At 41.2% G+C, this 243,793-nt stretch overlaps 2 protein-coding genes across 8 annotated transcripts; one reads left to right on the plus strand and one right to left on the minus strand.

Annotated features, from left to right (window-relative positions):
- Positions 1-31,784: 31,784 nt before the first annotated feature.
- FGF9 (fibroblast growth factor 9) lies at positions 31,785-59,885 on the minus strand. Of its 7 annotated transcripts, XM_080591341.1 has the most exons (4): positions 59,729-59,885; positions 58,726-58,989; positions 52,314-52,417; positions 31,785-33,478 (listed from the first exon to the last, which is right to left on the minus strand). In XM_080591341.1, exons 1-4 carry the CDS (start codon positions 59,868-59,870, stop codon positions 33,233-33,235), a joined length of 756 nt encoding a protein of 251 aa, XP_080447467.1. In that variant the 5' UTR covers positions 59,871-59,885; the 3' UTR covers positions 31,785-33,232. The 7 variants fall into 7 exon arrangements, with proteins under 7 accessions (XP_080447467.1, XP_080447466.1, XP_080447465.1 ...); XM_080591340.1 differs by lacking the exons at positions 58,726-58,989; positions 59,729-59,885 and adding an exon at positions 58,492-58,510; XM_080591339.1 differs by lacking the exons at positions 58,726-58,989; positions 59,729-59,885 and adding an exon at positions 57,830-58,240.
- Positions 59,886-84,535: 24,650 nt separating this feature from the next.
- On the plus strand, positions 84,536-239,973 carry MICU2 (mitochondrial calcium uptake 2). Its single transcript, XM_080591284.1, has 12 exons — positions 84,536-84,792; positions 173,437-173,584; positions 200,314-200,345; positions 200,466-200,541; positions 205,356-205,403; positions 210,033-210,115; positions 214,835-214,897; positions 224,729-224,826; positions 233,103-233,274; positions 233,560-233,668; positions 236,347-236,504; positions 236,813-239,973. The coding sequence occupies exons 1-12, from the start codon at positions 84,556-84,558 to the stop codon at positions 236,915-236,917; spliced, it is 1,329 nt and encodes a 442-aa protein (XP_080447410.1). The 5' UTR covers positions 84,536-84,555; the 3' UTR covers positions 236,918-239,973.
- The last annotated feature ends 3,820 nt before the right edge of the window (positions 239,974-243,793 follow it).

Here is a 243,793-nt window from a genome sequence, read left to right on the forward strand (position 1 = left end):
TTAGAAAAGCTGTTTATTGACTATGACATGGAAACATTTTACATGTTGTTGTCCAGAAATGACATTATTAAATAAGCAGGAAAATATGTTTAGTGGAAAATAGAGATGACCTTTAAAACAATGTCAAGCCCACACACTCCATGATTTGTGCGTAGGTATGTGATACTTTATGAAGAGAAGGCACTGTATATTACCAGTTACATGACATGGAAAGCTGCTATGGAAAGTATCCTTGGTTGAAGAAGTGTAGGGCAAATAAATAATTAAAAGTGCATAACAAAACACAACCAACTTACCTAGTAAACTACCAGATTCAAGTTTGATCATGGGAGGCCTGACTTATATTCACAGTAACTTGGATTAAAAAAATATTATTTTTTTTTATGTTGAAAAAATATTTTATAGAAGTTAACTGAGGTCAGGACATCTACTTTTTTGGCTGACTCATTCACCATTTGTACAGGCAGCCTTCTCTTGCGTAACAGAAAAGCACTGGGGTCACACAAGGAGAGAAGTGGCACTGAGAAACCCATGATGAGGGGCTGAATTCACCTGTATAGAAAGTGATGTCATTTTTCAGAAACCGTCTAAAATGAATTAGGCAAGAATGTGTCCTCCTCTCCTTCCCCCATGACCTGCCAGTGAAATGGAGGGATTGTGTGGGGGTTACTGGTGGTGGCACTTAGACCTGGCAATTCCGGGAAACCAGAAGATATTTGCATTTCATTACTGTGTGTGCTGCCATTTGTTTCAGTTTTACTTTGTATTTAGAGGGGAGAGAAGGAAGAACAAGAAAAGCTGTCTTTATATAAGACAAGAGAGCAAAACAGAGACTTTGGTAAATTATTTTAAAAGTGTTGGGAACTTATACCAAGAAGCTTCAGAATAAAGATGCAAATGTAACAGGGTAAGAGATCCTGTGTTTCACATCTCTCATAGGTGGCAATACTGGGTCTGTACGAGTTTTCCAGGAGTCACCACAGGAATATCAGACTTCAAGGTCTGTGATGCTAGGCATCTCTACCAACATGTATGTCTATCATTATCAAGGAAACAGTAATATAACTACCCTATAGGCATCTTATTTCGTTAGCTGCAAAGGATGGTACCTGTTACTTCTCTTATAGAGCTGTGGCTGGATGGGAGAAACAAGGTGGGTCATTGCCTTGGCTGCTACGTGGGGCTCACATGAAGGAGAGGACCCTGTGCTTGGGAGAGCACAGAGTGAGGCAGCCAGGTGGGCCATGGACTGGTGCTCCCCACGTGGTGGTGCTTTGCAAAGCAGAGTTTGGGAGGTTGCTGCAAGTAGCATGGAGTATGCATCCACCAGAGATGGATGACGGATGGATGGGTGGGTGGATGGATGGATGGGTGGGTGGGTGGGTGGATGGATGGATGGATGGATGGATGGATGGATGGATGGATGGATGGAGCTTGCTGTCATGATGTGGACTGACTATGTGGTATCACTGCACCTCCAAAAGTCATCAAGCTGGCAGCGTGCAGCCATTCCCGGAGGAGAATGTCCACCCACAGAAACTCAGGATGTGAAGGAAGACAGGTCCATAAATCTCTTCTTATTTTTACTTTGTCTTATCCAATAGATTTTGAGCTTCATTAAAAAAAAATACCATTTATGTTATCTGTTCAAACCACTCTGCACTTTAGCATCCCTTTGCACATCTTTGGTGTCCTCTGACTGAGGGGAGGCTTCCAGGGAGCCCAACCCAAAAGCCCTGCCTGAAGCAGGGTCCCACCACCCTTGCTCTCCATCCCCCAAACTGTTTGGGTTGCCCGGGAATGGGCACTGCTGCTCAGAAAGCACCACAGGGACTAAGCTGTGGGAAAACGGGTCAGACTGAGCTCCAGCACGCCCAGGAGTTAACCAGACCCTTGTGAAAGGAAGGGAGTGCCAGGGTGTGCAGGTCCTCGCAGACAGACTTCGAGCTCAGCGCAATCCTGACGCAAGAGCTGAATGTTTTACAGGATCCTTGTTCCCAGGCGTACCATGGGAACTGCACATGGAGGGCAAGGGTTGACAGAAGGAGGGAGCAAGATGTAAATAAATAAATGCTCTTCTTTCATAAACATGAGAGGTCTGTGGAGAGAGGGTGGCAGGCCTGTCTCACAAGGGATAGACCAGAGGATAGTGCAGATATGTAAAGGCAGTCCCCCTAAGGTACTTTCTCCCCAAACCTTTGGCTGTTTTTCAACTGAGCAATTCTGCTCTGCAAAATTCTTATTCAGCAAAAATCACCAGTTTTCATGGAAACTTACCTGTTCTGATTAAAGTTTACTCAGAAAAGGGCTCTGAAGCAGTAAACAAAATATGGAGGCAAAGACAGGGAAAGAGCCTTTGCAACATGTTGGTATTCGAAGCATCCAGTCAGCAGACAAAAAACGTTTGACTCACTCTAGAGCAGAAGTTTGAGCATGAGTTTTCCACCTCATGAGTGAATCCAGTGACAACCATAAGATTCAGGAGAGCTTTTTTTCTGTGTTTTTCCCAAAGAAAATGACAATATATCTTGAGGATATGTCAAACTGGAACGTCTTTTAAATCGCAAAGCCTCACAGGATAAGAAGATCATTTCCCAGCAAAGATATCTGATCTCTGGCAGTTTTCATGCTGCAGGGTGAGTGCCTCTTTGAGCAGATACCCAAAAGCCACAAACAGCCCATTCCCATGCACAAGCAATGCCAGCTGGGGGCAGGCCACGTGGACCTGAGGTGTGTGTCCTGGTACCCTGCAGATGTGCAGATAGTGACAGCAAATTTCCTAACTCTATTTCGCAGCTCCACTTGGGCAGTCCTGAATGGTTGCAGGTCACGAGGGGCCGAGGAGAAAGAGTTTTAAGGTATAGGCTACAGCTCGGCACAGGGGGCGAGGGAGATGTTTGTGCTGACCCTGAGACAAGGAAAAATTGCTTTGGCTTTCCTGAGCTAAGTAGGCTGCTTGGGGGGCTGTTTCTTGTTTTCACAAGTGACCTGTGTTGTGAACTGCCTAGCTCTCTCGGTGAGCATCATGTGCTGTGCTCTGGTGTAGGTGAGATGATCAGAAATGGGCTGTCAGTGTGTGCTGTGCCTCCCTCCTCCTGCCATTCCAGCAGGAGGTACCAGCCCAGAGAGGCAGGAGCAAAGGCTGGGATCAAAGGCCATACCCTTCAACACAACTCGTGGAAAATCCAGTAGCAGTCCAGGAGGAAAGTTTGAACCTTGGACTCCTTCAGCAGTGCAAGATGTGAATAATGACCCAGGGGTGACAGCTCATCCTCCTGTGTCTGTGCAGCTGTTACTCCTTCACTCATCTGAAAGAATTTTAAGCAGCCCTGTGGTCAGACCATTGTGGTCGTCAATGGATAAACAGAAAAGAGAGAGGTCCCACAAAAGAGATAGAGATTTAAAACCTTGAAAACCTCCTGGACTTAAATTCTTTGTCTTCTCCCCACCCTCTGGGGCATTTTGTTCTTTCTCATGCGTGTTTTCTCCACCACCCCAAAGGTCCAGGGCAGCCTGACCAGGAAGTCCTACCACTTCCATTGGCTTTGCTCAAGACCCTGCTGCTTTTGCCACACTCCCTGCCACCCTCACCCACTTCCAAGCACCCCAGTCTTGGCCATCCTCTCCAAGCTTCACTTCCCAACACGACAGCCCTCCCAGGCCACTGCATGTCATCACTTTTCTTCTGGAAAGTAACCTCCTCCGAAAATCCTTCCCATCTTAGTTTCATCTCCATTGCTGCTTCCACAGCTGATTTTTTCACCCATTTTGCATCTGCCTGTGCTAAATTATACACTCTTCTGCAAACAAGGCCTCATTTTATTTGCTTTGTAAAGCATCCATATAGATGGATGGAGCTGTATAAATAATTAATACATGCCTTAATTTAAAGATTATGAAGAAGAAGGTGGTGATTGCTGCAGAAAGATTAATGTGCATGAAATAACTCAACCAGACTATAATTTTCTCTGGCTACCCATGAAAGACTTAACCCAAAGGAGGCCCCCTTAAGTACTTTTGCAGATAGCTCAATGAATTCCAGGTATGGCTTCACTTTGCAGTCTTCATTTTCTTCTTTCTTACAGCATATATCTGCCTACTTTATAAGCAAGTATACACTTATCCTTGCCTGTCCCCTGTGGATAGTTTCCTCACGTCATTTCATGCTGTGGCTTCTGCTAAATAGTGTAGTTGTTTTCATGGTGCAGGCAGGGCAGTTGAAGAGCAGGAGGGGTGGTTACCCACTTACCTTCTTGCAGAGACCTCAGGTGCAAGGGACTTGCACAGCTCTCCAAACAAGGCCCCTGAGCCCCGTGGAAGCTGGCTGCAGGTTTGCTTACTGGTCCTGGTCCTCTGGTTTTCTAAACATGTCCTCAACCCTTGAGCTCAGCACCCACTGAGAGGTAGAACAGGCAGAGCAGCACAGGTGGAGGTCCATCAGAAAGCTGCACAGACCTCTCCAGGATAATTTTGTCAGCCCAGTGCTTTGGCCAAGTTAATGAATCTTGCAGAGGGACTCATTAACAAGGAGCAGCCTGGTGCCAGACAAGCTATACTGCTTCCCAGATCCCAAACTTACTACTTCTCTACATACCGTCTTATCTGGGTTCAGCTTGGATCTGCCTAACCCTTAGGGGACCTGAGACAGCTCAGCTGGGTGGGAGCAGTGGGTGTATTGCAGTGCAGAGGTGTTTTGCCACCCAGAAAAAAAACAAAAACAAACAAAAAAAAAAAACCTCCTGCAACTCCCAGCATGACAGCTCAGTGACCATCAGTGGCAGCACAAGTCCAAGCCTGGCTTTTTCCCTGGGATTAAGTGGTTTTTTCTGTAAACCCTTTGTTTTCCCTGTCCTTTCCTCCAAGAAGCTATAAGAACAGATGAGACTGGATGGGCTGCATGGACTGTAAAGAGGGAGAGGGACAAAGAAAGGAAGCACCTGTGTTTGGGGCAGCTGAGACTGAATCCGTCCAGAAAGCCCAATGCAGCTGTGAGAGGGGAAAGGTCTCTTTTCACCCTTCTGTCTTTCTAGCAGTGCCTTATAGGGAGAAATTAATTTTATAATGGCTGGAGCTTTCTGATGCCAAAGAGGAATGAAGGAAAGTTACTTAAAGCCAAGAGCAGGCTTGTACCAGACATCATGGTAGCAACGACTGAGCGCAGGACTGAAACTTTCCACCCATGGAAAAGCCTTTGCAAGGAATAGGACAAAAGTGCTTAGGGCCCTCAGGGCTGGCGAAGGAAGCTGAGCACATATAAGCCTGAGGTTTTATGACTAGGATGGGAACTGGGTCCTGTTAAGGACTGCAGCCTGGGAGCTTCAGGAGGGCATCTGCAGCTGGATTTGGTGTCTCTGTGAGACACAGCTGCATGTCGTCTGATCACAATGAAGAAATGCAGAGGAGAGAGGAACCTGGCAAAAAGCAGGACTATCCAAAAGGCTTTCAGACAGCCCTGGGGGCCCCTGCACCCCGGTGCCTCTGGGTCCTACATGAGCACATCGCTGCTAGTTCCTGCCTTTCCTTTCAGCAGCACCGGCTCAAGCCTAGTGCAATAGTGAAATGTGAAAAAAGATACAATCAGAGACCACAGAGAATAATGTAAAGCATGTGGGGCTGCTTCCAGCTTTGTTAAAATCCTCCTTTTTTTTCTTTTTTTTTTTTTTTTCCAGGTGAGGCCTTGCACTGTGTGCAGGCCCATGTCATCCGCTCACCTTCCTGGTTAGCTTAGTCAGGGACACAAGCACCTGCCAGCCTGCCTGCTGGGGACATTGTCACCACAAATCTGTCACTTTCCTACCCCTCAGCAGGAAGCAAAGGAGGCCCAGGGACCCAGCAGTGTAGCTCCAGCAAGCCCCCATTTAACCGTGTCACTGGGGGCTCACCCTCTCTCCCAGGCCCTCCGAGTCTCCTGCTGCTCAAACACCACAGGTTGCTGCTCACAGGATTCTTCTCACAGGATTTTGACCTTCCTTCTCACAGGGTCTTCTCACAGGATTTTGATCTTCCTTCCAGATCTTTCTGGAACTTTCCTCTGGTCTCACAAAAACACCTCCCATTTTTAATGCAATAAACCATTGAAGAAAGCTGATTGAGCTTTTTGCAGATGTTCAGCTTCCATTGATTTTACTGGGAGATGGGGTTATTCACTGCTTTGCTAGATCCTTAAAAGCAGGCTTAATGGTAGTCACTGAAGTTCAGCTTTCTCCTTGGGTTTACATTAAGTGATGGTTACCATTTGTTTTCCTTCTCTATAAATGTGCAAATCTTTACCAAAGACACTAATTTTCATGCCAAGGTAACCCACCGCATTCCATTTATCAACCTATTAAAAAAAGATGGGTGCAGTAATTTCTTATATGGATTAGGTGTCTCAGATAATTTCCAGATACTGCTTTTTGTATTTTGCAGATTTCTGTGCTCACCTGCAAGTTCTATCTTGATCCTTTTCTCTGCTTGGCTCCTTCACATGAAAAGAGAGGCTCGACTGCCCAAACACACATTCCTCACCAACAGTTTACATTAATGTCTCTCTGCTTATCCTGTAATTGCAGTGCATGTACTCCAGCTCTTTGCATTCATGTTTGTAGAAGTGGATGTATCTCGTGTGTACCTGTTTTATCTATCATAGCGCCAAGAAAACAGAGACACTTTGAAGTACACATTCGGAAAGTGTATGGCCGAACTGTTCATAAACATGCTGGCTAATCACTTCATCCAGCAGTGAAAAGGGCTGCCTTAGTCTTAAGATATGTTGGGTGTATGGGGTATGCTGTGGATGCAACTACCTTAAGTTTCAAGATCCAGAAGATGGATCAAGCTAGGAAGATTGTTCTTCTTAGGAAGATTGTAACTTCTGGCCTTTTGGTTTACAGTCAATGCTGGTGTTTGGGAATCAGCAGCAGTAGCACTTTTTGATCACACAATCAAGCTGTCCCAACTGTACAGTAACTGTACCATGTTGCAGTTTCCATTAACATGGTGGTCTTTGTCTTCAGTCCAAAAATGTCTGAATAGTAGTGCATTGAGTTACTGCATTGAATCCGTAGATAACAGCATTGCGTAGCTGCTGGGGTGAATAAAATGGCTTTTACATGAAATGAAGGGATCGGTGCTCCATATGTGCCCGGCTATACCCTGCATTGCAGCACGTGTATGCATGAGTTTCGGAAGGAAAGGTTCGATCCTGAAGTGTGCTACGTGCTCTGGCTGCTCTCCCTAAGCCTTAATTTCAACCAAATGACTAGGAACACCAACAATACAGCTAGGTATGCCATTGTCAGGCTGAAGTTTCCCCAGGAGGGCAGGATGCTGGGCCAGGGGGAGCACACCACACCACGCCATGCTCAGCACTGCAGGCTGGCATCCCACGGAGCTGGGGGGTGTGAGGAGGGGGGAGCCTGGTCCCCAAAATAGCCCATGCGCAGGCTCCCGATCGAGTCGGTGACTGGGGAATCAGATCAAAAGGGATTTAAGCTATAGCTGAAAAACAGATGGGGAGCTGGTGGAGAGCTGGTGAGGTGGAAGGAGAGAGAGCAGTTACTGCAGACAGCTGGCAGGGCAGCAAGGCGGCTCTGGCCACCAGCAGTGGAAGGGAGTGAGCAGAGAGCCAAGGGACGGCCAGCACTTGTGGGGGATAGGCACAAGAGGATTGGTTTTTAGAGTAGAAAATGAGGCTAGTAAAGCTGGTGGTGGTTCTGATAACCTGTATCCCGTTGTGTTGGCAGTGGGAACCTTGTATGTGAGCAATGCCCCTAGCTAACGTGGGGCCCCTGCTTTGGCAAGCAGGGAGGGACCCAGCAGCATCTGCAGCAGCCTGGCTTCTGCGGGGCTCTGGAAAAGTGCCCAGTGAGGGACAGGAGCTACAGGAGCATGAAGTGTCCAGCCTGCAAATGAGCGATCAGCAGAGCATGATTCAAGGGAATCAGATGTACAGAAAGGCAACTTGTGTTGTAGAAAATGGGATGCCAGTCAGAGCATCATCCTGTCACCTGTGTGCTGAGGCTTGCATGAGTGCCACCATCATAGCTGATGTATGAAGCATCATGAGCAAAACCATCTGCAAGAACCTCTCTGCCCACAGGGAGCTGCCTGGGGCACCCAGGAGCCTGTGGGCTTTCCTGGCCTCCTTGGGATGAGCTTTATGTCCTGACAGCTGGAGTTGTTCTTACATAGTGGAATTTCAGCCTTCTTTTTCATGAAGAACCCATCTGGGATGATATTGTTACAGAGAAAAGCTTGAAAATGCTAAATGTAAAGCAGCTTCTGCCTTTGGCCCTCCTGGGCAATACAGCAACCTCTGATTCATCAATTTTGTGTCGACAGAATGATGGTTTCCACTATTTTATAAATATTAACATCAGCTAGCATGGACTTTACATGCATCTCTTTTGTTTTTCTCCTTCTCGTTTTGATCAGGACTGCACGTGTTCTGCAGTTAGGGTGCACTCACTATCAAAGGCCCTGGGGAGTGGGGAATGCTTTCTGAAGACTTACAATCCCTTCTGAAGGAGACCCTGTGATGTGTTTGTGCACGGTAGCAGAGCAGATTCAGTGACCTTTGCAGTCCTTCTGGTCCTCCCTACACCTTCCTTCCGCAGTACAGCTTAATTCTGGGGTGTTTTATTTTTAAATACAAATTCTGAAGTTTTTTTTTGTGCAACATTTAAAAGCTGCTGAAAACCCTATGAAACTGCAGGTGGTGATCTGATTTGTGAGGTGGACTTCAAAAAAAAAAAATGTGCATCCCATCATCCGATCCATGAAACCGACTCAGCTAATTCCAGCCCTTCAGCAGGAGCAGCAGAGCACTGTGACACTGCAAGAGCATTAAAAGGTGTCCTCTTGCCTAATAAAAGGATGTGCCAAAGCTAGGCAGAACAGGGAGGTACCTATTGCTGCCATGCTATAACAAACATTAACTCAAAAACTTCAGCAAAACCAAACCAAACCACCTCTTCAAGCTTCTGGTTTCGTGTGGCTGCTTTCGATAAGGCTCTGTAGGACAGCAGGGTTCAAGCACAGCTATTTCCATTCGAAGGTTTTTACTGGCTGAAGCTCACCGTATAAATCTAGATGTTTGGTTACATGTTATTTTAGCATTCTGCAGTAAAAATAATTTTTGGAAATAAATTAAACAAAACCAACCCCACGAGCCTAAATTACTAATGGTTTCTGCCAGCACAATTGCTGAAAGCAGGACAATTAATCCAATTTTCAACAGTTGTATGGCATGAAGTAAAGCGTATATTCTAAGTTGTAAAATCCTTTTCAGTGGTATAAAAATTAAATTCAAGCAAATTTTCTTTTGTGCCACCTATAAGTAGAAACGTTTATTTTAAATTAAATCTGCTAAACTCAACACTAGAGGTTTTTTTGATACGTAGCTTAATTTTAAATTCTAATGGCTCTTGCTTCTCATATGCAGCATGTGGAACTTGTTAATTAAAAGCTACTTCCTTGTGTTAGGTCTTGATCATGTTCCAGAGTCTCATACTTAATGTGCTATTAAAATCACTCTTTGACAGCCCGAACCTGGGAGGTGCTGAATACCATCAACTCCCAGTGAACTTTCCAGGTCGCTTTGCACTTTGGAGGCTTTCCGTGGGTGAAGAGTCAGGCCAGACTGTTGTGATTGTCCTGGCTGGTTGAACATCTATCCCCCGGCTCTGCATGCTCCCCAGAGCCTCATGTCTGGGGCTGTTCCCTTGCCAAAATTAAATGATGAGTAGTCAGGAGAAGGCCTGGAGTACGCACACACTAGCCACACTTACCTGGTGGCTCCTTGTTTTGCTCATGGACTCCTAAAGGAAGCAGTGTGGATGTTGGGCTCAGATCTCAGGGCTTTCTCAAATAAAATTATTATTTTATCAGCTATGGAGGAAAGCTCTGGGGGAAACAGCCTATGGAGAAATGCAGTTTCCTTACCTTCCTCCACTGGTAGCTGGAGGAGATTTATTCCTTTTATTGGCATCATCTTGGTACCTCTGCCCATGCATGCGTCATCAGCCACAGCAACCAGAGACTCTCTGGTCAGACTGTCCTCTCCTTGGCAATCCAGATTTAAGTCCTAACTGTGCAAACTGATGGAGGAAACTCAGCATTACCAGGTTCCTGAGATCCCTGTGTGCCACCACTGCCTTTCCAGCACTTTCCTTGCATCCTTTCATGCCTACTGGCACAGCAGGCATTAGACAGCCAGGTCAGAGCATGGCATTCCCAGACCTTGCTGAGCAGCAATAGCACACTGAACATCTAGCTGAGTGCTTGCATAAAGCTCACCACACAGTTTGCCCCGATGATTCCTCTGTCAAGAGCAATATCTGCCTAGGGAGACCACAGACAGTGTTTTAAGGTTTCTAGAACTGAATTAAAGCCTTCAAATGACGCAGTCTACTACATCCCCTTCACAAGCCTTTCCAATGTTTAATTGCCCATGCCATTAAAATGCCCACCACCTGTAGTTGTTGTCCTAGCAGCATTCATGCTCCTATTTCTTTACTTCTGAGGGCTCAATTCTGCAACCTTATTGTGGTTTTAGTGTATTTTTCTACATGGTTTCCTTGCCATTTAAAAAAGGAAAATGAAGTTGTTCCTGATCTCACACAGCTTCCACTTCCATTTACCCTCACAGATTGCCATTTTTGGTCCCATTGACCAAATTGTCCCTATTGACCCTCAGTCATTCCCCATTCTCCCCCTTCCCCCCTGCCCAGCTCCCCCTTCACCATCCCAACCAGCTTTCACCTTTCCTGATTTCACTAAGAACTCTGTGGTTGGGGTGCTCTCACCCTCAGATCCCATCTTGAACTTACAAATGTTATCACCAGCATGTCAAGTTCTCAACGTGCAGACATCTGAAATGGGTTCTCCAGCCTGCCTGTACAGCTACTCCCCCTGGATGCTCTCCTTGAGCTGGAGAAGAGCAGATACCACTCTGCCATCTGGGTGTAGGGCCTTGGGAGCAAGGAAAACTGGATTCAGTTTCTGCTCCTCTGCTACTTCATGTAAAAATGTGAAAAAGCAACTCAGGTCTTGAACTCAAGTCTCTCTGTGCACGAGTAAATAGGTTCCTCCTCCCTAATAAATAAATAAATAAATAAATAAAAAGACAGAAATGCTGCATGAATTCTTTTGTGATTAACTCTAACTTGTATGCAATCTTCATGCACATGGAGGGCTGAATTAAAGACTCTGCTTGTGCAATTTGGGGAGAGGGGTGCCAGCAGGTGTCTAAAATCCACCCTGTGCCTTCCCACTTTGTCTTTGCCCCCCCCTCACTTCTGAGCTGCTTATCTGGGGTTATCTGGGGACTTGCAGAGCTGGAGGACCAGGACTGTTGGTGGAAAGGTGGCTCTGCATGTGGTGGTCCTCAGCAACCATCCTCGGGGACCTGGCAGGACAGTGCCCACCAGCCTCGGCACAGCGCGATGTGGGGACTCAACAGAAATTAACTTTTTTTTTGAGGCAAACCTGTGGGTGAGTGCTAAAGGTCGGGATGCTGGCAGGGAAAATCTACAGCGAAGCATAAAGGAGCTTTTCTGCGGAAGTGCTCTTGGATAAATACACTTAGTTCTGAGGAAATGCCAAGAGCAGGCAGTGAGGGGATTGAAAGCCATCCAGCTCGCTGAGCAGCAGGCAGTGGCACCCACACGGGGGGCACCCCAGGGACCCGCAGATAAAAGCCATGAGGAGGGCTGGGAAATGCTGGCTGAGACACGGGGACCAGCGGGGATGTGCCAAGGGCAAGCTCCAAGCACGGACTCGCTTCCCTCCGGCCCCTGAGCACGTGCCATCAGATAGCAATGTTATTTGCCTGCTACTGAACCACGCTGGCCTCAAACCTCAATGCCACCCAAAACCTTGTTTTTTTAAAAGAAAAAAAAAATAGTTACAAAGATGTATTACACCTGGCAGGTTAAGATTAACACTATCGTTTTCGCCAGACAAATAGCCATACATTGCTAAAGGTCAATAAACTGGCAAAGGAGAACCTCCAGCTAGTCATAAAGGAGCTTTTCTGTGAAAGTGTTCTTGGATAAATAAACACGAGTTCTTGTAAACACTGTGTACTCTCCAGATGTAAATATTCAGAAGGTGTGTTCAAAACGCCTGAGATGGTTCCAGCTCAGCATTTTATTAATAGGAGATGGTGAATTTTTGGTCAGCTATTAAGTACAGCTTAATATGAAAAAGTGTTTGTTTGCCTAACAAGACTTACTACTTACACCAAGCTGCCTCCAAGGTTTTGATAAGAGAGAAAGATACTTTGGATGTTAGCAAACACCTTGTGCAATATGAGGAGATTAGATAGGGAGCAGGTCACCCAACACAGGCTGGAATGGAGACCGGGGGGTTTACAGAGTTCAAACGGGGGTAGGATGGGTTTGTTTGGGGGATATTGTTTCCTATCACCAGAAAATTAAAGGCTAGCAGCTAATTTTCTGCTTTTTTCCTTTTAACTTGGAACTTTACTCAAGCCTGAACCATTTGAACCCAGGGTCTGTGTTTGCTGTGCTAGAGTGAGAGATGGATAACTTGTCTGCAGGAGGGAAATGCCGCTAGGCTGGGTGGGGGACACAAGGTGATGTCCCAGCTAAGGAGCACACCCAGGGCACAGGTTTAGAAGCTCTGGGCTGCTCACAGGGCACAGAGGAGCTTCGAGGCACCACCGGTGCAAGCAGCCCCTGCTTGCTGGCAAGGGCTGGCATCCTCACCACGGCCCCACAGGGAGTTTCAGGAGGGGACACTGCCCTGCATGTAGCCAGGCAGTCCCAGCTTATTAAAGTCTGTGGTTGTTTTCCTAGCTTGTCCTCAGAGTCTTAATTGCTGTTGCTCTAAGCACACTGCCATCCTCCTTCCCTGCAAGCTGGACAGAAAGCACCTGCTGGGGTCAGGCGGTTCACCTCCCTCCTGCATTGGGAGTACTCCTACTGTATGCTTTCAGGCTTTTTTTTTTTTTTCTTATTATTTTTTTTCCCCCAAGAATAACTCTAAACCTCCAAGCAGCAAGGATGCTGCCCAGTCCTTCGCTGGACTGGGAGACCTCAATGCAGAAGCTGGGATTGCCCATCCTGTCCACTCTCAGCACAAAAATGGGAGCTGGGGTGGAATCAGGACAGGGACTGTGCAAAAATAACTGGATGTGGTTGGACTCCAAGCCAACGTAAGACATACATCATATATAGTACGTATGCAGTCCATAGCTTAAACACAGGGTAGGTGCAGGCAGTGCAGACATGCATCGCCAACAAATGACAATGACACCCATGCATGGTCTGGCACTATGTGTCCTTCTCCAGTGGGAGAACATCAGCCTGGTCCCCATCAGGGATGTGGGAAGAGACACATATCCCACCCCATGTTGCACGTGTCTGGTCAGGGGGGCACTGTGCATACCTGAGGTCCTCTGTGGTCATCCCTGTTGAGTGCTGCAGCAAAGCGGGGTGGCCCTGGGACACCCCAGGCTGCTGTGAAGGGCACAAAGCACCGGGAAAGGTCTAAGAGCATCTCCTGCTCCTACAGCACAGGCCAGCTCTGCTGTGCAGTGATGGTCCACCTTGGAGGATGGCAATAGGAGAAAAACTTGGTAGATATGAGGTCAGTTTGCCTTTCTTCTTGATGTGTACCAGAGTCACTTTTTGTGCTTTTAAATCCATTTGTTTACCAACCAGAATGGACTTTTTTTCCTTATTGCTTCTCTGCCGTAACAAAAACTCATACCCTTTCCTTTTTTTCAGTCAGAGACCAGAAATATTCACCAAAATCTAAGAAACTCAGATCAGGAGATACTGTTTGATGAAAATTTGTACTTCTACCTTATGAAGTGTCATGCTACCAGGGGTTCCTCTTCAAGGTAGGATGAACGTGTGGCACTGTCCCATTTGTTCCCATCTTTGTTCCCAAGATGAGAGGCCCTCAGCCTCAAGGCAGGCTGTATGTAAGAAGCTGCCAAAAAATGGAAAGCTCTAACTAGATCTGGAGAATAAATGGCTTTGCACAAGTCTTCTTTTGTTCACGAGCTCTCATTTGAATTGAAATAAATTTTTTCTCGCTCTTCTCCAAGACTAAAGCTGAGTCTAGGGAAAGCCTGAAGTGACAGTGTAAAAGGGAAGAAGCAGGAACAACAAAAGCACAGTCCCCACAGAGAACAGCAAAAAAACAGACAGACAAACTAAATCTGAAACTAACCATTTCTGAAAGCCAGCCAGCCTTCCCGCTCTGGCTATGCACTCGGCCCCTCTGATTGCTGCCTCCATCCCACTCTCAGTTCTTCTCCCTCCATCTGGGGGACTTTCCATTTCTTCCTCCCCAGCATGGCTGTGTGACCTATCATCGCCAGGACGAGCTGCCTTCCTCCACCTCCCTGCAGATAGAAACCACTGGGGATATCACCCACTAGCCCATTCTCTCCTCCCCAGAAAGCTGGCAGAGGCTGCAGCCTCCAGCCTTTTCTCCTAAGCCCATTTGTACTTCCAAAACAACCTCATTTGGGGCATGCCCTGGAGATACCTGCCTGAAGTGGACTGAATTCCACCTCAGCATGAAGCCTGACACAGCCTAAAGCAGACAGCCCGAGCCACCTCCCTCCTATTTTTTCCCCTGGGTCATATATTGGTAAACTCCAGACATCCCTTATTATACTACTTTAAATCATAGCATGCAGGACTTTTTAGTTTATTGACTGCTGCCACAAATCCTTTATATACTGTGGCATTAGAGGCAGTTTTTGGCTCATTCTTCACTTCTTTATGTTTAGAGCAAAGAAACAAAGGCAGGGGAGGGTGGAGTAATCTTTACACTGTCTATTTAAAGGCAGAGATGGCTGCATGCAAACCAAAGCACGCAGCAATGGGAATTACACGGCTGGAGAAAACAGTTGGATGGGTGTCTTCTGTGATGATTTTTTTCCTAATGTGTAGTGGAGTAGCAGAGGTGCAGAATTTACACGTCATGCAAACTACCAAAATTGCCTAGAATGCACTAATGAGAACTAAGTGCCAGTAGGTGCTCTCAGATGTCATCTGAGAAACCAAAGTGGTGAGTCCCAGAAATAGGTTGCCAGCTGTCTCTGGTCATATTCTTTGTACAAGAATGCTAACAGTTCCCCCCTCCTACCCACCCAGGGACAAACTCTGCTGTCGTGTAAATCCATGCAAGCCTCCAGCTTCTCCAGGACTGCACAGCTGTAAAAGGAATCTCACAGTTTTATTAAAGGCTGAGGAAAAACGCTTGGCACTGCTGCCTGCTGTCAGCCACCACCTTTCTGGGAAGCGCTGGCACTCCAGCCCGGCTTGCAGCATCTTGCCCCCTGCAGCAGGCTCCGTATGGGCTCACACAGGGCAAAAATGAGATGGGCGCTCAAGAGGCTGGGTGTAAGTCCCCCAGGTTAATTGTGGCTGCATTATTCCTTGTGCTTGCTCTCCCCCTGGGTGGTGCAGCCCTCTCCCTGCTGCATTGCTGTTCTTTGCTCCATTTTGCTGCTGCATGGGGAAACCCAAGCTGGGCTGGCACAGAGCAGACTCTACGCCTTCACCAAAAGCAGCCAGGGCTGTCTCAAGGCATGCATCCTCGGGACCTGCACACATCTGTGCTGAGAAAGGTACTACCAAAATCCCCCTCTTTCTCCATGATGATGGCACCGGCTCCATTCTTACTGTGACAGGACATGTATTTAATTTTGGGTCTGACTATGCTCTGATCAGAAGATGAACTGGTTGTCTTACAAGCACCAAAAGAATCCCCATTTTTCTCCTGTAGTTTCATCCACTACTTCTGCTTTACATCTTATTTCTAAAGAATTTGCCATCTCTGAATATCCCTCTGCCGTTCTTTAGCACCCAGCCTCTTTGTGACTTGAGCGACTAGACGAAGTTCAGTGTCCTGCACATTGTTTCCACTGGGAAGAGAATGACACAAACAAGGATTTATTTTATTTTCTGCTGTAATCCCATTTATTTAAAGACCATGCATAAAGCCCTGTTTTGGATGGACTTGAACCTCAGGCGATGGTTTCTTTGCTTATTGACCCAGTGATTGTACCAACCCCCAAGACACCCCAAAACATGTCTTGCCCAGGTCCCTCGGAGGCTCCCCGCTCACCTGCAGCCCTTACCCACTTTCCTACCCTCTCCACTCTGGTTTCCATTCCTTGTCCTATGCCCTAGGTCACTGCCTGGGCAGCCCCTTCCCTCCAGCCTTGGTGGTAGCTCCTGGTGTTTTAGGTGGCCGTAAGGCACAAGCTGCTCCATTCTCATGGTATGCTTGACTTGTACTTTGTCACACCCACCAGAAGTAATGAGGCTTCTCCCAAGTTATCAATTCCAAAAAATTGTTATCTCTATTGAACTGTTCACCTCTGTTTCCCTGATGGCTTTTTGCTTCATTTATCAAAATTTTGCTGGAGTCCTCAGTACGTCAGTATTTATGGCAAAGGGGACTGCATTACCATGGCTGGGTGCAGCCTGACACACCGGCTGCTGTCTCAGCTCTCCTGCAGTCAATCTGACATTTCTAGAGGCAACGAAGGAGGCTTGCACTGGGCAAGCTGTGCACAACAAACAGAAACCATTTCTTTGATAAAAACCTTTAACAAACAGGAATTGGAGGAAACGTTGCCTAGTTGTTCTTTTGAAAGTGGAAATTGCTGCCTCCTAAAATTAAATTACAGAAAGCTGGACAAAGAAAGATAGCAAACCATGTGCCAGACAAACTGCCACTCAGCTAATACATTACTTTCTAAATATAAAATCAACCTACTGCTTGCAATGACAATTCAGCACATAAGCAAGAAGGGAACGATGTAAAATGCCAGACTGAGCTGAGGCTGCAGAAGCACATACTCGTCTTAGTTTCCTTTCTGTAATTATTTATGGAAGAGTACTGGAAAGACAGGGGAAAGCACATCCAAAGAAAAGAAGAAGCAGCACAGAGGTTGAGCCCATTAACAGCAGGAGTTGTCCAAACATACAGCTGACACTGATGGCACAGGGACTTCTACCCCACTACCCACAAGATGTCTTGCCCTTGTTCCTTCATCTAACTGCTTACAAGCACTCAGAAAAGTAACGTATATAAGCCACAGCAGTAGCTTCTGGCTTGTCTGGCCACAAAGACAACACTGGGCTCTCCCCACAGTTACCCTAAATCCCATTTGTGGAGACAAGCAGGATGTAAAATGCTCATACCCTCAGACGTTCGTACCCTTCACTGTCCCACTCAGCTTATTCAGCGCTGCAGATAACAGATAACCTTCCTCACTCTCCACCAATGTCAAGTATAGGACACCCTGCAGACTGACAGGTTTCTCATTTTATTCCAATTCCCTAGTCTCATTCAGCCACAGAGTAAAACAGTGAGGAGAAGAAAGGAGCAGATAATTTCCTTACTCTTAGTTCTGTAACCTCAATTTCCAATCTGGCCAGCCCCAGCAGAATGCCATTCCTACAGTGGGTTTCTCATTCCTTCTTGAGTTATAATAAAATCAATTCATTCGTGTAGGAAGTTATTTTTAGATACTGTTTTACAGAATTAAAAATTAATCTGCAACACTGCTCTGTAGTTGAATTATATTTAAGAAACAGCTTTCTTCTCTGTAGTTGAATTATATTTAAAAAACAGCTTTCTTGGAGACCATGATTCATAATACTGAACCTCACACATAAAATCCAATTGACAACATAAAAACTTATGGAATTACATCCTTTTTTGTTTGAAATTTAAAGCAAAATCTCAGATCTTGGGAGATCTTGAAGGTCTCTGGTTAGCTTAGATGTATGTCAATGCAAAGTGAAATCATTCTCCTTATAGGAAAAAATGAATTCACTTTGGCTAGCAGTTCAGGAACTGCCAGATTTTACCCTCCTGCTGCTCCAGCACCATCATACGTTCTCCTCCAAGCTTCACATCTCAGCAAATTTTCAATACTGCACTCTCAGACTCTGAGAACCAGAAACATCATCATTAGGTGCAAGCTTCAGTTTCTGATGCGGCAGCTACAGCCAGGTTAAACTGAAAACTGGAAATGAGAGTGTTAAGGGAGCTGGGAGCAGCCCTACTTTAAAATGTACATTTTTAACAAGGTAAGGTAATAAATTAAAATCTATTTTCACTTGGTGCTGAATTTTAGCGTTATAAAAATTACTAGTTCACAAAACCTAAGTTAGGGTGGGTCCTTTTGACATATCCCTGTGAAAAGCACACAAGCACAGATTACTGTGAACCTGGAGAAAGCTGAAAATGAAAGCTGTTCCCAAGCCTGCACTTTGGTGGCTATTTGCACAGAGGCAGGGTCTGCGTGTGGCAGGGTCTCAGTGAAGCCACTTAGATTTGTAGAGACAGGAAACTCAGCAGCTTCTGAATTCTTCTCAGCAGCTTCTGAGACCTCTCTAAATTCCAGGAAACTGTTGATACTTGACACAATTTAGCATCGCAAAAATGTAGAAAAATTATTTTGATTAATTAGACAGCTCCTGCATTTTGAGGCTCAGCGTTGCATAACCTGTCTGGGCTAGAAATATTTTGGTAGATGAGGACAGATAACTTTCGGCATCAGTTTTGACAGAGCAGAAGTGAAAAATCTGCACCACTGGCATTCTAGATCTTTTCTGGTGAACAAACCTGAAAAGGACGAGGTTGGTTTCACGGCTACTTTCAGCAGCTGGATTGCCAGCCAGCAGGAGTGCTTTGTATTAATTTCAAACGCCTGCATCATGATTCGAACATTTTCCTATGCCAAGTGGTTTCCACTAAGTTAACAAACAGAAGTATTCAGCCTCGTGCTGGAAATCTATTTGCATTCCAGAGGACTTGAGTCGATGGGCACCAGGTTGTCATTCACATACTCTGTCTAGCAAAACAACGTTTCCTGCTTACTTACACAGAGCAAAAGTGTTCTAGGAATTTGCAAGTGTGGTGTTCTTAGAAACAGTGACCTGCAGCCACTGCTCCTTAAAGCATTAACTTTACTGGTGGGATGGGGGTACAGTCTCCATAAGGAACATTTGCATTAAAAAGGTCAAGCGAGTAAAGGGTGAAGAGCTTCAAGAAAGTCACACACAGTGCTACTTTTCCCCTCAGGGGTAGCTCATGATGTTGCAAGCAGTGGATGCAGGAAAGATTTCCTGATTCATATCAGGATGAGGTGGGGGAACTCACCCCCTCCAGATGTCCCTCTTTCCTTCCACCTAGCTGGACGCTGTAGCTGACAAGGTAAAACTTGATGATACCGTATAGGAAATACCGTATCTACGCTAGCAATTCTCCAAAAATAGAAACATGGTGTCAAACAGAAAAAATATAGGAAGAGAAATCAAGCTCAGTATAGAGCTGGAAGGAATAAACAGTTTGCAGCACTGAGCCTTTTGTGTAACTTCGACTACAGACGTGCAGGTACCACATCTCAGCATTTCCTATTCTGCAACTGAAATGGCATCAAAGTGGGACACATCAGGTAGATGCACTGATGCTGCATTCAGGTGGTTTTCACCTTAAGATAACGTCCAGCCTGTGAGAAATGCCACCTTCTGCTTCCTCTGGTTTTATAAAACATCGCTCAGCAGCGAGGAGAATCATCAGCCAGGAACTGGCAAATTCTCTCTGGGAAAATTATGAATTTTGATCATAATAAGAATGACCAAATAATTCATCATTTTGTGACACTGTCCTTCAGACCTCCTTGTGAGTTGCAGGAACTCCCAAAATCACCTTTTGAATTGCTGAGTCCTATTCTGTCCACTGGGGATGAAAAAGGCATGCAAAATGACAGTAGTATGTGTGGCCTTCCTTGAGCTTAGACTCCAGTCTTACTGAAAATGGCCAACTTAAATATTGCTCAAACGTTGCACATCCAAAATATATATTCCACACAGGACTCTCCTCTTGAACTGTCTAGTTCAGCTCAAGTTTTCTCATTGAAGACTTTGAAGGCTGTTGTTTTTCCACCACTAGCAAATGAGGACTCCAAAGCTTCTGAGATGGAAAATTTTCACTTTTGAGGGTTTAAAATGTAGAAAATAAATAAATAAATAGATACAATAAGAAATAATTCTTGTTCTTGTGTGATGTCCTAAAAAGTTTTTTGATATCTGCGATATATGTTTTCAGATAAATTCTGTAATGTTCCAAAAAATAAAAAATAATAAAAAAAAAATGCACCAGTTCTAAATAACAGGGTGACCTTTGGGTATCTTTATAATCAAATGAGTTGGTAGAGTGACTTGTGTAGCTTCCCTCTTTTTAGTTATAGAATGAAAAACTGAGACCCTGCTGAAGTCAACAGCAGAACTCTGATTGGCATAAGCAGCAACAGGAGCTCACACATAATCTATATCATAAAGTCATAACTGGCCGTCTCCATTAGGACTAAAGTGACAGGAATGCTGTAGGTCAGGATGAAGGTGTATTTGCAGCCTGCATAGTTTCTGCATGCATTAATAGTCCTTCATGAGTATTATGTTCACATTTTTCAGAATGTATTTGTGGTATTTTATTTGCTAAAGCCTGGCCGGGTGGTCACTGCTGTCTGAGACATAAAATTATGAAAGCCCCTGGCCTAATCTGCAAACCAAACAGCGCGGAGCTCACTCAGGTTGCTCGACAAGTCATGCCCAGCCAAGAGCAGTGCCGTCCGCTGAGTATCCCTCTTGTTCTGCCTTGGCTGGAACATCAGGAGTCGGAGAGGAGAAAAACCTCTTCAGGAAGGATGTGAGAAATGCTGAAAATGCACAGTACCCACAGCAGCAGAACTGTACCGTTTGCTTAATTTGCCTCTTTTTTTTTTTTTTTTTCTTGTCCCAGCAGGAGAGGAAGCTGAATTTACAGAAGGAAAACAACCTAACAGCAGGGAACATGCTCGCCGAGCCCTGACTCACACTGCTGGTCTTCCCTGGGGTCAGGAGCTCCGCTTTTGCTTACTCACTGCAGCAGCAAAGAAAATCAAACCTGGCGCATGAGACAAGATCCCATCTCTGCCAGAGTGTTGTGCCTGGCAGCTGGCACCATGTTTGACTTTCAGGATCATCAGCTTCGGCAGGTATTTTTTAGCAGCAAAAACAAGGGCAAGAAAGGCTGCCCTGAGCAGGAGGTGAGGCAAAGCCCACCTCCAAGCCTGTGAGACCCTCCCTGGTCCCCCCATAACACCCCAGCTATGTCCCCACCATGGGAGCTGCCACCTTGGCCTCCATGCTGGCCCTGGGGCTGGGCGTTTAGGACAACCACACGCCATCCTCCAGCCTCCCTGTGGACAGGTGGGCCCATTGGACACAGACAGGCTCTGAGAGCAGCCACTTTGCCCCCCTCATCACAGAGCTGGAGACCTGGGGGCTCAGGAAAGCAGTGCCGTGCACCAGGGCTCTCAGCTGCTGCCATTCCCGCTAGCTGCAGTGCAGAGCCAGTGAGTTTCTGGAGCACTACAGCAATAAATGTCACATACAGGGCAATTATGTGTTCATCTCCCTCTCTCTCCTTTGCTTTTCAGCTACCTTCTGATGCAATTCAGACAGCTCAGTCTGAAAAATGGCTGTTCAAAAGCTCCAGTAAAAGCAACCCATGTGTAGCAAAATGGGGAAAATTCCCCTAAAATTCCTCTGGTCCAGTTTTCATGGTCAGCATGGACTCTTTTTCAACTGCTTCTCCTCAAATATGTGTTGTCATTAACACGAACTAAAGCCAAGCCTGTTAGCCTGCTAACTGCAGATTAATTAACATTCCAGATTAATGTTTTTTGTTTTCAGAGAAAGGACCGAGCTGCTGAAGGTCACTTTGCTCTGAAGGAGATGGGAAAAATGCACGTTGCTGCACCACACTCTGCAGAGAGTGCAGAGATGTGGCCCTGTGAACCGAGCACTTCCATCAGATCTCCACGTCTTGATATACATAAATAAGGACATGATGCGCTAATGCAGTGCTTCAGAGCAGGGACAAGGAAGAGGATTAGGGTTCAGTAATTGCATCTCATGCTATGAAAGGGACTTGGCTCATTGGAGCCCCTGGGGATTATTTTTAATAAAGGGGATGAAGCAAATCAGCAGTGCGTAGGACTAGGGCATACAGGAATGCTGTGTCCAGTTTTGCACCACACACACAAATGTCAAGAGGGACAACAGGAAACCAGAGAGGGTCTAAACTGCAGAGTTACTGAGATAGTTACAGCAAATGAGCTGCAAGGACAGGTGAGCATCCTACAGCTACCCAAAGGACAGGGGCAACAAGACCTGAGCCAAGATTGGAGCAGAGAATAAACCAAGGGGAAGCCAAGGAGAAGCAAAGGCTGTGCAAATAAACCATTTGGGCCCTTCTACTTCAGCTCACTAAGTAAAATAGCGATCCATTTTTTGGTTGCTGTTTAAGTCGGTTTTCTGATGGCTTGGAGGTTTCAGAAGCAACCGAGCTCTTTTTTAATGGAGTTTTGGTGCTGAATGCTCAGTCCCAAAAAGATTAGGAAAAACTTTAAAGCCAAAACTGCAATCACAAAGGGCAATGAAACAACAGTCAGAAAGCACAATAGCTCTTTCCAATGCTTCATTATTTCAATGTTGCACTTTTGGCTGAAATTTTTTTTTTGATTGATTTTATTTAGGCTCAGAAATCCAATGTTCTCGTATGTTTTCATTTAGCATATAGTCAAATATAGGCTGCTTGGCTGAGGTTATAAACAGCTGCCTCTCAGAATTACAAAATGTGTTCAGATACTGGTTCATCAGTTCCTGTTCCAGTCCTCTTACAATTACTCAGTTTGTGCAGGTCATTTCCAAAACTTGTTAGGCACAAAGTATGAACTGTGTGTTTTCACATTTCTGGGAGACGTCCCTAAGCCACCTCTTCCCAGAACAGGAGTGACTGGTGCAAAATTCCCAGTCCTTTATCCTCAAAATAAAAAGGTGCAGGAAATTGCATTTTGTTCCCTGTGATTTTCAAAGCATTTCAGGGACAAGTTCTGCTCAAAATTTCATAATTTGATATATTTAAGATTGCTGTCAAAACAAGCGTTCCCTGTTAGAGATCAGGGCCCCTTTAGCCCTGGTGCTACACTAAGAGCCATAGCCGATCCCAGCAAGATGAGCCATTCAACAGGAGCCATTCTATTTAGATGACCGACGTCTCCACCTGTGTCACGGAGTGCGCACGGCTTCCAGCCAGGGCAGGAACATCAGCGAAGCTTCATGGCCACAGCATGAACATCGTAAGGTTCAAGAAATGAAGAATTGCCTACTCCTGTAGGAGGTGAAAGGGTAGAGAGTGCTACAGGATCAACGTAAACTGTAGCTCCTGATGAGGAAACAATACCAGAAAGTGCAAGCTTTCAGCAAGGGTCTACGGGTAGTTTCTTTGTTTGCTTTGGGAAGGAGGATCAATTTGAGAAGGGTGAATTCATTGTCTGGATCTTCTATAAAATAGAACCAGTAAGAAGCTGTGTGCTTCTGGTATTTCCCAGCATGGTAACAAACACTTCCGATATGGGACAGGTGCAGGTAGAAGCCTTCTGCTTCCTGCTCAGTAACCAGCTACCACCTCAGGTTATCAAACACAGCTATTGCTGACAGTCAGTGTTTGGAGAGATCATAAGGAGGATCATCCTCTTCTTTTGGGAAGGAGATGCAAGTCAAAATGCCAGCTTTTTACCTTAATCACACATCTCCTGGTTTGTTCCTAGAAAACCCATGCTGCAGTGGATTTCTGTTAGTCTTTAAAGACTAATTTAGGCACTAGAACTACAGATATGATTAAAGCCCTGCCTACCCGTAGACAAAAATTTTAAGTTTGAGCGTGGGAAGGAAAGGAGGCACAGAAAGCTCAAGGAAAGCTGCTGTTCAGCTGTTCTTACTAGGAAGAGTAAAATACAAAGAAAAGAGAAAAAGAGAGAAAAAAAATAAGCTGATTCAGAGAGCTTGAAAAAATAAGTGTGTGGGACATACAGTTTCCCTTTTATTTTAATCAATTTTTAACTCTAGGAGAAACACCCCTTTTTAAACTGGCACTAATTTTGAAACCCAGGCAGTTTTGGCTGACAGAGAGCCTGGGGATATTGATTCTGGCATTAAAATGGCTTTGGTCATGTCCACCAATGCCACTGCTTGTGTGCATGGATGTTCAGTGAGCTGCTTTGTGAGCAGGGGTCCATGGCATCCCCTGTGCCCAGCCCTGGCCCCCAGCCCACCAGGGGGGCACAGCCAAGGGCAAGCAGTGCCCCGTGGGGCAGCATGCACCCCTCCTGTTGCCTGCTGCAGCCCACAGGGATGAGAAGCCTGAATGTCCTGCTACAAAGGTTTGATTTTTGGTTCGGGATGATCTAGAACTAACGGTTTTGTTTCCAGGTTATATTCAGCCAATGTATTTATTTCTGTGGCAGGCTACAGCTCCAGTAACATATCCTGACTGGCCATTGGGGACCAAGATGTCAACAAGCACGAACCCAGCAAGAGGAACACCTCTACCAAAAACATTGATTCACGTCTGTGAAGAGCAGCATTACAGAAGAAAGGAAAACTTCAAGGTTACTCTCTCACCATTAAGCCTTATTCATTACTCGCACCAGTTATACTGATCACACTCCAGGCCAGGGCTCAGTTATAAACCCGTTTACACAAAGATAAATTAAGAACAGGCTGCTCACCCCTTCACTAACTGCCTGTGACGACCTGGGGATGCCACAAGGAAGGAGCACAGGCATCTCCTGACACCAGGCTCTCTCTGCACTCAGCAGCCACCTTCCTTTCACCACCACACCTAAGCACAGCAGGCACAGCACCTGCTTATGCCAACTGCGAGCCCGTTACAGACCTCTGGACATGGAGAGAGGTCCCCCAGTCCCAGCAGGGCCGGACTGCTTGCCAGCCAACTCTCCTCTTTGGTCTGAGTGCTTTCAGTGTCGTTTGAATCATGGAACTAGCCCAGGAGGACAGAGATCACTTGTTAAAGGCATGCAATCCATGATCTAAAGCTGCTAAGAAGAAAAAAATCCACAGTATTCCTCTTTCCCTGTTTCTACACTGTGCTGTGGGGTTTTCCCCAGGAAAACCCGAAACCTTCCTTTCATACCTTCTGAGATGAACCCCGATTTCTCCAGCTCTCTGCAGGGCCAAGGCCTCACCTGTTTGAGAGGGACATTCCCTCAGCCCAGGAGAGCACTTTGCTCCGGTGGAAGTTCAGTCTCACAGCCGGGCAACGGGCAGCTGAGGGGAAGGTTTAAGCAGCAGGTGGGCAGTGAGCACTCCTGCAGTGCATTAAAGGCTCAGCATAGCCACACAACAGCCGGACACAGTCTCCAAGACTACATTTCTCTGAACAAATCTCGTTTTCCATCAAGAAAGAAAGCATTGTTCATCTGCACATTGCTTCATAGGCTGTGGAGCTATTATTATTATTATTAGCCCTGACTATTATCAAAACTGCAGCTACGACTATAAGGAACACAGCCTTGAATTTAAAGCTTCAGCTCGGGAGTAGCTTGACCGATTCTTAAATGATTATTTAACTAAAGCAAGGGCGGAACTGGAAAGGAACTTGTTCACATGTACTCTCAAGCCTGCTGTCCATCTAGGGCAAGTTTTTTAACATGTCACAGCCGTCAAGTTTGCGTAGCAAAAAAACTTTACTGACGACTGAGACAAGAACTTTGCCTGTTTTCCATGATACACTCCAGGAGAATAGGAGTCCCAGGATGGAGTACGCTACCTTAGTCCAGGCAAACAAGAGCCTTCTGGCATACACCAGCAGTGCAGTTTTCAGACTGATAATTAGGCCATAAAAATGGAAACATTAATTAAGTGCATGGAACACGGGTGAGGTGGTAAAGATAAGAGGTGCAAACTCTACTGAACCAAGTATGAAGTCCTTCACGTAGTTCCAGAAAGAGGAATTTGTTCTCTTCCCAAGGGAACTCCTTTAGAGTACAAGAAACCGAGAGACAGCATCTTCTGTTCTATACCAAGCAAAAGCCTGGCACAAACACTGTTACAGAGGCTGAAACAAGCAGGGGACATTTGACTTGGAAAAGAGCAGGCTGATCTTAAGAGACAGAAATTGTCTGTGGCCATGGCATTATATGAGAACACTCTCTTAGCAGAGCATTCAGCATTGTACCAGAACTTTATAGACACTGGAAAAAGCTTTTGATAGGACAACAAAGAATGTCACTTGCAAAATAATAGGGTGTTATCGACCCCCCTCTAAAAAGACAGTTAAGAGTACAGAAACTTAAGATGGATCTCAACATAGGCAAGTTCAGATTAGCACTTCTTCAAACCCACTTGAGAGAAGGGGTAATATCATGTAGTCTTCTTTTCCTTCACTGTTTCTTTCTTTCCTTTATTTATTTATTTATTTTACTGGATAAAGACTGGCTTGCTTATAGATAAGATTACATTGGATCTAACCACAACTATTTCAAAATATAGGTTTCATAGTATCTGCCTCAACACCCACATACCACAAAATGATATTAAGACTAATATTGGAAGAAGCATCTAGAAATGTTGGTTGGAAGAGGATAAGAAGGAAAAGGGTTATTACAGGAGAGCAGGTGACACAGCAAGTCCTTTGATAGTGATTTCCATGCACACTGAGAAGGCCAAAGAAACAATTTCCTCTGAAGGATGGTGGCGTGGACTGGCACCTGTGAGGCAAATATCCTTACTGGAACTGGGGACATGTATATGACTTTTGTTCTTCAGAAAACTGTTCGTGCCTTACAACAAATATGATTGACAACCAAACTTTACATCTTTAACATGTGTCAAATCATTATGATTAAGTGACTTGCAAACATGAAGTAATACAAAACAGCTGATGAAGAAACTTGAAGTTAATATGGTGATATCTACACTGTATTTTTAGATATCAACTGATCTTAATAGACGATAAACAAGGGTTTAAGCAGAATGAAGAAAAATCTTTGTGGAAGGAGAACTGAAAATGGGTCCACCACATCTGAATAAACTGACATTATGTATGAGACAACCTTCTAATGAGCCTGTGGGGAAGCAAGGAGGAAGACCCAAACCATCACGAAGAGGAAGATATGAGCACTGATTTCATCCGGAGTCAAACCAAACAACATCTCAAGGATGAAAAAGCACTGAGGATAATTACCAGCAAGTCTTCTGCTTCCCTGAAATAAAAAGGAGACTGGACACACAGTCTTGGCACACAGGTTCTTTGTGAAGGTCTGTGAAATTAACTTCAGTCCCCAAATAAGGAAGACTGATTGTATAAGGAAGAAAAGAAAAAAAAAAAAAAAAAAAAAAAAGAAAAGAAAAAATAAGGGTCCTAGCTGAGAAGTGTTACATAATATTACTGCTTTGCCTGCCAAAACATAGAAGGATCAGAAAGGGAGAATTAGCTTATCTGAAGAAGACAGTGGTACATAATTCGGCTGTAACTAAGTCATTGTGCGTAGGACATTTATACCAAGCAGTTTCTAAAAAGCAATAGAAATTATATTACGTAAAAAGCATAAAATAAATAAATATTTTTCAAGAGCACAGATGAGAGAGAATATTTTGAGACACTGTTTTAATGTTTATATCTACCCTCTCTAAAAGGTTTGGAATAATAATAGTTTTAATTAAAGCTACACTTCATGTGGGAGGATTTCAATAAAATTAATGAATTACAACATTGCAGAAATGCTCTTTTCACCTAGACTTACTGTATGCAATGGTAAGATATACATCCAGGCCCTCTGGCCATGGAAAAAAATCTACAGGACATATTTTGCATATCACCATAATTTGATGGTCTGTGATTTCTCAAGAAAACAGAAATGTGAGAAACATGTTGACAGTTCAGTCTAATTCCAGAATTCTTCTGACTATGTCACAGTTGCTACTTGTGAGTATTGCACATAAAAATAAATTCCCCTGACCTAAAGAAAAAGGGATTTTTTTTTGCTATGAGATGAAACCCCTCTGCATCACTAAGCAATATGCAGCTAAATTCAAATTTATACACTCACTGTTGTCCATGATAGAACATTTGTGATTGTGTGTTTAAGAGACAGATACTGATTTAATAAAGCCTGCATGACCAGGGGATAATTTGAAAAGATCTCTCCTGTGATAACAAGAACATACAATGCTTTAAGGAAAAAATAATGTTGTAGCCCTCTGTTAGTAGCTACAACAGGACAAGGTCATCCTTTGGACTACACCACCTAGTCTGAGCACCACAGCAGCATCCAGCAGCATCTTTGTAACGTGCTTGATCCTCTGTCAAGAGGGTCTGTCCAAGAAGCACATCCTGACTTTCCTGCCTCAGGGTTCAGACCAGAACAACTCTGAAAAATCAAACATAGAAAACTGAAAAAAAAAATTGAAGTGTCTTTTCTGATAGCATTAGGTAGGACAAAATGCACACACAACCTATTAGAAGTGTATAATCATTAGGAAAAAAGGTAACAGGACTGCTTTATATACTCCATTGCAGTTGGAACTTGATCATTATTCTCATTGTAAATTTCCTGACCATTAAAAAATATTTTCTGTTCTCAGTCCCCATGTCAAGCACACAAGTGAACCATCAAGACACATTGTACAATAGCATTTATCTGTTTTCAATCACTGTCTTTTTTCGTCCTTGATAGATAAATTTTATAAATCCTAAATTTCAGACACTAATTAGCCATTCTCTCCTCACTTCATGACACCAAACTGTTCAGCTGCAAGCTCCTGGGCAGGCCTGTCCAACTTCCTTATAGCGAGAGGTCAGGTTATACCCCTAGTACTGAGTCCAGGGCCAGATGGCAAAACCCCCTGGTCATGGTATTGAAGGTGAAAACTAACACCAAGGCAGAGCAGAACTGAGCTGTGAGCAACCCATGGGGAGCTCTAGCTGTTTAAGAACAGAGATAAAAGGAAAACAGAAGTCTTCTGGTTTCTATTTGCAGATCCGTAAATGATGTGCTGTGTGGAAAATATATTGAGGACAATGTTGTTTGATACTACTTCACCCAGGTTCCCTGCCTCCAAATTCAGCTGCCTACATCTACACAGCTACACGAGTAGGGGCCAAGTTTTCAAGATTTCATCAAAATTTCAAAGAATCCAGAACTTCCCTCTTCTGCAAAACAAGGTGTGGTTGTAGGGTGCCAAATCTCCACATCTCCAAAGCAACGAAAACGTCTAAGGGACCTCACAAGGACCTCGTGCGAAGTCATGAGCTGGGACATGGGTTTGCACAGAGGTACCCAGGATGGGTGACAACCCGTTTATTTCTGCTCATATAACCATGGGTAGCAGAGCCAGAACTTGTATTTCCGTCTTTGCTTGATACAAGAATAAACAGAGCAGAGCATAAACTAAGGAGATGGTGGAAGTGACTCTGAAAGACAAACAGTGAAGACATGGAAGGTCCAGGTGCATCTTCTCTTACCTCCTGCCATTCCATTTCCAGAGAAACTTAAGACTGCCTTGGAAGCAGTCTCTTCAATTCCCTTCTATTTATGTGTTTATTAAACACACATTTATCTTTTTTCCATGAGGACAGTAGCAGTGCTTGACTTTTTCAAAGCCCAGAGTCCCATGTCCAGCCTCCACACGTTACACCCAGTCATTCAGGAAAGGCATTTTTTTTCCCTTGCAGTTGGCAGGCAGCTTCAGTTCTGCACAGATCGGTGACAGTTTGAGACAATTTTCCTCTGATTTTCCTCTTCCTGCTCTCTGCATTGCTGAGGTTGCACCCACCCAACTCAGCAGGGGAGCGTTGCCTGCCACAGCATGTTTGCAGTCCAAAACCAGACGATACAGTAACCTTGCTCTGGATCTCCAACACCTTTTTGCCCATGCTGCTTGCCCAGTAGTTGACAAATCCATTGCAGGTGAGATGCTATAATCCAATTCTTGCCAAAAATCTTTCCCCTCTTCCTTCCAACTTAGCAAAAAACAGGAATAACATTTTCATGGTCTTGGTCATCCTGGAATTTTCTCACACCCTTTCTAGGAATACAAAGAGGATGTCTTTTCACAATCCCATTCCTACACATACTCACAGTTGTAAGAAAATGCTCCGAAGGCACATCAAGCAAATAATACCAATTTTCAAAATTCTACAGCAATGTATTTATACAAATTACAGAATTCTGTATATATTTTACACTCCATTACAGAATATCAAGTAAATAACACCAATTGCTTTTCTCCCCCTCTCCCTCAGATTTCTCTTCAAGTGAATTTTAGTGCTCAGGAGAGGTGCCAGATCGTCAGAGCTAGGAAATGAAGACTCCTGAGTGTGCACGGCTGAGGGGCAGCGGCACTGCAAGCCTGGCTTTGCCAGTTCAGCTGTTTTCAGCCCTGCTTCTGGGAGGAGCCGGAGGGTATCTGTACCCCTCCAGGCCTTGGCACAGCAGCCAAGCAGCACCCAGGGTGTGAAGGTTGTGCCCATCCTCCGCCAAAAAAAAAAAAAAATAAGTAATTTTACACAACTGACCGAACAAAATCTGTTGTTCACTACTTGAGCCAGGCTGGATTTGGCCCAGTGAGGCTCCAATGAGTGGTGAACTGCCAGCTCCCGGACCATCCAGTCTCGCAATAATGCCTATGTTAAATTACATGTTTCTATATTTACAGAAAGTCAGTATTTACACACCATTATGGGTTATTAGAGTAAATTGGTTACAGTTTATTTATATGGACTGCCATAAACTCATAACATTTTCCTTGGTTTTAATCCTTTCTTTAGAAAAGTACAAAAAAAATAAATAAATAAAACATGTTAATGAGTAGTAATGATTTTCCTATGTCTAAAAATCCAAATCAATTTAACATTAAGACTCAAACCATGGCCTAGTATCCTGGCCTCGACTCCTAGTATTTTTAACCTTTGCAATTCATTTCCCAGCATATGCAAGATTTTCTGGAAAAACAGAGTTGCAGCCTTCCTTCGCTCCCTCCTCGCAGTACAATTGCTCTGTGTAACACTGAGCCCAGCACTTCCCAGGAGCTCACTTACTTGCTCTAGGTCCAGCAAGGCTTTGTGCCTCCTGGTCCAGCGATTCAGCACCTGGTTAACCTGTGGCACATCTACGTGCAGGTTATGAAGGGTTACACACCAACCCCCGGGCTGCAGGTTGGGCTTAGATCCCTTGGCAATAGCAGTCCCTAGTGAAGTCATTGTCTGACTGCATCTTACAAATCTGCTAACTGAATTTACACGTCTTTATCACTCAAAACCAGTTATAACAAAATGCCATGTTTTATTGAAGGTTGCAGGTGTCTCCCAGTCGAGGTGTGGCCTCTCCTCCCGCAGAGCACAGGAAGGTCCCACTCGTTCAGGACACCAAGCCATGGGTTATTCCAGAACAGATCCACATTTCAAATAATATCTGTTTATATCACACGGACAGGTGTGCATTAGAGCAAAAACAAATCAGGATTATATAATTACGAATAGGCTACAATTCCGGCTATGCCAAAGTACATTTCCACCCAGCCTCGATGCCTCTGAGGGCAGCATCACAAGCCCTGCAGGCCCCATGGCAAAAGCTATGCTCATTTTAATGGCACCAAGTTCAAACCCTAAGGGATGCAACAGCTACAAAATGTATTTATCATATGGGTTTTACATGATTTTTCTCTCTTTTTTTTTCCCCTTCACGATACTGGGGGAAAAATGACTTTCTATGTGTTAATTCCCAAATGATAATTGCTCATCGACGTTTTTGTGTGCTTAACATAAAATGCTACAGTTCCTTAAATATTACATACTGCATCTCACTTACAGTTCATGAATATTTGAACATACTTCAGGAAGAAGAAAAAAAAAAAAAAAAACAAGTCTAATACTTTCCCCCCATTGTCGTTATTGATAGATTTATTAGTTTCATTTTGCAAGTTTTACTTTAGGAAGGGTGCTAATATCATGTATTATGACAGTCACACTGAAAGCAATTTTCCATAAAAGATGTTACAATGACCCCTATGGAACTTGTATAATTTCATAGTAGATAGTCAAGTGCACAAATAAACATGTTTACAAGAGTGATCCTGTTAGCCTGGTTCTTGCCCTCTGAAACCTTTATGTGCTATTTGTGGAATCTTAAAATTAGTACAATTGTTGATATTACTTATGTTGTTTCTGGCATTCTGCTTTAGGAAGAAAAGAAAAAAAAAAGCATATTTATCATTTAGCTTTGGTATAATCTGCAATAGGTTTTAACAAGTAGAATATATTCCAACCCCTATATTTTCCACAGCCGTGAAGTTTACAATGATGTAATAAGTCACTTTATCAGAGAGGAAATATTACAGACACAGAAAAAAAGTTGAAGACCCAGTTTTCTTTTTAATCCTCTGGGGGTAAGCTATGAAACAAGCAGTCAGAAGAGTGAGTACTCAGTGTCATGAGTGGTGTGCATACTTTTACAATAATACAGGCACAAAAGAGATTGTCGCCTTTAGTACATGAGGGTCACTAGAATTTATTATTATTACCTTTTTATTGTTTTTTTTTTTCTTTTTATCCATGCACCTTTATATTTACTTGCATGAATTTACCACAGGTTCATAGTGGCCTTTGCCGTTTTAATGCTTACAGAGCCTAAAGCTTCCAAAATGCCTATCTGGCCTGTACATATTTCATTAAAAATAAACTCTATATAATAAATAAATATATAAAATAAATAAAATGTTGCCTTTGGAATTTCTATAAATAAATTTAACTTTTTATTTTTTATTTTTTTTTTACTAAGAGGTCTTTGCTTTAAACTCAGCGGGGTGAGACCCAGCGAGCGATTAACTGAAAAGTCTCTTGTCTAAGTAAGACTGCACCCTCCATGCCTTTTGTAAATGCAGCGTACACTTGAGCAGGCCACCAGCCAAAAATCCCGATGAATCAAAGTATGGCAGCTATGCTGATATATGACGAAGTACAACTGATCAAAAATTTAAAAGCGTGTCCATTCCCCAGCATGCATCAGGCCGTTCTCCTCCTCCCTCGGCTCCCCTCTCTCTCACTCCCATTCACGCTCTCGCGTCCTCTCGCGCTCGCTCTCACTCACTCTCTCGCGCTCCCCCTCTCGTACTAAATCAAGCGAGTGGGCATAGGCTCTCCTCCAGGAGGACAAACCTTTAAGTGCAGAACAAAATCAGCATGTTCCATCCAAGCCTCCATCATACATTATGCATGCGACAAAGTTTGGCAACAGTGGAGCTGATGTGATGACACAGCTAATCAATAAGAACCCACCGCATGAAACCTTTATAGTGGTTACTTTTTAAGGGCTCAAGTGAAGGAATTGTCTTTGTCAACTTTGGCTTAAAATATCCTTATATAGTTCAGGTACTTTCTCAGGGTCCACTGGTCTAGGTAAAAAATGTGTAAATTTTTGATGCCGTTTAGTCCTAGTCCCTTCTCTTGGAGTCCCATCTTTATTTAACGCAACGTAGTATCGTCTTCCAGTGTCCACGTGTTTATATAGATTTGATGAATATGTGTTATACCAGTTTTCTTCAAACTGCTCTCTGAATACACACTCCTGGGTTAATTTTTCCTATGAAAAGAAAAGAAAAAGTGGTGAGGAGCCAGACACAAAAATAATCTATTTTTAAAAGAATTGCTAATTTCAGTGCTAAAAATCAGTACCTCAATGCTCACTTCACGGAACAAAGCCTTGCAATATTCCCAATTTTAACTAAATAAAGCCATATTTCTGGGTATTTCATAAAGCATTCACAAGGGTGAATAACTGTACGTGAAGCAAAAATGATTCTCCAAAAGCTTTGTTGTCAAAATCAAGACAGCACTAACAAACATGAAAGCAGGTGTTTTAATTTCTGATCATTTCCAAGCAGCTCACAAGACATTACTGGACTTGTATAAGCAATTGCTCGAATCATGAGTGCAAGCACTTGAACAGACATTATAAAAGGGAACCGTCACTGTTTTGCAGGGTGGTAACATCATTTAGGGTCTTAAAATCTTTATATCCTTTCGTTACAAGGAGTACTTAATGCATCTCATTCATTACAAATGATAGATTTTAATACCCATGATTTGGTTTATTATTTGTACTGCAGAACCACAACCCACAAGAGCCTCAAACAGGTGCTGAGATGATCAAGTTAGGCGAGGAAAAGCCCTCCGGGCTTTACGAGGGTTGTCATTGTGTGTGTTTTCTCCTACAGAAGACACCCACTGAAGGCATCAACCATTTCATCAGCTCCCCTGCCATGGACTCCCGTTCCTTCCAGTTCACCCCCTCACTGAGCCTGCACATACAGCCTTTTGGTCTAAATGGACAGGATTGGCTTAAAAACCAGCCACCTGATAACCTGATTCATTTTGAATTAATTGGGCAATGCTCACACAAGTGACTGAGCAGGGGAAAAAAAAGTGTTAGCTTCTAGCATGGGAAAGCTGAAGGAAAGCTGGGAAGAATAAGCCTGCGAATAGTCTTATCAGCTGGCACAAAAAATATACTGATAATTTAATATTTTTACGTAACTAGCATTGTCACTCAAATAGCACTCATATCTACCAAATCCAGCTTCCAGTTGAGGATCATCGCCTCATTAATACAAAACTCCACACCATGCAGAATTCTCTGCATGTGTTTTTACAGAAATTAAAACAGTCCTTTTAGGCAGATACACAGAGAAGGGAAAACAGAGATCAAGGCCCAGGTGCAGCAAAGCTTTTATGGCACCTACACCCACAACCTGAGCACAACCAAGGAGCCACAGCTCAAACTCCAGTTCCTCCGAGGAAACCACCATCCATGGCTTAATCCAGGAGCTTCACAAAACCTACCATCACCTAATCTTGCAACTCAGTCTGGAGCTGAAAGTATTTTGGGGATCACCTCTGCAGCTCAGGACTCACAGCTCTCAAACTTTTCTCAAAGCAACGTGCTTTGGCAAAGAGGTTTTCCGCTGCTTCAAGACCTGCTCAGAAATGCTTTCTCCTTGACAGTGCCAAGACACCTTGGCTTTCACTGCATGCCCAGTGGGTTTTTTCCACTGGGGTGGAGTGGGTCCCGTGGGAGGAATACCCACTGACCCACGAGAGCCCCTGGCACCGAAGCGCCACGTCCTCAGGGTGAAAAACCACCTTGCTGGCTGCTAGGCAAGCATGATGCTCCCCGGGAGGGGTCTGCACCCCACCAGGGCTGGGGCCTGGGGTCCTGCTTGGGCCCCTACATACCTCGTAGGATTCATCCAGGAACTGTCCCACATGGGGAGAGCAAACAGCCAGAGCTCCCCCTACTAACTGGGGACTGGGCTACAAAGCCAGGGTCCTCCTCAATGCCTAAATGTTTGGGATTGAGGTATGTTTTGTTTTGTTTTGTTTTGTTTTTCTGAATTTAAGCTGTGACAACTCTGATAGGCTAGAAAGGCAGCAAGTAAGCAGTTCCTGACTCTCTCTGATGGGTGTTGGGAACCTCATCACCCCTCAGGAAGGAGACATTGCCTCCAGGGCTGGGTGCGGGGACACCGAACACTTGCATATTCACTACGGCAGCAGCTCTGTGTGGATCCAGGTGGCTGTGGCAGAAGAGAAGATGGCCACCCCATCCCTCCCAGCATCTCCAGCTGTTCCACCACCAGATGTCCCTCCCTGCAGGCTCAGCTGAGCAGAGTGCACCAAAATGTGAGCAGGTCCACAGAGCTGCTGCATACAATCATTTATGTCATTTTCTGACTATGACACTTTTACTGTGCGAGGTAGAGAGGTTGTGGAGTCTCTGTCCTTGGAGATTTTCAACCATGGTCCTGGGGAAGCTGCTGTAGGTGTCCCTGCTTGAGCAGGGGTTGGACCAGATGGCTTCCAGAGGTGCCTTCCAACCTCACCCCTCTGTGGTTCTGCAAAGTAGCTCAAACCCAGTAACACCCCATGCTGTTTATAGAAGGAAAAGAAAAACATATCTGTTTACATTAATTCCTCATCTATGGGCCAAATCCTGCAATCAGCTATTGATAATTGCCTCTGTATGCTTTGACAGCTAGAAACAGCAGCAGTAACGAATGCCAGCAGACATCTGCAGCAGCTGAAAGTTAGGCACATTGCAGTAGCCCCTTGCACAGCCTCAAAGTATTAAAAAAAATATTCAGCTGCTATAAAGATCATCTTTAAGTACAGCTCTCATTAATATTTTATTTTGCATGAGGTTTAAAATCACTTTGTTTGCTTTAATGCAAAAGCAGATGCTAAGAGATGTTATATGCTGGGTCTATAGGTCCACCGGGGAAAGAGAAACTAATTCAAATTGTTTTCCTGCTCTCAGAAGGCAATAGGATCACATGACAAGCACTGCAGAAGCACTCTCTACTAAAAATAGCAACATTTTAGGAGGATATTTCAGTCTTGTCTTGAATTCATTAATTATTCACTTCATCTGCATTTTTTTTAGCATCATCATAAATTTCTATCTTTGCACCAACAGTACTTCCCCGTGCCCTAAAGGAGAAATTTTAAAATAGGCTGTCTTTATCTGGCAGGTTTGATCAATTATGACAGTGCAGTGGTGCACCTAGCTGGCAGACCTTGAATAAGGGCTTGCACTGTACCGCATGCTGGCTGAGTTCAATGGATTTCAAGCTCACAAGCTGAATCTTTATTTTACAAGTTCAACCTGTTTTTACTTTTCATCCTCTTATAGCTAGATCTCTTTGGGCCTTTATTAAAATTCTAAGAAATTCAGGTATAGACAGTAGGGAAATACTTCAATATGAACCTCAGAGGGCAATCAGGACACAGGCTCAGATTTGTAGGTACACTAACAGTCACACTTTCAAAGAAGTGAAATAATTTCTTTGGAAATTCATTAAACTGTTCCCTTTTCGGACACCTACAAATGCTGGTTGTAGCAAACGACCACTGAAAGAAGTCTATGCCAATGACTTTGGATCAGGCCCCAGAAATAATCTGGGGAATAAAATCCCAGCATATCCTTCATTCCCATACCCTGGGAGATCCTTACGATGATGGTTTTGCTAGTAGCAAGACAGACAGGATCTGAAAGTCACTAGCACACTCACCTGTACTACCACAACATGACTTAACACCCTTTTACACTCATGCGTTGAACACACGTGCATTTTATTCAAGCCAGAAATTAGGATAATATTGGGGTGAGGCTTGTCCATCCTGCCAACACACACCTTCTTGCCTCACCAGCTCAGGATGGGAAACCTGCTGAAAGCCTCCTCTGCTGGCACAGGGAGGAGATGGTGCTTGCTGACTGCAAGGGGTTGCATTTCCCCTTCTGGCTGTGACTTTCACAAAGTCCCTACACACACAGTCGAAAAGTAAGACTTACACCTTGAATTTAGCAGTTTTCCATACTTCTAGAATCAACTGATTATCATTTTTCCAGTGCCAATATTTCGTTGCACCACGCTTGATGCCACCAGACACTTCTGTCGAAGGCTGACACAAATACCAAACATACCCAAGTGAAACAGTAGTGGAAAGTAACCTGCATTCCTGTGGAAGGGGAGGCTGCCTGCCCTGAGCAAATCATTCAATCCAGGGACCAAATAAGGAGGTGACCTCAAAATTATATAAATCAGATGTTGCACCACATAGCACATGTTTTCAATGAGGACTCTTTACAGAGTATTCCACCATAAAGTGATCAATCCCCATTTTACTACACTTACACACTCTACCTGTGTTTTTAAGCTTTTATTTAACTCAAAATGTTTGAATAATTGAACTGTTCAAAGATGCACAAATCAGAAGGACAAACAAACCAAGGTGGATTTAATTCAGAAGTCTGATAACATCTGGTCAGTGCAAGTAAGCCCAGAAACCCTTTCCCTTCCTTTATTCTCTATCAGCTAACTATGGAGCAAAATAATTATATCATCCTATTTGCACGTAGACCCTTAAAGAGTGAGATAACAAATTAATAAAGTAGAGAGTTACAGCCACCACAATGGAGACTTTACCAATGTGTTTAAAATAGGCACCCCTGTGAAACAGCTAACTGGAAATAACTGGAAATAGGAAAAACACTGCCAAAAGGATGGTTTCATGACTTTAAAGGGTGGTAAGACATTAGTGCTGCTTCGTAAATGAAAGCACAGAACAGAGTCCTGTATAAAACTCATCAATATTATTTTCTTTAAAAAATAACCTTGCAGGGCTAAAACTAATTTATTTTGTAACTTGACAAAAGGAAACCTCTTCTGACCATCATGCCTATTACCACAGCAAAAAGGTTTCATGTTTAGCCAAGTACTCTATGCCACATATAGTTTTACCTTATGCAAACAACTACACTGATTCAATATAGACACTTCACAAGAAAATGCCTAGTCCGGAATACCAAACAACTATTAAAGAGAAGTGTATCTGATGCAGTCAGCACTTCCGACATATCTACTGCATGTTATCACTGTGTTAATCCACCCTGTCTTAATAAAATCACGTTTCAACATATTGTCTCCTAAATAAGTTCATGCAAATCCCTTATTATGGCTATATGACATTAATAAAAACTGCATATGTGGTGAGGAGAAGCAAGCAAAAAAATCCCCTGTTGCCTCTGAAGTGGTTTTCTTTGCTCCTCTGCCTACAAACACATGCATTTTACATATGGTTGGCCCTTCCCACGCCATAATGCAAACAGCCTCTAGAACACGCTATCTTCAGCTAATAATTAACACTCATCCAGAGTGGTCATAAATAAAGGTGCAGTTTAGCATTTGGCCAATGCTTTGTCTGATCTCCCGTGCTAAGCTGAGAAGTCTCTGGCTGCAAGGACAATCTCCCGCCACGATCAGAAGCCAAATCCCAGTGTCTAGGCAGTGCTGCTTTTCCTCCTAAATTAGCAGAGAGCCCTGCAAGGCAAGCACTGCATAGTGAACACCTGACCTAGAGACTGTCACAGAGCTTTCTCTGAATGGTTTCTTTTAGCAGTATTTTTCATAATGTTGTTTATTTAATAATTTGACAGAATATGGGGGGAAAAAATGTCTGCAAAAAGGACTAGTTGGCTTTTTTATGCTTTTGCATCAGTGCTTCTCCATGAGCCCTTAAAGAGATGGCAGGAAACCCTGCAGGGCCATAAGAGAGACCTAGCAAACAGCCAGGCATCCATGCTGCCATTCTCATGCAATTCATATTCCACAGCACTTTTTACAAGACAAGAGAAGTTAGGCAAGGTGGTCATGGCAAAACCACAGTTGGGCAATTGCATTTTCCCTTCCTGAGGTCACCTTGTACTTTGGCATAGATGGAGTGTTCCTCAGCTTCTCCTCCCAAATTTTTAATTCATTCGTATAAGGTTTTTATTATACATACACCCCCACTTAAAAAAAAAAAAAAAAAAACTCGAATACTGCTACAATGAAGCAGTTGTGAGAGTGCTTAAAGAGCAATATCTTTCTTACAGAAAGTTTGTAAGACCTGGCAGAACCTGGTCCCCTTCAAAGTCGTATTATAAAAAGCAGCTACACAGACACAGAAACCGTGGTGCTTCCATATCCTGATGGAGGCAACAGAAAAGCAGAGCTTCCTGAACAAAGCAGGCAGGCTTTAGCATCAACAATGAAATCTCAGGAGATGTCAGTACAGCAGGGACTTCATCACTTCTCCCTTTTTCCCTTTTTCCCCTTCTCCCACTCCCATGCCTTCTGCACCATCACAGACCTCCCCTGGACGGAGCAGACAGGGATCCAGCACTACGTTATCCCAGCTTGCCAGGGAGCTCTTTTGCCATGAGCTGCAAGAGCCAGAGATGCCAATTAGGCCCCCATCCATTTTCACCACTGCCGAATCCGCAGCTCTTGGTTTCAGGGATAGCTGCTCCTTGGAGGTTTCACATTTGCAGCAGCTGTCATGCTTCACGCACGCCCTCCCTGGACACGGAGCCATTAGAGGAAGAGCAGCCCCGCGGTGCCAGAGCTCGCATCTGCCTGCATAGGCTGCCTACCAGCAGCCACGCTCCTGTCTGCAAAGATTTGCTTTAAATCTGCCCAGCCAAGCGAACTGGAGGAAGCCTTGTTGCCACCTTAACACCTGCGGTCTGCTAGCCCTTCTGCGGGAGGTCAGGACAAAATGCCAGGGAAGGGCCTGGGGCCCCACTCGCTGTCACAGCGCCTCTCCTCCGAGAGCTGGAGAGCTTCCCTCTCCACATTGAAACAGCACAACCTCAGGAAGAAGTCAACCTCTCACAACCCAGCAAACAAGCAGGTGTGTTCCCCTCCCTCCCCGACAGCAGGACCGGACCCATACCGTGCCATTTACTATTCACACTTCTGACCTCTATTTTATTTTTGGTTCCCCTGGCACAATCAAGAACTGCAGTCATCAATGTTATCTAAGCATCTAATTCATCACGCTTGGCTGAACCCTTCCAAGAATCAGAAAGCAAGGTGGTATGCAATCTGATACGGGGCCTGAGCCAATTTTTAAAGACGACAGCAGAAAAGTTCCCATCAGCTTAAATGGAACTTGGATCAGGCTTGCAATGATAAAAAGACAGCAAATATTTTAAGACACTAAAAGAGCCATTTCAGGCACGTTCAGATTTACTGAAAGCTGTAACCTGACCCAGCCCAGCTCCCCACTCCACAAATTCTCTTCCATCATAAGACAACATGTATGTCAGCCCAGGTCTGCTCTCCTGCAGCTAGACGCACACCCTTTAGCCTGTGCAACTGAAATACTAGTCAAGCTTTTCACTGAGTAGAATTTTTAAATAAATCATGCTTTGTAGAACTAAGATGAAGCACAACATCAAAGGGTATCATCAGTATTTTTTTTTCCTTTGCAGTTCTGGAAGCACAGAACACCAGGTTAAGGAGAGAGAGCCCTCCTTGAGCAGAAAGTGCATGGCTTCTGTAGGAGCAGCTGAACTCACACCCTGAAAGACATCACAGCATGGGTGATAGAAGTACTTGATCTGCCTGAGCCTTTACACTCAGCAAGAACCCCCCAAAACCTGATTTACCCATCATTAGAGAAGCACCTGATCTCTCAGCTCCAAGGTGTCATCATAAAAGCAGAACACTCAAGGCCCTTCAAAAAAAACTTTGCCTGGGGGACCAAATAATTATGATGCATACACCGTGATAAAAATTCATCCCATTGAAGTACTTCATGTTTTATTCTTTCAGCAAGACAATTTGGTCAAGGACTGATGAACAAAAGCCTGTCCCCAGATTTTGTTATTGTTTTTATTTAAAGCTATCAGCTAGGGGATAGTTCGGAGGACGGAGACATCACTGACCACAGTGTCATTCTGGAAGGGGGGTTGATCTGGATGCACTTTAAATGTCATCAAACCAACAAAGCATCCCAGGCTATTGCATTTTGGAAAGATCCTGTCCTCCTCTCTGAAGTGCCATGCATCACTGGGGTCTTGGAAAACAATAAATTTGCCAACGAGGCTTTAAAAGCTGCAGTGCTTTGGTGGGTGGCACTGCAGAGGGCTGTTACTCTGAGATTTCACCCAGTGGATTTAATTGCATATTCAGCTGAAGTTGTTTTAAAATGAGACCTTTTAATATCCCACCTTTTCTGGACACAAGGGAAGGCCAGCCTTTCAAAGAGCAGCTGCTGAAGAAAGCATGTCATATTTGCCCTTTTACACAGCAGTTCTCATCAGCTTTCTCTCCAAAGATGCCTCTTTGGATGCTTCTCCCATTCCCTTTCCCAGAGGCAATCCCACCATAAAGTCAAGGGTCCTGATACACAATTTGTAGTATTTCACTTCCTGAGTAGGAAAAAAAAAAAAAAAAAAAAACATTCCCAGAGATTTCCACGTATCTTTGGTGCTGTTATGGCCTGATTTAGGTTGCCAGTGACACAGCTGACCCGGCCTTCAGCAAATGCTTAGGCAAGTCAAGTGGCTCTTCGGCCACCTGCCCTGCTCCCCCCCAACACACACACACACATCAGTGAAACCTGTCTTTTAATAGGTCAACCTTAAGCTATGCAGTTAATTTCAGCTTTGATGAAAGAAGTTGTCAATCTGCCCAAAACCAAAATAGATATATAGTACCAACTTCAAGAGAATTGGTGAATAAAGAGGTCAAAGACCACACAGTTGGTCTACAGGGTACCAGCACATGGACCTTCCAAAGAATTCAGTTTTTAAAGTGTGATGGAAAAAAAAAAAAACCCTCATGATTTTGTTTAAAGCTCACAATATTGTTTTCCCATATCTGTATATTCTAAACCGACCCAAGGGATTTTCCTCAGATCTCCCCAACTAAGCTTCCTGTTCTGAGTCCAAATTATACACTAGACGCTGTCCTAATGAAGGCATCAGCAGGCCAGAAATCTGCCTAGGTATTCAAGGGCTATAAATGTTTATATGTTAAAAGACTATCTTTAGATTACAGAGTTACTGGTAGGAACCCTGTCTAGATCTAGGTTTTTAAAATGATGAATACAGTAGGGCTCTTATCTTGATTGGGGTCTGCTGACATAACCATAAAATTAATAGGTGGTTTTACAGGAACCAGTCCAATCCTGCTTCCATTAAAGTCAGTGTCATTTCAACTGTAATAGAATCAAGTCAAAATTTCTCCTGAGTCACAATTACAGTGCCTCCGTAATTGTGTTGAAGTGTAAAGTTGAGCAGATGAAAGATGCCCAGCCTGGGCCAGACCTCAGAAGCATGTGGCATCCACAACAGAAGCCAAGTTTTTTCCTCGTCAGCGGTCATGGAGCATGGATTTAAAACTTCATTTTTCGATCAAAAGTAACAGCAGAAGTCTGCCATTACAAAAGGAATGAAAAAGAAGTCGAAGGGCTTTATAAAATGAAAAAAAAAAAAAAAAGGATTTACACTGTAACAAGTTTTATTTCTTAGCCTTTCTGAATGCGACACAAATGAACTTCATTGCTGCACATTGCCAGATCAGCCCAAGCACATTCAAACTGCAAAGCCAATCCCAACCTAGACAAAATCCCTAATGAAGTCCCTGCAGGGCAAACATTTTCTACTCTGCCTTTGAAAATGATGAATGGTGAAGTGGAAAAGAGTGCCACGTTCACATCCCACTGGCTCCTGAGTCAGAAACAGAGCACATCAGATCTTTATCTGAAGCAGCGAATAATCCCCAAGCACATCTCAGTATGTCACTGCTGATGATGCTCTTTTAGTGTGTCACTTCAACATGCTATTCTCAGATCACCTCAATGCACAGAACCTTTTCACACTCCCATATCGCTAACAAGGCTGGCTCCAAAAACATTCAGGGCGACAGTAACTGTGGAGCTATACAACTGCAGAGAAGCAAATCTGAAGAAATTCAAGCTGAACAAGCCCAGTGCTTGCTGGCTGGGTAGGATTCAGGTTTATGGTGTTGTTCTTCCACTCTAAGACTGTCCAGTGTCGACAGCATGGCACCCAAACCCTCTTCAACCCAGCACTGCAGCCAATTCCCCCCCCAGCAAACTGCCCAAACAGGCAACAAGCCAGTTCAGGGAGCTAAAACAGCAGAGAAGCAACCCTGCAAAAAAGGCAAGCCTTCCTCTGTGGCTGTAGGTCCCTGAATTATTCTCCTGACAAGTCTGGCTAGCGCTGGTATTGAGCAAGGAGGGACGCAGAACTGTTTAGGGGAGGCAGGGAACCAGGGCTGCCCTTCCTGGAAGTGGCTTTCTGCAGCCTGGTGGTGGATCACCTTGGCTGTCTCCTCAAGCAGCACCTCTAATCTCCCATTTCTTAAGAATACAAAATTCTATACGTCTTTAATTAGGGGAAAGCAAATCATTAAAGTAAGGTTCAAGTAAGATCATTAAATTAAGGTTCAAGATCTTTCTTTATCAAAGCTTAGCTATACATACAAATAGTGTCCAACAAATTCTATTTATTTATATATAAATACGCCAGAGATATTCTAACACTCTCCTGCCCCAGGCATGTAGTGATAATCCAAGTCCAGCATGGAACTACGGAGACCAAGGTAAGGAGATCACTGAAGGTTTTCTCTCTCACAAAACTAACCTCAGACCTGGCAAGCACCTACTATGAAGTCCTCTGAGGAAAATCAAAGACCAGAGGAAAAGTGTAACACCTTTCCCACAGGGCACTATTAGAAGGTGTCCCTCTCTGGTGACAGGTGTTAGAATCTGTAAAAGTCTGATTTAAAAAACAGACTCCATTCTTACTCTAATAAAACCACAGTAGCTGCAGTTTCACACACAGCTTTCCCAGATTCCCTGTGTTAAGTGTACAGATTCACCTATCATTTTTTTCCTACACCAGTACTCACATTTCAAAAGATCTTTCTTCCCATGGGGTCCTTCACACCTTGCTATCATTGTACTGGCTGGGTTGCAGTTTCTGCTTTCATCCCTAATGGTGGTACCTCTGAGGGTCACCATTTAACAGCACCCAGCATTTGGCAAGCCTGCCCATCCAAATTCAGGGATGCTATCTGTAAAGGTGAAGAAGAGGAGGTTGTAGACAAATTTTCCTAGGTAACTCAAGTTTCAGGGCTTTCCTCAGACCTGCAATCCCAATGAAGAAAGCATCCACAGAAACAAGCCTGTTTCCTACCGTACAGTGTTTGGAGAAAGCAGCTGAGGCTTCCCCTCCCACCTCCCTGCAAACATTCTTTGCTAGCTCAAAGTCTCACTTCCTCCTGACCTGAAACTCCCTCATTATCCAGCCTAGGCTTTTCTTATGACCCATTCAAACCAATTCATCCTTGTCCTTTATTTCAAGGACTTTTTTCTCTCTCTGGCATGAAACCTCAACTTATTTACAGAGACCAAGAGTGTATCCTCTCAGTTTTCATTCTGCAGGCTAAATAAGCCAAGATCTTTAGACTCTACCACTTAATAGCATTTTCATCCCCCGTATCACCCGCTTTTGCACCTGTTTCAGTTTCAATTCATCTTCTTTAACACAAGTGACCAAAAGCCCACTTTGCATTTAGACCAGTTGTTACCAGAAGCACTGACAGCTCTCCCTGAGCCCCAAGTGTGCGAGATCACATTTTGTGCACTTCAGGTCACAGAGTCCCTTCCATGAGGCAGATTTCTGGGCTGAAAATACAGCCCGACTTTGCAACATCTGCAAATTTCAATAACACACAACTACTTTTTTATGACAAGATGTTTAATGTCCCTAATAAAAACAGGGCATAAAACCAGCCCAAGGACCAACCCATAAAAACTCCAGTAATAGCTTCACTCCAGCCTAATACCTTTCAACACTCCCCACTGCTGTCTTCTCTTCAGTTCTTTCGTCATCTATCACACAAGTCTTCCACTAACCCCCATTTAACCCACTGTAGCAAATACTCTCTTCTGCTGGGTCATAACACAGCCCTGCAGATTAGAGCAACCTTATTTCCTACTTATAGAAGAAGAAATTCCAATGGAAAAGAATAAAAATAAAAATAAAAATAAAAATAAAAATAAAAATAAAAATAAATAAAAATAAAAATAAAAATAAAAATAAAAATAAAAATAAAAATAAAAATAAAAATAAAAATAAAAATAAAAATAAAAATAAAAATAAAAATAAAAATAAAAATAAAAATAAAAATAAAAATAAAAATAAAAATAAAAATAAAAATAAAGGTAACTTGCCTAAAACTATTTTTCCAACTTCAGTAGACCCATCTCACAGGCCCTCCTCTCTTCTTTCATTCAGTTGTGTCCTCCCATGCCCTGGGCAAAACCTAGGCCAAACCGAGAGCCCTGCAGCTTCCTAGGTCCTGCCCCAGCCAAACACAAACCAGGCAGCCAGAGGTTCACATACACTCAAGGCTGGTAGACACCTGCATTGCCCCTGAAATAAGCAACCCCTCCCCTGGCCAGCTTTGCTCCCACCTTTGTACGAGGTCTTATGGCCATACGCAAACGGGAAGGGGAGCCACTGTGGCTGAACACAACCCTCCTGCGTGGCCAGCCTGATTTCCAGTTCCCTGCTTCAGTTCACCACGCGGCAACAGAAAGGCTCACACCAGCAAAAGGGAGGGAAGGAGTGGTTCAGGGGGAGACAGCCACTTCTTTTAGCAGTGGTGTCTGCTGCCCCCACTTCGTTGGTTCATCAAGTGACAGCGAATCCTCCAGCCTTGTGTTACCAGTCCAAGACATCTATCAGAGACATTCGCTAGCCCAAGCAGTATATTGTACGGCAGCAGCCAGCCTAGCCTGCTTCTGCACTTCACCCTGAGCACACAGGTTATTATATTAGATCCTCTATAAGTTATACATCATATATTATATACATATGTATTACATACATTTATGTATGTAATACAGGGTTTGTAAAGACTCCTGTTCCCATTTCATTTATATAGCTTAAAACTTTTTGCCTAACACTTTTCCAGCTTCACTCAGCGTCATCACAGCAGTTTCTGTCCCTGTGCCTCTCTCCAAGCTCCATGCTTTTCTGCAGCTTGCCTTTCTTCTATTCCTTGCAGACCCTCTGCCCAAGGCCTGTTAGACCCCAAAACCCTCCCTGCAGCTTTAGCCTTTCTTGGATACTGTTTCTGCAGAACTTCTGACAAGTTTTGAGTTTCCTTCCCATCCAGGCCCGTAAGCGCCTTTATGAACCCATCCTCTTCAAATCTCAAAGTCTGCTCCCTCAGATCACATATAGACCTGCTTCTTACAACTCTCCTGCTTAAACACAAGTCACTGTTGCTGGTAACCAACACCACCAGCTATCTCATCAGGGGCTGCCACGTCTTTCTGAGCAGTTCTGCTCATGCCAAAAGCCAAAGCTCTCCCCACAGTTCGGCTGCCCCAGGAGCTGCCCTCTGCCTCCGACATCCGCATCATGCAGCAGAAGGCACTTTATTTTACACACAAGCAGAAGGGTGTTTAAGAGACTATTGGAGCAATTATCCCTGATGGGCTTTGTCCACTCTTAACCTGGAAGTCTGCACCTTCACTCGGGGAACCTACATTTCATTCTCCCTCCCAGGCTCACTTCAGGCTCAGGTGCCTGCATGCACACTGATGGGCAGATAATCCAGGTTATAAAAAGAATAAATAAATAAATCGGAAGCCTATGGAATCCCTTTAGATGAGAGGTGTTTAACATTAACAGGAAAGTGTGAATGACTCTGCAAAGTAATTTTATTATCTATCTTATTCTTAGATACCTGCACTGACCATGTGCGGCTGCTCCCAACATGCACCTGCAACCTGTTTATTTCTTCGTGTTGTTTCCGTGCACCTTGCCCTGTCATTTGAAGGGCTGAACAATTCCCTTCCCTTGTTTGCATGGAAACATAAAAGGTATTTTTAGAGTGCAGCAACACCTACACCAAGTCATTTTCAGTAAACTACAAAAATGTGTCCCTTTTTCCTCAAAAGCTTCTGCTCACCCATCTCTGTAGCTGCAGAGTCCTTCCAGCTCTGTAGGGACCCAAACAAAGGCACAAAGCCCTGCAGGTGCAGCTGCTGGGACAATAAAGAGGCGTATCGTCACCTCCCTGCATACTTACTAGGAAAACATGTTTCTTCAAGGGCAGCGCTCTCTCTCCCCTCCTCCACCTTCTGCCTAATAGTTTTAGGAGCAAAAGGCAGGTTCAGTGTCCTGAAAACATCAGGACAAACAAGATTTCAGTTCTGAAGGACAGCAATGTGTTACCCTGATATAAGCAACCCTAAGTCTCGCTGTGCCACACGCACCCTCTAAGTCTGAATCTCAGAGGTGAGGAGCCTTGCTCCCCAGCCCCAAATGTGGGCTCCTCAGCTCTCTCCCAGTTGCTCCATGGGCAAGTTGAAGTCTCTCTCTACCTTCCCCTCTCCTTCCAAGTACTCCCAGCCATCTTCAACAACCTCACCTCCTTCTTCCATTCTTCCTCCTCCCCACTGCACAGCTGCCCTACTTGTAGGTGCTCCAGATCTTCCCATTCCCACTTTTCCTCCGGACCATCCAGCCTGTGCTGCCTCTTGCCACGTTCCAAGGACACAAGGAGCAATGGAGACACCAGTATGTGTGGAGAAGAGGAGAGGGGCAGCTCTGTGACCATGGGGAACTGGTGGGGCAGGGATGCCAGCAGTGAGATGCAGCGCAGTTCTCCACTGCAGGAGACCCCAGGAGATCTCTCTCCTAGGGTATCTGGGTTGAGGGCGTCCCATGCTCCTGCCATGTGAGGACAGTGTGGGGTGAGAATGATGGGAACCCCATGCCATGGGTGCTCATCACTGCCTGCCATGGGGGCACCAGCTCCCAAGGGCAGAGGTATGGGACAGTGTGAGCTTGGGGACAGCCCATGAAGACATGAACATCATGGGTCTGAGCGGAAAAATCTTCCCCACAGGGCACCAAGGAGCACAGCTACAATACATTTGTTGACACTCTTGCCAGAGGTGTTGGCTAGACCTGTTTGGCACTTGGGAAGGAAAAAGGTCTTCATGTCTTGTGTTAACACACTTCGGATCCTATCTGGAGTTTGGATTTTTCCTCCTCTCCAATGAGGAACATGGAAGCTGTTGTGAAACATGATGAGTCATGGCTGCAGGCTGCAAGGGGAAGGCAAGGTAAATGGAGACCAGGAAAAGAGCTAGACAGAGAAGGGAAAGCTGCAGTCACTAATCAGTTCCAAGTCACCACTACCTAGCCACCACCGGCTTCCTCATACCACGCACATGTACCTTCAGCTTTGCCTAACTCAGTCCATGGGGTGGGGAGGACCTTGGGAACAGGCACCCCATGTGCATGGTCCTGAGAGCAGCACAACAGTCGATGAACTTTTTGAAACAGAAGATGCAAGAGAACTGCCCCCTGTAAAGGTGGCAAGTTGGGAAGAGCATTTGTTGGGTAGCTAATTCAGATTTACGGGGAAAGCAGCATTTTCAGAAAGACAAGAGCATCATGTCTGGATCAAGATATGCTGAAGCTGCCTTTACTGTTGCCTTTCATGAAAATTGGCAGCAATCACCCATCCTGGCTGCTCTGCTTCACCATATGTCCAATCTCCAGCGGCACCACAAATATGCTGGGAAAAATCCTCTTGTGCCAAATGTTTCAAATACATATATAGAAGGACATGTCTTTCAGGGAACTAATTTGATTCACACCTGATATATATATATATATATTTCTTTTTTTAAAAAGAAATCTGAATATAAATTTGATACTGTCACAGACACCAGGCACCTATTCCTGCACTGCCAAGTGCTGTGGTGCTGAATGCCTGCAGAAACACACCTGTGTATATCCACAATGCTGAAGTAGAGCAGGACCAGGAATTTCTTACGTTGCTATTCAGTTGTGAGAGGGAAACAGTTTTCCCACCTTAGAGAACACGTTCACAGCCTCACAACTGTACTTGCTCCATGGCAAAGCTGATGCTATTTGTGCCCTTTTGTGAAGAAACCAAGAGAAAGGCACCCACCGCCCAGCACAGGCAGTGCATGGGGAACTTGCTGGTGCTACAGAGCAGTCCAACTTGGGTGACCCCCCTGCGTAATTCGGGTGAAAACTTTGAACCTCAGTCTGTCACATATCAGACGCTCATTTCAGCAGAACTGATCTTCTCTACCACTGGAAAGCAAGTCCTGTCCTGTATGTTACTTTCTTCTGGCTCAAACTGTAGCATTTATTCCCACCAGAGAACTTCATTTTCAGTTAACTGCCCTTTTTTTTTCACCAAAACCAAAAGCAAAATGCTGTCACTTAAAAATGTCCAGCCATTTCTACACGAAAAACTGCTCAGAGGCCTGCTTATCTCAGTGTTTCTACCAGAGCTGACAGTTGCTGAAATATAGGCACTAGGATTGCTAGTGTTGACAAGGCTTTAAAGCATCATCACACTGAGTAGCCATTAGAGGTTATATTTCATTGGAAGTAATGTAATTCAATTACCATCACTCTTCAGCATGTGCCATCTCTGGAGGCTGACAATGAGCCATATCATCCATCAGATTTTAACCTGAACTTTGCATTCTGGCCCTATAGATTGCCAGTTCTCCTTTATAAATGGCTTCATATTTTTAGCCTCATTTATTAGGGAAAAGAGGTTATCCAATTACACTGTCCATCCGTCTGCCTGCCTGTCAGTCCCACCTCAGCTTTTCAACCAGTTTCAATTAAGAGGCAAAGATCTTCAAGAAAATTAAGTCCCTATCAGTTTTGCAACTAATCAGGGATCGGGTAAAGAAGAGAAATCATTTGCACGTCCCACCTGGGAGTGGTGAGCTATGCAATCTCTTCAAACCGACCATCCAGTGGTCATGGACAGCTGACACCATCTCTTTCTAAGTGCAAGACACACAAAAGACTTGAGAATTTGTGTTACTGCAGGGAGAAAAGATAAGGAGACTTATGTTTGGGACTGTGAGACACAAACACTTTGCAAAGCAGGCTCCACGAACACTGCTGTTCACGGAACAACTATTTCATTAACACAATGAGCTTAGTAATTTACAAAGAATTTCTTGTGCATATTCCTTAAGGGGGAAAAAAAAAAAAAGTTTTGAGTAATTCACTCCAGCAGTCAAACATACTGCAAACACGAAATATAAATTACACTGAAAAGCAATGTAATGTTTGCTTTCCAAAGTCTATGCATTTAAACCCTATCAATAACCTGAGTCATTTCCAAATTTCCTTCTTTTTCTGGACATCTGAAGTGCAGAGTAACTTAACTGATTCACTGACTAAGTTTATCTGTTTAAATAATTACTCTTATTGGTGATTTTCAACATTACTGGTTCCTACTACTCTTGCTCTTCTGCCTTTTTGCTGCCTGCCTGAACTATGCAAGTACTCATGACGTGGCTACCTCTTTATGCCATCGATAAGCTGCACAGGACCCATGATTTATGCCAACTTATCCACTCTTCCCAAGCAATTTGTTTACATCTGCCTTTGCATCCATTCCTTTTCTTTCTTTCCCTTCACGCTTGCAACCTTTTCCTCTCCCATATTGCCATTTATTCCAAATTCTTTTCCTTTCACTTTTTCCACTCACTGGTTCCCACCATGTCTGCATCTCCCCTTTCCCTCCTCATCCACACGTTCTCCATCCCAGCCTAGCCCTTCATTCTACCACCTCTTCTACCTCCCACATACACTTTCATGATATGGACTGGCTTCCCCTTCTAACTTACTCTTTGCTCGGAAGATAGTCACCTTCCATCTCTCACACAAGGTTTTACCAGAAAGGGATCAGTCAACCTGGATACTTTTGTGAAAACACTTCTGCTGGACCTTCCTGGTCTTCCTCACACTCCTCTATGCATTGTACATCGGGAAGCTGGCCTCTCACTCCTGTTTCCATCCATCTGCCTATCACCATCTGCTCACCTCATGTTCCTCCTGCTCTCACCATTGTCCCAATCAGTTCCTCCTTTTCCCAGTTACCATTACTCCCCTGTGCAACAGGGGTCTTCAGCTACACCCAAGGCCACACAATTAGTCCAACTCCTTTCTGAGTGTCTCTCCATGCAATGTTTATGCTATCAGGCCCTGCCCAATGGCCATTTGACCATCCTCTCCTTGATGCCCCCAAAGAACCCCTGTGCATACACAGCCTCCTTGCATTTCACACATTTGCCTTCCCTCCAGACCTACCACCCTCTTCCCCTGATATGACTGCTCCTCTGCTCCTTGTCAGTTGTGGAGGTTGATGCTTGACTGCTAGAAATGGTTGCCTTCTACTCTTTGAGGAGTTACTTACTCAACTTCAGTTGCCTTCTGCCTGTGATCTACCCCACATGTGAGCCCCTGTGTACACCAGACGTCCGAATTGCTCCAAGGAACAGACATTTCACACACACGCACATGTGTACACACACACACAAACTCCTCTGCAGCAAAACAGCCCATGCTGCCAAGGACGATCACCCATTAGCTCCACGTAGGCTGGGTGGCCATTCTAACTCCAAGAAAAACCAAGTTTTACTCCTTCCCAAGCCAGTTACTCATTCCTGCTGCTACCCTGCAGGGAGCACCAGCTGAACTTTCAGGACAAGACCACCAAGCCTCTTGCCCTCATTCCTTTACTCTTTATAACTTTTACCCACTCTTATTTCTCATTTTCTCATCCACACATGCCACCCTTTGCCTCACCCTCGACTTGCTTTTGTCAACTCCTAGCATGATCTCTGCCTACACACAAAAAGCAACAACTTTGTCTCGTTTAAGCCTCGACTGAAACAACAGTTTTGCAAATTCTTCTATAGTACATCCTTCAGTCTGCAGTGGCCAGCAGTCTCCACTGTTCATACCTACGTTGTCATCAGCCCACATTATCACGCCTTCCAGATTTTGTCACCTTTTCCTCTCCCTTACTTGCACACCACCTGCAGAGTCTGGTTTCTCATTAGACTGCAAGATATCTCAAGCAGAAGCTGTGCGTGTACACAACAGAGCCTTGCAGGAGCCACCAAGTATTTTTACCACAAAACATAAGGATTTAAACTGCCCAGCACAACCGAGGACTTACCGAGCCGTAGAGTTCCCCTTTCTCGTTCATTCCAAGGTAGAGTCCACTGTCTACTCCTCGAATGCTGACCAGGCCCACTGCTATACTGATAAACTCCAGTATACCTAGAAAATACAGGAAAAAGCAAAAGGTGTAGATGTTGTTTCCACTGGAAGATCTTTCCCAGATGTGACTGATCCCTGAGTGGCAAGCAGCTGGTGTCAGAGGTGTGCTTTCCATTTTCAGAGTTGTTTGGAGGAAGATGAGGAACAAATGAACACACCTTAAAATACGATCCTTGAACGGTTAGGTTCTTTAAGTCTCTGCTAGAGTGATGCACTGCAGACAGCATTAAGGTATCAAATTAAACATTATTCTCAATCTTTCTCACCGTTTCTAAACAAACCTGAAGCTCAGCCATATTGCACTTGTCAGTCTTCCAATTTGCACAACACCCATGCATTCAAACAGAAAAAAAAAAAAAAGTCAAGTTTTCAGATAGTCAAAATTACCATTATTAAAGAACCTATGAAATCTGTCTTGCAAAGTAAAATTAAAAAAAAAAAATAAAAAAAAACACACTTGAACCAGTATTGTGAGATGAAAATAAAGTAATAAAGTTACACATGGCACCAAAATATCTACTTCCAGGCATCAACGAATCAAGAATACGTGAAAAGATTTACTCACATTGTCATCTTCCAGAAGCTTGAGAAATGGAAATCTGAAATACAGTTCAGAGGCTCACACTGATTTGTCTAGATATTAAGCATCTACTATGATATTTTTTTACTTATCTCAAAATTGAAAATTAAAATATTCTAGAGCTAAGTGATAGCATATAATTGATTGCATCTTCCTGTACACACAATAGCAAGCTTGCCGCAGATTGGAATATTTTGCAGAGAAGCACTCCTGCAAAGCTCCCAGGTTCAGCATCCCTGTGTACAGTGGAGCGAGCACCAACTCAAACACCAGCTCCTCTGCTTCTGAGGTCTGGGGTTTTGTTGGCAGCCTTCCCTGAAAGCTGCTTGCCTCCTCGGTGAGGATGCTACCAGCCAAACCTCACAAAAAGCTAGATTTCTTGTGGAACACGTGGAAATTGCTTCCTATTCTGGAGTTTTCATGTAGAGATCTCACAGGAGTTATCCAGCAATGTTCAGAAGCACACTGCTGCACAATGCTATTCTCTGAGCCACAAAATAAGGCACAGAGTAGCACTTTCCATATATTCTGTGAATTTTCATGTCTAACCGCACCATGTAACTATTTTAAAAGCTTATTGGGAATTGTATTTGCATGAAACAATAAAATAACAGTATAGTATGTGTTGAGCCTCACGTGGCCAATAAAAAAGCACTTTCATGGATTTTTTGAACAATTAATTTGGCATCTCCCACAAAATAGTTGGGCACTAATCAATAACAGGCTTGGATCACATAAATCTAACAAAGCACAAGTTGAAGCCAATAGGGAAAATTTATAGCTAAGCTAATGTAAAGATGAAATGTATTCCCTGTAAGGGACTATTGATCATTACCTTATATATTATTCAGTACTACAAACACCATAGTCTTATTGTTTTGATAACCCTGTTTTAAGGCCTGGGCATCTTAAATTATTCTTTACATATGCACTAATCCTAAAATACGGGGAGGAAATATCTAGTAATTATGGATTTTTTTGAAGTAATAAAAAGTGGCAGTGTGCTGTTTATCTGGTATGTGTAGTATCTCAGATACAATCGATCCATTGAAACAATTTAATCATTCCCATTATATCCGGACATGCAATACATCCAGATTTCTTACTAAGGCTTTTTCTGTAAAGCTTTTACCAAACTATCATATTACTTGATACATATTACCAAGCAATTTTAACTGAAGTTAAGTCTTACGTGAAGTGTATATTATACCACACTGCAGCTAAGTCAGTGAGTCTGGCATCTTTCACATCAATATCAATGTAGACTTTAATTGCTGTCCTTGTTTCAAATATTTGTGTGCATGCTGCTTAGTGAGTCAAAAGAACAAGAACAGCACTGTCACATCCCATTGTAAGTGCACAAGACAAATTTAAGGTCCTTGGCAAAAAGCATCCACACATTTGAGATCAGAATAGGGACTTATTCATTTAAAATATTCAGCAGCCTATTCACAGCAAGTTTTACATGCCATGCTGTTAAGGCTTCAAGAGAATATCTGGGGACAACCATGCAGTCATACAAAAGTTTTGACAGTTTAAGGATTGCATGATTTGGCCCAACACTCCTGTGAATCTTTTCGCTTTATCGTTTCTGTAATGCACCAACAGTCCATAGGATCTGAACCAGATATTAAAATAGATATTCCTTTCAAAATGAGGCTGGACCAAATGAAAATCAGGACAGACCCAACCTTTAAAAGCTAGGTCCCTATTTATAGCTAAAAATGTGGGAGAGAAGAGAAAGAGAGAGGAAATACATCTCTGTACATGGACCCTGAGTATTGTCTTGTCAGGCACTGGACATTTTCTTTAATGAAACCACTTCAAGGCAAAGACCCGCTCCTCCACAAAGAGGTTAGGAAGAAAGTTTGGGGGAAAATTATTCCTTGCATATCGCCATCAGCCTCTTCTGCTGCATGCCCCAACTCAGGACCCGGACGGACACCAGCGGGACACCACCCTCTGACCGTGTAGGGCCGGTCCTGCCATGGGTCACTTACAACACATGAAATTGTCACTTTTGTCCCGTTGAGCTCTGGCGTTGCACAGAGCTACAGGATGCATTTGCCTGGGCTCTAAGCAATGAGCATCTTCCCAACGACGGACCTTTGTGGTTTGTTCCGCCCTTTGCACATTTTTGTCTCTTGCTATATATAGGCCCCTTTTGTGCTGCCGGATTGAAGCGGCGTAGCTTCCACTTAGCATCCCAAGCCCCATCTACGACAAGGAGTGTGGCAAGCAAGGACCTCTGCCAGCCTCTGCAGGGTTCCCAGAGGCAGCAGCGAGGTGCCCAGCGTGGGGAAGGGAGGCCGCAGAGGCAAGGCCACGCTGCCCTCTGTTCAGTGAAGTGCAAATGGGGCCAGGGTGATAATAAGCGGAGCTGGGAGCAGAGTGGGGGCTTCCCTGCCCCCCCCCCCGACCCTAATTTGGGTGCTCAGCTGGAGCAGAGCCCCCCAGCCGCGACGCTTCCCCCCTGTCACAGCTGTCACCGCTGCCACACAGGATGCCCATGGGGAGGCCGGGCCGTAGACGGCCACAGTTCCCCCAGGGGCAGCAGGGCCCTGCTTGACGCTTAGGCTGTCACAGTGAGCCCCCAACCCCAGTGCACCCCCTTTTAGGGGGCACCACAGCCTCTCCTTACTGCTGCCACCACACCCCCTCCACTGGGACCAGGCCAGAGACTGGGTGAGGGGTGCTTCTCCCCCACCCTAAAAAAACTGCCCCCCTACAACCTGCCCCCCATTTCTCCCAAGGGCCCAAGAGCTTTGTAGGGGTTTGGGGGACAGAAGCAGCCTGTCCTCCCGCATCCAGCAGTGGACTGGGGGGCAAAAGGGGGGGCTGCAGGGTCGTCCCCCCCCGGTACTGAAGCCCCCCCCAGAGCCATGCAGGGCAATGGGGGAAGCAGGAGGGCAGGCGGCTGCTCAGCCCCTGCAGCTGATGAACGCAGCGGGTCCTTGCAGCAGCAGGTCCCGGGGAGCGGAGGTCACCTGCTGACGAGCCCTTTTTTTTTTTTTTTTCCCTGCATGCTCCTATTTTTTTTTTAATGCTGTGCATGCAGTACTTGTGCTGACGCACAGAGGCACGCCTCTCCGCTGTTACAGAGTTCCTGAATTTACAATGACTCCACTGTGTGGCAAATGCCCTAGACGAAAGGAGACTGCATCAAAATAAATAAATAAATAAATAAATAAAAACGTCTTTTGTCACCTAGCAGAGATAAGGCTTTGATCACCTACGACCGCGTTCCCGGGGGGGTGACACCGAGCTGTGCTCCCCCGGGGAGCTTTTCCCTCCGAGATGGACATCTTGCTGCTGCTGCAGGAATTGCGAAATGCCAGGGCTCCCAGAGCCGGGCGAGTATAGACACACAATATGGCTCGGTTTATTGTATGCAATCGGCACGCATCCAACATAGCATCACAAAAGAATTACTCTTATCTGATGTCTCTCCAGAGGTGTGTGCGTGTGTGTGCGGGGAGGGGGATTCCCACCGGGCAGAGCCCCGAGCAGAGTTTCCTTGCAGCCCCCCCCGGGCTTCTCTTTGTCCTCCTTATTTTCCCGGAGGAAAACTTCCCTCTGCCTCGTTCCCCCCCCCCCCCCGGCAGGTTTCCCCTCGCAAGCTCGGAGGCGACCAAGTTGGCTCCCTCTCCCCCGGGCAGCTCCCGCGTTGGGATGCAGGAGCTTCCCAGGGGAATCGCAAGGCTTTGCCATCACCGAAACCCAAATAGCAGCTGCTAGCCGGTGACCTCCCGACAAACACAACGCTACAAAAAGCCCTCCCCGCTCCCCAAGAAGCCCCGGAGCCCCGTCGCATCCCACGGCTTTGGCGAGCATCCCCCTCCTGGGCGAGGAGTTAGCGCCGGGGTGCTCCCTTGGGGGGGGGGGGGGCAAAGGGATTGGGGCAAAAAAAATCTATTTAAAGCCCAAGCGCTGCAGGGCTGGGGGAGCTGCCCCTCGGCATCCTCAGCTCCCTACAACTGCGGCTGGCGAGCCATTTTTAACCACGGACGCCTCGAATAACGCGGTCACCGCGGAGGGGGGCAGCAGCTGGCGGCCTCCTCCCGAGGCGGGGGGGGACAGGGGACGGCGGCGGGGCCCCGGGGGTGCCGGCCCCAAGCAGCCCCCGCTGCCGGTGCTCGCCGCCCTACACCTGCTGCCGGCAGCCCCCCCACACCCCCGGACCCCCCCGCAGCAGCCCCCGGAGCCCCCCTCCCCGAGCCTGCTCCGCGCCCGCAGCGAGCAGGGGGAAACCTGTGCCTGCGGCTATTCGCAGCGTCTCAAAAAAATAATTAAAAAAAATAATAATAATAAAATAAATCAAATCAGAAAGCCTTGATGCCGAATTGCTCCGGTCCCCGCGCTACGCCACCGCCTTTCCCTTCCGCCCGGCACTTTCCGCACTTTCTGTGCCCTCCGCTCCCCCCAGCACGCCCGGGGGAGGGAGGCAGAGCCTGGAGCCGGCCTGAGGGTGGCAGGGAGCTGGGGATGGAGGACGAACCTGCCACCATGCGAGCCCCAGCCCTCTCCTCTCCTCTCCTCTCCCCTTCCCTGCCTTTCCCTTCCCCCCCCCCCCCCCCCGCCTCTTCCCTTCTGCGCCCTTTCGCGATCATCCCCTGCAACACCGGCATTATCTAAACAGCTTCACCGAGCAATAAAATACGGTTTAGATATGGTTCAACATCTGGCATTAAAACGCGAAGGGGAAAAAAAAAATGAAAATAAAAATAAAAAGCACCACGGGACTTTGTTTTTACGACCGAGTGTAAGCGCTGTCAGGTTGCTTCGCTCCCAAGTTAACTCCTTCCAACAGCTGGGAGCGCGGCTTAGCTAACCTGGTGCAGTCGCCTCACCCCTCCTCAAAACCCCAAAAGAATCGGCTCCTCCGGGCTGCTTTAGGTAACTTGCAAGCTTGCCGGGGCTGGGGGGAGTCCCCCCGGACTCGCGTGTGCGTGGCCGCGGGTGCGTGCCCGTGCGGTCCCAAGCACCCAGGCTGCGGGAATGAAATGGCACGGAGCCGTGAGCCCTCCAGCCCCGGCTGCTGAGTCACAAAGAGAAAAGCCATCCTGCCCGGTCCCCGGCGGCTCGCAGCGGGCAGGGAGCGTTTTGCGGCGGGGCTGCGAGCCCCGAGGCCGGCCGGGGGCTGCCCGCCGCCGGGGGCTGCTCGCAGGGAGCCCGGCGGGGGCCGGATCTGCCACCGGGGCAGGTGGTGATGGGGAGAGAAACCGAAAGGAAAGCCCTCGTTCATTTGCGTACAGGGCGACAGCCACTCCCTTCAGGAAACTCGGGGCGTTTGAAATCGTCGTGGTTAATGATTAAAAACCCCTTTAAACTCGCCAAATCCAAGCGTTCCGTAGAAAATTTCTGCTGGTTCCTAAGCAAAAAAAAAAAAAAAAAAAAAAAAAATCCCCCACACACCACCGCCGCCGCCACCGCCACAGCCACCGCCCCCCTCCCGGCCCCGAAGGGGACCCCGGAGCCCCCCGACCACCGCTACCGAGCACCCGGCGACTTTGGCGAGGGCTCCTGCTCCGCTGCGGCGGTGCCGCCTGGCTACGGCCCCGGCCCCGGCCCCGGCCCCATCCATTTTTCCCCCTCGGCTGCTCAGACCCCGTCGCAAACCCCCTCTCCTCCCGCTTGACACCCCCTTCCCCCCCCGCCGTCCCCCCGCCCGGAGCTGGAGCACATTATTTCATCACATGACCCCTAAAGGGTTAAGGATAATACCTACCAAATCTGCTGTGGTCTTGCCTGGTTCCCTGGATAGTACCATTGGGGAAGATTTCTAAATGAAATCCAGTCCTGCAGTATAGCTGCCTCCGCCTGAGGATCCCCTTTAAATGGTCCAAGTCCGTGACCGCAGGCCCCCTGGGTAGCCCACCTGCCTCAGACTGACCCAGGTGGTCACTTAACAAAACCGGACTATCCACCGGCAAAACGGGCACATTCCCAAAGGGTACTGCATCCTGCACACCGAAATAGTTCCCAACTTCACCTAAGGGAGCCATCAGAAGATTCTGCTTTTAGAGAATAAGAATAAACAATAATGATGGTGCCAAACCCAGGAGATATAAGATTAGGTATATTCCACTCCTCTCCCCTCCCTAGCGCAGTTACAGAGAAAATGTTCTTTCTTCAATCCATTAAATGCATAAATAAAAGTAATATTCTGTTTTGACTGGTACAGGTTCAAGGTCAAACCAGTTAGTCTAAGAAACCACCACTTTATACTCACACACTGACATATTTATAAACATATAGATGTGTATATCTATATAAATGCATATATCCCCAGCTCTTAGCAAGCAATAAGGTCTTCAGCCCATCCAACTGTAATAAAGAAAAAAATCCGTAGTTTCTCCATTTGGTTTAAGATAAGAATGACCATAGCAACTTAAATACCTAGGCGTTATAGGGATTTTTTTTTTTTAAGATGCACAGGCTACGTCAGGATTTATGGATTCTGACTCCAGAAAGGCATGCGCTGTTTTTACTCTATAACAGACTGCATACATCAGCATGAATCCTGCAAAGGGGGAGGGGGGAAATCTCACGTTGTTGGCTGAGATAAATCCAAAAAAAAAAAATGGAAAGGAAAAAAAGGCAAAAGGCACAAAAAAATTAAAAAATAAAACTTTTGACGTCCAAATCTATTATCCAGAATTCTCAGGAGGCTCAGCAGATGTCCACTGGTTTAGGGTTATTGCCGATCCACAAGCAAAGCAGCAACATACAAGTGCTTGTGCCTTTCTTGGCTGGCTCGAAACAGGTGTTGCTTCTGCAGGGCTCCCTGTGAAATGTTGTACTCCAGCACTGAGCTGCAGCTCTTGACTGTGGATCTCCATCCAGCACGCAGAGTGGCGCAGGAAGAGGCATTGGGCTGGGTTTAAGGTAGTCCTGATTGCTGCTGGAAGGATTCTCCGAGGTCCTAGCGCTCAGCCCTACCTGCTGCAATACAGACGCGCTCCCGGCGCCGGGCACTCTTACTGCTCTGCGGCAGCGCAGGGGCTCGGGAAGAAATAATAAAAGCTGGGGGAGAAAGGGGGGGGGGGGGAGATGCTACGTGCCCCGGGGTCACCCCGCTGCCGGATCAGCTCCGGGGGGTGCCCTCGGCAGCGCCCGCCCCAGGCCCCCCCCCCTCCATCCCCCGGGGGCTGCAGCCCCCCGTTGAGCCCCTGCGCCAAGAGGGGTGCAAAGTCAAACCGGCGTGGTCACCGAGAAGTTTGGGAGGGGTTTTTGTCTTATTTTTTTTTAGGGGGGAGGCATGGTCATGGGCCACGCCGCGCGGTTTTCCTCTCCCCTCCTGCTCCCCTTGTCCCCGGAATCCTAAAGCCCCTGTCCCCGGAACCCTGAAACCCCTCTCCCCCAGATCCTAAAGCCCCTGTCCCCGGGATCCTAAAGCCCCTTTCCCCCAGATCCTAAAGCCCCTTTCCCCTGGGATCCTGAAGCCCCTCTCCCCCTGGTCCTGCAGCCCCGCTGTGCCCCCGCACCGGGGCTCGGGGGGCGTTTTGGGGGGATGCCCCTTGTGGCCGCAGGGAACCCCAAGCGCTACGGGCACAAGTCCGTCCGAGCAGGGTGAAGGGGAAGGAGAAGAGGATCGGGGGGAGGCAGGGAGGAAAAATCATCCCCACGGCGCCGAGACGTAAGTAAAGTGTTCTCCTCCCGCAAGCAGAAGTTATTTAAAACCGCCAGGAGAGAGCCGGTGGGGGGCATTAGAGGAGGGGGGGGGGGAGAGGATTTATGTTTCTTCTCGTGATGCCGATGATTGATGTTATTGTTGTTTTGCCGCTCTCCAATATAGCTGCATTCATTAGCAAAGCGACAGAAGGGTCTCCTGCCTTTCCAGAAGGATTGCTCGAGCAGAGCTCAAGGACTGGGCACAATGCGGGGGCTGCACGGAGGGAGAGGACGGCTCCCGCAGCCCCCCGGAATTAAATGCAAAACCTGAAGGCAGGCGTGGTTTTTTTTTTCTCTGCCGGCGGGGGGAGAGGGGGAGAGAAGGAGAGAAAGAGAAGAAATATATTATCATGGGAGCTGGGGGGAGAGATTGCACGGTGGGAATGATGCTGCACGTCTCAGAGGTGGCGGGGCCCAGGAAGGTCACCCGGTGGAGGCTGGAAATGGAGCTCAGGAAAAGGAGGGTTTTGCAAGGAGGTTAATTAAAAATACTTGACTCTCTGCATGTCTTCCTGAGGGATGGGCATGCCGCAGGGGGAGCGGCTCTCCTGGCCTTCCCCACCACAAAAGCCAGCAGCCCAGCTCCCAGCCTTTCAGCAGCCCCCCGCTTGCCACAGTGACTTAACACTTGAGAGGAGGGATAGAGACTTCCAGTTCCCACGTCCGTGGGGGAACTGCAGCAGGGACAGGCTGTGTCCTCAATCCTCAGGGGTGTTCAGGGAATGGGCAAACCCCACGCCAGTGGCACAAGAGCCACCTCGCCTTCATTCGCCTCCATCGGTCATTATTACTATTTGAAAGATGGGTTTCGGCAGCATCAGAGCAGGGTCCCATCCTGCTAGACCCACAAAAACCCACAGAAGAAACAGTTGCTGCACGTCAGTCCGTGCATTTCGAAGTGCCAGGCCAGGCCAGCACCCCCACCCCCAAATCCAGGAGGGACTGCTTCAGCGCTCCCCGGTCATGTTCCATATATATCAGGTTTAAGGACACTGCTCTCACACACACAATGGATGTATCAGTGTGAACAACTGCAGAATGACTTGGGAAAAACTGCAGAACTCGCCATGTCAAAAATCATTATTCTTTATCAACTTGATCACGGCAGTACCCAGAGGCCCCCGCTCAGGGATCACAGTCCCATTGTGCTGGATACTGTAGACACATGTAATCAGAGAGATGGTCTATGCCCAAAGAGCTTATGATCTTAACCCATGATGAAAGACAACAGGTGTATACCACAGACACATGGGGGAAGGATAAGGGAAAAGCAGCGTTGAGAATAAAAAGCAACAGGCCTGGCCAATGACAAGTGTTTTGTGGCAGAAGGAAGTTTTAAGGAGATTTGAAGGAGAACAATAAAGGAGCTTTATGGTTATTAATGGGAAGCTTTTTCCATGCATAATGTGTAACTTGGAAGGGAACATAAAATTGCTTGTTAGGAAATTGGGCTGCTGAGAAGTGAAGGCTTGTGCCACTGGCAAAGCAAAAGGAGCTTACCGCAGAGAGACCAAGGGGCCTGCTATCTGCTGTCTGGTGCTGCTCGTTCTGGAAACAGACTCGCTCCTTCCCAGTGCCTTAAAATTTACAGTTGTAGTCCCAGTGAAAAGTACAATAGGGATTTTTTTTTTCTCTAGCCCAAGCTTCATTATTTTCTAGCTTGTACTTCAGACCAGCATACCTTACGAAAAATATCTGAAGGTAAGGAGGAAGTATTGGTAGAGTTGGTTTTATTTGTTGTTGTTTGCTTTTTTTTTTTTTTTTTAAGGAACTCAAACGAAAGCCCACATATTATTGGCTCTAGGAAGTTTAGTGTTATAAAAGTGTTATCTAAGTTGAGGCTTTGATGTCTGAATTACTCATAAGTATCAAAGCCACACATGAATTATGCAGGACATCCCCAAAATTATACCCATCTGTGAGTAGGTGGTGTTCCAACCCTGCTTCACATAAAATCTATGTGTGATGTGTAATGTCAAACTTACCCCTTACAGAAGTATGGCTTTACTGATAGCTCAGGCTGTATTAAAAACCTACACTTTTATCCCCAAGACACGGAGGCAGGAACATCCCTAGCTCCCCTCAACTAGAGATTCACACCCACTTCCCTTATACCCTCCTGGAATTAAAGACTGCATCTGCCACAGTGAGTCATCAAGAGCTTACTCATCAGCTTTATGCAGGATTTTAACTCCTGCTAGCAGAGCTGGTAAGAAGAATCCTGCATTTCTTAAGTAGTTCCTGGCACACATTCTCCTCACATGCACCACACTGATGTGACACCTCTGGCAAGCTTTAAAGTCATGATTTTTTTTTTACTGTCTTACCTGTACTCTGCCAACCCATTGAACTTAACAAGAACTCTTCACATATCAGACGTTGAGTGTCATTTAAAAAAAAAATCAGCCTACCATAAGAAAATGTTTGTTTGTTTGTTTTTTCTTTCCCACAGATTGCATAATTTCACCAAAAGTACAGAATCCTTTCCTGGACCTACAATAACTAACTCGTTTACTTCCAAGCCCTGCAGATGAAGAATTGGAAGATTTATACTATTAAAAAAAGAGGTTCTACAACTTTCCAGTGAAACGCATGGCATTTGCCAATTTTACTAAAATGTCTTGAGTCAGCAAACTTTAAAAAGCTGCCTTTTCATATATAGAAAATAATACAGAATGTAACGTTACATTCATATTTTTTTTTTAACAAACAGGAATTCTCAGGGTACTTTGGGAGCATGATATAAACCTGACGATGACAAGAGCATAATTTATCTCACCTCACATCAGGCTGCTACTGTGGAGACAACTAGATCTAGATTACTTGTTCTTTAATGCAGAGAAATAGGAGCAATTTTAGGGCACAAATCATCTGACCTATTCTAGGCGTCTACTTTAGGATGACATGACTCATGCACTAGAGATGCTTAATTCTTTCCTGTGTATGAAGGGAGCCTATATTAGATGGAGACTTCTCCATGACAGAGGTCTAGATAGGACTGGATGGATCCCACCTGCTGTGCTATACATGTGATTCAGCATTTCCCCAGAAAGGATGGTGAGGGCATTAAACTATTAATACAGCTGCACGGATTAATTCTCTAAGGAAAACTCTTGTCATCTCAACAAGGAAAAGTTACTGAAACACATGATCATGAAACATTGGGTTACCTGGCAATAAATAAAATATTTGTGAAAACCTATTAGCCATGCAATTCAGGTTGATTGGATTAACATAAGAAGTGCCCATAGGTTTAGGAACATTGATCTAGAAGAATGTTCTTATGTTCTTGCTTTTTCAATTCAGAATCAGTAGGAAAAAAAGTAAGGGTACATACTACAAAAAAAAAAAAAAAAAGAGAGATTACCAGAATTTGGAATCCCACGGAAAGGTCTGTTTCATGAGGTACGCTCAGTTCACCAAATTTTCAGATCAGAGGACTGTAAAACATAATGCAGTTTAGGATATAATGCCGTTTAAAACATCAGCATCAGTGTCAGCATGCACATACAGCTGCAGCAGGACATATGACATGGATTTCTTATGCCATTCTGTTATTTTGCTGCATATAAGAATCAGTGAACCTACATTTAATAAGCATGGCAGAATATGATCTTTGGGACTGTACTAGGGAGTAAGCTATCAGGTTACATTATTTTAAGATAACTTGATTTCAGTAAAAAAGTAATAATGTCATTATTAGTCAGATTCAGTCCAGTGCATTGACACAGACACAAAGACAGCCTCTTGGAATATATTTGTAGGCAATACTTGAAGGCAGATAAGTGATGAAAGTGTTAAAACTACCAAAGATATTTAAAATTTCTCTGATTTATGTATTTGCACAGGGTCCATACCTGCTGATTTTAAAAACAGAATTAACTGATGTTGTAAGTCCCTTCAGCTCAAGAGTGAAAGTGGCATTGACTGGAAGGAGAAAAGAGGAAGAAATCACATTTGCTGCTCATGCATCTGCCTGGAGAGGCCTTCTCATGGCAAGCAGTGCTTGCGGCACAGCTCAGTGTCAGAACTGGTCTGCTATCGCCTGTCCCAGTTTGCATATCTCCTGCCCGGGCTCACTCTGTTTGTGTTCAGAGATTTCTGCCTTCTTCACGCTCACGTGCTGTTGCTGCTCACTTGCGACTGCGAGCTCGGAAGAGTTTGGCAGCAGGCTGCAGTCAGTCGGAGCAGCCTCTAGGGTGTCCCTGAAGTTCTTTCTTAGCCAGCTGTGCTTCGTGCTCGGATCATTCGCTGTCTGAGCGATGGGGTGGCATTCGTACACCAGCCAAAGCACTGATCAAAACCACCCGCTGAACCATACCTCCCAGTGCTGGATCGGGCACGCTGCTGGCAACCTGCCTTGAGCAGCTCATCGCCACCGCCCTTGGGGCCGGGAGAGAGGGTGCCAGCCCTTGGGGGCTGGATGCATGCCCCAGCTCACCGCCGCAGCTGGGATGGCAGCCTGGCACCCCTTCATCCCTGTGGAGGACATGGTCCACGCCGAACCCATGCCCACCTTCTGGGATGGCCGACGGCCTCGACGTGAAGGATTGCACCTCCATCGGTGGTAAGGTGGCCACCCAGGGCGTGAGTCCTGCACGCCCCAGAGCCCACCCTCCTCCTGAGGACACCTCCCCGAGGCCGGAGGACGCCTCCCAGACGGGCTGCAGGCGGCTGCTCGCCCCAGCAGCTCTCCACGTCCCCCGGCCACGTCCAGCAGCGCAGGGCCGGAGCTGCGGGAGGGCAGGCGAGGGCCGGGGGAGGGCGCCAGGGCTGCCGGGCAGGGGCAGCCGCCCCGCCGCGCTTGTGCGGGCCTCTCTTGCCCTCTAGCGGGCAAAGCCAGCGGGGCGGCCCCGCAGTGCCCCCTGCGGCCTCCTCCTCCTCCTCCTCGGCCTCCTCCTCCCCTGCCTGGGCAGGGCTCCCTGTGGGACATCACAGTGTGGGGCACACCTCAGCCCTCACCCCCCCCCCCGTACCAGGGGACACCTGTGATGACCCCCGTCAGCGCCCCACGTGTGGGCTCCTGGGGTCTCCCGGGTGGGGATGGAGGGCTGGGTGCTGGTCCCTGGGCAGGGGTATGCTGTTTTTTGGGGCGGTGGGTGGCTGTGTGCCTGCTGGTGATGAATGACCTGGGTGGGGAGGACGCCAAGAAGAGCATGCACTGAAAAGTCCTTAGCCAAGATGTCACCACCACAACAACAGGGACAGGGACCAAGTGCTATGGCCCCAGAGAGCAAATGAGTCCATGACGATCAGAGGCCATGTGTCTGGGTAGTGGAGGTACCATCCATCTCTGGTGGTCCCTCCAACTGGTTGTGGTTGCCAACCACCTCCCTCTTGCTTGGGCCAGGCGATGGATGAGCCCCAAGGGAAGCACGGGGCTCAGTGCCCCCCACTGCTGGGCAGACATCGGGTACCTGCTGCTGCCGCTGAAGAAAGGAGCAAAAGTTGAGGCCAAGGGTGCCCCAGCCATGGTCCTGCCCCTGGGGGAGATGGGGGCAACTCTGCAGTGAGCCCTTGGCTGAGTGGGGCTCGAGACAAGGCTGTGCTTGGGAAAGGGAGAACGTCCACGCTCATGTGGGACCTTCTGGTGTACCATAGGAAGACTGGTTCTTCAAGTTGTTTAGCCTTTTTATACTAAAAAAAGTCCTTTTTTGCTAATGAATTAGAAATATTTCAGTATCATCATCTCCATCGTCTTCTTCCTTCCCATATACAAATCAGTGAAAACTTTGGCTTTTCCTACATTATTTTAAAATTACTACCTCCATCTAACAAAAGATCTTCTGCCATCTCTAGGAACTCTTCCATTGCAGGTATGTTTTCAAAAATTTTCATTTCTTTTTAAATATGCCTGCATTTGATTTTCTTCCTACAGTCTTCAACTTGAATTTATATTCGTGTTTTCCCTATTTTGTAAATCACTTTATTTTTGCACTCTCCCCATTTTTTAAATTATCACTGAACTACTATAGGCTATTAGAAAAAGTTACCTTTTTTTCATGAAACACACAGTTTTTATCCTTTTATTTTTATTTTTTTTTTGTAATTTCCCATTCTTTGGGAAACCCTGATACCTGTGGGATGCCTGTCCCCTCTCGTCATGGCTCCCTGAAGTTGAGCACTGACAAGTAAGCCCTCTGTTTGCTGGTAGTGAGTGTAGTCAGGTCACTTGGAATGTAATCACTTAGAAACCTCCACTCTCTGCTACAGTATTATAATCCTTTGTAATATTTTGCATGCCTGTGTCTGTTTCATTTGCTTAAACAGTATCCAATTACTTTGTTGATAACTAACATATTTTGCATGTTTTTGCGTGTTGATTTCCTTAATCATTCTGCCACTATTTCACTCAGCAGTATGCAAACTGCACTCTGATTTGGTGACGTGAAGAGACAGAAAATAATATAACCATTTTCTTCAAATAATTACTGTGGATATGTACTAATGTTTTCCTTTTGACCGGCCAAGGCAATAACATCTCTGACTGCTGTCTGGGCTTGGTGTTACCTCAACTTGGTACTCCTGAACTTCTGCTTTTACAGCAAGACCAGAGACCCTTCCTTCTACAGGGAGGGAAAAGGCTGCTCAAGTAAAGGCAGCAGTCATGGGGAGCTGAGGAACTGTAAGATTACTAAACCATTCCCCATGAAGGACTGCCATCTTCTGTTTGAGCTATTTCTGTTTGCCCAATCTGAAGAAGTTTATAAAGGAACCAGGCAAAAGTATGAGAATAAATGCTTTACATTTTGGAGAGGGTGGGAGGTCATGGAAAATGCATTCCATATTTTGGGTTTGAGAGAGTGTCTGACATATTTGATTGCCCAATTCAAGAAATAACATAAGAACATGGTTATAAGAGACTGGGGTACAGCTATGCCACTGCCTTCTTTGTGACAGTGGCAGTAGGAAACACCAGTTAAGGAGTACCTGTGTTCTTGGCCACCTTGTACAGTTTGTTCCTCTTGTTCTTCACCAGCAACCACGACCATTGGGTTAGGGACATCAAAAGGTACATCCCTGCACATTCTTTCTAGTATCTGCTTGTAGACAGGCTGTTCCTGAATTTGCCTAATCCCAGTTTGACCCTGCCTCCACACTTTGTCTCATATGAGAACAAATTCCAGAAGTTCACTATCCTCTGTGTAAAAAAACAACTTTCCTGTATTGGTTTAAAACCATTCTCTTACCAGTTTCATTGAATGACTCCTAATCCTTGTGTTGCAACAGTAGAGCAATAGTTATGCCCCATTCCCTTCATGATTTTGTAAACCTTACTCTTTGCCCTTAGACTTCCCCTCTCCTTCTTCTTCTCTTAGGTTTGAAGAGTCACAGTCTATAGAGCCTCTCATCAGGCACCCAGAGGTTCAAGAGTCCTACTTTCCCGTGAGGAGACAATAAACATTTTAAAGATTACTGGAAACTTAGGTAATATCAAGCAAAACTAAGGGGTGATAGAAGATAGGCTCATTAAGCAGGCTCACATGACATGTTAGATGCAGCTCAAAAGGCAGATTATCAAAAACATTTCAACCGGGAGAATCATGTTGGACATGAGGACATGTTTTTGTTTGCTCCCTGTCAGGTCAGTTTGCCAGGCACTGGTCATGTGTATAGTATGTCAAAAGTTTAGTGGAACCAATCATTGCTAAATTCCTTAACAATACCTGCAATGTGACCATCATCACAGACGGAGAAAGCAGTGGACCTTTCACGTCACGTATCTTGTAGTGTACTAAAGTACCCAGGTGTTGGCCATTATATAACTCTGGTTGGCCATTACATAACTCTGGTAAACACAGTTTTAACCATGCAAACCATATCAAAAATTATCTCAAGTGTTGATTGCTTGGTTAACTATGCTAATGCTGTGTGCAAGTAACTTTTAAGTTTGACCCTGGCAGAAAGACATTAACAGGGCGGAGTGCTGATCCTCAGACAACAGCAACATCAGAGGCAATTAAATGACATTGGGTAGACTTTTTATGTTTGATGGTATTCACTGTATTGTGGTATTATATTGATGGTATACACAGACAAGGTAAAGGGAGAGAGAATGGACTGCACTGTACAAATTGCCATCCGTGTAAGCTTTTCATGTGCCACTGTGTGCCACCAGAAGTATTTTATGTATTATTTCAGGTGCTGGTTAAGAGTTGGAAATGCCAGTGATTTAGCATCTACCCCAGTGTTTCAGACACAGTTTTTCTCCTCTAGACCTTCAGCATGCACAGCTGCAACCCATGTCTGATGTTACTCAGGGAGTTAACCAATGGTAATAATGGTCCCTTCTAGGTTTAAGATGTGTGCAAAATGGGCTTTCAGGAAAAGAACCGAACAACAGTGGTTCTGAGCTACTACACAACCTAAATGTGACTTTCCCTCCCTCTCTCTGGCTGTCAACACACTTTTTATCAGGGTCACCAACACACGTCTGTGTGTTAGACTGGCTTTTTCTCCCCAGAGGTTGTACCTCCCTATGGAGGAGCTGAACAGAAAAAGTCTCTGCACCTCTGCCCCCAGCCCTCAACATTCAAACTACATTTCCACATCCTGTCCATTTCTCTGAAAAATGGGACAAGGAGATGAAAAGCTCTTAGCTCATAAGAGTTTGCTTCTCTGCCTTCATAGCTGCCCTTGATAAAAAACAGCTTTCCCACCCTGTTGTTGTTTAGAGATTTTGTCAGTCTGCGAACCTGAAATCCACCATGGGGATTCCAATACTCTCCCTGCAGCTGTTATTCCAAGGGAGCTTAGAAATTCATCAGAGGCTCTGAAAAACATAGCAGCACTGGGAATTCACACCAGAAATAGATGTTGTCTGAACAGCTTTGCCTTCTCTAGGCATTGCAGTGAAAACCCTGACAGGCAACTGAGGAAGAAACCATTCAGGAGGTTCCTATGCTTCCTCCACTTTAAACATTGATCTAGGTTTGAGGAAGAGAATTACAGTGACCATTAAGGATTCTCTGGGACTGAATTTATAGCACAACCAAGCACTGAGAACTCACTTCTGCAGATATGGACAAATTGGCTCGGACTACCTTGCCCTTACTGCAGTAGCACTGCAGCCAACAGAACTACGCATGTAAATGTTGAGACATCAGACAGACCTCTAGTATTAGGTATCCTACTTTTTTTAGTGCGGGCCAGGCTTCTAAAGAAACACATGGCAAAACTGAAGGAAAATTATCTTGCCAAGCCTCAAGTTATGCTATTCATATAAATCTTGATATGAACAAGCAAAAGGAATTTGCTTGAACTTTCTGGAATTCATACCTCATATTCTTGTAATCATCTGATTGTTCCAGCTCTGTATCTGGGAACGTGGTGCTGCTGCTCTGCCGAGGGCTGAGCTACTCAGAAACACAGAGCTTGTAAGCTTGCTCCCTTGTTTAGAGTGCGTCTTTTCTGGTTGTGTCTCCCAGCGGGTTAATGGTCACGCTGCAAGCCCCATTCCTCCAGAAAACTCTGGAGCAGATTCTCTGCTGTGGTAGATTGTCAGAGCACCATGACATTGCTGAAGCTCTGACAAATGATATGAAAAGAGTACAAGCACATTTGGGTCCTTTATTTCCCTAGGTAAAAAACCCTCTTACAGTTCATCATTGTAAACCCTCAGAATCTGTGAGCCATTCTTGGCAGCACTGTCCATAATTATGGAAAACAGTACTCAACTGTAGAAGTGTGAGGACTGAGTCCTTTGTAAATGTTCGTGAACATTCCTTTCTGAAGATTTGATTGTCACTAAGTTTTTCCCACATACAGACTTTGGTCCAGTAGTGCCCATATTTTATTTATAATTTGAGTCACATGCTGCTTTCATAATTTTTTGTCTAGTCATTTTAAACATCTCTGTATAGTACTCAGACAACAATGGCGAATCTTGTAGCTATTATTATATTTGCAATTTCCCTTGGGTGTTAGCAATGTCTATATAATGCAGAGGCTACCTAATACTTCAAAGTTATTGCATTCCAAAGCTATTAAAAAGTTGAAGCTTTTATTAGAGATGCCTATTAATCTAACAGTGGGAATTAGGCTTATTTCTCGGCATTTTTGAAAAGTGAAAATAAATCTATAAGACACACGCAAATGCCATGCTTGAAAAATAACAGCATTCTGGTAATGTGCTTGAAAAGAGTTGCTCATTTATAAGGATATTTTACAAGTAGAGTGTCTCTGTTCAGGAACACAGAATCAAATAGTTTCCATTACTAAAATGATTTGAAATTTTGTGTTTTATAAGGCCAAGGACAAATATTCAAAAGACGGGATCTAAATTAAGTCTGAAAGGCTAAGATGTTCAAAACAGCTCTTTGGTGTCTCTTTTTTGGCAATTAAGTTTAAAAATTCTGCAGATGCCTCATGTGATTGCTATGTAAGTGAACTTCAGAAAGTGCATATAGAAAATTAGATCCATTAAGATCTCTTCAATATCTTTAATTATTCACTTACTTATATCCTAAGTAATGCTGAGGATTGCAGTGCCTGATTTTAAGCTCCCATTGTTTTAAATTCCTGGCCTCATCCTTCTGTAGTGAGATTACTCTTTCATTAATCCGTGGCATTTTTTTCACATGTGAAAATTTCAAATACTCTCTTTACATCACTTCATACCTCCTTAGCACTTCAGAAAATTATGTCAACCAAGTCTAAATCACTAAAGGTTTCCTATTTCATAGGATATACAGCTACGATGTTTGCATTAGAGTAGTTTGGGTAGTCACCGGGGCTAGTCCTGCCAGGTTATGGAGAACAGACGTGAGCTGCCAAGAAGGCAGATAAGCACGGTACTTTTTTATTCATGGTACCTTTTTATTCACATTTTACTTCTTAAGTAAACTGAGAAGAACAGCCAGTGCAGGCAACAAGACAGCACCAAGCCCATATGCAACGTACACCACAAGACAAAGAACATTCGTTTCACACCAAATTCTGCCTGCACCTGGCCTTCCAGCTTGACCTGGCAAGCAACTCCTTTCAAGACTGGTCCATAGGTAAGCTATTTCTCAGCAGAAGGTTGTAAAATGGTGGGGAGGTGGGGTTATTGGTTTTTATTTTTTCATCTTTTGACCAGCATTTAAGCACACAAAGATCACAGTTTTTACCCATCTCCCTTACAGATACAGAGCAGTCCACTTCCTTCACCCTCACTTCAGGTAGGCAGCATGGGCATATTGCTCTGGGCTACTTTGTGCCTGGGGACTCTTTCTGACCAGGCTGAATGCAAGAGCTTTGACCCTCGGTACTTCATCTACCTTTGGCAGGCTGTAAGTTCATAACCTACTTCTATGCACTGGGCAAGTATTGGGCAGTGACCTCAAACCTCTTGGTGGTAAGCTTCACACAAGTGGCTTTAGTTGCAACTGGTTGATAGTACAGAACTGCATGAGTTTACCTAATTTCCAGTCTTAATCCGATTGGGAATATGAACAGTACCTAATTACTCCTGACATTGTACTCTTTCTCAAGGACATTCACACATGCAGACACCTCTGCTAGTCCTAACACTGACATTTAGAACATAAGTAACTGCAGAAAAGTAATATCAACTAGGATATACTAAAAAAAAAAAAAAAGTCTGTTCAAGCTTCTCTGGGGACCAATTTGGATACCTATTGAAAAAAAAAAAGTGGGGGAAAAAATCCTGTGTAATGAGAGATATATTTCCCGGTCCACAAAACAAACCATCAGTTTAGATGGATGGAAAAGGATTTTCCTCACATTGCAGAATGCTGGCTGACGCTCTTCTGAGGACTTCTGCCTTCACTCACTGCTGTAGTTGATTCCCATCCCTTCCATCATTGCACATAGTACTAACTGCTGCTGCACGGCCGTTATTGTTGAGTCTGCAGAAACTAAGGCCATCTTTTTGCTGACAGCATAACCCATAAGACTGCAGTGTCATGCGAGCTGTTTTTCAGGTCATGTCTTTGGGATTTGGTTTTGTTTTGTTTTCCCTCCATTTTCTTAGTCATTGAAAGGTTCTTACCTTCTCTGCTTCCTTACCTTTTAAAGAAGGTGCAGTCAACTGAACTCACCTTTGATTTCAGCTCCAATTCCATTCCTACTATGAAGCTATATCACCAGCTCCACATTCCACCACAGCCTTGCATTTCATCTTAGTCATTCTTTAACGTGGCTGCTTGATGACTGGAGCAAGAACTACTCATTCATGTATGGAGTCCTCAAGCTCTTAATTGCTGAGCATTTAGAGCAGAAATTCTACTATTTTTGCCCTTAATAATAATACCCAGTGACCTTGCACTGGTGATTACAAAGTTTCATTTTGTTCCTACTGCTCTACTAAGAGCTCATTTAGTTCTTCTCATGTAACAATCTGATCCTCTTCCATTTTGCTTCTCAAATTTATCATCCTCAACTTATGAGATTTCTCCGTGTGTGTAAAAGAGACTAAAAGAACAGAGTGAGACCCTATATCTTCATACCAACTACAGCCCATGCCATAACTCTCTCAGAGCTACCTTCAGCACCAAGGGCTTTGCATTTTATCACACACATCTTCTGAAATGTCAGAGAGAGTTAATATATCCACCTCCTTCCCTTCCTGGTGTGAACATTGCAAGCTCTGCAGAACTAGAGTGAACAGAGCTGGATGAATGACTGACTTACTCTGTCCTGCAGATGATCCACCACATCCACTCAGAGACAAGCCCTTTGTGCAACGAGCTCAGTAGGAATGCTCACGGCTCAAGCTCTTCAGTTAAGCTTTTCAAAATCAAGCAACACTTCATAGGTCTCTGGGGTTCTCTTTTTTTCTCTTTGTGTGAATATTATTCTCAGTGTTTGCTAGGTGGCAACGTACCTTCAGGAAAGAAGTAGTGTGCCATATCCTGGTTCTCTGGAATACCACTTTTTTCATCTTGCTTAACTCCTTTGCCAGTTTTAGTATAGCCAACATTCTTTAACAGAAAATGAATCAAAGAGACCCACAACTACAGATTTTGAATATACGAAAGTCAGTAGAGGTCTCCAAGAAGAGCAAAAACTCTGCATAAGCTTAAATTGTGTACACAAAAGCTGGCAGCACCTTTTGGAATTAAAAAATCTCCACAGCACAAATGCAATTAAGGTGAGCACAAAGTTACAGCCACATTAGCATCTGTAAATTAAATATGATCTGTGCCACAGACTTGGCTAACTAATAGGAGAGATGTTTCACAGACCAAGACTCAGAGAAGACTAATGTCAGCAATAGGAAAAGATAGCTATTTGTTTTGTTTTATTGTTGTTAGTTGGCTGGTTGGTTAGTTTTGAACAGAACTTTTATTGAGCTTTTTCTGATGTGAGAACCTTGAACTGGAAGCCTTCCAAGCACAGACCTCAGCTGGAATTCTGCAGAAATTCTGTGGATGCAGAACTCGTGTGGTTACATCAGGTACACAGTATACTTGCAGCATACATGTACGTAACAGCATCTGCTTCTCTAGAAGTAGTTTAGGTATTTCTAGGCAAAATTGCAGTGCTAAGTTACAATGGTATGTTGTATGTTATAGAGAAATCTAAAAAGAAGACACTTTCCCCTCAACTGAAGCTTTGGAATGAGGTTCTAGCCTTCATTTCAGCTTGTACATCATATAGAAGTTAAAGACAAAAAAGATCCTCTTTCTCTCATCACTATAAAACTCTTGATCACAGCATTATTAGACATTTTTCAGGCTGCTCATGCAACGCCCACTGGCAGTTCTGTTCTTCTTCAAATGCATCATAATGGTATCCTATCTGAAATTCAAGTCTGGTAAATATAATAAATTTGATTGTAACTTAGATTCCCTAGCTACTAGGGTGTGGGGTCGTTGTTTGTTTTTTTTTTTTTCAGGAAGAATGCTGAATCTAAAAGAGAAAAAGCTGCAAATTATACCTGACAGTTCTAATGTGCTTATAACTATTTTAATAAAAAGTGTTGTGATTCATCATAGATAACATGTCTTGTAAAAACAGCTTGGGTGAGCTGAGAAAATAATGATAACAGCTCTGCAAAACTTAATATTACAGTTTAAAATAATTTGGGTGATGCGGAAAATGGGGATGACTCTGAAGACTACAAAGTGTTCCAAACTACATTAAATTGACACTTGCAGAATCTGTTTTTGTGTAAAACAATGACTGTAATTTCTACTTTAATAGCTGCCAAGGGCAGATTAATATCAAGCATGGAGAAACTAGGCAAGACACCTTTTGTGAGTAAACATCTTGCAATTTTTGCCATTTGCTAGACTGAAGGATGTAGTTTAAAATAAACACTTTGTATTCATAGGCCTAAAACATAGTACTATTATCAGTAAGAAAATAGGGTTTTATATTTTACAGGGTCAATGTTATAACTCCAAGATTCATAGGAGAAGGCAGGGCAGAGGACTTTGATGGTAAAGGTAAAGGACTCAGAGAGAAATGAGTGGGAACCTGAAGTAAAAATAGTGGCACTCTTGTCCTTTGACCCAGGACTTAATCACCTGAACCAAACTGCGTCACTTCTGTTTATAGATGACCTAGAATTACAGCACATCTAGGGGAAGCAACATTTTATTTATGCCATTTAGATAGAAAGCTTGAGATTAAAAAAAAAAATCAGCTGCATCTTGCAACCAAAAAATTAATATTATAATCTTCCTACCTCAAGATTTAATTTAAAAAATCAAACTATGGGCTAATGACCTAGAATCTTCCCATTCCATTTCATAGGGGAAGGAATCTTTAAGGATCTATTTTGTATCATTTGCATATCTATCTACAGATTGCATAGAATCACAGAAATTCAAGGCTGAAGGGATCTCAAGAGATCACTTTCTCAAACCACTTCACTGGGGCAAATGAAATATGTATAAAACAGTCCCAATAGATTTGTCCAGAAAAAGTATTCCCATGAAGGTATTTTGCAGCCCTTCTACATAGCTTTTTCCACTGCTTCCCTATATTTGTAATGAAAAGGATTTTGCAAACCTAGAAATTAAACTGATTCCACTTGCATTTTCCTAAGTGGTCAGTGAAGAACAATTGATCACTGTCCTTATAAATAGATGGGGGTTTTGTGTGTGTTTTGTGCGCGTGTACTGAAAAATGCCAGCACTTCCCTCCTCTGTTTTCTATTTACTGTTTCATCAGTATCTTGTAGGCAATATATAGAAGAAGGACATTGGTTTAACATGACCTGTTCCTGACAACAGCATGTCAGCAAGTTTTTATCACCTTATCATGTTTTAGGCATTTAGAAACTGCTTTTTTTTCTTTTTTTTTTTTCCAGAATCCAGGAAGTTATTTAAGCTACTTAATTATAATTTATTTGGTTTCTCTTCAATCTTTTTTTTTTTTCTAAAAGAGTTGTTATGTTTCCTTTTTTCAGTCTTGTGTTGTTTCAATTCTCCGTGAGTTTTCAAAGATATCAGAAACATCTGGAAATGGTTCAGAGCTTACTTGGGCTAGTTCCTGAACCACTTCAGGAGGCAGATGCAGGAAATGTGACTGTATCTTCTACCTAAGTATCTTCTATCTCTTTCTTAAAAGACTATAGTCTCTCCTCTCTCTTCAGAATGTAAGTTACAACAAAATAAGATCAGTATAGTTATAGCTAGGAAAATTTAAAAACAAAAGGTAAGTTGAAGATAAGATAATAGCATTAATCTCTTTTTATATAGTCTCTGTTTTACTGTAAGTCATGTTAAGTGTGTTCAGGCTGGATATCAGGAAGAGGTTCTTCACTGAGAGGGTTGTCACGCACTGGAACAGGCTCAGAACAGATGAACAGTAGCATAAGACAGCCACAGACATCCTTGGATTTAAAATCAAATGTAGACTTCAAGAGATCAAAAGAGCAGAAATTTTATTTTTTTTAAAGTCCTCAATAATCAACTAGAAAATATTCCAATAATGTGATAATATTTGCAAAAAGTTTTACAAATAGCTTTTGTCTTTGAAGATTATTTCCAGTTCTATCTCTGCCTTGCTTCAATATCACAGACAAGTCATTTCAGCCTACTGTGCTTTGTATTACCACAATAACGCAATCAGCCCCTAGCGACCCTCCACAGATGCTATAATGCTTGGTCCTTGATGAGGTACCCCAGTCCTTCAGAGTAGTGGAGTCCCCTGTTGCTCTCTCTGCAGGGAGTCTGGTACATCCCCAACTACCAGTGGTAGCTGAGCTTCTGGTCATCAGCAATCCAGTTACTGAATGCATGGAATCATAGAATCATAGAATATCCCGAGTTGGAAGGGACCCATACGGAACATCAAGTCCAACTCCTGGCTTCACACAGGTCTACGCAGAAATTCAGACCATATGACTAAGTGCACAGTTCAAACCCTTCTTAAGCTCCGACAGATTTGGTGCCGTGACTACGTCCCTGGGGAGCATGTTCCAGTGCGCAATAACCCTCTCGGTGAAGAACTTCTTCCTGATATCCAGCCTGAATATATTTAACATGACTTACAGTAAAACAGAGACTATATAAAAAGATATTAAGGAGCAGAGGAACTAAGAGAAGGAAAAGAAAACAGACACAGATTGCATGGGCATTAAGTAATTTAGATCCTACTTCATATGTAACAACTGCCAACCCATAGTTTATTCAATGCAATAATGCTATACTTACCCTTCAAACTTGCCTCCCACTTCCTCCATCCAGGCCTGGTAAGAGAATTGGGCTCTTTTGGGTGCCAGGATGTCATCAAGTGTCACAAACAGCTGTCCTGTGTAAATATGGGGTAATATCACGCCATGGACAGTCCTGGGTTTCCAGCAGGTGGCCTATAGGCTCTGCTGGTCCTCAGTCCTCCGCTGCTGCCACAGCCTCCTGGAACTTCTTGGTGCTTATGAAGTGAGATGCTCCAGGCTGACCTCAGGTCCTCTGAGTCAAAATAGCAGTCTCTCTTGCTGCTGTGGAGTACAACAAACAGCTTGCTTTCATCAGACCCCTTTTCTCTACCCACAGAGCCCTACTCACCTAAGCTTAAGAGCAGCCTAGCATGGTAAGTAGCCCCCTAAATACCTTCCTCTACACCACGCAAGCAGTCAGGCAGCCTCTGCAACACTGGTCTGTCTGCCTTTGCATTACAGATGATTTGCTGTGGATCCTCACTTACACTGTATGGATACCTCTTTTGTGTTGCATAAACGTGAGGCAGGGCCTGCGCTCAAGGACCAGAACCAGCATCATACAGGTGTCCTAGCTGTGCTCTGGCCTGCTCCAACGAAATCTCTCTTTTACAGATCAGAGAAAAGCTATACCTAAGCTATGCGAACATAAGATCTATAAACACTGTGAATGCCATGTGCACACGTGACCACCCCAACTTATGAACATGAGCCAGCCTGTGGGCCTTGGTATCCTTCTATCAGCATAGCTTATGTCTCCTTGGACATCCACAGTTCAGATCCCGGAGCGTACTGACTCCCTCGAGTCCCTCAAGACCCTTCACCTTTCCAGATGGGGTCCGGCAGTGGACTAGAAGTCCTCTGTGGGTGTACTCGGATGTACTCCTCACACAGCCAACAGTTCCTGCCCGAATGGAGCCAGGTGGGGACCATTCTCCAAGGAGCAGCTTCATCCGTTGTTCCTGCAGGGATTTGTATCAGAACCACGATTATTATGCTTTCACGAGTGGCCCCAGCAGTCTCTTTTGATATAGCTACAGACTAAGGAAACCTTCACTAGCAAATACACAAAGACTGCTCGCAATATTTATACAAATAGTATAGCTACTTTTCAACTCCCTAAGAGCCAAACGCAGACATCAATGGAAACAGAAAGACTCTGCCAACCACAAGGAACTTTGTATTAGGACTTTTAAATTTTTATGAAAGGATCTCAGAACCTTTTATAGTGAAGGTATGTGTCTACCTCACACACGTACCAGTGCTATTAGCTTAGATCAGACCCTATACTAATTTTAGTTACTACACTACCAAACACACATATTTGGAAAATAATCGTTCCTTCCCCTTATACAAAAATAGGTGTAATCAAAAATCATAAATGGTATTCTGAGCAAAAGAAGTAAACACTACTTAAAATAATGGAATACATTACAGAAAACAGTAATTTAAAGTTCTGTAACTCCTTTCTTTTCCAAAGAAATAATTATATATACTTCACCATCTTCAGCAGTATTAAAGATGTTATAATTTAAAATAACTTTCATTAATAAATCACAGGAGCAGTGCAAACTGTTGTTAATAGTAGCTTTAGGCAGTGGTCTAGGAAAGAAAGCAAGGAAGAAGGTTTATGATGCTTCTTCATTTTCAGAAAACATGTATTTTTAAAGTATTTTACAGATTAAAATACTGATAATTCTACATTTGTTTCTTTAGTAATACTGTGAAGTATTCTTTACCATCTTTTTGAACTACATAACAATAATTATTTACAATTATATCAGTCGCATCACACTTAAAAATATGAGTCTGAGTCCCCAATAAATCGCTCTGGTTTATGAAGCAACACAGATAAAATTAACTTTGCTAATCTTGACTTGTTTTATTGTACCATCTCTCTTTATTTTTAAGTACAGAATCTATACAATGGAAAGTGTTAGGCAACCTTAACTATAGTTATTGCTGCCAACTCTTCCTATAAAACTTAGGGTGAAATACTGGTATAATTAAAATTGATGGCAAAGCTCACACTGATTTCAGGGAATGACAGAAGAGAAAAGAAATGCTCCCTAAAATACAGTAACATCTCCAAAACAAAAAAGTGTTATTTACATGGGAAGTACTGGTAATAATATTTTGGGAAATCCTCTTATTAATATCTTATATGCAAAATACATATACAAATATGTATATATATCTATATAAATATGAAATTAAAGATACGTGTAAAAAGTCCAAATAAGACGATTTCAATTGGATACAGATTTATCTTTTTAATCAGTGCCAGGAACACTACAGAAAAATGTTTAGAAGGGAAAAAAAATGAAGTATAACTTCTTCAGCTGGAACCATGAGGAAAATATTAACCACTAAAGTACATAATGTAATTCCATTACTTAAAATGTTTTCAGAGGACCATGGGACCTCTATTATTGTTGCAAAAGTGCTATGGGATCTTATCACTGAAAGATAAAACAGCAGTTAAACCACAGTTCTCATCTAATAGTGAGAAAGTCCCTAATCTTCAAGGATTTATGTATACAATTTTATGCAGTAGGAGTAGTCTTACTTCAGATCACAGAACTTTTCAAAACACGTAATGTTAGGCATATATCTCTTCACAGAACCGAGATCTACAGCCTAAGCTGCAGAGCCATAGCGAATATACTTATCATATTCCAAGAAGTGCACATTCCTTTATAACAGAGTATTAGTTTTGACCTGCCTTTTTTTATCCACATGAAAGCATTATTTCAATAGTCTACATACCATTTCTTTTATGAATCAAATATTTATCACAAAAAGGTAACTGCCAACTTAGAAACTACATTTAAAAATCTTTCCAAATATGTTACTAATATCTTCAAATGTAAAAATTCTTTTTTTTTTTTACATTAAAAAAAAAAAATTTAACTCTTTTCGCTGATTTTTTAACTTGACTTCAAAAATAGTTCCAAAGTCTGAGGGGACTTGTTACATACAAGGTGCTTTTCAGCTAACAACATCAGAACAGTGTGGGAAGACAGTGTGTTAGAAAGGTCAATATAAATTAATGCTATGAGAGGTATCTGGGGGACACATATCTTAGATAAATTTTAATTCTTTTCCTTTCAAATGGACTCTATCATGATAAGCTTTCAAGTAACTTCAGCAAGTTGAAAATATTTGAAGATAGGCTATATTTATGGCCAAGCTCCTAAATGCAATGATTGCTGTGAACTCTTATTTATGAGATAAATGGTGCTATCTAGCCACAAAATGTTCATATTTATTTTTGCTCTTACTGGTGGATGAATGTTGACTGTCTAGTAATGAAGTCAATATTCACGATTTGCATGTCCTGTAAAATAACTGGACTTTCTGTAAACTAACAGTACAGAGTCATTTTAAGGCTTCTTCATCACAGGAGGATATTTCAGCTTCTTTGAAACTGACCTCACAATGTTTTTTTTCTTTGGAGGAGGGATTGGTAGGAATTATGGAGTAAGTCTATCTAGTGAAAAAAGCGGCTTTGGAAATCCCTGAAGTCTCCTCCCAGCCTTCACGATAAACAACCTTGGTAAAGAAAATTTGAGACTCTGGGTAAATATTAAGATATCAGCTGGCCAACTTTAAAGATTGTCCAGTTTTATCCAATCACTTTCTAGTTTTCAAGGTGTGCAAGGATTATTTAGTTATATTACTTTTAACAAAACTTGTCTTCATTGTACTTATATTATGGGCTTTGGAGCATTTTCCTTGTCATCATAGGCAGGCAGATTGCTCTCACCTCTGTTAAAACAAAATACAAGTGATATTTTAAAGAGGACCAATGTTCTCTTGAAGGAGCCATAGATGGCCTGGGTTTGTAAGACCTCCTGTTTCAAGTCTTCTGTCTGACTTTGGGCAGAATTTAACCTATGCTCCAGCTCTTCACCTACAAAATAAAACAGTGATATTTCCTGTCTTTCAATTATCTTGTCTGTTCAGCTCCTCCAGGAAAGAAGTACCCCAAATATTGTTAGCGCAGTGCCTAGCCTACTAAAATCTTACATTTGGTTGGAGCTAGCTGTCAAATAGTACACATAGTAAATAAACCAGACCAACCCCACATTATTTCTCCTGAAATAAGACCACATATATAAAGGGGGGCTTTCCAACCCTTCCCTCAATTCACAAGCAGCTTGTTGTCCCCTTCGCCAACCCTGTTTACGCAGCATTTGTAGTCCCCAGAGACCAACTAGCAAGATGGGTGGCCCTCACACTGGATGACTGAATCCACCTCTCAACTCTTATTCTATCTAAAATAGTAAGAAAGGGTTTAGATTGAATGTAACAGGAGTTAATTTAAGCCGTTACAACAGTAAATGAATGCTGGCACTAAGCCTAATGCTCTTGAGGGGATTGGAGTTCCAGCAGAGACTGAATCCGTGCTGGAACTTGGCCTAACACTCTTAAAAGACACTGAGATGCAGAATTGGACATTCAGGCATGTGGAGCTGTAGGTTTACTTGGTATTTTTACCCTCTACATTTTACTTTATAACAAAAACATGGAAGAAAATGAAGTTTATGTCAGACATCATTTCCTAAATATCAAAGGAGTTGCATGGGCTTTGTTTCACCGTAGTACGTTTTCACTTGTGGATGTGATTTCACATTATGCTCATCATACCTAACAAGAAGTAACAGCATTTAAGTCTTATTATATAATGGTTCAGTGGAGCATTAAATCTCACAGGAAAATCACATCCTTAAACATTTAAGAAAATCTTTTATTAGGCTTTTAATTTGCTTTTGCAGATTTTCAGCAATGCAACCATCTCTAGAAGGAAGTCTAAAGTCAACATGCAGAAAGCACATGTTACAAAAGCAGGTATGTCGGCTTGCTAAATGTAATGATTTCTGCTTACGAAAGGCAAGGAAGAGCAAACTGTACAGGATGGGAAAGAGAACCTCATTTGCACAGTGGTAGTTGTGTGCTCCTCTGGGACGCTACACGTGGGGGTGAATTTACTGCAGGGAGAGAGAGGTTGGCTAAGGACACCTCACCTCCCCGTCAGCATTGCGTGCTTGCAGTCATAGGAGAGTAGTTGTCCTTTCACATTGCAGCTATATCTGTCTCAGTCAGGAATGTCATCCAAGGAAAGGCAAATGACCTACTTATTTGTTCTTACTCAAAGAAAAACTGAAAATGCCTAGCAAGGTGCTGAACTAAACATGCTTACCTGTGTTGCAGTCACATGTTCAAAATTGTGGGATCTGGCATTCAGAATGCAAATCCCTCAGCCACCCTCTACAATGCTTCTGGGACGTTGCCAGCATCCACAAAGTGCTTGTTATTGGCTTACACAGAAAGCGAAGTATTCTTAAGGTGTTTGTGCAAATACTCTGTGTCAAACTTTAAGGCTGAGACAGAAAATACTTTGTCTGGAGGAAAGGAGGAAAAGGGGAGAGGAATTTGCTGTAAGTTTTACATCTCTGTAAGAGAAATTGGATTTTTCAGTATGCGTTTGTGCATGACAGAAGGATTTTGCTGCTATGTTTTATTGTATCTGAGGATTAGAAAGGATTTTCTTGTATGACTTACTTTCTAGGTCTCTGGGGATAGGGAAAGATTTTGCAATGTACATTACAGCCTGTGAGGATGGAAACCACTCATCCTGCATGTTGCACTCTTGGGTGATTTTGCAATGAGCACTCGTTTGTGTTTTCCAGAGGTGTTTTTGAAGAGTTTGTATCCTGCTAAGTATTCAGGTGGCACATGCCTGAAGATGTCTCAAACACTTCACTGAATGACATTCAACGAACAACACATGCTAATGGAAGACTGGATAAATTCTGAGATGCCATTAGTTAAATGACTGAAATTAACATGTACAAAATCAAATTCATGACTATGAATCCAGATCAGGAAAGGACAGCGAACTAAAAGTACTTTAGTGGCATGGACGTATATCACTGTATATCAGTGGTGAGAGGGGAAAAAAGGCATTTCCATGTATCAGAGCTGTGTTTCAGATGCCGCAGTGCTTGTAATGCTGACAATACAGTACTTGCTGTTGTAACAGAAAGAGGTGAAAGGTACAGCTTGCTAAGATGAACTGAGTACTTTCTGAAGGCCTTTAACCTAAGCAACAGGAAATCTCACTTTCTCTGCCAGATGCCTTAAGTCTAGAATTGCCTGAAACAGTTATCTCTCCAGTCTTTTTCCAAATTCACCAGGTGAACTTCAGGTGAACTTCTCCAAAAACACAAATCCCAGTACTACCAACCTAAAAAAGGCTGTTAACTTCCTCTCAGCTTTACTTCATGTGCCCATATATCATAAATTCCCAGGCAGCCCAATGTTTGAATGTGACTCATTAACATCAAGCTCAACCTAACCAAAGCCTAGAGAGCTTCAGTAGAACAATGGTAGTGGACCAAAAATAAATAAATAAATAAAAAATGGAGGCATTCAGGGTAAATAGTTGTCTCTGACATAAGTAATTACAGCTGGTCAATTCAATCTGTCATGCTTTTCAGTTATCACCTCTGCCATGACAGTTTGTGTAAGCAACCTCTTCTATCGTCTCATTCGTAAGAAACTCCACCCTTGAAAAGGATGTTTTAGACTTATTCATGTTTCTGTTGTTACTTGTTCTGGAATATACTGTGTTCAGTTTTCTGTCTCTCACTACAAGAAGGACATCGAGGCCCTGGAACGTGTCCAGAGAAGGGCTACAAAGCTGGTCAAGGGCCTGGAGCACAAGTCCTGTGAGGAGCGGCTGAGGGCACTGGGGTTGTTTGGTCTGGAGAAGAAAGAGGAGGCTCAGGGGAGACCTTATTGCTCTCTGCAACTGCCTGAAGGGAAGGTGCAGGGAGCTGGGGGTCAGCCTCTTCTCACAGGTAACTAGTGATAGGACTAGAAGGAATGGCCTCAAGTTGTGCCAGGGTAGGTTGGATGGTTGGCAATGAGGAGACATTTCTTCTCAGAAAGAGCAGTCAGGCATTGGGTTGGGTTGCCGAGGGAGGTGGTGGAGTCACCGTCCCTGGGGGTGTTCAAGGAAAGGTTGGACGTGGTGCTTAGGGACATGGGTTAGTGGGTGACATTGGTAGTAGGGTGATGGTTAAACCGATCTTGTAGGTCTCTTCCAACACGAACGGTTCTGTGCTTCTACGTTTCCCCTCCACCGACACCCGGCCGGTCACGCTAAGCCGGGGGGGGCCCACAGCCTTCCCCCGCCATCCCGCGGCCCCAGCCCGGCCGCCGCGCATGCGCCCCCGCGGCGGCGGAGCGGCCGCGTCCATGTCGGCGGCTGGCTGGAAGATGGCGGCGTGGAGAGCGGCGCTGGCGGCGGTCGCCCGCGCTCCGCTCCGGGGACGGCTCGCCGGGCTGCGGCCCGCCCGGAGCCAGCGGCGCCCGGCCGGCTGGAGGGTGGCCGCCGCCGCCGCCGTCCTGCTCGGGGGAGGCTCCGTGGCGGCGTGTTACGGCGGCTGGCGGGGGCGGCCGGGGGCGGGCGCCTTCCTCACCGTCCTGGCTCAGGTAAGGCGCCGGCAGCCCCGCTCCGGGAGCCCTCGACGCTCGCCCCGGGGGGCGCCTGGGGCCGGGGCGGGAGGGAGCCGGGGAACTGGGGGAGGCCGGCGGGGTGTGCGGGGAGCGGCCTGCGGGAGCCGAGCGCCGGCGGTGCCTGAGAAGTGGCCTGGGGGAGCGGCTGCCGTGACGGGGTCAGGCGGGGAACGCATGGCTCCGGCCCCCCGGCAGCTGTGTTTGGCCATAGGTGCTCCTGCTCCGCTTGGTTCTCGGTAACTTGGCTTGTTACCTGCGGTGGAAGCAAGCAGGGGTCCCCTGACAGCCCTGGGGTGTGCCCTGAGGGGTTCGTGTAGTCGTCGTGGGTACCTGACCTGTGCTGAGCTGCCCGTCTGCTGGCAGCTTCCAGGACTTGGCTTCTGGTCCGCGATGCCCAGCCTGAGCTTCAGGTGCTCTTAGGCATTAGCACGCTTCCCCCCTTAACAAAGAATATTCCCCCAAAATATCTCTTCTGTATTCCCCCAGAAATACGTGACACGCAGCAGTTAGGGTGATACCAGTTGGTACGTTCAGAATCTGGGCGATGAATGTTACGATGCCTTGGAGCATCAGTATTCATGCAGAAGGTCAAGAACACATACTCGTTATTTACAAAATAATCACCACAAGTTCCAAAACACAGTTATGCTTCCCACTGTTATTCATTTTGTGTAGTGAACTTTTTCCTGTTCTTCCTTCAGGGAAGAAATGGCTGTCAATTAAAGTCAGATAGGCTTCCAAGATGGGAAGACCCAGAAGTGATCTGGGCCAGCAGGTTAGGGTGGGATGGGGTTGGGAGGTCAGTGTATGATTGCATTGCCATTCAGCTGCTTCTGTCTAGGAAATTTTGGAAGAATTCCATGGTTTGTATGCTTTGAGATCCTGTCTCTTAGCAAATATTGAACAGTTTGAACTGCAGGCAGGTAAATAGTGATCTTATTTATTCTCAAATCAAGAGCAAGGAGTGATTTTTTTTTTATTACTTATTGATGTTGCAGTCTTAGGTATTGCAGTGGAGGAAACTCCACTTTTAAAATAAGAATGCTTCTGAAATAGGTTAAGTGTTAGTCCTGATTTCTTGGACAGCGCTTGTTAAAACTTTGGTTTTATGTACATATTCCCATCGAGGAAGGCAAACATTATTGCACTAGAATTCCTACTGGAAATGTATCTTCTTGCTGTAATGAGCCAGCAGAATAAGATTTTATATTTAGCTATGACATTTTTCAGCAGCATTGCATTATGTTTACAAAAAAATCCTGTCCTTGAGGCCTATTACCTGTACGTATGGGACTCTTGCATAAGTACACTGTGTGTGGGTGTATATAAAATGTGGTAACAGGAAGTAACCGCTTTTAAAGACTGTTGAGTTGAAGGGATATAGCTTTGGTGCTTGTGTGTTCTTGGACTAGCTTCCAGGTAACACATGGACAGTCCTACAAGTACACCTTATAACTCTGCGGGGGAACTGAAAAGCTACAGCTTCTTGAATTGATTCGTTATTGGTGACAATAAGTTGCTGGACTCTGCAAATGTTAAACAGTTTATTCAATTTAAACTTTTTAGTTTCCTGATAAAAGACTGTTGGACATCCCATCGTAGTTGCAGACAAAAGTTCTCCGTACATCTCAAGCTCTGCGTTGCTGCAATTAATGTAGTGACACTTCAAAAAGTACTTAAGAACTGGCCATGCGGAGCATGGCGCTAAGGGCAGTAAATTGAAAGCAGAAGTGGCCTGTAAAATCCGCGAGGACAGATTAATAGAACCAAAGCAGCATGCTGCGTTTCTTTTAAGCAGTTTGAATGCTACCGGTGGCTTCTTACAGACAGAAATAAGAAACAATCAAAAGCACTGCAAAGTGTTGAAACGTGTATCACCTTTATTTTTATGTCTTGGAGCACTCTTTTTTTTCAGTTCAGAGCTTTTGCTTAAATTGAGATACATTTCACATTCTACAAGTGGATGACCTGACTTTATATTATTCCTTTTCACTGTAGTGGATCTCAGGCAGCTTGGTTTGAGATCTCAAGCTTTGCTTGAGATTAGGCTTGCAAACAATTATGTACTGTTAATGTTGCTGTAGGTTATATAGGGGAATTGTGTGCAGCATGGGTATTGGAAATTTTATAGATTAAGGTAAGTATTTGAAATTAAACAGCACAATTTCCATGAGCATTGTGGTAATAAAAGTATACGCAGTGGAAATATTTGTACATCTCTCTCATGTACCAGGCCTAGCATATGCTCTTGAGAATGCTGAGTCCTTTAAGCTACAATGCTTCCCTGTTTTTCTTAGTAATACAGTCTTGACTGTTGAATCATAAGAATAAATCACTGCAAAATGGGTGGTAATTATTTAAGATGCCTGACAGAGTGAAGTTGACAAAGTGCCACTATTTCAGCATAATTTGAGCCACCGATTGAGTTTGTGTTCTTGTCCTGACAGTGAGATGTAACAACCACTAACAGCTTTATTGCAGTCAGTGTTCATTGTAAATACTTACTAGTTGAAATTGATAGCTATTTAGGTTTTCCTTTAGTGTCAATCAAACTAGTTTCCATCAAACTAATTAGAAGTTGTTCAGCATTATGTGTGATTCATGTAGTTACTTTCATTCTCAGTATTTGCTGACCTACTGTTTAGAAAGGTACAGGGAATATATTTGAATAAGTCCTTATTTATGATAGTAAATCTCTGCTGTACAAAAATTTTAGAGCAAAATTAACGTAATCTCTTTTTTTTTCCCCCCAGCTTTTATAGATACCAGGCCCTAGTTCTAGCTATTCTTGTTATTTACCAGTGAAGCTCCATTGCGTGTCCTAGAAGAGATATAGCCTGTGCTGGGAAAATCTAGATCAGCTTTTCCAAATGAAGGGAGCTAGGCAGCTTTTATAGAGGGGCAGGGTGGTGGCAGTGAGTGCCTTCATTCTGCCAGTGTGACTGAAAATGGTGATTGTATTGAAGTTCACCGAACGTATTTCTTCTGTTATCCTGAACAACATGCCTGGGTCAGAAACGTACACACTACACCACGCACTGCAGTGGTATGCCATAGGTTGCTTTTCGGTAATTCCAGAATGATGTGTAATTGGGAACCTTGATCAGACTTGCGGTATTGTCCCAGATCTTGCATTTTCCAATACTAAGGTGGCATTACACGTCCTACAGCTCTTGGAATCCTTTGCTTAAAACACACTGTTCATTGCAAGTCAGTTTGCAGTCGCTCAGGTTGTCTTTATCAGGGTGAAAAATCAAGTACAGGATTGCCACAGAGCATGCAAGTGGATTTGGGATAGAACACATCAGGAAACTGTACCATCAAACCTGGGAACTTGCCAAGGGACCGTAGCTTCGATCATTTGCAGCATGTGTGAGCATGAGATAAGAGAGCTCTGAGAAGCACCAAGCTGCCACAGGCAGCGTCTCCTACCCCTGCTGAGTGTTTTAGGGATGTGTTTAGTCAGTTTCAGCAAGAAGAATACAATTTGATTCACCCGGGAGAAGTTGCCCTCTCTGTAGAGTGTTGCATTTTGTGCTCAGTCTGAGTCACTCTTTCCAACTGAGACTGGCTAAAGTTGTTACTGGTGTACATATATATAATAACAACATGTGGAAGTCCTGTCTGTTTGGTACTGATAAAGGTGATATTGTTGCAGCATTCTTTTCCTAGGAGTATGGGAGCACTAGCTGATAATTAAATATTTGATCCGGCTTCCCTGAGCTAAGCGGAAAACACAACTTGACCTCCAGAGGTCCCTTCCAACCTCAACCATTCTGTGAACTTAATGATAGTTCTTGCTACTGGTTTCTGTTACGTGATTATAGCCTAGTTTGTTCTCTTCATCTTCCCCTTTCTTCTGTTGTTTGTGTTGTATTAGCACTGTGCTATGGTTCTTCCAGATAAGAAGAGACTCGATTCCTGTCCTAGAGGTCTTAAATACATATTGTATTTGATCATACATTTGGTCTTAACGTTTTCAGTTGAGATAATCCTATTCTTTCACAATGGATAACAAACCACTTGTGCCTTTTTTAGTGTCTGATATTGATGAAATACTTATTTTATTTTAAAATGTGGGGTTTTTTTTGAAGCAGAAAATAGCCTTTTTGTGTTTGAAAGTGGGAGGGTGGGGGAAAGTCCAGGAATCTCTTTTGGACTTGTTAAACTGTGTGGAGCGTTTCACCCTTTTCCACTTTTCTAATGATAGCGATTCTTAACAGAGCCAAAGATAGGCACACATGCGAGTGGTGACTGTGTGTGGCCATTTCATGAAAACTGTTACTCCAAACAGCTGTGAGTAAAATACTTTTACTGATTGAAGTTGGAGCTTCAGTTCATTTTCCTGGGCTATGTGTGTAACCACCACTAAAATTTACTTCGGAGCTATTGCCTTATACTCTTCGGTGAATGCAGAATACTGTAAAGGATACCCTGGACACCAGTTTTGTTCGGGGAAGGTGCCCTTGGATCTGGCACAATGGTAAAGACAAAATAATCCACTGGAGGACCTCTTCACGAATCCTGACTGATAGAGAGCTCAAAGTGCTGCAGTTCATAAGATAATCTAGGGAGACTGCTGCAATTAAATGTAACTCAAAAGTTTATCAGGTTTGTAGGAGAAGTCTTTGGGCTTCCAGATGTGGAAGCTGATAAAAATGGTTTTAATAGTTCTGAGAGCAGACTGTTTCTTGGTCGTACTTTGAGTGCTGGGATGGATTTGTTTCAGACGAGTTCTAGTATATTGTGCATGGTTTTCATCTGGGTAAAAATTTCAATCCTGATCAATAGATGATTCGCAAACTAACGTCAGCTATGCATATGTTACCTTTTTAGTTTATTTTCACTTGATTGGTAACTTCTGGCATAGACATGAATGCGGTATTACATTCTTGGTGTCACTGCCCCTCATTATGTGCTACCAAAGCAAATGACATCAGTTGCATGCATGTCAAAAGCAGCTTTTTGTTTAAATTGTTTGAAGCAATTTCTTTAGAGCAGTGGAAGGAAGAAATGAATAGCTCTGGGATTCTGATATTTTTGCATATTCCATGTATCCTGGACCACTTGATGACTTATGTTATGCTTATACAACTTTTAGCTCACATTTCCTCAGTTTTATTTATTTATTTTAATATAGATTATATCTAGGAAGGTAAAATGTATATTAACTGCATGTAGAAGGTTTTCAGTATTGGCAGGTAGGATGTACATGTGTGGCATTTGAATTCAGTCACCAAATAGAAAAAAAAAGCGTATTTTTTTTTGTAGGAACCATTGGTTAATCTATAGTTCACATGTAGGTGCTTTAAACTGAGAGACTGGTTGGCAAATCTCGTTAGAATGGGAATTTTTGTGGGGGTTTCTGTGCAATCTGTTCTAAAAGCCTGGTTCATGCTAAGGAAGAACATTGCTGTTAAGATGAGGTGTCTGGATAAATATAGAAGTCTGGATAAAATTGCATAAGGATTTGTAGTGATGTATGGAATTGCTCGGAGGAATCTGGTTCTAAAATAAAACCAGTAAGAATATGTACAGCCTAATCTGAAAAATAGACAAGAAGATTCTTGTGCTTACTCTGTCATAAAAATAAAAAAAAAAAGCCAGCTTTTGTTTGATCAAAAGTCCTGGAATAATTTTTGTGTCCTAAGTAATAATTTAAAAGCGTTTGTCTTTGAGTCTTTTTTTCTATTAGAGTTCGAGAGGTGTTTGGACAAAGCTCTCAGACACATGGTCTGATTTTTGGGTGGTCCTTTGGGTACCCAGGAGCTGGACTCAGTGATCCCTATGGGTCCCTTCCAACTGGGATATTCCGTGATTCTATGAAATTAATTGCGAATGCAAATGTAACAGCACATCTAATAGATTACGAGGATGCTCACAAAAGAATAATTAAGCATGTATAAAATACAAGTCCTCAGTGAACGCTTTAACAGGCTTTTGAAATTTAATGCAAATGTTTTTAATCCACATCAGGCATGCTACTCGCTGATAGCTTGCAGGCCTCGGAGAAGCTTCGTGCCGACCTGACCACACGGCCCTATGGTTAATGCTTAAAATCTGCCTGGTGAAACAAGGCCATATAAAAAACCATTAAAATCACAATTACTGTTGTGGGCTGGAGCCACTTTAAGTAAGGCTTATGCTTTTTTTATTACTTATTTTTCCTGCTTTACCTTGTCCGTTCCACACCATGCTGGCCTTGGATTTTCCTGCTGCTGACAGAAGCTGTCTACGTGCGATGGGCCACGCTACGCTGTGTGAGGTGGCCAGGGACCACGTTTGCCTGCCCCTGCCCAGCATCAGGTCAGTGTTGGGGCTGCAGCACGGCAGGGAAGGCGTGAGGGGCTCCAGGCTGCCTTTTCGGCTTCAGCCTTGAACCACCCCTCAGGTGGTGCCTTTAAATCTTCCTCCCACTGAAGCATCTGTAAAACCGTCAGCCTTCAGGTGGGCACCAGGTCTGATTCAAGGTCTTTCAAAGCACTCATGTTTCTTGACAGCAGTGCCCAGTGCTGGGAAGTCTTTTTCTTGGTGAGCAGTGAGTGCAGGCAGCGTTCTTGTCAGCATCGGTAACATCCTTCTATTGGCTTCATATTTTGCCTTCTGATGCATCTTTCCTGCTATATTTACAATGTCAATAAATATGACATATAATTTACAATCTCAATAAATATGACAAAATGATGATCATGACAAGGTAGTTAAACATTGTAGGTAAACACACTGAACACTTCCTATTTTTGAAAGGAAATGAGTACTCAAGTACCTTGAGTACTGTGTTCAGTTTTGGGCCCCTCACTACAAGAAGGACATGGAGGTGCTCGAGAGAGTCCAGAGAAGGGCAACGAAGCTGGTGAGGGGTCTGGAGAACAAGTCTTACGAGGAGCAGCTGAGGGGGCTGGGGTTGTTCAGCCTGGAGAAGAGGAGGCTCAGGGGAGACCTCATCGCTCTCTATAGGTACCTTAAAGGAGGCTGTAGAGAGGTGGGGGTTGGTCTGTTCTCCTACGTGCCTGGTGACAGGACGAGGGGGAATGGGCTAAAGTTGCGCTGGGGAGGTTTAGGTTGGATGTTAGGAAGAACTTCTTTACTGAAAGGGTTGTTGGGCATTGGAATGGGCTGCCCAGGGAAGTGGTTGAGTTGCCATCCCTGGAGGTCTTTAAAAGACGTTTAGAGGTAGCCCTTAGTGATATGGTTTAGTGGAGGACTTGTTAGTGTTAGGACAGAGGTGGGACTCGGTGATCTTGGAGGCCTCTTCCAACCTAGACGATTCTGTGATTCTGAGTAGTCAGTTTGTCATTGCATTTCTGGGATATCGACAGTCAGTGGCTACATAAGATATTTTAACACAATTCATGCATACACCTTCTAACTGGTGTATCACGCCGGTTTATTCTTACTAATTTTTTTTTCTCGCCATTGCTTCTAGAAGTAAACTGAAGTACTGGGGTTGGGTCTGTGCACATAAATAAATACCTTAATAACGTTGTTGCCTCCTAATTCATCTAGGAGTAAGTTAGAGTTAATAGTCCCAAATATTATGAAAATGGTGTGTTCAAAAACTCATTTTAAAACATCATTCGTCCAATATTTAAGCATCAATAAATCTATGAATCTTATCCACAGGGAGAGCTTTTTAGAATTGGATTAACAGCTCAGACTTCCCTAATCTTTTTTTTTTCTTTTTTTTTCCCTGAAAGATGCTTCAGTCTTTCTGAGCTGTTCCTCTTGCGCAGCCAAAGAGGGTAACCTTAGCTACCTCTTGTTTAATTCTGTATTTCACTGTGTTATGGAAATACTGTGTGTATCAGGTATCCGCTAAGCGGTCTAAATCAATAACGGAGATATTAAATATATCACAAACATCATTCTCTGCATTGGTGACATACAGACATTGTCATGTTGTGTGCCCAAAATAGAATGTGGTATAGAGAGTATGGAATCTGTAGGGCCATGATGTTATAATTAATTATAGACTTAGATGTTGCTTATGGATATACATTTGTTTCACAACTTTAAATATACGGTATCCATTTCAGCCTTTTGAATGTGAGATATTTATATCCTGAAGTTTTTGGCTTTGAAAATATTTACATTTATTCCCTTCTCTGTGTGCACAGAGATTCTTTGTACAGGTGTCTTCATTGATACTAAAACAACATGATGTCAAATGTAATCTTAGGGGTCGAGGTTAAAATTTAACTATCTTTCGTCTGATCTGTCACCTTCTACTTCGATTTGCTCCGGCTGTATGACTTGAGTAATTAAACAAAATTTAACTAGCATTCTTTAGGCACTTTGATACATGTGGACAGATTGGGTGACTTGAAGTTGCATGATTTTATTGTGGTTTTAGCTATTATTTTGATTTTGGTGTAATGAAAGGTTAATGTTACAGTTTGAAAGTCATTGGCTGCTTATGCTAGTGGACAAACATGAATGAGTAAGAAAATAGTTTGACTGCAAGTTAAAAATACTGTTCTGAATAGAAATAATTATACAAAATAATTGGATTTTTAACAAATACCCCAGGAAGAAATTAGTATTTATTTACCGGGAATAATAGACCCTTTCCTTGCACAAAACAGACATTATAATGTTTCTTTATCTCCTTTCTTAGATGGAAGATGTATCTAAAACGATGTTGTTTCTAAAAACTTTGAACAGGCAGAGTGATAAGTAGCCTCTTTTTCTTTTTTTTGTAAAAAATGATCAGTTGTGTCCAAACAGTAGCCTCAATTCTGTTATTGTGTTTGCAGGATGAGCATAAGAGCTCTGTATTACACTTCCTTGTAGATTCTTGTCTACAGACACAAATGGCTAAATATGGCTATTCCCAGGAAGTGGGTTAGCATCTTGCAGCATAATGTAACCAGAAGAAGAGGTAGTAGCTCAGAATCTACAATTAATTTTTGCTCTGGGGAAAGTTACACAGATTTCACTGGTGACAGCTGTGACAATAGCATTAGGGCTGTTCACGCTACGTACATCTGCTTATTTCCTGCACTGGGTGCTTCCAGGTCACTCAGTGTGAGTACTTTGTAATATCTAATTTATTTCTTTTTTTACTATTGTTCTTTGAATAATGTTACTTTATTTGACATAAGTAGGCTTAATTTAGTTTAATTAATATTCCACAAAGACACTAACTAAAGTAATCATCAGAATTAATGACAGAGAAAATGGTGTGAAATGCTCATTCAGAACACATTCAGTTGGCTCTGTCTCCTTACTGTTGCTCCTGACCATTGTTAACTACACTATGGGCCGAAGGACAACAGAATAGTCTTGTTAGCTTTAAACACCAGCCAGCATTTAAATTAGTTCCTCAAGTCCCATTCAGCGTAGGGGAAATTTCGAGAGTGACTGTCTTGCAGTGATGAAGTCTATAAAAAGCAGTTGTAGCAGATGTAGCTAATAAATACTGTCTTATCAGCACTGATCCCTTCCCTGCTGCTGCGCCAAATCAGCAGTAAAACGCCTTCATCTGCCTCCAAAAACTGCAGACTAACTCTAGCGTAGATGAAAAATTGATATGAACTGAAGGAAATCAGTGTTTCCAGAAATTATTTTTTCTGAATCTCTTTTTTTTTAAAGTAGACGTTTACTTTGAATAAGGCCTATTATTGGAGATACTGCCATAGTAATAATATATTAACGAATTATAATGCAATATTAAAATGCAATACACTTAAATACATATATAGCTTTATATATACTTTGTTATATGTAAATTTACATTTTATGCATACATTTCTAAGGATATAGTATTATGCATATGTATAAGATGCGCATAAAACACTCATTATGTAAATACAAGAGAAAGAAAATAAATGTAATGGTATGATAATAATGAAATTATGAGTTTTATTTTGAAAGTTTCTGGTCTAACTTATAAGCTATGCCCAGAACAGGAAGGATGGATTCTGCCTGAAGTTCAGCTGAAGGCTGCTCGTGGTGGCTGCTCACCACCAAGTCAGGCCTGGCTTTCAAACTCACGCGGTGCGCACACTGCTGTGCAGCCTTGCTGAAGAGAAATTGGGAGAGTTCTGTGCTGTCATGTTGCTCTGATGATACAACTTGGTAACAGTGTTATATTCTCTCACAGATTTGCCAAAATGAACTTTATTTTTCAGTGCAAAAGTTTTATGGGTTACGCACTGAGCACATTGCTTGACCGTTTGCTTCTCCTTTTCCAAAGCTTTGGAAGTTAGAAGACAGCAGAGCTGAGTGCCGCAATAGACAGAAGAGTGGTTTAGGGCTGCAGTACAACCTCTGTCACAGTTCTCTCTGGATTTGTTTTTGAAGCAACTCCGGACTTACCTGGTAATTTGGCTTTTTTTTTTTTTTAACGGACATGCAAGTCAAAATGATGCTAAGATGCTGTATTTTACCATTGCTTCATAACCTCATAGTATTTATATTTAAAGTAACAGTGGTCTCAGTAGCCTGAAATTGTCACAAAGGGAAATGTTTTCCCTTGCTCATTTGCCTGAGGAGATGGCATTATTAGAGTGTGGTTCTTGTTTAGGAATGCAATAAAGGTGGTTGATAAAACATCTGGCAACCCTTTGTACTGAAGAGTATGCTTGATGGCCTTAGGAATATGGAGTACAGTAGTACTTGGGAATAAGTAGAAAAGGACAGGCTTTTGCTGAAGATGGGAATCAGCAGGAATAAACACTAGTCTCCAAAACAAAACCCGAAGTGAAAAAAAGAATAAAACAAAAACCAACAAACCCAACAATACAAAACATGAATCAGTTTAAAACCTAGGCTTCCCAGAGCAATTCAGATACTTTTATCTAATATAAAGTATTATCATAAAATCTAGATTTTTTCATATGGAACAAATGAGGAGAATTAATATATGATTTAGTTGCTCACATTCGATGGACTCCTGTTTCGTAATACATAACTGTTTTTCATGAGATCCATCTTCACTTAGGAGTAGCTTACTGTTTTTTGCAGTGAGTTGTGTCCACAGTAGAACATGGGCAATTAATAAATTTTGGATGGTTACATGTATGTATCAGAGAACACAAACGTTTGTTTCAGTACTTCAGACAAGTGCAATATCTGGTTTGTCTTCATGAAATGTCTGTGTCACTAATGTAATTTAGAGGAAGACCTTATAAAAATGCAGTTACAGCAGCTACTTTAAAAATGTGGACAAGTTTGAATATAATGTTTGCAGTGAAAGAAACAGTCTTTCATATTCTGATTCTGTGGTTAGGCCTGGGAGGTTTGTAAGCACGTGAGAAACAACTGAGTAATGGAAATAGAGCTCCTTAAACAAGATGCAGATTCTATTTGTGCTCAGCTGGGTGAGTCCTACAATGTGCAGATACTTTTCTTGTGCTGTGACTTACTTGGTCTGAAATTATTTTCTTAGTCGTCCACCAAATTATCTGGCAGTGCATGCTGCTATTTTTTCCTTACTTAAGCGACAATTTTTTAAGCTCTGGAAACTCTTTTCATTTAAATTGGATATAGCTGGACCTTCCCATATGAAAGCTTCTCAGCAAAACCTTAAAATATGTTGAGACTAATTTACAAGAGCTAAACATGCTCTATGTTGTGGTTAAAATACACATTTTAATTTGCCATTCAAAGTAAATCATTTTCTGTATTATAACAGAGCTGTAGTTCTGTGTAGCTTGCTTGGTTAATGCATGTGTGTGTGTTGCTGCTGCAGTACCTTCTGAGAAAAAACAATTGCTCCTTTTTTCACATAGAGCTGTAGTTAAGCACTTCTGTAAATAAATTTGTGCTTGTCTTAAGCTCTCTCCAGTGACTTTATTGAAAAGAGTGCTAAAGACCTTAAAGCTAAATACATTTAGGCTGTGAGCTATGTGAAGGACTCATCATCAAGAACAAAAATGGCAAAATCTAAAGCAACTCTTATGCTTCTGGATTAAAATAAGTTAATTAAACGTCGAATTTTCAACTCGGCTGAAGAACCATCATGGACAGTAAATAGTGTAAAGTATATAAAATTGCTTTTCCTAGAACACAGTGTTTTCTTTTATTGTGAATATGCCTGTTGTATGGAATGTTCCTACTCAATCTCCCAGAAAAACATCGTAGGAAATTGCTGACATACTTTTTTCCCAGCTGCTGTTAAATTTGGAAAACTGACAATGTCATATTGCCAAATGGTGTTGCATTGTTTAATTTTAAGATTCATGTTCTTATTCCTCTTCAGCCTCAAAAGCGTAAAACACAAAGCAAAATAAGAAAATTTCAGTGCACCAGAAATGTTGCATGTGCTAGTTGAACATAGTTTGTATAGCACTAGATAGTCGATTCTTTATGTGAGCACGTCTATAAAAAATAATGTGGTTTCATCTGTGAATATGCCATCTGTTTGCTGTATGTTTATCATCAGTACCTCATTTCATTGTTTGTGATGAAGAGGTCCCTGGACAGTACTGCTTCTTGAAATGACAGTGATGCATTCAAGATGTATTGTCAGCAGTAGTGAATCATAGTCAGATTCCTTGCTGTAAAACTCTTAGAGCAGTATATAATGTTACACTGCTGATACCTTTTCCTTCGCACTGTACACTCATTCCTAGTGGTAGCATTTCCAGTGTTTCAGAATAGTGATACAAACAGCACAGAGTGCTTATACCAAGTGCCATCGCGTGGTTGACTCTTCTGGGAGAGGGATTTCCGAGAGCGTAGTTGTCGACCTGATGGCACATCTATTTCACTTCTTCTTCCCCAGACGGCTAGTTAACTTGATCTTTCTGGGGATCTGGGAGCTTTCTCTGCAGGACTCTTTCCTCGTAGCGGGCTCTACAGGTTGAAGTTGTGCAGAGGGTACTGGGTCCTCTCTTCTTCACGTAGCGTGTGAGTTGGGTACCTCTCCCAGCATCACTTCCAGGACCAGCAGCCTCCACACCTCGAACTGCCCTGCACTGTCGCTTTCCAGGAGGGAAGGAGCTTGCTTCTACTATCTTCATTGCTTTGTTGCTGAAGCAATGGGTTTAGCTCTGAATACGGAGTTAGAAGGTGGAGGGTAATGTGAGGTAGGTAGAGAGGCTCTGGGGTCAGACAACGTAGGGCTTAAATTCTGGTTGTGGTGTACAGACCCTTCTGTATAGTTCAGTAGAGTTCCCGATTGCATATCACCTCTATAAATTCATGTTGTGGGCATCTCTTTCTAGCCACTGGAAATATCCAGTTGATCTGCTAGACCAGCAAAAGTGGATTCAAAAGTTGTTTGCAGTTCTTTGAAGTGTATTACACTTCATGCATAATGTTTCTTGTCATCCTGGAGGCCATACCTGGGATGTTATTTTGCCTCTTCAGGCCTGGAGATTCTCACATTTCTCATCGCTTCATGCTTGAGGGAAGCTTCCAGCCATTTAGTGTCCCTATGAATGTGTTTGGCAAAATAAAGTTCGTAGAGGCAATACCCTTTATCAGATGAGATGCTGTAAATGGGAAAATTCCACAAGTTTTTGGTCAACACACAAGCTCTTAGATCTGAAGTAAAAGTAAATTTAAAAATTGAGCAAAAGTTGAGGAAAGATTGCTCTGCTGGTACTTCAGAAACTGGAAAATGTGCCTTCTCTGTCAGCAAACCTTGAATAGACAGGTGAGGAGTTACTGGTAGTGATCAGCTTATGTTCAGGTAGTCATGAGATAATAGGGATGTGCTTTTGATTGTGAATAGGGCTTGGGCCCTGGAGCTTGTACGTTGCAAAGAGCAGAGTCCAGGAACAGTTTCATAAGAATGTGAAGATAGCATGCTTGCAACACTTATGCCCATACATCAGCTGAATATTTTTTTGTGTTCAGATATTTTGCTGAATGCAACAAACTTCAGCTATAGACAGCTCAAAAAAGCCTCTTCTGTCTTTGCAGGAAAAATATCCTTTATTCTGTTTTGGTACTGCAGTCTTTCTACTTAATGTAATACTTTTGTAGTAAGGGAAGCATGGGAGGACAAAGTGTCTCTACTGTCCTTCAGAGTTTGTTCTGCTGTATTTTTGGAGCTAATGTATGCATAAGGCACTGAGTAAAGTATCCTGTGTTATTGCATGCAATAAGTACATAAGATAGCATAATTTAAAAAGCGTTTGTCTTTGAGTCTTTATTCTATTAGAGTTTGAGAGGTGTTTGGACAAAGCTCTCAGACACATGGTCTGATTTTTGGGTGGTCCTTTGGGTACCCAGGAGCTGTGATCCCTATGGGTCCCTTCCAACTGGGATATTCTGTGATTCTATGATTCCATTATACATAAAATAAGTGTTCATGAAATATCTGACAAAGAAACTAAATTTTATATATATATATATATATATATAAGCAATTTACCTACCACATATCCAACCTATTACAATGCTTTGACTAGAGACTAAGTTGAGCTTTGTGGTGTGGTGGTGTAGTGGTCATAAATGTTCAGTAATCATAAATCATGCCTTAAGATTGGACTGGCCAAAAACGTAAGGTTTTTATTTAAGATCGTGTGGTTATTTTTATTGGTTTTGAACCTCCAGGGTTGACACTTCCCAACTGTAAAGGCTAGAAGTTTTTCAGGGAAGTTAAGCTACTTTCTCAGTGTTAGGAACAGTAATGCAACTTTAATAAAATAGAATGTTTTGTTAGTATTCTTGATGAAACTAAGTGGTAGGTTCAATATATACATATATATACACTTCTTGATTTGAGAATCAAGAGTAGTGAGAGTCTTAATGAGTTCTTTGGTGGCTTTTGTTAAATCACAAGGTGAGAAACATCTGTTATTGAAGTGCCAAGTTGCACTACTCACCACCATGAAAAAAGCAAGCTTTTAACAATAGAAAAATGGCTGCAAAAACTGATGACTGCTTTCAACTTGTCGAATTCCTAGTTGGTCATCTATTTTATATGCTGTCTCCTTTCCATGTAAGTTTCTTCCATATGGCTTACTTTCGTCATTTAAACTGAGGGCTAGTGACCCTCAGTTCCTCCAGATGGAAGGAGGGAAAGGATTACTTCCCACACAGAAGAGATTTGAGAAAATTGTAAGTTTGAAGGAAAAAAAAGAGGGGAAGGGGGGTCACTAGCAGCCTAGTGTTAAAAGTAACAAGGCCACACTTGATCATAGCAATAACTATACTGAAAAATCCTGGGCATCTATATTTGCCTACAAAAAGCTTCAGATTTTTCTGTAGTAGTAAGGCTGCTGGAGAACTGGTAGTTCTGTTTGGGGTTTGGGTTTTTTTGTTGTTTTTTTTTAGTTGAAAAAGGAGGTTGTTGTAATCTACACAACTGATAGAGTATTCAGGAGATTTCTCCTGTGTAAAAGAATCATAAAGAAGAGAGATCATTTTTCAGAACAAGGAAAACCTGAAGATTGAGGTATGGAATATTTAGGCTCAAACCCATGCTCCAGACAGAGCACAACACAAAGCTCTATAACACAAGTAAGCATCTTACCACCCATGTTACTACATGTGCTAGGATGATCTTTTTAAGCTGAACAACAATAAATAAAAAAAAAAACTGGGAAGTGATGAAACTGTGATCTTTGTTTCCAGCCAGTCCAGAAAGTTCAGGGCTTAAAACCAAACTTGTATTCAGACCAGTTTATTAAAAAGAAAAAGCTTTCTGGAGATTTGTCTTTTTTATTTATTTTTAAGTAAAATTATTTAGGTTGTCATGGTATTGTTATGTGTGCTAAAAACATGATTCTTGTAGGTCCAGAGTGAAAGATAGGCATATAATTTTAAACATGCGCTATTTCTCAGCTAGATTTGGATATAACTGGATACAGAAAAAATAAATAAAGGAAATGTATCATGAGCTTTTCTATACCCTATCAGTTTGCAAAGAACTTGCTCAAGAAAGACTGTTTTCAGAAACAGGAAGAGTCAACATAATTGTTTTTACGGACGATTTAAAAGGTTCACGCACAGATAACTTTGTGTGAGAGTACAGTACTGTAACTCATGTAAGCATCTGTGTGAACTATATCATTACTTCAATTTGCCTGTTTTTTTTTTTTTAAATACAGTGTTAGATTAGAGGTGGAAAGATAACACAATAATTTACAAAGTGCTAAACTGGGTTTAAAATCCTCCTTGATGGTGTAGCCTGAAGTATGTATCTCAGTTGTGTTAAAGATACCCAAGTTAAAAATAAAGGGGAGGAGGAAAGGCATATCTGTGGTGTCACCGAGGCATGTGGTAAGTTGATGTATAAAGGGAACGTAATGGATCTGCTTGGATTCCAGCCAATGTTGCTGGACACAGGCATTCAGCGAGGCACATTCCGGGGCATTAAGTGCAATCCCTTCCCGAAGCGTGGTGAGCCTTCTGTGTAATTCATCTTCTCTGCAGTCCACTCCGCTAGGGGCTGGACACGCGGCTTAGCCGATTTCATTACCACTGTAACTTCTGTGTAGTTGCTTTTCAATTCAAGGCAGCATTCAACTTCTAAATGCTTACAAATGGGTTAGCTCTGTTTGAATATACTATATTCACTTTAAACTTGGTCTTACTTGGAGTAGGGTACTTGAATCTTGTTTCTGCTGTACATTGTGAACGAATCATTGGAAGACGATAGCTTTTCAATCTGCATTTTTTAATTTATAAAAGCTGTTAGTTTTAGCATGCAAAAATTAATTGTAGTGGGCTTTCTTTTTAAATTCTGTCATGTTAGCAACTTACTCTGATACTATGACTTTGCTACCTTGTATAGGGGGAAAAAAATGTGTGATCCGTTTTAGTGAGCACAAAGAGAAGGAAAGAGGAATTCTTCAGTGGAAGTCATCTGTGAATAGCAACAATAAGTGAAGTGCTGCAGTAGAACTCACTCTCTAAAGGTGTCCGAGATGGAAGTTTTCCTCCTCCAGACTTGAAGAAGCAACACTCCCATTTTCCCTACCAGCCTAATTTTCCACGTATTTCCATTTTCTTGGCCATCTAAAGTCAATATGCACTAAGCATACATCTTCTTGTTATGTCTTCTGGAATAAAAACCTTACAGACGTTCAGAAAAATTTTAAGTTTCTTTTGTGAACCACCTGCAGGATGAGCTTGGTGTCACCTCGTGCCGGGAGGTTTGGGTGCTATCAGGTCGTGTGAGGCTGGAGAGGAAGCAGAGCTGTGCTGACACCAGAAGGGTTGCCTGCCTACTCCATCCTATCCCCTCAAAAGGGTGGGTTACCTCCGATTGCCTTAAAATAAACAAATACCATTTTTTGAAATGAATACCCCCAAAGTCATCTTTGACTACCAGGATTATTTGGCCACTTATTTTATGGGATAGCCAGAGCAAGCGTGAATGTATAGACTATAGCTTTGTGTGTTTAATTGTGTGCAACCCATTTATAGAAAAAGAAATGTTATGAAAGCGTTTAGCAAAACTATAAATGTTTATAATATTATAGCTTTTACTATCAACTCATCATGCTAACAGCTATGATTACTGTTCTTTGTTAATTAAAAGCTGTTTTGTAACAAAAAGCTTCAGATAAATATTTAATGTCAAGCTGGGCTGAAATTAATCTAAAAGATATTAATATGCGCACAGTATCTGTGACCTACTCTTCGTTGTGACATTGTGCTTTCAAAATATAAAATGACCTGCTTTTCTAGCATATGAATGTTTATATTCACTTTTTAAGAGCTTAATGTCCAAAATCTAATTTTAAAATAGCTTTTTTTTCTGATGTGTTGACAGCAACTAATTGTTATTCAAAGATAATACTGTTGCAAGCTAAGCTTGTTAAATTAAACTGTTTGATTTACCTTTCATTTCTTTTGCCTCCTTAGAAAATCTTCCTAGTTCAGTGCTGCATGATATTTTCTCTAGTTGTGCGTGTGAAGAACTGTAGTCACTGGACCTTGGAAAGTACATAGGAAGGGGTGGTATTTTTCTTCTCTAGCATTAGGCGCATAGGGCACTAAAGTCTCTTCTTTGTTCCCTCTACCTTGCTTCAAAAAAAAGCAAAGGTCCAAAAAAATCATTTAATGCTGTCATTTCATATTCTCCATACTTCTGGAACAAAGCTATTTAAGCCTGCGATCTAAATAGCTGTTCACAGCTGCTGCCAGCTTATACCCTGGTGCTAGTTAGAGCTGCTCACCGTAACGCTGGAGAGACCCCTTTTAAATATAGTATTTTGACAAACTTTAAACACTGTGTTCCTTAGTTAGATTCCTTGTCTAAGCCTCTTTGTATTTCACACATTTAGGAGAACTGACATTAAGCTTATCTCTGTTAAATGTGGCGAGCCATAATCACTTAATGAGAAACAATTTTTAAGAACAAATAGAGGTAATTCAGCACTACTAGTATGACATTGCATAAAATGTTCTTTGCACTAGTCAATTTTCCAAACAGCACAGTCATGTTTGGTTTTGGCAAGGTCCTCTGGTTCTACACTGCCGTTGTAGCTGAGCTAGTCTGTACCAGGTTTTTAACTACACTTTTCCAGTAGCTTTTACTCAGCCTTCCTGAGCATTTAGACCATTTCTAAAGAGAAAATACAAAGCTAAACCAAAGGCAGTTATGTTTATATTGGGAAAATATTTGTAACATTGAGAAATAACTTTTCATCATCTCTCTCAATTCTTATCTATTTATTCCATAATCCTATCAAAGTAAAGATAAGAAAATAAATGTCTGGATCTTATGTTGGTGCTCTTGTGTAGAGTATGTAAAGTGGCCCACTGAAACTTCTGACCTACTGGTCTCACTTCCCAGGTAAGGATTTTCTAACTCTTTCTTCCAGTTCACTCTTACGTTGCCTTCTTCTTGACTTTGAGAAGCATCACCAGTCTCTGTTTGTTTTGATTTAAAACTATTTTATTTTTTTTGAGGAAGAGTGAAGAGAAAAATAAAAAGTTAGAGATAATGAAACTTTCTCTTTCTGCATAAAGTAGGATAGCTTAGTATTATTTTAAAGAACAAAAGTATGTTGTCCATGTTTTAACCAAAACAATTAACTTTTAAAAAATTCTTGCTACTAATTTGCATCAATATCGTTGTACCAAACAAATTGTACCACTGTGGGATTTACTACTCATCATCACTGCAGCATCACAGACTTCAAACTTCTTTTATACCAGAATGGATGAGAAGGATTTGAGTATCTAAGTAGCATATAAGTGCAAAATATTCAAAATAAATACTAAGAAATATGCAGAAAATATTAATAGGAAAAAGAATGGCAATTGTTAAGAGTTTGTGTTGACATGGAAAGGAATTATATACGTTCTGTTTAGTGGACTTCTGTAACGCATTAGTTTTTTTTTAGCTGCTGTATTAAAGATGGCTTGGGCTTCCCTCAGTGGAAGCTTTAATGACTGGCTTGAAGCCATTTTCTTTTAAGGAATTAATATTTAGACATAACATTAGCTATGGAGGTAATTAGAATAATTAATGAATAAAATTGCAAGGACTGTAATTTGCATTGCCTAATATCAACTTTTATGGCTTTCTTTAAAGGTTTTTGCTAATTAAAATGTTAAATTGGTTTAATTTCAAGAACAGGATATGGAAAAAAGCATTGTGTTAGTTTCTTTGTGGGCTGCATTTGACTTGACGCTTAATTGAAATCAAGCCTGGATTAATAATTCACTCTTTTCTCTAAGCACATACACTGATTAAAAAAAAAAATGCAATTGCTTATTTTAAAAAAAATCTGAAATTTAAGTTTGTTTTCCAGTTGTATTTACTTGTTTTTACAAGGATTAAATATTTCACCTTACAGCTAGTGTTGGTGGAGAGAGAGAGAGGGAAGGAGAGGGAGAGAGAGATGGGCTTCTAGATGGGCCTTTGAGTTCAGTTTTGTGCCAAAACCAGATCCTCCCAAGAGTAAAAAATGCCCTTAACAGGTCTTGAAGTGATTGGCATGCTGCATTGGTGTTTGAATTGAGCAAAGGTAACAACATTTGTATCTGAGAAAAACTAGAAGCACTGCAGATATTTTAAACGTTGATACTGTATCTAACTTTCTGTAGTTTGGTATTCCTCCAAATTCATGATTCTACTTAGGAAGTTCCTTTCTGGTCCTCGAAATCATTGTAAAAAATGGACGTTGCTCACTGATGTGGGAGTGGCATCCCAGAGCTTCTGATCTCTGGTGTTAAACCTTTTGAAGTAGAAAAAATAATAGCTTAGAAAAACCTGGTTGAAGACTACTTTAAGAAAAATGGATTTAATAAGTGGTTGCTTAATTGACGTGTGACCTATAAGGTTAGAGATGCCAGACAGCAAAAATACAGTGAAAGAGCTGGGCTAAACTTTAAGTAATGCTTTCAAATGCTATTACACATACAGATTGTAATCAAAATGACTATTTTATCTAAAGCCCAAGTAGAGACCATAAGAATTGGTACTTTATAATTATCAGTAAATTGCTCAGGCTGTTGCTCAGCCCAGCTAATTGCCTTCCTTTCTATGCTTTCTTCTAATCAAAGAGAAAACAAAAGTATGAGCCAGCTCAGTAATGGCCAACGTTGTGTAGCAGCAGCTGTCAAGCTCATGGGTGTTTGCCTGGTGAAGCAAGTTTGGGGCCGCCTGTCGGAATGGGGTGCTTTTGGGTTTAAGGTAATTACTGTCTTTGGGTACTGCTGGGTATGGCAGGGCCTTCAGCATTTATTTTGGGATACCATACCCTGTTCCTATCCTTAACTGTGTATAGAACATTTAGAGTTGCTTTGCTTGTAGTATGTGTCTAAGTTTTGTGGATAATAGAACTAAATTACCATTTTTTCAATCTTTTAGGTATTGTCATGCTTCTAAAAACATTCATGAGATAATAAAAACTGTTTTTTATTTCAGTGATACACTGACGGTTGTTGCTTTTCTTGAATTACTTGGTTCATGTGTGCCTGTACTTGATACCTGCATCTGAAAAAGGATAATGCCTGATGATTACTAACTTCTATTAGCATTGTTATGTGATGTGATGGCATGTAGCAGTTGCGAGAGAAGATACTGTGGTCTGACATATTAATCCTGACTTAGCTGGGATATTCACAGACCATTCACATAGTCTTCATTACTGATCATTAATCTTCCATGTCACACTTTCTTCAAATATTTTGTTTGTGATCATTCTCTACTTGGAATCCAGATTTAAATATACAGAACATGAAATTAGTAAGTAATGTGCTGCCCGGGGAGGGTTAACGGAGCACTGGCTCCTCTTCATCTGGGGTTTTCATCAGGATCATTTGAATGTTTTGTCAGACTGGGCAACTGAATTCTGCTGCCTAGTTTTTGATGTAAAGTCACAAATAATTGCAGACTTTCCAGACATTACCTATAAAATTATTTATGAAAGTACAGTTATTCTTATCAGATTTGTGTGTATTTTTTTAAAAAAGTATGTTGTTTTATTATCAGTTATTCTATGATTCAATTATTCTGTGATTCAATTGGCATCTGTGAAGTGATTTGTAACTCTTCTAAGCCTGTTCCTCGACCATGCAAAACCACTAAGAAATAGGGAAAAAAGAAATAATGCTAGCAATTTAACATGGAAGAATTAATGTGTATGATACCAATATCAGTATGGTATCATTAATACCATGATTCTCTGGTGTTTCTTGATCGAATACCTTATAAAGTGTTAGAAGAGAAAATGTTTTTTGTGTAATAGTGTTTTTATGAAAAGTTTAATTTTCATTGTAGCAAATGCCTTTTTCAATACCTTTAAGTAACTGTGTAAATTGTTTCTTAAACTATTAGCAGTTTACTTTATATAAAGATCAATATATAGGTGATTACAATTTAAGTATGAGGAAAAACTACAGTGCTTTAAACAGGTGTGGAAGAAAGACATCGGCAACAGGTACATTGGGATGGAGTGCACCCTCAGCAAGACTGCCGATGACACCAAGCTGTGTGGTGGGGTCAGCATGCTGGAGGGAAGGGATGCCGTCCAGAGGGACCTGGGCAGGCTTGAGAGGTGCGCCTGTGTGAAACTCATGAGGCCAACCAAGCGCAAGGTCCTGCATCTGGGCAATCCCAAGCACAAATACAGGCTGGGTAGAGGATGGATTGAGAGCAGGTCTGAGGAGAAGGCCCTGTGGTTGGTGGTTGACAAGAAGCTCAACATGAGCCACCAATGTGCACTTGCAGCCCAGAAAGCCACCCGTATCCTGGGCTGCATCGAAAGCAGCGGGGCCAGCAGGACGAGGGAGGGGATTCTCCCCCTCTGCTCTGCTCTTGTGAGACCCCACCTGGAGCCCTGCGTTCAGATCTGAGCCCTAGCACAAGAAGGACAGGGACCTGTTGGAGTTGAGTCCAGATGAGGACCACAAAGATGATCAAGGGGCCATAACACCTCTGCTAGGAAGACAGGATGAGAGAATTGGGGTTGTTCGGCCTGGAGAAGAGGAGGCTCTGTGGAGACCTTATAGTGGCCTTCCAGCACAGGAAACTGGTGAGGGACTCTTTGTCAGGGGGTGGAGTGATAGAACTAGGGGGAATGGCTTTAAACTAGGAGATTAACTTTAGATTAGACATAAGGAAGAAATTCTTCACTGTGAGGGTGGTGATGCCCTGGCACAGGTTACCCAGGGAATCTGTGGATGCCCCATCCCTGGAGGTGCTCAAGGCCAGGCTGGATGGGGCTTTGGGCAACCTGGTGTGGTGGGAGGTGTCCCTGCCCATGGCAGGGGGTTGGAATGAGGTGATCTTTAAGGTCCCTTCCAACCCAAACCATCCTGTGATTCTATGAAAGGTGGCTGAAATTGGTGCTGCCTGTCATTCCAAGGGACAAAAAGAAGCATCAGTACTGTTGAGTTGGGTTGTGTGTGCTTGGTAGGGCAGTAAGACCTTTCTTATGCAGAGCATCAAATATGAAATTGTGTTTTGGAGCTGGGGGGGACAGGCTGGTGTCTGTGTGGTGTGAAGGTTGGTTTTATCTTAGTACATAGGAAGTAGTTTGTACCTTTTTGTCACTGACAAAAAAAAAAAACACCTGCAGGTGATGAGAAACAATAAAAATTTGATGCAGAGATTTCAGAGGACTTAACCTAAGTTGCTTGCTACTAAGGGAGTATTTAAGTTTACTAGTAACATTGCTAAGTATTTGTGTATTTTATTATCTGTGTGCAATAGATCGTTTCAAAATGGAAACGTATCCTAGTGTGTATATGTAGAGACTTGTTATTGGTGAAGTCCCAGTTGTAAGTACCATTGATTTCTAAGTTCAAACAAAGCTGTGAAGCAGACCAAAAAGTAAATGGTATGGATAATAAAATAATAGCAGTCTTGAGGTCTGTAATTCTTGCATGGATTAGATACATGATATTTTGCTGGCATTGAGTTCAAAAACCTGTTCTTTACTATTTGTAATTTGACTTCAGTCATGCATAGACTTGTTGACAGCTATTTACTAGAAATCTACCTGTGCAAGAGACTAGTACCCTGCTGTGTAGCGATAAAGGTATCAGCATACCAGCTGCAAGAACTGTTTTTCAGCTTTATTTATATGTAAGCATTAGAAAATGGAAAACACTTGCACTTTCAACAGAGCCTGCAAATAAACTTAGTTTTTCAGATCAATTGCTTGGCTGCTTGATTATGCTGTTTTCTTTAGGATTGTGCTTTATCTTCTATAGTTTAATAAATGCCAATATTCAAATTACTTTTTCAAGTTACCTATATGATAAGCATGTTCCTGTGGAAAAAGTGATCCTGCCTAACAAGTCCCAAGCCCTTTTTAGAGCCTGTTGTGTTACTACGTATTAAACACTCCTGCTGGCTGCTTGGAAGGGCACGGTTGGGAGTTGTATCTCTCTGTGGCGATGTTATTCTATACAACCCAGTGCAAGTCATGGTATGCACCAGGCAATGCCATTTTGTAGAATACATTAGCAAAACCCTTGAGTTTTCATCAAATAAATGAAAATACTGGTTTATAAAACTTCAGGAATTGTCACGTCACCATTAGGAGAAAGCTGTGCTGCTATCGCCTCCTGCCACACACACCCTCATCCATGTCTTTTGGTCAGTTGTATTTTTGATTACACCAGATACCTTTGTATTATTACCAAGGCTTTTGACTTTCTTTTTTTATAACCAGCTATTGTCAGGACTTTTAGGAACTCTAATGGCAAAATCTCTCATAAGTAATTTTTTTTCCTCCGTTTTTGCTCTGTTTTAGCAAGTTAATTTTATGTGGACCTTTCCCTTTGTCCTGCATTAACACAGTTTGTTTGGGAGATTCCTTTTTGTAAGGTAGCTTGTCCAAACTTCTTTGAAAACTCCCGTCTGTTCTGTCAGCAAAATCACGCTTAGGCACCTGCTTATCAAACCTTCAGCTAATTCTAGTAGTAATGACTTCCCTCTACAAAAGGTGTTGACTCTTCCCCTGTATTCATCCATATGCTTAGTTTTGTTATAGTTTAAACTGTTTGCTTTGGTCCAGGCTTGACTTATCTGTACCCAAATTCCCTGTCTGCTCCCAGAGAACTAATTCTTGGTTTAAACTATACAATATTTCACACTTTCATTGCTGCAGTTTTAAGGAATAAATCTCACACCACAGGTGTTAGATAGATAGTTTTCTATTTTACTTTGTCTGGAAATTTGGGGTAAATACTGTCTTACCCCAGACAGTTGTCACTGGCTTGTTGTTAATGGCTTTGTCTAGAATATTTTTTGCTGATGACTGGTTGAAATGCTTTCTCTGTTCTGTCCCCTCTAGAGAAAGACTCCATTGTGCAACATCCATAAGTTCTTCTATAGCGAGCCCCAGAGAAAAAAAAATCAGCGTAGCTTTTCTGGTACTATTTTTGAGCTCTGCCTTCAGGTCTCGGTCACACACTGACCCTACTGGTCCTTTTGAATCTTTGTACTTTTGATATTCTTGAAACAGGTTTTAATTGCAGTTTTGAGAAAGTTACTAGATTGGATTATTATTAGATTTGATCAGTTAATATAAAGTTAGTTTTAAATCTTTTTTATAAAGCTTTGCTTTTTTATGACTTCTAGTTAACTTGCTAAAAGTATATGGGGAGTCCTATGCTCCATTTTCAGTATTTAGGAGTGAAACATCCAGTTAAAAAGATGCCTTTATACACAAAATAGCCTTCTCAAGTGTTTGTTTAAGCAGGCTGCCTTTTATGGGCCTTTTTTTTTTAATGCTTGTTTTTAGTAAATGATGCATGTTTATTGTGAGCTCCTAACAATTTTGCAGATGACCCCTGTCACCTGCAGGGATCTACACTTCTAGATGCTCCTTTCAACTATCTTCTATGTTAAAATATAGCTTACTTTTGTGAAATTTAACTTCACAGGAATGGATGTTTTTATTTTTTCTTTTGTTGTTATTCCAAAGACGCTTAATATGAATATATTACAGATACTATTAGTGGCTCTTTGGTTCAAGATATAGCTGGCTTCGTGAACAGTTTGCTCCTGCTTCAAAAGTTATTTCTGCTTTTTATGACAGCTTGCAGAATGTATTATTTGTCATCAAAAATACTGCACTTCTCACAAATGTATCATATTTACATGTCTAACAGTGAGAGATTTCAATTACTGTGTAGTTGCTCTTCTGCTTTCATAATGTTCATTAGTGTTTAAGATTAGCTCTTGGTCGCGTGGTTTATAGTACAGCTGTAAATTATCCTGTTCCTGCTTAGACAAGGAGATAGAGTTTGTGGACATTAAAGCACATATTAATAAAATCGGGTTACTTTATTTGTTTCTAAGTGTTGAAGAATGTGCAGTGTCACTTGTCTGCCAGTACAGACTGGTCCATTTTCACACTGCATTTGCCGTGTCTCACTTGTTGTCTTCCATCTGCTGAGTTTTTAGGATGTTTCTTATAGCCTCGTATAGCATCATGTCTTCTGGTTCACCTGGTAAGTTGTTTAGACTTCTTGTATTCATACAGAAGTTCATGCATTTCATCCTGGTCTGAATGGCTATTTTTATTTATTCCACTTTTAAATCAGTTCTTTATTTTATATCCAAATTTTATTGCCTTCTGTCCTGTTCACCCTGTAAGGAATGCTTTTTGACAATATGCAGAAAGGGAGTGTTATTATGAATTGTGGACTCAAGCTTCTGTTGGTTTTCCCATAGTATTTTAGTTGAAGAACACCTCTCTAATCTGTTAAACTCCAAGTGCAGCAGCATGTTAACTTTAGATAGAATACATCTGTCCAACATGGGTGACACTCTACATGTTTCTCCAGTTCTCTGGCAAGGGCTGAGTGTCTCCAGGTATTTATTCAGATCATTTCAGAAAGTTCTACCATGAAAGCCTTGGTACTTTGTCGCCTAAGTTACAGCTTATTTTTTGCCTCCAGGATTTTTTTACCCTTCTGTATGGTGTTGTTACGTTTGTGGGACCTGACCACTTCCAGTGCTTTGTGAAGTCTGTCAAACATAATTCTGTCAGCCAAGTTGTCCTCTCATCATCAGATCAAGTAGTTTATGTTCTTGCTAACCATCTCAGCCATCCTCCCTTTTGTTGATGGGTAGGATATCTTTCTTCTAGTCAAGTTGAAAGATCATCTACCTGATAGGAAGGTCATGTCTCTAGGACCATTCATTTCTAAGCTAAAACTTTTCTGACTAAGGTGGTCTGGTCTGGACAGGAGTAGATGATGGTAGTTCTGGGACAGATTTCTCATTTCTCTAAAAGTCTCTTAACATACCTCCACGTCAGCAGCTGGTATCGCTAGCTTCAAGAGGTCGTACTTTGACTTCAGGAACCTGTGCACATCCGCAGCTTCTACATGCCCATGTCATGCAGCATGGAACTTGGGAAACCTGTTCCCTCCTCCAGCAAACAGAATGCTGCTGCATTTTGTCTCCCTTCAGTGGTTTGTGAGACAGAATTGTGTGTTCTTTTACTGAGTTTTTAATCTATATACTTGATGCATTTGTGTCTCTCACACAAGTTGAGTATTAAATGTATTAAAGCCTATTTGCACCACAGCAAAATTCCTTTTCACCTGGTTCTGTCACTCATTACCAGGACTTTTTCTGTGGTGAGGTTCTAGGCTGCTTACTAGCTTCAGCCATGGTGGAATGGTTACTTGTTTTTCTCCACAGTGGGATGAAGTGTTCTTAAGCTTGGGCAATGCAGTTCCTGTGGACCTCTTGGCTTTCCTGAGCTCTTTTTTCTTTTCCTTCTTCGGAGCTGTGTCCCAGAGGATACAAAACAATCATCATGGGTTTACCAAGGGTAAATCATCCCTGACTTGACTTGACTGTTTTCTATGATAAAATGACTGGAATTGTGGACGAGGGTCCAAGAACAGTAGGTGCCATATACCTCAATTTTAGCAAGACCCTTCAACACTGTCTCTCAAAATATTCTTGCATCGAAGTTAGGATGTTTCAGTCTGAATGTGTGGACACGATGATGGGGGACCAGTTGATACACTGAATAGCAGAAACCTACGTAGGCTGAAGCAATGGGCCAACAGGAACCTTACAAAACTGAGAAACGAAATGCAAAGTCTTACACCTTTGAAGGAAGAATTGCAGCCTTATAATGAAATAAGCCTTATAATTACAGGGCTTTGGTTGTCCCAGGGAATTTTGACCACCCTATTACCTGCTGGAAGGACACCACCACAGAGCATAACCAATTCAGGAGGTTTTTGGAGTGCATTGGCCAACACAGGAAGATGGTGTGCTGGACATCATACTTGCAAGCAAGGAAGAAGTGGTTGAGGATGTGAGGGCTGGGAGCAGCCCGGACTGCAGAGACCATGAAATGGTGGAGCTCAGGTTCCTGAGTCGGGCACAAGGCAAAAGCAGATCACAGCCCCAGACTTAAGGAGAACAGACTTTGTCCTGATCAGGGATCTGATTGGAAAAAAAATGTCATGGGATACAGTCCTAGAGCAAAAGGAGGCCTGTGTGGATGAATAAGGAGCTCCTGACTGAACTTAAACATAAAAAGGAGATGCACAAGAGATGGAAGAAAAGAGATGGAAGAAGAGACAAGTGACCTGGAAGGGATATACAGACGTAGTCTGAACGTACAAGTTCGGGGTTAGGAAAAGCAAAGCCCAGCTGGAGTTGAGTCAAGAGAGGGATGATACGAAAGGCAACAAGAAAGGCATATAAATGCCTCTGAAAGATGTCAGTGAATGAAAGGGATGCAAGTGAGAACAGAAGGAGAGCAATATTAATAGTTACGTTACTTCAGTGACACTCTTGGAAGTTAGTTTCTCTCCCTCCCTTAGCTGCAGGTATCAAATCTGATGGTAGGGAAATACAGAAATTTTTCATGAAGCACTAGTCAATCCTCTTCTGGATTTCCAGGGGAAATACCTGGCACGTAGCTTGCGTAAGTGCTGAAGACTTAAGTTACAATTAAAATTAAACACAATTGTTCTCCCTGTATGGAAAGAATTATAAAATACTAACTTAGCTGAAGAATGGATGTCTGAAACAGAGCTCCCAAACTGAGCATGCATTCATAAAACCAATGCCTCTTGCTAACATTAAAATAACAGTGGTGCCATCTTACCCACAGGGTTTCAAGTGTAGGAGTTAAAGTTTAGAAACATTCTTAGTGCAGCAGGGATTGCACGTCAAAGAAAGGATCGTGAGGAAATTAATAATTACACGTTCAAAATGGATTTAAAGATGTGTTGCACAATAAGGATGAAACACTTTCTGATTCAATGAATATTTTGTCTGTTCTTCAGGGAAAAATAAATGTAACGAGTATAGTAGAGGTGCACAGTGGGATTTTACTGCTCTTACATTCATGTTGAATTTTTAACTTTAGTCTACTTGATATGGAAATTCTAATGTTCTTTTAACACTGGTTTTGTTGTAAGAAAAGAAGCGTGTACTGGGAAATTATGGGAATACTTTGGGCTGCTGCTGTTGCCATTAGATGGTATTCCCATTAGAGTGCTGTTCAGCATTCAGAACCTGATAGTATTGTTGGACGATATCGAGTCCTGTGGGTCTGGGGTTAGGTTTTTGCAACTTACATGTCTTGATGTGGAGTGATAACATTTAGAATTAAAGAATCGACAGGCAGTCATTATTTCAGCATTAATGTTTCAGCTATTCAGCAAACAGATTTAGAAAAAGTAGAGTTATGAATACAGACACAAAAAAATATTAACAGAAAGTATGTATTGGCAAAAACAATTCCTTTCAGGCAATTCCAGACTTGCAAAAGTACAAGCCTAAATGGAGAGATGAAAAATATCATTAGATCTTGGTAAGTAACTTGGAGATGTCAAATACACAGGAGCCCTACCTTTATTTGTTGTGGAAAATCACATTATATTTAATCTGTCATTTAATATAGAAACTTTATCCAGACTATTAGTGAAAACTTGCTATTGTCTGAACTGTTCTTAACATGCATAGGCAGTATTACTTCCTCCATTATATCCTTAAACACATTTGTCAATTAGAATTTGGTACTGTATGATAGATCCTCTTAAGGAAGCTCGCTTAATCTCTGATTATGGTTGTATTAGTTTGTAGCCTTCTTTTTCTGGAACTTGAAATAAAAAAGTAATATGGGTTCCACTGTTTTTCATGGTTGCCTTAACAAAAGTGTATCGCCTAAAATTCCCTGCAAGATCTATGGTGATTATTGATCATTTTAAGAAAGTGATTCATAGCAACAGTGTATCAAAGCTTTTTTTTTTATATGTGTTTTGCTGACTGAATTCCCTAACATTTCTGATTTCACAGTTGAGAAGTGATCCTTTTCTCATAAAAACATGAGAACAGCCATACAGGTTCAGCCAAGTAAAAGGAGAGGAACAGGGCAAGTGTATAAAGGCACTTTTTTCCTGGTATTTTAGCCACCTGTGGTTTGGCAGCCTGAGGAGAAACCATCTTCAGCTCACAATGTCTTTTTTTTTTCTTTCTTTCTTCTCGTTTTCAGTAAACCTCTCCAGATTGCACTTGAATTCAAAAACTTTTTGTGTTTACAGCATACAACAGCAGTATTTAACAGCTTAATTGCTTGCTGTGTCATGAACTATGTCTTGTTGGATTTGAGCTTTTAGAACCCCAGACAGTTACCACTTTTTAATATTTTACTTATAAGTCAAATCTGAAGCTAGAAATGGACTTCAAAGTTTTAACAAAAGTCTGTATTTGCAATTGAATACAGTGTGAAGTGTCTCAAGTGTAAAAATTAAATGAAAAACTGTAAAATTAAATCAAAAACTTCTTTGTAACAATAATGTTAGCTTTCATAGTGAATCATATTTCTGATAACTATCAGAAGTCTTTTGGAAATCTAGCAGAACTGATTGCAGAAATATGAAGGAGGTGCTGCACTTGTTTCTGCACCCAGTACCCTGAGCTGGTGGAAGGGGATGGGGAGCAGGATGTGGCCCTCACTATCCACGAGGAAATGGTTGGCGACCTGCTGCAGCACTTGGATGTATGCAAGTCGATGGGGCCGGATGGGATCCACCCGAGGGTACTGAGAGAACTGGCAGAGGAGCTGGCCAAGACGCTTTCCATCATTTATCGGCAGTCCTGGCTATCAGGGGAGGTCCCAGTCGACTGGCAGCTAGCAAACATGACGCCCGTCTACAAGAAGGGCCGGAGGGTAGACCCGGGGAACTATAGGCCTGTCAGTTTGACCTCAGTGCCAGGGAAGCTCATGGAGCAGATTATCTTGAGTGTCATCACGCGGCACTTGCAGGGCAACCAGGCGATCAGGCCCAGTCAGCATGGGTTTATGAAAGGCAGGTCCTGCTTGACGAACCTGATCTCCTTCTATGACCAAGTGATGCGCTTGGTGGATGAGGGGAAGGCTGTGGATGTGATCTACCTTGACTTCAGTAAGGCTTTTGACACCGTTTCCCACAACATTCTCCTCAAGAAACTGGCTGCTTGTGGCTTGGACTGGCGTACGCTTCGTTGGGTTAAAAACTGGCTGGATGGCCGGGCCCAAAGAGTTGTGGTGAATTGAGCCAAATCCAGTTGGAGGCCGATCACTGTTGGGAGTCCCCCAGGGCTCAGTGCTGGGGCCAGTCCTCTTTAATATCTTTATCGATGACCTGGATGAGGGGATTGAGTGCACCCTCAGTAAGTTTGCAGATGACACCATGTTAGGTGCGTGTGTCGATCTGCTCGAGGGCAGGAAGGCTCTGCAGGAGGATCTGGATAGGCTGGAGCGATGGGCTGAGGTCAACTGCATGAAGTTCAACAAGGCCAAGTGCCGGGTCCTGCATCTGGGGCGCAACAACCCCAAGCAGAGCTACAGGCTGGGAGATGAGTGGTTGGAAAGCTGCCTGGCAGAGAAGGACCTGGGAGTACTGGTTGATAGTCGGCTGAATATGAGCCAGCAGTGTGCCCAGGTGGCCAAGAAGGCCAACAGCATCCTGGCTTGTATAAGAAGCAGTGTGGCCAGCAGGTCTAGGGAAGTGATTGTCCCCCTGTACTCGGCTCTTGTGAGGCTGCACCTTGAGTACTGTGTTCAGTTTTGGGCCCCTCGCTACAAGAAGGACATGGAGGTGCTCGAGAGAGTCCAGAGAAGGGCAACGAAGCTGGTGAGGGGTCTGGAGAACAAGTCTTACGAGGAGCGGCTGAGGGAGCTGGGGTTGTTCAGCATGGAGAAGAGGAGGCTCGGGGCGACCTCATCGCTCTCTACAGTTACCTTAAAGGAGGCTGTAGAGAGGTGGGGGTTGGTCTATTCTCCCACGTGCCTGGTGACAGGACGAGGAGGAATGGGCTAAAGTTGTGCCAGGGGAGGTTTAGGTTGGATATTAGGAAGAACTTCTTTACCAAAAGGGTTGTGAGGCATTGGAATGGGCTGCCCAGGGAGGTGGTTGAGTCACCATCCCTGGAGGTCTTTAAGAGACGTTTAGATGTAGAGCTTAGTGATATGGTTTAGTGGAGGACTTGTTAGTGTTAGGTCAGAGGTTGGACTCGGTGGTCTTGGAGGCCTCTTCCAACCTAGATGATTCTGTGATTCTTTCTGTTTGTTACTTGTTTGTTACTGTTTCTGTTTGTTACTTGTTCCATGCAGGTTAGTTGAACATAATGATGTGCTTAGTCATTTCATCCTATTTTCAGCAGTTTTGCTAGAGCAAGAAATAACACAGATTGTTGTTGCAAGACAAGGTCACTTCTGGTGTTCTTTATAGTGTGCAAAGAAAACAATGGATTCTCGAGATTGTTCCATGTTGTGATCCCCAAATTGCAGTCTAATCAAGATCTGCAGAAGCTGTGCTTAAATTGGCTTACTGCTAGCCCAGTGTCAGTAGCACATTTATTACCACAGCATGAATGTTTGGTCCTGCTGAGAACCTTCAGCAAAAGATACATTAGGGAGAAGTTTGAATTGTCTTAAATTGCATTTAACAAATGAAGAAACAGCTGCACTGGAATTAGGAAGTACTGTATTCTGTGCTGAAGACTTTTTTGCCTCTCCTCAGCACTGGTGAGGCCACACCTGGAGTGCTGGGTCCAGTTCTGGGTCCCCAGAGGGACCTGGGGATACTGGAGAGAGTCCAACGCAGGGCCACCAGGATGATGAAGACACTGGAGCATCTCTGCTGTGAGCAGAGGCTGGGAGAGCTGGGGCTGCTCAGCCTGGAGAAGAGGAGGCTCAGGGGGATCTCATCCATGTCCCTCAATCCCTGAAGGGAGGGTGCAGAGAGGACGGAGCCAGGCTCTGCTCAGTGGTGCCCACTGGTTTCTGGTTGTATGGTGAGGAAGGGCTGCTGGGAAAGAAGTGGCAGAGTGCTCTGTCAGATCAGGGAGAGTGACCCATGACCTGTTGCCTTCCTGCATCCAATGGGTTCCTGGCAGAAGGGCCAGCAGTGAGCAATTTTCTCCTTTTGTCAAGAAATTAATGTTCTTTAATGTTAAAAGTGATATTCTAATACTAAAATTTCCTCATTTCCCCACACACTGTCACCATCCACAGAAGTACATACAGAGATTAGGGCCATCAGTATGACAGAAAATGATTATATTAATGGGGGGAAAAAATGCCTTCAAACACCTTCTCCACTAAAAGAAACTTATCTTTCATTATCTGTAGACAAGTCTATAAACTTACCTGCCTTTACTTAATACCCAGCAATCTTAGGGCTTTTTCAGGATGCATTAATGCATTAATTCTTCTTTTTTTTTTTTTTTTCAGCCTACACATTCCCGTTCTAATTTTGTAAAGCATCTTTCCTGTGTCCTGAACCGTGCTTTTTGCACTGCTTCTGTTTCCCTTTTAAGTGGCACTCATCAGTCTTACATTTGTTGATTATCAGTCACTTACCAAGGCGTAACTTGGAAGGAAATACACTTAGCTGTGCATGATTCTATGCACTTTCTTCTTCCTTTTAATTTGCCTGGATTTGATTTTCCCTTTTGCCAGTGGTATTTACAGGCAGGCTGTTGCTTGCACCATTTTGTTGAATGACAAATCTATGAGGCTGCTGCTGCTACGCTAGAGTTTGTTGCTGAATGAAATCTGAAGCTCTTTAAAAACAGATATGTCTCGGGATGATTGTTTTGTTTCAGCTAGGTGGTCTGACCAGAAGTGGAGAAAGAAATCACAGCTCACTGAAGCAATCCTCTCTTCAGGTCCGCGTGTCTGCAGTAGTTTCTGCTGGTCAGTCTGAGAACTGCCTAGCTAAATGTGCTACAACTTCTTCAGAGATGCATGTGGATCATGATTACCTGCTAGCACACAATGGGATAATGTATTGCCTCTGTAGTCTGTTTAAACAGAGGAGTAACGAAATAGTTGAATTTTCTGTGTTTTTTCACTTAAAATCAGCCCTTGGATGTGTTATTTAGCAATTCATATTATTGGTGAGCACTAGTGAACATTCCCTTTGTTATTTCAGTTCACTTAGCATTTCCCTTTCCTCTGTTATGATCTTTCTTATTCCTTTCTGGTTTTATGCATGACTTCCCTCAGTCCTCCTTGATTTACATTGGATTTACATTGGATTTCAGCTGTTAGGAACTTTTTAGTTGCTTGATGCACAATTAGCCTTAGCTTGTGGGGGTAGCTGGAAAAATTTCTCTCAGACTCCTCGTTCTTACTGCAGTCTGGCATGGAGTTTATTTTTTGCCAAAATTATCTGAGTTGAAGAACCTAGCTATACTCACATTGCTGGTATGTCTTGGGATCTGTGAAATTTCACAGATACTTGCATCTTTAGCCACATTCTTTAACCCTGAATACTACCCACCACCTGGAGATGCTCTTCTTCTGGTGTCTCTCGTGTGCCATACAGCATTTTCTGCAGTTGTTCCATTTTTATTTATCATTTAAAATGTTGTATGTAGGTTTTATGGGAAAATGCATATTGATGTTCATGTATTTTTCCGTTCTCATATTTTGTCATATTTGGTTCCTCAGTTACTTCTACTTCTTCCACTTGTATCTTTCTAGTATTGTTTGGTCTGATTTACTGCCTTTCTTATGGCTTTTGCAATTGCCATTGTTAATTTTGTGCTTCATCAGTTCTCTCTCAACAGTGACAATGGCTCAATCAAATTAAAGTGGATGATGTTAATAGATTCACTCCCATTGTTAGAAGTCAAAGAAAGAAAACAGAGCTTAGCATCTTCATTTAACATTTTATCTTCCTTAAGTACATTTACTCTGTCATTGTTACCGTGGTTGTTTTCCAGAACCTCAGCCGTTATGAACAGATGACTCAACAAAAGTAATGTTTCAAGTACATTTTCTTGTACATATGCCATTTTCGTTGTATGTATCTTTGGAGAAAATGGTACCTAAGTCTATAGTTTTGTATCTTTGGAGTGTGAAGTCATAGCAGTTTTGTATCAGTTAAACTATATATGTTGCCTGGTCCTACAGTGAAGTAGAGAGGACACTACAGATAACCTATACAGGGAGATCTCCAGATTATTAGTTTCTGTGGGGTGTATTTGGTGATGCTGGGAGGCACGTTGTTCAAAGCTGAAGTATTCTGAAACACAAACTGTCTAGGAGTAAGATGTTGCTGGTTCCCTTGAACAAAAGGGTGAAAAAATTATGCAGGTTGCTTATCTATGTATGCCAATGCAATATACAGAGTCCATTTAAAATTCAAGTGATGCTTTGCCAGACGTCAGTTATAAAGAAATAATAGCAATATAACATCTCTTTTTCTGCATTGTATTACACAGTTTTTATTTCTAATTGAATTTGCTGCTCTGTTTCAAGGGATAGTTAGAAAGCATGTAAATATTTTTAAATACCATTTCGTTTTGTTTTCCATCTTACTGAAAACAAAACACACAAAGTACTTGACGCCATGTATTTCATAAGGTACTTGTTTATACTACTGCCATTATTTTCTAGTCAACAGACTGCGGTGTATAGCTGTTTGTATATAGCTCTGTATGTATGTCTGTGCATATACATACACACACAAACAGCATCTACCCGTATTTAAGTCCTTAAAAACAACTGTGGTTTTTATCAAAAAATGGGAAATTGTTACATATTTCTTTACAACTAAAATGCTTGTAATTTTGAATAGAGACTGTGTAGCATTTTATTCTCACAAGAGGTCACAGGCAATTCTGTCCTCAGGTTGGGCCCAAGGCCTTGGTTCCTGATGTCCTAGCAATTAGTTCCATGCTTTTAATAATTTTAACATATATAGGCAGTACACTTTGTCAGATATGGCAAAGTGAAAGCTTTCAGTGTCTCTCGTGCACTGTTTCCGGGAGGGAGAGGCACGCGCTCCCCGGTATTTCACAGTTTAAGCCAACTGCATGTGTGTAGGTTTTGGCCACCTGTGATGCGCATCTAAAACCCACGTTACCTGCAGTGATCAGTCACGTGCAGGAAGCTTGGTGTTTCTGGTCCTGGGCAGCTGGCGTGCTTGAGATTTACAGTGATTTTAGCACTTACGATGATCTTTTTCAGTGTTACTTGTCTTAAATTATTTCTGCAAGGTATGAAAGAGCAGAGCAAGGTGTGCCATCTTAAACTCTTTGTAGTTTTTTACTTGTTTGTTGTAGAGCCTGAAAAAGCTATCCTCGTTGTCACAGCATCAGCTCACCTGTTTACTATTGCCATTTATGCTCCCTTCCCAATCTGGAGCCTTTCTGCATCTTCCTGTTTAGTCTTGCTATGCCTGTAGATTACACATCAAAATAAAGAAGCTTTAATAATTTTCTAGATAAGAACTACAGTAAAATAAATTACTCCATAGTCTTTTCAGAGGGGTGGAATAGATTGAGCTCTAGGTATCTTTTACAAGACAGAATCAATATTTTAGCTCATCTTTGAACCTTAACTGCCCTTATCTGCTGTTTTGAAGGGCATGGGGAGTGTTTGTGGATGTTTGGTTGTTTGTTGTTGTTGTTTTGTTTATTGGTTGTTGTTTTTTTTGAATGAGTTCCAGAATTAAACTCAAGTTTTAGTGGTTTCATCAGCTCATGTGTGAAGGCAATCTGATATCTATACTCTTATTCAGGATTTCTGTTGTTCAATTTCCATTGGCACAAAATCTTAAATTTATAATGTTCAGCACTATCTATAAGAAGGCCTGAATCAATACGTTAAGTGGTGGTGAGGAAGCTTTTCAGGGAGGTGAATGAATCTAAATCATAGAATGAGAAGGGTATAGTGTTTGTCTGGAGTGAGAATGGTATATGGGGATACAAGATGGGAAAAAGTGTTGTACTGTGTGTGTTGAGGAGAAATAGATAACTTTTGCCATGATAAATGACATTGCCAGATTGCTGTTGAAGTGATGAAGTGAGTCTAGGGCAGGTTGTGAAAGATGGTCAGAGACAGATGTTCTGGTGACTTTCTATCCTTCTCCATCTCAGAGAAGGAAGGAAAAAATGCAACAAAATCAAGAAATCAGTGGTGGTAATGGCAAAGGTTTGGGACTCTTCAGTTACTGGAAAACAGTCAGGAAAGCGACTCTGATGGATATGTCCCAACTAAATAACTTCTGGATTGCAGGATGTCATGTCCAATATAAACTTAAGAAATAAGTTGAAAGTTTGGGAGAAAGACATAAAAATGTCTTTGTCTGGACTCCCCTGAAGGAAGAAGTCAAACACATGAGAATATAGCCATAAGTGAGTCGTGGAGAGGAGGACATAAATGGCAGAGAGCAAGGACAATATAGAAGCAATAGTTAGATAAGTGGGCAGACTTTATCTTCTGTGCAGTTTGTAGAAAACGTCACCACCTCTCATCATTTTTCACCATTCATCAGCTGATGATTGCTCTCCCCACAGTCAGCCTATGTGAGCATTCCCAGTCCTGCTTCAGGCAAAATCGACTGCAGTCGCGCGCATCCCTGGCAATAAAACAGCAATGAACGGTGGAGAAGGAGGGAAGGGAAACAGCCTTCTTCAGCTGGAACATCTGTTTGCAGGGTGGGTGTCTGTGATCTTAATGAAAGGGCACTGTGTCGGTTTCAAAAGAGACCTGCGATATCCATAGGGCAAAGCATGGAGTCAAGAAAATAACTAGAATTGCTGGGTCAGGTAAAGAAAGCCAATGGTACACTGGCAAATTTATCATTTGTTTGTGAGGCACAAAGTGGGGAGAGGGAAAGGTAATGGCAGAAAGCAGAAAACAATTCAGAAAGAGCAGTAGATATTTAGGAACCAGCAGGGTACGGTCCTTTGGGACCTCAAATCTAAAACCCTTCTGTAGCAGGTAAGCACATCATGTATAATTCAAGACACAAATTGCTCAACCTCCACTTTAACCCATTATAGCTTGTGGCTTTTGTTTTCCTAATCTCTTAGTTGGAAGACTGTTCCAGAATTTCATGTTGTTTGGGACCATCTTATTATTAAGCTGCATTTATTTCTGGTCAATGTTTTGCTCTCACATTAACGTTTTTTAAAGCTATATTCATTCTTAATAATTGATACCTTTCCACCACTACCTCAGGTTTTTATATGGAACAATTGCATCCCCTTTAGCTTTCTTTTTGGTAGGCCAAGGAAGCCAAACTTCCCTAATATATTTCTCTCTCGATATATTCTTTGTTCTCCTGATCACAGTAATAGCTCAGCATCGCCTACAACATTATAAAGTGTGCTTTAAACCCTCAGGGTGTGATTTGGATTTGAAGGGAAATATCTCATTGAGAAAGGGGTGCTTACAGGAATCTTGATAAAAGCATTTTCCCCAATTGTAAACTGGCAAACAAATGCTGATAGCAGTGGTAAAGCCCATGTCTTCCTGCGTACAACAGCTGCCACATTTCCATACAGAATATCTGTCTACCCACAGAGGAGTACCCTATCTGTAGACTAGATCTTGATCAGTAATGAGAACTTTGTAGAAGCTCCACTAACTATATGTACGTCTAAAAATATATTTACATGTAACTTTAAAAAAAAATGCATGAGGGTTTTGGTTTGGTGTAATTTTTAATTCAAATCCAAACCTTCAGAAATGATAAAGCAATAATTTAAGAGCTTAGGAGCTGGGTTATAGAGGAAGTGCAGAAAATAATTGGAATTTTAATACCAAACCAGCAATAGAAACTATCAGGAAAGGACTCCAGACATAGGGAAGAATATAAGCACCTCAAAAAAACAGAAGTCTAGAACAGAAGCTTGACTACATATGAGGTCAGAGGGGATAGTGAGAAATGCTGCAAGTCAAGCAAATGAAGCTATATGGAAGGTATTTCAGGGTTCTTCTGTCTGAAGACAAAGAAAAGGTCAGTGTTAGACTTTTAAAATACTGAAATTAAACGCTCATTGGCCAAAACAAAAATGAAAATTTTAGTTTTGATCTTTAGATTGGAAAAGCACAGTAAGATGAGATGCAAAAGGCCAAATGTTTCCATGTGTATTACCACCTTTGAAGTGGAAGAGAAGTTCGGATCTGGATGTGCTCCTAGCAGAATGCCGTTGTCACCTGGACAATAACTATACTAATATAGCTAGTATTTGCTACTGGTTAGCTAGATCACATCCTAAGTCATCCAGTAGCAGCCTTATCTTTGAGAAATGTTGCCGCATGGATTCAGTACTGGGGGACTAGAAAAGATAAATGTGCCTGTTGTCAGAAGGGGGAGAGGAGTCAGGGGCAGAGGGTGCAGTCACCTTAATATTGACATTCAAAAAAAAACAGTTTGTCAAACAGTTTTTGTGTATCTACAAGGTAATGAAGAGATGAATAATTAAGAATAAATAATGTCAAACTCATTTAATTTCTCTCTATGATAAAGCAGTAGAGCCTGCAAATAAAAACAGAGTGGTAGCTGCCATTTATTTTGACTTGGGTTAAAGGTTTTAATAAGTTGTCTTTTGTGACATTTCCATAAGTAATGCAGATAAGTGTGGTCTAGGAGAACCTAGTATACAGTAAGTGCAAAAATGGATTAGTGTTGCTATTGATTAATTGTCAATGACATGTTCTCAAAATGAAAAGATAGATTTAGTAGAGTTTCTTTAGTCTGGTTCTGCTTTCTGTTTTTTTACCTCGTGAACTTGATGATAAAGTAACTGGAGTCATTCTGCAGATGACACAAAACAGGGAAGGGACAGTGATGGACATCAAGATCACGTTTCAAAATGATCTTCCTAAACTGGAAACATTATCTGCAAACCAAAAGGTGAAAATCAGTGCAGATGAAAAGGCATGACACTTACTCATGAGTAAATGATAGCAGTCCTGCAGAAAAGGATTTGCATTTTTTTTTATTTGAAAGTACCATACTGATCAAACGGTAATCCTTCCACTGGAATGTACCAGTAAAAAAGTGCAGTGAGTAAATTGAGCAGAGTCAACCTTATCCTCAGCTTAGCATTATCAGTCTCTCTGCTGGATCACTGGACTCCATGAGAGAAGTCACCTTTCAAGGAAGACTAGGATTCCTTGGAGTCTGGACAAAGTCATCGTGGGTGAGCAGAAGTGTAGGAAACATCCCTTGGAGGAAGATTAAACCCCGTGCAGTTCTTCAGCCTGCAGAGAAGACATTAGGAGAGTGTAGAGTTTTTTCTGCAACAGCCTTTTACATAATAGAAAATAAAGAAATAATCTGTTTTGTCAGTGGTGACCATAAGTAATAACGGTTCAAACTCTGCCAAGGATTCATGAAGTAGTGGAATGGATTGGATGAGGAGGTTTTGAATTTCTGTTACTGCTGGGCATTGAAGAGCTGGTTAATCAAATTCATAGCTATAGTTTTTCCCACATTTGTGAGTAAGGTGGGACTGCGTTAAAAATATATATTTCCTTAACCTGTATTTTTGTAAAGATTTCTGACTTAATGACGGCATGGAACAGAAGTATTCAGGTTGAGGGAAGATAACTTCAGCAGTTACGTTTACATACTCTCCTGTCTGAATCTACCTTTCTTGATAAAGAAAATAAGGAAATATTTTCTGCATGATAACAAAAAAAAAAAAAAAGGTCCAAACTGTGGAAATCTTTCTTCTTTCAGGAATATTCTTACCCATATTGGATAAGATTGGATTCAGACATATATGTGATTCAAGAGACATTTTGTTTTGCAATATCTTAATATATTTTTGATGCTGTATGAGGAATTTGAAATCTAGCAGTTGGTGACTTCAGATTAGTTTTAGACAATATATTAGTGCTCCTTAACTTTCAGGCAGAAGTCTGTCACTCACCTTTCTCTGATTTCAACTTGAAAGGGGTCCCTTCAACATGACTGTAAGGATTATTTTATCCTTCTAACACTAACTTTACTTTCTCCATTTCATCAAGGGTGGCCATCTGTGTTTTTTGCTGTAATCTCTATATACAGAAAAAGCCCTGTATAGCTTAATTAAAAATTCATTGCCATTTTGTTTGACAAAAAGCTAAACAATGCATTAAACTAAATTGTCCATTACACTTTTATTCAAGACAGTGTAATTACATGAAAAATAGCATTAACAGTAAGAACAAAATTTATCATAGGATAGTGCTAATGCATTTATATGCAATGAGTAGGTTTAATTATAGTACATTTAAGATTGGTATGCCAAAGGCAATAAACTTTACAGCAACATACAAAAGTTTAATAAGCATGAAACATCGTAAGAACAATGTAGACTAAACCTTTCTTGCATCCGAAAAGCTGAAATGCAAAGAAGTTTTTATTTATTGCCTCAGGTAAAAAAGTCTGTAGAAACAGATAAGTGATGACAAAGCTTTGATGTTAATAAACCCAAATGGAAGTCAAAAATCAAAGTGTGTAAACGGCTAGGTTATAAAAAGAAAGATGACAGAGTTATACCCTGTAATTAGGTGTAATTTGTGCTTTTGGCACAGCTATTTGTCCTGCATGAATGAGAGGTTGTCTTATGTTTTCTTGTCCCTGTATAATAGAATTGCAGTACTGGCACATCCCACTTCAAACCTCCCTTGATATTTTTTTTCAAGAGTATTTGAAAGCTGCATGCATATTGATTCCCTCTTATGTTAGTATTACAGTCAGTTTGCCATTCCTCGTACTTGAAAATAATCATAAGCTAAGTGTTTATAAAACACATGCAGCTAGAAACAGAGTAATAATTTTAGTAAAATGCAAGCAAATCACAAAATGAGTTTCTACCACGAGTATAAATCACGGAGATACTTACATGTTATACGAGTAAATTACATCAAGACTAGAAAATTAATAATCCAATTTTAATTATTTAATGAGTTGTTCTGTTTAGCAGCTGCGTAATTGGCAGTCTCATCCATATTTTAAACTGTTGTGGAACAAATTGCTGTTAATTAAATAATTTCATTTAGTTGATTCCTGTCTTTGTTTTATGGTGTCTTTCCATGAGACATCAAATTTGCAGCGCTAAAATGAATTTTACAACCATCTTTCTGTGCCACACACTGGGAAAATTTTAAAAGAAATAGTTTCCTGTACTTTCAGTGTTGCCAAGAATCTGTGAAAAAGTCTATTGATTCAGAGAAAACTGCTAATTTATTAATAGCTATATATCTGTATAGGTATCAGTTCTTAAACTTTCCTGTTTAGAAATAATTATTGTGTTTTTAGACATGCTAAATGCTCTGTGCCTTTGTGAAACTACCCCATGGTTGGGTTCTGATCTGTGGTTTTAATCTCTGTTGTGAAGTTCACAGCTGTCATTTGATGGGATGTGAAATCCCTGGGCAGAGGGGCCAACCTCTCAGTTGGCCACGTTGCATGTTCAAGGTTGTAAATCCATGATGAGCACTGCAAGGATGGACTTCTCCAGCAGTGCAAAGCCACTTGCTGAAGCGTATTTCTCTCATATACACAGAAATGCATGAAATGAAATAAAAAATTAGCGTACTTTTTACCTTGACCTATATATATTTTTGCTTTGTTTTCAATGTCTGCTTTTTTTTTTTTTAACTTGAAATTTGAGCCTGCCGCATTCAGAATATTCTCAAATGAACGCTGCAGAGTGGTTGCATTTCAGCATTCCCTGGTGGCACGAGCTGGCTCTCTGCCTCCTGGCCATAACCTTCTGTCTCCTATTAGATCCTTGCGAGGATGTGTGCTTGCACTGCAGTGCTTAAATCTGCCTCTTTCTTTTCACTTGCTTTTCCAGTTCGTGGAGCCTTTTTCATGAATTCTACCTTGGAGGACAAGCTCCATGGTGGGGAAGAGAGCGCTCTCTTGATTCAGGCATTTCCTTTTCGTTTGGGTCAGGGGGCTGCAGTTTCCCTTCTGGGGTCTGTGTTCATTCAGGAGTGAGGTATTCCTTCCTCCCAGCTGACACTGTCATATGCCTGTCTTCCCTCCAGTGTCATATCCCACTCCTGGAACTGCCGTGGGCTATACTGGGGAAGAGGATTTACCAAGTCTGTAGCCTCTTCTGCTGTTAAAGGAATAATCTTCTTGTTATAAAACCAGTTATGTAAGTATTTAATTTCAAAGGTCACATTTGGTAAGCTAAAGTGGTTGTCTAAAATTTCTGGAAGCGTATATAAGATATTAAAAAAAAAAAAAAAAGGCAAATCCCCAGACTCTTAAAACTTCTGCCCATGCTGTCAGTACTTTAAATTAGCTTCAGAAGATTTAAGTGAAAAGCCACAGTATATAAGATGCTACTGAAGTAACTTCCAATCTTATTTTTGAGATTAGGTTGGATTCAGTAGAATTCCTAAACCCACACAGACTGTGATGGGAGCACAGCTTTCAGCAGAAAGTCAGCAGTAGTCCCGTGGTCTGGTAGTTTCATATGCAGCTGCCTGCAGACAGACTATAAAATATTTTCCACGTCACTAAGTGATTTCTGTAGCCTTAAAATTTTAGGAAAAATTCAGACGAGCTGATATGCTGTGTATATTCAACAGGTGCCAGAGGTGCACATTCTTCTGCCTTATCTGAAAAACCAGTCTGTCTTTTAAATGCATTCTGATCAGTTTGGGGTTTATCTTTTCTGATAAATACGATATTTTGTAAGCGACGCAGTGATGTGTATTTGTCGTTTAATCTCAGAAGTCAGAAAATGCCAGTGTCCAGGGCAGCTCTGTAAGTGTGGTACATGCTGATCGGTTACTTAAAGGCTTTTTGTTTTCCTCTTTTTCTCCCACTGAGCCCCACTTTTTAATTTGATCTGTAGCCTCTAAGCTGCATTTTCTATCTGCAGTGGAATGAAAAGATTTGACCTGTACTTCTCTGATAAGTCAAGTGGTAGATCTGTGCTCCAAATGGTTTAGCTCATTATCTTTTCTCCTGCTAACATTGTGAGTTAAGCATTCCCAGACAGACTTGTTTAAATCTGTTTCTTGGGCCCAGATATATGCTAACAATTGTCGGGATTCTTGATGTGCCAGCCCTCATTAAGAATTAACGTGATTTTGGAGCTACTGGCAGTGCCCTCTCCCAGCAAGTTGACAACTCACATTTAGTTAGCAAAATCAATGCTAAGTTTTCTAAAGCCTGCAGTCCATAGTCGTAAAAATGTGCTTTAGCTTAGGGTCGGTAATTCTCTCTCGATGTTTCTGACCATTATTTGCTTTCCTCTCTTGCTTCCACCTTTTCCCCACTTAATTTTAAATTTAAATTTAAAAACTTTCCAGATCTGCCTGAGCTGAGGTCCTTGCTCTCGAGCATCCCGTGCCAGGTTTGTTGTTTCCCCAAGCCATCTCCCGCACCAGTGGGCAGAGGTGGGGCTGCGATGCAGGCGGGACGTGGACCTGCCTGAGCCCGAGCAAAGCCCTGGCCCCGCTTGTAGCAGCTCACAGCCTTGCAGTGAGGCAGGGCAGAGGAGCACAGAGTCATTTAGGCTGCAGAAGGCCCCTAACAGCATCGAATCTCCACACACCATTGCTCTGCGACTCTTCAGGTCAACCCCAGATGTCTGGTGAATCTGTATGGCTGTTGAGGGATGGCTGATAGTTTATTTGGGACTTCCAAGTAGTCTTCCTATGAAGAATTTCATTTGTCTTTTAATTGCCTGAATTCATTATGTTGTGGGGAAAAATCTGAAAATTCTTCTTTTGAAGTTTTCTTTCTGTTTGAGGTAAATGAGCTTGTGAGATTTCTGTCTGTCTATGATATATAAAAATAGAACTATTTTTGCTGGATATCAAGTGGAGCCATTTCAGATTAAAACGCAATCAATTTTGAATTAAGAAGGTTTTCTCTTTTATTTTGTTCCCAAAACTTGGTGCAGGAAGTAGATACTTAGAAGAGTACCTTGCTATGACTTCTGCTGTTCAGAAAAAAATAGCAGTACGTGCATCTGAAGTGTTGGTATTTGACAGCTGTCAAATTTTCTAAATTTGTGTATACACAATATGACAGTAATGTACTCTGTTAAAACTGATTATTTCAAGAGTCTTATTCTGTTGAGGTACTGCTACTCATTGAGAACTGGGAAGATGCTTTAAGGTGAAGGAAGAATTGGGCTCCATGTATGCAGATTGTAGCTTTGCTTAGACACTTAAGTCAATGCTTAAATATATATATATATATATACACTAATTAATCCAGGTGTGGATTTTTTGATACCAATAGTAAGACTTATATGCAGATTAAAACTAGAATAATGGATAAACTATCCTTTTTCAAATGTTTTACTGTAATTATGTTAGATTTATAGATAGGAAAATATTTCTTTCTACTTGTTCTCTGGAGTCTAAATCAGTTCTGGAGTCCTTTGTCTCTTTGTGGTGGTCTGCTTTTGCTTTTGTTTTTTTTTTAAGCCATTAATTTGATGGATGACAAAGTCTTGGCTTTGTTTAAAGTGTAATAACATCTTTATTTGTGAATGTATGGGGATGTTATCATTTGGAAATGACGGAAGACAGATTTGTGTTCTTTAAAGCACTTTTGTTCCCAATGATAATTACTTTTGTTTGAAATGGTACTTCCAGAGAGCTGCTAGGTCAGTGGCTGCTATTGTCATGGCAAGTCGGTTCCCTCTACAGGGTGATGATTGCTGCAAATCAAACCTGCTTAGGTAATGGTACCGAGTAGTTGGGAGCTGCAGTACTCGGCCCGGTCCAAGGAATTAGGGTGTTCACTGCTGAAGAAGCCTCAGATGCTTTAGGCCCAAGAACTGAAGGTGTGTGCTCGAGGAGACTAGCAGAAGCTGCCCAGGTGATTCAACAGTAACTAATTTTTTCCACTTCTGATAACTGTGGATTTGATAAGTAAAATTTAATGTCTACTAGTTACATTCAAATTTTTATTAGGATAGTTTTCTTTTTTCTTTTCAGTTTCTTTTTTTCTATGATGGTATTAAAGTAGCACATGCTAGGTGTGCATTTGCATTAGATCAAGTAGTAGAAAAAGTGCAATAAATGTGTATTTGAGTAAGGATACATTTGATCCTCTTAAAGTTTTAGATATGGCATCGTATAGTTGAGATATAGTTGAGTTTTTCATAAATGATTTCAAAAAAATCACAATACATGTTTTGGGGCAGAAAAGAAAAAAAGCATTTTTGAAACAATTAGGGAAAGGTAAAGGAGAATTTTGGGTGATGTGAAGTATCCTTCCAAATAGCATAGCTATTTTTTAATGTTTCAGTGAAATAAAATTTCATTTGAAATGAAGTTATGCAAAAACAAAATGTGATTGATTTCAGAACATTTCTGTACAAAAAATTTTCAGTACAAAGCAAAATCAATAAACTTCTATTTATATTTCCTCTATAAGTGTGTGTTCATACTTCCATATCTGAACCAGCTGAGGAAAAAAAGGCAAGAAACTAGCATTTCAACATTGTCCCAGTAATGTCTGACATGGAGGAGACACCTACATAATTCAGGCTAGGTTAGTGTAGTTGTTTCACCTGCTCAACCTCTGCTTTCCTGTTAAGAATGTTAACAAAATGGCTAGGTTTTCTTTGTTTAAATAAAAATGACTCTTTAAGATTTAAAAAAAAGAAAGAAAGAAAAAAAAAAGGATAGGTATCCTGTCCTGGTTTTAAAAGCAGAATCTTTTGTACAAAAATTGTACTACGCTTTATTCAGTAGAGTGTAACTTGGCTTTCTCGTGCTTTGATGTCACTGTTTTCTGTTTCCAGACTGTGACCCTGAATACAGTAAAAACTTACTGATAATAGTCCTTTCAGAGACCTTTTGTTTGTTTTCGTTTTGAGAGATTTTTTTCATCATTCCAGAGAGCAAGCATCTCTATTCATCTCTGTCATTGCACCTATGCCTGTAGTTCAGTGATTTATAATCTCCGAAGTCTTTGGATAGAAGCCTAGTAAGTTCTCACAGGATTTTTGCATCTGAGGTTATGATATTTAAGTCTTTTCTAAATCAGCTTTCAGAATTACCATTTTACTCAGTTCCTTATGTTTGCCAGTATTAAGTCTGCCATAAGTATTCTATTCTGCTTTTTAAAACAGCAACAAATTTTGTCCCCTTTAATGGAGTGAGAACAGCGTTATATAATTGCTGTTGGGTTTAGCTCAAATTTCTGGAGTGCACCACAAAAAATCCTCGCCTTTCTGTGGCCATTGACAATGTCGAGGAAAATGTAACGACCTTGATGATTTCTAACAAACGAGGGTTACTTACGGCAAGGCAGCACTGCTGAATTAGATGCTATATTCCAAGCCTGCTTGTAAGTCTTCACAAATCCTATCACAATGGAAGCCATGGAGTAACAAAAATATTGTGAAACAAATGCCTCCTGGGTGGCTAATTATTGGCATTCTTTCCTTTTTACTCAAAGGGAAGCTCTGTATCTTCCCTGTAAAATGCTGTCTGACTTGAGAGCAAGAATGCTCAGGGGTGGGGAGCTGGAATCTCTTCTGTGGTTTATTTGTGAGGGATTTCTTATTTATGCTTTTATTTTATCCAAAAAAAAAGTTCTTATAAGGAAGTGCATTAAATTCTTACTGTCACAAAGGACTGTTAATACCTTGGCTTTCCCTATTAAAATATCATGTAAACAATTATTGCATTATTTGTGCTGGTTCGTGGATGTTGTTCCAGTTTGAAATAAATGTTGAAATCAGAGGAACGGTTAATACACAACCTTAATTTAACATATTTTGTTTAGATGAACTAATGGAGTGAGAGGGCTTCTCCATTTATTATACTTTCTTTTTAAGTGGATGCCAATGCTTTTCTGCTGATTCGAAGTACGAATTTGTTATGTTATTGTTTATTGTGCTCTGTAAAGGTTGCAATTATTTCCTGCGGCTGGGCATTCCTGTATTAGCTTGATTATTGAATGTCTCAAATGCCACAATATTAATTACTAAGTGACAATGGTGTAATTGCATACTAATCTTCATGGAAAGTGGCAGTTTCAAAGAAGGAAATAAGTAAAGGCCAGTCTAGCCACCTCCAGGCCGACAGAGGAAGGCATCATGTTATAGGGGCATTTCGATGAGTGTGGAAAATGAGGTCCTCAAAGCTGAGCCAGATTTAGAAACATGATAGAAAAGAAACTCTTAAGAGTCTGAATTTGAGGGAAGAAAACCAAGTTTCCCCAAAGTGTGCTTTGTTTATCTTGGTCACTAAACCCTTTCTCACTCAATTTTTAATTCCGTAGGCCATGGCTGGTGACCCATTAAGTTAATTACCCTACAGAATCTGGGGAGAGAGTGCTGGAGGAGTGAGCAGTGGCTATCTCTGGTGCTACCCTCACAGCCTTACTTTCTATTTTTGGTTTTCTTCAATTGCGCCGAGCTTCCTAGGAGATTAGAAATTCATTATTGTACATCTGTTCTTCCTCCTTTGTGAAACCTGTCAGTCCAATATTTTGATGGGGTTATGATTTAGGGGAAGAGAGGATTTATCGTTAGGGAAAGGAGAATCTGTTGGTTTCTGGCCATGCTGCAAACAGGTTTTGTTACAGCCTTTTCCTGTCAAGATTTTCCACCCTCCTCTGGAGACGTAAAGCAAAAAAAGACAGAGATCCAGCATTTCTGACGTTACAGAAGTGAAGTCTGGATGTACTTCTCACAGCTTTGCTATGTATTCTCAGCTTTCAGGGAGCTTTTCATTATTACTTTTCCTAGTGGAGAAGAGGAGTTTTTTCCTGCATGGTAACAAATGTTTTTTCTGATTCCATGAATGCACGATACTTGTCCTAAATCTGTTTAAAAATAAATAATAAAATCCTCATATGTTTTATCAGAAAAGCCTAATGACCCAAGTCTGATCATGGCACTGGCTCATTCAAAACTGCACCAAGGGAAGAGAATTCAGCTGTAACTTTCACCAGGAGAAATAGTTCACTTCATCAAGAGCAAGTTGGCAGAGCAACCAAAACCTATTACAAGCAGCTACTGAAAGTCTTAGAATTTCTTATTTCCATATTTTTGGAATTAATGAAGAAAAAGGGTTATAATGCAAAAGTAATTGAGTAGTTTAATCATGAAATATGAAAGTAAAAAGCCTCCTTAAGTCAGCCAGTGGCTTACAGTATTTAAAAATCCATAACTAATTACCAGGAATTCATTTTTAAGACTATTAGGATTAATTTTCCCTCTTCTCTTAACAGTGTGTATCTATGTGTGTGTCTGTGTTTGTATGTATCTATATATAAATAAAAGTATCGTTGCTTGTGTAAATGATTTGTGAGTATATTTTAGTTAAGGCTGGTTCTCATTAATCTCAGAGTGCTGCTTAATAATCAGTCTTGTAATTTTTTTATATGTTAATAAAAGTGAAATAGATTCTCTGATCTGTACTTAGTATAAATCCACTGACTTGATCTGAGCTTTCTGATTTACACTGGCATCACCCAATTCACAAAGGGAGCAGAGGAGAGCAAAAACTGTGAGGAGGCAGATGGGACAAAACAAAAATGTTTCACAGTCACCTTGAAGATTGAATAAGATCAGAAAGTTGGCTAGGGAAATCATGCTCCCTAGCCTGACCTTGGAATGCAGAATGTTAGGAAAATACAAAACTAGGAATTGGTATGGGCTATGTCATTTTTAGAGACACCAATCTGTGTATATATAGTGAATATCATTTTTATACTTAATTTTCAAATGTGGTAAAGCAACTCGGTGAAGAAAGCACGCTAAAATGCTTTTTTTGGAAATGAGATTGTCAAATTATGCTTAATGCCTGTTTGCTTAAGCTCTGGTTAAACTAACTGAACATAAATACATCCTTAAAGCTGAGCACAGATTTAAGTGTTTTGTCAAATGGAACGAGAATTAAACAAGTTTTGCGTGTGTTTAAATGTTCTGATCTGCTGTGGTCTACTAAGTCCTGTTACCTGTATTCCTGGGTCTAATAATAACACAGCATGTAGGGTCAAAGATGTTTGGCTTTAATGTCCTATGTTCTCTTCACAGTTTGTAGCAGTAGGTTGGCTTTGTAGTATTAAAAAGCAGAAGTGGAAACCTAGCTAAGTGTGTGGTATTTCTATAAACTGCTGTCCTCAACACTTCTCAACTAAATTATCATCATCAAACACCAGTATTTGCAGAGCTAAGTACAAAATAAGTTACTGAGTGAAAATAGAAGAATTTAATACCACTTCCAGTGTCTTTGGCACCTTAAAACCTTCTCCCCAGAAAGAAAATTTAAGGAGTTTGGATTGCACAAGAGCATTTGAACTTTAGGTGAGGGCTGACATGGGTAAATGGTCCAGTTTAATTGCTTGGAGAAATGGGGTAAAGAATTGGCGTGTAGTTGGCAGCACATTCACAGGAAACTTGAACAACTAATAATTTGAAGTTCAGGTGAATAATATTGTTCTTTCAAATATTAAACTGATAAAATGATGCCATTTATTGTGTTCTCTCTGTGTGTATGTATGTATATAGAATGCAGTACACATGTAGTATTGTTTGTGTGTGTATACATAAATATATGTATGAAATTATGAAATCATGAATTGGAAATATACTTTTCTTCCAATAATTAATATTATTAAAAATTATTGAGTAAGTTTCATCTCCCCCCCTCCCCTGCCCTTCTCCCTTCCCAAGTACTTTTATGCTCTGGTATCACTAAATGTATCTAATTCAACATAGGGCAAGTACTAAAATCACAATGATTGCTTTATAGAAGTAACATAACTCTCAAAGTACTGATGATTTGTGGAGTAGAAGGACATCTTTTTATTTTTAATGGCAGCGTTTTCCAGATTCTTAATAGGAGCAAAAGCTCAGTTAGGAACAAGACATTTAAAATATTCTTAGTAGAAATAACTAATTCAAGTGGATGCATATTGTGAAATATGGTGTTTCACTTCCTCCCAGTCTTGCTTGTAGCTGCTATTGATCGTTAAAAGTTATAACAAATTTCACAGCTGCTGCTGCTGAGTTAACTAAGGTAATAGCCTGTGTTCAGCTGTAAGTGCACTCTCCCTGTCACCTTCGCTTGCAGCATTTTAAATTCTAGTTAAACATTATTATACTTGTGACACCCTGTGGCAGCGGGAAGCCATTGCATATTATGTATTGCTGCGGAAGACGTATTTTGGACATCCTTTTTGGGGCAGAGCCTTTACTTTTCAAAACTAGAGTGACTGCAAACTACATTTGGCCTCCCAAAGCATGTGTACCCCTCAATGACATGGGTAGGCGTCAAGTTTATTTTCAGCATCCTGTGTTTTACAAATAAACGTATTTGCTGGGCCAAACAAACGTGTTGTATTTTGCCTGTCTTGCTTTGAAACAGCTTCTTTATCACTGATGCTTCAGAAACCCCTTTCTGTCTGTGTACACAGTGTCTTTCCAAGAAAGCAGTATTTCTAAAAGGCAGGGTATTCATGTAAAATTATTGCTTTTGTCATAAACCCTTGAAATTATTTTGCACCTTATAATAATAGATGTTGTACTATCAACTAAGCAAGCAAGGAGCTAACAAGACCCCAGAAGGACAGACCAGAGTGTTATATGGGCTTTAAAACCGTTATACTTACAGTGTTCTTCAGGGATTCCTCGAAGGAGATCAGGATAAACACTTCCGTTGCATGTTGGTAGACAGTAGAGGATGGGACAGTGTGGACAACTGTTATCGCATTTTGAAATATTAACCATAATGTTTGCATCTCTCCACTGTAAAGAAGCATTTCTCCACAACGCCATTTTTTGCTGAAACAATAAGTTGGCCTATCAAAATGTTGTATCCACATCTGCTGATGACTGCTCTATTTACTGGTGATTTACTGATTTTTGCTCTCTATCAAAACCAGCAGAAATGTGAGTAGTATGCACCTTTATTGTCTTAATGTTAAACCCTGATACAACTGTTAAACCCTGATACAACATGGTGAAATACCTGGCAGTTTTTGCCAATAAATACATAGCTTGGGCAAAGGACAGATAAATTGTGAAATTGTATTTATGTATCCAACTGCACACAAAGAATATACGCGTACGTGTGCTTTTAGGAGCTGGGGCAGCAGCTGTGCCCCAGCAGTTGCATGGGACAACGTAAAAGTTAATGTGAGTCCGAAGTCACAGTTTCCAGGTAGCTTCAAGAGCTTTGCTGAGAGATAAGGTTACTCCACGTTTTTCTTTACGAGCCCACTTCCAGTTGTTCGTAAGTGTCAAAAAACCTGTTCTCCCTGAAATTCTCTGTGCCGGGAGTCAGCCTTAAGCTGACTTTGTTTGAAAATGTTCAGTGAGGATGAAATGGAGAATACAGGCACCGTCAGGGAAGACTCTAGGTGCAGAAGACAGGCATGGGGCAGGCCCTGACTGGGAGGTGGAAGGAGAAGAGCAGCTGCTGAGGTGGGAGCTCCAGGGTTGGCAAGTGGATTAGCAAAGGGGAAATGGGGCTGCAAGGGGACAGTGCTGGAAAGTCCAGTCTGGGCACCTTCCTCTGCTGTCTGTAAAATGGAAGCAGTGGGGTTCTGTTCGCAGTCAAGGTTAAGATGCTATTGAGTCTACCAGTGGCTGCCTCGGCCAAAATGGCAGAGGCCTGTGCTGTTGTGAGAGCGAACTTAGTGCCGTTACGGAGTGAAGGTGGTGCTACGCAGCTGTGTAAGCTTGGGGTTTTCAAGTGTATTTCAGAGCGATGAGACAACCGAGAGAACTTCTAACGTCATATCACTACATTATATGTAGAAGCGGGAAGGCTAAGTTATGACTGAACTATTACCAATAATTAAGGTAATTTCCTGAGTCCTTGATTATGTGACTTCAGTGTTCTGCAAAGTGGAGCGTTCAGAAATAGTGCCACCGAAAGGTTAAGAAACATAGGTACAGTATGAAATGTAGTGAGTAGAAAGGTGAAGTAGCCCATGGCAAAGCTTGGTTTAATTGGGGTTTAAAAAAAAAATACCGAAGAGATGATGAGAAGATGGCACTATGCAAAACATTGAGCACAATTCTTAACCTTAGCTGTTGTTTTGAAGTGAAATTGGTAAGCACCTAGTGTTAAAGGATGAAATCCCCCTTAAAAATAGAAGTAGCAAGGGTAGTTTTGTGACATGCAAGGCAGATCTAGAGGATGACTTCATGATTGAAAATTTGAACAATGGGATTGGAAGAAATGGTGCAAGGAATGAGGTAGGGAGAGGAATTCCTGTGAAAGGAGAAGGGGCTGGGTGTGAGCCATGGCATTCCTACAAAGGTGGGTAAGCATCCAGGAGTGGCTGTAGAGGTCATGATGGAGCTGCAGATTGAATTATTCAAAAAAAAGGTTAGTGGCAGAAAGGTAATAAATGCTTCAACATACCAGGGTGTTTGATGGCACAACTGACAAAGAGGAGCTCAACCAATTAATGAAATAAGACAGGAGTGCCATGGTAATGCGTGCTATGGGGTCAGAGGAGAGAAAAGTGTGTGCCTGTACTGCAGGGGGTTCGCTGGGCCGCCTGTGGTAGCGGCCTGCTCCCTGACCACCACTGGTGTGTTGGGCAGGACTGAGCCAGACATCTCCAGCTCGGACTTCCCCAAGCTCCATGACTTGACCTTTGCTTACAGAACAGCTGCTACATACCTAGCTTTTTATCGCTTTGTACCTTGCCCACCTCTCCTGCTCTCTTTGTCAAAAATGTTAATGCATCGTTGATATGAAATAGTTGTATGGCAAAAAGAGTGTTTGGGAACAAAGGCCACTTCACATTAAGGTATAATTAAGAGTGTTAGTTGGTTGGTTGTGTATTTTGCTGCCTTTTGGGATATGATTTATATCTCCAAAGAGTAACCAGTCTACTAAAACCTACATTTCTCTTTCAAAAATACTTTGTTATTATAACTCCATTCTAGTTTTGGTCATCTAATTTTGTTGTTGTTGTTGTTTTGTTTTTTTGTGTGTGATTTTTTTTTTAGGAATATCACACCACAAACCTGCATTTTTCCTGTGTTAGTATGCTGTTTTATACAAAAGACAAATTCAGACTACGATCAAATCCTTCACTAAGAAGAGCTTGTTGTTAAAACCAAATAAAGGAAAGACTACAGCTGTTAAAAACAGTGGAAGAAAGGATTTATAAGCTATAGTTAGTTGTGTTTGGTCCCTACACTTTAATCTGGTTTTCCCATTTGGAGACTTGCAACTAACTCCATTAGGCTGATAAGTCTTGTGCAAGTGGGAAATGCAGAGTTGTAAAGCAGAAGTTGTAGGCTAGGCTGCTACATTGAAGGAGAACTTGCAGGAGCCTAATTTGTTGCTTTTTCATCCTGAATGTAGATTGATTTAACTGTCATTGGGATTAATTTTCTCTAATAAGCAGAAGAGTGTATTCTGTGGCAGGAATATACAGGTTTTCATCTTACTTTGTTAATGCAATTTACAATCACTTTTTCTGCTGACAAGTACAGTCAGATGAGAAGGTTTTACCCTTTTTCTTCCTAAATATGTATTTTCATATGATAGTAAGTGCGCATAGGTGCATTATCTGATGATATAGCTGTGATGTCAGCTTTATAGCTGTGATGTCAGCTTTTCGTATGACGTCGTAATCACGAGGCGTTCCTCAGATGTGATGAAAACTAAGGGTGACTCTAGAGCAGTTGCTCTGAATGTAACGTGAAAATGTCATTTAGACAAATTAAGAAAAAAGGGTTGTTGGTACCTTCAGGGCAAAAGGACACATTAGTAGGGATTGTTACTGGCCAGTTTTGTGCAGGGGAGCAAACAGTGAGGTGCACCTGTGGTTAACATGAGGTGGTGCACGGAGGTCTGCAAGGGTCATAAGAGCAGTGTTGGTAATTAGCATCATTCTGTTTAGCGTACAGTAAAATTACAAATCTTTGTTCACAAGTGTATTTTCTGGAAATACTTTGTAAGTATCCTTTGAAGGTCAAGACTGAAGGGTCAGAGATGAAAGAGCTCTGTTTTGCATTTTGTTTGTTTTGAGAAATGGTCTGCTGGCACCTGGCTGCTTCTGTTTTCAGTGTCGTGAGTTTGTCCTGCTGTGCATTGGTTAGCGCGCTTCATTTTATGGTCTCCATGAAATCATTCGTTGCATTTGGTATGTACTCATAAAAGAAGTGTGAACTGTGATTCTGTACTGGGAGGTGTTTGTAGTGGTTATTGTGGAGACAGTGAGAAGGTTTGTTAATTCTTGCAAGGTCTTGTTCTGTTCCACAAACCACTGGAGATTTGCTACTGATAATGAGTTAGGTAAGCCGAAAGAAGTCATAAGAATGGGGTTTGGAGAAAATACCTTCCATTATACACCCTTTTCCCAGCCCATATTAGTTTTTCTCTGATGCATTTTGCCCTGCATGGAGTCCAGCATGGGTCAGCTTGGAAGGTTCGCAGGAAGAGCGTGGGGTAGAAATCCTCTTGTGCTGCAGGACGTCCATGTCCTGCACAGAAACACGATGGAAATGCTCTTGTTGGACAAATCCTGCCCTTCAGTTGGCGAGGGTGTAAGGAGGAGCTTAGAGCAGACATGGTAAAGTTGCTGGGTTTATGTAGGCAAGTGTGCTGTGCTGCTGGCTCTTTGCACGGGGGTAGCGAGGCTGTGGCAGAGGGTGGCCTGGTGAGAGGAGGCAGATGTCCCTACAGCAGACATCAGTGAGGTTTGTGTTTCTGATCCAGGTGATGGGAGAAGTCACGTGTGTGTGACTTCACGTGTGCCTAATTTTGCTGGAGCCATTACAAGAAGGCCACTCTTGAGGTAGTCCATTCAGAAATGGCACATTGCAGGTTTGTTCTGGGGACTGCGGTAAGAAGAAAAAGACAGTAATTAATGTGCGATTGGGCTAGTGATTTCTGTGCCTTAGAGTGTGTGAAAGATGTCTTTTGCAGAAGGGGTAAGAGAAGAGGGAGACTGCTTTACAGTAAGTCTTGGGTGCCAAGAAAGTGACTCCATCCCCAAGGAGCACTCACACACTACTGCATGTCAGATAACTTGGCTTTTCTGAGTCCTGCTGGAAATCAGCTGTGTATTACGTTAAAATCTGAACTTAGAAAGAAAAAGATTATTAGTAAGATGCAATATATTTTCAGTCAGTTGCATAATCTTTTCTTGTTGGAGATATCTTTAGCATAATTACTTATTAAATCTTGAGAGCTACCTTTATTTCATGTCTCTTCAGGGAAGGCTATGTTAAGTCACAGGATTTCTTTTACTTTTAGTGTTGCTTTCCAATGATTTAGTGTTGAATAAGATTATGGACACTGATTCTGCTATTGTATAGTTTTAGGCATGAAGTAACCTCTAATAAAGATGTAAGTTCTGATAGCTGTGAAGCTCAAAACAGGTGAATATTATTAACTGGTGTTTTACATTTTTCAGCTATCAAATTGTATCGAGTACTGAAAGATTTTGTTTAAATTACTTTGTAAATAGCTGTTAGAGTTGGGCTTTTTGGAAGGCTTTTGTGGGTGTCTAAAGATTAATAATCACAGAAATTTTTAAAATAGCTGGCTGGCTTATTTCTAGCATGCTTTCTTTTGCAGATGGCTTTTGAAAGCATTCTGTATTTAAAACCCTAGCATGGATTTAGAATGGCTTTGAAATAGTTTTCAAGGTGGCAGAATAGAAAGTGTGTGATGTGACTAGTTAATCTCTAGCTGGGGCCAAGGGTTCTTTTTACATAATCCCATCATTCTTGCAATATGTTAATGCAATGTACCTAGTGGCTGAGTAGCAATTGCAAAAAAATTACCATTAACCAATCCCCCATAATTTAGGACCAAGCGTACAGTGTTATTTTTGAGGAGCCTTGTTTTTGGTGAATTTAAATGCGTTCCTCCTTTTTTTTTTAATCATTTTTTTACAGATAACGATTAGGCTAACACCATCCTAAAGGTGAAATTACATATATTATATATAGCATTCATGTTCCTTCTGCTAACTTTTATCAGCTGGTAGGATAAACTGAATCATCAAAATCAGCAGATGCAACACACTATTTAAAGACATACATATTCTATTTCATTGTAAACAAACCAAAACAAAAAACACACCTACTTTCTAATATAACTGGGATCATTTAATAAATGTTTGCTTTGGTACAAAAGTACAATTTTCAACACCTTTCAGCCTTGACTAACTTTTATTAAAAGTTGTTTTGCCATTTTTTTTTCTGTAAATGTAAGTCAAGATAAATAGGTTGAAAATTGTCAAAAGAAATCCGCCCTACCCTTAAAAATCAATTCTACAAAGGTGATTGAGTTTGTGCTTTTCTTTTCAAGATCAAACTTCCTGTAATAATTCCCATATAATCCCTGTGTAGTTAAATAGCCCAGTAGTCATAACATGCTTGAAATGTATGCAAAGCATCAGCCCAAAAGTTTAACTCTTAATAACAGAAGGATCAAAGGACTTCACTGACATGATTTTTTTGAAAAATAAAACACGATACAGACATAAATGTTAGTCTGAGTAAAAGGCTTTTAAAGCATGCATTTTGGATATTTTATATTGTAGATTAAAACCAGTTCTCCTTGTCTCAGCCAAAGAAAGAAATCTCATACACCTTCGTTGTTGTAAACGAAATGCTGTCATCTCAGTTTGTTCACCAGTTGATAGGTCTCTGCTAGAGAATGATGGCTCTGAGGAAAGGGAGACAATCTGTGACATGCTTCTTGTTTCCCCATGTGCAAAAATAAAATGTGCATGCTTAAAAATGTTCTTTGATGTCTTTAAAAGGAAAAAAAGTCTCTAACAGGGGGATCTTGTATGTTTTTAACTTGCCATCTAACTCAGAATAATTAAGTAAACTTCCTTTGAAACTAACTATGTTGCTGTAGGGTACTGAAAATAATGGAAACTACAATATCCCATTTGTAATTTGAGTGAATTATAAAGACAGCTCAATGGCTTTTTCCTGTACTGAAATTTGTATTTAGAGAGCCCGTTGTGTGGGCTTACGTAGTTGGCTTCTGTTCTTCAGACAACTCTCACTAAGACGAACTAAATCACAAAACTGCTTGAAAAAGCTGACTGTAAGCAGCGTCCTTTTTTTTTTTTGATTCATTTTAAAATTGACATGCTGTGCCTATAGCAAGTTTGCATCCACTTTTCACAAGCTATTGTTCTTAAATGTCAAATTATTAAAATAACTTATGCTGTGGTGAAGTGTATTTTGCCTCAGTTCTTAAAGATGTTAAATCTCTATAAGCTTTCCACATCAATAAATTAATATTCTTTCTTTTTCATGCTAATCCAATGTCAAGTTTATGCTTTAATATTTAAATTAAATATTTCCTATCAAACATTCAGAAAGTCATCTTTCAATGGGAACTGATTCATCACTGTACATGTTAACTTTACTGTTGATAACATGGAGAATAGGATTTTTTTTTTCTGTTTTACCAAAGAATAAATCACACATAGTGTGGTTAATTGCCAGGCTTTGTAGTTTAGTAAGGTGCTGTTCCAGTGGAGCCCAGTGTTTTATCCTTATAAATAGGGGTAGTGTGTGAAGAGTCCTAACAATGCCCAGGTACAAAAACATCTGCAAGAAAGAGAGGAAAGGATGCAAATTGCTCGGAGTTCTTCATTTGAAATGATGCTATGTTTTTATGTACTTGGAAGGAAAGACAGTGGTGTCTGTCAGGCACATGAGTCTGATTTTTACTTTTATCTTCTAATTTTCCAAGCTGAGACTTTGACATTCAATCCTCTTTTCATGGTGTTTTTGAAAAATTACTATTATACTTTACGGATATTTAGCTTGGCTTCTTGTATTCTTCAGAGGGAGGAACACTAGTTGCGCATCCATCAAAACTAGAATCTTAATCTTTTTTTCTTTCTCCCCCAGTTGCAGGAGATTCAGAACACGTCGAGCTCATTTGTTAACCTGCCCAGCAGCCAGGGGGAGGCACACAGTGCCTGGAGGGGCTCTGTCCTGTGGCTCTTCTGCTCCTGACCCTTTCCCAGTGCAGGACCCACCCCCTGGCATTAGCCCACGCCAGGTCCCAGAGTGGCGGATCCCCTGAGTAACTGGGATCCAGGGTTTGGAAAGCCTTAAGATAAGCATGCAAGGGGAGGGACCTTTTTACCTGCATACTGTATCTCTTACTAAGGGGATTAAGGCTTGGCTCAGCTAGATCCTGGGAGGTTTTTTCCTTAGTTCTATAAACAAAACTTTCCCTCTTGGTCTGTTACAGGAATGACTTTTTATATTCCTGTTCACAGATTTGGAGAAACTGAATATGCCAAGAGACCTGCAGTTTTAGATAAAGCATATCGTGCAACTAATTGCTTGGGAGGAATGGAGTTAATGAAATAGAAAACACACGTTACAGTGTTTCTGATACACAGTATTTGCCTGCGTCTTCTGTGAACGACTGGCAGACTGAGATCAGTTCCCTTTCAGAGGACAGGAGAATGATCAAAGCAGGGCCTGCAGTGCCTGTAAAATCTGTTATCCTGCGACAATTGAAACCACCAGCACGAGAATGTTGTGGTTAGGTCTCACTCGTCGGCTACAAAAGCAGATTTTCCTGTTTCCTACATGCAGCAGTTGCAGAGGAAGTTCCTGAAGCACAGAACCCATGAAGATGCACTGCTCAAAATAAAAATTGTTGCTGGCAAGGAGTATACTTATATTCTTCATTGTGTCACTGTATGTGAAGTTCAGTCTTATTTGAATGTTAAAAAATTAATCTTTCAAGCAGGATATTACACTGGTTTGACGTTTGAGGCCACAGAGATTTGAGTTATTTTAGCAACAACCACATCATTTCCATATACAAAAAAGATTTTCCCAAATGATTTTGTGATAAATAGAAGATAAGTGAATTGTACTATCAAACATTATTTCAGTCTGATATCATATTATCAGCCCATCTGGTTATATTTGGAATATACCTTACTGGTGTTGATGAAGCTATGCTGTTACTTAACATATGCTGTTTTCTTTCCCTCCCACTACTTTTTCGGGGCTTTTTCCATCAAAATTCTTCTCTCTAGTGGTTTTTGTACTAATAAGTTAAATACCTGATTCCATTTGAACATAGCAGCTATCTTTCTATAGTATTATCATGTAGGAATTTGATATGTTATTTCTTCCATGCTGGGAAGAAAAAAAAAAAAAGTGGTAACTTCAGATACAATTCAGTGCAACTAGGGCTTGTGTACTTCCCCAGTACAGAAAGGCCAGGGAAATAACCTTTGCATTTGTATGTCTGCAACTGAAAAGGAAAATGGGCACTTCAGCTTTTCTGTGCTCTGTTTTAAAAACCCAGCAACCTGTGTTGAATTCACAAGATTTCAAAATACTGTACAGATAATGTGTTTTATGAAAGGAGAGTTGAGATAAAGCTTTAGAAAATGCTGGGATGGGTCCCTTCGTTTCTTAAGCAGGGAGATGGGTAGAGTAAAAAATCAGCATAGCATAGGGCCTGGGCATTTTGAAGGATTGTGGAGATAATTTGTAATTTGAAACTCTTTCATTTGTATTCTCAGAGAAATCCAGAGGTAATGAAAACTGCTAACACAATGAGTTTTGTTAAATTTATTAGAAACAAGAGTAAGAGCCCTTAAGACTGCTTTGAAGTTTTGCTTGCACACAGTATAGCATCGTGATAGCCATCAGGTGTAACTGGGACAAAAGGGACTTTGATCTTCTTGTCTTTCCAGAGTGGACCACCTTTTGAGGCAGGATCTCAGCTCTTCCAGCTAACAGATGCTTGGAGAAGGGATTAGCTTCAAATTCATTTCAAATTTCAAGTTTGTGCTTTCTTATTTCAGACTTTGTGCATTATAACTGCATTGCCAGTGTTGTAACTGAAGATTTAACTCTTTGCTTTGCTAAAATAGAATTTGTGGTTTTCTGCTTTGTTTGCACAACAATTTAAAAAAGAAACTGTTCTTAGAGAAACATATGTGAGTGATAATGTAGCAGAGTACAGAAACACTGAAATAGCTGCCTGACACTTATGTCCACTCTCAAAGCAGACTCAGTTTTGCTGAGTATTCAAAACTCAGCAAAATTGGTATTCACATTCTCAGCACTCACGCTCATGGGCATATCCATCACAAACTGGTTGCTGTTATTCTTCCTAGAGTGAAATTTGCTTTGTTGCAGTATGTGAGAAACATTTCCTTTTTTTTTTTTTCTGCATTAAAATATTCAAGTAATGACCTGCCAGCTGTCATTATGTAGTCTCCTACATGAAGGGTTCCCAAAATTCATGCCAATGACAACTCAGATATGGGCATACACAGGAGAAGTTTCTGGCTTTGTGCTGCTCTGTGGGCATGTGCAGGAGGGACTGGTCACACCATCCCCTCAGCATCCTGCCCTTCAAATGAATCCAGGGCTACAGACTGCCTGTACTTACCCCGATATGTTGATGGCGGGTAGCTGCCAGTGTGAAAAAAGTGAAGCATGGTCCAACTCTTCACATGGTCCAGCTACCATTTGTGTTCATCTTCGGTCACGTTGGGCCCTTCGGTACAACATGGAGTAATGCACCATTTAAAGGTGTCACCTTGATGCCAACAAATTTCAAATATACCACTCACTGTTTCACATTACAAATCTCACAGGGGTGTTAGGTATACGTGGATGCAGACAGAGGGGCTTATTTTAGTACATCTCTTTCTGAAAACATTCCCAGATACAGCTCATGGTAGCTAATCTTTTTTTTCTCCTTAGCCAGTTCCCATTACACGAGCAGCTTCTTGCACCTTATATTGTGAAACTTATCTGAGATGCATTTTCAAATACTGACACCGTTGGAGTTTGTAAAGTATTGTTTACTCCTCCAGATAAAATTATTTGAAATAAAATTTGAGATATATATTGTAGTGGCTTGTTAATGTGTTAATATAGTAAAGCATAAATTACATTTTAAGTAGCAATTTGTTGCAGAAGATGGGATACAACCCCATCTCTATCTGTTCTGCTCAAGAGTCAAAGCACCTTTTCTGTTTATTATGCAGAAACTCATTTCTATCTCCTCTGACTGTGAAGAAAGTCTCCAAATATAAGCAATGCTCTGCTTATCTTTCATTTTCTAGATTTTCTAAAACCATAAATCTGCAGGAATGGTTTTTCTCTTTTAGTCATTTAAATAGAGTGCTGAATGCTGAAAACACAAGTGTGGGTGATAACTATGTGGCTGCTGATCAGAGCAGCTAAAGAGAGTGAAAGCCCTCTAATGACCTGGGTGATTTTTATTAAAAAGTCCCCAGGAGCCCTAGGCTTAATCATACAAGATAATTGTACTTTGAACACATGTAAACTTGCCTCATGTTGTCCATTCTGACTTCTAGATGTACCTGGTGGCTTATGAAGAAGATAAGCAAAGGACGAGACTTGATGAGCTAAGAGGTCCTTTCCAGTCCTAATTTTTCTGTTTCTCTCCGATGTTAAATTTTTCTCATTTTTCTCCCTTCACTAGAAATGCTGCAAAAGATAGAATGGAGATTTATTTTTTTTCCCAAGATCTTATGTAACTGTGCTACTTTGTTTCCTTGTGGGTATTTGGTTTTTAAGGCAGAGGTGTAATTGCAACTCACTATGTAAAAGAAGAGTTTCTCTCCATTTTTTTCCCATTATAAAATTTTATTTGGCTACAGAAAAGAAGTTAAACGCATCAAGTATGTCAGTCTTAGTTTTGTCTCTTGGAACTTTGGAGGAAGGCATGCTTTCTGCATTTTGTACATCCTGTCAGATTTTAAAATTTGAAAATGCATTGTCATTATCAAAGACGAGCTAAAAACCAAAATATGCTATTTCATGGAAATCATTATGGTGCGTTGTGGGACATGTTTTGCAATGAAAACACGCTTCTGTAGTAAGGATGCTTTGACAAAATTTTATAGGCTTTTAGAGGATTGGTAGAGATGTCTTGATAGGTGAAGTGTTTCAAAGCCAGTTTTTCACTTTCAACAGCATCCTATTTCGTAGAATCATAGAGTCATTAAGGTTGGAAAAGACCTTCAAGATCATCTGGTGCAACTACCACCCTACTACCAATGTCACCCACTAAACCATGTCCCTAAGCACCTATTCCTTACCAAATCGGCTATAAGTCCATCTGTTTTGGTAGTGGCATAGGTGTAACAGCAGAATGTTGTCACTGCTTTTCTGGATACCGTTGGAGCACTCGCACTAAACATCAAGACCAGAAAAATCCCGTAACTCAACCCAAGGGAAGCTCAGAATCCATACAACTACCCCATAGCTATGTGGGGCAGCTGAGGCAGCCCAGTTCCTGCAGTTCACATGGTTTCTACCACAGCCAAGGCAGATCTGTGTCCTGCTGCCACCTGTCCACCAGTGGGTTCCCTACCACCCATCGCCCTGGTTCCTGCACTGCTGGCACTTAGTGGGGTCTGGTGGTTTTGGACGCAGTTGCAGGCTGAAGTTATGTCAGTCAGCAGATAGCTTCAGCGTTTTTACAGTGCCATAGTGGACCACCTCCACACTTCCCGTTACGTAGTCAAAAATGAAACATTTATTTACCTGGCACATTGCTTGGAGCTGCAGCTGATGGCAGTGACAGTTGTATTTCCTCTGATTTCCGGAAAAATAGGGTAAAATAAAGAAAATCAAGACAACTTTTTAGTCAGAGGCATAGGGAATGTTTAAGATCAAGCATCTGAGGAAAAAGAACTATAAAAGAGTAAATGACCTCAGCAAAATAATACACATATCATTTTTCATGTATTTATTATAGACTTAGAAAATATGGCACATACATGACTGTAAAATAATAGTAAAAAAATAAATAAACTTTTAGAAAATTCAAAACTCTTTCTCTGGATAATGGATGTAGGAGTTAATGCAGGTTTTCCTGGTGTTTTTTGATACTTTTGAGATTAGAGAAGTAGAGGACAAAATTAATTCCTGATTTAATTCCATTGTTCTTTGACCAACTTGATCCATAATGGAGAAGCATTTACTTCTAGGATGCATCCCCAATTTATGCTTCCATAAAGAAAAGCAAAACTAGCTTTTAATGTGGGAACAGATTGGAATAGGCGTTCCCAGAAAAAAAAAGTTTTACATTCTCATTTTCTTCTGTGCCTGCAGAGCTACAGCTGCTGTGATGGCTGTGGCCTGGCTGTTGGCTGTCGCCTAGTCTTTTTCCTGACTTACTGCAAGGGAGAGATAGTGCTTGTGATTTTTATTCTCCTCAAGAAAGTTTTCCTGCCTTTTCTATGCCGTTGGGGTTATCCTTATAAGCCATAGGTTATAGATGAATATTACTGCAGTCTTCCACGCTCTGTCCTATTTTTTTACTACACCTGGTTAGCAAGGAGGTAAGTCAGATGTAGATTTACGTGCTCCAGCCCCTGGCGGTTCTGTGACTGGAACATGCGACGGCAGAGAGAGACTTCACAAAATGGGGCACGAGCACCTTGGCCAACAGGCCGGCCATCTTGGTGAGGAGAGAGCTTTAAGGTAACGCTGGTGGGGAGATGGAGATGGCTGCCGACAGACCAGTGGGGAAGGGGCGGATCAGGATGGAGAGCAACGGGTGCCAGGCCCCCTCAGCACGTGTGACCAGAGTCCACCCCATCCTGCCTGGGCCTCTTCTCTCACTGTCATGAATTTTGCTTGCCCTGTGCCTCTTCACCCCTGTGCCTCCAGCCACAAATACGTACTTTAGGTCTGTGCAGGGACCCTTTCTGATGCACACCTGCCTGCCCTCCACAGTGATTTGGAAGTCTCCAGTGATCTTGTAAGGTGGGCCGCAGTCTCTGAAGATGGACTGGAGAAGGCCTTGGGGGTGCAGCTAATGATTTGGGGGATTTGAGAAAGCAAAGATCACTTTTCATGGATAGTAGGCCTCTGGGTTATCTACCACGGGCTGAATCCACTTACGGGTTGCCAGTTGAAGAACTTTGTTTTCAGACACTTTGTGGGACACCAAAGTTAGAAGTGTAGCTTTGTAACAGTGAATGGAGAGAGACTCTTTCAGAGGATAAATCAAATTTTAGGTGTCTGAATGCTATGAGGAGACACCCATCTTTCTCCATAGAACTCAGGAGCCTAAGGCAACTGAGTTTTAACTCTTTAGACCGAATCTGGGAGTTTGTCCTGAGCTTGAAGAGAGCGATCTGTGAAGAGCATTCTGAGGACTTTGAACTGTCCGCCATCTCAGTGTGCCTCTTAGCTGTCTTTGACATCCAAAGATAATTCAATCTAATCTTAGGGAGCTAACTCATTTTTCCTTGTTTGCTGAGGTGGCCTGGGAACAACTGGTCCTTCCTCCTCTCTTTATACTTCATTTTTTGAGAAATGAATTTACATCTTTCTTTCCCTAATGGTGCTTCTGCCCCAGTACTGCTGTCAACTCCTTTTTAGGAATTCTTGCACTTTTATTTAATGCCATAAGTGATTTAAAAAATGACACTGATGTAACACTTCGGTGCCCCTGCTAAAGGAAATGGTCTTTGCAGTTTGTAAACTGAGAGGGAGTGAAAAGGAGATGTTAACCAGTCGAGCTCTCTGTTCATTGGTGTTCTGTATTACAGAGGGGGTTGTACTTCTTTTATTTGGAGATAACTTATGCTTAATGGTTTCTAATGAAACACTGAAGTGTTGATTCATGTTTTCCTGTGTTAAAATAACAACATAAAATAATTTAAAAGAATGTAGAAGAAAGCTGCTTCATCAAATATCAGACATTTGACAAGAATTGTAGTCAGGTGGCTCAGATTCTGTAGCCTTAATGGATTTCTGGCAGCAACCATAAGTAATAAATAAGTAAGAAAAAAAATTAAAAACATTTTTGTCAGAATGTTTAAGCACAGACTGCTGTTTCAGATTTCTCTAAGTAAAAGGCAGAGCTCATTTAATTTGGGAGTTTGATTACTATTCTGCAGCATTTCTTTAGCGTAGGTAGGACTCGCCTGCTGCCAAATACTAATGCGACACTGCACGCTGCCTCCAAAGATAATTCAGGTCCCACACCACTTCTGTCAGCCAGTCAGTACCAGTTTATATCAGTTTTTAGATTTAACTTGTACTTTATAAAATACTTTCTTGTAATACCACAGAAGTGTCATTGCAGATGTATCATTTGTGGTTCTTTAAAACATGCCTTTGGTAGTTTCAAGTGTAAAACTACAACAACAGCACAATTTTATCAAAGAGGAATTAATGGCAGAGGATGGGGATTGGGTGAAAGAAATCGCCGAAGCATGCGAGTTTTATAAAGCCTTCTCCGAGCTGAAAGCACGGGGTTTAACAGGTGCTGTGGCACTGTTGAAGTGGTCCCTGGATTGATAGCCTGAAGAGTGGCAGATGCTTCAACTTTGTTCTTTCACACGTGAAGAAAAGGGAGATTATAAAGGGGTGTGGGAGGCTTTAAGCCACTAGGTGAGTTCAGCAGATTGCCCATTGAGTGAGAAGGTGGTAGCGCACTGTTTAAACCATGCATTTTAACTCCGTGAACTTTGAAATGGAAATGCTGGTAGTGCTTTGCACTAATGCGATGCAAAGTTCTGCACTAAGCTCCCAGAGGTTAAAAATTCACGAGGAATTAGCAATTTAGGGCTTTCCTAACTGAAAGATTGGGCTGTAGGGGTGCTAGCAATTTGTCTGTCCCCCACATACACGCGCTAAGGTGGTCAGTGTTCGCTGTTAACCCAGGATGAGCAGAAACTCCTTTAATGTTACATCAGTAGTATAATCAGGAAGGAGAATTAAAGTCTTTTAATTACAAAAATCGTCTTACACCACACAATGTTGTTGTTTTAAATTGATATATCAGTAGTTTTCTTGCAACTGGGATTTGGAAGCAGATGCTTTGAGTATCTTAAATAGGTAGAGGCTATGGATGTTTGATGAACCTAGTTCACACTTCCATTCTTAAGGGTTCACAAGAAATAGCCATGAATATGTCACAAATCCCAAATGGAATATTGCCGACTGAATATTGAACGTCACGTAAGTGTGATTTGAAGTGGCGGGATTACATTGGGGAAAATAAAAGTTTTTTTTTTTTTTTTGTAGCAGGTTTTTTCATGGCAGCTGTATGAAGCTGCTCAGGAGCGTGGAGTGCTAGAAGTAGTCCCAGCAGAGATGGATTATTGGAAAAATGCAAGTGAGGTGGGCAAAGCTGCCTGATAGATTGCAAAACCGTATGATAAATTATACTGATCACATGCATATGGCCTCCATATAAGTAATGTATATTTGTGCACAGAGATTTATTCCTCCCCCACCACCACCTTTTTTTCTTCTTCTTCTTTTTTTTTCTTTTTTCTTTTTGGTATTAAAATTCATAGCAATGAATTAGGAGCGATACAATCAGATATAAAAGGATTTAGAACTGTTTAGGTGACTGGGCCAACAGCTGGCAAATGTGGTTCACTGTGGAAAAATGTAAAATAATTAGTCTGGGAGCAAGAAACCAAAGGAAACACAGTGTGTGCTGAAATGGAACAATCATTCAGCACACTGACTAGGAAAAGGATTTGAAGGTTATTGTGGAAAAATCATTGAAACCATGAGGCTTGTGCACAGCTGCAAGAAAGTAAGTTACTAGGTTGTATCAGAGGGATAAAATGCAAAATAAGAGGTGATATAGTTACAGGGGTGTTAGACTCCATCTGGAATATTGTGTGTAGTATTGGTCGCTGCGCCACACAAGGCAGATGTTGTCTGGGAAAGTGCAAAACAAGTAACAAAGATAAACATTTTATGTATAAAGATTATGGAAGATGATATATTAAAACTGATACATATAGTCTGTATGAAATTAAAAATAGGAGTAATCTTAAAAATGGGGCAATGGAGTACAAATGAACAACTTAGAACTTCATAGAAAGAGCAACAAGCATTTGGAATACATTGTTTCAGGAAGACTGCTGGTATGCAAAATATACATCCATTCTGTAGAATTCATAAAGAGAATTAAAGGGAATGACAATCAGTGAGAAGTCTGTGATTGAGTTTTTAAAATTAAGAACAGGCATATTGAACCATTTTCCCTTCTTTTCACTCATAGAAGTTCACGACTTGCATGACCATAGTTTTCAGACTAATTATAGCTTGTAACATGGGAGACATGGACACTGGACTACAATTTCTATGTATTATGCTTCTGTATCTGCTAAGACTGTTTTTAAGTACATTGGGAAGCACCTCAATTCTTCATACTGTGTATTAGGAATAATGTGTTCATTCTGCCTGTGCTTTTTATATTTCAAAGTTCTGCGACCAGAAGTTAGGGCTGCCTGCTTAGTGCCTCTGCGATGCCATTTCAGGATAATGAGGTACAATATGCCAAAGGTTTGGAAATTTATTCTAGAGCATCTGCTGCTTTGTCAACTTTGGTTCTTCCATTAAAAAAATATGGTATTCAAAATTTATGTAAGTGGTAAAATTATGACTAAGATGAGAAAATATGCTAAAGCAATTAAACTATTTTAAGCGATATATATATATATATATTAGGAGTCAGCACATGGCTGAGTGGGTTACTTAGCTCTTTCTTTTCTTGATACTTACCTAGCTGTCGCAGCTGCAGTAAGACAGCATGTGAATAATACGAGGGATAACTCCATGGACTTCAATTCTGTGAAGAAAATTGCTCTGATTTGCACTTAGCTATCTGTATCATTGGATCTAAAATGAATCCAGTGGGTGATTGGACTGATGTTTGAGAAAGCAACTTGTAGAACTTGGCGAAAATTATTAGCTCCTCCTGGCAACCTTCTCCACTTTGATACCCAGCTTTGCAAATCTTGGACTTGGTCTCAGCTGCTCCTCCATTGTCACTGGCTGTGGTGGTGGAGAATAGTTTTGTGATATTCTTTGTGTTCGATATGCTGGAATTGTTTCTCTCTCAAGATTTCTGTGAAGATATACAGTCGAAGCCTGCACTAAACGTGTTGTGATTCTACTTTTTAGGCTGGTACCCTTGAAATCAGGATACGCTCCCTCTGAGGCCAGTGCCTAAATTCCCCGCACATGAGGTATACATGAGGTATACATTACCAAGGGAGTGGAAGAGCTCAGAAAGGGAGTTACTAAGCCCAGGAGCTTTGTAGACAAGAAAAAGAAGCCAGTGTGAATGGCAGTTGTGCTTCCCTTCCTAACTCTGAATGATAGCTTAGCGCAAGCTGGAAGATAGCCTCTCATTAAAGCAAGCCTCTGCTGAGTGTTGGGTCGTATCTCACTCCTCTGGAAGGCAGCAGACCCTTTCCCCTCAACTCCCACTGACTTCCCAGCCAGCAGAGAGCCTGCCATACACAGGGTTTGGCTGGCATCTGGCAGTCTGTGTGCACCTCCAAAGAGATTTTGTGGGGTCAGGGAGCTGCTTCATCTCACAGCTCTCTGCAAGTCCTGCCTGACAGCCTCGGGGGTGGGACAGTGCCTGGTCCCTCCTCTCGCTTGGGTTGCAGGGGCAAGGACAGGGATTCAAGGAAGATTGAGGTGGCTCCTGGCAGTATGCAGAAACTGAACCTGAAATGCTTCGGAAATGATGTAGCAAACCTTGCTGACTGCAGTGTAAAGGCCTCCCTTTGGTTTTTCCTCATAGATCATGATTTCTAGGCCTACTTATTATTCTCAGTTTTATTTCCATTTCATTTTCCATCATTCAGGTCACAAATGAAAATACTGGCTTGAACAGGGTTTAGGGCGTTTATGTGATAGCTCCTAAATCGCCAGTGTAGTCCTCAGAAATAATCCAAATATATTGCTTTCTGCACTTAATGCTGACAAAGACACAGATTTCATATAGATCATGAAAAGTTGTGGGTTTTTCTGTGATTTGTCATCTGTATCGTAAGGTGTCAATCTTGCAGTAAAAAGCTGGTTTTGACTGTCTCTTGGGCAGAGTATTTTGTTTTCCAGCGGTCATCCTCTGTCATGTCAAAAATTGGCTTTTAGTCATCTGACCAGGACCTGCCAACAGATTAATTTGCTGATGGGGAAAGCTTTGTGCTGCACATTCAGGCAGCCTCATCAACCGGGTCGTATTTGTAGTAGCTGCATGTATACAAATGTTTGATTTTAGAATTTAGGGTAAAGCTCATATAAACCAAATTCCTATTACATTTTTCCTCTCATCTTTTTAACTAATCAGCTTTCACAATACGGATTTCTAAATCCAGATACGATCAATTTAAAGCAGCTCTTTAAAAACTTTGTGACTTGCCAGAAGCAAAGTCAAGCCAGTGAGACCTTTTTTAATTATTCAGTGTCTGTGCAGCGTGTATGATGTGGAGCACAATCTGAGAGCAAACCATAAGGAAGTGCTACTGCAGGAGTCTCCACAAAAAGAGCAAACTGACTTCATTTGAGAAAAAGCTAGAAACTTCAACAGAAAATATGATCAACTAGGGGAGATAAAACAAAGGGACTTCTGCCCAGATCTCCTTCTGTGCCCTCCCAAATGGGTCCTTGCTTTCAACTGGCTTGATGCCTCTTCCCTGCTTCCTGAGGAAGCTCTGTCCAAATGGCCGTGCCATTCGGTGGTACTCTAACTGCACTTAAAAGCATCTCTGGCCAGCAAGAATTTCCTCCCTGAAGACGTGAGCCTTTCTGGGAGCATGTTATGGTGCAGGCACAACGCCGAGTTAGAAGTGGTCCAGGAGATGCATTTTCCCTGACAAGTATGCTCTGATGTCCCTGATTTTTTTCAAAGCCTTGCAGAAGTTTGCCATGCACTGCTACTGAGAGATTCCTGGTGCTTTATTCATCTGCATTTAGATACCTTTAGATGCCTAACTGAGGAGCCTGATCTTCAAGTCCCCCTGGAACCAGTGGGAAGAAGCAGTCTCCTGCTGTGGATCTCTACAACTTCGATAACAGAAATGGATTCTGTTATCGCCATGACTGCCAGACCCCCCTCCCCCTCCCTTCCTCCACCTCCTGTATCATTTCAGGAACATCTCTAGAACAAAGATGCCTTTTAAAATGTAAATCTTTAATAATTAAATACAAGAAAACCTGCTTTTCAGCTGTATTGCTTTTGACCCACTTGTGAAAGTAACATCACTTCAGATTGTTCCCAAGAGCTAAAGGAGAGTGGCATATATAGTTGTTAGACTCGGGTTTGAAGAGCTTCAGATATTTCCTTAAAAACGGTTTGGCAATCATAAAAATGCTCTAACTGGATCGATGAGATCAATAAAGTGTGAGAAAATAGATCAGTTTTGAGTACAGCCGTGTATAGTTTAATTTGCAATGTGCAGCTGCAGTTTTGAAGAAAACAAAATATATAGCAAGCACAATGCTTTTATTCAGCTCAAAGTTAAAGCATTTTTTTCCAGCTATCAATTTACAGCTTAAGATAATGGATTTGGCAGTGTGCAGAGCTATTAAGTAATGTTTATTAAAATGGATAAGAAAGGACTTAAGAGGTGGCCTGTAAAATAGAATTTTTAAAGGACTGGTTAGTGAAATAAAGAAAGAGCATTTTCTCCTGCAACTGAAGTTTTATATCCCAGGATAGATCATTAATGAAAAAGATTGTGGTGATATCATCTCATTATTTAGTAGTTTGCGAATTGATATGGAAACTGCACCTATGAAGGTGGGTTTTTTTACTTCTACTGTGGGGCTGGAAAACTTAGGTGTGTTAAATATCTATCCTGGAGAGAGAAATAATCGACTGTATTTAAGTTTCCCTTAGCCACAAGGCTAGCTTATAATTTGACATAAACGTGACATTCCCAGGGTCTATTATCCACTGTGCAATTCTTCACAATAGGCACTGGATATGTGAAACTCCATGCCAGAAGTCATTAAAAGTTTGCATGGACTCCATGCCAGAAGTCGCTAAAAGTTTGCATGGACTGAAGGAGATGTTGGGTAAGTGCCAGACAGTGACATAACCAAGGGTTGTTAAATACATAGAAACCACATCCAGCTCAGGATGTCCCTGAGCTCAAAATAGATTAATACTGAGAGAATATTTTTATTCCTTCCTAAGCATTTGTGGATGGCCAGTGCACGAATCGATGCAGACACACTGCTACTGGGTCCTTAAGTACAAAATTTTCTTTATTCACATGCTCTGACCTTGCAGCCCCAGATAATCAGGAAGGAGAAGGGTTAGCGGATGAGAGGGACCTTTGGTCTGAGCACTCCTCCATTCTTCTGAGAGCATCTCTGCCCAAATTCAGAAAAACATCTAAATGTGGTTTGTTTTAATACGTTCAAGATAGGCCTAGATATGTGTGAGTTCAGCTCTGAGCATGAGCTTAAATATTTATGTATATGTGTGCATTTACTTGCTTTTCTGAATAGAAGTGCTTTTAAATCTGTGTGTCTCCTGGCAGGTCACGAAGTTGAAATACCCAGGCTGGCAAGTCAAGGCTGTGGGCTCCGCAGTGCCTTGGCCAAAGGTGTGCTCAGGCACTTTTTCTGCTGCTAGAAGAAGGGCATCAGTGTAACTACTTTAGGTGAATGTTTTATAATGAAATGAGTTTTAATGCCATATGTAGCCTTCAAAAATTTCTTCATTAAAAACAAATATTACTGAGTTTACAAACGGACTTTTATTTGGGCTGGCTATTTTCACTATTTTCATGACTAATAAAAATATTAAAACATGATGATATCCAAGTAACTATGGCTAATGCTGTATGTCTGTTGGCAGTAAGGGGTACTCTGGGACCCTCTTCTTCCCTGCAGATGCTCCCCAGAGGTCACCAACCTAAACAGAGGTGGTGGCAAGGAGGGCTTGAGCTTGACTGAGTACATGCACTAGATGCAATGGGAGTCTTCTCTTTCATTGTTAGTCAGAATGGACAAGGTGTTTCCTAAGCACGTCGAGAACAGCCCTTTTACTAGTTTCTACCTATCTCACTACTGGTTTCAGTGCTATTTTTAGGAACTCTTTTCAAGTTTTGTGGTTGCAGAGGAAATAACATCTCCCTGTTCTTGACAAAAATGGGCACTTACAATCTTCTGCAATCAAGCAGCAGGAGTCTTAGATGGGCAGAGAATGGGGTGTGCAGGACACAGCTAAATACGTTTTCCTCTTTTTCCTTGTGTTTTCCATTCAGTTGCCTGGAAAATATGACATACCACCAGATTTAACAGAATCTGCATCTCTGACAGTCTGGAGCCCAGGTCTTGTCTGGAGCTCAGGTTTTGGTGATATTTGCCTCAGGTTTCCCTGCAAACCAAGACAATACCATTGAAGGTGTTAGTGGAGGAACATTAGGCTTCCTATTTTGAGTCTTAAAAAGCAGAATTTGTTGTGCAATGTGTTATTGAGCACCGGTTAAGCTGTTGGAGGTGGTGGTCTTCCCAGTAAGAAGACGGGAGAAATAAAGATGCTTGGGGTTACACTCTAAAACCTTTGGCTGGCTCCTCTGTCTCTCCAAAACTAATTCCCTTTTATGTAAAAAGCCACTTAATATAAGGCCAGAGCTGCATTTGAAGATGTGGTGGTGTTGCAAGTTACATACTGATTGCATTGTCACATTTTAGTATCATAAAAAAGAAATGACTTTAATATCTCAGATGTTGTAGATAAATTTGTAATATCTCCATTTCTTAAGTGAAGCAAATTCGGCGTTTTTATAGTTGGTCCAGCTAGCCCGTTCTTTGCTCTTATCCTGTTCAGGCTGTATGTCACCCTGAAGTTCTATGGCAAATGGTGAATAGTACATGAAAGTCATTTTCTCTGAAAAACTATTCTGGAGAATTTCAGCAGTGTATTAAATTAGAAAATATTGCTAGCGTGGTAAACATCCTGTCTTCATTGTTTGTTTGAGTTATTTCTAAAGTTGGTTTTATAAGACTTGAGCAAATGAGTGAAAGATGCAATATGTTCTCTTACTTAATGTATGTTGAAATAAGCATCTAGCTGCAGATCCAGAATGAGTCTGTTTTTCATGGACTAGCTAGAAATCCAGTTATCAGTTTGTGCTTTAGAATTGTTAAATTATAATTCTGGATGGTGAGTCTTCTCAAGTGGAGGAGGGAGAAACTAACTTGCATTATTTTTAGTTTGTACTGTAAACATTTACAAACAGGCAGTCTGTCTTTGAAAAATGTGGGCATGCCTGAGGACTTAGGATTTCTGACAGGTTATTTTTTTATTAAGAAAAAACAGGTTGGACAAATACAGCATTAATATGACTCAATCTGTTTTTTACCGTTTTATACCTTTTGAATTACATGCTGTAGTCAAGCTATTTCACAAAAGCAGCCTGAGATAGAGATAATCTTAAAAATTTTGAAGAGGAGGAGAAGAGAGAATTGCATCAGATTGAGTTCTGGACCTCCCAAAGAAATGAACTGTTTGTACGAAGAGCAGTCTGCTTCCAAGAATATGGCAGCTTTGATAAATGAAGCAACGCTGATAACCACACAGGTCCTGGGAAGGAAAATCAGCAGACGCTTGGTGACCCACTCGAATGGCACTACAGCCCCTAGAGAAGCAGTTCAAGGTGCAGCCAGGATGGCTGAAAGCAGCTTGTTTCTGGTACAGAGGGATGTAACACAGAAATAGATGGCTGAACTGGTACAGGTTGTGGGGTTGGTTGGTTGTGGGTTTTTTTGGCTAGATTCAGATGCTGCAGAGGAGAAAAGAGTAGTGCTGTGTTGTGACTTGGCTGTCTCGCTAACAGTGCAGCAGCAATTGGCTTTGAAGGGAGGACAGTGAAACATACCTGAGCTTTTGATATGGAAGGAAAGCTCCAAACTGGAGGATGGAATTTATACGCAGCAGTAAAAAAATGGAGGGTCGTTACAGCTCTGCTGTAATCAGGAGCGCACTGGTTTTACACGCTGTAATGGCACCGATCGAAATACGTATTTGTCAGTGTTACAGCATTTACAGCTCTTCATAACAAATTTATTTTGAGTTTTGGGGTAATGCTTACTGAAACTACTGAATGGAAAATGGATTTTTCGCATTTCATAAATCTAATATCCTGAACTAATATCCTTTCCTTGATGTCCGGTTCAGAGGTAGCAAGTCATTTTCTCTTTGCAAATAAAATGTGTCTGTAAATTTAACGAATGTAATGAATGCAAGGTTCTGTAACTTCCTTTTGGTGCCCTTAACTTTCTGTCACCTATTCTAGTTTTGGTTTGTTTTCCTTTTTTCCTGCTAGAAGCTGGCAGAAGCTGATTTTAAAAGTTCTGATCCACACAGCAATGTGCTGCAGCTCCTGGCGTCACGCTTAGCAGGCTGGAGTATGATGCATCCTGCAGTCTACTGAGGACTTGAAATACTACACAGATCTTTGGGAATCCTTTCAGATAATAATGCTTGCTTAATTGGAAGTAAATATGTCAATTTGAACAAGCGGAATTAAAGATTTTTGAGTAGCATTACTTTTTTGAACACTGAGAACAGAGACACTTGAAAGCAGTGTGGATGATCGCAGGACTAATTAAAGAGCAGGACTGTCAGAACTGAGATAGGACTTTGGCTGTGGTTTCTGATTTTTTGGGCAATGAGTGGCCCAGCAGAACCGTGCATCCTGCGTGTTTCTCAGCTGTCTCTCTTCATCCACTCTTTCCATGTGTGATCTCGGTGTCAAATGCAAATGCTTTAGGAGAAAAATTCTGCATAGGTAGAAAGTTTAAAAAAATAAGTGAGACTAGGAAAAATAAGTCTAGGCATTGGAAAATACAGTGCCTTTTAAGACATGCAGGTTTTACACACAGCATTGTCACAAGTTCATTCACTCCTCCAGAAAACAAATGATTTGTTTAGAAGCGAAGTCAGCAGCTTTATGGAGAAATAAATATAACTTTACAACTTAATCACAGTATAAACATTTCTTGCGGTTGAAACTACTTTGTTGTTATTGTTGTATTAATCTTACAGGACACTCGGATGTTTGTTCCTGGTCCCTCCTGGGACCCGCTAAGCCCCCCGAGCAGGAGGCTGACCCGTCCTCTGCAGAGCTCGGCTTGGCAGCCGTTTTTCATGGATGCGACTAAACCTTCAATGAAAAATAAAAGGAGAGGGAGAGAAAGAAAGGAAAGGAAAGCTCTAAAGGGATTCTGTTTTCTTTCTTCTGCATGTCGTTATTCTCTGATTAATTTGCCACTATGGAAGTTTTATCTAGTAGTGTTAGTTCACTGTGCGTAGAAGTGAAGAATTTCACACTTCACAGATGCTGTTTATTGCTTCGAGAGGTTTGGTGGTAGAAGTCTTTTTCTGTGGCAACCTAATCAGTTAACTCCCCATCAGTTATGCCACCTTTTTAAGTACCAGGCTCTCTGAGAACTGAGAAAATATCTTGGTACAACCTAGGTAATAATGGGGTTTAAAATCTAAGACTTTTAATAGAGTTAAGAGTGTATTGTGACAGATTCAGCTATATATTGTTTTGTTTTCAGTTTGCTTGTGTAGAAGGACCTGGAGCATACCTGTTGTTTTTTTTTATTCACATATTTCTTTTTACCATTTGCATGGGTCTTTACCCTGGAAAAGGTCATTATAAAACAGCTGGAGAAAAGCCTGAGAAACTGTCCCTCTCCCCCCCAGGATATTCTCAAGTTTTTGGGGCAGCATTAATGTGGTAAGCATTGTAGTGGTCACATTATCACAAAAGGAAATTCTGACTTGTTCTGAGCACAGTATTCCTGTGTTTCCAGCAATCTGTCACGTCTAGGATTCTCATATATGTGTTCTTAGGGGTATAACATTTTTTGAGTATTGCCCATTATTTGGGCTTTTCTTTATTTCAAAGAGCACTTTATTATTTATTTATTTTTTAACTTCACAATACATACATCAACAGCTATTGTACTTGCATGACATTTTCTATTTTGTTTTTCTTTAAAAAAAAAAAACTGCTAATTTTCTAATTCCTTTACTGGAAGATGTTTCTTAAGTCTCTTTGCTGTGTAGAGCCACCATAGCAATGTACAATGGGTACGTACATTGGTATGATGTATAGGGACGTGTGATACTGTTAAATGGATGTGTGGGATAAAAGAAGAGCCTTAAAACACCAGTTTGTAGATCCTGTGGCCAAGGAGATCTCTGTTTCCAGAAAGTTAAAACTCAGTGCTCCTGTCTCAGAGCTGAACAGCAGCTCAGAGTTTTCTTCACTGCATTTTTCGACTGAGTTTTCTTTAGGTCAAAACCTTCAAAAAGGGAGACTCTGTAATATGGATAAATCCATAACAAACACAAGTTTCTTTTAAAGTATTTGCAGATAAATAGAAGCACTTATTTATGGAGACCAAAAATGGCTAGCTTATATGATACTTTCACGTTTAAGATTGTCATCTTTTTTTATTATTGTTGAGAGCATGTTATGAGCATTTTGAAGCCTTACTTAAGCATCCTGCTTTGTTTGGTTTGAGATGCATTTAATCTTCTATACAGAACTGTAGCTCTTCATCCAGGAAAATGAATTCACAGGGTATTTGTGCTTTTGGGGTTGGTTGTCCATGGCAGAGAAGCAATTGCCAGTCCACAGGTTGTGCCTGCTGCGTGCTTGCTTTTGGCCAGTGCTGCGGTGCCCTGGGCAGCAGCTGCACGGCACAGAGGAGTTGCTGTAGTGCAGCCCCAGTGCTGGGATGGACGTTCCCTGGCAGAGCAAGTCCAACGTATCCAGGTTAAAAATTGGCTGGGTAAAGTATATGCCTTTTAACACATAATTATATCTGGCAGGCAGCACGTATCGGTGACGCCGCTCTCCATGTCATTTTCTGCAAGGCGCTGTTTATTCAGCCACTGTTTAAAACATTTGGGATGTGCAAACATGTGAACAACAATGCTTAAAAAAGACTGGTATTCTGCAAAGTGTTTTGAAAACATGCAAATGGCAGTCTTTTCTGATGACAGGGAGGCAGTTCCTCTGACAGTGTTTCCCTGGAAGTGCGCTGTCCTTATCAGACCATGGCAGTGCCATGCCTTCTCAGGGCGCTGGGGGCATCCCATTGCAAATGGAGGGTGTGCAGAGCTCTTGGGAGTGCATGCAACCACAGAGTGTATGCAGAGGCACTCTGAAGTTGTTATAAAAGGTTTGCAGGACCAATTTTTCAAAGACATTTCTGGTGGGTTTTGGTTTTAGTTTGTGTTGTTTTGTTTTTGTGGATTTAAATTTTTATTTTTATTTTTACTTTTCTGCTCCCATTATCACTAAACTAACTCCTGTCATAATTCCCGTACTATTATATCTACCATTTCTTGATCAGTCCTCACATATCTTATGGTAGCCATCTTCTTTTTAGCCTCTTTTCATACTTAGATATGGATATATTTAAATCTGCACAACCATTAAATGCTAACACAATGCAACTGTTACAAGGGTATTTCATTGGAAATGTAACCCTTTTTTAACTATGAAATTCTTGACTGTCTACTTGTACACTACTACATCAGATCAAACTCCCTTATCCTTGCCTTTTCATCCCTTTATTTTGGTTTTGAACCTGTACAGCTTATGTTACCTATTGAAAAGTCTTCTCACCTTTTTGTCATCTTCTCCCAGTCTTGCTTTTGGGGTTGCATTCTTTTAGATCAGTCTGCTATTTCTGCCATAAGCAGTTTGTTTTCTCTTTTAGATTCTTACTTATTTGTGGTGTTTCCAGAATTCATTAATCTACCACTTCAGAGCAAAAACTTTTCTGTCACTCAACCACGTACTATTAAAGCCATTAACCTTTTCTTTCTGTCTCTACAGTTGGTACAGGCTCAAGCACTATGACAGTAAAAGCTTTTAAATCTGTAAAACAACCAGGTAAAAATGTAGCACCTTGCAGTTGGCATGAGGTGGACCACAAAAATTCCCACAATTTCAAGTTGCACTTCTCAAACTCAGAGCTATACAGTCCCATTTTGAAGGGCATGCGGTTAAACTGAACCATGATGTAGTAAATGGATTCTCTCTTAATGTAGTTTGGAATAGATCAGGTAGAGATGTTCTCTGCCTTCCCAGACAAAGCAAGAAGCCATCTGAAAGGGCTATATGCTTTCCTTCTATAGCACAGACACACATACGAGGTAAACGTGTATTAACTTGAGCAACCCTAAAGATCTGCAAGCACGGGGTGAGCAAAGGCTCTGCGTGGTCCCCTGCTGTTCTGTATATATTTATTTAGTCCTCGAAGACAAGTGTGTTGAGCAGTGTACCAGCCACAGTGGTGGAATTGGTAAGTAGTGCAGTGTGATAACTTGCAAGTCGAGGTGTAAATGTATGGTTTGTTAAATGAATTGGTTCTCCGTCTCGTTAGAGCTTGTGGACCTTCTCTGCCTTTGTTATGTTCTGTTGGTGGAAATGTGTTAGTTTATGACTTCTTCTGAAGTTCGTTTAAAAAGTGAACTCTGCTAGAACTTAAAGAATTGAATAGTGAAATTAGAAAACCTTTTGTAGTGAGGTATTATTTCAGTATTATCCTTACATTCGGTCATATACTTCATTTGGTAGGGTTCTCGTAACAGAGGAAGACCTGCTGTGTGTACACCAGCTTGGTCTGATCTCCATGAAATAAAAGAGTGGGAGAGAAAGACTCAAAACAAAAATTTCAGGATTTTAGGTGCAAATAAACTGTTCAGCTGCTGCTTCAAACGTAACTAGCTAGAACTGGCACAGCAGAATTGTCTCAGCAGCTCTTTGAAAGAAAGGAGGGGCCTAGCACCTGTTATTGCCTAGAAAGGGGTGCACCTAATTTTGGACTATTTATATTCAACAGTGTGAGGAGTGCTCAGACACCAGGGTACTCCATTCTCACTCTGGTTGCACTAACCAGTTATTTTAACAGCCTGTTCTCTGTCTCAGAAGTGATTCCCAAGAAAGTATTTTTGTCAGTCTTGGGATTTCAAGACTTCGAGCTTTTAGTAACGTAGTTGTTTATCTAGTTTCACGTTGCTAAACAGTCATTCAGGTGCCTAGAACTTTTTTTCAAGCAGACATCAGTCTCCCAAACAGCCATTCTTTTCTCTTCTTCCCTGGTTTATTCTATCCAGACTTGATCTGCCAGGTCAAAAAAAATGTAATGTTGAAAACACTGATACAGATTAAATCACTTCATTAGAATGTTTTGCTTTTCTTATGCCTTTAACTTGATGTCGGTTTTGGAAATCGGTGAATTTGATTGAGATTCTGCATGATACAGGGCTCACGTTCTTTATTTGAAAGCACAAGCTCTTTTGGCAATGCAAGCTTTCTTCAATACTAGAATCCTGAGCTTTCTGTGAGTGACATATTTGCATGGATTTCTTGTTAAAATTCTTATTCATCTATAAATCAGTGCATCGTATGAAACTTTTCAACCTTGAGCTCCAAGCTTTATCATCTGTGCATTTTTCATGCATGCTAGGGATGTTAACATGTGCAGCAGGGTTTGAGGTTAAGTTACGTTTTCTGTTATTTTGATCATTTCAAATTGGATTGAGTTGAAATTGATATACAATTATGACACAAGTTCACTGCAAAGTTTTCATCCGACTTAGAGAAATTTGATACAGAGTCGCTAAATCCGTTTGTAGATCTAGTGTGAATTAATGGATCCAAACTTAAGGCTGCCAGAGAGCCTGCTGGCACCAACTGGATTTTAATTACATCCCACACACTGGTTTGGTTATCCTTACAGCAGATAAAATGAGTGGTGCAAATTAACTCTTCCAGATTCAAGCAGAAAAAAACAAGCATTGATTCTCTTTTCAGAGAAAAGAAAAGTTTTATAACTTATTTTTTCCTCCAAAGGAAAGGGAATGTGGAAGAAGGTGTACAGATGATGGAGGAAAGAAAAGCAGTGACAGGATACAACAAGGCAAAATAAGAAAATTATATAGAAAGGAATAGAGTAAAAAAAAGAAAAAGAAAAATTATGTGCAGAAAATCAATTGGAAAATGTAGAGTATTGTGTGTACAGAAAATAGATTAAGATGGAAAACATATAAAAGGTGTAGACACACCAAGACAACAAATTTGTGCAAAAGGAACAATATAAAATGAAAGCAGAAAATCACTTTAAATTTAGGGGAGTGATATGTATATAAGCTTATTTTAAGTCACTTCTAACTCATACTGAGCTGCAAATATTTGAGTTTGTACAAAAGTGCATACATTTTGGATGGATGAGAATTTGCTTAGCAATGTAACAGAAGTCACCTAGGTAAGGGTTATCAAGGTGTTATTTATGTAATCCTTCATTTTTATTTAATGTATTGAAAAAAAAAAAGTTTAAAGATGCAGTAAATATATGGTCTTTACTTGACTGAAGCTTGCTATTTTCATTCCAAGAAAAATCAAAGCCAAAAACTGAACACCATGAATTCCTTATTAGCCTCTTATATTAAGAGACTGATAAACAGATTCCTGAATCCTTACATAAATCTGAAAATTAATTTTAAGAAATGATGTTATTGCCCTTAGGCGTTTCTCAGCGCAGGAAGCCAAGAAGGAAACGAGGTCTTCAGTAATGCCCCCAGACGCCAGCGGCCGACCACTGCTGATCCGTTGCTGTGTCTACCGCAGAGGAGAACACTTGCATCCTTGTAGAGTCCTTCTTGTGTCATTAAATTCCAATATACCATCGGCTGCCGTAGCTTTACCGTTTACATTCTCAAATTAATGCTGGAGGTTCGACATAAAGCCACAAAGGCAACTGAATTCCCAGCTAAAGCCAAAACTTCATTCCTAATGCGTTCGGCTGTGCTGCGGTGCTGCGGGACATGCGGCACGTGGGAACCCCCACCGCTGGCCCTGGCTGCACACAATAGACCGAGTTAAGGATGGAATTTCAGCTCCAGCCTTAACGTTAATGCAGCATAGTTCGCCGTGCTTTAGTTTCACCTTACGTGGCACTGGCAAGGACAAAAATACGCTGAAGTCAATCACAAAGTCTTTTTCAATTACGCTTACAAGAGTCTCTTGCAAAAAATTAGTAATAGATTCTTCTCACCCATTGCCTCTGAGTAAATGTGAATGTTGGTATCTTACTTGCTACTGTGGGAAACTGCTAAGGTGTTTGATTACAGATGTTTTAATACCTGAAGTCCAGCCTTAAATGCGTAATTGCTTCCTGCTGTATACCTCTCCTTGCTTGAAACTCAGTTTGTGGAATTGAATTAAAGAGAACGCTGCCTTTTGCCCCATACATGCATTTTTATGAGCAAAATGAATGCTTTGTCAGTGCTTTTAGAAATGTCAGGAATGTCAAATCATTTTTGTCTGAAGGACTCCTTGGATGACTCAGGAGAAAGTACTTGGAAATTATTCAGGACTTAATTGAAGTGGGAAGGATACTGAAGTGTTGAGAGAGAGAGAGCTCCCCTCTGCATGTTTTAAGTGGGTGCTTCAAAAGATCAATCTTAATTTTAAGTGATTGAATCAGCCTTTTCTTCAAAACATAATTCTAATTCAGTCTTTGGTGAGGTATTTGGAATATTGATTAGAACAGCTACTCATCATTATCCCCCCTCAGATGAAATGAGGGTTATGCTTCTAATCTTTTTTAAAAACTCATAGCTTCTAGCTCCTTCCCACCCATTTTCATCCTTTGCTGTCTTCTGTGAGTCAGTCATCTTTGCTTGCCAAAGGCAGAAGAGATACATATTGATGAAGAGAAAAACAGGGAAGGAGGGGGGATTTACTGCTTTTACACAAGCATGTAAGCTGCTGTCTCAAAGTTTTTTATATTTTGAATGTAGCTACATGACATGGCCCATACCTGCTTCAGGATGCCCACGTCCCCTGATTTCTGACACAGGTAACCTTCTGCATAGGATCAGGACTGTCCAAAATCATAGTTTCAGGAATAACTTGATGGCTGGTAAGGGCAGTCCAGAAACAGCAAACAAAATTTGGTGGAAAGAAGCGACACAGTTAAAGCAGAGACAGAACACCTCCTGAAATGATTATTTTGGTCTGGAGAACAGTCGTAGTAAACTGTATGTAAGGCTCATATGCTTCTTTTAGGTTATGAGAGTTGCTTTTGTGTGGTGAAATGAAGGCAAAATGAGGCAGTCCAAGGGCAGCAGCTGGCAGTGCAGCTCCATTTTCCCCTGTCGCTGTACGGGCTGAAATAAGCTAGCTCAGAGCAGGGAGAGCGGATACGCACGGCATCAAGTCAAAGCCATCGTAGCCAGCGCAAACCAGCCCACCAGCACGGAGCTGATCCGCAGGTAAATGACTGATGCTTCTCTGCACGCCGCTCCCAGTTCTCCTGGGCACAGGAGCAGAGACCAGAGAGCCCAGCTGCCCCTCTGTGCAGCCACCCCTCATCCGACAGGGCTCTTGCTGAAGGTCCCACGTCATGCAAAGCCATCTGTACTGTCTCAAGACCCAGGTTGATTCTCCATCTGTGGTGTCAGCAATCTGCAATGCGTACAGCCAAGCACAGGTAATTGAGTTGACAGTACTCGAGTGGTTGCTCTGTCCCTTGATCAGCTGAATGCTTCTGGAAGAGACTGAGAAAGTCCTTTCATTAGGCAGAGATCCACTGGGAGATCCCTTTGTACCTGCACAAGCACTAAGTAAGCGTTAGCAATTGAGAAAAAAATAAAGTCAGGCTGTTTCAGTACTTCAGTAAGAGTGGAATTGTAGCAGAAATGATTATGGATTATATGATAAATGGATTTATCGATGTGTGTTGGCATTTACATGCAGTTGCTTTCACTGATATTGCTGATTTTAATGTGGCAGTATTTATATATCTCCATTCTTTAAAGAATTAAATTTTGTTGTGCAAAACGTCTGATTACATTTTAAGAAAAGGTATTTTGATCTTAAAATAACTTTGAAGTGAATGTAACAATGATGTTTGTTTTTTAATCTAGCAGAAATGATAACAGCAGAATGCAAGGACGTTTGTTTTGTATCCTTCCTCTTGTTTTACTTAAATCAATTTGCCTCTCATTATAAAAATAAAAGAAAACAAAAAGCAGCCTTAAGTAGATTGCAAGAAAGTAGCATTTCCTTTTTAAAACTAGGGGGAGTTTGACTATAAATTTGTTGCAGCATTGCGACAAATAGATGCACCAAATGGTAGATGCACCATAGCATCTATGGCAGTGAATTTATAAGCCTATATCGTTTCATTAGTGTAAGTCAGCTTAATCAGTACTAGGTAGGAAGCACTTTAAAGGACAAATGTCCTGTAATTGCAGAAATAATTGTATTGAATTTATTTGTCAAACTGTGGCTATATGGCTTCCACCAGAGAAGTCATCATGTTTTGGTGTCACTACAACGTGCTTGTGAATTTGTCTTTTCTGATGCCAAGTGTAGCAGGTTCGAGTCCTTACTTGGTATTAAACCAATTCAAACGTATTATTATTGGGTTTGGAAAGCATTTTGGGAAAGATGGTAGTTACAAAGTTCTATGTCATCCAGAACTGACATTTGTGTATTTGGGCATGGATGCAGCTGCCCTCACCCTGGACATGAACTTCTACGTGTTCCTTACACACTTTCCATTCTGGCTGAAACCTCTTACGCCCCGACCACTCTTTTTCTCCAAGCTTCCACCCTCTGATTATGTTTGCCCATATTTTCATTCTCATGCAATAAAATTGTGCAAGCATGTTTGGAGTGAAGGAAGGTCGACTTTTTTGTGGCTCTCTGTCCCTCTTTGTGTCTTCTACACTTTCTATGCACACAGCGAAAACAAGTCACTGTAATTGCACTCCAGAACTGCTGTTCTCTCCACTCACTATAAAGGGATCCTGCATTAACCAGGTTTATGTCTGTAAATCCCTGAAGGGAGGGTGCAGAGAGGCCGGAGCCAGGCTCTGCTCAGCGGTGCCCAGTGCCAGGACAGGAGGCCATGGGCACAGCCGGGCACCCAGGAGGCTCCCTCTGAGCACCAGGCAGCACTTCTGTGCTGGGCGGGTGACGGAGCCCTGGCACAGGCTGCCCGGAGAGGCTGTGGGGTCTCCTCCTTGGGGATCTCCAAAAGCTGCCTGGACGTGGGCCTGGGCAGCCTGCTCTGGGTGTCCCTGCTTGGGCAGGGGTGGCACCAGATGGTCCCCAGAGATGCCTTCCTACCTTAACCGTTCTGTGATTCTGTAATGAAGATGCTACTAGTGTAGCTGTATGAAGTTAGGTAAGACGAATCCTACTATTGTTTTTTTTCTTAGGATTTGTGCAGAATGCAGAGATATTTGGAAAAATTTTAGCCTTTATTCTTACAACTGTTTGGGGGGGAAAGTAAAACCTCTTCAACATTTTGAAATACTTTTTTATATGCTTTCTATTTTGCGTTTACATATTTCTCTCCCAGACTTTCACTGAGGTCTACCTTGCCATCCTTCTTAAAGAGCGTAATCGTGGGATATGAAATAATAGTAAACATTTTGCTTTCATTTCAAACTTCTGCACTCCTGATTGTTGTGCAGCCTTTCCCCTCCCCCCCTTTTTCCATTCGCATGCTGTGACAGTAACCAAACTAACAGGGAGGGAGGGGAGCAGAAATAAAGATACCTGTCATTATAATGATGGTAGGTCAGCTTTGTAACTGGTATGAACTGTGTCTTCTGTTGGTATGCCGTGAATTCGCAGTCTGAGGAGCACATGCTATTCACAAGTAGGGAGCAGGTATGTGTGAGCAGTTGAGCTCTAGTCTAACTCTAGCTCAGCTCTTGATTGTATCTGAAAGGTTTAGAATGCCTTTAACAGATGCCGAGATTCTTATACGGTGACAGGGCTTTGAAAATTTTGCAAAACTTTGAATAAATAGTAGGAGTTGGTACAGCTGATGCATTTCATCCTTGAAACTCGATGAAAGGAAAGGGGCTTGATGAAGCCAAGTAGTCACACATTATTATCATTCTGCTGGGAATGCATTTTCTTCCAGATACAAGACACTGTTCAGAGTTAATATGTGAACTTGGACCTGTCTATTACAGATAAAAATGTAAAACGTGAATTGCTGAAATTCAGTGCCTTGGTATCTTTGACAAGGTTTAGCTTTAGACAGAATTTGGACAAATACTGCAAGGCTTCAGAAGCTTGGAAATCCAGTTGTTATTAAGGTATTGTAGGATTAACCATTTACTTCTTGTCTAAACTTCTTTATTACTTCTTTATTTTGTGTTTGAGCAGAAAGATTGGTCTTCATTCCATAATTTTAGCTAAAGGACATCTGTGAAGCAATTTTCCAGTCTTAAATTTCCCACAAGGCAAAAATTGCTCATGTTATTATGAGAAGATGATGATTTTTATAAGAATGCTGCATGTGAATACCCTACAACTATGAACTATTCATTTGATATCTGCAATATTTGTTGAATCTTGTTAACAAAGCAATTACAGAATTACTCGTCCCCCAAAGATGTAAAAAGAAGAAAGCAAAAGCACAAAGTACATTAGTTTTATTTTTAAACTGTATTTTCCAAAATGTACAGACCTGAATCACAGAACAGCAACAATGCATCTTGTGTTGTAGACCATGATAAAGGCTCCATACTGTGTAAGAAAAAGTGTAAAGCAGTGATATCAATACAAAATGCTCATATGTAAAACAAAACCTTTGCTTTAGATACTTAGAAGTACCCCCATTCGTCTTCCATATTGAATTTTGTCTGTTTTAATTCTAAATTATGAGGATTTTGTGAACAATTTCTTTTTTCTTGTTGCTCCCTCCCCACACCTTCACTGAAAATCCAGTTTTAAGGGAAGCAAGCACACTATATTGGGAAACTAAAATTGTCTATAATCGGTGCTCATATTGTTCTGTGAAATATTTTAAATAACTGCGTAGTGCTAATACAAGGTGAAAGAGGTGGGATTAGATGACAGGTTGCAGCATTATATTGAGAACTATAATTAAGTATGAATGTGATAATCATTGTTTCCAGGATCTGGCTATAGATTTGCCATTAATACCCATTGTCTTTTGATCCCCAAGTCATATGACCCAGTTAGGGACCATGGTGTGCAGAAAAAAAGAAAAGCTGATGACATGGAGTTGAAATGCTCCCTTCTCTTCTCATTGTCCACTGAACCATTTTGTCACACTTTCTTCAATGGACTGGCTACTGGCTGCAGCTTGAGGTCTACCCCCCTGCTCCTGGAGTGCTTCACGTCCAAGGATTTGGCCATTCCTCTCAGACCACCCTCGGTCCTATTATTTGCAGTGGCCTGTGTATCAGCAGCAGTCCTCCACATCTTCCATCTACCCCATCAGCCTGACACTAACCCTAATGGTTTTCATTTTACCTTCAGAGCCCAGTCCAAGAGCTAGAAGCTACCATCTCAAAACAGCTTGCATGTTCATCGTATCAGCTAGATCCCCTGCTGTCTTTGCCACTTCATACCAAATCCCTGGCACGTTGTCAGCTGGCTGGAGGAAGTATAGCTGCTACTGCTTGATTCTGCAACTGTTCAGACTCAGCAGAGGAGAGCGAGTTGGCAGTCCCCATCCTGGAGGAATTACACGTTAAAACTGACAGTGTCAGAAGCCTGATCGCAGCTTTTAAATGAGAGTCCCATTCCCTTCTCGCTGGCCCTGGATGTGTGTAAAACACACAGGCACCCCATCACCAGCTGCAGTATATGCAAGGGTCTGTGCACATTCCCAATTCTAACAACTTCCCATGCAATTAGATACCTGCTACCTTGCACGTAGCTATCATCAGTGAAATGCCAACTTCAGCAAAACCAATCTGTGTGTTCCCACTGGCCTCCCTTCCCCATCCATGTCGTTTGTGACCCCAGTTTGCCCCATGAACACCCTCAGCAGAGCAGACCCCATGTGTAACATCAGAGATCCTGATGTGCCTGCGGCTGGTTTGAGTGGAGCCAGGAGCCGCTTGTCCTGCCCTGTCTGAAGGCCCCTGCAAGAGGTTGAGGAGTAGCCCTCCTTTGCAGGAGTTAATCCTCTTTTATAAAACACAGCACACACCGGCAGTATTCTGAAATGCTTGACTGCTAAGCAGTCAGTAGGAACAATCCAGAAACTGAAAACTGTGAAAGCAAACAGTGATTGTTTCCTGGAAGGTTCAGTGCTGCCTTTTGGTAGGCCGTGGCCTACCTCGGCTGCACCCACTGGTCTGCGTCAAGTGCTTAGTGCCGCAGGCATTGACCTAGCTGCAGGTCAGTGCTGCTATTTCATGATCGGTTCAAGTATGTCCAAGTTGAGATCTTGATACTCAGCCTTGTTTGAAAGCTTCTGGCTGCTCCATCACTTCCTCACAGCTTGTAGCAGTCCTAAAACTGAGTGCTGCTTCTGGTGGTAAAATCGTCCCGCGGTTAATGTTCAAATATGCATAGCATGTTCTGAATTTTACAGTGTCTTTTTTTTCCTATTCTCGCTGTCTCTGAAATCCTAAAATGTAGATGTCTCTGTTTCACTATGAGAAACATAGTGAAGCTGTGTCCTCTCCTTCTGCCTGTAAGTGCTGTTACTACTCTTCGGAAGTACTGCCAGCTTTTATGATTTCTCTCATGAGTCTCTCAATAGTTACGTTTTTTTTTTTGGAAGGGGGTTGAAAGTTTTTTGTTTTCTTGACTTATTGAATCTTTGGGTTTGGTGATAATATCTCTGACTTTACTGTTGATTCTTTAATCACTTTTCCCACTTTTCTGACTTCTCTAGAAGATACATGCATGCTTAAACCAGAACATTATTTGTTCCCCCATCTTAGGGCTTGTTCCATAAATTGATAGTTAACTTCAGGAGTGAATCCTTTGGTGAGCCAGACGTTAACCTGGCAAAACACCATTCACCATTTGGTTGGTTTTGGTTTTTGTTGAGTTAGCAAGCTGAATTTGTCTCAGCAAGAGTCCAACAAGTAGCAAAGCTGGCAAACAGGGAGGTGCAGGACCATATGGCCAGGAGCAAGGGGAGTGGGAAGCAAGGGCAGCCTTTGGTGACAGCAAGCCATTAATTTGGCTCATCTGTGTTCTTAAAGCGTGCTCTCAGTGAGGCCAAAAAATACTGTGAATGTCACATAAGCATGTTGTTCGTTAGGACTGTGCTATAAAAGCTTTAATTTCTGGTAGTCTCTTGTTGTGGCTACCCACTAAATACTGAGGTTAATCAAGATGAGGTATAGGATTCTTTCTAATTACAGAGTTGGTCTACAAATGCAGCCGTCTTTCTGCATGGATTTTTTTCTGTTTCAGAAGGAAGATGTTGCAAATGAGGAAATGGCTGAAAAACTGTCTCTCCGGAAGCATCGCTTTATGCATTTTGCATCACTGGAGTATGAAGGAGAATATTACATGACACCAAGAGATTTCTTGTTCTCAGTAATGTTTGATCAAGTTGAACGTAAGTTGTTTTCTCATCATTGTATTTGTGAGAGAAAAGGAACTTGCAAGTACCCTTAAAGATGTAATGTACAAATCACTGGGACAGGATTCTTTAAGTGACATCAGCCATCAGAAGCGAATTGATAATTGTGCATATGGATTCTCACAGGCACCACCTTGTACGCTAGTGAAGTGAGGCTGATGATTTAGAAATCTGGTGACTTGATGATGGCATTACGTCTCTGCATAATTTGCATGTCTGATCAGTATGTAGTTCCTCAATTACTTATGTGCCACAGAAAATGGTAGGACTGTAATATGATAATGCTTGTGTCATTCCTGTCCCCGTTATCTGTCTGTCCAGTTTACCAGAAAGTACTGAAGTACTCTGTGACCTTTTTTTTCAGATGAGGCAGTGATGGGAGTGACGTGAATGAGTGTAGTGAAGTATAGAGCTCAGCTCTAGGTTTTTGATTTCAATTCTTTTCTGGTTTATAAACCTAGCTAAGAAAAAATGAAAATTGTTTGCATGTTGTTGTTGTTAAAAAAAAAGTACTTTTAAAAGTGTGTACTTTGAGGAGGAGCTAGGACCAGCATACATTGTTGTCCTTATGGTTTTCCGACCTCATTAATCTGCCCCATTCATTAGGCTTTGTTAATCCATAATGTCCATGTTATTTTTTTTTAATGATATGTCTGTTTTCTCAAAAAAAAAAAAAAGGCTTTTATAGCTTTCCCAAGAATCTTTTGCTTCAGAGTTGTTCAGAAAGGTTAAGTTCCCCAAGTTTCAATGTCACTCAGAAAACAAATTCCCTGTTAGTACATCTGCTGAGGGAAAGGGGAAATCCAAGCTTCAGTAATTGTTTGCTGGATGGTCTGCACATCCTAACTGACCTGTGAAGCATGTTGTATAGTAAAAGCTGTTCACAGCCTGTGATGCTCCAACGCTCACTGCCTAGGGAGCAGGGAGTGTCAGAGTCACTTGAGGGTATCAAGAAGGAAATAAAGAAGGGAATTCAAAGCACTGTGTGAAAGACATGGAGGAAGAAGGAGACTTGAACATACTGTGATTCAAGCCTCTGATTTTAAGGGAAACCTGGGGCAGAGCGGAGTTTACAGAGCTGCCGGTGGTCCAAAAATAGGACACAACAACCTGTAATAAAAATAAAAAATCAAAAAAGAGTTACCTTGTGTCTGCCAAAAATCTATAGCTGATAAGGGTGCATGGCTGCCCTGCTGACACACAATTTCTAATATTATACTAAGCTGAATATAAATCCTTAGAAGGACTGTATGAGCTTGAAGGTCATGGAGATTCTCAAAATAACTTTTGGTTTTTTAAATATATGGCAAATGGAAAGAGTTTTTTTCCCTTCAAGATTTATGTCAGTAAGTTAAAAACCTAGAAGGGATTTTCTTTTTGAGTTTTCCAGCCTGAAACAGTGAAAGACAGTGAGTACTGAAATTTTCAGTGTTGAAGGTGTGGCTTTCAGACGGTTGTCTGTGAAAGCAAGGTTAGAGAAAGAAGTGTTTTTCAGTCTTAGCAGTTCATACATATTAATTGATTACTCCAACTATAATAGTATACGTGCAGATTTTTAATGAAGTGGTATGCGGATAGGATTTATTTGTAATGCAGCCAAGTTAATTTCAGATAATTTGCTAATATAAGTAGGAAACAGCTTCAAACAGAAAAGAAAAAATAATGACAAGAAAAATATGTGAACAAAAAAAATCTTTGCACTAACACATATTTAGCATTTCAAGTTGACGTCTGGCTCACAACAATAACATTGTAGACAATTGGTAGAAAAATGTTAATACAAGAACCTAATGCTCCTAAACATTTTTTTAACCATCATCGGTGTGAGTTCTTTGGCCGGTAGCATAAACACAATGGTAAGCATTTCTCTTCAAGTCATATTGCTTGGGATTTCAGGTTTTCTTGTAGCTGTAAACAGACATAGTATTTGTTGGCTGAGAAATATGGTGGCCTGATTATTTTGAAGGCTTGTTCATGTTTGTTTCAAAGAGTTTCCTCTGAGGTAAGCATGCAGACTTATGTCAAGACTCTGTCCAGGTATATTAAGAGTAGGTCAAGATGGTGAGCTTCATTCCAAAGCAGTAATTATATTTGGAAACTTCTGGTTTGTATCATAAAATTAATTCCCTTTTAACCCTGAACAATGGTTTTAGAAAGGGAAATGGGCAAGGCAACACTACTCCTAGAAAGTTCTTCACATAGAGAGATGCAACTTTAAAATGTGATACTGCACTCAAATGGTAAGTCTTCCGATACTGAATTTAGAGTTGTAATGATTTGGCTATTCTACACTTGCATTTTATTAATCACTAATTAAAAAAAAAAAAGTTCGAAGCACTCAAACATTCACCCTCATAAACATTTGCTTACAATAATTGGAGTTTGCGAATTGGTTGTTGTGTGTAATAATACAGAAGGTCTAGTTCTGTCTGTAGGCTGTTCTCAAGTTTTGTTTTTGCTGTCTTTCTTAAAGCCCATAGTCCAGAACAGGGCATCATCCTCCATCGCCCAAGCCCTCCAGAAATGTTCTCTCAAATGCGGTCTTTGCAGCAGATTTGGGAAGTTAATTCTGGCTATTTAGGACCAATAGAGCAAGCAAGTTCCAAAATGCCGGGTTCCTTACTCAAAACAATCTGCTGGCTGTTCTGTCGCTTACCAAGGTCCGACTGAGACTGTTGACCACAGGAGGGAAGATAGCATCTCAGCAGGGCTTCTGTACATCCTGAACAGTATCTTAGATGTTATCCAGAAGCACCCGTGCTTACTATGAAGCACTGATGTCAATGCTGTTGCTGAAATGTAGCAATTAATGAGCATCAATTTATTTTGGGGAATATAAGAATAATAATGTACAGTAAATTCTGGGTTTGTGGTTAGTATTGATAAAGATTCCCTTAAAGGCTGCAGACCATAAAAGTAAATTGCTGAGATGCTTGAGAGCTATTTTTACTTTTTGTATGATGATTATGAAGATTGTATAGAAGGTGCTGCAGCACTGCATATGAAAGAAATTACTGCATTTTCATAAGTCTCTTATGTGTTTGCTGCCTCCTCCTTCTACTTTTTTAGGGAAAAAATGAGCTTCAGAGTTATCTTCCTCTTTTCTTTGTGTACTCTAGCCTGTTTTCCTTCTTCACACAGCACTTTCTGGATAATTCTCAGTTTTCTACAGAGCTGTGGTCTTGTTTCTTCTCCTGGAAATGTTTATTTTTTTTTCCTGTCTGCTTTTTTTCCCCTAATATTTTTATTCCATTGCATTCATTTATTTGTCCTTTTGCAAACTAATGGAGTCTGTTGTCACTTTTATTTCTCTCTAGTCTGCTTTGTTATTTGTTTTCTTTTTTATCCAGATGCCTAAAGAAGTGGTCGGGGAATGTGTCTGTGTCTCATGTAAGCACACAGACAAAACTGAACTATGGCCAATGCTAGAAGGGCAGTGATCGCTATCCTCTGTACTTTCAGACAGGGAATGGGGAGGATCATAAGGCTTGTGGTTTGTTCTGCGAATCAATGATAAGACAAGGCTGGGCAAACATTGCAAATGCTGCCAGCCTCACAGAAGGGGATCTTGGAGTGTAGGGAGATGCTTGTTCCCCACCAGCAAAAGGGGGAGATGAATACTTGTCCTGCAGTTTCATTTAAGTTATTGAAGATAGAAAACCCACATTGGACTTGAGTGCTGCCGCCTTTTCATAGTGGGGAGAACCAAAAAATGAAAGGAAAACTTTCAGCTAATGCACAGGGAAAAATTTCACAACATACCTCAATGGTCTATCCCTTATTGCGCCAGGAATTGTATTTGTCCTATAACATTTAGTGTGCTCCTTTCATTGGGTACTGAAGAGAACATCAGCTTGAGGCCAGGGCTTTTGAAATTAAACTTGAGGTTGGATGTAGACAAAAAAGACTCAAAAGTGGAAGATTGATGTTTACATAGGGGATTTTTTTTACAACATCAGTAGTTAGAATTTAGTTCAGTCCTTGCTCTTCTCAACAGAATGAAGTTCCAGCAATATCTAGTCAGGATATGACAGTAGGCAGTAGTTAGGCAGAGTAACCATCGCCAGTCCATCGTAGTTAGCTGGCTGATGCTTGGGTTGGTGTTGCAGCCTCCTCCCATACATCTCAATTGAGTACAAACCAGCAACGTTGCCCAAGAATCATAGAGTGAATCACAGAATGGCTTGGGTTGGAAAGGACCTCAAAGATCATCTACTTCCAAAAAGTGTGGAAGGAGTCCCTCAGCTCTGCCTGGTCGCTTTCACCTTGCACTGCCTCCCCTCTGCCAGCACAAAAAATCGCACGGCCACATGCTGAGCCCAGCTAAGGGACTAACGTGGGGTGGAGGGAGTCATCTCTTCCTGCTGGCTTTCTGAAGTCAGTCAGTTGTCTCCAGTTTGTTCGAGAGCTGTGTAAGTGCTCCTGGGGATGCTAGAGGTGGGAGCAGTCCATTGCTTTGCCCACACTGAAGCACCTGAGATGAGCTGTCCATGCATTCCTGGGCAAGCAGCAGCTTCTCGTTTCTGCCCCTGAGCCTCAAGGTGCCTCACGCTGAATCACATAAATCTGGTTTACTGCAGTGAGTTTAACTTCAAAACACCTTTAAAAGGTGAGAACACTGAGCAAATAAGCTGTGTGCACCAAGGTGCTGAGGCTAATCACGGCATTCTGTTGTTTTATTCCTATTCAGGCATAAACACTCCCAAAGGAAAAAAGAAAAAAAAAAAAAGAGAGAGAGAAAAGAGCCAGCAAAAGGACAGAATGAGAAGCAGTCATGAGTAGGGAATAGTGGTCCTTGTCCAACAGCCTTGGGTGTTTTTTTTTTTGCTCCCTGTTGATTTTCTTTGGAGGTTACTTTGTAATCTCCTGTTGTTTTTTAAGTATGATTCAATATAAACCAAAGTACACATGGTGGTGTGTAAACCAGATGGGTAGTTGCATTGTTGGTGCTGGATCAAAAGTGCTGAAGCTGGAAAATACCAAAATATTTTAGCTATGTCCAGATTGTCTAGTGAATTCCTGTACACAGTTGGGTGGAATTTTTTACTGAAACAAAATCTTAGGTGTGCCCTTTGACAAAGTTGCAAAACATGCAATAAATTATGACTTATTATAGAACAATTTTGAAGATAAGGAAACAGATGAACTGTAGTGCAAATACATCAACCATCATAAAATCCAGCCCAACTGATCTTGAACCCTGCTTGATGGACCTTAGTTCCCTAGTTCTGTTCATTTGCTTCCTGGTGCATAGGTTTCTCTGTTAATCATTTTCTGTAATACGGGCCAAACAATTGTGAAATCTTGGCATTCCTATTGATTAAATCACACCTGCAAATTTATTTACTATCAGGGTGATAACGAAGAAAAATATTTACAGTCCTGCCATTTAAGGAGAATAAGCTGATAACAAATGCAGAGTTTTGTGACAGACTTACTTTGTTTTGCATATTGACAAAGTAAAGAGCTTTATAAAGGAAGAATGGCACGATCAAAAAAAAAATTTGCTTGCTTTTCCACACAGTGTTTCATGCCAGATTACCCTTGTAAATATTTGCTTAATTCTATTACTGTTAGTTGTTTTGAGGAAGGTAAAGCATCCGCCTTTCTGTAAACAGTGACAAGCAGTAAATGAAATCTGGTATTCTGACACAGCGTTTGTGCCAGTATAAAACACCTACAGCAGTGTTTTGTACCGGTTAACTCAGTGTGTACTAAATGCACCTTCGGGATGGTTGGATTCCTGCCTCTATGCCATGCAATCTCGTGTTAAACCACGTTACTACAGGGATGCTCAGCAAACATTGCAAAACCAGCAAGTCCGTCTGGGTAATCTGTAGGATGTTAATGGAAACTGCACTATCTGATGCAATGATAAATTAGTGAGAAAGTGTTTTTTTGTCACTCTCCTTACCATGATGTAAAAACTTTTCAATATCTAGTAGTATGTAGTAAGGATAATATGAACTTGCATCAAAAATGCTTGCATTTTTAAGATGACAGGTATACGAAGGATAAGGCTCATCTGACTGACACTGGATTTTCATTAAAATGCACCAGTATTTTTAAAAGACCCTTCCAGTTTTATGTAACCTTGTGTTTTATACAGTAAAGTGTACTTAGGCTTGTATTCCAAATTATGCAGCCAATGTTGTGTTAGAACTTCTCCAGAGAAATACCATCTCTGATGTGCTGTTGTTGTAGAACATACAAGAAAGTCTGTATTAAATTTTGAAAAAGGCTAAAGATACAAGAATGTTTCAGAAGATGAAGATTTTTCAATGCATTAAATCCGGACCATGTTTATGTTCATTTTTCTGAAGAAGATTATACTATTCCAGAAGTACCTTCCTTTTCCAAGTCGAAGACAAACATTCAGGTTAACTTGTCTGACAGCAATTTACACCTAATAGATAAAGATTTTGATCCTGGAAACCCTTCTGTGCATATTCAGCCCATATTTAATGTATCATAGCATCTTCACTTCCTGAACCACTCCTTTATCTGCAGCACTTTTCAGAAGTTAAAACAGATTTTCCTGTGCTTGGTAACATGAAAATGCCAGAGGCGATATTGGCGTGGTTGAGTCCTAACACAATACATGGCAAAGAATATAAATGGGGTTTAAGTTTGCAGGGAGAAGCTGTTTGACTTAAGTTTTCCTTGAAAACATGGTTGGCACAAGGTTGTAATGTGTTGGCAGGTTGGATATGATGTGTGGCATCACATTGCTACAGCATCAGTGTGGTCAGGAATGTGAACAAATCTGAGGAGAGGATGCAATGCAAGACTGCAACAACTAGAAAACCAAGTTCTCCATTGTGCTTGGTGGTCAGTGCTGGTGCAGTCAGTGGGGTTTGGAGATCCAAGAGTGACCAGGCACTTTAGGATGGACTGAATCAGTTTTTCTGCCCATATCTTGAATTTCTGCCTACAGGGGGAGTTCAGATGCCTGTTCTCCAGTGTCTTAATTTTGACCTGAATGTTATATATGATAACTAATCAAACTGATATGAGTTATGCATGAGTTTCAGATCTAAAACCTAAGATTCAGAGTTGAAGACTGAAGTTGAAGCTTGTGTAAGCTGTGAAGCTCCATATGGGAAGCGTAGATTGAAATGTTATACAGGGAGCCATCGGAACAGTTGGGAACTGAATTCAATCCTCCTGAATTTCTAACGTTATAACAAAGGGATTTTTTTCTCTTTCTCTTTGCATTTAGCAGTTTTTAGTACTGGTATTTTGTTGTTGCTCAGATTCTCCAACCGTGACATGCAAACTGGGATATGCAGGACAGACGGTCCCTTGCCCACTGCTAGATGGAAGGTAAAACGAAGCGACATGATGGTTTGAAGTCATGGCATGAATCTCTTCCGAGTTTTAGAGAATCAGCCACTTCTGGCCAAACCTTCTTAGTTGTCATTTACTCATTTCTTAGAGTGGGCTTACTAATGAAGGAAAATGATGTTACTGTCGAGGGTGCTGCATACATAAGCAGATAACCAGGCTGCTGAAAAATTCTGCATTTGTAACGAGTCCATATCGTGAATTTGTCATGTGTCTGGTTCAGCAGTCCTTCATCATCCAAACATCATTAGGACATCCTACCACAACCCTAAGAAACTCTTTAAAGAAACATATTAAGTACATCTGGTGTTTCATTTTCTCTTAACTGTCCAAATACAGCATTGAAATTGACGTATAAAATATCAGATTGATGTGGATAGGATGTTTCACCTCAGTCAATTGTTGTTAAATAGATAAGCTAGTCAGTATCTTATTTTTTTTTCTCATCTGCAGCAGTTTGTTAACACTGATAACTGAGTTACATAGACTGTCTGTTGCAACACTGATCTTGTCTACTAGATTGGTTTATCTAAAAATAAATTTTAAATTGTTCTTTATCTAGAAACAGTAGAAATACTGCAGAAAATCATAAAATCTTGGTAATGTGTATTTATGTTTGGACATAAACTTTGTTGTAAAATCAGAATAAAGGCTTATGTACTTCCACAGTGGTTGCATCACACAAAGGTATGAAGTAGCAGAATCTGAATTGGGATTCTTATGGGGAAATGGGATCTTCCCCTGGCAGCAGTCAAATCTGGCCTGTTGGCCAAGCTGCTTTTTGGTGTATTGATCCCTAGCAATTGCACTGACTTATTTTTTCCTCTTGTTCTTCAAGAGAATTTCTTAAGCTGAGAGTCCCAGAAAGAGACAAGAGGTGCTGGGATTAGAGCAGAGGTGCCAGGCAGCAGCCAGGGAGTGTGCGCAGTCCAAGGGGGGAGAAGGAGGAAGGACTGAACGGTGGTGGTCAGAGGAAGGGGAACTGCAGCAAAATCACTTACAAAGGAGTAGGTTTTGCCATCTCATTGCACAGTGGGTGCGTGCCTTTTGGGAATCCCTGTTCCATTTCCATGCCTGCATCCATGTCACAAGACAATACGTGAGGTACCTGGGATACATTTCTTGGAAGGTCAGGCAGGGAAATATATTTTTGATCCTTAAAACTATACTAGGATTATATTAATTACATTTGTCTTTTTGTGTCTATGTCTGCTTGAGACAACAGCAAGGTTATAATAAGCTCCTGGCTTTGTTTTTTCTCATTTTTCCTTTTGTGGTGATGCTGACTAGCTGGAGAATGACGCAGAATCAGAATTCTTATCTCTGTGGACTGCAATGCTTGCTGATTAGTTAAAAAATTTTGGCAAGACACCATGATTTGAAGATATTTTGCTAGCTATTCTGCTTTCTGAAGAGCAATAGTTAATGAGGAGGTATATTGCAAGTTCTCAGTGAATGAAAGCAGTTTTTTAAAACCGGGCACAAAAATAGTATCGATACTAAAACTGATCAGACTTCAGCCGAGTTTTAAGCGAGAGGCAAGTGGTCTCAACACACATCTTGAAGGATTTAGTTATTTAAAGTGTGAAAGTTATTGGTTATTTAATGGCACCTGAATGGAAAACAGATTCCTTGAAAAGAATGAAAATATATTGTGTGCATACAGAATACTTGTAGTACAAGTAATGGAAAGATCTGGTTATTAATAACAGGAGCCTGCTTGTTGTATAAACATCGTCTGCCTTAGAATTTCAGAAGTCTTGCAACAGTTTCTGCTTTAGTTAACTATTCCAGTTTCGTGACATGCTACTGTGATATTTAAAATACTTAACAGAGAAGTCACACTTCTCTTTTGTAATACATGTGAGCAAAATTCAAGAACTCCTACAATTGTTCTTGGGCTCTGAATATTTTTCCTATTTGTAAGGACTTTTTATTTTTGTAGAACACCACGTATTACTTGGACTGCATTTATAACGTAATTGTTGACATACCACTGAAAATATCTCTGGGATTTTTTCTGCCATGGGTTCTGAATACTTTTTTGACAGATTACTTCAGTATTATTTCTTTAATAAATTCAGTGGAACTTAATCAGTTCTGAAACATCCTGCTTAACTGACAATTAAGTCTTAACAGATGTAGCGTGAAAATCAGACTCAATGAATTTTTATCACTCTTAAATGTATTTTAATTTCTTGCAGCATATGTCCTTAACACTGACAGGTATTGTTTTGTATCTAAAAAGTGCAATCTGCTTATAAAATACCGTGGGTTTCATTACAGTACTTAGAAATGATGGTGCTCTGGCAGACCCCTAGGTCTGGCGGGTGCCAGAAGTGCACGTCAGGTTCCTGCCAAAGTCTATCTTGCATTCTGGCCTCATGTTTTCAGTTGTGTGTAACTTTGTGCTCATGGTTCTGTGCTTTCCCTTAGGCCAGAGCAGGATTTTTGTGATATTAGTCATGTGGTTGATTCTTTTTGGAGTAATCTTGATACTTGATAATCCTAAGGTGGAACCACCAAGTATTGCTCTCCTTATAGGCGGTGAGAGCAGGCAAGGTAAGCAGCCTGCCGTGGCAGATGAATGGAGCAATCCCCGCTTGCCAAGTGAACGGCTAGGGCCCACAGAGGGACCTTTGAGAAGCTGTATTGCCCCCTCTTTTGAGAGCATTGGCATCCATTTCCCAAGGGGGAACCTGCCCACATTATGCACTCGTTTTTTGCTGCCCAGCCCGGAGGCACCTGCAGTGGTTACAGCACAGGTTGCAGTCTGTAGCCTCTCTCGCCTACTGTGAAACAAAAGCAAATACCAAGCTCAGAGCTCGTTACCATGCATAAAACACACAGGTTTCTCTTGTTAGAGCCACCTGCTTACATGACGGTGCCCAGCCCAGTTACTGCAGAGGAGGACACGTCCCAGAGCCACGTCTCAGCAAGGGAACCGACCTCCCAACACTAGCCAGGCTGTCAGAGAGCCCTGGTCCTCACCCTGCCATCCCTCACGCTGCTGAGCACCTGGTCATTCTGCTGGCTACAGCTTTCCTTAAATCTTTCCTCTCAGACCTGGAAAAGGCTTGCATACCTGAAAGCCTAAGGATTTTTCAGCCATAACATACGAAAGCTGCCACTCTTCCCAACAAATCCTGCCTTGGTTCTTGCCAGATGGAGTTTGAATATCAAACATGGCCAAGCCAGCTGCCATTTGACTTTGTTCAGAGTATTTTAGTAGTCTTTTGGGAAAGCTGGCGTTTGAAGTCTTCAGTATGATAGAGCTTGTTTTCCCAGGTACTTGCTGCCTCTTTGTGCCTTTGCTTCACGCCCTCTGCACCAGTGCCTCAGATGCTGCTGGAACTGCTGGGACAGGGGAGTCTTGCTGCTGCGGTGGTATTGGCACGCACTTAGTAAGTCACCTGTCCCACTGGAGAAACCCTGACTTCTAGAAATCAGAAGACTTCTGTCTTTTTTTGTTCCTCTCCAAATGTTTTTTGGTTTGTTTTCCTGCAGAAGAGCAAGATGTGTTTGTTCTTAACTGTGGACCGAATCCAAACAGTTGTGAGCCTGACATAGCAGATTCTTATAATAGAGAATACTAAAATTAGTCATTTTGTCTCATGTGAATGGGCATCTGCTTTTCCATTGGGCATGTATTTATTTGTTCTGCTCTCTCTGACAACTTCTGAGCAGCCACCCATGCCCTGACACACTGATTAATTCTTCTCTGTGGGTTTTCTGGTGGTGGGAAATGTGACAGCTCGCTTCTGTTTCATTGTCACTTTCCTAGGAGAAAATATAAAACCTAATGTTCAAAAATTTCATCTGCTTCTCTAGCTTTGGTCTAATCAGCAAAAGAGATCAACTATTAGCAAAAGGGAGCAACATTTTCTGCAATGTGTCTGATAGTAAAGGCAGACTCCACTGGGGAAAAAATAAGAGTGGCTTTGCTATGGAGACTAGGAACAGTACTTAAGACAGTAACCCATTACCTGTAAATGCTCAATTTACAGTGGGCAACATAAAATTACTTTACCCATTCATTACAAGAAAGCTGCCTATTGCTTTTCATTTGCATTCACTGTGGGAATTGTAAAAAGCCTGCTTAGAATTTGATTCCCATTCCAATTCAATCTCTTTCCACTGCAGCTAAAGCAAATGCTCATTTCAGGACAGTCACTGTTCTTTGTGTCCAGTACTGTTGTATGGAGGAGAAAGGATATCTGCTTAATCATGCCATCATGAGAACATTCATACCTATTACCACAGCTCACCTAAGTTAACGTGTAATATCTTCTAGTGTTTTTTTTAAGCATTTGTATGCTCTGTTAGGGTGATACCTAATGCCTTAGCACTTCTTTTTAGTATTCAATGGCTAAGTGTATCAACATTTATCATGTACCTTCTAAAAGTCAGCTCCCATTTTAGCAGTTTAAAAAGTTAAACTATAGACCTTGTATAAATTTTTCATGCTGAATTTAAAATCAGTTGTCACTACTGCTTATATTGGAAAGCAGTGACACAGCATCTTCTCTGTTGCTTGAACACTCTTCTGATATCCAACCTAAAATTAATCATTCTCCGTTTAAACCCGCTTGCTCTTGTGCCAACATTTTCTATTACCTAAAATAAGCTTTTTTTTCTTTTGAATCTTAACCCCATGATGCATTATAGATAATTATATCACGACTCAGCACTGGTCTTGTTAGGTTAAGCAAACCCAGGTTTATTTTTATCTCATCTGGCTTGGGGGAGGGCATCTATTCCATGGCTTCGTGTAGGTAGCTTTATTCCATGGTGGGTTTTTTTTGAATTTGATTTCTTTTTACAAAGCCAACTGCATTCCTTGGCTCAGAGCACAGCCCACCTGCAATCACTGTGTCCTAAGAGGTGGAAAAAGGATTGAAGTCGGGAACTTCTTAAGTAAATGCTGTTTCTGATTGTCAAACAGCAGCATCAGTTGCGGAGCTAAGTGATACAAATCAATGCTTAATAAAGAAATATACTTGTGCTTGTTTAGCATGCACTTCACTCGCAGTCTGTACATGCAGAACAGCTTCCAGCACCACAGGTGCTTTGGTCCTCATTTGTAGCTCTGTGCATATGCCTGGCTGAGAGTATTACAACAGAGCAAAATATGTCAGGTGTTCTCATTTGAACAAAGTTTTAACATAATCATGGAAATGTGGGTAAGACCACAAAAAAAAAGGAGAGAGATCTGACCAAGAACATTTTTTTAGATGTGTACAGTGAAGGGGTTAATGCCCCTCAGATGATATACGTCTTAGCACACCTTCTTCCATTTTTCAGTCCAAGGTTGCTGTTGGAGGAGCAATTAGTTTGGTCAGAGAAGATGAGTATGACAGGAAGGAGACAATACAACGATAATTAGAAGCAGTGGACACAGAACCCCAGCTTATTGAAGACTTCTGCAAGTTAAATGAGTTGCTGTTAGTAGGAATTTTGATGTAAAGTGTAGTTTTGTTTTTACATTTGTCTCCTCCATTGTCTTTACTGAATAAATTCCTCTGTTTTGTATCTATTTTGACAGTCCTAATACAGTGTTTACTATGGTGCTAAACAGGATCAGAATTCTTTAGAAACCTGATTATATACATGAAGGCAAGGTAAAGACAAATGTATTTTGGGGGTTTGCTACATCAGATGAGTTGAAATGAGATGGGGGCAGGTCTTGGGCAAACAAGACAATTCTAGAAAAGATGTGATTACTTTTTTTAAAGAGACTACTGATCATTGTCTCAATATTTTTTTTTTTTGACAGACTTATTTTTCCTCTAGATTCTGAGGAATTTGAGATCACAGGGTCAAGAGAAGGCTTATCTTCACTTCTCTTATTCAGTCTTGAAAGTTCATCCCTTAGAGTAGAAGAGGTGTTCTAGGTGGTGCACAAGACTTTATTTTCTACTGGTAGGGAATGCTGATGGATATCACATCAGTAATTTATTATTAAACTTTCTATTAACAGCATTAATTCTTTTTCTAAGTTGGAAATTAACCTTAGCATTTTGGCCACTATGGTAAGTCACAAGTAACATCTGTTTTTAAGCTCTTCTATGATTTCTCATCACTTTAGTTCTCTCTTACCTTTCAGGGGAGTTCTCAGACTTTTCATGATCCTGCTCCTGTTTCCATTACCACCTTACCTTCTGAATAAAGGCAATGTTTCAAGTCAGTTTTAGGTAACTGTCTTCATTCTGATACTCTGAAAAAACTAGCCAAAACTAGATCCCTTCAGTAGTAATTTTGTGTGGCAAAAATAAGATAAACCTTTCTTACTTATCTTAAAATAAAGAAGCCTTCTGTTAGCACTTGCATGCTCTTGGAGCCCCTGCTGTATGAAAACTTCCCAAACAGCTGTTAATTGCTATGTGACAGATGTTAATGATGTATAAACAAGTCAGACTCAGCAGGGGTTGTTACTGGTTTGCTCTGAGCTTCTAGATTAGCTAAAAACAGAATGAGCTAATCTTAGAAAGAAACTCCTGGCTAATTTAAAGGTAAAAGCAATAATAACGTGGACCATCAACTGAAGCAATTCAACCACTGAAAGGAACTCCTATGCCATATGAGAAGGAAGAAAGAAAGAACAGCTAGAGATTACAATAATGCCAAAACCTGAGGAGTTCTGGAAATAATGAAGCAGGTCAGCACAGGACCAGTAAAAAAAACCCAAAGCAATAGGCAGCATCTTCTCTAGGCAAGTTCCCAAACAAGGTAATTAGAATATCCTTATCTTCTCACGGTGGCAACTGGAAAAAGTAGTGTCATCACTGGTGTCATCTGCACCACACTGGCCTTCCTAAAATTTTCATATAAGGTTGCACTTCAGAGCCTTATAAAGGGAAAAGGTTCCTTCTGGAAATTCTGACAAGACAGGATCAGCTTAATTCAGCTCTGAATAGCAATTCCATTTACCACTAGTCATCCTTATAATCTCTAGGAATCTAAAATATCTGAAGTTAAGTGCTACAGTGCTGTACCTATGCCAAAAGTCTCTTTCCCTCAAATAGCCCTTTTTTCTTCTTATGCCGATTCACTAATCACTAATGGGAGTTAGTTGCAATTGTTATGATTCTGCTGAAAAAGAAAGTGATGTGTTGTGTTATGCTAGAAAAGACATCCAGTAATTCAGTTCATTCTTTTAATAAAACAACTTGCAAAACGGATGTTTCTTTTGTGTGTGTTTACTTAGCCTCTTCTTTCAATGGACAGTGTCAGGACACTTTGGGAAGGTGAGGAACAGATGGATATCACCAATTGCAAAAGTGATAGAACAGTTTGGGTTGGAAGGGACCTTAAAGGTCATCTAGTTCCAACCCCCCTCTCATGGGCAGGGACACCTCCCACTAGACCCCATCCTACCTGGCCTTAAACACTTCCAGGAATGGGGCATCCACAACTTCTCTGAGCTACCTGGTCCAGGGCCTCACCACACTCTTGAGTAAAAAACTTCTTCCTAACGTCTGATCTAAATCTACCCTTTTTTAGTTTAAAGCCATTCCCCTTCGTCCTATCACTACATTCCCAGGGCTACTTACGGCCCACAATTTCCCTAGTCTTCCTTTTATCACAGATATACCCATGGAGGCCTTTCTTGTTGCCTTTCATGTCCCGGGCCAAATTTAATTCTAAAAGGGCTTTGGCTTTCCTGACCTGATCAGACAATGTCTCTGTATCCCTCCCAGGCTATCTGTCCTTGCTTCCACTCTCTGGAGGCCTCCTCTTTCTGTTTGAGTTTGGCCAGGAGCACCTTGTTCATCCATGCAGGCCTCCTGGCATTTTTGCCCGACATCTTCTTTGTTGGGATGCATCGCTGCTAAGTTTGGAGGAGGTGATCCTTGAATATTAACCAGCTGTCTTGGGCCCCTTTTCCCTCCAGGGCTTTGTCGCGTGGTACTCTACCAAGCAGATCCCTGAAGAGGGCAAAGTCTGCTCTCCCAAAGTTCAGGGTAGCGAGCTTGCTGTGCTCTCTCCTCACTGCCCTCTGGATCCAAAATGCAAGTATCCTGAGTAAAACCATGGGATATTAGCAAGTGGATCTGAAACAACCTTGTTGTGAACTTTATTTTGTTTTGATTCATCACATTTTAGAAGTTCCACATACCCACATTCAAAAAAAAGGCAGTCATTAGTTTACTAAATGCTTTCAAGATATCTAAAATCTAAATATGTAAAGAAAGTGATTTCATGCCTTTTCGTCCTGTTGTACAAATGTATTTATGGTTTCTTCAAGAGAAGTCTGCTGCAAGGCAGAGGTGAAGAGAAGCTAGCCCCAGTCACCCCATACAGTAACTGAAAACCATCTAGTGCATGTTCAGCTGATCCTTTCATTCCTAAGCAGAATTTATATTGGTTATAATTTAGAAATTAACTGTACTATAACTGTACTGTAACTGTACTGAGCACACTCAGACATCTAGTCAATGTAAATTGCCTGTCCATGAATAAGGCTTATGTTCTGGAAGATAAACATAATAGGGTTCTGAATTTTTGTGGTGTTTACCATGCTCTAGACAGCAAGACAAAATGTCCTAGGCCTTGATCTTAAATAAGGAGTTCTCATTATCAAAAATTACCAATGTAGAACTGTTTCCTTTCAATAAAATGTCCGAATTCACAGTTAAATCCAGTATGTTGTGGTCTCTGGTTTTAAGAATTAAAGCAAAAATAGCTTTTGCTCTCTTCACAAGTTGTCAGTGAGAGGTAAACCAGGATACAGTCTTAAACGCATAGTAAAGAATGTTGTTGCCTCTGGTATAAGCAAGGGGGGGAAATCTTAAATCTCTACATGCAACCTACCAGCTATTGCTTTTACTTAGTGTTAGAGTAAGTTACACAGGCACCTAAGCTGATGTTTTCCTATTGCACAGTCAGTTAGGTGACTGTATTATATTAGAGGGATGTCTTGTGTTCATAGTCCTTGTGGAAACAAATGTCTTCAAGCATTCATTCATAGAACCACAGAATAGCTGAGGCTGGAAGGGAGCCCTGGAGATTATCCCAGCAGGGTCAGTGAGGGTAGGTTGCTTGGGACCGTGTCAAGTTGGGATTTGAATATCTCTGGGGATGGAGACTCCATAACCCCTCTGGGCAACCTGTTCCAGTGCTTGACCACCCTCACCATAACAACAGTTCATTGATATGCTTAAATTAAATTTCTTACATTTCAATTTCTGCATGTTGCCTCTTGTCCATACAGTGGACATGACTATGAAGTCTATCTCTGTTGTCTTTGCTCCTTCCCATCAGGTATTTATACATACTGGTATGATCCCCTTGTACCTTATCTTCTCAAGGCTAAACAATTCCAGCTCCATGTTTGTCAGATGTTCCAGTCCCTTCTTCCTGGCCCTTTGCTTGTATGTCCAGGACGTCCATGTCTCCCTTGTACTGGGGAGCCCAGCACTCCAGGTGTGTCTCACCAGGACTGAGCAGAGGGGAGGGATCACCAACCGGGATGCTTTTGGCCTTTTGTGGTACAATGTCACGTTGCTGGTTCATTATCAGCCTCTGGTCCACCAAGACCCCAGGTCCTTTTCTGCCAAGCAGCTTTCCAGCTAGTCAGTTCCAGCCACTTGCTACCCAGGGTTTAGTCTTCCAAAGGTACAAGACTTGGCATTTCCCTTTGCTGAACTTCATGAGATCCCTGTTGATCCATTTCTTCACCCTATCAAGGTCCATCTGGGCAGCAGCAGAACCATGTGGTCTGTAAACCACTCCTACCAAATTTTCATTTGCAATACATTTTGCTGGAGAAATGGCTGTACAATTTGCATTAACCACTGGGGAACCTTGCTTCACAGATCCTCCCACAAACCCCTCTGAACCTCCTGAGTCCAACTTGCAATCACCAAAAAGATGCTGTTTGTGCTGTTTCCTAGAGTTTTTTTTACCTCTGGAAAACAGATAAGAGCAACAAAATGCTGGGAAGGATGAATGTAGTCTGGGAAGGATGTAAGGCAGCCCTAAAGGAGTCAAATTATGTGTTTGTTGGAAGGACAAGGCAACAGCAGAGTGGAACAGGAGCAGAGATTACCAGCATCATTAGGATAGTGCAGTGATAGAAATCAAGTATCCCATTGATGAGATTTCCAGAGTTCACGATAGCTGTGCAGGTGGGCGTCAGCCATCCCCCCACCCTTTTTTCTTTTCCGAAGGTCTCACTAGGAATTGCTGGGATATAATGAGCAGAAGTTTTCCAAACTGAGACTTCTAACAAAATTTCATTGTATTTTTCCAATCAGCTGTCACCCCTGGGAACATTTTTAGCAATGGTTCTGTGAACTTTTACTGCATATTGCTGTAAAAAGAAGTAAGTTAATCTTTAAAAGAAAAATATTGTTTTAACAAAAAAGAAAGCATTAATGGTGGTGTAAATAATTTGATATGTCATAGGGTGAAATGGAAAAAAAAAAGTGAGCTACTATGTAAACTGGATCTACACAGCATTTTGTATTTACAGGACTCTTGAGAACCCACCCAATTTATGTGAAATGTCAGTGCTCCCAGTTACTTACTCACTGCAGTAATTTAAATTGGCTTGATGCACTGATATGTCAGCTATTTACTGCTTGGACACAGGCGCTATAAATGCCCTACATCTGAACAGAGTTATGGTAACAGCACTGCATTTTTCATGCTGATACCACCCAAAAAAACCTTCAAATTTTTCACAAAATGCTTCCAATTTTATTTTTTTTAATTATATTATTACATTTCTTTTTTTTGTTTGTTTCACTAGGAATAAGCAATATCAACATTACCCTGATGTTTGTACTTAGTTGAGTAAGTTTAAGAAAAAGCAAACTATTTCATAAGCATGGCAGTTGAATGTCACTATCATCTTTTGAGCCCCAAACTCCAGTTTAGTATTAATATTATCTTTCAAATGTGTGACCGTGTATCTGTGGGTACATAAACTGATAAAAATGCGTGAGCAAAAGTCTGCTGGGAGCGACGGGACAAAGTAGGTGGCCCCTATGGTCTTTTCTGGCCTTGTTATCTGTCATATTCTTGCATGTCGGATTGTTTGTTACATATCAGAGCACAATAAATAAACCAGTTACTTCATGTCATTTGGTACACTTTGATATGATTTGCAGTTCCTGCTTAGGGTATAAATTATGCGTAGTCAAAAAGGTGAAAAAGAGAAGTCCTCTCTAATAAAAGGGGGGGTTATTGTCCGTAGTAAAAAAAATGCAGTTTGGTTCCCTGCTGCAGCCGAACCGCTTACCCTTCACTGACACAGGCCTTTTCTCCTTATTTCAGGATCAGTAAGGTAGCTTTATGCTACTGATAAATCCCCATGCAAAGGACAAATTCTTCACCTGGTACCTCACTTATGTATGCCAGCATGTGAATCCAACTTGTGATAACTACATTTTTAATATTCTTGCATTCTTTAATATTGTTGTCTTTAACTGTACTTACGTTTTCTGACATTTTGCAAGATGCATGTGAAAAGTGCCAGCTTGTAAGTGCACTGTAGGTAAGATCTTCAGATACATACAGAAGAGAACAAATTATAAAAGTGGTTGAGTAAGATACAACAGGGATACTTGCTACAGTAGTGACAGCAGCTTTGTATTGAGTACATAAGCTTAAATCAAGTCATATACAGGAGATTAAAATAAATTTCTGTTGCTGTTAAGTTGTTGACCTTTTCCTTCGTTTTGATAGTGGGACGATTGAGAGGCACACATTCTCATTTCGAATCCAAATTCATCTCTGTTTACAATTAAGAGGCAATTTTCTCAAGTTGTGCATGCAGTTAAACTTTTAATTGTGTCATTTCATTGTTGTTGTTCTTACTTGCCTCTTCATTTTTGTTATACATACCTTCTCCCCGCTTAAAGTAGATTGCAAAGCCCTTAGTCCAGGGATCCTGACTTCCACCACTGTCTAGTAGAGGAACAGAATTAAACCTCTAGTGACACGAGGCTATCTGAGTTTATCTTCATCTGTTGTTTATACCTCAGCCTAGCATGTGCTCCAGCACTGCTATACTTCAAAAACTAGTCTTTGTTAGCAGTAGGAGACGATGACAGCATAAAGCACAGCAATGCTACAGAAATCATCTCCTCTTCATTTCACAGCAGGAACAAAGTTCATGAATTCAAAGTCTTGAAGGCTTAGTCTAGCTTATGCTGTTTGCTCTGCTAGATAAGAATGACTGCCATCTCAGGGAGCTTTTCCTGAGCTGAGGTTCTGCCTGCGTGCTCTTTGCGCAAGGTCCATGGTTTTGTGCAGGTTCAGGAGATGCCATCCCAGAAGTCTGAACTGCATAATATGCTCTGGAGATTGGCAGGAGTCATTCTCCACCCTTCTCGTCTCTGAAACATACATTATGGATACGGCTCCTTCCAGGTAGTTGTCCTTTATGATAATTTATTACTCCAGTTATGCCGCCCATTCCACCTCTTGTACCATATTCCACTTTCCCCTTTGCACCTGATAAAATTCTTAATATAACACTTGCAAAAGTATTTATCTACTCAGTTTTGATATATAAAAGTGAATGTCAGGCCAGAGCGAGTGGTTGTAGGATCTCTTTAAAGTTAATGGAAGGAAGTAGGTAAGTCCAAGGCCTATAGTAGACGCCTATCTGAATGCGGAATAAATTGCTCTTCCATTGTGTCTGTTCTCTCCCCTGACTATAACGGGAGGCTGGAGTCATAAGTCAGGATGAGGTTTGTAGACAGAGATAATATCTTTTATTAGACCAGCTGCTGTAAACTGGAAAAATTAGACAAGCCTTTGGGCACATGAGCTCTCCTTCAGACCTGAAATAGGAGCAGCAGGTTTTGAAGCTAATTATACACCCTTTTCTACGTATGTTTGTAGACCATCGTAGCTATAGCAAAGCACCATAGAGACCACTGACTCAGATTTAGGCATCTAATTTTTAGATATCTAAATGAAGCTAGAGCAACCAAGCATGGGGCGCTTAACTGGGAGTTTGGAGCCTTGCATTTCACCCAACAGAAGTTTTTCTTCTGGATGCTGTCTCCAGTCGTGACCTCAGGACCAGCACAGCAGGCTGGCAGCTTTTCCTGCCAGGGAGCTGCTCATCTGCCAGGGATCTGCGTGCTCTGCTTGGCTTCTTGCTCTTCATGTGTGAAATAAGACCTGTGAAGTCTTATCTCACATCTCTCGCTCCTGCCGTGGCTGAGAGCTGCCGTTACTTGCAGACACGGAGAGCTGTCAAATTGCAGTTCCAGTTAGCTCTTCCCAGCCTGGATTGCTGCTACACATTTTGGTTGTATTGGAAGAAATCCCTTCCTGTATGCTATATAACACTGCAAGGATTTGCAGGGCACGTGTGTTGGTAAGCCTGGGAGTTTGAGCATATTCTCAAACTTTTCCTGTCTGCATCCTGGGTATGTTATTAGGATGGAGAGCAGACCTAGGAGCAAGTCACCTTCCCTGGATAATACCTATGGAAAAGTGGCTCCCTTGTTCTCCCTGCCGTTCCCAAAGGCTGCTGCTACAGCCCCAGAGAGGACAGAGGTGCTCACATGCTCAGTGGTGAGCAACACAAGCTGTGGTTTTAACCCGATGCCATGGGTTATTCTGGTTAACGTTGGTAACTACATGCCACTGTCTCTTTAACGGGTTTTGGAAAGTGGCTTATCTGAAATGTTCAGTCTCTTTCAGTTTCCTAAAAGGCTGTGTCATCCTTTGATGTTCCTCCCTGCATCAGCTTCCCACCCCTCTTACCCCAGGGCGCCTGACTCACAGAGACGTCCTCCTGCACCGGCCGGGGCTGATGCAACTGCTCCTCTGAGATGGAGACTTGCCAGCGCTGGCCCCCGCCCAGGACCGTGTATTTCTCATTTCCTTGGAGGGATGATTGCTCTAAATAAAGAAGGACAGATGCAAAGCTTGTTTGGTAAAGCATATCAGAAGCTGCTATTATTGTAAATTGCCTTTTCCACCGGGCGTACTTAGATTTTAATTCAGGTGGTTCAATTCGCTAATTCATGTGATTGAAATGACTTCTGTCAATTACGTTTCAATGGAGCAATGCCCTAATTCAGTAAAAGCTTTCTAGCTGAAGCGGTTTCTTAATTCATTTAAATAGTGCTCTCATTTATTATTCAGATATTGGTGTGCCAGTAGCTATAGGAATCTGACCGCTTGGTTTGTCATGCCCTCAAAAGGCTTTCTTTCTTTTTTTTGGCTATCCTTGATTTATCTCTGTCACCAATATTTCGAAAGGAGGCTTTAAAGAAGTAATTACTGTCTTGAGTTGTGCCCTTTACATTATTGGTTTCATTAACAGTAAGGTCTTTAAAAATGCATGGAAGAGACTGTCTTTGCTTTTAAGTGCTGAGTATGTAAAGAAGCAAGGTAAACAAAGAAGAACTTGCTGAGATAAGTTACCTGTCCAGTATCATATAAAAATATTAATAATAAAAAGAGCTGGGAATTCAGTACAATTCTGGATTTCAATAATCTTATATTTTAGACTAATTAAAAAATAATAATAATAACCAGGTCTCCTGAAGGAAATCAGTGTCCATGATTCTTATCTAACCTAGCTCACTGGGGTCCAGGGGTTGAACTTGCGGAGTTTGGTTTGTGTGGAAGTTGGCAGTGGGCTAAAAGGGAGCAAAACAAAGCCTTGTTCCCAATGGCTGGCAAGGCTGCAGCGTGGGCTTTTCTGCAAAGGCTGCAGCATGAGTTGCACACAGCGTTTCTGATTAAGGCCCTGATCCTGAGAGCCTGAAGATTAAACCTGTGCTGAATTCCCATCCAATCTAAAAGGTCCATTTCATCCATCATTTTGCAGAACGGAAGTTTCGTTGAATTGTGACACACAGAACACTGTCGTCTTCTTACTTTTTCTGGGAAAAAAAGTAATTTCCTAGATCCCTAATGTGACTTTGAACTTGTCAAACTTCAGCAAGGATAGCAATGATTGCTATCTAATATTTTAAAACTGTGAGGACTTTTTTTTTTCACTTGGTTATCACTGTGTCTATCTGAAGTAGAGCTGGAGATCCTGGTCAAACCTTCTCAGTGACATTGCTGATAAGAGGGACAGGAGCCTGTTGTTCCCTTAAGAAAAGATCCCTATTTAATACTGTTCCAATTTGAAGTTAAAGTCTATGGAGGAAAATTTCTTTTAAAATTAATGATGATTTCCATATTAGCAAAATAGAGCAATATTGAGACATGCAAAATTCTGCTTTCTCTGCTGTCGTTGATGATACTAATTTTTCTGCTTTTGCTCTGGCATTTAGTTTTTGTTGTTGTAATGGTGGATCTTAGTGATTTTATTCATTCTTTGGCTCCGCACATCTTTTGTCAGATCTGAGCCCTTCCTGAGCCGTGCGGGTGTAAATGGCTGTTACGGAGTGCAAGTGGGTGCTTGTTTAATTCAGCCCTTTCCTAATGCTAATCCTAACATTGATGTCAGGCTCATTCTACAGCTCAGTGTAAAAAATTGATAGTTGATGGAAACCCTTCTATTGTAAGGAATGTATGTGACAAAATACCCAGGCTTGCCGAGGGCAAATTAAAGCTGAAGTAGCTGCTTTTGGCAGTGTTTTCTTAATTACAGTTGTCAGCTAACTTTCTTGGCTAACAGCACAGAATTTGTCTGCTTGCAAGTAGACTCAGCATTCATTCAGCTTAAAAAGCTAGAATGGCTTTTTTTTTTGTCTGTGCAAGGTGTGTCTGTACCTCATGGTTGCTTCATGGATCCACTGTAGATAGTGAAAGCCAGATGATGGCATCTGTAAAATAGGTAGAGACCCTTGAAAATGCTCATTGTACCTCAAGCCAGAATTCCATCACAGTCTTGGCAGACATGCAGGAAAGAAAAAAAAAGAAAAGAAATGTCTTTCTTCCCATTCATTCCTGTTCAAAACAATAAAAATTTCAAGTTTCTTCTTCTGATATCATAGCAAGACTGTTTCTACTATAATAAAGTTTTCTCATATGACATTAATTTTCCTATTAGCAAAAATATATAAAGGTAAAAGAATAAAACTATAGAAAAGTGCATCATGTAGTTCTTTTACTTATTACATTAAATTGTTCCTAAGAATAATATCCTTGCCTGTATTCCCCAGAGAAGGACTTAGAGCCTTGTATATTTGTGGCCATTTGTCAGGAATAGCAGCACCAAGATCTAACTGATAAAGAGGAAGAGGCATTTTTTTAGTATCTGAACTGGTTAAGAAAACTGTTCCTACATTTGCAGTGTATTTCTTGCAAAGAAGAATTAGGGAATAAAGTTTTAAAAGATGTTGTTCATCGGAGGGCTGCATGTGTGATGTGTGAGTCAATAAATGGAAAGAATAAGCACCAAGAGCTGAATTAGTATTCAAAGAATATTGCGAGTGGTTCAATAAAAGTAGGTAATGTTTGCAAGTGAAAGCTGAGATTTGAACCTTCTCAGATGGTTTTATATTGTGACAGTACCAGTAGGGTATAACTGGATGTAATGCTTAGAAAATATGCAAGTAGTTATTGGAGGAAATTAATTCTACAGTTTACATTATATTATTATATTATAAGACTGTGTTCTAATGCTTTACACGAACTACAATATGAAAAATAACACTAGTGCCCCAAATGTCAGGTGTGGGTTGGTGGGTGTTTCTTTCAAAAAAAACAAATGCTGGTGTGCCTGCACACATGCTTACTGACATCTGAATGCCATTTTCATTCACCTACGTTATAAGAACTTTTCATTTTGAAGCCCATCCTTCTCCTCCTCCTCCTCCTCTGCCACTCAGCAAAGGCTTCATCGCCTGCGTTGGTCCTCTCCCTTGTGCCAAGCTTCCCCAGTCAGCGGTAGCATGAGCACCTCTGTACCATTGCTGTTACTATCTTTTCACCTCTGAAACAGGTCGGTTGGTGTGTTAAGATCTTAACCTTCCTCTGGAGGGTGGCTGTAGCTGAAAGCAAGAGGGGAGGTGTTGACAGCTGCCACAGGTCTTTGCGTGAGCTCTCGGCAATTGCATTTGTTACTCTACTGGCTGGTGAAAAGAGGGTCCACATGTCTACAACAGATTCTCCTCCCCTTTCCTAGTTTTTATCGAGGTAGTATTATTGTCACTGAGGATATATTCCCTAAAACTGAGTAAATGAGGTGTAACTCAGCACGGTGAAGAGAAGCACAAACCTAACCAAGCCTCACTGACTTGGCCAACTAGTGTCTAAGCTGCAGCTCCCAGTGCTTTCTCCTTACCTTGCATCAATTATCCATGCCTTTGCCATTCCAGCTTGCAGAGTTCAGCTCGCCTCTTTCGTCATCCTCCTGGAAGCTGGCAAACAGCTACTGCCTGCTACAGTACTGCCGTGGTGGTTGTCCTCCTGGAGCTGGTGCTCCTTGGGCCACCAGGAGGATGGAAGGAGCAGAGCTGCTGCAAACCAAATAAGGGTGTGTGGCTGGCTTCAAAACAAATACAAGGCGCACTTTCAGTGAAAATCATCGCAGGGTGGTTTTCCCTTTTTTCTTTCAGATTGTGTTTTTCGTGGACACGCAGCCTGACTCATTCCCTCTTAGAAGGCTTCTTGCCTGGTGGGTTCTCCAGAGATGAAAGGGCTGCCACAGGGCAATTTAATTCCTCGTTGAAATGCGCTGTACAGAGGAGGCGACATTTCAAGGCTGAGATCTGAATCACAGTACTTGCTAAACAGCCATTCATTAAAATGCTCTGCGGTGTTGTTACACTGCTCAGGACTCAGCCCTGCTGGGTATAGGTATTTTTACTTGCTCCCCCAAACTTTTGGTAGTCTGTCTTCTTTTATCTCAAATGAGGCAGAGCAGTGGATTTTGTGTTTCCTTTGAGCTAGAAGGTATCTATGCATGTGGCTTTATATTTGTGCGTGTGTAAATACATGTACACGGGCTGCACAAAAATGTATTCATACTCAGTGACAGGTGGTGCTGGCAGCACCTGTTGCTGGGGTCACTCAACACTCCACTTATAAAACCCTAATTTTAGTTGCTTATAACTTTTGTCAAACTTAAACATTTGGGTTGAAATGTTATGTGCCAGGTGCCTGCCTTAGGCTGATTTGGGGGCTGGGGAGAGGAATTTTTCAGCAAAAATGTTACTGCCAGCTCAGGGAGCAGAGACCAAGGCACTGGCTTGCCCATGCTGAAAAGCAGACTGGTGCTGGCTGAGATGTTCCAGCAGCTTCCCAGGTTCGAAGCCAAAAGTTGCCGGTGGGGTCCCCCTGCAGCCGGGCATGTCTTTTGCCACTGTTACAGAAATGTGCTGTTTTAGTGAGAATGCGCCTCGTTTTGGCTAAGCTATGTGAAAGTGCTTGGCAGAAGGTTGACTGCTGCCCACCAGGCTGCCTCTGTCCCATCCCATTCCCAACCAGCAGCGCTGTGCTGGGGGCCCTGCGGCTGTGAGATGCCCCTGGAGCAGCCTCGGAGCCCAGGCACGGAGCGAGGCAGGCGGCTGCACCCAGCGGCATCGGTCCCGAGAGCAAATGCAAGCAGCTCTGCCTGTGCTCGCGCTGCGTCAGTAAAGGAGGAGGGAGCGGCTGGCTGGAGTCCAGGCGAGCTGGAAGTGAAGGAAAGGAGCAATGAGAGGGGTAAGAGTGAAGGACGTGGGGCTTCGAGCTCTGTATGAGGAGAAATGCTGAGGAGACAGCGGTGTGATAGGGCGCGTGGCTGGAGAAGTGACGGAGCACAGCGCCTGTCGGTCCGTGGCTGCAGGGTTTCTGAGCCAGCTGAGAAGTCCCACTGATAAAACACATCACAGCTCTGCAGCCAGGTGGTTTGCACGGGAGTACAGCCTTGTACCGCACAGTGACCTCCCCGTGTGAATCTATAGACTTGGACCTACTGATAAACGCTTACGAGCCTGTATGGTTTCATGGGGTGCTGTTTCAGGAGGAAGAGTTGTTCAATTTACTTCTGCTTAATAGAAACATCAAATTTTTCTTTTTTCTTTTTTTTTTTCCCTGTGGTACTTCTTAGTTTTTGAATAGTATTTTGACTGCATTATGTGTGCCTGCCAATCCCTTTGTAAATAATACAGTTGTTTCTCACTGTATAACCTTACTGTGTGACCGCACTGGTAGCCCACAGAACGCGAAATCACACCCGTGAGTTAGTCACAGATACCGAGGTGGTTTGGGGTTTCATCAAGGTTGAAAAACGTTTGAACAGACTGCTCAGATTATTTTTAAATGTTGTCCTTTCTGGATCGTTGTGGGAATTAGAAACAAACTGCCTGCTGCAAAATATTCTGTTTCAAATTAGTTAGCATTTTCCCATAAAAAATCTGAAGAAATTCCACAGAACCTGATCAAAGTTTAATGTCAGAGTTTGTTATTGAACGATGATTTTTTTTTTTTTATTATAGGTAAAGCGTCAGCCAAGAAACTGACAAAAAAGGTAAGCAAAATGTTCCTTTTGTCTTCAAAAGAACTTGAATTCTTTCTGCCAGTTAACCAAATAGTCTTCTCTTTCAAAACTGTTTTTTTTTTAATTATTTTCTTGTTTATGTCTTTAAAGGAGGTGGATGCTGCACTGCTGTATGTTACAAAAGCCAAACCGGGACCGACCTTTTTCAGAGAGCTTGGTGATAAAGGTGACAAGGCATTTTTGATCCTGAAAAATACATCTTGTTTTTTATCTCATCATATAGTATAAATTGAATATAGTTTTAAAGACAGTTTCAATTTAATCCCCATCTAGCCAGCAGCTGCATCCTTGGCAAGTCTCAGTTACACACAAAGGAGTAAAGAGGCAGGGCTGGGAACTGAAAGCCTTCTGAGGTGCATACAGGACACGTGGAAGAAATCACAAAACCTACTTAGAAAAGAGAAAGGGGCTAAAAGGATGACTTCAGTACAAAGTGGACTTTTAAGACCTGTTAATAAACTGCTGTTTCATTATATAACTTAAATGCATGGAAATAAAAAATAGAGAGAAAATTTGTATCTGATTATGTAAAGTGGCCTCCGTGGTTCCAAGGGTGGTGGAATTTATTTCTCCCTCTTTGGGATCTCAGTGGCCCTTCACAGAACCAACGTGCTTGGGTTTCTTTTTACTCAGCACTTTGACCTTATAGCTGGCTGTAAAAGGAAAAAAAAGAGAAAGAGAAATTGAAAGAGAAAACTTGGAGAGCTGGGATATTGTTTGTGTAACAACAGAGAATTAAAGGACATCAAATAAACATCTCATTAGCATAAATTAATTGAAGGGGCGAAAAACAAACAAGAGGATCAAGGAAACCAAATAAATGAGTAATTGACCATTTCATCAGTAACAAAGACTGAAATCCCCAAACTAATGAGAAAGACTGACAGTGCCTATTCACAAACTTTGTGTATCGTAGAGGTCAGCCTGCATCCCTTATCCCGTGGATGTCTCTGGAAGAGAAAGCTGCCCTTCCCGTGGTCCTTGGCAGGCACCAGCCACGCTCCCTGCAGGCACAGCAGACCCATGGCCAGCTTGTGCCGGGAGAGCAACCCTCAGGCTCAGCCTGCAGCCTTTCACCTGCCCTTTGGTCTCAGCAGGGTTGATTTCTTGCATCCTTGTGCAGGCGTGGAGAGGTCTTCAGCTGGGTGCCTTGCTTGCCACAAGCTCAGTCTTTCTGTCAGTGTAATGCAGAGGCTGCAGGCATCCCCTCCGTGGCCATACCTCAGCAGCCCTGTAATCTCTCAGAACAAATGGAACAGTTTTTTTCCAGTCCTAGGGAAGGCTGTTTCCAGCTGAACATTCACTCCCTGTCTTTGCAAATTATTAGTAGCAATCTGCTTTCCCAGGACAGCGTTTAAAGGATTCCCACTCTTCAATTCTCGGATATTCTTTCACTATCACTGATTTTGTAAAGCTTTTCTATTTGAAGTGGTTGACACCGCAGATCCCCAGCACGTTCTGCCTGGGAAAACCAGGAATCCACCAACAGAAAGTGAAAATGTAGCGAAGTGATGCAGCCTCCTGCTGTTGCAATACTCCCAGCTGACTGCTTGGCAGAAAATGGAGCTGCTGATACGCTCAGGCAGGTGTCTTTTCCATCCTGGACCACTGGTATTCTCTTGTTTAGGACTTTGGGTCCATATAGTCTGTCCTTCCAAGATCTGGCAGGAGTTTGAGATGATGCAGGAACATGCAGCGCAGTCATCCCTAGGTCTCTACAATACACAGAATCACAGAACCATTAAAGCTGGAAAAGCCCTCCAAGATCATCTGGTCCAACCATCCCCCTACCACCAATGTCACCCACTAAACCACGTCCCTAAGCACCACGTCCAACCTTTCCTTGAACACCCCCAGGGACGGTGACTCCACCACCTCCCTGGGCAACCCGTCCCAATGCCTGACTGCTCTTTCTGAGAAGAAATGTCTCCTCATTTCCAACCTGAGCCTCCCCTGGTGCAACATGGAGTTTTCAAAGTTTTTGGTCATGATGCCCCTTTAATAACGTTGATACTTTTGTCTTCAGACGCATTATTACTACATTTAAAAAGCTATAAATATTTATATATTAAATACTGCTTTTACAAGTACCAAAATAATGAATCTACACCTGTTCCATGATTTAACTGAGATTATTTTAACTACCATCAAATTGTTATTTAAATATCAAGCAGAGGGAAAGCTGTCATCAGTCCAGTTTGTAAAACATAAAGCTAGGGAATTCTGCCTTCTAGTGGGCAGTTTTAAAATTCATGTCATATTTTGTGATATATTTATGATTTATTCAGCAATAAGAATATTGTACTGTTAGCATTTGATATAAAGTTTGAGGGTAGAGATTTCCAGGGAGGCATAGGGAAGTAAAGTAATTTAATGTTAGAAAATTACAATATGTTGCCAATGCTAAATGCAAGTACTTGGCTGCAAGTATGCTGAGTCATTCAACAGAATGTGAATCTTTTATCTTTTAAATTTTGCTTGGACATAAATATAATTTTCTGTTTTTTGTTGTTGTTGTTTTTTGTTTTGTTTTGTTTTTTGTTTGTTTGGTTTTTTTGGAATTTGTTCCATTGCATCTTTTAAGTGTAAAATTTGAGTAAGTTTATAATAATTGCTGCACAACAACAAAAAAATTACCAAACTATTTAATTTACTTTATGTTTAAGATAAATTGGCCATTCGCTACGGGTAGTAAAAGAACAGTAGAATAATAAGAAGAATTTTTATGGAAACCAGTCCACAGGTTAAAAAGAAATCATATCTCAGGCGATTTTGGTATAATCAGTCTGCCAGAAAATGCCAAACATGCTATGGATTTACTTTAAGGCACCAAGGCAGGTTTTAAGGAACAACAAAGACATTTTTTACTTATTTTTATTACCTTTACCTTTTTACCTATTTCACTCCAGTGACTTCTCAATTAGTTTAAGATAATATGATGCAGAGTCTGTCTCACCCCTGCCATTTCTTGCAAGGCTCTCCTTCCAGCCCTCTGCAATCAGAGTGATTAATGCCATCATACTTCTCCCTTGAGCCAATAAGCAGGGTGTTTTCTTTAAAATGGTCTTTTCTTCACATCCTACGAACTCTATATAAATTTTGCACATTCTTTCTGCAAAATTTCAGAAGGTATGCTGTTCCCTGTCTGCACATAGAGCTAAAAACCTTCAAGCACTCAGCATGTTGTATCAATTATTACTTTTTTCCTCCATCTTTAATAAACATAACCTACCATGTTAATATCCTTTCAAATGAATTGATAAAGATATTTTTCTTAGATCATTCTTTTGAGTGTGTCATCTCTTCTTGTATACCCCAACACTGGGCTCTCCATTGCTCTATCAAGTGGAAGCTCCTTGTCTTCACCTTCTGGGTCTTCCAAAAATTGTCCTCGTACAGCACATCTTGAGACATCTGAGAGGCAGACTCCCACTTCTACTTGGACAGTGATCTTCACTTACTCATTACATTCTCATGTAGGGATCTCTGTGCTGATTCCATCGCTGTCCATGACTGAAAAGTATTTTCTATATCAGCTTGAAAAGTTACCGCCTTGTCTTCCTTTATATTCTTCCTTTAAATATTCTTTTACTGTGACAGGAATCTTGATCACTTTCCATCACACTATTTGCTTTATTTTTTTCCCTCCCCTATTTGCTTCTATCAATTTTTTGTCTCATCTTATACTTGGGTGTGTAAGATAAAGAAGAGAGTAGGAGCTCTTTTTCTGATTGTTTGGTTTTGAGTTTGCAGAAAGCCTGGACACTTTGCCTAGGAAAATGATTGCAAGTTTTACAGCAATGCAAATAATTGAAGACCTTGTGATGACCATTTAAGTCTATTGACAATGCATTAACTCTAAAATCCGTCAGCAAAACTGAATCTTTCCGACTGTTGCATTTAGCATCTTAGTATTTCTAAACTCTGGAAATTAAAACTTAAAGTGTTAAGTCACTGTCTGAGGTCAAACACAAATGTTGTTGGCTCTGTGTAACAATTTATCAGAAGTTAACTGTCTATCAGTGAAGCTTAAGTGGATTCTTTATCTATCAATTAGCTGTATATAAATTACAAAATATAGCTTATCCTTACACAGATAGGCATGTCTGAACTTCATTATTTTAAGCAGCTTTAGCATTATACAGCATTATACAATGTTTAGCTCACAAGTTAAAAGTAGCTCAGTTATTTTGAAAAGAAACCTTTACATTTTTTTCTTCAAACATTATTGCAGGGCAGATGGTTCAGATTCTGTTGTTTAACCATCCTCGTTCTGCACTCTCTATCTTTAGCTCGTACGCTCTATTTTGACGCTATCACATCTTTGTGTTTGTTCAGGCTTTTCGTTTAAGGCGGTATTTCAAAGGAAAACACTGGAATTTTCCTTCAAAAGGGGGGAAAACACTTTCACCTTGTAGAAAGGACATGTTCCTATTTAAAAAAAAAAAAAAAAAAGAAGCCTCCTCTTGGCACGCAGCCCAGCCGTACTATCGGCGCAATCTAGCAGCTTGGCAGCTTTGCGTGTTGCCATGTTCCCCCTGAGAATTAGAGGGAAGCTGTTCTCCGCCCGGCCGAGGCTGCCAAGGGATGGAGTACTTTGATCCGTCAGGGTAACGTTGGAGTAGTTCTCCTCCCAGGTACTAAATGTGACAAAGCACATTTAATTTATTTCCCTTTTATATAAACATTGAATGTTTTCAGTGAGAATCCAGAGATTTAGTGCAGGCCTTTTATTAATGCCAAATAAACCTTGCTCTCCCGATTAGACGTGAGCATTGATGAGTCTCTGGATAGGGAATTTTACCTTCAGAGCACTAAAAACAGAAGTAAAAACTTTATTAAATAATAATGTGGCTTACTTTAATAACCTATTTAATATGATGTTAAACTACAGTTTTTATATTTATGAGATTTGATCTTTCAATTCTTGTTATAAGTATGTATATATTGTACAAGTCATTTTTAACTATTCCCTTTCAGGGTTGATATCTTATGCAGAGTACCTGTTTTTGCTGACCATCCTAACAAGTAAGTATTATATATTTAAAATACATATGCATAAATACTCAGCTACTCAGCTACCTTTCCAGGAACAACTTCTGATATTTTTTCTCTTCTAATTTTCTACAGTATAGTTGGACTTAAAGAACAATTGTATATAGTGTGACAAGGCATTAATGTAAGTGGATATAACTTTAGTTGATTGCAGCTTAGTTCCATAATGTCAAAATTGGTCCATAGCAGTGCGTCAAAAATCTTGATAAGCCCTCTTTGAGAATTATTGAATAAGGGGAAGTGTTGAATACAGGACCACATGAAGAGGGGAAAGAAGAACAGTGAGAGAAGATAAATAATTTGTCTTCTGGATAGCAATTTCAGTCATTTTGCACAATGAGATGTTAGCATTATAGCTCATGCAATAGTGTAAAAAGCTGTTACAGTGTCTGAAAGGTTGTTGCCTTGTATTCATATGGTCAGATAAGGATGATATACATAAACAGCAGATTTCTAGAGGGTCCCTTCGTTTAACTCTTTAATCCTTCTTTTTTGTTGTTTTTCTGTTCCTGTTGACTTTATTTCCTTCATGTATTTTATATGTATTTCTTCCTCCTCCTTTACCTCCTTCCTTTTTCTCTCCCAGAAAACTTTTTTAAAAACTTTTTTGCTTGGTAACTTCATGAGCCAGGTTCTCCCATCTCTTGCTTCGGCTAAGAGATGTGAAACTCATGTCTTGTCATGGGTGTAGAGAAGAAAGGTTTGGGCGGCTTCAGCAGAAGTCAGACCTGATCATGTGGCTTATTCTTGCAGACAGCTTCATCCAGCTACATAACAGAGCATGAAACAAAAACAAACAAACAAACAAACAAACAAAAAGCTTTCAGTGAAAGCAAGCTCACTTTATCTGCAAACAACAGGCATTTTAATACTTGTGTGTGGAACTGATCTTGGATTTTCTAGGTTTCTTCACCCATACTTGTTCTCTTCTATGCTTGCTACCTCCCTGTGCTGTTCTGATAAAGTGCAAGTGAAGCTGGAAAATACCAAGACTTGAGAGACAATGCATGCAATGAGCGTTATGCAACAAAACCCATAGACTAGTAGTGAAATGGTCTGCATGCATGTAACCCAGTCTTGTTTGACTGACTTACACAGGTCTGACGTTTTTGTCAAGTGACAAAACCAAGCATACTAGATCTCGTGGTATCAGGGGATGAAGAGAGGAAAGAATCACAGAATCACAGAATATCCGAGTTGGAAGGGACCTACAGGATCATCGAGTCTAACTCCTGGGTCCCCAAAGGGCGACGCAAAAAATCAGACCATGTGTCTGAGAGCGTTATCCAAACACTTCTTGAACTCTAATAGAATAAAGACTCAAAGGCAAACGCTTGTAAATTATTACTTAGGACACAAAAATTATTCTAGGATTTTTGGTCAAACAAAAGCTAGCCTATCCCAACAGACCGTAGATGCCTGAGCCTTATCGCTTCCATGGCCTTAAGGTCCACAGCAGGGGCTTAAACAAACTGACAAATTTTCCTTGCTCCAGAATTCCACCCTCTCACAGTCTAGTACCAAAAAGTATTGGTGTACACAGTCTCCAGAGAGCAGAGAAGATTATGTGCTGTTTTAACAGATAATGACTGTTGGTGTACACCGCTTGCACAATTTAGCCCTTTTACAATTCATGCCATTTCTCAGCAGAATTGCATCTCTCAGAATGAAGGAGGCCTCTCTTAGGAGGTTTCAACTAGTACACAATATTATATAGTATATATAAATTAACATAACCTATTTGCCATATAAATATACTGTTTCACCAGTACTGACTGTCCAGTGCTGCATGACTTGAGTGTGAGTTATGCCATGTGTTCAAGTGTTGTTTTTTAAATCACAAGTAATAGTAGAGTCTTGACCAATAAAGCTAATTTTAAAAGTACTTGTTGCAAAACAAAAAAAGAGTTGTTGTTTTTTTTAAAGACAGACACTGTATAACTTAAGAATACCTTGAATAAATTTGCAGAAATAGGTGCCACAGTTTCTATTTCTTTAAACTTCTGTGGTAGGTGAAAGTAACTTCATGCTGATTTACTGCCTGAAACAATTAGAAAATTGAAGCAGTATCAGAGCAAGTTGTGCCACTTCTCCAAAAAATCAAACAAACGCTATTTTTCACAGAGTTTATATAGGAATGTATTGAACTGCGAAAATAAAGGCACGTTTCATTGCAGGATGAAAATGAAGTGCAAATGTTGCTGTTTTGGTTTTACAGAGACCTGACCTACCGAGCAGCGTGAAAGCAAATGTCAACAAGTGTTGGTGTCTCTATCTGTGCCTAACAAGCATGCCACGTTAGTCAGCCCCTAGCTACACAACCTGTCCCTCTCTTGCTAGTGAGAATTAATGCAAGATTTCTTGAAACAGATATTAATACTTAAATGACTTCTGAATCGCCAACAGAGCAATAGGGAAACCAAAAAAGAGTCACCACCGTCCTGGCTACAGTACATTGCTGGCCAGCCCATGCTGCCCATCATATATAAAAGCATTACTTGTAGCAACACTGAACCTCAAAATGTGATTTAGTGGGAGACAAAGGCTTTATTTGCCAACTGTGATCTTTGTTCTCTTTTCTGTGTGCCGTGTATCATCATTGTCTTTTTTCTTTCAGTGCTGGATTGAATTTCATTTCTAGCAATTGGTTAATGGAATTTTTGGTAAAAGCTCTGCCTGCCGAACGAGCCTAGGAACTGAAACTGTCACCACTACTAAAAGCTTTGCTCAATTAGCCAGTCACTGAAGCTGACAGTTTGGTCAAAGTAGGAATGGTTGCAGGGGAAGCACCTAAGTATAACCTGCACTCACAGCTAAGATGAAACTCATGGGCTCAGATTTTGGAATTTTGCCTGATTCTAATTAAATACAAATATATCTGAAGTAGTCTTTGAACTATGCTTATTTTACGAACGCATACCTTTGGGGTTACATCATATCAGATAAGTATGTCATCCCTTAACCGTATAAGCAGCTTCAGATCCTATATTTTCAGTAACAGCTTTCTTATCTGAAAATTGCAACACAGATGGTATGAATTACTATTAAATACATCAATTACTTTTATTCTCTAAATAAGTTATAGGATAGACTCTTCTTGCTTTTGTACTAGTAACACAAATTTAGAGTGAGGCATTTCCATGGAAAGGAAGCCAGTTTTGATTATTGTGACCCAGTTGCTGGGGAAGGGCTCTGCTATGCAGATTGCAATGGTATTTATAAACTGTTCTTACATCACAGGGTTGCTTCACAGAGAACGTTAATTGGCTGCTGAAGATGTAGTTATTTCTAAAATGTAAAAATAGTTCTTTGTTTAACCATCTTGCTATCGCTTAGAAAGAACAGGGTAATTTCTTAAACTTCTTGCCTTTCCAGAAAGACTCTAAAAAGAAGCAAGATGTAAAGCTTTGCAGGATGGAACTGGAAGAATGTACTTCCAAAATAAAATAAAATCTCTGGAGGCATTAGTGTTTGTGAAGATACTGCTTCACTGCCCTCATGAGTCCAGCGTTGCTCTTGGAAACATGAATATATGCTGCAGAAGATAACTCCATGTCTTTTGCTTTAATGCCTGTCATGACTGTGTTGTAGAATTAATTCACCTGCTCCAGAAATTGCTGGGATAAGTGCTGGCTACTGCAGTGAGCTGTAAATACATTTCAGCAGCACACTGCTCCTGTGTGGGCTTGCTAATGAGCAAGGTCACCTCGTGTAAGCAAAGTAAGATCAGGAAATTGTGGGAAGGAGTTCAAAACGCACAGTGTTTTTATAATGCCTGCAAGACGCAGAACTCATTAAATGTTCGCGTTGAAAAGAAACATCCACGCGATGAAGGAAATGCAGGGTAAAGTTTTATAAAATTCCCGAAAAATTCAGCTTGATGGGAGGCATACAAAACATGCTTTTGTCAAAAAAAAAAAAAAAAAAGGGCCAGAAATAGCAGTTTATTACTTCTCTGTAACATTTGAGTACGTTGTTTAGGGAGGATGGAGAAGGGAAGGAAAAAAAGGCCCAGGGCTACCACAATGGGAGTAGGAGCTGGGAGAACTTGGAGCACCTACAAGATCAGTCCATTTTCTAGACTAGTACAGACAGAAAATAGTGGTGTACAGTATCACAGGGAAGAATTACTGGAGAAATACACTATCTCTTCCACACAATTTGGGGATTATTATTGGTTTCTCAAGTCACTTTCCAGTCATGTCAGCTAAAAAGTAGCTTTAATAAAGAGGGCAAAGCGAGACTTCAGAACTGAGCCAAAATGTATAGAGAGTATATGTAAAAGACCAGGACAGTGAGACATACAACATATTCACAGTTGTCTGGATCAGATGGACATTTGTAGCAGTATTTAGGCACTGCTGGCATTTGTTGCTTTGCCATTGCATTAATAATCCCCTTGAAATGGTAGTAAAAATTATTTTTAAAATGTTTGCTTATATTGAAGGAGGTACATATGGTTTACTGGAAATATGAAGTACATGCATGGCTATGGCAAATGGAATCTGCGGGCAATATTCCTTTTAGATTAAATATTTATGTACTAATGTAAATGTGTGTGTGTGTGTGTGCACCATAAAGTTCTTTCACACTTTGTTGCAGAACCCCAGACTGGATTTAAGATTGCTTTTAAAATGTTGGATACAGATGGCAATGAGCAAGTTGAAAAGAAAGAATTCTTTAAGGTATGTGTGTATATTGATTTTAAAGTATTTAAGTATTTGCATAGATTATATTTGCTAAATGAAGATGCATTAAAATTTTTAAGCCTATTTTTTTATCTAATCTGTGGTCATACATTTACTAAAATACTTTATATGAAAGGAGTACATAGCAAAACATTGCTGTAGAAATGCTTATCATATGAATCCACTTTGAATATTACCTTTAGCTTGTATCTAAACCTCTCTTACTGGGGAGGCAGGAGTTGTTCTACATCCCTTAATCCTGGGAGATAATTTAAATAATTAGCCCAAGCCAGGAGCATGTCATTGAGTTGGTGAACAAGGATGCAGCCGGTGCCTGAGCTCACTGCTGGGCCCAGTTTGGCTCAGTCGTATAGAGGTAGCCTGTAGGGTTGGACAGCATATAGGGTTAGGCAGAAGCAATGCCAGAGCACAGTGCAAGAATTCAACAAACTGGCAAAGGCAGCGATAGTTCTCCTGAAAGCAAGTACTGGTGTTAAGGCAACTTGGCCTTAACTTTAAGGCAATTGGCCTTTATGGAAATCCAGTCAACTTGATTTTAGTTGGCAGAAATGCTTTTTTTCTTTCCAGCAGACCAAGCTATGTTATTTCTTACACTTTTAATCAGATTAAACTGTGCTTGTCTTTGAACTGTGTAGGAAAGGCACAGTCTAAGACATGTTTCCCCTCCCCACTGTAATCTCAGTGTGAAGACTGGAAGCTTTCAGTCTTCAGGGTGAAACCTCGTGCAAGTAGGATGGCAATTCTCCAGGTGGGACTTTACTTCTGGTGTTCTACCAGAGCTTCTGGGTGCATTTCTCACAGAGAGAAAAATGGTGTGTTGTTGATTCTTTAAAATGTTTGTGTAAAAACAATTAGAATCATGGAATCATTAAGGTTGGAAAAGACATTCAAGATCATCTGGTCCAACCATCGCCCTACTAACAGTGTCACCCACTAAACCATGTCAAACTGTAACGTGGTATAATTAGTGTCTGCTTTTCCTGTCTTGGTGGTAAAATTCTGACTTTATTGAATTTAAAACTCCTTTTGATAGTCTACTGGTTCTTAATCTCCTTTTTCCTTTGAAGAATCCTAGAGCAGCTGCAGGAAAACATTGAGTAAACGTACTTTAATCAGTTAACCGCCACTTTAAATAATACTGTTATAGTGATAAAAAATACAATAAATAATGTCAAGTGGTGGAGAAATTACAGACTTCTGTATTTTGTCCCTGTATTTTTGTGCAATGAAACATCATCTCTGTTTCCTGTGAACATTTGAAAGTGCTGGCACGTGAAAATATAATTCCTTCCATAATTCATACTCTCAGAAAAAAATGTCTAGAAAATCTGCTTAATAAAAATAAAGGGAAAAGTGGAGAGTGTTCAGCATAGAGAAAGTTAACAGAGCAGTACCAGTGGAAATACCAGTAATTTCCACAGAATATTTGACAATAATTCTAGGAAACCTAGGTAAGAACTTTGTATTTTTGTTTGCAAAATGTCCATCATTCTTTGAATTGTGTATATCTCAACTCTAATGTGTTAATGGATAAGCAGGCACAAGATGTACCATGTGAATCATTCCAGAAAGGGAGAAAGGCAACAAGCAGACTCTAAGCCCAAGTCCTTAATGCTTGCAACACGTGATGGAGATGGATAAGCCGTTCAGAGCTGTGTGGCTCAGTCGCTGAAGGAATATGAGATGCAGGATTTCCCAGTGGATTCACTGCTCTTCCCTAATATCAAGTGAATGTTCAGGAAAGGAGATCTTGAATGCAATTCCATGCTTTGAAAGAGAGAGGTTTCTCTTTTCCTTTATAGCCTTTCCACTTCTGTACACATTTTCCTCTTTTCAAGGAGGAGTTTAGGGAAGGGGACAGACTCCTGTTCTCTCTCCTCCCTATCTCTTTGTGTTCAAATCAGTCTAATTTCTCATTCATCCATGTTTCAGTGATAAAAGTCAAAATACAAGAGACGTTGCACCTTATTCCAGTATTAGGGCCCAGAACCACAACAATTTGTGTTTTGAGGTGGGCATTTACAAGGATTTTTTGCTTTGCCCTGCAGTTCCAGAATGAAGCAGACTTGGTAGATATGGGGTGTTCACAGACCTTAGTGCCATCCTTGAATTAGCCCCTGCCAGAGTGCCCAAAGTTGTTTCTCAGAGCCTTATTATCTGCATCCTTGCAAGGACTGTATGATACTGGCCAAGGCATTCATATGAGACTTGGCAAGAGGGATTTCAAGATATATGCATCCCTTGAAGTGGATTCTGACACTGGAGCACATAATAACTCAGGCACCTTCACCTGAGACCTTCCATCAAGGGTAAGGCTAGCAAAGATCCAAAAATCCCCATCAAATAAGGAATTTCCCTGACTGTCCTGATGAGTGATTTCTAAGTAAAATTAATGACAGCTCAAAACTGTTGGAAATGGAGATAAGGTAATGGTACATACAAGAGCTATGTGATTCAAATTTAATAGACAGCCTTTATACAGTAGTTCAAAACAGCAGATACCACAAGAAAACTTGTAGAGGCTCATCTAAGACTGAATGAACAAGCACTGTCAGCAGTTGTGGTGGTTTGGTATAGACCACCTGTACAGTATTATAATATCCACAAGCACTGTTCTCTCTTCAACAATTGGAAGATGCAAAGTCACGTTTTTTTTTGGAGATGGATATATCCTCTCAGCCAGCTCATCTTCTTCAGAAAATGCTACTTCTTTGTAGGCCTTTAGTAGAGAGGCATCCATTATGCATAATAGTCCTCATTCTCTTTGAATTAGCCATTAGTATCTTACTGTGATGAACAGATATAAATATTAAATGCAGATAAATGTTACATGGAGAAGTTCAGTACTAGAGGCCATTGCTTGAGGGCAGAATATGTATCCCTCTGCGAGCAGTTGATGCATTGTGCTGGAAAAAATCTGCAAACTACTGGAAATTATCATCATTTTTTCCCAAAGAATAGTTTCAAGCAACATAAGGATTTACATACAGTCTAAGAAAACAATAAACAAGATCTTCCAGAACACTTGAAAGAAAAATTATAATGCAAGTTTTTGTTCCTTAGTATTCTTTGCAGATCTTCTGAGAGTCCTTCAAAAGTAAAACCCAACAGGAAAAATCATATTTTCTCTCATTTGGAAATTTCTCTCATTTTTCTTACTTCAAGTAAGAAAAAAATGAAGTTTTTCAGAGAGAATATGGAGGAGCAGATGTATTTTTATCCAGAGGTCTATATTTTTATTTTGCTATCAGGAAATTCATAATGCACTTACTGTACAGGCCAATCGTTTTTGTAAGTGATCAAAAATAAAAAGAATTTGGAGAAACTTGGAGAAACTGGTACTGTTGAACTGTCTAGTCTTTAGACAAGTCATGCCTTTCAAAAAAATAACAATAGAAAATAACCATCCTGAGGAACTCAAACTGAAGCTATTAAAAAAAAAAAAGAAGAAGGAAGAGGTGAATTAGTCAAAATTTGAAGGCCATACAAAAGCTTGTGGCAACATGAACAGTACACAGTTTTTTCCTACCCACTACTGACAAGCCCATATTGTTCTCTAAAAACACAGGGAAAAAAAAAAAGGAAAAATATAAAGCCCTAAGAAGAGATTTGAAAAGCCCACAACATAATGGCCATGCAAATTTGGTCATTATTTTTTTCCCAGTTTTAATGGGCAGAGTGAGGAATAGCTCGGAAATGTTTGAGAAACAAGCCAGCAGTGTCAAAAAGCTAGCTTTAAAACCATCTTTCCTAAAGACTTTAAATCCAGAGTGCTCAGTGTAAGTCCGTAGCTACACCTGAAATGTAATAAGTCCTTTCTTCTTTCATTTTTGCTGTCCTTTTGAGGATCCGTGCAAATGTCTATGAAAGGTAGGTATACCTTATGCTATGATAAATCACTCATTCTTTGGTCCTGTTGTCCTCCCAGGCTAAAATAAAGTCGTAAGGAAAGCTTGCAGCCAAGATACACTTTAGATGCTTTTAATAATCAGCAAATTAATGTATTTCCTATATTACCTGAAAGCTCTACTTCAGACAGTGAAAGTATGTTCTCAAGTGTGAGTCATTTCAGTACTTCTAAAGATTGTATTGGCCAACTCATTCAAAATTCATTTCATTTATGGGGTGGAGTGGAAACTCAAGCCACATTCTGCTTCATTCCAGTCCTGAAAATATGGTTGCTTATTTAATTGAATTACTCTTTTTTGGTAATTGTATAGTACCTCATTTGAACAGGCATGTTTTTCTTGTCTAGAAAAACTTGTCCATAGCAAAAGTCACAAAAATGTGTAGGAGGACAGCATAAAAATCGCAGAATAATTTCTATTCCCCAAGTGACCCTTGATTTTGTATCCCGGAGTTTCAAGATCTTATGGAGTGAATACTAAGCTTCTAGTGCAAAAGCATCTCTTCTAAAAACAGAGTAAACATTGGGCTGCAAGAAAGAGATTCAGATGTGCTGCTTGGCTGTGTTAATCACAATAGATCAGAGTTTCCTGGGAAAAAGTGTGTCTGAACAGCAAAATATCCTTAAGTATACAAATACCTTGTCATGACTAGAGAACCTTGCAAAAGCATTATTGAGTTTATAATTCAGAAACGGTGAAATTAATAGAAGTTTCTGAAAAAAAAGAAAGCTCTTGTAAGACCAAACTTGTAATTTCCCTGTGTTTTGTAATGTCTGTACAAATACAGCTGCAGAGAATCATTGGGAAGGAAGATGATTTGAAAACAGCTGGAGATGAAACAGTATTTCAGGTATGAAATAGAGATACTTTTTTTTTTACAAAGCTATTGTCATATTTCCTGTGAACTTTGTTGTTTTTAGGTGAGTGTTATTGTTTTAATTACATATAAGTGCATGATTTGTCAACTTTTACATTCTAACTGGAAAAGAAAAATGATTTTCATTTCTGAATGTCCTGTTGAAATGTATGCAATTAATATGTTTTACTACTGTGTAGTCACTCCACTATTTAGTTTCTGTAAGCCTCTGTTTCAAAGTAACTCTTCTTCACTTAAGAAAAAGGAAAACCTCTGAATTGCCATATAGGAAAAGATGACTTTGCAAATAAAAATTGATACCTTAAACTTACCTAAGTGCTGCTGATGCAGTACAATCACCTTATTTTGAGTTGGTTTGAAATGTAGTTGATCTCATTAAGATGACAAAGGCAAGGATTACTTTAGATAAGTCCATTTCCAAAAAGAAATGGCTTAAATCCAGACCAGAAGAAGAACCAATTTTACAATGCAGTGTTCCAGCCAGGTTAGAAGTTTCCCTGGATTGCAGACCATTAGGAAATGGCAAATACATATTGTCAGTCAAAAGAGCAGGTAAATTCCTGATCAATTCTGTCTGTTTTTCCCTGAATCCTGACCGCGTAACCTACCTTTTTCCCTGAGTGGAGTCGTTGCCAGCTGCCATCTTTTCTTCAGTCTCTCTTCAGCACAGAGACATATTCTGTTACCTGGATGAGATTGAGTGAGACTGAAAATAGAGGGGGAAGTTCGCGGCATTCTGAAAACACTTCAGGATAAGCTGATGAACTGGGGCAAAGGAGGGGGAGAGTACAGATGGATTATCTGCATCTATTACTACAAGGTGTTGCTTGCATCAGCAGCACTACTTCTTGCTTAAGTTGGATGGCGTAGATGAAGTGTATTTTTCTCTCCACAGACTTGCTTTCTGTCTTAAACTGAAAATGGATAGTTGGGAATAGGGCAGTGACTGCTAATGTTGGAAGCATTTGATAAGAAATTCATATAAGGATCTGCCTTACAAACCTGTCACGCATCAGCATTTTTTACAGAGAGTAGGTCTGGCTTGTGTTTTACTTTTTCACCAATCCAGGGAAAAATGGAAGTGACAGTATTGGTAACCCCTTTAATATTTACTAGGCATAAGCAAAAATTGTTTCTGTTCCATGAAGGTATTGGTCAATATGCATGCAGAGTTCAGCTGAAAATTATTTAAATAAGTAACAACCTTCTTTTTTGAATCATTTCGTCAGTCACCAGATTAAAATAGCTAGCATTAATAGGGTTGTCTACTCCTCAAAGCCAATTTCAATTGCAATTTAACTGCCATGACAGTGAAAGAAGAAGGATCTTTATTCTGCATGAATGCACAGCTATAGTTTAAAATTTCTAGAGAAACTTTGATACAGTTGGACAGATGTAGCTATAAACATGTAAGCTTAGTGGGGGCTAATTAAATACCTGAGCCTGACTGTCTATTTAGTCATGCTTCAAATTTTATCTTCAGAACTCTCCATTGAAAAAAATCTGAAATTATGGTAACCAAAAATATTAAATACAGTTTCTTAGCAGATTGTAAGTGGACTTTTAGCCTATTCAAAAGATGAATTAAATACATTCGCCTAGTACAGCTATCTTGAAATTCTGTTACAATTTTTCTTTTGATTTTTCTATCCTGTCTTTTGTCTCTCATAACATAGCGTGCTTATAAGCAGTGAATGTGACTATACTAGGAGAAATTTCTTTACTAAAAAGGTTGTGCAGCATTGCAATACACTGCCCAGAGAAGTGGTTGAGTCACCATTCCTGGAGGTATTCAAGACACATGTAGATTCAGAACTTAGTAGCATGATTTAGTGGTGAACTTTAGTACTAGGTTAAAGGTTGGTCTAGCTGATCTTAGAGGTCTTCTCCAGCCAGAATGATTCTGTGATTATACATCTTTGCCCTTTATTTCCGAGAATTATGGCAGTCAGTATCGCTTTCAAGCAAAGCAGGTAAAGCATAAAACATGGCTTTTAAATTGACAGTGTTTTTTGAAAGCTGGGATATTTCAACAGAAATTTGCTGTTTCAGATAGTTCTTTATTTCCATACTTCCACAATTTGCATACAGCTTGCTGCTCTTTCAAAGCATTCCTGGGATTGTTTCTGATACCAGATGAAAAAAAATGTTACTTATTTATGAAAATAAGATTTAAATGGTAGTCTGCAACTTCATTTAACTGCCAGATATACATATCCAGGTATTTTCCCTGTCCACCATGTAGGCAAAGGTCCCAGTCAGTCATTTACTGTTTAGAGATACCACTCAGTACTCATACTGTGTTAGGAGAAGAAAAAGCAGCTGTGGTCTTAGGTCCTTGCATCTCTGCCTCCTTTACTGAGAGTTTCAATACAACTCTAAAATTCAAAATTTTACCAGTTACGAATGGCCCTTGACTGGGATTACAGTGAACTTGGTTATTTAAATGAGCACATTTCAGTTGAAGGATTTACTTTTTCCAATGTTAAAATCAATGCTGGAATTAAAAAAAAAAAAATCTGCCCAGCCTTAACCAGTCCAGTTGTTCAGAAATCTCCTTGTTGACTTTTGCAGAGCATGCAAACTGATTTGTTCATAGCACAGGCATGCACACAGTGAAGGAGAGATGCAGGCACGCTTACAGAACCATCAGTCTGGTGATCACTAGACTGGAGAAGTGCAGAAGTTAACAGGGGCAGTGACTATCTTACCTGGCCCATCTTCCCCATAGGCCAAAGGCAATGCTGCATCTCTCTTCTTAGCACAACCATTCTCTTTCATGTGAGACATCCAGCTGAGCATCTGATCTTCCTTCTTGAAATGGGAGAGGAATGTTGCAGTGTTATAGGAAAGTGCATGAGCTAGAAGAGTTTGGTATATTTTGAAAAACACGTTGCACAGTTACATGCACCAGTTGCTTCTTTGTGTTGGTGCCCAGAGTTCCTTAAAAAGGTAGTTCTTTGTGTTACGTGCGTTAGCATTCTGGTAGTGAAAACAGTGCTAATGTTTGCAGGTATCTGCTGTACAGCCCAGTGGTCTAGACAAGGGACTTTGCTCTTGGGCCCTTCAATTTAGATTAATGAGTTATCGAGCAGTTTCAATACCTCTAATCTAATATGCTTTGTGTAATGGCTAAAATTAGAAATTAATTTTAGCTATTGTTAGAAAAGGAATGGCAATACAGAATCTTCTGTAGTTGTTCTTAAAATTGAATTACCTGCATTGTTAAATTCCCAAATGATTAAATGTATGCTTCTGAATTCCACAGTGAACACATTTTTATACAAAGTATCTCATTTCCATGCATTTTTTTAAACATTTAACTAGTACTTGGAGACACAGTTATTAATCTCTTTTAAGTGGTATAATTTTAGACCCACAAATGGATATTTTCCTATTTATTGTGTATCATTTGTTTTAGCCTGTCTACTTCTCTTTTTTCCCCCTTTTTTTTTGTCCTAAGAGAGCTGAATGACATTAGTCGTTCACATTTATCACCACTTATGACCTTCAGGCATTGCAGCATTGCAATGCATCTCCTCAGCCCCGGACACTGAGTGGGCCATCATAACTTGTCCATCCACTCCTTAGAATTTCTAATTAATTTAAAATTTTCTGTCCATAGCTTCAAAGTCTGCAAAGCCCTGGGCTCATAATAACTAAAGACTGACTAAACCAAAGGGAGGAAGGAGGTGATTAACAGCCATGGTCTTCTTGTGCAGTAATACTCTGTAACAGGGGTACCACATGTCTGTGCAGCACATCGAATTTTCAGAGCGCATCATAAATCTTGTCACCTTTCACTTTTTTGCGATACACATTTCTTCTTGAACTGCCTTCTCCAACATACACGTGCATGTTTTGTATCAGCCAATTAACATCGAATTCCGTTGAACAGCTTTTGGATACATTAAAATGAGGATTGTTGCTCTGATCCTGCATGTTTTAAAGGAACCTCTCCAGGAAGGTAAATCCCATAAAGATCCAAGCAGTACGGCATCAAAATATTCAGCTATTAAAAAGCTGCTGGGTTGCTCACAGACAAGGAAATTATTTTATTTTTCCACATAATTTGATGACATTATAGCCTCAAGAGAGATGAATAAACATCCTTTCTGACATCTTTCTAGATGCCTGTTGTGCAAGTACATTACCTTGGGACTGGACAGTGAAAGTCTCTCCCACGAGGAGTTCATCTGGAAGTCTGCTGTGGTCACAGCAGCGTTGCTTTCCATTTTACAGATGTGAGGCAAGGTTCCTCCTTTAGTCTCTGCTGTGTAACCTCATCTGAAGCCCTTTCAGTTACAGAGCTCGAGATGCTAGATAGCGATGTGGGCTCCTCATAAGCCAGGAAGGACACAGGGTCTGGCCTGACAGCTATAACAGCTGTAGTCCTACAATCAGAAGTTGTAAGAATTTGGTAATAAGGTTGCTCTGCTCTTAGGACTACATAGTGCATTTACTTATAAAATTAATTGGAACAAACTGGAAAAGCTGCACGTAATTGGGTTCAGTTGGCATTATGAGACAACTGGCACTGGGGGCCTGAATGTGGAACACCTGGGGAGGTGGTGGGACAGCGGGGTGGGGATGTTGGTGACAAGCTCTGGATCTGCCTCAGCGCAGACAGCAGGGAGCTTCAGGCGTGCTGGGAGCGTGCGTGCTTTGCCTCGGAGGCCAAATTAACATTAATCAAAAGAGCGTGCTTCACAGAACTTAATACCTCCTGAGGGGGGTCCTCATTACGAATTCTCTACTTTTTATGGAAATTAATATTTTTAAAGCATGGTGTGACAGAGAGGCAGGGCCTGAACTCCTGCGAAGAATTCACACCAAAGCTGCTTCCCCCCACTGCCACCGCCGTGCCTTTCAGACCTGATTCAGCAAGTTTGGGTCCTTCTCACCCCGCTGGCAACAACTCAAGTTGGAACCTACTCCTACTTTTGTCATAAAGTGTCCCCACAATGTCTGCTCCTGGATTAGCTTTATCCTCTCCACCTGGAAAGCTTTTTTATTCTATATCTCCTCAGGAACAGAGGCAGGCCTTGGGGTGGGGCGCTGCAAGCAGAGGACCAGTGACAAGTGGTGTCCCTCGGGGATCTGTCTTGGGACTGGCACTTTTCAATATCTTCATCAATGACATAAATGATGGGATTGAGTGCACCCTCAGCAAGTTTGCAGATGACACCAAGCTGAGTGGTTGATACCAAAGAAGAAGAAATGTCATCCAAAGGAACCTGGACACGCTGGAGAAGCAGGCCAGTGTGAACCTAATGATGTTCAACAAGTCCAAGTGCAAGGTGCTGCACCTGGGTCGGGGCAATCCCAGACATGAGCACAGACTGGGAGAACTCATTGAGAGCAGCCCTGCAGAGAAGGACTTGGGGGTTCTGATGGATGAAAAGCTCGACACGAGCCAGCAGTGCGTGCCTGCAGCCCAGAAGGCCAACTGCGTCCTGGGCTGCACCAACAGAGGGGTGGGCAGCGGATGGAGATTGTCCTCCTCTACTCAGCCCTTGTGAGGCCCCACCTGGAGCACTGCATCCAGCTTTGGGGCCCCCAGCACAAGAAGGACGTGGGGCTGTTAGAGCGAGTCCAGAGGAGGGCTGCAAAGACGGTCAGAGGGCTGGAGCGCCTCTCCTGTGAAGAAAGGCTGGGAGAGCTGGGAATGTTAAGCCTGGAAAAGAGAAGGCTCCTGGGAGACCTTGTTGCAGCCTTTCAGTACTTAAAGGGGCTTTATAAAAAGGTTGGAGAGGGACTCTTTACTCGAGTAGATAATGGTAGGACAAGGGGGGATAGTCTTAAACTAAAAGAGGATAGATTTAGATTAGACATTAGGTAGAAATTCTTCACTGTAAGGTTAGTGAGGCACTGGAACAGGCTGCCCGGAGAAGCTGTGGATGCCCCATCCCTGGAGGTGCTCAAGGCCAAACTGGATGGGGCCTTGGCTAATCTGATCTAGTGGGTGACATCCCTGCCTATGGCAGGGGCATTGGAGTTAGATGGTCTTTAAGGTCCCTTCCAACCCAAGCCATTCTATGATTCTGTGATACTCATGAAGTTACATTTTCCTCCTAGATCAAGCCATTATGGTACAGCATAGCCACTCCATAGCATCAGCTGTCATTAAAAACAGCTAACCCCCAGGCAGTGGGAGTGCTCAATATTGTCAAATGCTAGATATAAATTGTTTGTTGTTTAGAAACTGCTCCTTGGGATTTCTTATCAGATATTGTCTGTTATGCTTTGTATAGGAAAAAAAAAAAAAAGAAAAAAAAAACATGCACAGCTTAGCCTGTCTGTACCAGACCTGGTGTTTCTTGAATACTACCCAGTGAGAAAGTGCCTTGAAAAACATTCATAATTTTGTATGGATTTACATGATTAAAGCTGATTCATTGTAAAATTACATGTTGTTCATTCTGGAGCCCTGGCTGGGCTGGCTGGGCTTTGCCAAAAAAACGACTGCTTTTGGAGATCTAGATCTCCCAGTCTCACTAGCTTGCCTGTTTACAATTTTTCTGACTGGCTGAACATGGTAGGATTAATCATAATGGATGCATCTTTAAAAACTACTTCCCACAACTGAATTATAGTTCTTATAACTATAGAGTTGCAGGATATATATCCCAACAGCTTGGAGACTCTCAGAATGACAAAAACCTTGATGGTCTTGAGCTATGTTTGAAGGGAAGCTGCTTAGATTGAAGATTAGATGACCTCCAGGGACAGAGAATTCTTCAAACCTAGCATGAAGATTGCAAGGATTTAGTCTTAACTTCAGAAAGATGTGTCATCCCTAGCAGATAGAAATTAATATATTGTTCTCCTTGACCCTCCTTTCTTTACTACTGTTCTTCATACATCTACTCACCATCTGTCCATCTATCTTAACAAAAAAAAATTAAAAATATGTATTATTTTACATTTTCTATTAAAGCAATATATTGTAAAGCAAATGCCATCTCCCAGGAAGCAAGTAAGAGAACAAGGAACATATTACAGATTTTAATCATGATTAATACTTTCCAGTCATGCCTCCAGCAAATTCTGTGATGAAAGGTGGTAAGAATCCAAAGACAGTAAGTCTATTAACATTTCAGATGAGTTTTGGAAATCAGTTAGGTACATTATTATGAAAATCCTGTCTCACTAGGTGATACATTTCTCGGTGGCACTTGTTGCTGCTTGCTACAGTATCAGGTCCTAAATGTCAAAAGCTCAGTGTGGAGGTACAGGATTAGGTAGGTCTGTTCCCGTGACTCACTGTTTGCAGCATCTGTATTAACAGTCTATGTAACATTGAAAGGAAATATCGTGTTGTATGATTTCATTTAAAAAGGAATAGTTGCATAATTCATCAGTTATTAGTGCTTTTGTAAAGTGTACAAGGTGTTAAAATTACTCTAAGGACATAGGCTCATGTTTGTAGTATGTACATGCGTGTTCATTAGACGATATAGACTTGAGTGGCACCAGAGCGTGGTCTTCAGGATTCTCCGTCTGAGTCAGTGGACCCGGGAACATGTCTGAACTCCCTAGCTGAGATACATGTCCCTGCCCCATTCCATGCTTGCATCAAGATGAGAGTCAGAACACCACCATCCCTTCTGCTCTGTGTGCCTCAGTTTTCTGTAAAGCACACAGCCCCAGAAGTTGCTGTAGTGCACCTTCTAAGGGCTGAAGCCACCAGACACATCAGAATACAAACTTTCACTCGATTTAGATAGTGGTTCTGTGACTGAAAGCTACTGAAAGTCTGATCCTTTTTACAGCTGCAAGATTAGGTTATCATCTCATTCCGATTGCCAAGAGACATTCCAAATGTAAGTTGTTGTTCTACCTAAGCTCAGGAGGGCAAGGTGTTGGAAATATTAATAGAGCTCTCATTATCTTCTAACAAAGATTTGTCGTGTTCGTACTAATTTATAGATTTCAGTAGCAAAAGCTCCTAATGATTCTGTGGACAAAAAGGAATTATGTACTAACATGTACTTTAATTTAATAGCATTAACTCTAGTAAAAGCAATTTTTTGAAATTTTACCCTTAAGCTGTAGCCTCTCTGGTCTACTATTGCATATTCTGTTTTAAAGAAATGTACTGGTTTCTGGTTTTAAAATACGTTTAGCTCTCACTAACAGAGTGTTTGGACATCTGCCAATTCCACTTTGGAATTTAAACTGATAAAGAGGGTAGCCAACAAGTAGGTGCATATTTGTTATAAATCCAGGGATAGGCTTTGTCATCTTAGATAAGAAGAGAGAGCTATTGTTTGTATGTCTTCTTCTAGCTTGTAACTAGAGAAACCCAAATAGAAGAAAAGTCTTTTTCTGTTGAAGTTTTAGTTTTTAAAATGTTATTTTAAACTTTGGTTTTCAGCTCACAACACAAAACTGATTTTAATATGGATTCATTAAATTGAAAGCACTAAATTGCATAATAAAGAGTTCAGTTTTAAAAATGACATCAGCAAATGTATTCCTTGCATTTTTCAAGTGTTCTTTGTACAAATAAGCAAAAAGCACAAAAAGCAGATTAGAGTCTCAATGCAGTGAGAAATACATTGATTCTTCTCTGATTCTTCTTAGAAAACTTTGCATTCTGTCAGTAGTTAGGGTTTGACATGCAAACAAGCATACACAAAAGGTTGACTTTCGACTTTAGAGAAAACCTATATGAACATTTATGCTTCAGTCTTCTGATCAGTAATCTGGAGTGATTAAACTTTAGGAGGAGGGACCTTGTGGGTATTGAAATATTCTTTGCCTGCAGTTAGATGATAAAGTTCAATAAGTGCAGTTTGCATATGGCTTGAAAAGTTTTTTTTCTCGGTTCACTCATATGTAGTTTGTATCACTGACATTTAGTGAATTGTGGCTTGCAGCAGAAACGAGGAATGTTACCTCTTAACTATAAAATAACTGTGTCACATATGCAGTAAGCATGAAACACACAGTGGGCTAATGGGACTAGTTACTGATGATGCTGAAAGCTAAATAACCATTAGTATTAAATCTTATGAATAGACTCTTGTCTTTCATCTTACCTCTTCAACCAGATAAAAGACACAGAGGCTATTTAGATGTCATAAGAATAGTTTGTTGAAATCCCTCTGGACTTAAAAAAAAATCTCTCTTCATGTTGCTTAGTGTTTTGTTGCGTTCAAAGAAATGCCAGCATGCTAGTGCTGAAAGAAGAATAGAGCAGAAATCCAGCATTATGTGTGGTTTTAGGCTTGTTAAAGATGCTGTTGAGTTGAAAAAATGTGCATCCTTTTTCTGCAGAAATCTCTTCGTCAGATTTAGAAAATGTAGAAAAAATGAAGAACACTGAAGATTGGCAAGAAGCCTTCTAAGACCATATAATAATAGAATACTGTGAAAGTTTGTGTTTTTCTAGTTTTATTTATAGTTTTTAAATGACTGTAACAAATTAGAAATGCCTGACTAAAAACTTTTTTTTACAGAGATGTTAACTTTATTTAAAGCCCCTATTCACCTAAGTATAAGGCCTTTTAAAGATTTAACTAGCAACATTCTCAGTTCTAATAATAAAATACACCAAAGGTGGCTGTAAATTGTACTCAGCTTTCATACCGAATATTTAGAAGCAGTGCATATACACAGTGTAACCAATTGATGTGAAAGAAGTATTCAGCTTTGAAATTCTTGTGTGATAGCTTTGGGAACAGTAATTAAATTACAAGCATCTCTTGTGAAATTCTCGTTCAAATAAATATTTCCAGATTCGTTGTGAATAGATAGTAATAATCAAATTTTTTTTTTTTTTTTTTTTTTTTTTAGGGAACAGAACTGGAAAGCTGTGATGTTAATACCATCTTGTTGGTACATTTCTTTGGAAAAGAAGGAAAGGAAAAACTTCGCTATTCTGAGTTTTTCAGGTATTTTTTCAACTAGGCCAGCCTAACAGCAACCAGTCCTGTTCCTACCCCTTTACTTTGCACCAACACTGGCATTAATCTGACCCCACACTGATTTGGATCAGAAAGTTAAGCGGGTAATAATCAGGAGACTATTCATGATTTTGCATGATTAAATTTCTGGTTTATCTCGTTGAATCAGCTGTCTGCAGGAGAAGTTGAATGCTGTGGTGGACTCAAAAGCAGCAGTGGGGCTGGAGGCCGTGAGGGTTGAGACTACCATTCTAGGCAGCTCTGCAATGGCATAGTGTAAGACAGTATGAGTCATGTGTATTTTACTTCTTCTTGATCACATCACCAAACAAGTGTCTGCTAATCAATTACACTTTACCAAGTTGAGATGTTCCCCACCCCATTACAGCCGTCATGGAACGATACAGGCAATTTCTCTGCTTGCTTCAAATTCCAGCTTTTGTCGAAACTTTCCTTTTTTTCTCATCCTTTGAAATACTTTTGCAAGGGGATAATGCAGATAGATACTTTGTGACACGTCAGAACTCGGAATTAAGGCAGATGGTAAACAGAACATCAGATAGAAACTTCAGTGGCATATCAAGTGTCCATTACTGCTGGAAAGAGCATTGTATGTCAGTCTATTTCACTGTAAGCTTTGCAAAATCAGTTCAGAGAAAGTTTTAAGAATGGGGTAGGAAATCATACAGTTTATGCACCATGCACGTGTCAGAAAGATGCTGTAATACTTGTCTACATCAGAGTACAAAATTCTGCTGTAGTTGGTTCCAACTAGAAAACCCATCTGGGTATCAGCTATTAGTGTTATATTGAAGGAGATCCTTCTTTCAGTGTTTATTTAAGTCAGTAATGACGACCACCACTTACACAGCATCACAACTTAACTCTCCGTTACTTGGGAGATCAATTGCTACTTCTAGTATGAACTCAAGACACATCTTGCTGTGTGAACTTGGGCCCAGAATCCAAATGCACACTTTGAGATAAATACAACTTTTAAATAACTAAATACCTGTGTGAATCTTAACACACATCTTGAACAAAATATCAAGAGAACATTATCTACATTAGTATTATCTTTTCTACAAAAATAATTGGACATTTACAGACTGTGAATGTAAACTGGGATAAATGTTTATTTGAATTTTCAGAATCAGTGGAATCTTTGTCATCCCTCTTAAAAAATGATATTCTTGCAATCAGTAAATGTTTGGGGAAAAACAGAGTGAAAAAGGAAGAGTGACAGTTTTCCTAAGTCTAAAGAGTGTTCCACTCCATTGGCTCAGGCACATACCAGCCTTTAAATAAACAGCCTTTCTCTTTTGAAGGCCTCAACTCAATAGGAATCTTAGTAAAATAAGTTCAAGATGCCTATAGCTCCCTTCTCTATAAATACCATAGATCCTCTCAATGAAACAAAAGGATGAGAGCACCAGTTAAAGGTTGTGTTTGCATATACAGTGTAAACTGAAATGCCTCAGGTTTTAGATAAAATCCTACACTGACCCAATGAGGTATTACATTGATAAAACTATGTACCTAGTACATTCAGAACGTGTAGGTTAAAGACCTTTGCCTACCACACAGATAGAGGCCTGTAATCAAAATCAAACTCCCACATCTTGCTCTTAAAATCTGTGGGATAAGTGTAAGGTTTAATGCAGGTAATTTTTCAACAGTGGCAGTTATTTTTTCATAGAGTTGGAATGTGCCTCTTTATCACTGCATAGACACTCCATCTCAGTTGCAACATGACAGTGAAGTTTGTTTAACACACAGAAAGGTGAATAAAAGGATCAGTGTCTTTTTAACCTGTGTGAAGATATCACTTTTCACATGATTTTATTTGCAAGTAAATCAAGCACATCATTTCTGGGTTCCTATTGTTCAGAGAAAAAGTGATTTCTATCTGATGGCCTCTCATAACATTTTACCTTACGCGGGAAGCTATTGTTGGCTGTTTGATCAAAGTGCCACACTGTTTTTAGAAGAGATGACTGATGAGCTGTACAGACATAGATCATTGTCAAAAGCAGAAAATAATGATGGTAAATGCTTTTATCATTTTCCAAGTTCTTGCCTAGAAAGCTTTTCCATTGATCAGTGTAGTACCTAGTAGAAAGTAGGGGTGATTAGATTTGATTAGGACACACTAAAACTTGTCACATTAGTTAAATACACAGATATTGCAGTGCTGTAGAGTCACACAGGTTTGAAACTTGGGGGGAAAAAAAGGAAAAAAAAAAGCAGGAATGCTCTCTTTGTAAAATTTCACTGTACTTATACAGGAATTCAGAAAGCTGAGACTAGTGTTCTCACCTCATTACTTACATGTATATTCCTCATGCTCCCTATTCAGTTTGGCTGACTTAAAAAAAAAAATCCTTTTGTAAGTGTGCAACCATCTGTATCTACACTTTCACCAGTGATGTCCAACCCTTTCAGCCCACAGTTCAAACATTTAAAAAATGTTGGACAGCGACAGTCAATATTTCAGGGTAGTTAATTTGCCTTGTTCTCATTTCTTTGTACTCAAATGGCACAAAGAAAATGAAAACTGCATCTTCAGGCAGTGTGGTGCTCAAGCAAGCCACCTCTTGTGCCTTCCATGCCACAGCCCCAAATACAGGAGGCACATTGACTATAGAGGGGGAAAATGGTTAACAATGCCTTCTGCGTCTCTCTCCAGCTGGTACATGATTCTTTAGAAATCGTAGTTAGGGGATACACACAAGGACAGTCCTCAAGCTGCTTTTTTACTGGACATAAAGAATGAGACCATGAAACAATATCAGATCATTTTCCAACTTTTCTTGGGCTGCTATGAGCGTGGATGTAAAAAAGTAACCTTTCCTTACATACTTTGTGATACCAGTCAAGCTCTTTTCTTGCTATTGTACAGAACAGTCATAGTGGGTTTTTGAGACACAAATAATTTTCAGTCTTTTCCTTCCAAAAATGTTTCACTTGTCCTTTAAATTCCAGCTATATTGTATGTATTGTTTTTTATTCTGAGAAGAAAATTACTTACTTTTTTTAGGTCTAGCAAGTATTTCTTCTTGACAGCCACCGTGGTTTTTTTTTCTGAAAAAGTCCCTTACTGATCTTATTTAAGTATGTCTAATCCCAAATAAAAGAGGAGACAGTAATTCACTCCCTAAATAGTTTATGACTGCTATGATTTTTTCCTGTAATCTGTCCCCAAGCAAGCTTAAATCTGTCACAGTCTCCTTTAAGGAAGAAAAGAAAAAGTGGAGAGAGTATGGAAAGATTATTCAAAATTGTTCTAATCAGGGTTTGGGTGTGGGGTGGGGTTTTTGTTTGTTTGTTTCTTTTTTGGGGGGTAGCTTACGAAAAACTGCTTTTCAGTACGGTTAAACAATTATCATCAAACAGTCATATAATGAAAATTAATGTTTTAAATCCACCTCATGTCATTTTCTTACCTGATTTGTTGCTTCCAAACCTCTCATCAAATAATAGAATTTTGCACTAGAAATGTTCTTTAATCATTGTTTCTTCTTTACTTTCTTCTTTAGCTCAAAAGTCACTGTTTGTACAGCCATACAGAGAACATGCCTTTCCCTCTCACCTGTCCTGTTTCTCTTTCTTTCAGTGCTTTGAAATTCCTTTGTACATTTCATTTGAAACCCTTCATTTAAGAAACCAGAATGATCTAGACTGAACCACGCTTCTAGGGCTGAAATTTATTTGTGCCAATGCATGGAGGCAGAATCTTACAAGTAGCATCATCAACCAGTGGTGCTTTTGCTGTGGTGATGGTTCGCACATTTCCAATGATTTTCATCTAGGGATTTGGAAATGCTTTAACAAAAATACAATTATCATTGTCTCTTTATTCGTCTCAGTACCTATGCTTGTATCTATGTGTGTATGTATGGCTATAGGCCCCTAATTCATGTAGAGATTACATGTCATGCAGCCAGAATCAGACAGTGAGAAAGGGGAAGGGATGAGAACAAAATCTGGCTTTCTGGTTTTATATTCCTGTCGCAGCTGAATCTGAGTATTTCCCAAATATTTAGTAATAAAGCTGAGAAGAATCTGTTTCTTCCATTCCTATATACTTATCAAACAAATCACTTGATTAGGTTCTACAGAGTGCTTCTAGATGAAAATGAGTAGTTTTGTTATGTTTGATTTGGAAACACTGAGAACACTAAATCAAAGGGTGTTTTGCCCATAATTCTGAAAATGGTGAAATTGATTAACTGTCTTACCTCTTGCAAAGCTGAATTTATAAGTGTGTGTTTAAATGTTCTGTGAAGGTTAATGGTCAAGCCCTTATTAGATTTTCCATATTCTGTTCTGGAAAAGTCATATTTGCAAAAAAAAGGCAGCCTTGCAGCTCTTGTAGCAGTCCTTTATTGCAGAGAGGGTTATCAAGTCTCCAACATGACTTCAGCATCTGAAGAGGAGCCAAAATAAAGTACAAATGCTAGGGTGGTGTACTCACCTCTATCTTTGTTGTCAAGTTTTCTTCTTGCAAAACCGTGCCACAAGCACTGGTCAGTTCTATGTTAGAGTATTGAAGCTCTGTACAGACTTTGAATTCAGATCAAGAGGTATAGGAAGGAAAACTTACCCTAACCCTTCCTTTTGCTTTTCATTCTACTACTTTGTGTGCCATAAGGAAGCTAGCACTTCATTGCAACATCTCAGGTTGGAGAGAATAGCTGCATTCTTGAGGTCTCCCCACTTTTATTACATTTTCACTTCTATTAAGGCTGAGTTGCCAAAGTCTTGAGAGACTCCCTCTTTCTATAGATCTGTAAAGCACGTTACAGAATGTGGGCTAAATGCTGATAAGGTTTCTGGATGTTGTTGCAACATGATAACAAATTTGGCCATTGGCCTTCAACGTGGGTGTTTCAGAGAGTGTGGATAAAACAGCCTGTCATAAAGAAAGTACTGTCTGTTCCCTGCCTTTTCCCCATCTTACAAATTTATGATTTACCTTTTCTTTTCATTATTTAGAAACAGGACTTGCTTTTCTTTTCAAGCTACTGCAGTGTAAGAGTATTTCCAGTGTAGTTATTCTTGAATTGAAGAGCACATCTAAGATCAGAATCCTTTTCCGTCTTTCTTCAAAGTCCACAGCCATTGACTTTAGGAAAGCAGGAATTCCATCAATATGCTTGTTCTTCCCAATATCTGAAGAAATTTTGAAGGAATTTTTAGCTGAAACTTGCCACACCGTGATCCAGAAGATAAAAAAGCAAGTATCCCTAGTGGTGTCTTGGCATATAAGCATCAGGTTTTACTTCCTAACCAGAAAGTTATTTTTAATAAATTTTAATAACTTTCTCTTTAAAAAACTCATTAGGATTTTTAACTCTCACATCTGGGAATAAGAGTGACCTAGAATACTGATGCGATGATTCATGGTATTTTAATTTTTGTAATATGGGAGACTATCACGTTTAAATTTTAAATTACACATTTCAGCTGCTGCTCCAAGTAGCATTTGGTACAGCAGGAAATCTTCCCACTCCAGCTTGCCAGGAGCAAGCCTACAAGTTGAAATGAAATACCCATTAATTTTTTTCATACCTAAAGAAGTAATTCCTGCTCCTCTCCCTAATCCAATTGGTGCAGGAAGGTGCACGGCTGTTGTGCAACAGTTGGTGTGCGGTAACGTTGCCTGGAAGCAACCGGAGAGGGTAAGAACCCAGGCCTGAGAAAAGGCAATGGAAAACCCATAGTGAGACAGGAAGATACGGTGCCTCGTTCTCTGTCGGACTAGAAGAGGGTGCAGAAGCAAGCATATGGCAAAAATGCCTCAGCCAAACCCTTCACTCTCCTTGGCTTTGCTGCACCATTCAGCTGGGTGATGTGTGTGGCTACATAGGCCACCGGCTCCTTTTTTGGCGTGTAGGAACACTTGGTCTTTCAGCTGTCCTACCTTGACAGGGAATGGCCAGAGGGTGGGTCACCGAGAGTTTTGTCTTTAAGTAGAACCTGCAAATACAATATTCAGGAAAGATGGAAGAATGTATAGTTAGTCATCACTTGTGGCAACTGACCAGAACAGCTAGTGACCACGAGTTATCTCCCCAAGATAAATACCTTATACTTTTAAGAATAGACCTTATGCCTGTCACAAGGTGTGTCCACATTTCACAGAGTAAAAGACAAGAAAATAAAACACTGAAATGAACACTATCCTGTTTCCCTATATCCATATCTTTGCCATATTTCTGAAAGCGACCTCGTTTTCAGCAGCTGCTTCTTCCCCAGACTGGATGTTACATGGTTTGGAGACGACAGTCACAGCTGCAGGTATTGTTCTGCATGGCCTCTGCTGTGGCTTCCAGCCAAGCAGAAGCCACACGTCCCAGATACTATCCACTCTCACTTTTGGTGGACACTCCCAGGAGGCAGCAAAGTCAGTCTCTGTTGGACCGACTCCATGGCTGCTCTACAGCAGGTCCTGCCGGCGTGTCAGGGAGGCCCCTGTCCCGCTTACCTGGTCACTATGAGCAGATGCAATGGGTTGAAAGAAGTGGTCTGAGGATCAGGGTCTTCAAAACAGAGAGCGGCCAGTTTCTGAAAGGCTGTTGAGGCAATGGTGCTCTGAGTTCCCCCAGCCAAAAAAAAAACTGCTGCTGCTCACGCTGTCGCTCCTCCACCAGCCCATCCTGCACACTGAGGGCACGCACACAGCCCTACAAGCAGCCCTACAACCTTCCTCCAGGTGGTGGGACAGGACTGCTGCTGCCAGCCTGCGCTGGGCCATCTCAGGTTTGCGAGCTGCAGGTGAGCTCCTTCTGGTCCTTAAGACAACAGCCTGAATCTTAAATTCACTTCCAGTGTCAGGCTTTCACTTACCTGCATGTCCAGAGCAGTGAAGCACTTGTTGGCCCTTTATTTGCATGTGCAGCTCTAATTATCAGAGAAGAAAATACAAGAGAGAGATTATGCTGCAGGAGCAGTCTTCAGCTAAACCCTTATAGACTTCACAGAGCTTCAAGCTACTAATTGTCCGAGTGATCTCATTAAAGAACTAAAGATAGCTGTGCAGGCTAAAATGCCTTAATTTCAGGGAAAAGAATTCAAATCCAGTGAGGCCATGCAAACTGATGAGCAAATGAGCCTCTACTGCTCTTTGCTACACAGACCCTTGGCTGTCCTCTTCTCCAACTAATTGCTTTGTCCCAATATAGAAGTATTTCATTCCCCCCGTCAGTAATTTTTGCAACTCAATAAAGCACTGTTCTTTTGATGTAATGAAAGGATTCCGGCAGGCATGGTTGTGTTTTTAACCTTTATGTTCACTAAAAAAAAAAAGCATTTGAAAAAAAACATTTGTTTGTACATTGCCCCATCTTTAAATGGCTTGCACACTATTTTTTTTCCTTCTCAAAATTCACATCAAGCCAGAAGAAATGATAATGGCCACACAGAGCAAACTGGGGAAACTCGAAGTTATACAGTTCCAGCTTCTGTACCTGCATCATGTTGTTACTCATTTCTTGTGTGGCTTTTCTTATTCTCCCTAGAAGAACGGGTGGTTCCAAAAACCCCTAATGTTCACACCGTCCTTTCTCAGACAGCTCTTTTCCTACCTTCCCAAATACCTGCAACATCATTTTCTGTGCTCTTCCAAACCCTCTACATGCCATCAGTAATCCTCACTAATCCGTTCTCTCATGAGTGCAGAACCGAGTTGCCAAACCCCCTTTTGCAGTTTGAGGCTTTGCAGTCTGTAAGGCTTTTAGTCATCTTTTCCCATAGTGATGATTTCAGGTTTCCTTTTCGCTTTCACCTCTGTGATTACTGGGGCCTCTTTCTAGGTACTTTCCAACCTTGTCATTCCTCTCTCATTAATATGAATTTTCATAAATCCCATGTCAGGCCTTTAGCTACCATGTCCTTTTTCACTCATTCTTTATGATACTGCCTCATCGATCATTTTATCTAATTATCTGCACATTTTCAAACATTTCTCTCTCGTGTCTAAACTGTTGTATCTGTACATTATCGTAGCAGCAGAAGTCTCTGTGCGCAGGCTTAGGGAGCACCCTGCTGGTGTCGTTACTGAAATGCAGCGGTGGGAGCAAATCTGCACCCACAGACAGGTGCAGTCAAACCAAAAGCATTTTAAACAACGATGTTGATAGTATCTGTGGTTAGGAGTTAGTCTACTCCTCCTCCCAGGAGTTAGTCTAATGCATTTAGTGTAGTAGTAGTGATACAATGGTGCTGGTATTAACTGCTGGGTAATATTTGTTCACGCTTAGGTTCATGGAAAATCTGCAAACAGAAGTGCAGGAAATGGAATTCATACAGTTTTCCAAGGGTTTGGACGTCATGAGAAAAGAGGACTTTGCGGAGTGGTTGCTGTATTTCACTGATGAGGAAAACAATGAAATTTACTGGCAGAATGTGAAGGACAGATTTGAGGCAGGAGAGGTTGGTACATACGCTATGCTTTGTTTTGCTTCCTCATTTGCATGTACAGGTTTTCATTTGAATACGAGTATCTGAAAATATAATTAGTTTCCAAATGAATTGTGACAGCTTCTGAATCATATGCAAATAAGAACAATGACAAATTACCAACCGAGAAATGTGAATATTGGCAATGAGTAAGTAATCACAACTAAATAATAGGTCCCACCAAATTTAAGGAAATAGATTTACTGGGGTTTGAATGTATTATTCTATATATATCATCTGAATTCTTTGATTCTTTAGAATATCAGTTTGGAAGAATTCAAGACTTTTTGCAAGTTTACAAACAACCTGGAAGACTTTTCTATTGCCATGCACATGTTTACTGTAGCTAATCGTCCTGTTAAACGGGGTAAGTGCTACTCAGCTTCACTTTACCGTGCTTCATTTATTTCAGCCTACTGTCTGCCTTCTCCATGTGCTTGTGTAGTGCTATGTAATCATGACAAGAAAAACAATGTAGTAAAGTGTTTTTTAAAACAAAGATTTGGGAAAGTTGCTTCTTTCCCATATAATAGAAATAAGGAGCAATGCAACAAAAATTTCATTCAAATACATGCGCTATTTGTTACAATTCTGAGATTGTTACCTGCTTGTTGTACTTGAAAGGCAGCTCTCCTAAGCCATTTGAAAATAGTAACATAAAAACTTCCTGAGGAAAGTTGATGAGACATTAACATTCGTTGAAATAAATAATTGATTGGCTCATTTGAAAAAGGTGAGACTGATGTGATAAGACAGGAAGAAAAATCAGTATTCTCAAGAGGGAAGCATGAAGATTGTTTAAACCAAAGAAGGCCAAAACTGGGGGGTTTGCAGCTGGTGACTTTCATCACTAGTTAATCCAGCCTTCAGGAAAGGTTTAGTTTCCACAGCCTCTCTAGGCAGCCTATTCAAGTGCTTAACTGTCATGAAGATGTCTTCCCTTGCTGGAGATTACAGTGACTGTGTCTTACCTCCATGCACCCTGGAGAAAAACACGGCTCTGACTTCTCCATAACCCCTTTTAGGTAGTTGAAGGCTGCAGCTAGATCCCCCTTCGCACTTCTGTTCTCCTCGGCTCCCTCAGCTCCTCTTCTTTCTTCAGATGCCCCAGTTCCCAACCATGTTCATGGCCCTTCTCTCTTTGGTTTGTCAGTTTAGTTGTGTCTCCTTGTCTGGAAGGAGACAGATTTTATTTGCACAAGATGTACAAAGAGTGGAGAAGAAAGAGGATGAATAGTGAGATAACTGTTGTAAGTTAGAGTTTAGAGCACTTCTCTATTATCACATCTTTAAGTGCCAAAGGATGATGAGGCCAATAGGTGATGTTCACTCTGGTGATGTTTCTTTGTAAAAGCTGATTCCTAACCTACAGGCAATTGTGAATTTCTTTATGCTCTGAACCATACTGTGATGGAAAACAGTGTCTGAAGTAACTCATGGATTTTACATGTATGCATGTTTAATCCTTTCCTAAATCTTACTTACTAATTCTTATTTTGCATGTGTGTGCATGTCTTTATTCACACACATATGAATATTTATCTAAATATATCAGTCCTTTGGTCCTTCCATTTATTCTAGATTTTTTTTTCTTCCAAGTTCATAGCTCATCTTTTCTCTCTGATAAGATGACCTTTCTCGGTTTGAAGGTTATTATGCTCCAACGTTTCAGAAGATCCATCTCCTTTTCTTCATGTTCTATTCAAAAAACTGCAGTGCCACCTCTAATTTATATTTAGCATAAAGAGCTGAAACAGTTACATTTTTAAAGACAAAATTAAGACTCTACTATAAGCATAACATATTTCATGTTCTTTTTAAATTGTGGTATATCCTTTTACAGACAGATTTTCAGCTTAATTATATTTAAGCCAAAGGTAAATGAATCAACTGCATTAACAGAGAAATTGTTCAGAAGTAAAGATGAGAGATGAGTCAGAAGTGATCTCTCCTCTAGTAAGCTTCAAAACTAATCGTATTTATGCCGTTATTTATAGACAACATTTATCTATGAAAGCAGAACCACAATATTACTATATTTATCATTTAGTGGGACAATTTGCTGCAATGATCTACAATACTACTATAACTGTAGTAACCTCCAGTTCCTCCTTGAAATTCACACATTTGTGATGCCTTCAAAAAATGCATCCAATTCATGAGGTGTGATTGTGTTTGCTGTAATAATCAATAACCCTTTCACTCTTGCTATCTTCTGTTTTATGGCAACCCCAACACATTTTCTTATTTTACGTGAGTCGAAATTCCAAATCTTTATACCACAAGACCAAAAGTGGGGATACTAAATGTTACTGTAATACACTTGGTGTAGTGTAAAGAGAGGCCAAAAAGCTGACGAGGAAAGCAGGTCTCTGGAGAGGTATGACAGCTTTTTCTGCCCTCAGTCCTCAAAAACTCTTCCATTATAATTCAAGTGAAGGTAGCCTATGTCTTAATAACTCTTATTACTCTTAATAAGTAATAGAGCTACAGGTATATAAAACCATGTGCTGTAAAGAATATGTTAAGTATTTGATGGTGGGTGTTTCTACAGAGTTCCTGAGGGGATTGTTGGAGTACGTTGTGAAATACTGTTCTTCAAGGAGAAGAGTTTTATTATAGAATTAATTCCTTTGAGATAAAGTGATAGTATTCTTTATGGGACTGTAGTGAGGAAAACACTTACCACCTATATACACAGGTGTTATCCAGAAGTATGTAAGTTTTCAGCATTGAGCTACTTCCAGAAAAAGAAAGAAAAGGAAAAAAAAAAAAGAGGAAATAAAAAAAAAAAGAAAAACCACTTGACCAGTACTGCATCTCAAAAGTCTATAATGCGGTTAATAAAGATTGGGAAAAGTTGAAATAAGCTCAAGAATGCATGAACTGAGATTTCCTAATATAGTCCACTAATTCACACGTCCCAAATTCTCCAGTTAAAATATCTACAAGATTTTGTAAATTGTACAGAATCCTGCAGTTTATGTGCTTTGCAATGTCTTTTCAAGTTCAGTCACCTGTGATGTAATATTATGTCCCTACTAGCTGAGTTCAAGAGAGCAGTGAAGGTGGCAACAGGACAGGAGCTCTCAGATAATGTTCTGGATACCATCTTCAAGATTTTTGACCTGGATGGAGATGACTGCCTCAGTCACAGCGAGTTTCTTGGAGTCCTGAAGAACCGAATTCATCGAGGTTTGAGGGTAAAAAGCCAATATCATCTATTATTCCCCATTACATACTTGTTTATAAATACCAAAGATTATTGTTACAACTTTCTCGTTAACGCTTTATAGAAACACAAGTAAAGATAGTGAATGGAAAGGAATTATATTTTAAACTTAAGACTCCTTATTGCTTGTGAATCTGGGAGGACTGCTGCCATCAAGACTAGTTATTATATGTGTGAACTATGGGAGCAGCAGCATTGCTTTACATATTATATTTACACAGTCTGTGAATAAATGTATTTTTTGTGTAAATGCTAAACATGCTCTAACTTCGTCAACAGGTACCACAACAGCAAGGCATTCACGGTTACTGGAAGTGTGTGAAAAGAGAAAGCATTAAAGGAGCAAAGGAATTGTGGAAGCAAGCTGGGAAAAGTCCTTTTTAAGAGAGTCCATTGTTCTTTTGCTATAAATGTTGTTATTTAGTGGGGTTTTTTTTTGTCTGTCCTGTTTACATAATAGTTGAATCAAAAATACTCTTTTTTACTATAGCTAAATTTTAACCCAATTTCTAATGCAATAATTTTATATTGTTCTAGTGCAATCAGTTTGGTTTACAGAACTGTTATCACATTTGACCTCCATACGATAACACTCTTGCTCTAGGGAATAGTGTTGTTTACTCCCTTGTGGAGTCTGACCCTGCACTGTAGCATATGGGATGCGTAGGATTTTAAATGGCCACTGGCAGGAACATCACAGCATTGTCTCCTGCTGGAAGAGTGGTCACCATCTCAGTCAGCCACTAACACGGCAGTTCTTTCCCTGGCAAGGACAGAGGTCCAAAAGGTGAAACCACTTGTACAATCCATGCAAATCAAGTAATCCTAAATCAAAAAGGAAAACTTATATGGCTTGTGCCCTCATTACCGTGAACTGCTTGTGTGTTAGTTCCTGGTGGATGGTTCCACCAGGTCCTGTGTGGATGTCTACCTTCATGATGATACCATTAAACTGGAAATACAAGACTGCTGATACAGGCTTTAAAAGTTATACATTGATCTATGAATGTGCATTGAGTCTCTCAGACCTCTTCAACAAATAGTATAAATGAGAAGCAAAAATCCTGGTTCTGTCACAAACAGTGGTAGCTACAATTTGAGCCATAACTATTTTGCTTTAATTGTATTGCAGAAGGTAAATGTGTAATAAATATTTACTTTGTCTCAGTAAAGGTTGTGACAGGGAATGCTGCAGTATCTCAGGAACACAAGGGTGTAATAAGCAAGTGCTGGGGGAAAAATAAGTCGAAAAGGTAAATAAAAATGTTTATTACTCCAAATGCAAAGTTAGTCATAAGAACTTAAACAGTAAAACAAGGAATAGATCAAAATTAATGTTCACTAATTATAGATGAACATTTTTCAGCTGTAACATGGTGTGTGCATCTATGTATACACAGATGTGCATGATACGTGTGTTTTTCTTACAACCTCAGGAGCCTCTAGTCCCAGATCCAGATCAGTCTTCCTGTTTGGATGGTGTATGTAGGAGACGGACTTACTTACAAGGCTGTCAAGGTTCTTTCTCTTTGCCCCCCGCAGCTGTCTGACTTGCCTAGGCTGGGGTGAGAGGTTGACCTTTCAAGACAGGTTTGTGATAACAGGCTCAAAAGATGGCCTGAGTAAATGTCTCAAGAAAAACAACCATCTCACCACTCCACGAGGAAGTATCCATTCCTTTTAAGCATGACACTAGCTGTGTGATTCTCAAAGATGTATATAAGCTTGATAGGAGGTGTTTTGTTGTAGTTTGTTTGGGTTTTGGTGGGGGGAGCCTTGAGAAGAGGGGAACCTTCCATGATAGACAGATACCAGAACAGCCCTCACTTGGTTGGGGGGCAGGAGAGATTGCATTAGGAAGCCATAAAGATCCCATGTAAGGAGTACTGAGATTGCAAATAATGCTTTTGGTATGCCAGTAGCCATCAGGCAAGCTTGTGCTAAGGAGGAGTCCTCCCAAGCCTCAGCACAGTGGTCTTTCTAGAGCGGTTGACCAAGAAGTAAGCAAAGCAGCAACATGCTACTGCCCGCTGCTCTTCCCTGTGCAGCTTTAACTTGGAGCTTTAACTTAAACTGTGTCAAAGAAAAATGCTTCTGCTTGTGTGATCTCTGGACATGTACCCCGAGTCATCCACCAGAACAGGAGCATGCCTTTGTTAGTGTCCTGAGACCTGTCTAGAAAATCAGGTACCAGTGACTGCCAAGGATACCTTTGCTTCCCTCAGGAAACCGTCAGGATGAAATAAAATGCAATAAATGCCTCTGCCTCTCCCCCTTAGACCGAATTGATGGACCTGCTCTGTGGGCAACAAGAAGTGAGGCAGCTGTTTTCACTTTGTGCTGTTGGAAGCTGCTAGTTTCTTCTGGTGATGGGAGCTATGAGTAAGAGAGAGCAACTGGGGGCAAAGGTGGGGCCGTGGGGCTGGCATGGAAGTACCACAGCCAGTTTCACATCACCAAATAAATAATGAAATAAAAAAAGACACAATCAAGCAAGATACTTATGTATCACAAAAGCTATGTGCTCATCCAAAGAGGGCTTTTTTCCAGCTCTGGCTTTAATGCAAAGCTGCCTTTTACTTGTTGCTGTTAATATTTTGGCAAATATTTTTTTCTTTGGAATGGAGATTATTCTGTAGCGTATTATTCTGTGAATTGTTAATAGGTTTTTGATGTTCTTTATTGCTTTTGTGGTTTCTTTTGTTTATCAGTGACATGCTTCCTACAAGCTGTTTGGTTTTCTGTTGGAAAAATCAATCCATCTAGCTTTAGTGTGTCTAGAAGTGTAATGCCTCGTTGCTCATTTGTATCTGGGTTCATGCAATCAGCAATATCTGCTTTTGGCAGCAAGTTACTAAAAATGGATTTCAACTCTTATTTCCTAGCAAATGATCTGGTGTCAAGTTCAGAGGAAAAAGAAAACAGATCTGCTTATTTTAAAATGAACTTTGTGTCTATAGTAAATAAGAAATGGGATAATTGATTAGGAATTGAAATGCAGTTAAGAAACATTTTCTGCTCTGAAAGTACAGCCAGGAAGGAATTCCTCTGAAAGCCAGGGAAGACTTGTCCCTGGAAGAATCAGGCTTTGTGTTTAACTTGTAGTCGATTTTTGTTTGTCTTCACTAAAAAGATTTGCAAAACAGTCTTAAAATAATTTCTCAGATAAAATATCTTAGACTGAAAGAGCTGTTTACATAAGTGTTCAGATTGATCTTGTCTTTTAAGGAATCCATCACAGTTTTAACTTTTTTTTTAGTTCCTTGTAGTAACTGTATGGTATTTGCAAGCTGTCTGTCAACATTGCTCAACACCATTTCTTTAAATGTTTATGCCTACTGCCAATATATCAGTTAAATGTATCAATTATGACTTTTTTTAAGCCTTCCTCTGAACAGAAATATATAGAAGAATGAAATAAAATCAGATGTTAAAAAAAACCTCCATCGTTGCTTATGAGTGTCGTTTGCAATAAAAATGTATACATTACATATTGTGGAGGTCTCAAAAATTGATTCAACTTTTTTTAAAAAGATACACAAGGGTGAGTACAAGTCATTTACAGAATTTTAGTTGTATTGCCATACCAACACTTTTTCCATTTCTTTCAGTTAGTTTAGTTTAAGATAATTTTTATTAAGAATATTAATTCTTCATTGTTAAAACAAGCAAAGGCAAAAATGCGGTGTGGTATAATAGAACTAAGAGAAACTCACTGGCTGTTTCTAGAAATCAGTTTTGGTTTCTTGATCTGATCTCCATTGTCATTGTTTTTCCCTGCCCACATGTCTGTTGAATCAGTTATTACTGAAAGTGCGAACAATATATTCAGTCCCAATATCGAGCTTTGTGTGGAGAATACATAAGCTTTTTTCAGTCGGTGCCAGTGCCTAGGAATTACAACCATTCTGCCTCTAGACTCCAAAATGTTTCAGAGCTCATGTGGAATTTTGGGTGTAGAAACCATGTCTTGGCTCTGAAGAGTTTACAGATTACACTCCTGTGTTATCTAGAAAACAGAGATGAGACAATAAGATAAACAAGCCAGGCCATGGATTACGTTTTTGTGGCACTTAGATGTCCTGTGTGTTTAACAAAAAAAGGATCACTGCCAAATAAAGGGCTAGAATAGGAAAAAAAAATCAGATAGTTAAAGGAAATTTTCAGACATATTGTCCATGCTTTGACTTAGGCGTAGAGATGGATCAATAAATATACATTGGGATTTTAAAATACAGTTTTCTTCTCGTGGACGAGCAGCATGTGTGGAGGCAGATTTCCCATTAAGCTGGTATTGGCTTAGTTAATAAAGTTAATAAAGTTTTCGGTTCATTAACCAGAGAGCCCTGGTGCAGAGCTCTTCTCACTGTCCCCAGGAACCACGCTGCTGCTTTGTGTGCACTGGCCTCCCAAAGCTGCTCAACCCACCTGTGAGGTTTGAGAAAGAATGCCTCATTCCTTGGAGAGCAAAAAGCCATGCTTTCTCACACCCATGAACCCAACGGGATGCTTGCGCTTTCCTTTTCAGCCCCTGGCTGAGCATGGTCTGCCTTTCCACACTGACCAAGGCATGGAAATAAAATGGAAGGTGACAGGCTCTGGGAGTACGTCCTCTGCACCTTGCAAAATGTAGGATTTGTCTTGGCCTCGTTTCAAAAACAAAGATTTGAAAATTTGGGAGGAGGGATATCCTGTAGTCAACGTAGAGAAATGTCTGGGATTTCAGACACCAGCGAGCTGCTCCAAACCACCCTCTGGAGGACCTCTCTTTCTCCATGAGCTACAAAGGGAGCACAGAAGATGAGCTTCGCTAGAATAAACTTGTACTTTAGGAATGCCTGCTTTAGTCATGAATTTTAATGGACCCTGAGTAAGCGTATTTGCATTTGGACACTTTTTTTATAGATCAAAGTGGTATTTTATTTGAAGGGTGAAAACTCCTAGAAAGGAGCTGTTTTAAATCTTTTATGAATTGGGACCTTAAGGAAGTAGAGTATGAAATAAAAACCATCTAACAAGCAATTTCCTGGAGAAAGAAAGGACTGCAGGACTGTTGTACTCTATGCCTCACATCCACCACATTAGCAAAAATTTGTCAGTTTTAATATCATCAAACGGAATAACTAGTAGCTCTAAATCATCCCCCTCCCAAAAAAAAAAAAAAAAAAAAAAAAAAAAAAGAAGACGTCATTATGGTGGGTTTTATTTCTCTTTTTTTCAGAATACATATTTATTTTTTTAATTATGTGGCACCTTATCTACTTTGAAATTTACACCACTGGAAGAAGAAACATTATTAAAAACTTTCTGTGTCTCTCTTAAATAGTGCACGCGAGGTAATTCCTAGAGCAACAGGAGCTGAGTCACAGGATAAATTATTATATTCACTGCTGAAAAGGAATGATACCAAAATGCTCTGCCACTGGTCTTTAGGAAAGGTGGTTTCAAAAGAAAATGAGACAATTTAAATGATAGGTCCTAAAGGTAAAAGAAGAAAAACTCTTTAAATGCTACTCCAAAGAATTATAATTTAGGAGACATGAATATGGCTGAACAAAAAGATGCGCGGAAAGCAAGGAATAAATCAATGCAGCTGAAATTAAATGTTTCAAATGCTATTTGAGCAAAACAAGATCCAGTTCAAACAAGGGCAACTAATCACTCACAGTTAATGTATACAAGATTACACGAGCTGTACTGGAACATGAAGAGCAAGTATTTACACCATCTCATTTGGTTTTATGCATATATCAGAAACATGAAGCCTACAAAAAATGGATTTGTCTGTTATTACCAGGGGCAAATAAATAAGATTACCAATGAGCCACATGATTACTTTGCATCGGCCTCCACCTAAGAGGCTGCTGGGATGCTTCTGCCTGGGGATGGCTTGTTCCTGGAATTTGAGATGAGCTACTCTGAGAGGAAAAAATACAGAAGCAAAATGGAGATGAAGCTATTGTAGATGATGAGTGCTAGATAGCACAGTGAGAAAGTCTGAAAAAAAAAGGAGTGTTTGCAGTGTTCTGCTGTAAGGCACCTTTCAAAAGGATAGCAAATGTTGCTAGTTGTATTTAAAAAAAAAAATTGTAAGGGATGATACAGTAATTTACAGTGCAGTAAATTTTGCCACCTGGTCCTGCCAAGCTGTACAAACTGTTAATAAACAGATCAACAAACCTCTGGAAGAGATGAGTGAGGTGAGAATTCTCAGTTGCTGCTCAGATTCCCAGAACCTGCTCCCAAGTGTCGTCGCTTGTCCCTCACCATGCATGTGACTGCTGACTTTGCACTAGCTGCAGTGCTGTGGTTTGAGGCCAAAGAGGCGTGCAGTGATTTCTAGCAGAGCTTGCTTCCACCCTGCTTGGCATCTATTCAAGGAATTGGTTTCTGCCTAGGAAGTCCTTGTAGATGCATCCCGGATGGCTCTGAGAGTGGAAGCTGTTACTTCCTGTCAGCTGTGCCACGGGGTTCCTTGTGCAGTGCAATTCCTTGGGTGGGGGCAGGCCATCTGGGACAAGCAGTCCCTCACTGCTGCCTCACAACCTTGTTTGATTCAGTTCTACTTCACTTTCTCTCAGGATGGAAAAGCACTGCGCAGAAAGGTTATTGGACAATAGCTGGTCAAAAAATCTTTCCTCTCCTAGGTTTATACAGCTGTCACTGGCTTTCCATCACAGCTAAAGCACCTGTCTGACGCAGAACAGATACAACATCCAGGCACAGGAGCACTTCTGGTAAGACCATGTCACAGCTTCCAGCTTTGCCGGTGTCAGACTTCTTCAAAATCACATGCAGGATGTTTTTGCAGCTCTGTACTGAAACACACTGAAAGATGTTCCTTAAGCACACAAGTGACACCCATGGGTAATGGGTGAATGCAGAGTTACCACAAGCGGGGAAGAGTGCTTTAGAGAAGGTCATGTTGGATCACCTCATGTCGTTCCCAGCATGGTGAATTTTTTGCTTGTGAAGTCTGCTTGTATTAGCAGCTGTGCTTCTTAGTCTCCCTGTTAGGAGGTATGCTTATTGTGGGACAGGTTTTTGTGATTCGTGTTCACTTCTGCTTATCAAGGGTCACAATATTATGAAAGTTGTGGGAGTGGGCATGAGAGGAGTGTCAGTGGACAGTAACAGCCAGCCACAGGCGTGGCAAGCTTAGTAAAAGGTATTTGTAGTTTTACCTCACAGGTCCACCTTCCCTCCCTTTAGACCGCAGGCTTGAGAGTACAGTGTTTATTCATTGAATGATACACTACT

The sequence above is a fragment of the Anser brachyrhynchus genome, assembly GCF_964034855.1.
Source record: "Anser brachyrhynchus genome assembly, chromosome: 1".
NCBI classification, from domain to species: Eukaryota; Metazoa; Chordata; class Aves; order Anseriformes; family Anatidae; genus Anser; species Anser brachyrhynchus.

Coding starts and splice junctions, on each gene's coding strand:
- FGF9 (XM_080591341.1), bottom strand. CDS start 59,870: ATGCCTCTTCCTGCGCCACTCTGCGTGCTGGATGGAGATCCACAGTCA. Junction 58,990..59,728: donor CAAGAAAGGCACAAGCACTT/GTATGTTGCTGC, acceptor TGGCTCCCTTAG/GTGAAGTTGGGAACTATTTC. Junction 33,479..52,313: donor AAGGGGAACTCTACGGCTCG/GTAAGTCCTCGG, acceptor TTCTTTTCATAG/GAAAAATTAACCCAGGAGTG.
- MICU2 (XM_080591284.1), top strand. CDS start 84,556: ATGTCGGCGGCTGGCTGGAAGATGGCGGCGTGGAGAGCGGCGCTGGCG. Junction 200,542..205,355: donor CAGAGAGCTTGGTGATAAAG/GTGACAAGGCAT, acceptor ATTCCCTTTCAG/GGTTGATATCTTATGCAGAG. Junction 224,827..233,102: donor CGCTATTCTGAGTTTTTCAG/GTATTTTTTCAA, acceptor GTTCACGCTTAG/GTTCATGGAAAATCTGCAAA.